Source organism: Sparus aurata, chromosome 9 (assembly GCF_900880675.1).
Source record: "Sparus aurata chromosome 9, fSpaAur1.1, whole genome shotgun sequence".
NCBI lineage: Eukaryota > Metazoa > Chordata > Actinopteri > Spariformes > Sparidae > Sparus > Sparus aurata.
Window position 1 is genome coordinate 30,280,880 of NC_044195.1, and position 264,162 is coordinate 30,545,041.

General features: G+C 42.6%; 3 protein-coding genes and 1 long non-coding RNA gene across 15 annotated transcripts; 2 read left to right on the forward strand and 2 right to left on the reverse strand.

Annotated features, from left to right (window-relative positions):
* Positions 1-19,893: 19,893 nt before the first annotated feature.
* Positions 19,894-22,998, reverse strand: LOC115587893 (uncharacterized). The gene is made up of 2 exons (XR_003985220.1): positions 22,939-22,998; positions 19,894-20,555 (listed from the first exon to the last, which is right to left on the reverse strand). It is a non-coding gene; the product is annotated as an uncharacterized LOC115587893 (long non-coding RNA).
* An 18,076-nt stretch (positions 22,999-41,074) lies between these two features.
* Positions 41,075-134,297, forward strand: gulp1a (GULP PTB domain containing engulfment adaptor 1a). 7 transcript variants are annotated; one of them, XM_030427921.1, is made up of 14 exons: positions 41,075-41,317; positions 77,384-77,468; positions 100,178-100,259; positions 115,636-115,697; positions 120,803-120,874; positions 125,364-125,462; positions 125,655-125,792; positions 125,977-126,093; positions 127,951-128,037; positions 128,922-129,152; positions 129,342-129,480; positions 129,565-129,659; positions 131,670-131,680; positions 133,447-134,297. In XM_030427921.1, the coding sequence occupies exons 3-14, from the start codon at positions 100,232-100,234 to the stop codon at positions 133,466-133,468; spliced, it is 1,101 nt and encodes a 366-aa protein (XP_030283781.1). In that variant the 5' UTR covers positions 41,075-41,317; positions 77,384-77,468; positions 100,178-100,231; the 3' UTR covers positions 133,469-134,297. The 7 variants fall into 7 exon arrangements, with proteins under 7 accessions (XP_030283781.1, XP_030283780.1, XP_030283787.1 ...); XM_030427920.1 differs by lacking the exon at positions 131,670-131,680 and having other exon boundaries at positions 41,078-41,317; XM_030427927.1 differs by lacking the exon at positions 128,922-129,152 and having other exon boundaries at positions 41,080-41,317; positions 133,447-133,468.
* A 1,567-nt stretch (positions 134,298-135,864) lies between these two features.
* col5a2a (collagen, type V, alpha 2a) lies at positions 135,865-181,277 on the reverse strand. 2 transcript variants are annotated; one of them, XM_030427858.1, is made up of 54 exons: positions 180,985-181,277; positions 158,582-158,812; positions 156,782-156,801; positions 156,637-156,669; positions 156,498-156,530; positions 156,182-156,235; positions 155,230-155,322; positions 154,737-154,805; positions 153,732-153,776; positions 153,552-153,605; positions 153,353-153,406; positions 152,429-152,482; positions 151,811-151,864; positions 151,553-151,606; positions 151,415-151,459; positions 151,103-151,156; positions 150,897-150,941; positions 150,639-150,692; positions 149,990-150,088; positions 149,833-149,877; positions 149,639-149,737; positions 149,466-149,519; positions 149,262-149,369; positions 148,675-148,728; positions 148,369-148,467; positions 148,200-148,253; positions 147,993-148,091; positions 147,828-147,881; positions 147,444-147,497; positions 147,304-147,357; positions 147,080-147,133; positions 146,884-146,928; positions 146,698-146,796; positions 145,913-146,020; positions 145,631-145,684; positions 145,355-145,408; positions 145,029-145,082; positions 144,864-144,917; positions 144,628-144,735; positions 144,367-144,420; positions 144,122-144,175; positions 143,329-143,490; positions 143,102-143,209; positions 142,770-142,877; positions 142,620-142,673; positions 142,432-142,539; positions 142,114-142,167; positions 141,856-141,963; positions 140,743-140,796; positions 140,456-140,563; positions 139,938-140,247; positions 139,473-139,654; positions 139,023-139,265; positions 135,865-137,175 (listed from the first exon to the last, which is right to left on the reverse strand). In XM_030427858.1, exons 1-54 carry the CDS (start codon positions 181,073-181,075, stop codon positions 137,029-137,031), a joined length of 4,494 nt encoding a protein of 1,497 aa, XP_030283718.1. In that variant the 5' UTR covers positions 181,076-181,277; the 3' UTR covers positions 135,865-137,028. The 2 variants fall into 2 exon arrangements, with proteins under 2 accessions (XP_030283718.1, XP_030283719.1); XM_030427859.1 differs by lacking the exons at positions 158,582-158,812; positions 180,985-181,277 and adding an exon at positions 158,140-158,453.
* A 24,559-nt stretch (positions 181,278-205,836) lies between these two features.
* On the forward strand, positions 205,837-260,932 carry slc4a3 (solute carrier family 4 member 3). 5 transcript variants are annotated; one of them, XM_030427869.1, is made up of 23 exons: positions 205,837-205,986; positions 215,595-215,979; positions 227,280-227,451; positions 229,304-229,554; positions 229,680-229,861; positions 231,704-231,930; positions 242,146-242,291; positions 243,221-243,398; positions 243,508-243,643; positions 250,027-250,207; positions 251,974-252,079; positions 252,319-252,503; positions 252,832-253,051; positions 254,147-254,362; positions 254,445-254,593; positions 254,703-254,897; positions 255,080-255,268; positions 255,366-255,455; positions 255,555-255,721; positions 255,812-256,065; positions 257,561-257,730; positions 259,355-259,528; positions 260,665-260,932. In XM_030427869.1, exons 2-23 carry the CDS (start codon positions 215,926-215,928, stop codon positions 260,740-260,742), a joined length of 3,720 nt encoding a protein of 1,239 aa, XP_030283729.1. In that variant the 5' UTR covers positions 205,837-205,986; positions 215,595-215,925; the 3' UTR covers positions 260,743-260,932. The 5 variants fall into 5 exon arrangements, with proteins under 5 accessions (XP_030283729.1, XP_030283728.1, XP_030283731.1 ...); XM_030427868.1 differs by lacking the exon at positions 205,837-205,986 and adding an exon at positions 214,755-214,820; XM_030427870.1 differs by lacking the exon at positions 205,837-205,986 and adding an exon at positions 215,373-215,397.
* The last annotated feature ends 3,230 nt before the right edge of the window (positions 260,933-264,162 follow it).

Genomic DNA, 264,162 nt, shown 5'->3' on the forward strand with positions numbered 1-264,162 from the left:
CCTTTGTACGTACAGGGGTAGTTGGAACTTAAACCTACTTAAACTGCTCGGCTATCACAGATGACGGTAGTTGTGGCTCAGGGGTAGAGCCAGCATCTTGTAATTGGAAGGTTGCTGGTTCAGTTCCCCTGGTCTGCATGTTGAAGTGTCCTTGTGCATGATACTGAACCCCGAACTGCTCCTGATTGTGCTGGTTGGCACCTTGCATGGCAGCCACCGCCATCAGTGTATGAATGTATATATGAATCAAGTCGCTTTGGACAAAAGTGTCTGTTAATGCCCTAAAATGTAAATGACAGCCCCACCAGCATCTGGTCATCTGGTGCAGTGTTAGTCTCAATCTCTCTAACGTTCTGCCACAGTGACGGATTTCCTACTCAGGTTCAGTGGCATAAAATATGAATCACCAAATTACCAAACACAGTCTCAGTGACACCACCATTAAAGAACGCAATCTAACAATGTAATGTTCACCTGCCAGATTTATAAGGCACCTGCCTGCAGGCTCAGATATCGGGGGCGGAAAGTCGAGCATTGCCTTTTTCCCTCCAGATGCATCATTTTTTAATCTCCCCAAAAAGATATTAGTCTCCTCTGAAAGTGAAGATAACAGGTCTTATAGAGCGAGAGTTCTCTTTTTCAATTTGAGGATTTGATGATTGAATCTCATTTCAAGGCCAGGATGTTGGAGAAAGCATAAAAAGTTGAATACAATAAAAATGAAATGTTGACACTTGATCACTGCCAAGACAATCTTCACTTAAACAATAGACAAATGTGGCCACCCATAGCTGATTCCACTGCAGACTCATCACACTGGCTGCCTACCAGATTGTACATGTTAATGCAGGGGGGGCCTTCAGTTTCATATTCAGTGCATGGCGCCCGTCTCTCCAGGTAGAAATCAACTCGCTACGAATCAATGAAGAATTCCAGATGTATTGAAAGGCCTCTAGCGTCGTCCTCGTCTCACTGATGCTGCCAACTTTTTTATGGCAATTACTATTTCTGACAGACACTCGACAACCAACGCTCACTCCCCAGACACTTTTCAGATTTGAAATTGCTTTACTTTTAAAATTATTGGCCTCCATTTGGCCGAGATAGCCGAAAAAGAATTCTCAATAAGTATCCACTGAATGTGCACTTTCTAAATTCTAACTTTTTGTTTGCCGTTCTAGATTTTATTTGCTTTATTCACAAATTAGTCAGTTAAGTTCTAAATGGTGAAGCGGGCTATAACCTAAAGTTAAGTCACTGAAGCCTTAACACGAGGATTCTTGTCTGTTTTATGCTAATGCCACTAGAGGTCGCTGCCCAACAAGAAATATCAATATGGGTCAAAATAAGCTGCTTTCATAGTCGATCAAAATGGTCACGTTTCTGCTGAGGACCGTAACGCTGGGAGGGACCGATGGGAAATGACATTCAACGAAAGGTCCTTGTCTTTACGTGAACTGGCAACACCTGCAATCACAAGTTCAGGGAAAAGACCTCCGGGCCACCTGGACGACCACATAACACCTACTTCTCTCCCACTGCTGTTGCTATGATAGCAATTATATAAAAGGTTAAAAGCTGTTCATGTTTGGTGTAGCCGTAATCTTTTTCTCTTGTTCTTGGAATAGCTTGCCCTGGAGCTACGCTGGAAGATGAAAAACACAAACTGTAATTATGAGCTTGAACTTTTGTTTTAATTGGTCATTGTTGGGGGCAGGAACGAGGGCAGAGCTCTGCTGCCTTATGTTCCAGTTCCCTGAGATTGGCGCTTGTCCTCGTTTTTCCCTTGAGTTCTCTCACCAGGTACATCCAGTAGATGAGTTCACATCTGTGAGCCTTCGATGTTGTCGGATGGAAGGTTTTTCTTGGAGTGGCAGAATGTTCTTTCTTTTACAGGCCAGTGAGTAAGACAGGGTTTTTATGACAGAAAAGTGAAACATAAGTAGTCGGTATTTTAAGCCAAGTCATTTTCAACCTCGAATATGCCTTCCAGGGTCTGAGGTTGCCTCTGAGCGCTGATATTACTGGCACCACCAACAGTGAACAGTCAAAGAATTGCTTTGTCTTGATTGATGTCTCCAGTCTCCCTGAAATCCCATGAAAGTTGATGAGCACCTGGGAGCCGACGAAGCCAGATTTCCTTCAGCACTCCAGCAGCGACAACAGCGTTATTGCTGCTGACAGTGCCAAGCCGCACAATTCAACACCACTTTAGTGAGTGCATATCAGATGTCGAAATGCTCCTTGTAAAGAAACACAAAGACATGTCGGAATCTCTACTTCTTTCAATGCATTCAGGGTACATTTTGAGATGCATTTGGTCATATTAAAACATGTAGGATTTAATTTGCTCTCTTATAATGAAATATTTGAAATAAAAACAGTGGTAACGGCCGCCGTGAGGCCGCTTACTGCTTTAAGTACTCAATGCAATCCTTCCTTATTTATTTATTCCCTCGCCGAGTGAACAAGTCGTGTCAAAACCGAGCCCTCCCATTGATTTTTGACGCAACTGTTTTCATCTCTTTTGTAAATATGGAGAAAATGAAAAGTGTCTCGGGCCACTATAAATAATGAGCTCTGAGCAGAGAGATGGAGCTGCTATCTAGTTTCAATTCCTCATGAATTTTCTCAGGGAAGTTACCCAACAGTGCAGTGCATTGTTTCCATTCCACTTCTTATCTGTTTTTCTTCAGGGCTCAATGCGGTAAATTTTCCAAAGTGCAATCTCTTGTGTCAATATATCATCTTAAGTGTTGAGGTTAGCTAAAAAGTAAGAGTCTATTTGATGGTTATACACCAACATACTCTAGGTCAAAGCAGCCACATCAATTCCAGTCAAAGGAGATGAAGAGGGAGATAAATTCCCCAGACTCCCTTACAAAATCTCTCAATTTTGTGAACTGTTGAGTTGGAAGAAACTTTTTAAACTTTGTGAAGCATCATTTCTGACAAATTCTTAATTATCTGGGCCTTCTTGTAAATTCGGCATATGTTATAGCCTGGTTTTGGGCAGTGCTGCAGCCCCCTCAGCACCCCGTTCAGGCATAAGTCAGTCACAGTTAGCGGTGCTTAGGGGTCAGTCTATATAATGACGTCATCCTAAATGTTGGTGACACTACAGCAGACAGCAAACTTACACGGACGCACTATAGGTCAACTCAGCCTCATCAACTACAGTCAAAGAAGATAAAGAGGGAGATAAATTCCCCAGACTCCCTTACAAAATCGCTAAATGTTGTAAGTTGTTGCTTTAGAAGGAACTTTTTAAACTTTGTGAAGCCCCATTTCTGACAAATTCTTAATTATCTATGTCTTCTTGTAAATTCGGCATATGTTATAGCCTCGTTTTGGAGTTTGAGTTCACTCATCCATGTCCCTAAGGACATTTTGACCTCGAGTAGTGCTTTGGAGCTGTTCTTCTACGATTGTCGCCCCCCTTTGTTTATCGTGTGAATTTTTTTTGACAGACATTGAATGTTTGTAAAGAGAATGATTTCAAAAATGCAAAAAAAAACTTAGTCACTGTATGCACAGCCTGTTTGTACATTCAGATATGGACGGAACTTTTTGTTTCATGTGGAGAATCACTTCTGAAAAGTTTGGCTTTTTGCTCAGGAAATTGGATTTGTGAACTTTGAATTGAGATTGGGAATCCAAATGACCCATTTTGCCAGAGCACCATGATGTCTGGATTTATGACCGGCAATGAATCTGACAAATGTGCTTATCATGTGGAGAAGAAACTTTATTCCTTCCAATGGTTTCACAATAATCAGCTGAACTACAGGAAGCTGTAATTCACCCAGTTATGCAGCCAGGCACCAACAAAGTCAGGAGAGAAGAGGACTGCTAGAAAGTGGGAAAGGATGCAAACGACCCATGATTTAAAAGGCTTTAAAAACCAGAATCAATGTTTTAGGAGGACGGAAATGCAGTCAATACGTTCTTTAGAATTCAGGCATACAGTGTACGCTGGAAATATAGCTTATCTTTGGTTGCAAGAAAACTCCACAGTGCACTTTTTGAGTGATTTGGCAATTAAGAAAAAAACAGCAGTTTGTAGAGTTTTAACACTTTGGTAACCCTGTCACCAGATATCGGGCTGATTTAAGGCTTGGTTTGTGGTTTGGTTTTTTTGGTCCTACTTGCAGTACAAGTCACTCTCAGTGTGGCATTGTGGGTTGGGAAGGCCACTCTGGTCCAGACAGTGGTCACCAGGTGATGAATCCTAATGACTTTGGCGATCTACTTACCTTTAACATAATGCCAGCAGGTTAGTTTTCATGTATCCAGTCAAATCTTTCAAAATCTGGGTTGGTTGGTCTTAACATACATACATGCAGTTCATTGCTGCCTCCCTTCTTGTCCAGTCTGTGCTGGGTTAGGTCCCAATTACTGGAGGTTACGATAATGAGCGTCTCTGTATGGTTTCATTCAAATTGATGTTGAAACTTTAGTCCTTTTTAAAGCTCCTATTTGTAAGAAAGTTGAAATACTGACGCTTTAGGTTTCAGATCAGGCACCATCCCAAAGTGTCAGTATTTGACGAGTTGGGAGTGAGACTCAAAAATCAACTCTCTTACAAACAGGAGCTTAAATAAAGTTTGCTGCCTTAATCCATGTGCTCCAGTTAGTGCAGGACTATATTCAGAAGTCTCTCCTTCACTTATAGCCCTTCTTTTTACTCTAACATTATGGCAGGGTATATATGAACCAAAATCTTCTTCTCCCACATCGATTTTTTTGTTTTTTATCCCCATGTTGCAAAGGTGCGATTGGTCAGTTGCCATGACGGTCGTGAAGCAACGTTAATTATGATGTTTCAGGCGTAATAGCAGCACTGTGATAGCAGATTGTGCATTGTTTGATGTGGCATTGTGGACTGAACTAGAAATAATTCTCAAACTGAGCTCCGTTGTTTTACAGTGACCTTTGCAACACATGATCTGAGTAAAGTGAAGACATAAGACTATAAGTTGAGGAGTCTCAGGGACAAATCTTGCAGCTCGTGTACGAGCCCGGTGTGTCTCTGCAGCTTTCAACTGTTCCTGTCTAACAGCTTGAATTATGTGGCAACCTGATTATTCAGCTTCATGAAAAACGATGAGTGTTTGTCAGATGTAATTTGAAAAAGTGGTCATTAGCTCTCTACATCTTCCATATCTGCTCACCTCACACGAGACAAATGATTTGTTATCGAGTAACCTGCTTAACGGATGGAGACATAAATCCACAGCGGCCACATCTCCGCGGAGCACACTCTTAATTTCCAGCCTGGCCACTCGGCTCGAGCCGCTAGTTCAGTATGTCTAAGCTTTTTCCAATTATATACTCTATACACTCCACATGCCACCATGCAACAGTGAGCTTTACAAGGTCTGCTGAGTGTTAAACCCCGGGCTGGTTCTTACTGCGCGGCCGTGCTAACAATCTCTCGTGGGAGCGGAGCCGCTGCCGCTCACCTGCTCGCGCTCGACCTCCTCCCTCGTCCGCCTCCAACCTGTGTTTCAGCTTCCGTCGCGCTTCACTGTCCCTCGAGTACAAAGGTAATTTAGAGCGTGGCACAGAACTGATAGCTGTCCGCTTAAGTCTAAATTGCTTCTCTCAGGCTCCTCAACACTTGACGATGTGGATGTAAGCCGTCAAGTGCTCTCACCTTTGGAAACCTTCATCAAGAGATTTTGTCAACGTGCTGACGGTGACTGACAGCAGAGGCAACACATTCCAGATTGGATGGCATTAATTAGCTTTGAGTATCTAACAGGCTCACTGGTTTTTGCTCACTTGGAACGTTTCTCACTGTAGCAACGTATTTGAAGATTGTTTCATTAAGAGCAACGTGGGAGCTACAGCTGCGGTTCAGCAGCAGCCGCCCGACAGTTTTGATACCTCGAGTCACACTCGAAAGATAATCCACAGTTTTCTTACTGCGAACTCTGGATTTATTTTTCTTTTGCGAGTGACTTGTGGCCAGAATTTAATTCAAAAAGTTAAAAATCACACAAAAACAGAACTATATCGTGCTCTTATCTTGAAGTCTACATTTCCGTGTGTGACCAACAGGAAGTAAGACCAAAACAAATTAATATTCAGGTGCACACCAGGATATGACTGATGCTATTTTATAAACGTCTACATTCACGAGCACCATGTCTACTTAACTAGTCAGCAAAAGCTTACTATACACACATTTAATTGAGTAAATAATGGAACTTCTTGCAGTCGTCCAGCAGATGGTGCTGTTTGTCCCATTAGAATTTCAATCGGACGCCCTTTGCGCGTGCCGCAGCCAGCGCTGCTGAGGAATTGTTGCGTTTTTTTGGGGGGACTATTTTCAGTGGCGGAACATGTTTGATGTGCCGAGTTAGTATTTACAGCAGCAGGCACGATTTATGTGGAATTAAATTAAAATTAAATCAGGCTTTGGCTACACAGGCTATTAGTAAGAAAGTTTAAGTATTTTTATGAGACTTATTGAGGTAAAAAAAATTACTAAACTTTCAAAAGACTTTCAGAAATGTTCATTATAAATCTAACCTCGATTGCACAATATAATTGATATAAAATAATGGAACAATCTGCGTTTTAATTGGTTACCTATCAACACCACATGCACCCTGCACATTTAGTCGGCCACTGGACTCGAAACCTCCCGGCTGACTGGTGGTCCAGTGGGGATGGCAGCCTGGCACCATTTCTATTTGCTTTCACGTCTCCATTATCAACTTAATTACATTAATACAGTCGTGTTTTGTCCTGTGTTGTTAGTAGCTGCCACTACTATGAGGAAAACGGAGATCCGGTTGTCTTTGTCAAGTTTGGCACCGACAATAACACCGCTTAGAAAACACTGCTGAGAGATTCTACTTTAAATATCACTAGTTTTATTATTTAAAGTCGGTCGAGCATGAGTCATTTTCAGTTCACTTGTCTGAACATATAATTATAGAACCGAGGGGGGTTATAACAAAGGATAAAAGAAGACATCCTGAAGGATAACAGAGATATCTTTCTACAGGAAAAAAAAGATGTACTGCCTTAGATATTAAAACTTAGCAATACGGAGACAACTGAAATATAATAGGAGATAAAACTGAAGCTGAATTTAAATGAAACACAGACCGTCTGTAGTCGCCACCGCTCCGTCTCACTCTGTAACTCTGAACTACAAACAGGCAGCGCTCGATGCGCCGGACCAATCAGACGACGGGACTTTGTAGAGGCTCTCTTAAAAGGTTCAGTGCTCCTGTATGATTGATAATCTTATTCAGTCATGTCCTTGATGGGGTCTTGTTCCTTTTTAATTCACCAGGCTTGATGCATGATTTGAGGCTTAATTGGTGAAACAAGTATCCTCTCTCTCTCTCTCTCTCTCGCTCTCGCTCTCTCTCTCGCCTTCCTATCCTCCAAACTTGACCTTCAGGAACACAGAGTGCAATAACAGATTAAGGTCGAGATAAAGGACACGAAACGTCTATTTGCTCAATTACAGTACTCACAGGAAAGGTCAAATTTGCATGGGGCTGCCACAACAAGTGCTACAGCGAGAAGTGCAGATGTTTTTGTTTTTTTCCCCCAATTAATGGATTATACTGATGTGAGGCGCGTGTTCAAAACAGGCTTTGCAAGCTGAGCATCACTCTTGGGTATGTGTCTCAGCGAGGAGGGATCGTCTCGATGGCTCATGGAGGAGCCGTGTGAACGACCGGTTCAAAGGTGTGGTGAGGAGACGGAGCTGGGAGGCAATTAGCGTTAGCTCAACGTGAGGTAGAGAGCAGCGGTAAACAGCTAGCGTGGCTGAAGCTAATGAACACGTTCTGTCCGGCTTGTTTATTCAGCACACTGAACCGACAGCGTGTCATGTTGGGGGAATTAATTGTCGACAGAGGATGGTGTGGAACATGTTAGCTCGGCCCCAGAGGTCGTAGACTGTTAGCCTCGAGCAGCAGCAGAGAAAAAGTGGCTCCTGCTTCTGAGAAATGTAGAAGTTATCGCAGCATTATGTTAATAAACTAAGCCAGGAATATTTCCAGTTTGGCGGCCAATTGAAAAATGCATTGTTATTAAATAAATTACAAGTTTATGTGCATTATGTAACTACATAGCTGACAGAAAAGGGCACACTGTGATGAAAACGCGCCCGAACCGCCGCTCAGTTACTTAAGAGTCTGGATCAGAACCAGACACCCTGATCTGGTACCATTTACTGACGGGAGGAGAGCTCAGGGATTTATTTTAGACTTTTGGGATTACAGAGTGGATTCCTCTCTCCTGTTTATCAGCCTGACTGCAGCAGCTGTTTGTGTTCTGTGACGTTGGCCGCCGACTGGAGCTGGAGGGGAAGTTAACTTTACGTCACGGACAACATTTTGAAAAGGAAAGAAGAATCAGAACCAGAGACTCTGGTGAGCCATGAATTCACCGAGACTTTCCTCCTCCATGTCCTCCACTCTTCTTCCTTTCCTCTCTTCCTGGTGTTTCTTGTTGTTACGGATTTACTTAACATTTCCTAGTTTCTGCCACAGAAGTTTTATCTAAAACTAAAATAAGCAGGTAATTAAAGGAAGAAGTGACATGAAGCTGCTATAGGGAGGAGCCCCCCTCATAAGCACAACTCGACTGATTCAACTTCAGCCGGTCTTGTTCAGAGTTGGAGGGTGTGTGAATCTAGCTTCAGAGTGCGGGCAGGATGTCTGGAGTCACTGGTGCTAAGCTAGCTGTCAGAACGTACCTTTAAACTGCTGCTGGCTGCTTCTTGTCCCGATATTTCTAGATTTCTACGTGCGCAACGTACAAGATGTGACATGTGGTTGTAACTTTGGAGATTAAACACATTAATGGAGCTGGGCAGAGTAATGACAGATAAGTACTGAATAATGCATGGTAACTAATTACTTTTGCTGTTGAATAATGTAATAACTTTAAGTAATATTAGCTGAATAATTGAAGAAACGTGAAATTTCCCCGACACGCGACGTGAGTGGTGTTGAAATCCTCATCCTTCTCCTCTTGATGTCGTCTTGTGTTTCCTCTCTCCGCACATCAAACACTTCCAACAGGTTGAAGAGCCGCGGTTATGATTTTTACAATATGCCTTTTTGCAGTTTATGTGTGTGCATTACAGTGAGTGCAGCTTAAACTCGTCCTGTCCTCGAGCTTCCCGCTGGATGTTTGGCAGGACTCCGGCTCATCAATAACTGGCAGCCCGCGCTCGCTGACCATAAAAGTAATGGCAGCAAATGAGACTCTGACAGAACATGGTATTCATTAATGGCTTGTGGAGTCCGTGCATCGTCTCATATCGTGTCGATGGCCACAGCGTGACAGTTTAGCACTTTAAAATGCTATAAATCAAACAAAAGGGCAACGGATCCTTTAAATTGAGAGAGGAACATTAATATCATGTCTTATCGTGGCTTTTTTGGGCCGCTGTGGTGTCCAAAAATCTAGAAAATGCAGGATAAAGGTTCAACTTCAAAATAACATGGCGGACATCCCTGGAGTGGAGGTCAGGGCGGTCAGCAAGCATTAATGCTAAATCCAGTGATTGTAATGTGATTCATTCATTTTTTTTTTTTAGGTAAAAACTCCCATTTTTCTTATGTAACTCTGACCAAAGGGCAGACCTGTTGGACCAGAAACACGTCTTTGTAATCTTAGCCGGTGTCTTCATCATGTCAAAGTCATAAACTTCAGCTTTCGTCCCATAAACGCGACAGCAAAGACGACTGAGAGTCACATCTGTGAAGTCGTTTCACCTTGGGTGGTGTAATGGATGGAGCAGGTGTCAGTGTAATCTGCCTGAAGCTGCTCGGTTTATAATTTTTACATCCATCAAGGAGGTTATTTTTTCACCCGTGTCCATTTGGTCTGTTGGTTGTGTAACGTTGTGAAGACACAAAAAAGCAAAACACTCTGGCAGGCGAGCAGAGCGAGGAGCAAAAAGTGAGTTTTAATAATTAGCTGGAATAACATTTTTGTTAATTTCATGTTAAAGTGTTTAAGCAGTTATGTGTGGTTTAATCTCGACTTGATTAAATTAAATGGGACTGGCCTTGGTGGAGATATTCTCTCTATTAAGTGCCATTCTAGTTATGTAATTATCTCATCCTTTTATATTTTTATTTCACTTCATTAATGTGATTCGCTGTCTTCACCAGTGGCTGAGGAGTGTCAAAGTCTGACACTTAAAAAATAAACTTTAAATTAAAATGATTTCTTTGCCCACTTGACCACACAGGTGTTTGCATTCTAAACGCATATTGGTTTAAAACAACCTGCACTTTTCTAGCAACCATTTTGTCCGTTTTTTCTTTATTGTTTATGAGGCGGAGGTAGAATCACACATTCTGCCAGGTTCCATCAATCATGTTCTGAAGCAGCACAGAGCTGTGGGCTATCACAGTCAGCCTGCGGGTGGGTTTTTTGTTGTGTTTTGATGGTTTGATGTTGTGTCAGTCGTGGGGTTGTGTGCGTGCTCCTCACTTGATCCAGCCAGCAGAGTCTCTCAGTTCAATTATTAAATCCCGACCAGATTCTCTGCGGTTTGTCAGTTAGCTTGACTTTGTGCTGCGCTGCAGATCAATATCGAATCCAGACCTATGAACCCGGGTCATAAGACTTTCCGTTACTTGTCTTTACGACGTCTGTGCGCGGCAGCCTCAGATGTTCGTCTTTGAAGTCCCACACAGTCAAACTTAAAGGGTTTCTTCAAAAAAACCCTTTATTTGCTGAGTGATTTGTTTCATTTATTCATCATAAATCCAGAGGAAACACCGCTCTCTGTCTTCGCTGTCACAGGCCTGCCAGTGACAACAAAGCAAACCTTATTCCCTCAGAAGAATCTGTTTGGATCGGGGGTGTGCCCCAAGTGGCTACGAGGAACAATTTCAATGCCGGCACGTCAAGCTCAGGATACAATGCCACTCCTGTCAAAGAGGAGGAACAATGGAGGATGTCACAGCATACGGTCGCTGTGTTCAATAAGGAACGCCAGCGTACCTGCTGCCCAAGGCAAGACAGAGACGCAGAGGGGGGGGGGAGAGGAGAGGAAAAGACTTGGCATGGAAATCCGTGCAGATGCTCTGGAACAGTGTGCAGGTGTCAGTCAGCTCCGCATGTGGGCTGCTGGGAGGTGCTGTGTGTTTTTTATATATTTCTTTATGTGTATAGGAGGATATCAGGTGCATTGGACTGCAGTGTAGTTTCGAGTATCACCCATGGGTTTAGATGGATTGTGCTGCAATGCAAAATATCCCATGGATGTACCGGAATACATTACAGTACCGGGAACACACTGCAGAATAGTATTGTTCTCTCACACAGCTGGCAGGGTTAGTCAGTCACACAAGATGAATTTAATGTTAACTCAATTAAGCAATTTCGACAATAATATGCCCATAAAAAGAGTTTAATTACCTCCACCAGGCAGGTTATGTTGTTCACAGGGTTTGTACACATTTTTCAAGGTCAAATTCAAGCACTTTTCAAGCACTTTTAAGGGTCATTTTTCAAGATTTTCCAGCACCTTATTGCTGGGGTAAAGTACGAATCTACAGGAATATATATGCTCATGATTTTATTCTTCACTTTTTATCACAATTGTGTACATTGTATTATGCTGTAAACATCTAAAATATGTTTCATGATAGCAAAAACTTCAGAAATTAATTATCCAGTCTGATCCCAATTTTGTGAAAGACACAATTATAATGTTAAGCACTTTAAGCACTTAAACTAAAATCCAAGCACTTTTCAGACCTTGAAAAACACAACATTGAAATTCAAGCGCTTTCAAGGATTTCAAGCACCCGTACGAACCCTGTGTTCATCTGTGAATAACAACATAACATGTTGGTTTGTCATCAGGATAACACAAAAACTACTCAACAGATTTCTTCAAAACTTGAATGGAGGGTGATTCTCAGTCCAAAATAAACCCCAATACATTTCAGTTGAATCCTGATAAAATAGAATAAAAAAATTCTCACATTCGACATTGGCAGATTTCTTGTTGATTTCTCTGGGGTCGTGATGAATAAAATCATCAGCTGTATTTTGATGGTTCTATGAGTGTGTAAAATTGAATGCAGAACCTCATAAAACAGTTTCGCACACACACAGGAATAGAAATTGGCAGCTGATCCGTCCACAAATGGATATGACTATGCCTGTTCAGATCACAGTACAAAATGACTTGCACTTGTTGTAGAAAACATGCTGCTAGCTGTGAAATTAGTTATTTTTCCACTGCTTTGAAACAGAACACGACAACAGGGGGGGAATACGTGAGGGGAGCCGTTTGTACATCCTTGATTTCCGCCAAGCTGGAATATTTTTTAAAATGCGATGTGAGGCGCGGGGTTGTCCTGAGGCTTGGCAAGTGACAGATTGACACATTGCCACTTTTTGCTGGCACGGAGAGTGTTTGTGTCCGATGAATGAAACATACCTCAGAGTCTTGGCTATCGTGTCACAGTTGAGAAGAGGCGGCAGAGTTCAGCTGCACTGATGCTGCAACACCAGCGAGACACGTAAAAGAAATATATGCACAGCGCAATAACACTGTTAAAGTGGAGTTCCTATTTAAAGGATAAGAGTGGTGGTATTTTTGTTATTCTCTACAAATCCCATGTAAAGACAGCCTGTTGGTCCGTCTCTCAGTGCTTCCTGTCTTCCTGAGTCTGTCTGTGGCTCTCAGCGCAAGTCTCTCAATCGAGAGTGACTATTTTCAACTGCGGTGAGTATTTAAAGCAGCAGAACCGTGTTTGTGAGGTTGACTCAGAAAAAAGCTACAGTGTGTGTTTGTTCATGGTAATGAGGGAACAGCGGTGTGGCTCGTTGGTGTGTTTTTTAATAGTTTTTGTGCAAACAATGAAGCTCTGTAACACAGAAGAAGAAGAAATTTTTTTTTTTTACCAAATATGTTTCCTTAGATGTTGTGTTTTGACCCTCAGGGCCACCATACTCAACACACCACAATGACAGCTGTTGGTCTGTGGAACAATCATTTAGTAGGCTCAGGATGGCTTCATTGATCTGACTCCAAGGAAACTCCATGATAGCAACTTGTCAATGATACGGTAGCCAGTCCTGTTTTACTCTAAATTAATCCATATTTTACTAAATAACATCATGTTTTATTGAAGCAGATGTTAAACTAGCAATTGAGACCATAAATCCATCAGCAAACTGTTGACTGATGTAGTAAATCAGGTGAGAAGTAGGGTCATTTTCTTATAAGTTTGCATACAATCAAGCTTATTTTTGATACCAGTGGAGGCGCCCCCTGCTGGCCATTAGAAACAATGCAAGTTTAAGGCACTTCTGCATTGGCTCCACCCCAAATCTCTGTCCATGTTGTATACAGTCAGGTGTCTTTTTGTGGGATTTGTTGATAATATAAAAAAACAGAGGAACAGCAGACTTCTCCTGAAACTTGTTATACTGTTTAAAGAATCCAACATTAATTCCGATGTTTTGTTTTTGACAGATTTGAAAAGAAAGCTCAGATTCAGTCATGCCGTCTGATAATAGAAAGATTATCGAATGAGCTCTTGGAATCACATTAATCACGTCCTGCGCAGCGATGAGATGCATCTCAGCTCCATGTAGAGCCTCTAATGAGTAGCCCGCCACTGTAGCCTCGCTGATAATGCTCGCACTGTATATCACTTCCAGCCATGCACACTGATAATAAGCACTGTGCTTTTCACTCGAGGCGTGCAGAGGGGCTGATTGCTGGACCACACTAAAAAAACCCTGAATGCTTCATTCACTCGGACCACGTTGGCCTAAAAAAACGGGGCCTTTCCCCGGACCACTTGGCTTCGGAGAGAAGGAAACGGACAAATCACCACGCTTTTGTTTTCGTTTGTGGGTCGTTCCACCGGGGAAATGCTCGGCTGGTGGGTTGCCAAGATTCATTAAAGCCCTGCTCCACATTCTTGCATATTCTTCTGGACATTAGCAGCTTTGTTTTTCTTTATTTATTTATCTTTTTGCCTCCCTTCTATCTTCATCAGTCTCCCTCTGGCTCTTCCTCTCTGTTTTTCTGTCACGCTCGGTGACATCTAGGCCAAAACGATGTGGTCTCGGCACATAAAATACAAAAAAAAAAAATGAAGGAAGTGTTGATAGAGTAGAAAATTGCCCCAGTTGTTCCCTTAAGTGAAGCTGCGAAATTAGGTAGCCATGGTGATATACCTCCATGGCTGCCACAGAGGCTCCACTTAGCTGCTCACCACACTGGCCAGGTATCGACCAATCCCCTTTGGGCGCCCGACTAGCTCCGGCCTCTGCCTTGTGATAAAAAAAAAAAAAAAAAAAAATCAAAATGCATTAGGACTCAGGGCATAATAAGGGGTAAGCAGAAGGCCAGATCCGGTAGGACTCTGAAAGAATGAATGACAGCTGTGATAAGTGCATTTTTTTTGTTTGTTCACCACTTTTCCCATTCCTGCCTGGCATATTGCCACAGGGCGAAAAAAAAAAAAAGTGAGGAGATATGTTGGAAAATATCTCTAGCTGCGTTCTTCATCCGCTCTGTTGTCATTTCATTTTCCCCAATAGCTGCCTGCCTGTGTGATTTTTGCTGCGGGCCATTCCCGCACACAGTAAACAGCTTTGCTTGGACACAACAGGCTGATGAGCTGTCACGGAGTTGTCACTCTCACGGAGCTTTGGCTGACCAGTGTGTTGTGTAGCCAACAAAGCTGCAATCCTTCACCCATTTATGAAAAACACTCAACAATTTCTCAACAGCATTTGGCTAAGAAAGCTCCACGGTAGTCTTCTTCTCTCTCTGCTGACGGTGCTGTAAACGAGCTGGAGTAAATGAATTACTGCGCGCACACACACACACACACACACACACACACACTGCAGTGCACACATGCGCCACATGCTCATTGACCTGAATTAATATGCATCAATTAAACATTTTGGAGGCTTCATCACACTTCATAAACCGGGTGACAGGTGGGAAATATAATGGGATTTTATTATGCTGATTCTATTGAGCTTGTCAAATGGAGGCGACCCACAGATCCCAGTGTAAACAGAGTTCAGTGAAAACCCGCTTTATGTTTCCACGCACCCGGCCCCCCAGATCGAATCTTAATGGTCTGAGTGTAAATTTCTTTTTGATGAAGTCTTATATGGCGCGATTACTCTTAATGAGCCAATCTGCCGGCACCCTGCCGTAAAATCTCGCTCATGATAGAATTAATGCGCGATAATGTCGACCACATTGCCTCTCAAATAGTGAGAGACCGCACTTAAACATGAGAGCTCCTGCTGGAGTCCTATAGCTGATGATGTGGTTCTTCTGAACTCTGTAAGGTTTGGGGTTTTGACTGATTAAGCTGTGAGGTATTTTCGAACTTCACAGTTATGGCAACACTCCCAAACACTATGTATTCAGAAAGGACTAGTATCACCAGGGGACCTAACACGACCTACAAATTACGGCCTCAAGTTTGTGCTTCATGTTGCTTTTCCGGGATAAGAAAAGTCGGTGTTCTATTCATATTTGCTGACATTATCTCCTGGATATGATGCCAAGCATCCCTGTACGTCTACACAACAGCAGCCACATTATGATTGTAGTTTACAGTTGATTTGCCCATATTTGTGGCATGTGTTACAAGCCTAAAAACACCTTTGTAGCTTTCCTAAGATAAAGTAAAAGATGCTAAAAGATGACAACCTTTTGTCGCTCCTAACCTGACACGTTCTGACTCACAGTCTGTCAAACACAACAACTTGTTCAATGGCGTTAAGCTTCAGACTCGAATTGCGATGCTCTTACGTCCCCCGAGGGGCTCTACGTAGCTGAGTAACACATGATTTGGGGCCGCGACCAAGTTAGCAATAATACATCATATGCAACATCTTGTTTATTGTCTAAATTAAAGCTGGCTGAGAAAAAGTTTACATACTATGTTGCTTACGTTGTCAAACGGCAGCTAGGTTTAGGCATCCAAACTACATAGATTAGATTTAGGTCAATTATGTCATTCACATGTGTTAACTTGCTTATGTAACATAAGGTACAAGGTACATTTATTGTAATTTTTCAAACAAAAGTTTAAAAAACAAAATAGTGGTTGAGTCCTTCAGTTTTGCTGCATCTGTTAGTGTGTTGAGGTGTTGAGTTCAGCACTCTCACAGCCCCGGGTGTCGTCTTTTCATATCCTGTGCGCTCTGTAGAGACATCTCACTTCACCGATGTTGCTGAGGCTCTGTAGATGGGCACTAGTGATGCTCTGGGTGGTTTTAATCACCCAAAATGAATATAAAGAATCACTCTCTACTCTGTCACATCCGGGACACAGAGGTAATGTCCAGTGTAGGACCCACCCAACCACCCTGACCGTCCCCTAACTTGGAATTTTCTCCCTCTTTATATGACCGCACTGGAGAGGCGCTTCAGGAAGTCATGCAAAAGGGAATTTAGAAGCGCGGGGCCACTGATCAGGCTGCTGGGAGTGACAACGGGCTGAGCAAACCTTCGCTGTCATCACTTTTAAATGTCAGTAGAGAATAGGTGATCTCACAGCTGTTGACTTAAATATGGTTGGTAATATGTGGTGGAATCTTTATAAACAACTGGTAGATTTGCACAAGATTAAGACCACAGAAATCCTCCTCAATACTCCTGTGGTGATCTTTGCCTCTCCGTGTTGTGATTTTGGCTTTCTACAGCACTTTGGTCAGCTGCGGCTCTTTTTAAATGTGAAAACAATATTGAACTTTACTGTTTGGGGAAGGTGCAGGAGGTCCTGGCTGTCGTGACCTCCACAGTCGCTGGACTTTACTCAAATTGGGCATTCATGGGGTTGCTTGGTGACTGCGGGGCTGGGCATTGTGTGGCGCCACGGAAGTTTCTTTGGGGTGCTGTCAGGTCACGTTGGAGTGAAATGGGTCATTGGGTTTTACACGGACTTGTGGGGTCCGTGCCAGCTAGGGGATGTGCTGTCGTTGAAGCGGGAGGGAAACATGCCAAGTGCATGGTATTCTGGGATTCATGTGCATTTTTCAGGGTTTCGGCTTTTCACTAAGGTAGCTGAACTGGTGTTGTCGTCTGTGGTGGAGAGGGTGGTGTCGCACGTTGGGATGGGTGCTACTTTTGACAGTAGTTTATTCATGACCATGACGGTGCTTCCTACTATTTACTTCTGCTGTCTGAAAAGTGCAATACAAATACAGTCTGATGGCTTGATTGGTTGAGTTATTGCAATTACTAGAGGCCTTCGGGGAATATCCACGGAGATGGAGGCATAAATACATTTGTTTTCAGTTTTTTGTGAAATGAGAAAAGATCAAAACTTCAGCAAATAAAGGCCAGCATTGTTTGAGAGAGCCAAGTCTATTTGCCCCCGAGCTCAAAGTGTTGTCATGCTAAAATGTCCTTCAGGTTCCCTCTGAATGCTGGCAATCTATCTTGAAAGCTGTTCATATTTTTTTTTTATTTTTTCCAGGCAGGAGGAAAATCAATGGCTAAGCTGAGTAATGAATTCCTATTGGCCTGCAGCAGCGAGTGCACTGGCACTGCCAGCTGTGCATCCAGGGTAGCGAGGGTCTCCAAATAGAGACTCCAAATAATGTGCTGGAAAACAATTTCACTTCTCACGGATGAGCCATAATTCACCCATTAAAGACCCCTCTCACCATGACATCCTTATCAATACAGCATGCTCCCCCTGGCTAAGACTTCCCATTTGGCTCTGGACAAATTCATTTCTCTTGCAGCACAATTAATCATTTCTCTGCAGTTGAAAGACTCTAGTCTTTTACATTCTGTCCGACTGTAAGTGCCCGACAGTTTTTCATACTGGTTCTTGAAACTTGTATTTTGAGAGACTGTTTTGCTGTTGTTTCATCCACTTTTTTACGTGATGAAATTGCGTGATTTAATTTAGTCACCCTTAATCCCACCAGTGTGATGCAACATCTCAGAAAACACAAGAAGAAGCAATGCAAGAACTTTTGAGCATAAAACTCTCATCCGGCCCACGTTGAAGCCAACAAAGCTAAGCTGCCAAGTCTTACACTTACTTAGGGCACACTACCTACAGCCAAGGAACAGGCACCTGCAGCCCGGAGCAATCAAATTCAATCACAGTAGTGGCCAGTCACTCAACCTGCCAGAATCACATCTTTCCTCCGGGAATGTTTCTCTTTCTGTTACTGAAAGGAAATGTTTGGTTCTTTATAAACACAATATTCCACATTTCATGACACTTTTATTGTATGATACACATGCAGTCTGCTATAGTGCATCCTTACAAGGCAGATGATGATAAACTGCCATGTTGTTGTACTGTAAATATCTTAACATAACATTTTTGAAACAATGTTTTTATGTATTTCACTTCTTTGCTGTGGTTTTACCGCACACGACTTTTGCACACAGTGTTTTGTTTTAGGCCATGTCCACACGTACCAAAACAATCTTTTCTCCCCCCTGTCTTCCTCGGCATCGTTTCAAGAATATTTGCGTCCAAACGGATCCACTGTAAACGACTCAACACGCTGTAGTTCATATTCCAGGCCTATAGGTGGCGCTTGAAAGTCACCAAAAACAGAGAAGAAGAGGCGGAGCATGCGCATAAAGCTTGAGCGCTGTAAACAAACAGACAGTAGGAGAAGAAACTGAACACAACAAGAAGAAGACAAAAATGGCTAGTGCAAGGAAACCAGAATCATTCGTGTGGACTGTTAATGAGGTCGAACTGCTGCTGTGACTGACACTCGACTACAAGGCGAGTAAGTTACAAGAAAGGCTCAATATCTTCTGCAGCACGAACACTAGCATGTAGTCCGCTGTTGTTGTTGTTGTTGTTATGAGACGTCGCGGGGTTAAGAGGTCGAAGGCTAGAGGTCAAGGGGTGGGGCGATGGCGTCATCGATACGCAAAGTATGCAGATTCACTGTCCAAACAAGAACGCAAGGACAGCGTTTTCTGATTTTTCCACCCTGTGACCAGGTTTCAAAAAAGTGCATTCTCAGGATCCAGGTGGACGATTGGCCAAAACGTGTGCGTTTTCACAAAAAAGCGTTTCCATGTGGATGGCCCCTTAGTTTTACCACTCTCATCAAACTTGGTTTCCAGCAGCAGCAGGCAGATGTTTGCACAGCCAAAGCTTTGATAAACCCACTGTACACGGCAGGCAGATCAAGTTAGTGACCAGCTGGTGAACACAGGGTAGCACCGAGCAGCACCGGAGCCAGCTGAGACGACAATAGAGGTAGAAGGAGATTTAATATCGAACTGATGCCTCTGTTTTTCTGTGCGTTTTGGCCTTTTGTGAACATGTAAATTACATTATAGGTAGCTGAAATGTGAGCTTTTGGAAAATTCCTTCCAGGGTGAAAATATTCAGGAGAACAGTGGTTCCAGTGTTTACGTCTACTGACCAGTCTGCACTATGCTTCCTGTTTACAACTTCACGTGCATGCCCAGTGTACGTGAAAGGCCATGAGATATGTATTTCAAGGTGAACTGTGGAAATTATTTCTGAAACGGTCTAAATGGAGAATTAATTTTTTTCTTTTCCCCAAAAATGCCTGTGTAAGCATGAACACATTGTTAATGAGACTGTGGGACATCTCTAGTCAGGTTTGTAACAACCAAACTTCTATTTTAGGCCAAAGAATTATCTTTTCCTCACCGTAACCAAGTGGATGTTGTGCCTAAACCTAACTAGACCATAAGCACAGCATTGTCACGACATGAAACAAAACATTTAAGTTAAGGAAACTAAAAGTTGCAACATAATGAAAAAGTAAAATGTCAACATATCTGTGTATCTGTGAAACCTACATTTCCAACATTTAACCTACTTAACCTCAATGTAGCTGGTGTGTGGTGATAACATGCTGCTCAACATCCTGAACACTTAAATGTAATCTACAGTTCTGCATGAAGAGGTGGGAGAAAATGGGACACAGATTTTCAGGGTAAGAAAACATATTTATCACAGAAATCCTGGAATCAATTCCAAACCCAGAAAACACAGCACACAGCTCATCCATAAAAAAAACACAAGCCAAACAGCAGGCAGCATCACCCACAGCACAGCAAAGAGCAATTGAGGGCTACTGTGCCATGCCTTGGCTATGATTATGTGTTTGGGACAATGATGATGGAGCGACTAACCAGCTGCAATCCCCTCCCACTATGTGGATCATAGATCTGAAACAGCAGCGGGCAGGTAGTAGGGCAGGACTTGGCCGTGTTTCACTGTGGTGTGATGTTTTTTCAGTCATCTGCAGAGTTCCAGCGCACACTGTTTGTTTTCTGACTAAATAGGATTTTTTGTTGTTGTGTTGCGTGTGCAGCTCTCCTCACTTTCTGTGAGCAACTGCAGCCCAATTCGAGCCCTGAATGGAGGAAAAATGTTGAGGTGTGAAATTGGGAAATCACTCGGAGCACTATGTGCTCATCTCCCTTATCAGCTGGCCTATTTTTAATAGGATTTTCAATTCCATGTGTTCTGTGCTCATGGGTTCCATCCTGTGTGGTGAACGTATTCGGATGTCGCCCACTGAGAGACAGAAAGAGAGAGAGAGATTTAAAGCTCACAGTAGCCTCCCATTCCACGCATGTATCAACATTTACATTATGCATATGTGCATTATAAAACAGCCAAAACACAAACACACACTGACACGGCTCTTCATTCTCTATAACAGTCAGCAGACACAAATATAAGCACATTTATCAATGTGCCTGAGGTGGCGATTAAGTACTGTAAACACACACAAACACACACACACATAAAAACACAGACAAACAGACATACATGTCAATATTGCCAACAGGGCACTTAATGTCTCTACAGTCTAAGAGGGGACATCATTCCTGGTCAATTTGAAAAAACAATAATAGGACAGAAAAGCTTCTTTTAAAGGTCTTTTACCATAATTTTACTTCAAATATGTTTTTTTAATTTCTTTAAAGAAATTGACAGTGGATCGTTCAGAGACGTCTACCTATCGAAGAGGGGGCTTCCATATACCGCAATGGAGATGTCTGTACCCATTCGTTCACATAATCATAGTCAGTTTGCTAAAAGGATTATCTGACACACAAACATACAGTGACACACAGACACACAGCTTTTCATTATCTATAACAGTCAGCAGACACAAATATAAGCAAATTCATAAATGTGCCTGAGGTGGTAAGTAAGTACAGTAAACACACACACACACACTTAATTACCTAATCCACCTCTCTCATGGCTGCATTAAAGGTTTTAATGCATAGGAACACTTGCGCTAATCAGAATTTGCATGTCATTACTTGAATTACAAGCTATATTATTTTTTATTAAATAAACAATTCCCATTATCCCACTGCAACATGCAGTATTTTGTCACTATAATTAACACGGCCAGTGTCAGGCACTCCTCGCAGCTCAGCAAAACAGCACAGCCTAATTATGGAACTGCAGTCCTGAGCACCGTCAGTGATGTCTGGGCGCCTCGGAGCTGCTCTACAGGGAGTTGGTTCAGAGTAAACTGAACTGTTCGTTTTCATTGTGATGAACGGCTATGCATCCAGTGCAGTGGTAGGGGAATAGTTTTTATTTTATTATGAAGAATTCATTTGTGAACAATGCAAACTCTATCCTCAAAGTCTTTGTGTTATTTATTATGCTGTCATCAATTTTGGTAAGCCAGGACCGCAACAGAAATAAGTTTTGGCAACATTTAGTGTTTTATGCACAAAATCGCTTTAAGATTCATCATTGAGGCAACATTAATTTACTTTCTTTGACCAGTGGGGACAGCAAAACAAACTGGAAAACAACATTGATATAATAATGACGTACTGGATATTCAATTTTAAACTGTAAAAAGATCATATATTGAATGTTTTACCCCACACACATTTGCTTATGCTTAATCTGATGTCAGTGTGACTTTCCAAACAAGTTGTGAGCATAATAAATGTTAGCTAAGTACGTTTACGCAAAACCACGGATAAGGTGAAACTAAACATTTGTTCACGTTGCAACTTTACATTGTTTTTTTTTTTGTTTTTTTAAACTTCTCTCTTGTCACAACTGTGCTTATGCTCTGCATAAGGGTAAGGACAAAAACCATGTTGTTAGGTATACGAAAAAAAAGTCATGGTTTGGCTTAAAATGCCTGTTTTGGTTGCCCAAAGAATGGTTGGAATTGTCCCATGTTAAAAACATCCAATGGTGGCGGTAGGTAAATGTCAACATTGGATGTATCTGATGTTGCAGAAATATTAAATGCTAGCTGCTAACATTACATCCCAGGCTATCTATAGACTAGGCTGCAAAAAACACCTGTTTGGAACATTCAACAGGTAAAAAGGTGAAGTGGTAAAATGTATAATAAAAGATTGAGAGAACTATTGTTCTTATTGACTTTTTAGTGTTGATGTGCACGGTTTAATGCTTTTGCCTGATGACTCTGCGTTGTTTTTGCCTGAGCCCCCCCACAGACCAGCTCCCTTTGACTTAATAACAAGGCTGCATTTTTACATTCAGGGACTCAAGTCATTCACTCAACAAGATAGCTTGTGTTTACATACACTTCTGTTGTTAGCACCGATTAAAGGTTCTGTTTATTGTCTGACCCATCGCTTACACTCATTACTAAATCTATAATTTGCTAATTTGCAAAGTTCCACTAAACTCGGAGAAACTTACAAAATGAATCACCACGTGTACACAAACACACAAACACACAGATGTTAACCTCTTCTCTGTGATGTAGCCGAGAGCTAAATGTTGTGTCTTAAATCATTGATTCTCCGGTTGCCTACATCTATAAATTCCACACACTAATATTTAATTTAAAGGCTTTCCTGAGCAAAAACAAACCATGTAGGAGTGTGTTGCACACACAAACACACACACACACATTGAAAGTGTAGCAGCTGCTTACCATTACCAAGATGAAAAGTCATCTATTTGCGGCCTTTGATCTTCTGTTCTCTACATCCTGTTGATGCACAGAGTCGGATAATGAATCAGCGACAATGCTCCTGAATAATATATCCATGCATGGATTCAATAATTTTATTTCAAAGCCAGGCCTCGGATTCGTCACCCGAGCAACAAGCTGCGACTGATGAGTGGAAATGAGGCATACTTTAGGGTCTGAACGATTGATCTGGGACTGGAAAGTCAAAGTCACTAGTGGGCTCCACATATGACCTTGTTAGTGGGAACGAGCCATGCAGAAACACATCTTAAACATTACTGCTGAGATCATTCAGTTAACTGAGAAAGACGTGGTCACTGCAGTGTTAAAATAGCTGTGTACATTAGAGTGTGATGCTATAGACGATATTAAGTGGACAATGAAAGACTGAGCAGTAGTGCGGTTGCTTATAGGCTGTCACAAGGCAACGTACCGTGATGCCCTTCAGCGTGATCCCAGTATAGTTCTTTATTCTCAAGAATAGGCTGTACACCATAAAAGCAGCAAGATTTAGCAGAGTGTCGGAAAGCGCTACAGAGGCAGAGCAATATTAAAGTTTTACATCATGTACATTTTTCACGTTAAAGCAAGAAAAGGCAAAATTGAAAAAGTCCCCCCACAGTCCCTTCAAGGCATTTTGAGTATGCAGCCAGACCATAGAGACGGATGTTTATGAGAAACCAAGAAACTGATTTACAAAAGATTTACACTTTGTTCTCTGAGTTATTGTGTTGCCGCGCGCTGCAACCAAAGCAAAGACTTTGCTGTGGTTACAGCCACCTACAGCCTCAGCAAGGTAGCGAGCAAAATTTGACTTACACGCCTCTCAAAGTGGTCAAGGCAGTTATTATCCAGCCGCCGTGAGTCCTGAGCTTTACCACCACACTGAGAATCAAAGGGAACATACAGTTGTTCCCTGCTGAATATCACAAACGACAGGCTGTAATGAGCAGGAAACCGGTCACCGCTGACGAGGAAATCAGTGCTTGTGCTGATGAAGACATCCCACTGCACACACTAACACACATGCATGCTTTGATGCTTTGTTTTACTCTTTTTACTCTACTGGAGTGTACAGATAATGACTATATGTGTAAAGAAAAGGTAAAAGCTGAACTGCTGGTTATTGAAGTCATTGTATCATGTATAGCATTCTCCAGCCTACAATGATGTGTGTCTAATATGCAATTACCCTACTTTCACATGTCTTGCTGGGTTTAAATTAAGGCACATAGTATAATGGATAGATAGGAAATAAGAACCCTGCTTCTATAGATTATTGCTTGGGGATCCGATGAGACTTGTTACAGTGGTGGGTACCGACGCATCAGTGGGCTGAATGAAGATGTGCTAGTGGTGGTGGCAGACTGGCCACAACTTTCTTGAGGCAAATAGTGCACACAACTTTGTTTTGAAAATGATACCTCTGGAATCTTTTAAATACCCTGATATACCATTAAACAAAAGATGTTTACCAGTGTTGTGTGAGGAGATAATCAGGGTTACTTACAGGGTTGAATAGTGGATTTGTCTTTACTCCTGATCAACCTGACTGTAGCAGCAATCATCAAGGGTGATCTCAATTGTTCTGTGTTTATGTCCCATTATGTTGACTACCCGCTGGAGCTGGAGGGGAAATATACTTGACTTTGTGATCATAACGTTACAGAGAGAAGAGGGGGGAAAGAAAAGAGAGAACCAGAGTCTCTAGTGAGTGCTGAGTTTATCGAGAGGTTGAGCTGAATTCAAACACAAGTTGCTGCAAGTTGCATTGGAGATACGTTGTATAGGGAGCGTTAGCAAATTGAGAAGAAGTTGGCCCGACAGCGACCCAATACCGACGTCTTGCCAATGTCTTCCTAATTAGCAAACACTCCCCAAACTACATCTTTCCAACGTCACTTTCATTCGTCAGGCCAACAGGCGCACTATCTGGGTTGTTGCTTGCGGGTAACGCAAGTCAACACAATGTTTATGAAACAAGGTAGTTTTATTATGTCATGTTTAGTCTCATTTGGCTCCTCCCTGACTCTCTCCTGGAAGTTATAGCAACAAGTGACCAGTTGAAAAGCACCGCTGCCTTGCACCCAGTCACAGGGTTTTATACATTTTAATAGGGAATTGTTACATTTTTTTTATTTTTTTTGGTATGGAGGTGGATTGATGAGGTGATTGGCTTAGCAAGTCACTCCACCTCACAGCTAAGAAATAATAGAATTCCCCCCATAAATAGTGTATGTAGCCAGTGTTAAAGTTCAATTAATGAGATAAAAGTGAGCTTTAAATGTGCTATTAGGTGTATTTTTTAACTTTAGATACAGAGCCATGCTAGCTGTTTCCCTTTGCTTCAAGTGTTTATGCTAACTTAAGCTAATTATCTCCTGGCTTGAAGCTCTGTGCTTATCACGCAGACATGGGAAGAATATTGATCCTCACAGCTAACTCTTGGCAAGTTAGCGCTCATGTTATGAAGCATACTTAGCCGGCACCTCAAAAATATCCCGCTGCGCAAAGCCCCAAAACATTTTCCAGCTTTTTATATCCGCCCATTGTTGAAGTTTGTTATGGAAACAGGCTTAGATTGACGGGGTCATGTTGAGTCATTAGTAACGCTGAATTAATTTTATCTGGTGTTAGCAAAAAGCATGTCAGACACAGAAAGATCAAGAGACGCAACATCAAATTGGGGGCTGACTGAGAAGACACTGGAGTCGAGCATGCTTTTTTCTCACCACAGGGATTTCATGGATTTGAATTGACGGGGCAAGTTTCTCAATTATCAACAGATTTCCTCGGCTTTTATCTTTTTAATTCCAGAACCCTAGCACTTAGCTCACTTTTTTTCATCACTTTGCTCCAGAGAATAGAAGAAAAAGATTTCTCCAAACAAACTCTTAAAGGTTGCAGGCACAGCTGGATGCCTTAGTGCTCCACTAAAATGGCATCACGTGGCCACACGGAACTGGAGGGAGTCAGAGCTGTTGCTGCAGGGATCAAGAACAGAACCTGGTTCATGCGCTGAAGCAAAATGACAGTGAGCTCCTCTAATCCTCTGCTCTAATCCACCTCTACTAAAGGCAACTTGCCCGCTTTTAGCAGAGGTTCATCGCTCGCCAGAACACCTGATTCAGCAGGCACGGTCGCCAAATGGCTCAAATCTACAGAATACAATTTGGAGAACATCCTATTATCATAATGTGATAATAAAAAAAAAGGAATGGGTCCAGGAATTTGCAGACACGCACTGTAGTCAGTGACAGCTTTGCGAGACAGTTTTAGTGGCACTAAACTGTTTATAATACCTCTGATATTTTCTATGGAATTCTATAGGAGAGAATAAAGCAAATGTTTATGTTCGGTTCTGTAGAGCACTATAAAGGGCTTTGTGTAATAATACAGGTCACAAAATACGTTTTATGTCTTTATGTGAGGGAATAAGCTTGTAAAAATATAAGTCTCACAGCCAGTGTTCGGGTTTAAGAAGTGTTTTTTCTCTCGCCCCTCTTTCTCCCACTTGACATCGCAGCACTACATCCCTATTACAGGTGGGGAGTAAATCTGTTTTCCAATTCAGCAACATAATCTCTGCTCTGAACGTAACACATGTTTAGGGATGATCTAAGATGTTCTTATTACATACAGCTTTTTATTCCCAGGATTATCATGCTGGACGCCCGCAGAATGGTTTCACTTTGCGGAGGCAAGTGTCGGGCCTGCAGGCCTCTGATAACGAGAACATAAATTGGCGACGTCTTTAAACAGAGTCAATTAAAACTAAAGGGATGGTTATTCAAAATGAGTCTCCCAGAGAGACGGCTTGTAATTTGATTGATGGCTTCTGCTGAATGTGTGATGATGACTCATTTGTGTAAAACTAATCTTTCATCTAAAGTGTAACAAAGCAGTTCATTACGAAAGACAGCAGGAAAAAAAGGTCATGGACATGTCTTTTCTCTACGAAAAGCGCTTTTGATACAATGAGAAATAATAGCAGATCAGTAAAAATGTATTGAAGCCAAGAACGGCCATGCCGACATAACTTATTCTAACGCTGTTATCTCGATATCATACGTTAATTATCTTGTCATGTTGGGAAAACAAGCTTTGTCATCTCAAGATAACAATCTGAGTCCAATGATTAGTCACAGAGCCTGATCTGAACTCGACTGGCGTTGTTTTTTTATGCCCGAACCCGACTGAAGCCTGACGCAACGCTGATGAACGATCAATCTTTTCCTCTTGATATGAGATAAATCAACTAGTTTCTTGTGATCTTGAGCGTTGTGCTGCTGATATCACGGTATTTTAAAAAACTGCAAACAAGGCTACCTGTCTGATATCTCCTAAAACTAAATCTGAGGAGGGGATGTTAAATTTGAACAGTAGAGTTGAGTCCTTTTGCTTATGATTTTACATGAATCCCACAGAGTCGTCTACCTTCGCACATCTTTGGCGTCCTGGCGGTGCAACGGTGACAAATTTCCCATTTAAACTGGTCTCCCACATCTAACGTTGTCTGTTGGCGCAGACAGAAAATAAGACTCACGAGCTCCATCTCGTTCCCCTTTGAGTTCCACCCAGGAGCATCATAATGAAGGTAATAACATCTGCAACACATGGACTCTTCAACTCCATAATGGAGATTTGATTTACTTGTATCTGCCCTCAGGGTCTGACTGCCTCAGGCTGCAATCACGCTCAAAGCTTTCATGCACAGCTCGAGATGGGCTCTCGGATCCTTTTTTTTTTTTGTGTGTTGTGACTGTAAATTTCTATTTGATATATCAAATGCAAAAGGGGCCATTTTTATACACTACTGCACAGGGGGAGTTATTTATTTATGCGATGAGTCAGTGAGAGGAAAGGGAAATGGGTTCATTTTTGGCATGAGCTTGACATCAGAATGGCATCTGTCGTCCTGTATCAACTTAAAAACTCAAGAAGATTTAACAACAATAATAATAATAATAATAATAATAATAATAACGAGCGTTATTTATTCAGCACTTGTGTGCTTAACAAAAAAAAACAGAATAATACCAGACAAGGTGGATGAAATAAGACTCAAGAACATGAACATGGAGGAAGTCAAAACAATAAAAATGAATACGATCAAATGAGAAGAAGAACATGTATCGAACATTTTCATAAGCTTGTGAAAAAAGACATGTTTTAAGTAGAGATTTAAAGGAACATAATTGGCTGTGCTGAGAACACAACGGAAAAGAGTTCACCAGCAGCAGCACAGTCGAGTGGGGGCGGAAATTGGGTTGTGTGAAAAGAAACCGACAATGTCTGTTTGAATAAAACGGCCTGTCCTTGATTACTACATGTGGGCAGAAACCAAACGCACAGTATGTCATTGCTGCTGTTACTAGCGGTCTTTCAATCAAAGTTAAAACAAACTTACAATCATGGATTTTGGTGGATAGTCAGGTTTTTTTCTCTGTTACACTTTTATCTATTAGGACTATTGTCGTAGCCAGTGGGGGCCATTTTCTAATATCTTCAATCCAACCAGCCATGCTGCTGTCACTATAAGCACTGCGGCGGCATCTCAGTGTCTGCTGCCATTGCAGTAACAGCAGCGACGCCAGATGGCGGATACACAAATCAGTCGTCGGGTTCGTCTATACTGTGGTTCTCAAAGCAGCGGCCTTAACCATTAAAATGGCCTATACATAAATTAAATGTTAATGTCTTCATATGTCTTGCTGATGAGCTGCTGCACCTGGCTGGACCGACCCTCCTTGCCTTCATGGCTGACGCTGATCAGAGTGTTTTGGTCTGGCTGGGTCTCTGCGAGCCCTCCCTCATGCGTCTTGTTAGTTCCCCTGTTTGTTCTCTCTCTCTCTCTCTCTCTTTCTCTGCCTGCTGGTCTGTGTTTGTCTGTCTGGCTTTGAAGCTTCGACTCCCTCCTGCCGTCAGTCACCTGCCTCCTGCTGCCAATCAGCCTGCACACCTGCAACCAATCCACTAATCAATACATAATCCTGTGCCTCTTCTCGCGCCAGTCTGGCACCAGCGCCATGGCCAATTAGGTTAATTTTCTCCTCTTGTGTTTGCGTGCAACATTTTCTAATTCTGTTGTCTATCTGAGCCTCGAGTTCCTCTGCTCCCCTGGTGTGCCTCCCAGCCCACCTCTCCTCCCTCTCCGGCTGCCTGCTTCCCCGTTGACCTGGATCACCTCTTCGGTTCTCCGACACTACATCTTTTGCAGTTAATCTTTATTTTAACAGCTACGTCTGTACGTCTGCGTTCTGGTTCCAGGTATACACAGAGATGGAAAATAACCTGCGGAAACTGAGTCATCTCTTCTTCTTTGGTTATTTTGATTGAAGGACACTTGACATCTCCTCTGAACTGCTTCAGTTTTGTTCTGTGCAACAGAAAAACAACCTTTTTGTGCATCCTGTGCATGCAACAAGTGTTACTTGACACAAGGAAATGATGTCAGACTAACAGGCTTCTGAGAATGAAAGAGCATTTTTAGTGGTCGAGAGTTGATGACTCACATTGTTTTTTTGTGAACATCACAATGATTGCTCCCCAAACTTAAACTCTTCAGTACAAACTTCTCAAACTCACAGTCTTTTATTTTGAATTATCGTCCAGAATTTCTCATTTTCATGTTATAGTGAAGCCATAAACATTCAACACTTTCCAAACTGATCTGCTGACCAAAAATCGCACCAAATGACACGAAATGTCATTCAGACGTTGTTTTCCTGTAATTACCAAAAAGCAGTCAATGTTATTTTTTCATGTGACAGCAGTTGGAAATGTTGGGTGTTTAGTAACTTTATTCAGCTCTGATAAGAGAGCAAACTGTAAACAGTGATGCTCATAAATATATATTGGGTCATTACACGTCAACTCACCAAGTATTGAAAAAAAATCATGTTGAAATTTCTATTAAATTTACGACACCCTGCAAAATCCCACAGCTGTACTCCAAAAACATATTAGGTTATGATTTTTTTTTAAGTTTGGAGCTAAATTTCACATATACTGGACCACTCGCTTATTTTTCACTGGATTGGGTTGAAATGTGTCCTGAACATCCAGGAAAGCCTAGGGATCCTTTACAACATGTACTCATTCATTTAGTTGTTGCCTAATTGTTTCAGTAATCAAGTTAATAACAGTAAGACATTTTTTTTTTTTTTTTTTACCAGAACAAAGAATCCGTCATTTTCAAAAAGTGTTATCTCCACTTGTTTTCCAACCAGATTTTGGTTCTGTGCAGTATTAATGTAGTTCTATCACATTTATAAGTTGTTTGGTTCTGCACAAATAAATGAGTGCCATAAATCTTTTGAATATAGCTTCTGAAAACCCCATTTGTGGGGGTTATTTTGACTGTATATTTTCTTCAAGAAGGATTATTTTAATTTCCTTTTAAACTTGTGTATGTTAAAGAGTTTATATCCATGCCAATTGAAAAAAAATGCAAAGATTAATCAATTTTTTTAAATAAGCACATTTTTAGTTACATCAGTAGATATTTGTACTGTATTGACTTCAAGGTTTTCCATCTGTCTGATAGAAGTCCACAGTACAGCAATGATTTGTAGAAGTTCTTGGATCCTCAAACAAATGATGTATTCTCGCCTACAGATCAGGAAATACTCATTTGTGTTTTCTCATTTACAAACCAGACATATTGTTGTTTAATTTGTTGGACTTCGCGGGCAGCCAACCCTGTCTCCTCGAAATTATGTTTATATAGCACTGAATTGTTTTCCCAATTACTTCTGTGGTGACGAATGAAACCGCTGCCTGGATTATATTAACAGGCAATGTGTGAAACTCACCAAGATTGCTGCCTGTGGTTCAGTGGAGATCATGGCTGGCTGTGGTTGAATGTGAATGAACAAGTTGTGCTTCAGGACTTTTTCTGTATTAAACCAGAACTTATTCTTCTTTCAGAACATGCTGTGAGTGCCAAAACATGATCATAGTAAGTTTCATTAATGCAGCAGTCACTACGGGCAGGTATTGAATTGTAGTGAGTAAAACAATTCCAATACGTTGTCAGCCAACACTTTTTAAATTGTACTCATTCTTTTTCTAACCTTGATTTAACCTAGAAAGAAGTCTTAGCGAGGTTTAAAAAAATCTAAGAGTTCTGGCCAAGACATGCAGCAGCAAAAATACCAATTAAATACAATACGGATAAAGTGAAAAACAAAACCTTCATTAACATTCATAACATCTACAGCCAGACGTCCTTTTGTCCGAGTCGTTTAGAATAACTTTGAATGCATCCGGTGAGACCAACTCCAGAAGATTTAGGCAATTTTGTAACTGATTATAAGAGAAGGCAGCAGCAAAACTTAAATGCCCTTTTTTCCCGAGTTCAGTACAGACTTTTAGGACAGTTTGTGGGAACAAATCTTGAACGAAAACAAAAACCTGCCGTACTTTTATGTAAATAAGAATATGCCAATGAGTCTCCGAGGCAAGGACAAGGCGAACCATCCAAGGCGAGCACAAAAAGAGCAGAGGCGAATAAGGGCTTTAAGATTTGCAGTAAAACTCAGTGTGTCTTGGTAAACAGTATCCGGTATGCGTACAGCGAAGATGCATCTACGCATATTGTGTAACATCACAATAGTCGGGCACAGACATGAACTAGGCAGCAACAACTCTTCTTTTGGCTTCGAAAGAAATGAGACCCAACTTCAGTTTTAGTTTTTTCATGAGTTGCTGAATGTGAGGCTGAAATGAGAGAGAATCCTAAAATACAATTCTGTACAATTTTGGGACTTGCCAGACACTTCTGCTACAGCCCTTGTTATGTGACGTCGATACAATCATAATCGAGGTCCGTATTACTTTTCCTTCAAAACATATTTTATCTTGCAAATTACAATCCCCATTCCAGCAAGGTAGGTCACCCTGTAGTCATTTATTTAGTACCTAAGAAAAAGAAGATATCTCTTATGTATATGTATATGTATCATTAGCAAGGCACCTGCGCTCTATATCGAGCGAACGCCCGTCTGTTCTAGTTTTTCTGCTATCACCATGGCAACCAGGTAAAGAAATGCCTCTTCAAGTCTTGGTTGCGTGATGGCGGACGCACTTCATTCGTGCCGTTTTCTGACATGAATTTTTCTGGGAAACAGACTGAAAAGCTGAGTGAAAGCGGGGTTGATAGGAAACAAGTCTATGCTTGGATGGTTTTCCCATTACACGGAGTGATTGGTATTAACTTCAGAATGATATGTTAAAGCAAAAAAAGTTGTCCACTGTCAGTTTAATTAACAGATCTCTCCCAGCACTGGCCACCGCCCTCACTTTCCTCACCTTAAACGGCCTCAGCACGCCGATTTTCTTCCTTTTTTTTGAGGAAGAACTCGCTTGGTCTGAAAAACAACCACATCCATTCAGTTAGATTCAGTTACACCATTAGAGAAAAACAGAACTGAAAATGGCTGATAATGATGATGACTCAACCTCATGACGGGCGTTGCGTCACAAATCCACAAGTTTGTGCGATGAGACTGACGGTGACCCAAATTCAAGAAGCTTGCTGGTTGAATACGGAGTTTTATGATCTTGATATAATGTCTGTCTTCATCAAATCTTCCCAGTCTTTTATTTTGCTGCTGCCACTGTGTTGTAACTCTCCACTCTTTAATGATTCATGAGAGGCCATTTCTTCACCGAGTGACGCTATTAGGATTTCTGCTACCAGGCCTGGCTCGTAGCTCTGCACTTGTCTTTCTGTCTATAAAGAGACTCATATTACCAGCTCTAATTTTTAATAACTCTGATCAGCAAATTTACAACTCGGGGTGAAGTCTAACCTGCAGCCTGCCTCCGACAGCATGATGTATGTCCCAATCACGGCGGGATTTCATTTTTTTCACTGCTATCCATTTATATTTGGAGAAGCGGCTGCCACGCTGTGACTATTTAGAAATGCACAGTGTGAGCAGACCTCACTTTTATATTAAAGTCAGATTCGCACTCAGACTCACCCTTCTGTCTGGATCGTGAACACCCAGCGAGGAAAAGAATGAGGCAGCAGTAATTGATGTGAGTGAGGCATGACAATGCATGCAATCACAGTGACATTTTTAGCCAATAACATCACACAAAGCGGGCAGAGACTGCCAGAGCGCAGCTCCCTAATGGCTGCTTTATGTGTCATCAATATGCTCATCTTCTCATGAGATCGGATATACAAACTGTAACGCTCGACTTCTGAAACAACCCCGAGCTCACAATGCCGCCACATGGATTTCAAATCCAATTATTGCAGCAGAAGATCACAGGACAGCTGAATGAGAAATATCCTGTGCATAGTCGACAAAGTGTACTTTGGGTACAATGCACCTTAGAGAGAAGAACTACAAAAAATATTAGTATATCCTGTTCTTTTGGATGACTTTAAAGGGTTAATACCACACAGTTCTATGTATTTTGTATTGAAAGCCATCCTCTGTATTATATTGGAAAGAACTTACAGAAACACTTTGAAGGACTTAAGTTCTTTGGAGGCATGAGAGTCTCTCATGGCTTAAACAACTTATAATAGTTGGGGGATCTAAGCAATATGGAAATAAAGTAAACAAAGTGTGCTCACTCTACAGAGACAAAACAGTGTGAGACAGAGACAGAACCTGCATACATGATAGGAAGCAACACATCCTCATACAAAAATGATCGAACAGGTCGATTGCCAGGGACTCCTTACAAAACATGTTAAGTGCAGCATACGCTTGAAGTTTGGTTGGGTTAAGGCAAGAAATTGACTTGGTTATGTTTAGGCATTACAACTACGTAGTAAGGTTTAGGCACCAACACTATTTGGCTAGGTTTAGGATTATAAACTACTAGGTTTAAAGTTAGGTTTAGGCACTCAAGTAAATTGATGATGAAAACATGACGGTTTGGGTCAAAATTACTTCAGTAGCTTAAGTAACTTCTGTTACACATGTAGCTTCACTTATGTATCTCGCATTACTTCACTTTGTTTGAAAGATAAAATATCTAACCATTGACTTCTGGTTTACACTGGACACACACAGTTGTGTCCTGGGTAAAAGTGCATGTTGGACCCGACCATCCATCCCCAGCCTTGAGCCGGAACAGACTTTTTCTCAATATACTACTTTGCCTCCCATCCTCCTTCCCTGCCATAGTTATTACAATAGCTACTTCAGGTTATGGTCTAATAACAACTGTCAGTATAAGTCATGATGAACTCCTTTCACATGTGTATTACCTGACTTTCATGTTGTAAGCTGGAGAGGATGTTTGGTGGAGGTTGAAGGTGACAAGGTTGCCAAGCCAGCGGTTGCAGTTCGGACTGCATTCCAATGTAATCCACTGGATATGTTTAAGGAGACATGGGAGAATTTCCAGCCATGTTTGTGATGACAGTTATCGGATATTTTGGATGGGATGTCAGGCCATCTGCAGTCGTGTTTGTGGTGGCCAAAACATGATGTCTTCCTGACCCTAACCAAGTGGAATGTGTTCCTAACCAGAACATAAGAACAGCATTGTGACTGGAGGAAAAAGTGAAAATTGGACCTAATGAATCGTGAAGTTGCATCATAAACAAACTTTAACTTATCTGTGGCTTTGCAGAGATTTGTTCTGGTAAATCGGCTGCCAGTGAAGTTGCAGTAGCTGATAGTGTGGACACCTGCAATCATGGCTCTCATTTACTCAATCTAATTCCAGAAAAAACAAATAGTTTTCTTATCATCTCAGTCTGCAGAGCACTGGAAGGAAAGCCTGGCAATTCCCTGCCTGTGCAGCTTTTTTTACATTAATCATTAAAATGGTGATCTCTCCTGACGGCCGTGCTGATGAGCTGCAACGATGATGGATATGTATATCTGTCTTTAGCTGCGCTCTTCATGTGCGGCTCATCTCATCCCATGGAAATGGATGAGCATGAGCATTTTCTGTTAAGACACCCTGTTATGGACCAAGAACGGGTCTGTAAATAACTTCATGAAATAGAGGTAGCTCGAAGGAGCTGCTGCTGCGTGAACCAAGACCTTCGAAAATCCACTTTTATACCCCCCCCTCTATATGAGAATTAATGTGCAGTGTGGAAATGGTCTGAATTTCTGTTATGTGCCTGGAAATAGCCTTGTTGCTGGGTGTACAACAAAACATGTCAAGAACAATCCTCTTGTAGGGCTGGGCGTGCAGGCTTTGACATTATACAGCACAGATAGCATCTCTAATGCAGGGAGCTTTTTTGAATAAGCATATTTTCTGTTAAATTGGGAGGAAGTGGGTGCTGCTGTTCGTAGCTTTCCCCTGCAAATCAGCAATAGAGGGTTTTTCTATATCTCCAGAAGAATATTACATGACCACGGTGCCACCAGCCTCTATTACATATAAATTAGCTCAGTCTTTAATTGACATGCCTATTATAGTATGGCGAATGTGGGTGTTCGCCTTGTTTCAGGAATGTTAAAGGAGGATTGATTTTTCTTTTTCTTTTAGCTGCAGGGTGGCATCATTAGCTGATCTCTCAATCAGACAAAGAAACGTTCACCATGGTAATAACGAGTCACTAATCTTGAAAAAACAACGTTCCCGCTGTTTGATAGTTGTTTTGTGATTACACTTTGATCTCCAAAGAGAAATGTATTCTGTGTCCTGATCAAAGGCACGAAGAGGGACTGCTAAAGCTTGTTATCCGACCCAGTCTCCTGGAAATTTCCTTTACATGCTCTTCATTTGCAACACCAAATATATTCTGAGGCAGAAGTAATGCCACCACCTGAATTACATATTCTTTAACGGACAAATCTGCCAAGCCGCCAAATGTTCACGTCGAGCGCATCTCGCAAAATGTTTACTGAACGTAAATGAAGCAGCAATTAAAGTTTCCGAGAAAACTGTCTTGAGTTATCACTGATGATTAAATCCAGACTCTGCGATCTTAATTATACAAGATAGGAATGCTAATTTTAAAGGACGGTTATGACTATGAAACATAATTTATAAACAGCATTCATATTTTGTTATCATCGTTGGCAGTTTAATACATCATTGGGGGAATACATTGTCGGCCCTATAAAACCCAGAATCTGGAAGCCAAGGCACACGCTGTATCTGCAATGTCATCAAGAGAGCCTCTGAAGTTCGTCCGAGAGGGAGAGGCTGTAAATACTGTGACGGCACCTGGGGTGATTCTCTTGTGATGTTGATACTTTTTTAGCAAACTGTAGACGAGGGAAAGTCATTTGAAATCTGACTGTCTGCCAGCTCCTTTGAGATCAGGCTCCATAATCCTCTGTGAAATATCTAAGCCAGACCCGGGCTGCCATGAAATAAACTTAATTTTCCTGTAAATGCTTTAAAAAACAGTCTACTTTTGTCAGTTCAAAGCCAATCGCTATGGCATCGCGGGTAGTGCGACTGATCTATTTGGATTTTTTGGGGAAGGATTCTGATGTGAATCCTTAAGAAATCAACCTAAAATGTGATGCAATGCAATCTGTCACTGATCCTTGAATAGAGGCCTTTAACTATTACCATTGTTGACACGTATTCTACCGATTATTCTGACATCCATCACATAATGTTCTTTTAAGTATAAGTACACCAACCATCCACAACATTGAAGGTCCACTGACGCTTTGGGATGCAGTCAACCCGGTTAACTCGGTTAACAGGGCACTGGTGGCAGATCTTTTGGGTCGTGTGGGTTGTGAGGTAGGGCCTCCGAGGATCCGACTTGTTCTGGTTCGTCCAATGTTTCAGCCACAACATTAAAAGAACTAATTAGTGAAGTGAATAACATCATCTCATTACAATGCAATGTTCTGCTGGGAAATCTCGGGTCTTGGCATTCAAATGGATGCCACCATCCACTCAAACACCACTGCAGATCAAATACACCCCTTAATGGCAACATCAGCCCTAACCCATGGCAGTGGCCCTCTTATCAGGACAATGCACCCTGCAACACCACAAAAACTGTCCAAAGTGTGACATTCAAGGCCTTGACCTGGCCCCCAAATTCCCCATATCCCAATCCAATCAAACATCCTTGGAGGCCCCACTGAGGATTAGATCTAGCTCTGATCTGTCAAGGCATGGACCTCTAGGGATGTCCTGTGGTGTCTGGTATCAGAGCGTTGATGGCAGATCTGTTGGTTCATGTGTGCTGTGAGGTAGGGCCTCCATGGATCGGACTTGTTCCGGCATGTCCTATGGAAGCTCGATCGGATTGGGAACTGGGGACTTTGGAGGCCATTTTGATGCCTTGAGCTCTTTATCACACTCCTCAAGCCATCCCTGAACTGTTTTAGCAGTGTGGCAGGGCGAACTGTCCTGAGAGGGGGGTTACAGCTCCATCACAGAGTGCCGCTGCCATGAAGGGATGTGCATGGTCTGCAACAATGTTTGGGTGCCTTCTCCAGTACACTCTTTGCTGATCTTTGGTAAGCCGCTACCCTCCAATATTTGTACAAAACCAGTAGTTTCTTTCTTGGTCAAAATTTGGTTGAAACGTTTATTTTCTGTGTGTTTGTGATTTGAAAAGGGAGCAAAAAAACGTAAATTACTTTAATAGTTAGGCAATATTTTCCTCTATACACAGCTTTCTAATCAGTGTAGGTTGCTATAAATGCTGGTTTCACCTTCTAAATTTTCCACCTGAACTTTCCTTCAACAACCTTCTAGGTTCTGACCAATCATAGATATAAAGATAAATCCATTACACACAACTTTTTAAAGAAAGAACAGTTTGGCACCAAAGAAGAAAATAAAAAAAAATGGGACCATATGCTCTACTTCCTGTCCTTCATGTTCGTCTGTCAGCACACACGTTTTTAAAGTTTTAATTCAATACCAAATTGGCAGAAATGTCTCCTAATCATGATGATGCTGGTATCAGATGCTCCATCACTTGGGTCAGGTCCCCAGTTACTCAACTTTTGGACCAAAGTATTAAAAATGCAAAATGCTTTTAACGCAATTATTAATTTGAACCCAAGAATTATTCACAGCCCATTAACAGAGATGCTGCTGTTCCCCTGTTATGATGATTATAATGTTTCTGTCACATTGTAATGGGCCGTAGCTTTCAATAGCGATGGCTAGACATCTGATTATTCTGAAATGGAAATATGGTTCATCTCCTAAATTTGAGGGATTGGATTTTGGATATGGGCTCATTAAACTTTATCACAATTATAAAAGTTACACAGATTACAATGGATTTGTTGAAAACTTTATTTTGGAAAGTCTCCAAAAGACACACATTTTAAAATGAAATGATATCATGTTTGCAGTGATCAACAGTGTAGTTGCTTAAATGTGCATTGTTTGGGATATGATATATTAAGTTAGACAGTAAAATGAAGACGGCAAAACAAACTAAACTTTGTTTAAGTGCTTTACCGTACCGCAAGGTCACAGATCAGCTTCTCTCGTCGGGCTACGAGAGCCCTGAATGCATTCTCAGCTCTCCACCATGAAGGAAAGAAAATTGTATGACTTATCTGACCTGGAAAATGTCTGAAACAGACCCAACAACAGGAATTTATGGTAATGTAGATATAGCTTCTTCATGTGAAGGACCCCTGGTGGGAAACGTGGTTGGTTCCCTCTCCCTTACTTTCTTTCTATTTGCTTCTCTTTTTTAAGGAACTACTGATATAGTGGGATCTGTTATGACTGGACTTTGTGGTTGCCTGTTTTTTGGTGTGTTTTTGTACTTTGATTCAGAGGTGCTTGGTGAGGCTGGGCGTGGCTTTCCTGCTGGCCTGACACACACCTGCAGCGCATTGAGTGTAATCAGCACCTGCTGTTATACCCAGACCTTTCATGTGCACGGTGCCAGATTATTGTCACCAGCTCCAGTGGTACTTTGTTTCTCTCAGTGTATTAACATCCACTCACCAGTTTCTTAATCCAGCCTTTTTCCTCTTCCTGTTGACCAGCTCCTCTACCACTCAACTTTCCAGCACCTCTGCCACCCCACTCAACCCTGACTGCCAGAGCCAGCCACCTGCGTAACCGTGAGTCTCCACCTGCACCACCCTGGGAGCTACCAGCATGCACTCGAGCTCACCGCCTCTACCTGCAGGCGAATCCCTTGTGATCAATAAATTCACCTTTTCAAATGTACTCCCTGTTTGGTGTCAAGGTTTGGATCCACCTGTTCTAACAGCAAGCGTTACATCATCAATATTAAACTGAGACTCATAGTTTCATATCCAGTTTAAAGTCTCTTCTAGTATGTAGCTACATTTCTTAACCTGAAAGATATTCTGTGTGACTATAATAATTCAGATGATGGCACTCTTCAGTGTCTGATCAGCTCAATTCTTTTTAGATCGCTTCCCAATTTCTCACTTTTTTTCTTTTAGAACTAAACAAACTACTTTAAATCACAAATGTACTAAATGTACAAGCAGTCTTAAACCCTTTTACCCTGAAACCTCTGTTATGTCTGTAGATGTACCCATCTGTCTTGTTTATTTATATTATTGTACATATTCACTTGTATTCTCCTTGCTTGTTATCCTTATGTAGTTTTTTTTTTTTTTTGTGTATGTGTTACTCTTTGGTTTATGTGAATTACTGTAAACTGATCTCTCTTTACAATAAAAGAAGCTAAATTTAGCTGATGTGTTAACCATGACTCACTTTAGATTTGACACTGTATCACCGGTAACCTCTCTTTGTTCCTCTAAATCACGGGGTGACCAAACTTTTTCCTCTTAGCGGGCCAAAACAGAAACCTTATGTTGGACCATGGGCCAAAAACGACCACGACCGATACCGAGTGACTCCAAAGCCTCGTAGTGAGCGGGATAGATGTGTTGTGTTTAATATTAAATCAATGAGCGCTACGTGAGACTAAAATCCTCCAGTTTGGAGCCAGACGCTGCCACAGTGATGTTGCCGTTCTTCACATTAAGATGGCAACAGAGACGACGATGTGCGAGTAGGCGAGGCTATTTTGCCAGACTGTCATCTAATCTGGCTATAATTTGTAATATATTGTTGAAGGATGATTGTTCTTGGGAACCTAAGTCCAGAGTTTTTTGTTTTGTTTTTTTTAATTAAGTGGTCCATGGTTTAAAAATGTTTGTACAAAGCTGTGCTCAGATTATGACAAATGATTAAATATGCAAGATCCCAAATTATTAAAGAGCATTTTGTCTCGACGACGGCATGTACAACAAATTAGATCCTTTTTTTTCTTTTTAAAGTTTTTAATGCTTTTTTTCTGTTTTGCTTAAAACAATCGCCAAATCCAAACCTTATGTCAGACCAACTTTGGGCAGCCTTGCTCTAAATGATTAAACGGTCCCTATGTGTGTAGTTTCACTTCTTTAAATCTTGTGAAAATGGTTCACCATTAAAGCATGTTGACTTGCTGCATGGTGGTCCCCCCACCGTATACAGCCGGTGCCCTGTTGATTGTGTTGGCCCCGGGCCCCTCACAGCCTGAGTTCGCCACTGATTTTAACTTTAGACTTTTTTATCCCACATCGGGGAAATTCACTCGTTACAGAAGCAGTTAGACATACAATAAGTACAAAACATACTAAAAAAAAAAAATACTAAAGATTTAGATAGGAGAGAAAGATACAAAATAGACTATACGCTATGTGCATTATATACATTTACATAAAGTGTGTAAGTATTGCCTTGTTGAAGGCTGGATGCATAAATAAATCGTTTGAATTAAACAGACTCATAAGAATATGAATATTTACGAAAAAACAAAACAAGAGTATTATTGCACAAGATGGAGGTAGAAGTGTAAGTAGTGCAAGATAGAACATTACTTCAGTGTAACTTTGCTGGCTGCTGAATGTTGAGGTGACCATTTGGATTACCAAAATGCAGAGGGGGGGGGGAAAAAAAAAATCCCAAGCAGGCAAATAATCTCCCTCCTAACTTTCAGAGTGCTGCGCTGAAATCGTAATGCAAATCCAGCTCTCCACAGCTGAAGTTGTATTGTCATGAATATGGCCATTGTCGTGTGAGGGGCCCCCCTCTCTACCGTGGAGGCTGCCTCCCCGATTCTTTCCGGTCGCGTCTCCCCCCTCCCCTCCTCCTCCTCCCCCTCCCCTCCTCCTCCTCTTCCATGTATTATTCACGTTGCGACCAAAGAGCTGAGACCGAGAGCTTGTTGACGTCAGCAAACTTGTCCAGCGAGCAGCTGTAGAGGAGGCGAGCCGAGGAGGAAGAGGAGGAGGAGGAGGAGGAGAGGGAGCGCAGACTGCTGGATGTGGAGCTCTGGCTGCGGAGCGCAGAGGAGCGAGCGCTGCTTTTATTTTTTTCTTCCTACAGGACTGCTCGGACTTCTTCTTCTTCTTCTTCCACTGTAAGTACTGGCGCTTCTCCTTCCCTTCCTGTCTGGGATCCCTCACATTTCCCCTCCTCGCTGCTGTGTTTGGGAGTTGGAGCTGTCGAGTTGTTCCCGGCTGCTGGGGAAACAAGTCTTTTGTGTGTGTGTGTGTGTGTGTGTGTGTGTGTGTTGGCGCACGGTACGAGCTCTCCACGGCCATTCGTTGTGAAGTTGGAGCGCTTTAAATCTTTACATGTTGTTCACGTCGTGCTGAGTTCACTGAACACGCTCGCCTGTGCGCGTTAAATCCACTCCGGACGTAACGGGGGAAACTTTTGTTGCGCAAGTCCGCGCAAGGTGGACTCGAGTGCGGCTGCCTCGTCCGTCCTGTCCGCCTCGCTCGAGAAATCCTCCACTAGTTGTCACTTTTAAGTCGTGTCACCTCCTCGCTGTGACCCAGTTGTCACCGCGTCTGTGGGCTGGAAGTAGAAATCAGAAATATCTACTATATTGTGGCAAGTTTTTTATTTTTATTTTTAGAGTCGGCGGATTTCTCCTCTGTTTGCTCAGTGTGCGTGTCGCTCCTCTTACAGGAGAGAGAGAGAGAGGCTCATAGAGATGACTGACACTCAACCTTCAGAACAACATGCGCATCTATTAAATGTCATTTTACCTTTTCTTTGTTTCCCCCCTGCCTGCGTTATTGTCTCCCGCTGCGAGCTGTGTTATTAATAACTTGGTAAGTGCCTTGAAGGATGGATGAGCATCTGGCTGACTGTGTACTTCTTGGTTTCTGTCTCTCACACTTCTCCTTTTTTTTTCTTGCTGCAGAGGACTCATCTTGTCTTGAGGTTGTGAAATGAGTGTGATTTCTGCAGACTTGTTGAAAAGTACGTTTTTTTTTTTCACCCTCCGATGAGCCGCTTCTGGTTGTTCTCCAGCCGCTGGCAGCGGTGTATTGAATAGCTGCTGCTCTCATGTGGAGTGCTGTGAAAGAATCTGCATGAATTTTGAGCCTCTGGGCTTTTTTTTTTTTTTTTTACAAATTGCAATTCAGGACAGTTTTTCATATTCCCAGCAGACCGGCTTTTAAAATCAGATCCTCATAACCACCTCTGGTTCCGGCTCAGTTAAATAAAGGTCATGGTAAAATAAATGACAGTCAGCGTAAACACCTCACGGTCTTCTGCTCAACGCTGCGTTGCTGGAAATGCATCATCATCAGTCTGATATTGACCTGTGTGAACGCGTCTGCTGTCCATTTGGATGCAAATGGCATCAGAGCTGCACGATGAAGGCTGTAGGTATTAAATCACTGTGTGGTGACACTGTTTCTACCTTCTCCCTCGATTTTGATATCAAGATTTGCCCTAAGTGTTGTATTTTCTTGGTTTTAAAGGCGGCACTGCTGCGAAGTGATGTCACGAGCTCACCAGACCTTCCTCAGGGTGCAGCTGTGGCATTTCATTGGTTGCAACAGTGCGCCTGAAACTAAGCAGTTCCTTTTTTTTCCGTTATTAAAGTTGCAACAGGTTATTGCAACGTCTTCTCTTGTTTTGCTGTGATTTAAACACTTTGTATTTGCATCTTTATTCCTGTCAGGGCTCCAGACTGATTCTTGACACTGTTGCACTGGTGCTCCTAACTTTTTCATTTGGGTGCAACATGCAATTCGGGTGCACCCAATCATATATCAATTGTCCTTCTGTCAAATTTCTTGACAAATAATGTAAATAACAGCTTTCTTCCCTTTGAATTTCACGCAACAAGACGCGGCAACAGCCTCGATTATCTAAGAAATACACGGTTGGATTTCAGGCGCACCGGTGCAACCAGTGAAAACATTTATTAGCACTTTAGGGCGCGTGTGCGTCTGGAGCCCTGCCTGTTTACAATCATCTACGTAGTGTGATAAGGAATGAAATGAATGAAACTGTCTTACAGGGTGCAACCTGGAACCTGGATTATCCGCTGGTGCACCTGAAGGAAAACGTTGGGCGCACCAGTGCAACCAGTGTGAAGACTTGTTGTCATATTACCTTCACCCACTTGATCATTATATCCACCTTCCTGATGATTATTCATCAAAAATGTTGTTGTGGTATTATTTTGTGAAAGTACCAACAGTCACCCCGACGAGCGAGATATTTGGATTTGTCGCCCAGTTCTAGCTTTTATGAAGAAGATTCAAAGTATCGAGGTAAATCCTGGAGACGCACGATGTATATCAGCCCGATAATAGAAATCTTATATAAATGGAACCAATGATATGAAGCCCAAACTGCTTTGGTTGACTCAACAAGTGCAGCATTTACACAATATGTGGTGGGATGCACCTTTAAAGTTGCAGTTTGTCAGCTGCCAATAAACACAGAAGAAGAAGAACACCAATGCTGTCGTCATGGTTGATGACGTAGAGCTGCTGCAGCTCTGTAGAGCCACACATGTTGTCGCTGGAGTGGGCGTTGTTTTTTGAAATTCAGAAGAAGACGACACAGTTGTAACTCGCAGTGTGTGTTTTGGAGATGAGGGGAAAAGTTTTATGAGTTTAACACAATACATCTTATTAGATCATCCATGTTTGCTCACTGCATCTCAGCCTTTTTACCCTCAGTGTTGCATAAACTACAGGAAAGGAACTCATACAAAAACGTTAAATTATCAGTATCAGCTGAAGGAATCCGCATCGTGCATCCCTAACATGTCGTGTGTCATGATGCAGCCGACACGTATCGCACAAAATCCAGGTGCACATAAATTATGATGCAATTCCCGATTCACCGCGGAGCTGAATAGTGCCCCAGATTCTAAACTTTGAACCGCTGCAGCGTTTTCAGAGCCGGGAATGTTGAAGAAGCAGCAATAAATCACAGGAGAGACGCCGGTGTTTACTGGAGGCCTGAGGTGAGGGAGGGGGGGGGGGGCAGATTGTGAGTCCACCTCAGGTCCCTCTGGTGTCAAGTGATCGTTAACCCTCTGGACTCTCAGCTCTCTGCACTTGTCATTCATTTCATAATGAGTCTTTCTTTGCACGGCGTGAATGCGTGTTGTCAAGGATTTTCCACAGTTTGACGTGATTTTTGCCTCGTGTTCAAAGGGTTCAGCAGGTGGTTAAATATGTATTAAAGGGAAAATGTCGCGGTGTTCGAGGGATGGCAGAAGCATTCTGATGGGACATTATGTGGCTGTTCTCGTTCATGGACGACAGATATTCAGAGGCTATGTTTTCGCGTTGGACCCCTCGATGGGCAGAAATGGGGATTTTTTGGGGGGGGAAACGATGATGCAGCCAACCACGTTTGCTCTATAATGGGCTCTTAAGAATGTGTGTGTGTTGCATCACTGGCAGATGTGAACTGAGATCATTTGTTATGAGACTGTGGAGTGTTTAAGCTCAGTGCTTCCTGTCTACGCCGGCTTTGTTTTAAATCCTGTTTCCAAAAATACCCTGTGCACGCGTGGACCGGGCCTGAGACACATCCTGACATGCCCTGTTATCAATACAGTTTAAAATTGAGCTTCACTTTAGCTGTGTTTTCCTCAAGCTTGATAGACCCTTATGTCCAGAGCAGAACGAGTGCTTGATTAATTATCGTCGATTAATCATTTCCAACACTTTCAAGCAAAAACAGTGAAATCGCGTCCAGCTGGCTCTCGTCCCGGCTGTCAGATTAAATAATCGGCTGCTTTTCTTTGTCATTTATCTGCGACACTGTGAAATGCTGCGAGGAAAACCTTCCCAACATGTGTTGATGACGTGTGTTGCCACGAGACAGTGTGGGGTCGTGGTCAGGTCCTCGTAGCCGCAGGCGATCTACACCGCACGGAGATTATCGCACGTAATGGGAAACCTAAATTGACAAGTGTGAGATACGCCTGGGAAGTTTTGGCCTCGCGCTATTGGGCGACTTGGTTTGAGGTTAGCACAACAAGCCGATTAGCAGGTGAGTCAGTCACATTATGGCGGAGCTGGGAGACCCACCAGCGGTTTGGGAACTGTTCGGTTTACAGTCGAGCTACAACAGCAACAGAGAGGGATGTGGATAAGACGGCGGTTGTGTGTCGACGTTCATCTGCTGTCGCGGATGCAAACACGTCAAACATGCTGACGCAAATTCACACCGAGATGAAAAGAGGCGAACATCTGTATCACACATTACAAGTATTTTTTTGTTGACATGCGAGCGCTTGTATCGTTCAGGACTAAAGCGGCCGCTCATATGCTGAACAGACTTCTGGGTGCAGTCTGCTTGTCAGTTTGTGTTAAACCGACCCTCGCTTTCATTCTCCATCCGTCAGAACTGTAGAGCCTGCGAGACGTTCGCATCAATCCCGCGGAGCGCGTCGATGCTTGTTAAAGTAACGAAATTCGCATATTGATCAGTATCATCTCAGAAATGATGACGTCCCGGCGCATGAACTATGTAGGTCTGAAAATCTGCATTTTCGAACCTCCTCCATAACGTCGACAGCGCTCGCTCGCCCGCCTTCAGAAGCTTCGGCAGACGCGCCATCTATCAGTGCACGATCACACAGTGACTGATAACATCATTACTATCAGCCGGCGCTCCCCGTTCCTCACTGTCACCAAAAAACTCCATTATAACAAGTTCATCTTTTCACCCAGGAGCTGTTTGTTGTCAGATTGCTGGAAAGCTGGAGTGACTTCAGCCCCCCCCCCCCCACCCCCCCCACCTCACTTCCTCCTCCCCCCGCCCCATCGCGCTCAGTCGGGAACATCAACCAGCTTTTCATCCACAAGGACTATTGTAGCTGTTACCTCCGGAATCAAATTTGAGCAGGAAGATCACACGGCTGCTCATTGCCGCCTCGATTTGTCTCATCGTCGTCATGTCCGTGTCAAAACAAAATCCGTCTTCCGAGTTAAAGCCACAAGAGTGACTCTCCTAAGTCGAGATAATTGATATTTCCGTCTTGCTGGGCGAAGGTGTCGACTCCCACAAATGTCAGAGCCTTCTGTCTCACCATCGCTGTGATGGAGTTAATCCCATCAGCATTTATTATACATCTCAATTAATCACAGGCTTTTGCAGATGAGACGGCTGAGGGAGCCTCGGGTCTGTTTTCCATCCACGTGTTCGTCTCCTTTTGTCTTTTGCTTTTTTTCTCGGAGGGGGACGGGCGTTGTTTCACGAGGTAGAGGCGCCTTTCCAGCGCTAATGGATCCTCTTTGTTGTTCATACGATGTGTCACTCTGGAAGTATGTTAAGACGCACAAAGAGAGAAAATAAAGTAATATAGCTCAAAGTCCCAGGCGTTTTTAAAAAGGTATATTTTTCATTCGGCGCTTTGATGTTGGAGCTGAATAAAACACTTCGGTGCCACTTTCTCCCGCATAAATCATTTTTCAAAGAGCAACACAGCAAAGCAAAAAAAAAGGTAGTCGAGGAATGTATGAAGGGGGGGAAATTTGCATGAAATATTACTGAGCAGCTGCTTCAATTCTAGTTTAATAAACCCCGCAATATGTGTAGTTATGTTTGAATACATTAATCTGAATATGTATGGACCTCACACTCAGTTTGAACCCTTGTGATGATTCGGTCATCGACAACGAGGCGAACCTGAAACCTGGTATTATCAGATTTTATGTTCTATTCTTATGCTTTGAAATTTATTTGATAACACTCAGATTCAATTCTAGTCCTTAAATCTTTTGGTGCTAAATTTGAAAATCGTTGTATCTCCTCCAACACATTGGAATCATATTTTCTGTAACATTGGCACCAAAAAAAAATGCTGTCAGCCTGATATGACTGAATTTATGCCCAGTAATGGATCGCAGAAAGACAAAATTTACAATCACAAACTATGTTTATTTTTTATTTATGATCATGTCTTGGCTGACACCTGATCTACCTAAAGGGACAGTTCACCCCAAACTCAAAAATACAAATTGTCCTCCTACCTTTGGTGCTGTTTTTGCAGTTTTGGAGATATCTGCCGAAGAGATCTCTGACTTCTCTTGAGTAAAAGAGAACTAGATGGTATTTGGCTTGTGTGCCACATAAATCTGTTTGAAGTTTCCTTCCACACATCATGACCTGGAGGTTCAAGATGACCTACAGACCTTGTTTTGAACAGTTTCATGTCAAAGCTATTTTCTTTCTACCTTCCTACACCAAACTATCTACTCAGGGAGGAGAGGCTAGCTAGCTGAGCTAACTGAGCTTGCTGATGTCACAGCTCAGCTGAGGAGGACGCCGTTAATGTTTACCTCCTGTCAACAAGTCTCTCATTCATGAGTCGATGAACACTGATCTTCTGATTCTGACCCAATAACCACAACATTAAAACCACCGATGGGTTACGCAATTATCATCGATTATCTCATTACAATTCAATTTTCTGCTGGGAACCCACCGTCAACAACCTCTTGGCAATGGCACGCCTCATTGGCAGTAAGTAGTTAAGAACCAGGGATCGTTTGTGATAGTCGATGAGTATAGATTTTGCGATGGGTCCGTCAATGACTCTGCTTAACGATTCAGAATCTACCAGACGTAGTCTTGGTCGTGGACACCCTTGTATTGGACAGAGCGCTGGTAGCTCTACCAAACTAAGTGAGACGGCTTCTGGCAAGACAGTTCGGTTGGACTGGATCAAACCACTGCCGGTAAACTCAATACAAGATTTGTAGAGGTTGATGTAATAAGTTCATGTCCGCTAATAGAAAATATGATCCCAGACAATGTACCTCGGGACAAAATTAAATGAGTCTATATCGTGGGCATTCTCTCGTCTGGGCAGAGTGTTCACAGCAGCTGGACCTCTTCCTCTTTAAAAAGCCAAATGAGTCAAGGGTAAATAAATCTGCCAAATAAGTGAAAGGAACAAGGCGCTGGTCCTAATGAAAACTCTCAGGGTGATAAATGAACCGTCCTATTGGCCTCGTTCTTGGATGCAACATTCGTAGACCAGAATGGAATCAGCTTTTCTGAAAAAAAAAACAAAAAAACATTCCCCCCGTCGCCGCGCCTTTAAGGTCACAACAGCATCAGCATTAACTTCCTCATGAAGGCAGCACGTCTCCGCCCATCGTTGCGATATGTTTCGAGTCGGGATGGATTTCCTCACAGTTCCTGCTTACGTAACGTAAACCGCGAGTCTCATTTGTTGCACTTCGAAAAGGTCACTTGCACATATGGTCAAAGTGGAAATATGCTGGGTGGCAAACTGAATCGTCAAGGGCAGCGCTGACACGGAAACATCTGTCACTGCAGATCTGTTCGGCCATTGATCAGGTGTCCAAGCCTTCATTTATGCTCAACGGAGAATATCTTGTTTGTGTACTGTGAGGGAGCTCATTCGTTTTCCTTAGACTACAACGAAGCCGCTAGTTAGACACATTGAGTTTTTGACGTCCTGCAATCAGAGCGGTCAGTTTGATCTATTAAAGTTTGAAAGTTAATCAATTATTGGTGAGCTGGCACGCTGCATCTGAGCATGCAGTACAAATATTTCACCATTTTAGTAATTTATGGTTGCACGAAAAGATACTAAGTCATTTTTGGCTGTGCGGCTTGTTGCCCAAACCCCTGGGATTGAACTGTGTTCATATTTATGAGCCACGTTCAGAGAAACAAGAAATCACTTTCCATACATTTAGTAGTTTTTCTCTGCCGGAGGAAAGAGAAAAAAATGAGTCTGGCTAATATCATCACTCTGGAGCAACATCCAAACAGATTACCGGCTAAGCTTGAGTCGTGTCACCGTACGTAGAAATGTCGTTAGTAGTAGACGTCACGGAGGGAAAAACAACAGTAAAGACAAAGAAAATAACATCACTTATTGGAATAAAATATGTCAAGCTGACGACACAAGCCAGAAACGTGTTGCTGCTCTAAACAGACGGTATGTGGTGGCAGACATCCTCGGACCACAGTAACTGATAAGAAAGTGAGGAAGACCTTGACAACGCACAGACCACAATCTGCCAGCGAGAGAAGGGCAGACACAGAGCGACCTGGCTGCCCACAGAAGACAGGCTGTGCTGTCATCGTGATGAGGGAGCTGTCGAGACAGTGTTGCACTCCGCCACACAAAAATAACACAACAATATAAGGGAAGAATTTGTCCCCAAATTTGACAGACTGGGAGAAACGACCTCTCAAATGTGCAGTGTCGGCTGCTAAATATGTCAGTTTCTGCCAGTTCCTGAGAAAAACAGTTTTTAATATCACCACTTTTTTCTTGTTTATTCTTAACCTCCTAAAAGACAATATATGGAATTGTATTAAATTGGGTTAAATTGTTTTGGTGTCTTTAGTTTTCATCGAGGGCACCTCTGCATACGTTGTTAATTTCACTTGCGCCTTTTGCGGTAATATTGTTACGAGCCTCGGCAATAAATCAGCTGGATAATGATATCAGACACAATAAGCTCATCACAGTTATATTGGTATATTGGAGTACGTCCTGTTGATTAGATACGGTGGTGTTAATTGTTTTAACGTGTCCTCATCGGAACTGTTTATCTGACGCAGCAATGGAAAAGAAACCCAGACAAATACTCAATTTTGGCTGATAATGAAAAGCAGGGCCAGCTATATGAATACTGAAGTCCGTCCCTGACTGATTGATGAAGTTACACCATCGGTCGGTCAGTGATGGAGTTCACATCAGCCTTTGGTCTTTCAAAATTGACAGGCGTGATTGGGAAAAGTCCTCACGACGACCTCAGGAGGCTTTAAATCTCTGTTTATGCTCACACAAGGTAAGTCAGCATTGGCCTCCATTGGGCGCCTCAAAGAAGAAGCCGACATGTTACCAGAACCAGAACCACAGACCAAACGTTTAATCACTTGAGACAGGCGTATCTATTGACGGGCAAACTTTGTATCTGCTAAACAATCCTTTTAAGTTTAGTAAAGTGTGAGACGATTGAAAACTGATGATTTTTCATCCAACTGTCAAAAATAAAGACATCTAAAAGTGTTTTGTCATTTTTTCTGACAATTTCTTCTCAACAATATAATTCAGTATCTTTGACAGCAGGTTGATTTATGATCGGCATCAACATGACTATCTTCGTCGTGGATCTGCCAATTATATTGACGATTAAAACGTCAGAAAATGATGAAAGATGTCCACCGAGGTCCAGGCGGTGTCTTCATATTGCTTCTTTTGTCCAACTTAAACTCAAATATACAGTTTTTAAACACATTAAACAGAGAAGAGCAGCAAATCCTCACATTTAACAAGCAGCGTCTGTACGTCTTTTTTTTTGCTTGAAAAGCACATTTTTGTGATTACTGGATTCCTGCTGAAGATTAGTTTTCTGACGCTTCATTGACTCATCACTTCAGACAGTTTTTGAATTTTTTGGAAAATAATCAGCTGCACTTTTCTGATTCATGTAAAGCTCTCTGGAGTCAAAGTACAACATGAGTCAGCGGCTGTAATCTCTTCCTGTAGCTCCCCCTTTTTAAAACGTGAGTTACGAGGAAGTCAGACGAGGAGAGTTGAACGAATATGAATGGTACTTTTGTATTCATCCCCATCTTTTGTGCATTGACATTTGGAGGAAATGTCTCTCTCCGTCTCCGCGATAGGTCAGATTGATCTCGTAAGTAAATCACAACTGAGGACGAGAGGAGACAATGACGGAGGGAAATGAGCCGGCAGGCTGACGAGGAGAAAGTTTCCCATCAGCCTCATTATGTTATTGCTTTCCAACTGGGACTCGAGACTTCCTCTGATTTGAGGCAAATCACGACCGCCGATGTGATTTAACGCCGTCTGCGTCTCCGGCTCCGTGTGCGGCGCCGCTCGCTGTGTGCCGTTTCTGCCTCCCTCCGTTAGTCGCCCTCGTCTGAATCCAGCGGATGACATAAGTGAAGCTAAAATGCCCTGAAAAGCTGAAATTAGTCAGACGTTTTGCAGATGTTTTTCGCGCGCGTCACTCCACTGTTTGTTACATAAGCGTATGTCTGCGTTCGCACAGCGCGAGGTTTTTAAAAATAGCGAGGTGGCTGTGTTCTCGTGTCATTGCGGGTTGGGTCACAGCTGAATGTCGATGAGGACTGCGTGTCATATTACATTTTGATTAATGAAAGTCTCTCTGCAATGCAATTTCCTGATGAATGTGCCGAGGCCTTTGTGGGAGATAAGCTAATAGGATGAGAAACATGACTTCTCACAATTAGCGCTCGTAGCCGTGGAGATTGGACGGTGGCGGTAACCGAAGCACAACACGGCAGCACAACACTTGGACCGAATGTTAAAGTCGTTTTTTTCTCAGCTCTTTGCATCCTTCCTCGCATATTCATCCTTATCTTTACAACGAGCTCCCGTACATGTCTGCAGGACGCGACCTTAAATTTTGTTGTGGAAAATCAAAGTTGCTGCAACTCACCGCCGACTAATGTGAATCGCTCGCTGCAGGAGTACATTTGTATTCCTGCAGTTCAGTGCATGATCGAGACCCCGTGGCAGCTTATTTGACTCATGGCTTCCCCCGTGCTGTAGAGCTGTAGTGCAGCGTAAGCTCTCTCCGCTCTGACACGGAGAGCCCGACTCCACTCGTTCACTTTGCTCAAACACTCGCTGGCTAAAAGGAAAAAAATGCACCACCAGGTAAGACACCGAAACAAATTAAAGAGAGAGAAAAAAACAGAAGACATCGAGTGAGAAGTCAAGATTACACAACGGGCTACTCTGTTCCTGCTGTAGTTGTCATCCCTCTGGTGTCACTTATTGAAGCGCCCGTCCAGTGTTGTGGTATAAATGTACAAATGTCAAGTAGTGGTCGGGATGGTTGGTTGGGTCTTACACTGGACTTTCCATCCAGAGAGTCGAGTCGGTGTCCTGTTCGTGACCAAAACTCAGGAATATAATGTAAACGTAAGTAAGTTATTACATTAATTACGGCACCTGGGTAACATGAGCAATTTCGTCACATCGCTAGACTGAAGGTAGTTATTTTAACCCAAAGTGATCTTTCCCTAAACCTGACGTCAGTTGTTTTAGTGCCTAAACCTAACCGATCCATGTCGTCGTCAAAATACATGAGCTGTTTGTCAGCAAGCTTTATTTGAAAATTGTGCACATACATTGTTTATTATGTATTGTTGGCTAACCTGACCACTGAGCCTTGTTTTTGAGAGTCTGGCTGGATGTAATACATAAAGGACATTCACCGAGCTGACGTAATTGACGAGCAGGTTGTGAGAACGTGTTGTTGTCTTCCAACCACTTTAGTTGCACGGCTTCACGACCGGCGTTACAGAGTACGAGAATAACCTGCTGTAGTGAAACTACTGTGAAATAACTGTGACAAGTGGGAGTGGCCTGTAACAAAAAGGTGCATAACTTCTAAATAAGTGTACACAACATGAGGTCATTCATAGAAAGACACACACACACAGCGTTTTGCATTCTCCCCTTCCATAACTCACGGACCAATTGTCGTAGACACGGCCATCAGTGGACTAAGTGGACTTCCCATTTTTATTGATGACACTTTTCCCTGCCCCTGCATTTCCACCACGGCTCAGTTCATAACTCATGAACCGTTTGTCCGGAGGAACCACTGAACTCAGCAGAGATTCTTTTTCATTGCTCTTTATCCCTTCTGTTAGTCCATCATGTCCTCTTGCTGGTCCACAAAGCTGAATCCACCCCATCAGCTGCACCTCTCTGTCCTTGATGCTGAAATCTGCCGCGTGGATGCCTGCACGTACCTGGCTGCAGCTATTAGGGATTTGCGCTTATAATGTCAACACCTCGTGTTAAAATCTGTCCTTTTTTATCCCAGATCAATTTAAGTAAAAGTAAAGAAAATCAGCTGTTCTGTTTGAAGTCTGTGTGTAACCTCCAGCAGGGCGGATCGCTCGCTCCTGGATTTGCCATCCTGCGCAGTAGCCGCGACAAACCAGGACAGTCTTCGCCTTCACTTTGATTGGCTCAACGTGTGGTAATCAGGCAACCATGGAGGGGAAAAAAAGCACAAGGCTGCCGACTACGTTCAGCTTTCAGAAGTTTTGACGAGGAGTCGCTGCGTTTTGTTTCTCACAGACAGCAGCTTCACTGGTTCTCCTCCGCTGTGCTGTCAGATCTGTGTTTATTTCATGTCCGTCTCGTCATTATCACACACAGCTATCTTGAGATATCCGTGTTTACGCCCCCGTACGTTTTTTTTCTTTCTTTTATACATACCTGTTCACGTGTGGCCCGATTTCTCTGTGTACACCTGGTCGTCAGATCCACATCAGTGCATTTCATGTCCTTTATGTCGCCACAGGAGCAGATTTGAATGTTGCACGACTGTGACGTCAAAGCAGACGCTGCCAAAGTGAAACGTATGAAGAGATGCAGGTGACAGGCGCATCGTGTATTTCATGCAAACATCCTGCTGTGACATTTCTGCTTCATGAAGGGGTACATGGCAACCATATAGTCATTTGGCCTCTGCGTGTACTGCCCCTGTGTTTTTCTCGTTTAGTCACATCACTGACAGGCACAGCGCAGACGAAGGCTTCAGATATCTGCATTTCATCCTCGCATCACGGATTGTGTTCAGCGCTCACGGAGCTGACAAACGGCGTTTGGAGCTGACGGCTCTGAACGAATCAGACAGTGGGGGGGGATGGGGAGGCGGACGAGCGCCGTCGCTATCGGTGTTCCAATTTGGCCGAGGCTTTAGAAACGGCATGTCTTCTCGATCCAGCACCTCCAAAGAAATCAGCGGCACGCGCCTGTCCAACTCGTCTCCAGTTAATTCAAGAAGTCATCCCGTTGTGGGCTGCAGACAGAGACCGCCTTTTATGGCTCCTTTATTTCCTTATGAGTGCCATTAATTTCAACGGGCAGGCCTCGGCGCTTTGCAGCTGGCGTTTTTTCACTCGCTTGAGACAACATGACTGCGTTATCCTCCTCCTGGTAATGAATTGGCAGGAGTTATGTGTGTTTTATTGCAATTGTTTAGCACTTTAGTTGGAACGGCCGATTCCTCTGTTCAGTCTCTGAGAACACTGCATATCTCATCCTCGCAGGCCCAATTGGCTATTTATGCTCGGTAGATGTTTTGCCAAGGCTGCAGTCTGAAGTAAGTACTTATCCTTCTCCGGCACATTATTTATTTGTTCTCCCTACACTATCAGGCCCGAGAAGCTTCCTCCATAAAGATCATTCACATTAAAACTAATTAGATTTATTTGGGCTCATTACAATGCCGCCTCTCCGTGTAAACAGTCAGGATCTCGGCGTTCGTTCTGCCGCCGTTGTCGGCGCTCGAAGTCGACTACAGCGGCGCGAGCACTTTGACGTGAAGCCGACTGGCTTCGGTTTTCTCGCTTTCAAACACTGTTGTGGTTTTTCACAGAAAGCAAAAGAAAAATTGATGGATTGCTTTACAACGTCACACCTGTGAACACGACATTTCCTCTGTATGCATTGAAACAAACAGTCCTCTGAAAACAAAACCAGAACTTTTCTTCAGTTCTTCCTCGCTCCGGTTCTGTCAGTCGTACTTTTTCTACAACCCAAACTGGAAAAACTTGTGTGCTTTTCCGACGAGCTAAACCAATAATCAGCACCCTGGACCTGGGTGTTCCTGATGCAATCCATCCCTCCTCTCAGTTCAGACACTCAGGTTCAATCCCATTCTCCAATTGTTACTCCTCCTCGTCATGTGCCAGGGAACAGTGGTTAAATCCTCCCCCTATCAAATGGGACAACCCTTCAAGAGAACATGTCTCCATTACCTGGACTGTGGCGGTGCTTTATAGGCTACATTAACAACCTGTGCTGCCTCCCTGCCAGCCTGCACTGATATTAGCGCAGTGCAGCAACTTCGCTGTTAGACGTTATATAAATGTCTGCCGTCATGTGCCATCAAAGAGGGGAACTCAGCATCACATACATCAAAATGCCGGACTATCGTGCACAAATCAGCAATGTTACTAGTTCTAGTATCTAGTTTGCCACAGTGACGTCAGCAAACTCGTGGTGCTTGAAATCCTTGAAAGTACTTGAATTTCAATGTTGTGTTTTCAAGGTCTGAAAAGTGCTTGGATTTTAGTTTAAGTGCTTGAAAGTGCTTGACATTATAACTCTGTGTCTTTCACAAAATTTGGATCAGACTGGATAAATAATTTCTGAAGTTTTTGCTATTATGAAACATAATTTTAGATGTTTACAGCATAATACAATGTACATTATTGTGATAAAAAGTGAAGAAAAAATAATTAGTTTATATATTCCAGTAGAAAAGTATTTTACCCCAGCAATAAGGTGCTGGAAAATCTTTAAAATGACCCTTAAAAGTGCTTGAAAAGTGCTTGAATTTGACCTTGAAAACTGTGTACGAACCCTGAGAAAAGGACTATAATACATTGAAATAAAAGAGAGTTCTGTATAGTGTGCCCCTTAAAAACCTCCATGTGGAGGACCTCCTGTACCTGAGCGGTAGGTGCAAGGGGTGTTTTTGTGTTTTTCTCACCTGTTAATACGTAACCGGCTTTGTATTCTACAACAACAAGTGGATAAAGAAAAAGGAAAAACAAGGAAAAAGTTAAAATTCAGCGAGTAACTTCTTATTACTTGGTCTTTGTTAATCCTGTAGAGGACAACATATTGTCCTGTATATTCTGAACCTGATTGTCCACCTCTCACTCAGCTTCTCTGGCCACCAGTTTGACTTCGATCCCTCAAATTACACAAATCATTTATGGCGCGTGCATGAGCAGAACTACAGGTTAAAGTTGAGACCTCATGTCTTTGTCTCGCAGCGTGTTCTCTGTTAATTACAAACTTGCAAATGTCACATTTTTACCTCGACACTGGTAAATAATTAACAACACTAACGTCTACAGAGGCAGAAGAAGAAGAAGATTCTGTTTTTTGAGTAGATATTTTGGCCACTAGAAACAAGCTGCACACACGAGAACTGACATTATCTTATCTCAGACTCATCACACAACCAGCAGACAAGCATTTATTCGCTCTTGTTTTCATTCTCTGTTTTTTAGCTCTGTTCTCGACTCTACCGTCTCCTGAGGGGAATATGTGTCTCTTTAGCCACTAAACGCTCCACTCTGTTCACCAGCGAGTCTCTGGCTGTGTGTCTGCTCTGTTTTGGTGCAGGACAAATAGCGTAAAGTGGGTTTTTTCGAGCGGCCGCATGCTTCGACTGGAGATCTGATGAGAGCAGTGAGAGGGAGCTCACACTGCAGAGTTAAGAGCCATAAAAACCAAAACAGTGAGCTGAAAGACAATTTAAAGCTCCGTTTAGCCGAGGAAGACCGCAGAGATCGGAGATATCCCTCAACATGTTTTCTTTTTTTTATGGAGGAGAACTTAATAGCAGCACAACGGTGCGCTGTATTAATACATCACTGTAATCAGTATGAAAATGGTCTTTTCAGCCCCTGTGATGAACCAAACCAGCACGACCTCTCATTATCTTATTAGCCGCAAACTCTCCAATCACAGCTGCAGTCAAATGCATAATTCAATAAGAATAAAAGAAACGCTGTAAATATTTAAGAGTAAGCGCGGAAAGCAAGCCTCTGCTGCAGCCACCGCTCGGCGTCGACGGTTTCAGCTCGGCTACGCGATTCACCCAAAGAAACACGGCTAATACAACATCTTAGCATTTCACATGATCAGTTTAGTGTCTGCTTCTAATGGGAAATGTAACTGGTACTTAATGGCGGCATGTCGGCGGGCCCCGTTTTAATTCCCCCACAGATCTCCTGAGGAAAACGACGTCCCCCCCCTGATTTAAATAGAGATTGTTTTCAGTCTCTCCTCTCTGAATCCAGCTCACCAGCTTGGTTGAGGGGAGGTTTGCTTGGAGAGGGGGAAAAAAAAAAAAAAAAAAAGCTTGTCTGGCAGTATGGCCAAAAATGAGGCCAGCGAGGAAATCCAGTGTGTAATTGGCGCGCTAACAGCAAGCCCGGGTGAGCTCTTCGTGCAGGAGCTGAGATGCAGACCTGGAGGGTGACTCCTCAGAGACTGTTGACGCGAGCTGGGTTTGACAGAGTCTCGGCGGCTCGGCGGCTAACACCGCTCTCCCGTCAGAGTCATAAAAATGAGATTTGGGGGGGGGGGGGGGGATGAATTATGCGCTTTGCCTCCCTCTAACTCACAACTCGAGATGTAATTACTTCTCCCCTGTTTCGATTTTGTCTCCATCATAGTCAGTACTCCGCTAATTCAAGCCGCTGTGATGGAGGAGATTTGTGCCGCAGAATGAGTATCAGTCGTGACCATCTCAGACTTCCACACGGGCGCGACTGAGGGTGAGCCGATGGCGTGTTAGCAGAGAGAGAGAAAAGAAAACACGCTTCAGACGACAAATAGACGAAACCATGTGAAAGCTTATGATGCTTGTTACGCAGAGTAGTTAGAATCTATATTCATTTCAAAGCAGGAGAGCCATTTTTTAGTGCGTTTTTCTGAATTCGCTTTCATGTGCGAGTCAGACTATGTGCATCATTACCTTCTTCATAATTAGAAAGCTGTCATTTATCTTCAGAGCCGCGGTGAGGTTCATTAATTGGTGGCTGAATTCACATTTATGTGTCGGCGCGAGTCATTTTCAACTGATGATCTGCCGATTATTCTGGTTATTCAATGATCGTTTAGTCTATAAAACTGAAAACTGTTCATTGTGAAATGTGCTCGTCACGGTTTTCCCAGAGAACGTCTTCAAATTGATTCTGTTATCCGACAAAACAGTCCAAAACCCAAAGAGTCCTGCAAAAGCAGCGAATCCCGACATTTGAGAGCCAGCTCGGAATCAGACGGTTGCTTTAATGGTCCAATTTAATGTCTGGCAGCGCCTTTCTGTTCCAGCAACACCATCTGCTTTCTCCATCAGCAGGAAGTTTTCTAAAGTCAACCAAAGATTCACACCTTGTATTTTGGATTTTTGTTTTGCACCTGCGGTCCTGATGTCGTAACAGCAGGTGAGCCGCGTGTGGAGGAGGAAGATCCTTGTTGATTATAAATCCAACAGAAGAGGTCGTATCTGCGTGTTCACACCAGAGTGTCTCTCTGCAGAGCATGTGTGGTTAACGGCTGATTGTTAGTTAATCGATAGCGGACGGCGTCGTTCCCTCGTACGGATCAAAAAATAAATAAAGGTATAAAATGCTGAATTGGGCGTCTGTTAATGTCGTCGTCTCCTCTCTTGTTCTGGGAATCTCTCTGCACCTCGCGGTTCAGATCCATTCCCATTCAGCGCGCCACACTGTGATTATGAGATGATTATCGATCTTGAATTTTCATCACTTATCTCCGTTCACGCCTGCTCAGACTCACCCACAACAGAAACATCGCTCGCATATTTACGCCTGTTGCGTTCTGACCGTCCAACTGATCCAGCTCGGTCTTTCAGAATGTCGATTATTGGGGTTTTGAATTTCTAGTTACTTATAAGCATTGATGATCTTTCAAGAGAACTGATTTGCATTAAAAACTTTGATCCTCCCCAGCCCTCCTCCTCCGACATGCCTCCGACATCAGAGTCGGCAGGGCTGCAGCTGACAATTTCTGTAACGTTACAAAATTGACAAACGTCTGGTCTGGTGTGTAGAGGTGAGACAGGTTGGAGTTGAATTCCTGCCTCTTTTTGTGTCGCACAAACTCCCTCGACTCTTTCATAGATGAAAGAAGTTATCGTCCCTCCGCGTGGCGGCCGGCTCTTCACCTCGCCCTCGTCGTGAATCGGAGAGTGGTGTTCACATTTGATCATCGTCAGCATTTGATTTCTGCATCGAGGTTACCGCTGTCTGTCAAGAGCGAGCGCTGCGCTGCCCACAGGTGAGGCTAATCCACACAGAGGGGAGTGGACACATCGGCTTGCCGGTGAACACACCTGATGTCAGATGATGTAGAAGGAAACGTCAGTCAGCAGACGGGAGGGGGAACCTCGTCTCTTATGGAAGGGGACTGCACAAAGCGGAAAACTTAATTCGATTTTAAAACAGGCGCTGAAATAACCAATGGAAGTATGATTTGACATCAAGACGCTAAGCAGACGTAATTTAAAATTCCTATACTGGCTACCGACATGCATCGATTTCTTTGCATCATACTGGCAGCGTGTTCTGCTTCAGGGGACTGAAGTAATGCCAACAGGAACAAATGGAGCACTCACAGCTTTTGTCTCCCCGTAATGGCCTGTCATTTACCAGAAGCAGCCGGTTCTTTAATCACTTTAGAAAACCCGAAAACACTGCTTTGAAAACTTCCCTTGTCGGGGAGAGAAAAAAAAAAAAAAAAAAAAATGTGAAGTCAGAAACTCCAGACACTTAGCCGAGGTCTTTAGTCACACTAATGTGACCAAAGGAGCGCCCGCCACTTGGGCGGAGAGCAAAATATAAAGCGAGTGGTCACGCTCTGCAGCCCGGCAGAGTGCAGAATACGCCACATTTGCATCGGTGTATTTTCTGATAACTCTGCTGACCGTGCCGCCGCTGCTGCTGCTGCTCCTCTGTCACTCGCAGATGCATGAAAAGGCCTCCAGACTGATCTTTCTCATAATATATTAAAAGTCCTACCTGCACACAAGCTGCGGGATTTATAAATGCACCTTCTCCAGCTTCATCACAAGCAAACAATGCACACTCAGACTCATCTCCACAATGCACACATTTTTTTCCCCCCCGTCCTCATCTTGACCTTTAGAAGCCGGTGTCCCCAACTTTGTCATGTCGTTTCGCCGGGCCGGGCTCGTGTTCCTCTTCCCCTCCCGGGCTTCTTCCTCCTGCCATGCTCTGCTGTTTCAGCCCTGATTGTGTCTCCTTCATCTGTCACGGCCCCTCCGGCTGTCTGGGAGGAACCGACAGTGATGGATGCTAATCACTTTGCCCGTGTGCCCGTGCACCCCCGGCGCCTAGTCAACAAGCTCAGCCCAGGCTTTCCCCTCTTCTCGGCTCATGAATAGACGCGCTGCTCTCTTCGTTTCTGACACGACCGTCACTTGCCGTCATATACCTGTGCTCCATTATTGTTGAGCTCGTACAGTAATCGTCGTTGCACTTAGAGGAAAGATATTAGCATGCGTGAAAGAAAAAAAAAGAGATAACCGCGTATCTCTACTTTATAAAAAATCGTCCTCGAGCTAAAAATAAACATCAAAATCTTGATTTATTGAACTTTCTGTTTGATGTGAGACACTCCGAGCGTTATCAGCAGCCTCTTATCTGCTCTGCGTTGATAAAGTGCAGGGAACGAAACACTTTACAGAGACAGAGACGGACAAAAATATCCAATATTGGTGCTTTCGTGGCCCTGAACAGTTTATTTCCTGAGCTGGAAGGCGAGGTGCTCGCTCAGAGAGGTCTCCCGATGAAGCCCCCCCCTAGAATAACCGCTTTGATCGTCTCGGGCCTCGTGTCATTGTTTGTTTGCACAGATGGCTTTGTTGTGTTGATCGCTGTGGTTTGTTGCTTATGTTAATGGCTCTGAGTATTTCCGCGGCTGTGGCGGATTAGAAATTCGTGTTTCACAAACCATTAAAAATTGGACCCAATCCACAGAAGCTCCTGCAGCATTAACCGCGGATCATTAGGGTAAAGAACACGGGTCTCTGAATCGTGACGACGCACGTCCCAAATGTCGACGCTCACATCGGCTCTGCGGTTCCTTCGCGAGACATTTTGTCTGAACGGAGACGAGCTTGTTTCTCACGCCCAAACAAATCAAACGTGTGTGATAAGTGCCTCTCTGTAGTCCCGGTTCGGAATTCAGAAATCCATTTTCAGTAATGAGCTGCTGAATTTCGTTGTCAGGAAATATTTCAGGCAATTAAATATTGATGAAAATCGCCCACGCGGCAGTGTTTGAAGGAGAACTCCAACTCTCTCTAACTGGTGACTGATTGCCATGGTCTTCCGGAAAGCTGGTGGAAATTAAAATTGAAGGCGACCGGGTTCTGTGTTCGTCTTATTCAACCAGCTGTGTATCATTACAATGTGGGAAGTGAGTGCAAATTAAAAAAACAGTTTGCATACAAACACAGGAGGTCCATTTTGCCTGCAGCCAGAACTCCCCGAGCTTCACATCATCCCGCAGACTTTTGCTAACGCTGTTAGGCTGTTGGTGGAGCTACAGATTGTATATATGTCCAAGGACACAGTATATAGAGTGCTGCCCTTGTCTTTCTCTTCCTAGTGGAACACAAGAAGAGTGGCTGAGATCGATCAAGTATGGATCCAGATTGTCTTTTCGCTGCCTACGAGGTTTTCAGAAACATATTTTCGCACGCTGCTGAAGCGTTACACGAGTAAGTCAGTGACAAACTAGTGTTGAGAGACCTAAACCAAGCTCCGCCCACCTCTGAGTGCATCACCGACCCGCAGGAGTGTTGATTGGTCCTGTGAGTTGCAGTTTATTCTGATTGTTGTAGGTTTTTTTTTACCTTTTCGGTGTCCGTCTCTTTGACAGGGTTCGTACACATTTTTCAAGGTCAAATTCAAGCACTTTTCAAGCACTTTTAAGGGTCATTTTTAAGATTTTCCAGCACCTTATTGCTGGGGTAAAATACGTATCTAAAGGAATATATATACTTTTTTTTATTCACTTTTTATAACAATTATGTAAATTGTATTATGCTGTAAACATCTAAAATTACATTTCATAATAGCAAAAACTTCAGAAATTAATTATCCAGTCTGATCCCAATTTTGAGAAAGCCACAGAGTTATAATGTCAAGCACTTTCAAGCACTTTAACTAAAATCCAAGCACTTTTCAGACCTTGAAAACACAACATTGAAATTCAAGCACTTTCAAGGATTTCAAGCACCCGTACGAACCCTGCTTTGAGTCTTATAAAAAACAGCAGCAGTTGAGATCCCCGAAGCCTTTTTACCTTTTTTAGTTTTTTTTAGTATGCAAACATAACATTTCTTCTGTTTTTATTTTGTGGGGTTGAACAGTAAAAACTGCAATTTCACAATTTCTCATCTCTGTCCTGTTTTGTCCAACAAACACTCCAGACTTCAGAGATATCCTCATATATACCACACAGAGGACAATAAAATGTGATTTTGTGTTGATGATTTGTTTTCTGATCCATTCTGGCTCACCAATATAGCAAAAATACATCCCAACATACACAGTCAGTGACTAAGTGAAAATGTTTCCTGCACTGGTCAGAACCAGACTCACACGCTTAAAAAGAAAAATGTTTGGAAAATGTTTTTTTTTTGTTCACATTTTTTCTAGTTTAGTTTGGACAAACCTTCCTCTGAGCCGTCCACGGTGGATTGTGATTTGGAAGCTGTGAGGTGAAGTTATTATGTCCCACACATTCACTAAAATGAAGGCCACATTCCCTGAAGCCTGTCTTCGGGGGGTTATGGTCAGGTAGGACACATTTAGTGCAGTAATGCGTCGGATCCAGTCCGTGAACTGTGGCTTGTGCCTCGTCTCTGTTCAGCGGCCAGGAGCTCACTGAGTGTGGTGGTGAGCAGGTTTACAGTGAAGTCAGTGAAGTGCTTTGACCTGAAAATGACTCTACACAAGAGCTGCACACTGATTCAGTCGGCACCATCCTTGTGGAAAAAGTGCCACCATTACTTGTCATATTTTATTTCTGAAGGCCGATTCATTTTGGCCTCCAAATGGTGAGCGATGAATAGGAATGATAGCGGCGCCGTCAAAGAGCACAGCGGCGTTCGTCTGTTCGTATGTGGACTGTTTGAGCATGATTGTAAAACTTAACGAGTCCTGTTTTTTTAAGTACTAATTTGATATGTGCATATTTTTAAAGAAAGGATATTCTGAATCACAATCTGAACAATCCAATGTAAATTATTTCACAGACACATTCAATTATCTTTAATATCTTCGGCGTAACCGCGGGCAACATAATGGAATAAGCTCGTGCTGACTTTTCTTGTCTCGGCTAATGAGAAAGAAAAAGAGAGAGGTAAACATATCAGATGATTTATTTTATTATGCTTGAAATTGTGGTGGAAGAAAAGCAGTAGTGCGTCTTTGTTGATGTCGAGTGTTCAACACAAAATCTTTGTGGTAAGTTTGTCAGAACGTTTGTTTCTGTGGTAAGAAAGCAGCCGCAAGGTCATCCGGAGTGTGATAACTGCTGTGTTTCATCAAGAGCAACATTGTGCGTTTTTTCCTGAAGAATATTCAGTGTGATTGCTGAAAGCTCCTGCAGCTCCTGCAGCCTGCTCATAGTGATTTGTGTTGTGCCACCTTCATTTTTTTTTTTACATCGCACCCTCAGTTGTTGAAAACTGCCCAAAACTCGGCTGTTCAAACACAAACACGTGCAAGATGCGAACAACAAATGTCACACAAGATGAGAATTGAAGTGAAGTTAGGCAAAGCTGGGAAAATTTATGAAATGAGATCTCAGCTCTTGTTTGACCGGGGAAGGCTGCAAAAGCATGGTCACCTCTGGATTTGACACGTGAACGGGGAACAGTAAAGGCTCAGTTATTCTGCTAATGTCTGGCTCAAATTGGAGGAATTATTTGGTGGGATTTATAGCTGTTGGAATTATTTGACCCCACCCACAAACGTCTGTCAGCCAATCAAAGGGTCGTGGTATGTTCAACCCAATCGCCAAAGTAATGGTTAGCTAGCTGCTTTTCTGCGATACCATAGATTCAAACTGAGTGTTTCTTTATGTTGGATTTTCTCTCATATCACAGTGCTGTGCTAAAGCTCTGGTTAGGTTTACACACTAAACCCACTCCGTAAGTTTTGGCTTGAAATACATATTTTGGTCCACTCCATCATGGATGTAGATGGTCCAACATCCCGTAAAGAAACAGATTAATTTGGTTGCCACAAACAGCTGGAATCCAGTTATGTGACTCGAACTGCAGCCTTGATGGCTACAATACAACACCTCCAACCTCCTCCGCTTCCTGATGTGAAAGTCAGCTAATAACTATTAAATGCTGCGATGTGCTGCGTTTGCTACAAACGTCAACCATGGATGTATTTTTGGTTTGCAGAAACATTAACTGCTAACATTATATCCTGGCGACGGGGCTGATCTCCTCAGCGTCATCCACTGAATCCACAGACGGCAATTTTCTTCTACACCCGAGGGTTGTTGAGATACGCACCAAAAGTCATATCACCTCTCTGAACATGCTTTTTGTGCTTTGGAACCATGTTTTCCAGCAGCAAGCATGTAGGACGAGCAGCACGTCAAAGAACGGATGTGTGGAAATAGAAACATAAAGAGCAGAGATAAAACAATCGCTCTCGTTAGGTAGTCGGCCCACGTGTAACGGTTGTATGCACGAGATACGATGTGCACACAAGAGATGACAATTTCCTTCCAAGTGGGAGCTCAATAGTCGTTCGGCAGCGGAAGAATCATTTCCAGTTGCTTTGGATGCTCTCACTCTGCCCCACGGGGAGTTTGAGCTCTCTGTAAGAACTGAGGAATCCTGACCTCTGAGCTGAACCTCTAAATCAAGATGAGCTGGAAGAAGTCTGAAGATGTGTTTCGCTTGCTTAGTTATCCTCAAGGCTATTTCCTGTCACAGCCACTCCGAGCACTGACAGAGAAGGATAGCCCCCAGGCAGATTGTTTTGGCCACTGGCCCATACATGCATTGAACTTTAAAGTTGGCATGAGGTCCGTCTCTCTCTGTGTGTGAGTGGAATCCACTCCGGGGGGAAGTTCAGTTCACGAGGCTGCCATGCCGGGCGGAGACGGACTGATAATGGGAGCGTCTCAACCGCATGATTTAAATCAGGTCAGTATGTTCGGTATGCGTACGACAGGCTGATTGTAGCTAACCACTTTAATTTACCTGAACATACCGCACAAGGTCACATCATGTAACATCGAGTACGTAACGTGTAATTAGCCTTCAGTGCCCTTCGAAGTTGACTAGAGAAGATGTAGATGAGGATGAGTCGGTACATGAAAATGTTCAGGCTCTGTCTCGTAACGGGTCGACATCAGGCCACACGATTCACAGAGGCAGAGCTGCAGCGACTAGTTGATTATTGCCAAATATTTTGATGATCAAAGTCATTTTTTAAGTAAGAATTTCAAACAGTTGTCGGCTCCAGCTTCTTAAACGTGTGGATTTGGTTGTAAATAAAGAGTTTTTGGGTTTTTAGTTAATAAAAGAAAAGCAGTAATTTGAAGAAGTCGCTTTGCGCTCTGGGAAAAAAAAAAAAAAAAAAGTCGTAATGAGCATTCTTTTCTCACAACTTTCCCGCCAATTTATGCACCAAACTGTCAATAATGAAAACAATTGCTGCACAAAGAATTAATCTAAATGTAAATACAATATGAAGGCAGAAAATTATGCAGTTGACCGGCGCACAGTGCCAAAGAAAGCGCTCTATTGCTTTAGTGTTTGCTAATTACACCCTGCTGTCTGAAACCGCCCCCAGATGGCATGACATCATCATCGTAATGATACAGAATAATGGCAGCCTTTATGCTCTTTTTAAAATATTTTTAAAATAATTCCGTCCACATAATGTTTTGTAATTGCAGGAAATGTGTCACAGAGCCTCTATTAACTCGTTTCTGTATTAGTGCGCACAAAGGCCTGAAGGTTTCTTTACTACTGAGTATGTGTGATGAATGTCTCTCCCACATTTTCTGTTCAATGTTCATCAGATAGACGACTTTAAAGCAACGTTATGTAACCTTTTTACATTAAAATAATCCAAAATAGTGTCTTGTAATAGGGTGAATAGTGTCTCTGTCACAGATATCACTTGTTTCTGCTCTATGTAACTTAAATGAGAGGTTCGGATCACAGCGTTACTTCAACATATACGTTTTCAACACATAACATTGTGATGATGTAATGAGTTTTGTTTGTAGTCAGCAGCTACTTTACATCTGACAGATTCAAACCCAATCAAGATAATAAGTATTTGCTAATTACGTTTCTGCAAGACCTATAAGATGATAAGTAAAAACTGGACGTTTCTTTATTTTGCAACCTTTTGTTGCTGAATTAAGTTGAATTTTCAATTTCTCTCTTGTCACAACACTCTGGTTAGGTTGTTTAGGCAAAAAACCCATTTGGTGAGGGTTAAGAAAACATGATGATTGAGTTAAGATACCTGTTTTGGTCGCCACGCTCACGGATGGTGAAGGTCCAACATCTGGGGAAAAATCGCTGCATCGGGTCGCCACTAAACACCCCGGAAATGCCTCCAGGTATCGGATCTGATATCCAGCAGTGTGTCTTTAACTCCTGTCCTCCGTTTGGCAGCGTTGTTGGCTCTTAATAACAAGCCAATTTCCACATAATATTGCTTAAAAAAAATGTGTGTATTAATGTAACCATTGAACGTGATGTGGATTTTCTGCAGCATGTTCTTGAACAAAAAACACATTTTCCTAATGGCACGTATCGGACAACATATATGCTGATAGCAGTATGTCTTTGGGACCATACTGCAGACCATCACTTCCAAACAGTATCACCATCATAAACCATATTTACAGGATGCAGTTTGACAGAAATACAAGGTAACAGTAAAGGACTGTAATCCATCTCGTCATCGTCCTTTGCCCCACTTCTGTGTTCCCCGACACTTCCGTTTTCTTTGTTGTACAGTGTCGGAGCAGCTCAGTAAAGTCAAACTATCTTTAGAGTGACACACTTTACCTCGTCCCGCTCTCTCCTACAGCATCAACAACAAAAGATAATGAAAACTGATGATCCCCCGTCAGACCGGCTGAGACCTGTTGCGTTAAAAATGTTCCTGTCAAACTCCAAATCAAAGCTGAAGTCGGCTGTCACACATCACGGCTGCTGCGATGCGTACGAAAGGTCAACCGTTTTGAAAAGGTCACTTTTCCCAAAATAGATTTAGAAACATTTTTGGAGTAAAATGCAGTGGGTTTTTTTTTTTTTACCTCAAGAGGAAGCAGTGAACGAGAGTCTAAACATCCTCTGAGTGAATAATGCGAGGGTGTTAGAAATGCAGCTTAGCCCCTCGGTGACACTGAGTCAACTCACTGAAGTGCACTTTTAACTTTCTGTGACAAGTTGAGTCAAAGTGCTCCTGTTCGGTTCCTTGAAGAGAAAAATAATGACAATATCTATTTCAGTTCCACCCACCTTAAGATTTATGTTATGTGACGCGTCGTGACATTTCCCCCCCCCCCGAGTGCTTCCTCGAAGGCATCTGCCGTCACTGAACCTGTCTGACTCTTCACTCTGGCGTCACCGGCTCGTGGGTTTTCCATCAGTTTTCTGTAACTCTATTGTTCGGATCCCGTCGGGATTAGGCCGCCATCGGTTATTCGAGGAGTTTGACTCTCTCAGTTCCTGTGGTCTGCGGGATTTTTCACTAAATAATACAATAATAACAAAGCTTTATAGTCTAAAAGCTGAATTGTGAAGCAGGGGGCTTGTTGCAAGACGAGTGCCGCAGAGGAATGTGCTGAGCCGAGATGAGAGGATTTTTTCAGGAAGCGGGGATGATGACCGGAGTGCGGACCCCTGTGGTGCTGGATTGGCAACCGGGCCCCCAGGAGACACGAGGGGGAAATAGAGAGATTCTGACTTGAAGTGTAACAGCAGCTCAAGCGGACCATTTTTAAAATCAATGCGGTTGAAAAATAATGCCTGAACTTCCAGACGGCAGTTTGTACGTGAGCGGGCAAAGCTTAAAAAAAACTTGAGTACATTTATGTTTCAAGGGAACTGAAGCCTCACAGAAACACAAAGAACAGTGCGGACTGTGGTTGTTTTCTGCTAATTAAAACAACCAATTATAATGAAAAAACACACATCCGCCGCTAAACAAAGTTAATCAAATGTGGAGGAGAAGCACGGAGAGCCTCAAGTTTAGTTTTGCAAGTCTAATAAGCATTAATGCCGAGCAAACATAATGAACTTAACAAACGTCTAATCTGGCGGAGTACACACCAGACACACCGGGATCATTAAAACTAAAATAGTCTCACCGGCTTCTGATGAAACCCTCTCAGCGCACAGATATCATGCCGCCGGAAGTTCTGACTCATTTCTGAGAAGCCGCTCTGAGTCGCTGCTGTGGGGGGAAAGCCACACAGGGCCTTGTAGAGAATAAGTCTATTTTTGTAATCGATTCAAACATTACCTGGCAACCGGTGCCGCGATCCGAGTTCGCCAAGTTCGATTTCCTCGGATGATGTGACTCTCTCTTGTTGCTCTGTGGCATTCTGAATGAACTCGTCACCCCGACCGGAGAGAGAGAGAGAGAGAGAGAGAGACGGGGGAGGACGTCACAGATATCTAATGTAATAGTGATGAATGGGGGAGCGAAGGGATTTCTCACAGCCAGTCCTTCTGAGGAGGAACTGGACAAGATGAACGTCAGAAAATCTCCCAGCTGGAGTCTCAGAATCCTCAACAGATTGTCTGAGTCTTTTTACTCGTTAGCATGATTGCGGACAATCATGGATGGATTTTTGGATCAGCCAGTCGGCAGTGACTCACGCGACGGTCCTGTCAATGTGATTGTCAATCGATAACAGCAGTTTGTGATAGTTGTACTGTAGGTAGGAGCGATCACTGTGGAAGAAATTAAAGATTTAGGAGCTGCCACCTCTTCAAGTCGACTTCCAGCAGCCTGTAAAGCTGCAGCAGTATCATCCAAAGTTCCTGACCTCGTATATCCTGTTTTAATGTTTGCTCTGGCACAAGAAGATGACATCTCTTTCTTAATCACCCACCCCCCTGAAATCAAAGCTCTGAAGATTGTCCTCCAGAGTCGTTTCAGCGAGACGCCGCAACACGTGTGTTTACCTCCAAGTGCCGAAATCCTCCATCGCCTGCGGTAAATCATGATGGGAGTCAAAGGAGGAAGTCACGTGACATCATTATAGAGCAATTCGTGAGATACTCGGCGGATAAAGTCTCAGGCTTAATCCCGGATGTGTCTGAGTCACGGGCCGTTGTTGGTAAGTGGGAAAATCATGAAAACTTTATAGGAGCCACAAAGCACCCAGTGAAACCAACAACCAACCAGAGAGTGACAGACGTACACGGCTTTGGGAAATGATTCCGTCCGTGTTTTGGTGGAAGATGTGATGACGGCTAAATTGCCCCTCTCCAGTCAGAAACATGTTGCTCTGCGGCTCAGTTTCTCCCCCCCTGTCACTGTGAATCATCCGTATGAACAGATGATGGCTTCTATTTATTTAATTTTTTTTCAATTTTGTACTCTGCAGCTCAGAAATCGAAAGGCAGGAACCAAAATTACCGGCTTATCATTATTACCTCCACAGAGGAGGTTATGTTTTTCTCCCCTGTCGGTTTGTTGGTTTGTCGGTTTGTTGGTTTGTCAGCACGATTACACAAAAATTGCTGAATGTATTCTTGGGCGAAGGATGGGTCTCAGCTCAGAAGTCACTTTGATATTTTGTCGATTTTGTGGGCAAAAGTGGGCGTTTCATAATGTGGAACTCTTGTCTAACTGTCTAACGTACTAGTCACTGAAACTCTGCCTGAGAAATGTAAACACAGGCTCTTCCAGTCTGCAAGCAGACCATTTGGCAGGCTAAACCAAATAGAAAATATTAAATCTTCTCGCTGATGGTCTCGTTTTCTTATGTAGGTCACATGGAGGCACCATTATTAAACTGAGATTGTTTCATTACCAGTTGTAAACTCCCTATGGTGGCTTTAAAACCCCAAAATAGGGCTTATTTCCATATTTTAGCTACTTTCTCAGGGAATGACACATTGATTCAGAGTCATCAGAGGTATTTAGGTGGCTGGTATCTGGGAGTTCCAACAGAGTTCTGTTCTAGATTTACATAATGTTTTGGAAGAACATTGGTTCATCGTTCATTACAAATGAACCCTTCCTCAATATTGCATTCTCCATGATGTGGTGGGTTGGACATCATCGACCACTGGCAGACAGCAGCACTGGCTTATTATTATTATTATTATTATTATCTATGAAGCCCTGCTGGGTCAGCTGTCAGCTTACCTCTGTACCTGTCTCTGTCTTAATTCTGGGAGTTATCAGCTACGCTCTTCGCGGTGATGCTTTTTTTTTCATTCTCTGGCTTTTGTCAGATCTGGGGAAGACGGCATTTCCCTGCTGTGCCCCTCTGGCGGGGGGTGCTCTGCGAAAAAAAGTGAAATAAAGGCAACATGAAATAAATAAATAAATAATAGGGAGTGATGTTAAAGCTCTGGTTTGATGTGTGTAGCACACGAAAAGCACTTCCACTGACATCTTTTATATATTTATTATTTATTGGTTCTGGTGCTTTTACACCAGAACCACTGTGGCTAAAAAGCCCGGGCCTGTTGGTTTGACCTGCTCAGGTTTCTGCTTTAGGAACCGTCATCACAAAAGGGAGAAAAAGCTCCCCTCAGCTTTGAGCGTTACGCTCAGCAGGGGGCATTTGTTGTACGTCAAAAAACCCTCAAACCCACCTGAGAAAACAGTTGAATTCCCTCACACCGTCTGGAGGTTAAAAAGAAAAGTGTTTATCGTACATTGGTTAGCGTTGCTCAGCAGAACCGCAGACGTGTGAAGGGTTTCTGTGTTTCTTGCAGGAATGGAGGAGGTGTGTTGGTAACGTTTCATCAATAATACAAATCCCCTTGTTGCATTTTGCTCGTCAGCCGACGGTCTGGCTGTTGTGCGCGCGCCGCGGGGGGAGAGCCTGATTAATTCTGCATCGCTCGCGTGGAATTACGGTTCAACGTAGCTTGACTGAAGTTGACACAGAATATCAGTTAGTGTTCAAACTGGGTCAGGTTTTACATTAAAGCTGCATTACAGTTCCATTTTCTTCCAAAGCACGGCAAAGGCGATGCACTCGGGGGGTTTGGCTGCATCAAATTCTCAATATCGTGTGTGCGTATTTGTGTGAAGCGCCGGCAATATTTCTTCTGAGAAATCTAATGCGTCTTCTGAGATGCAGTTTATGACATGAGCATAAACCTTGTTTGCACTTCTTACATCTTTCTCGGCTTTTCCAATAGACTCATTCAGACCTTATTTTATTCATCAGCAGTCCGACTCAATTTTCTCCTCCCTGTGCGCGGACGCGCTGACGGACGTCTGCCTGTCAGCTCCACAGCCAGGTGATGAAAATAGAGTTTTTTTTGCGTCCTGTGATCTCATTTTTTCAAGTTTTTCGCAATCTTTCTGGGAACATATTTCTCCAAAACTGAATTGCTGGGATCTGGGGGGAAGCGGAGGAATATCAAACGTCAACAAGAAAGTGAATTTAAAGCGCAACATGGTGATAAAAGAAAGTCAATATATTGTATATATGGTGTGTTTGTGATGCACGAGTCTTCTCTCAGAGCACATACAGGCTTTACGTGTTCGCCCGTGAACATCCGTAGACATGAATGCATGATTACGTATATGTCCGTAGGGTTTGTTTGTATGGTGTACTGTGTATTATATCCAGATGTGTAAGTGCAGATAATTACTACACGTGTAAAATACATGCTGTGCATCTGCATGTGAGTGTCAGGACTCAACACTGTGTGGAATTATCATTGAGGTCCATTTAGTGGTTGTTCTGGTTGTTTCTTGTTCTGTTGTGGAAGCTGGGATGATGCTCATCAGCAGATTGAGTTTTGCATTCCTCATGTGATTTGTAAGCACTTCTATCTGTGCGGTTCATGTTAAAAACTTTAAAACAGCCACTTAATGGATCTTGGAGTCGTTGCTACATTAACTTGCGCCAAACTCGTCAGTTAAAGCAGATTTGGACCCTCTCGTGTCACTTTTTTGCATGTGCAGGGCTCCTCAGTCCAGTTAGCAATAAGAAAGATACAACGTTTGGTTAATCTTTCAAAGCTTAAGATATTTTACATGTTGAGTTTTGGACTGTTTGGTACAGGTAGCCAAAATACACGGTTAGGTTTAGGAAAACATTGCGGTTTGGGCAACACGTTCTCACTCCCAACCCGTTAAATTCGGCAGCTTGGTCAGTGGCCTCAATCTTCAAATTATGATGCTCTACCTACATCTAACCTGCGGGGCTTCCTGCCAAGTCGGCGATAATACCTCAGATTGAAACTTTCAAGATGAAGCCTTTTGAAGGTTTTTAACATCGTGAAGGTTTAGTCACCAACAACTACTACGTCACTTCCATAACGGCACGTAACTTATGGAAGTTAATTTACTAATATAACTTGTTTTAAAAGCAAATCAATCCTAAATATCACAAGTTAAAAACGATCGTTGTTGGATCATCCAACCACCCCAAAGTGTACGTTCTTTTTCTTTTATCCCACCCTGCAAGAGGGACGCCTGCAGACATGACGCTACAGGGATATTTATGGCATCATAGTTTGAAGCGTTGGGTCGTATTTGATGCTTTGGAAGAGAGGATCAGGCTGTTTCATAAAAACAGAATTCCATTCATAGACAAACCTTGATCTGTTGTACTTGTAGTCATTTGAGGTTTTTTTTACTTCAGTTTCTTACTCTTAGTGAAGGTCAGGCGGCTGTCTCTGTTACGTCTTCAATCACAAATATCAGCCGGTGAATAAAGTAACATGAACATGAATGACGACCAAACTTTAAAAAGATAGCGGCTGTAACAACAGACTGGATTTTCTCTGTTGTAGTTGTAAGAGTTATAAAATTAGAATTATTACGAGGGTTTAATCTCCAGTACAAGATCCCCCCCAGCAGCTGCACTTGATTCACTGTATACAGTTCACTGTGGTGTTATTTAAAGCACACCAACATAATCTTTGCCCATTGTCGTTTAATGCTTTAAGAGCACCAATGTACCGTGAAGGATGAGATTTAAAAAAAAAAAAAAGCCTAGGAGTCACAAAGTCTCTGCTTGTTACTTTGACTAACCTCTTTTCTCAAATATTCCAAAGCTGATTTATTTGACTTGTTTTGTGTGTGTGGGTCAGAACGCCGCGGGCTTCAAGTTGCTGGCTTGAACCTTCTGTACACACAAACCTGACATCAGCCCGGTGCAGGCGGAGTCCTCCCCCTCTGGAGGCGAGATGGGTCGGAGCCAGTCTGGTGCTATCTGTGAGTCCCCGGCCTCTTATCTACCACTTCCAGCATGTTACGTACCCGGTCTGCGCTTCTGCCCACATGATGGTGTTTTGTTATCTGGGAACTCGTGCTTTGGAGCCCGGAGGGAAGTTAAAGGTTCAAGATCTTTGGGAAACTTTATTATCTAATGAGGCTTAGGATGTGGGGCTGCGTGGTGGAAGGTGCATGACCTCAGCCATTAAGACGTACTAAATTCTCCACAACTGCTTCTTCCATCTGATACTAACCCTAGATCCCTCCGTCCTGGTCCTGGAGCAATGTGGAGAACAGCGATTGATTCTCGTTCCCTTCACCAGGCATATAACTTAGACTGAGATGTCTTTAATTGGATTCTTTACAGTAATATTGGACATATTATCATCACATTTTCTGTGACAACTGTCTTTTTTGTACCCTTTCACACTGGACAAAAACCCCACCAACAACCACGAACATCTGCTGTTTGTTTCCAGATGTTTCCGCTGTACGGTCTCACTATAAACTCGGTATATCAATATGTGGTTGCGCACTCTTTGGTGAGCTCCATGACTCGTCCCAGACAGTGTTCTTCAGTGATCTGTGTATTTGATATCACATCGTTGTGTATGGGAGGTGATGGTCTGCCTTGTAAGACCGTTTGGGTTGTTTTATGAGAAGTTTCTTCCACCGGAATGTCTTTTAAAAAGTCAGATACGCTGGATGATATGGTTTTCACTATAGGACATTAAACATGATTAATGGAGACAATGGGCGTTTTTGTCTTTTGTGTGGGCAGAGGTTTTTAATTTTCAGTTTCAGACATAGTGAATGTACTTTGTTCATTCGTAGTTGCAGTTTAGTTCGGTTTAGGCAACAAAACTTGGGTAAAATATCATGTTGTTTTGGAGTCTCATGATGGAAACATGACACACAGTTAGACTCTCTCATTTCTTGCTTGATGCTTATTCAATGAAACACTTCGCTGCATGTATAGTTTTCCATTCCTGTTCATTCAAGCAACTCTCAACACAGCTCAGTCAGCGTTGAGTTTGACAGATGGACTTAGGTAAAAGATTGTAAGAATTAGCACGATTTGCAAGAATCATCAGCTCCGGAAATATTCTGTGTTCTAGACGTCGTCTGTTCCCTGTGTTCTTGTGTGATTGTGATTATGAGCACGATATAAAGGGAAAAGACAATCTTGTCTTCTGGCAGTGGAAAATAACTTGATGTCCTATGTTTTTAGCTGTTTAAAAAGCCTGCATAATCTGCAGATTTTGCAGTAAAAATGGTTTTAGTATCTTTATTCTGTCCTTCATCTCCTGCAGGCCGAGCTGTCCGTGCTTTGTTCTTAAAGGGAGCTTTTTGTTGTCTTGGTGATCTCGAGCAGGGGTTCATGTTCTTGGCCTGTTCAAAATCCCTCCGAGTCATATTTAATGTTGGGCTACACACATAAACCTGACTTGACTTGGCATACTTTATCAAGGCCTGTTTCTTGGAGTTTGTTTTGGAGTCGACTTCTCTGCCGAGCTGTCAAAACTTGCCTAAGAAGATTAATCAGACCTCCTTCCCTTCACAACAAGAAACCCACTCCTGTCCCCGGGACTTCAAGCTTCTCAGTGCCAGTGTATCTTAATTATGGATTTTGGGTGATTGGCTTCCACTAATGAGGAGGAACAGGATAAATTAATTTCGACTGAACGGTGCTGTGATCCTCTGCCATTTTCTTTCACATATTTTTGCAGCGTGAACTTATTACAGGGACAAGTTGTGCCGCATAAATTGAAGCCTTTTAGCAGACGGTTGGTTTCCTGCCCCACAGGTCCAAACACAACTATTAACGTCCGCGGCATTTATACTTATTTCTAATTTACATAATGAAATTGTTAACAACTTATCCGTGTAATAAACGTGCGTCGCTCAATGTGCATTGCATCCCAAACACCTGAAGATCCAGCTAAATATTTATGTAAAGCCTCGTTTCTGAATCCCAAACTCTTGGCTGGAGGGGAGATTAAAACGACAGTCGCCTTTTTATCTATTCTTCCGACATTATTCTGCATAATATATACTGTGAGATGCCAAAAGGCACCCACTTGAACACATCTAACCCTGGGAGGAAATCCACTCTGCATTAGTCCTCGGCTGGAGATAGATGGTGGAAATGTTTTATCATGTCAGCTTTGTTTTTGCTGAGATGGAAATCACATTGTAAGGGAAGGAAGGGAATTATTTTCAAGAAATAAGAAAAAGTTGTTTCAGACTTTTCGAATTGGATTGAACTCAACACAGTCGTTTTTTTTTTTTTTTTTAAATAGATGTCTTTCTCCTTTGTTGGACAACTCCACTTTTCCACTGGAGTTTGTTTTTTTTGTTCTGCCGATGTAATATCAGATTTCTGCTGATGCATTTGACGGCGGTCCAGTATTGCAGAGCTTGCACCATGAATCTGCAGGACAAAGCAATAAATAATATGAACTCCAAATCCCTGAGAACATTTTTTGTGTGTGGTGCCATTTTCTTGGTGTTGAATGGCTTCCAAGTTGAAATTTCAAAATGTATCAGTGTGTGGTTGAGTCTCATCACTCTGATAAAACTGATGCGTTTACTCAAGACGACGTGTTTCATTCAGTCGCCTGTCACTACATCGGGCTTTGGAAAGTTGGTGGATGAAACTAAACTTTCAAACAATTCCTCGATGTGTCAGCAGAGAAGCGAGTTGTCCCATGGTGTCAATTTTTTTGTGTGTTTTTCTCGTGGGTGTTTATTCGTCCAAACCAACCAGATTAGCTGCTGCAGTCAGGCTAATAGATAGGAGTGAAGATAGAATCCACTTCTCTAATCCCAAAAGTAAAAAGAAAGTAATCTCTAAACTCTTGTCCCGTCGGTATTCTCCTTTAGATCAGAATAAGATAAGGATAAGAATAAGATCCAGGTGTTTATTCCTCCAGAAGTTCTGGCTCTGCACCCGACTCTCTCCTCAAGAGCTAGCCAGCTCTGAGCAGCTGCAGCTTCAACATCGTTTATCAACTATTTTTTCGATCGTGAGAAACAAGTCAACGCCAGCTCATAGTTTGTATGCATGGTATGTGGCCACGTCTGTATTCCACAGAACTTAATGGGAAGATTGATTGTTGTATCACCATCATGCAAACTTCCACTTTGGTTCTTCTCACAGCTTGAAGGTCTACAGTTGCTGTATTCAACACTACGTATCAACACGCAGCCCTTATTAATGCACACTCGTTGCCCTTTACATCCATCTCTGAATGTCATTTCCCCCCTAAATCCTCAGGGACCTCTATGATAACTATCCAATACCACAGGGTCACACATAATAGAATACCTTGGCCCTCATTTATCAAGTGAGTACAACCACTTTATGTAGAAAAGGATCGGGTCCTTTTTTAAGTACCAGTGTGAACTTCACAGATATTTAGATGAAGGTCAAGGTTTTTAGAAAATCTGCTCGGATCTAAAACTTTAAACGAAGAGTCAAGTGAGATTTGAGGGAGTGAAGGTGTGATAAAGACAGAAGAGATGCAGTGATCTGTCGAATGGGACTGAATGACTTTTGATTTCAGATTTGCCAGAAATGCATTTTGATTGATTTTTTTTTTTCTTCTTCTTCTCTTGGACATTGACTTTTTGAGGGTGATTGATCAGTGTGTTTGTTTGCTTTCTTTAACCCATGAATACACACTGACAGCTCACAAATCACCACCGCTGACACGGAGCTATAAATTCAATATCTTACATGACTGAAGACGCGTTAGTACTGGACGGTTTATGGTGTTTGAGCAAACATATTTTTTAAGTGTCATCGAGTTTTTCACGTTATCCCCCTATCCTCCATAGTTAAGGAGAGAAATCTCTAAAAAGGCGCCAACGAGGAAAAAGAAAAATACGCTTTCCATCATCTGTCACAGCCTTTCGTGAGAACAGAACAAACCTAAAATCAAACAAATCAGTTTTCCCACGCTGAATGAAATGACTAAATAGCTTTGTGACAGATAAGTACCTGTGCAGACTGTATGAGTGAGTGTAATCACTGCGCAGAGCAGGACATGCAGCCGGGCTCGTTTCGTGTCTGAAAGCCTGATTCTACAAATGTTTTTTCCTTCTCTCTTCCTTCCTACAGGAGCGGCGGCACTAATGAGCACCCAGCACCCTTTGATGAGTGAGGCACAACAGAAAAACCTGAACATCAACAGTCCACAGTAACGGTAAGACTCCATATACTACTGTTTTACACACTCAGAGCTCCTCTGTGAAGTTACTATTATATATCATTATCATTATATTGTTATATAACTCCAGACCGCCCTCAGCCAAGAATGAACTCTCCAAATGAACCTCCAGTTTTTCGTTCTGAGCAGTGTCAGTCGCACATCTCGCAGCATATTCAGCTGCCTATATTCTCGTCAGGGCCTGTTTGTTTTGTGATATAACACAGGCAGGATTAAGGTGGCATTTTGATACCGTCTTGTTTATTTTCCTTAGAACATATTCTTGGTATTATTGCTCTGCAGTGACATTTCTGAAATATCACCGCATATAATAGGCACTGTTGTCAGTGGCACCCAGATGTTTGTTAAACCATGAGACCTCTTCATAATGAGTTTTTCTTAGATCGCAGCACCCCTCGGTGTGACCCCCCCCCCCCCCCACACACACATCACACACATGTGATATATATGAACTCATATCGGGACAAAGTGTAACAACACGGGCTTATTCTGCTGTTTTCTGTTGCTATGATCCTAAAATAAGCATCGAGTGAGTACGCTCATTGAAAAGAATGCTTTTCTTCTCTTCAGAGGGAGAATTAGCTCACAGTTTCTCGCTTCCAAGGACATAAAACATTCACACATGGCATCATGAATCAGTTCTGTTTTTCCCTTTTACCTAGCCGCTTGAAATATTCAGCAGCTCAGCAGGCTGAAGAGGTTGTTTTGTCTTCAGACGTCTCTTTTGTTCAGTGACATCATTACTGCAGATCGTTGTCTCGTGTAAAACTGCGGAGGAGCGAGATCTCTTTGAGCATTTGTTTTTTTCATGTTTTTTAAAATGTAGTTTAAAAAAGTGGTAAATTAAAGTTTCACCTCGTTTTAGAAGCGACGCAACTTTAACTAAATCTGTACCAATTAAATACAGTTTTAGACAAATAGTTCTAAATGCCGTGGCACCATTTGTCTGGCTTTGTTGCAACTGTGTTGTTTCTTTAGGTTCTAATTCTGTGTTTTTGTTTTTGACGTCGCGGTGCTGATGGTGTGGCGGCCCAGTCACCAGAGCGAATGTTGGCATTGTGTGCTTCTGCAAACCACACATACGTCAAAACTTTAGGATTTCTTTCATGTGGACCTTTTGTTTCTTGTGACATTGCTGTGCTTTATGGTCTGGTTAGGTTTAGGAACAAAAACCACTTGGTTAGGGTTAGAAAAAGGTTTTGGCATAACATTCCTGTTTTGGTCGCCAAAGCTGGAGATGTACAGGCTTCCCGTCATAAATATCAGATTTTTGTTGCCATGAACATGGATGGGAATTGTCCCAACCCAATGGTGTGACGCTTACAAATGCTGAAACAGTTTGCCAGCTTTCTAGCAGGTGACTCCACCACCATCTCCTCCACCACCTGAAGTGAAGTTCAGGTTGTGATCATGTCATGTGAGTGTGACATGACACATTTTTTTTTTTTACATGGCCAGAAATGTTTACCAACAACATTTTACCCTGGTGACATGGCTGGGTTTGGTGAGGGTTGGGCAAAGGTCATGTTTTGGTTAAGCTGGTGAAAAATGTACCGACGTCTCATCAAAAATATCCAGCGTGTAAAACAGCGTTCCGCCTCCACTGTCCTCACCACCTCCTGACATGAAAGTTGACTCATCAGCACGTGAGGTAATTTGACACACACACTGACGAAAAGTTGATATGACGTGTGTGTCGAGTACAAATTCGAAATGTATCAAAGAACATTTTATTCCGTCGACTGGGCCGAGCGCGCACATGCTCATTCAGCGGTGTTCAAATATTTAAATTCTACATGTTTTTTCACGACAGATAAATTATTAAATGAGCAAATAGGAGATGGGAAGGAAAAGCATCACACATAACAGACCCTTTCACAGCCAGGCGTCCCTCCCTTTTGGCGGCCCAGTTCTCAGTGACGCGCTTTTGTCAGGTAAAAAGTCCAGACAACATAATTCTTGTGTGTCTTCTTCAATCTGAGGCATTATTTCAGGGGCTCCGTCAGGGCTGAGTGATAAAGAGGCAGAGAAGAGCAGCGCCACATGCCATAAAGTTGCAGCTTTGATGTTTTCTCACACGGAGAATGACGGGGTCGTGGAAAATGTGATCAAAGTTTCCTTTTCCTTTTTTCCCCCTCTTTTTGTTGGCTCGACTTCACATGGAGTGCAGCGCCTCTGAGGCAACACCTTGCTTACCATGTAGAAGAGAACAGTTTGCACGGCTGCAGGAGGTCTTTTATCATGCGAGTCCCATCTGAGCTTCTGTGGACCTTTCGGGCGCTTGAGTCGAGTGCCCCGACTGCCTCTTGTGCACTTCTTCTTGTATAATTTAGTGTCAGTGAGAGTAAACATGACCTGGAAAAGTCTTTTTATACGCGGTTTGAAAATAGAGCTCGCCAGGCCTCTTCAGTCAGTACTGTACATGTAAAACAGCCGCTGACAGTAAAATATGGCCTCGTACAAATGACTTTGGCCCGACTTTAATGTCTGAGCTCGGGAATGTCTTATCAAGCAGAAACAGGAGTGTAGATTGGAAGTAACTTATTGAGGCAGATTTGGTCCATAAATGGGCCATGGAAAGCGTCCTGTAAGATTTATGAGAGTGTCGCCTCATTCAAAAACTGCATTTTTATTTCCCCATGGAACATGTCCGCAATCCCGAGGCAATGCCAGATGTAATTGGTACCTATTATCACACATTGGTACACAGTTTTGGTTTTCTGTCTTGCTGATGCTGAAGGTATTCTTCTCTCGTTTTTTCTTTTTAGCAACAACCTTGTTTACAACGAGTCACTTATGGTCAGAAGGCGTGTCCTCGGGGGGGGAATAAAGAGGAAGTCATTTAGAAACAAAAGTTGGTTTTTAGGCGGCGGCCACACTTGTTGCGGTCTCGGACGGAGCACAAGCGTCCATTCGATGTGACTAAAGATGATGTGCTCTAGACAAATGTGTACACGTTGGAGAAGACATGTTCTGCTTGGTCAGCTGTATCCTCTCCCCAGAACAACAGACTTCTCCATCAGAGCCTCCTTGTAGAAAGAAAAACTACAACTCAGTGGTGCATATTCTTTAATCAAATGTTGTCCCATGCTGACTGCTCATATGAAAGTTTAAAACATTGCTGCTTGATTTGCTGAAGTTGCAAGTTAAACGTTTGTGTTGAAAACAGATTTTTTTATGGTAGAATCCGAGATATTTTTCAGACTCGACAGAAAAAACCAGCAGCTCCATCCAGTTTTAAATGTTTTACCCCCGACCCTTCGGAACAGAGCTACTACTTATGCGCCAGCCGTTGATGGCAAGTGAACGTTTCCAACACGGCGTCTTCAGCTGCAGTGATTTCTTTCGCCAAAATTCCTCTAAATCTGACTAATTTGCATTAAATAGTCTGAACTATTTGCAGCTGTAGCACAGATGAGTAAAGGTTGTGAACAATTTTTTTTGCAAACAGCAGCTCAAAGCCGAACTTGCACAGAGCTTCCAAAATCTGTCACCAACTTGATGGTGCTGTTTGCAAAAAGATGGTTCATCGGTGAGGTTTATCGGTGTTATTTTTCATAAACATGTTATAAAATCAGAGCTGCGGTAGCCGTGTCTTGGTCGACACCTTGCTAAAAAACATCAGTGAATTGCTTCGACTTCAAACATTACACTCATTAGCTTGAGGACGCTTTAAATACCAGATCACACCACTGAAAATGTCTCCATTTCAGGAATCAAAATGGGATTTCCTTTTTTTCTGAAGCCTTCTTCAAGTTTTACTTCCCCTTTTTTCTTGATTGAGGTACTTTATCTTAATTAGTTTTTGGTGGCAGATTCTCTGGAGACTCGATGGCGAGGGAGATTTTTTATTCATGATTCAACCACTGTGAGGCCGTTTTTAGCCTTTGAACGTGATGAGGAGAGAGATTATTAACCTTCGCTCATGATGCAAATGTGTGTTTTTCATTTGATGAAAATCCTTTTGGAAGAGTTATTAAGATGCAGCTTCGTCACAGATTGAATCAGTGACGCGGGGAAATAAAAAAGACATCGTGATTTTCAGATTGCACTTTCGAGCATCATAGATTTTTAGTGGCCGTGCGCGTGAGCCTCACAGGAGAAGTTCCCATAATTCCGCTTTCTGGTCCAACTGGGACTCATTTTAGACTCGGTGCACAACGTTTAACAGAGTTCACAGGGGGTAATCTAATAAACCTAACGAGTAAGGAACATTGATGAAGGTGTACTGAGCGGGGTTATGTGATTAAAGAAGAAAAGAATATATACTGTATTGGCTAACAGAAGTGAGGTGCACCACAATTCCTAAATGTGTTTTCTTTTCTTGCAGATTTAAGGGAATCTATTGGGCATCTACACAAAGAGCCTGTGGTGCAACACATGCTGTTAAACTAACCATTAAAATGACTAAGTACTTGCAAACAAGTGCGTCTACCATCAGTTCTTAAACCGAGATCCCAAAGGGGTAAACATGTCAGAGTGAGAACATCTTTCATATGGTTTTCATTCAGACGCTGTTTCTGCCCCTCCTGATCTCTCCCATCTGGAGAGGCATCTGAAAGATACACTAAAGAGCCTCTACCTTTTGAAATGTTCACCCGTGCACCCTGAATAGATCTGTCATTTAGCAGCAGGTATCAGCGAGCTGCAGACGCGAACTTTTGAGGAATACGTGTGAAAATTGCTTGACAGTGTCTGCGAGCGACGTCCACGTACGTCTTTACGTTTAGTTTCCTCGTGGAATACAACATGCATGTCACAAGCGATAAGTTGTGACTTGTGAAATGTTAATCTCCTCAAAGTCCCTCGCTCATGCACACTTCCGGTGCACATTGTACAGCTGAACCGCTGCCAGCTCGCTGCTCCGTCTGTCCTCCCTCCATGATGTGTCGGAAAATTGTGTATAAGTTCCTGGTGAGAAATAAAGAGGTTTAAAGCTCGACTGGGTCACAGAAATACAATACCATTCAGCTGAGTAAGGGACAAGAGTTCATTCACCAGGGCTGGTTCAGAAGTCTGACCTCTTTCTGTGTTTAGCAGCGACTTTTTGTAGAGTTTCATATGAGCCGGTACGTGTTTCAAGCGAGATAAGGGACGTTTCCCCAGGTGGGGTCACTTTAGGAAGGTCGTTGAGGCCTCCCAGGGTGGGGCTGCTGTTGGATGTTGACATTGTTAGAACAGTGTGGAGCAGCTTATCACCAACGAGCAGGTCTGTCAGTCCGTCTTTTAGTAGCTCAACAGATAGACAGCATTAGACGGAGGATTTCCGACACACATAACATTCCATCCTCAAGGAGAATATTCATTTTGCATTCAGGATGTGACAAAATATTTAGATTGTGTCCATTACTCATTTAACAATGTTTTAGAAGTGTTTTTTTAGTCCTCACCCTACATTACCAACACATTATCGCACCAAAATTACTGAATAGGTTGATCGCCAACAGCTTCCCAAAACAATATGCAGCGTACCAGCGACAGGCTGACTGGACCTTCATCGTACGCTTGCGTTCTTGTTAAGGTTTAAGAAAACTTTCGTTAGGTTTAGGAGAACATCGCGGTTTGAGTTAAAATAACAGTACTTCTGCAGTCTCTGTTATGTAACTACTTATGTTATTTTGTAACTTCCGTCCTCCTTTGCAGCTGCAGTAATTACTTCAGCCACTAGAGGTCACCACCTAACAAGAAATGTAAATATGGGTCGTAATTAGCCGCCTTCATTGTTGAACTTTATGATCGTTTTTACTGATGAGAACAGACTGTGCATTATAGATGTTTAATAATAGTATTAACAATAAAAATAACTGTGCTAAGTAAGATATTTGTCTCAAATGGAAACTTTCTACATTATTCAGGTGTAGTGAAAGGACAGAGACAACATGTAATACGGACACACTGTCTCATATCTCACACAGAAAAGCATAAATTATTTGCAGCCATACAATTTTCCATGACTTCTGCTGCTCCCCTCTGGGACTGTCTGACATTATTAAAGCTCCAGATTGTAAACATGGTGTAAACAGGACAGAATCTCAAAGGACACTCCCCCTCCTCCATATGGAGGCGTACTCGTACATGATTTATAAAACTTCTCACACGGCTTCTCAATATGGGACTCATGTCAATTTAACTTTAAGGAAGTCACTCAGAAAAAAATATAAAACATAGCCATAAAAAAATAGCAGAATACACTGGAGGGGGGCTGTAAGTGTATTAGCTGAAGTAAATAATTCTCCTCTAAATGACTGTTCCATCTGAACAATCAAGTAAACATGTTATTTGCGTTCAAGGTTTTTGCAGAGCAGCTCAATGGTGCAGAGCTCTCTGAAGATTTACACACGGCCCTGTAAGATACGTGAACTCCACTATGAGACAACAACAACAACAAAAAGACCTGGTGATGATAAAGAGGCACTTACAGTCCTGTTGTGACATTGTATGTGTCCAAAGCACAGGTTTGCTTTTCAGCTTATTGCTGAAGGACATCTGTTACATACACACACTGTAATCTTTTCCTCCCCTTTCACATTATCTTGTAACTGAAAATATTTTTCCATCCTGTGAAATTCCTCAGAACAAAATATGCTCAGCATCCCTGATTTCAGGCTCCTCATTTCAGCCAGTAACCATCAATCTTGTCAGACGCGATAACATCTGTTGCCTACAGGCTTTGTAACAAGTTGTAGTTAGTAAATGATGAGCTGGTGAACAGAGCAAACCCCACAAGTCAACTCTGTGCTAGAAGAGTTACTGCGTGTGGATCATACGTATTCGGCCAGAGAAGGAAACATCACAGAGAGTGCGAGTTAACCTTTAAGCTCGTTCTGATCGTCGGCTCGCGCTGTCAGCGGCGCTCGTATTCCAGCTTCACAGCTCCATCTGAACACGTGCACCCAGCCAGCAAAGCACAACCTGCAGAGGCCTTGAACCATCTGATATGCCTCCAACTTTCTGTTCTGTTGACTTGGGCACGAATGTAGGAGGATGATGTGAATTCAAAAGACCTGAGTGTATCCGCTTGGATTAAAAGATAAACTCTGCATTGAGGTTTTCTGTGACTACAAAAATATGTTTTCTTCTCATAAACGTGTTAGTAAAGGCCAAGAGAAACCTGGACACTGCTGAAATGTTTCCAAAGGCCTTACAGCAAGAAAACTAGAACATTTTGTATTGTTGTACCTGAGGAAGGAATTCATGTGTCATGTCTCCAGAACAAAGCTGCATTTGAAGTCAGATCTGACCTCTGATCGCCACATTAAGAAAAGTGTGACAGTGTCACAACGAGGATTCATGTTTTACTCTCTCGCTCTCTGTGCATGTTGTGTCATTTTATAGAGAAGACTGTTGAAGGCTTTTCAGAAAATATGGCTGACACTATGGTTCATGGAAGAAAAAGATGAATGGGTCATTGAATAATAAAATGAATGTGCTTTAAATGAAATGAAGCATAAAACTGGATGGTATTTTATAACACTTGTGGCAGCGTAACAAGCTAAAAACACGATGTTTGAATTGGTCGTTTGAATCAGCTTGTTATTGTTCATACTGCTAACATATTAGCATTTATTGCTTATTAACACATCCAGTAGATGCTACATTAGCATTCATTTGAAGACAAGTTCAATGTTCACTCTTTTTTCTTACCCTTAGTTTTTGGTCTCTACCAACTCCTGAGGGACATCTGGCTATTTAGCTGCTAAACGCTCCACTGTGTTCACCAGCTAGCTGCTAACTTTGTCCGTTGGTTGTCTGATTCGTAACAGTAGGTTTATCAGAGCTGGTTAGCTGAAAGCAGCAGTCCGCTGTGGATTGAGTCAAGGTTGGTAAGAGTAAAGTTTATGGGCCAGAAAAAAAAAAAATCATTGAGCTTGAGAGACTAAAAGAGGCTAAATCAGTCTTATGATCATATTTCTTGTGACGCATCTTCATATCTAAACGGCTGAATAAGTCAATTGCCAATGACACCTAAAAAAACATATATCAGCGTGCCCAAAACAACACAACCATTGTAGCATAACAGGAACCAACATACCTGACCTTTGAGTAGGGAAGAAAATCCCTTGGTTAGATTCAGGAAAACATCCTGGTTTGACTTGAAATAACTATACTTATTATGTACACGATGTCACTTTACTACGGTAACAAGTTCAAATAAGTCACCGCTGACTCTTGCTGTCATGTTGGACATTAACAGCTGTCTTCTTACTGAACCGAACTTATTTAACCCAACCATCCATTCATCCCTGACCTCCTTCGCTGTGCTGACCTTTTTTGCACTTTGTACAACTTTGCCTCATTTCCTTCTTCTCTGCTGTGGCGTGGGTTGATGTGAAAATAAAATGTTAAAAAAAGCTGCTTTCACATCCTATATCTTTTTGGATGAGGACGGGCTGGTTACAAAAATCACTGCACCCAATACTAAGTGGACTATTCAAGTTTAGAGTCGTTTAAACCAAGCATAACATTTTTTATATTTAAGGCATTTAGGAGACACATTTGTCCAAAGCGACTTATGGTAATTCATGCATACAGTCATACACTGATGGCGGTGGCTGCCATGCAAGGTGCCAACCAGCACATGTTGAGCAGTTTGGGGTACAGAATCTTGCCCAAGGACACTTGGACATGCACGCAAGGGGAATAAAACCAGCGACCTTCAGATAACAAGATGCTGGCTCTACCCCTGAACCACAGCTGCTCAATAAAAGAAAGATGAAAAGGAGAAAGAAGACAAAGCACCCAACAGTTAATTTATAGCGCACTTGAATCATCTTTAAAATACCGTTCAGCAGGTAAATCTGTTCCAGGTTTCACATCACAATGACTAACGACACAGAATCGATCAGCTTGGAAACAAAGATGAGCTCCGACACTTCAGCAATCCTAAATCAACTGCTGTATCTGATATCACGGTGGAGAGGAATAACTATTTTCCAGATTTTGGGCCCCGGAGACTAAAAGGTGAATTAATAAGAACAAGTTAATTTATTCACATCAGCATTACAGCGTTAGCAGCAGACATAACATGACATTTGGAGCTGTCTAGGAGCAGGTGCGACGCTCCGCAGTGACAACAGGAACATTAGTAGGAGACACGTTCCAGCATTCCAGTGTGTACATCGTGATATTGCACGGCTTGTCTTTTTTAATTGGCTTCCCGGTGTAGATTCAGCGAAAAAAGGTCAGTTCACGACCCTATCGAGTTTCCCTGTTGTACATTAAGGGGGCAAATTGATTTCCATGTGATGTGTTCGAATGTTAATGCACCTGAGGTCTGGGCGCCTACCAACAACTTTGGGTCTATGATTGGATGGAATCACATGCTGAAGGGATAAAGAGAATAATTATACTAAATATAGATGAATGTTTTTTTTTCTTATATTAAAAACCTGGATATATTTGAAAGCAATAATACATTGTTCTGAAAAAATCCCTTCATTGAATAAATTAAACATAATTCGACATTTTGGGGGTGTGTGCTATTTTATATTCTTGCAGTTTCAACTCAAGTGTGTGTTTGTGTGTGTTTTTGTGTGTGTGTACAAGTGCTGTACTTCAGCAACGAAAGGTTGGTTTGCTGACAGCGTCTTGATGTATTCCCCTCCTCCTCCTCCTCCTCCCACTCTCACCACAGAGGCATGATAAACATCCATACAGATGAGGTCAAGTGAAACTCTGTTCACGAGGATTGAATAAATGGGAGTTTTCTTACATAAATGGCTGCTTTATGTTTCCCACTGTACACGTTCATGTTCATTATAAGCCAGACTCACGACACATTGTGGCCCTTTAGCGTCTCACATTGTGTTTCAGCAGTAAATAGTTTGAAAATGTTTGTGCGCTACATATTTAAGATCCAGCTTGACCGAGTATTCTAGTTGTCTGACAGCCTGAAGTCTTGGAGAAAACTTTTATTGACAAAAGAATTCAGGGGTTTTCCCAATCACGTCAATGCAATATGAGTTTTCTTGTAGCCACCTAGTGGCTGTCAAAGGGACTGCAGGCGAGTCAGACATCATGTGACTTCTTGGCATTTCTTTTCATTATTATTATTTCTTAATTTATGAGCAAATGCAGTGAAGCTGTTCCTTCCTTTTTTAGACAACCTCTTCATACATTTGGAATTTGATGGAATGAACAAACACAGGTTCTTGAGGGCAAGAGATCAAGAAATAAACCTACAGATTAACTGATAATTAGAACAATTGTTAGTCGCAGCCCTAAAGAAACTGTGACTAAGTCAAAGTTCACCAAAACTGCTTCTACAGTTATCTCACTCTACCATGTAAATGTTAATCATTTGGGAAGAGAAATCGCTCTAATACTGGGATGTAATGTCAAGTCAATCATTTTCCCCATACAGCTCCAGACAGCAGGCAGCTGATGTAAGGCGACTGTAATGGTAAATAATGGATGTAATTTACTGCTGTAAATTTAGTGCACTTATAGACTTTCAGAGGCTGATTGTTACGCTGGATTGCACTTACAGGATTTTCCCCTCAGTGCTGCCCAGAGGAATATGGGTGAACTGGAAGAACAGGAAGTTACAGCGGATGTGAAGACAGAACTGTATCATTTGAGCCTAATATGACAAAATGATAGAGCGGTAATGTTGCCCCTTTTTGTCCTCCAGCACTTTATGGGCTAGTTAAAGAACCACTGTTCACCACGTTCATGGCTCCCAGAGGATGAATCCCAGATGACTTTGGTGATCCTCTGAGTTCTCTTCTGGTGCCATCGTTAGTAAAGCATTTGAGGGTTTTTGTCAAATGTCTGCTGGATGGATTTTTTATCGTTCGGGGTTCCAGTTTAGTTTATTTTGCATCGAAATGATGCCTGACGATCTGAACTCAGGACATTTGGCACCAACGTGAATCTATATTCGACAGTACCGACGTGATTCACATACTCTTAAAAGTACCAACCGTTATTATAAATAATCACACTAGTTCTATACCACGCTGGTGATATTTATGGTTGGAGGCATTTTGATTTCAAGTTCTCCATCGGTACGTCCCGTTCTTTTGAACACAGTATTCTTCAAATACATATTTTTGGCCGTCACTCAACAATTCATTTGACATTCATGACATTTTGTATCGAAAAAGGTCAAAGGTCAACTTCACTGTGGCATCCTTATATTCTGCTAAACATCTTCTGTCCAGTGTTTAACACCGTAGCTCAGGAGCTTGATTGGTGTGCTGATGTTTACAACAGCGAGAAGGTAATTGTAGTTTATATGCTGTTTTATGGCAGAAATATACAGCAGGTGATTACAATGATTTGTGTTAGGGTGCTTCTGAAGCTCTGAGGTCTGGTTTCACAAACTTTAGTTTAAAATAAAAAAGTAATAACTTGAAGAGTTGTTTATGCCGTTGGCCAATAAAACACCAGCTATTTTTTTTTTATTTTAGTTTACAGTCCAGCCAGAAACTCAATTCCAGCACCGCTGTATTAGGCTCCAAATCAAGGACAGGTGACATATAAATCATTTCAACTCACCATTTGTGTTTAACGTTGTTTGGATTGGAAATGATTGCTTTCACTCTTGGCTGTAGTCATCATAATTTTTGGTGCAGTGAGCGACTGAAAAAACACAACGCCGCAGCGATCGCACACATTTCTGCTTTGCAGCACCGCTTTGATGGAACACAAATCATGTGGAGGCTGCAAATCTCAATGAAAATCCACTGAGATGCTTCTCATTGAGATGCACATTCCTGCTTCTGCTCCCACTCCCCACTCCCACAACACACACACACACACACATCCTGAGCGAGGAGTGAAATAATTGGACTCTGAACTTGTGTAAATGTGTAAACCAAAAGGAACTGAGACAGTTGGCATCAAGGTGAAGATGCTTTTAATCGTCTTTATGTTAAGTTGTTACCCAGTTGGACAGAAGAAACGGTGTATTTGTCCTTGTACATGTTCCTCCTGAGCATGAAAAAAATAAAATAAATAAAATATATATATATATATATATATATATATATATATATATATATATATATATATATATATATATATATATATATGCCATAGCCTAGTTACTAAACAAAATCTGAACGATGACTCATTGTCATTGTTTTCAACTGCTGACCTAGATGCATTTGTGATGTCTGTCAAGCGTCTTTACTCCTGTTTTCAAAGTTGTTTGTTCTCGACACGGTAAAAGGTTCATCAAGTGATACGCCTATGCATCGCAGTGTCTTTGAAATTGTGTTTTTCGGAAATTCGTGACACTTTTCATGCATAGTAATGGTTGCAGTCATTCTTTATCAGAGTCCAAGACTAAATGGTGTCCCATCATCCAGGGTACTATTAAAGTGTTTCCCACACATAGACTTTACTTCGGGTGGGCTGGAAGCCAGTGTGTGCAAAGTGGACAATTAGAGTAATCCTGAAAAGATCTGATTTCTGAGTCTCATGTTTAGGCCTCACTTGCTCGTCTCTTTCCTCCACGCTGCAGACATCAGTCCTGTATCATCTTATCTTTCCTCCCCTTTTTTTCTGAAGGTGTTTGTCAATGATGGCTCCTCTCCCTCACAATGTGTGCACTTAGATGACCTTTGTTTGCTTTTTTGGACATTTTGTTTGTTTTATTTATGTAATTTTGAGCTATGGAGTGTAGATTAATGAGAAGTCATTTTATTTTCACATCCTTGGATTTATTCTGTTAATCTGTGGTGTAGAGTTGTTTGGAGGCGGGGGAGGTCATTTGCTGAAGCAACAGAAAATCTCTTCTTCCACAGCCTAATGTTGGCAGTTATGTAGATGGATTGTACTGTTGCCTTCCTGTCGCGCTCTCTGTGCCACTTTACAACTTCTTGCAATAAACGGTGGCTTGTTTGCTGTGTGTGACCTTGTATATAAAGCACAAGCACCAATTATGAATGTGAAATAAACTATGCCATTCAGAAAATAGATAAACTTTCATGGACGAGACGCTATCAAGCAAAAGCCCTTGGGGGCTGAGAAACAAGATAAACCCTGATGTATGCGAAAGCAAATCGATCACTGAAACACGGGAGGAGAAAGGGTCATCAGCTTTGTTTCGAATAGCATCAAGGTGCCACTGTAAGGTGATGGAATTAAACCAAAAGATGAATTAAATATGGTGAAATTCCCTGTTAGCAGCTAGTTGACCTCAAAGTCCTGCACTGTGTTTGGTTGAGGGAGCTAACAGCTAATAGAGCTAATAGAGCTTACAACTAAAAGAGGTAATAGAACTTAGGCTACAGCTAATGAAGCTATTAGACCTTAGAGATAACTAAGGTAATAGAGTTTACAGCTAATGTAGCTAATAGAGATAACGGCTTACAGAGCTAATAGAGCTTATAGCTAACAGGGCTCAAATAGCTTATAGTTACTTTAGCTAAAAGTGCTTACAGCCAATGGGGCAAAATGAGCTAAAAGCTAACAGAGTTAAAAGAGCTTATAGCTAACCGCGCTAATAGAGCAAACAGCTTAATAGGGCTGCTAGAGTTTCAGCTAACTGAGCTAATAAAGCTAACAGCTAATGGAGCTAAAAATACTTAGAGCTAACTAAGCTAAATTTTCTTACAATTAACAGAGCTAATAGAGCTTACTGCTAACAGACCTCATAGAGGTAACAGCCACCTGAGCTAACAAAGCTAAGAGGTAACGGACATAATAAAGCTTAAAGCTAACAGAGCTTAGAAACAAGCAGCAGGTTTGGGAGTTTCTGTTGAGAGAAACATGAAGTGTTGAACAGTAAACTGCAGTTTGAAGTGACGACTTTATAGAAAATAAACTTCTGGATGGTTCCAGGATGAAAAACGTGAGCCTGTAGTCCTGCTGTATGTACACAAAGAAAACAAGTGGAAAAAAAGAAAGTGTTACAAACATCATTAATTATACCTTCAACCTTTCCACTACATTTGTATAATGGAGCATATTTTCCTTTCCTTTTTTTTTTTTTTTTACCCACATTTAGCCTCGTCTGCATAGCATAAAGGGCCCCACTTTCCCGGAAAGTGTCTGGGCCAGCCACTTCCTTTACCCACCGCAGCTGTTCATACAAGATGCAAACATGAAATGATACAGGGCAGAGCAAAGAAAAACCTTAGAAAAATAAAGTGTGAACAGACCAGCCTGGATCCTGAGACCCTCCCTGTTATAAATGCTCTCTCAGGCAGAAACCAAAGTTCTGCCGGCCAGCAAAAACACACCACCACCCAAGGGCCTGACTGAGCTGAATCTCTAACCAGATCCCATTAAAAGAACGAGAAATGCCTTCCCATTGATTTGAATGACCTTTGTAAATTGGCTGGTGACTGTTTGTGACCTTTTTACATCTTTTGATTTGTCTCTTTAGAAAATGCTGATTGTTTCCAAAAAATTCTCCTGATCTCTCTTTGAGCTTCTTTTTTTTTTCTTTTTCTCCCCCAAGTTGCCACCTGACACCTACACGAAATGTTTCAGCAGCTCTTTGAAGCCGGTGTTCAACACCCTCAACACTCATGCATTCACATCAATGCTAATGCAGACGCAAATTCAGCTGGGTCCAAAGTACGCACATTATATTTAGATGAATGCCCCTATTGTTATGAAAGCCTAATATTTAAAATTCCACTTTAGCTCCTGACCACAGACAGCTGTGCGCCTCCGACAGTTTTATCAAGATGTGGCTTATTTGTATTTAAGTGTGTGATGAAGCTTTTCATCCATTCTTAAAGAAACTCCACATTTATCCTGAATATGTCTTTCTGTATCATCTTTTTGTCTCAGTCTTTTGAATTCTCTATAACTCTTCGGAAAGTTCAGGAAGTCAGTTTTTCTTCCTTAAATAGTTATTGAGACACTAAAAATGCAAAATGCAGTGAAGGTTGCAGTTTCAAATAAACCCCAAGTACCCAACATTTGGATGACATTTCAGAGGTGGATATTAGGGCGGCAGCTAACAATTATTTTAAGTATCAATTAAACAGCTGATTGTTTTGCCGATTAGCCGTTGAGTCCCTCGGCTCTCAAACAATCGTGAAAATTGCTTCTTTTGTCAAAACAAATGTCCAAAATCCAAAGACTCTAAGAGTAAGAATGAGAGTTTACAGTGTCATTAAACATGTTACCGCGGGACCTCGTCGTCTGAGGTCCACGATCATATTCCAGATCAAAATATGTCTAGACAACACACTTAAAGTCTCCGGGAAGCTGCATGTTAACGACTTCAGCGTGGTGTGAACCAGAGCTGCAGTGTGATGTACCTCTTTGAGTTAAGTTTTGTTGATGCTGTTCTTGTTAGCATGATTGTTCGACGTCCACTGGCAATCCCATGATGCCTTGGGTTGCATCCATCGACCAATTCAGAGGCTGTGTTCCATGATTTGTTGACTAATTAGAGGCATAAGAGGGTGGGACCTTTCAAGAAAGATTTCTGTTGTTCACCGGAAACACGTGCATGTTCAATAAACTCTCGTAGCTCGTAGGATTAAGTGGTATCTCCATCAAAGTCGCTGCAAATTACAACCAGCTAAATACCCCTCGTCTCACCTCCCCGACTGGGGGAAGGCCCTCTCTTCCTCCCTCACTGGAGCCAGTCTGGTTCATGAAATTTGTGCTACTGTAGAAACATTCTGACTTGAAGAGGCTGCGCTCCCTCTGTACTTATAAATGGCTCCTTCTAAAGCAAGAAAACACTATGATTACTATGATTATACGCTACAGAAAACACAACAATGAATATTTTATTCCATTTCAAATCCTAATTTTTCTTTGAATTCTACACACTGGACCTTTTTTTAAGGAGCTGGAAGCAACACAAACATTTTTGCTGGCAAAGTTGGAAACTCATTTTCTTTTGATTGACTGATTAATTTATAGACTAATGATGGAGATTAAATGAATGAATGCAGCTCTTTGTCGTGCTCCCCAACAAGCAGATAACAAGGCGTCACATTCAGGTGTTTGTCTCTTCCAGCTTTGTGCTGTATTGTGTTCCCGCTGCCCTCTGCTCTTCACTGCGAGGGCGTTCCTGACAGTCCATCTCTTCGTGAGAAAAAGAAGAGACTTTAAACACAATTCCAGCTGCCTGGATTCTCACCTCCGAGTGTTGAATGTTCCTGAAGTGCAGCAGAAAAGGAAAAAAAGGGTATTATTAAGTTGACATAATCTCACAGGGAGGCTTTCAGGGTTCTTTGTGTTGGAGAGCTATTGTGACTTTTTACTTCATAATGTTTTGGCCATACCGCTGCTCTGATTGATGCCAAGATGCTGACCCGAGGCTGTTGCCAGTGCGCATAGTGTGATGATGAATCACACGCTGCAGCAGGAGGGTCAGGCTGCAACCTCTCGCACGTTGGCTTTTTATAGGTCATCTCCGGCATGCCCCGGTGCACCTCAGTGAAACAGCCCCCATCTAACGGGGTCTCTCTGTTTTTTTTCGCCACATGCAAAACTCCTAAAAGAATTCTTTTGGACGAAGTGTGGGCGGAGGAAGTTGGGTTTGAATGTCAAGTATCGTGTGTCTAGGCAAACGCTTCTTGTTGAGCTTGCAAACCCCATCATCTCCCCTCGCTGCAGTCCTCAGTGTAGCACCATCTGGCCCACAGCTGAAAACTATTAAGATCCGCTGGAACTTCCTCCTCACTATTCCTCCCCAGTTTGAAGGCGAGTAAGTAGCTTTTATCTCGGCTCTGTTGTTTGCATGTTTTTCTCTCCGCAGATCTTGATCTTGTCCCTCTCCCTTGCAATGCTTCTTCCTTGATAAACTCGGTGAGGGTGCTGGAGTTTTGAGCGCCTCGGCTGTGAGAGAGCCAGCCTGGATTTCAGATTAGACGTGAAGACACCACGGCCGGTTCAGCTGAGGAATTCTGGGACTAAAAATTCATAAACAGACTGTAGTCGCGAAAGTCTTTATGTGCCGCGCTCAGCCTGCGAGATTCCAGAGCCGGGGTGAGAAGTGAAGAAAACAAAGGATCTTTGTTGATTTTCCTTTCTGGGGCATTATGTTGGGACCACAGTGCGTGCTCTGCTTCTTTTCAGAGTTAAAAGCCTGCTGCCTTTTTAGCGCATATGGGTCAGATTAGTGGGTGGCTGTGAGGCATTTACAAATGGGGGACGTCAACTTTGCTTTCTTTTCTTTTCTTTCAAGTCTTTTAAACAAGCCTTTTAAAAACATTTAGCTTTTTTCTGAAACTTCTCTGTTTGGATTGGTTTTCATCTTTTTAAATTGTGGTTTGGGCTCCAGAGAGAAAGAGAGAGAGAGAGAGAGAGAGAGGACTCCACTGGGTCAAAGTAGGTTGCGCTCGTTTCCAGAAAGCGTCTTTCTGGAGCTGAATTCCAAATGTTTGAGTCACTGGAGGTGAACTGTTCGGCTCTGGCCATGGTTGTTGCTGTGTTATTCGGAGGATGATACTCTGAGTAAGTGAAGCATTGACTCATCTTTTCCGTTATTTATTTATTTTTTTTACCATAAAGTTCAAGCATATTGTGGGAATCAGAGACGGTAGACCCGAATTTCATGTGTCAGTGTTTGTTTTCCGGTCTTGTGTTGAGACTTTCTCAGGATCTCAGTCGACTGTGATTTCAATTCTGCGTTTTTTATCGGCATTTAATTGATGTTTATGTGCTCATTTGCTTTTGTTATGAGGCCTCATGATGTCAGAACATTCATATTAAAGAAGTGCGATTGGTTGTCAATTAAGGACACTGACAGGCAGATTGGACTCACACACATTCTCCCGGTGAAGCATCGAGCAGATCCAACCTGCAGCTTCCACTGCAGCTGGTAAACATCGAAGGGAGACTGAGGAAGTTTGCAGCCCGGTGTTAAGTCCGTGTGTGTGCGTGTGTGTGTGTGTGTTTGTGTCTCGGGGTCGACGCTTCTCCCGAGGGTTCGCCGCTGAATCACCAGACAGGAAGCTATTAAACCCGGCCGAACAGTGCAGCTGTCAATCAAAGTGAGTGACATCACAGCCGGGTGTCAGGCGAGGCATCGCATTACACCTCAGTATGTCACAAACAAACAAAAAGCCAGCCGGGCTTAGTGTGCTGCCAGAACATTTTCCACGGACCGGACCTCGCTTTCAGGGTAAAGCCGTCATCGGTGACTTAAAGAGACATCCGATGCTCACCCACCGGATCATGATCGGGGCAATTAAAGCTATTTTTTTAAGGATCAGCATCAAATATAAGCAGCCTGATAGATTTCCAATCCTTTGTTTTTGTCATCTTATTTCACTCTGAGCGATGCCAGCTGTCAAACACGTGGCACTGTACTTTTTTTCTGAAACACTGGAACACAGCTCCAGTGGGAGTTTATTATATATTTCATTTTAAAATAGGCCGATTAAAGCTACATTTCTCAAGTGTGCTGCACCTCTAGAGTGCTGATTTGGGTTGGAAATGCTTTTCTTTTTTTTTCTTTTTTTTCTTAATGGAAAAAGAGCGTCTGTCCAAATCCCCCTTCATACTTCCTGCCACAAAAGCTCCCCGCTGACGCTTCTCCCCTCTACAGATTTATAAAACACTACACCAGAAAACAGAAACCATTAGAAGGCAGCGTGGTTTTCTTAAAGGGGCAGCTCACCCCAAAATCAACATGGATGTGTTTTTCCTCTTACCTGCAAGTGCTATTCATGTATCTGGATTTATTTGTAGTGTGAGTTGCAGAGTTTGGGAGATTTGAACATTAGAGATGTCTGCTTTCTCTTGAATATAATGGAAATAGACGGCGCTCGGCTTGTGGTGCTCTCAGAAGGCCATTTGTGCCACTGATCATTCATCGTCAGTGTCTTTTTAGAATTTCAGTATAAACTAGCTCATCTCAATAAAGGCTTTCTAACCTGTTTTTTAGGAGTGTGCCTTGGACTCGCCTTGACCTCCAGTATTTCCTATCAAAGAGCGCCTTCATCACATCTTGTTTGAACTTCCGGAGAACTCCACACTTTGTCTTGACGTAAAAATACATTAAAAGAAACTCGGCAGCAATGTTTCTTCCACAGATATCATGACCCAGTTACTCAGAAAGATAATGCACACACTTTGTTGTGCGCAGTTTCATCTAGGAGCTACTTTTTCTTTCAACTGAAACGACGCCCGCCATCATCCGTGGATGAGAGGCCGGCTAAAAAAGCTCGCTGAGCGAGGACGCCATGAATGTTAACATCACGCGCCTCTTGCTTTTTTGTTGGTGTTGTTTTGCTTTGAGCACCGCGGGCCGAATGAGATCCATTCTGTTTGAGAGAAGGCAGAGACATCTGTGGCCAAAACATCTTCAAAACTCTGCAAACTCACTCCAAAAACAATCTAGATGGATAAAAAAACTCTACAGGCAAGATGGAAAATATGGACATGGACTTGGATTTAATGAACCGTCTCTTTTAATGTAGTGCTATTGCACAGCAAAAAAAAAATAAAAACATTTCTGACTTGTTTCAAGGATGAAAGGAAACAGAGCACCTAAATCCAAAAGAAGCTGGTCCGCTGAAGTTCTAAGGTTAAGTACCAAGGCCAGCACTGCCAAGCTCCTGGTTTTGGCAGTCCGGATACTGCAGAGGAGTCTGCTGCTGAGATCTGCAGAGTCCGCCCGAGCTGTCTTCGCTGAAATGTAAACAGTAGTCCCGTCCTTGGTCATCTGCCCGTGCAGTGTTTTCACCATCAGCTTGTTAGACCTGTAAATAAGGAACACAAGTTGTCTTTTTCGTTTCTGTTTTTTTATTTTTTTTTTTTCAGCTGCAGAGATATTCTGTTTTTGCAGACGGAGGAATGTCCCAGTCCCCACCCTGAAGCTTGTTCCATTTAACATTTCTCCAGCCCTTTCCCGGGCCTCTGTTGCAGTAAAATATCCCCTTACTGTGAGAACCCGCATACATTGTATTTGTTCTCTGCGAGCTACATTTCCCTCAATTACATGCCGTATATGATTATGTGCTTTTATTATGTACAGTCTGCAGCTAAGGGCTTTTCATTTTGTCTGCGTAAGGAGGCCGCTGATTATCACCGTAGAGCGCCTTTTAAAGAAAAATTGAGAAATAATGTGAGCCCTGTCTTTCCTGTCCTCTCAGCAGCAATACAGAACATTTAGACTCAATCGCGTAACTCCATCACGTTGCTGTGGCGTCTTACTGCTCCTCAGACGAAGCTTCGGCAATTAAACTTCCGTGTTTCGGTGATTGATTTGTTTTCGCATACATTAGTTTTTATCTTGTTTCTCATCTTGGTTGATGGCGTCTTGTACTTTTGGGTTTATTTTCTGAATGGCATCATTTATGCCATACCCATAATCGGTGTTTGTGCATCATACAAGGACACACACAAGTCTAAATGTATTGTAAGAAGCTGTAAAGTACCAGTAATGTAAAATATGGTCTCATTTATCTGAATGAATTTAGCCACAGTAACCCAAAACATTTGAGGATCATGTGTCGTTATGAGGTTATGATTCAGTGCACTATCAGGACAGTTGGTGAAATAGTTATAAGTTATAATCTATATGAAAATCGATGACATTTTTTCTACAGCAGGACTGTAGCTTTTATGCCCGCACCAACTTTTCTTTGACTGAGAGAAACAGTCACAGCGTAAAGCCACAGAGAGGAGGTGGTCAGAGCGGGAGGTGGGCGTACAAAGAGAATCCAGGGTTCGCATCCAGCCTGTGTTCGGTTTGTAGGCAACAAAAGCTCTCCGCCTGAGGTCAGGGACGTGAAGTCAAGCGAAACAGTCGTGAAATCTACTCGTCGGGATTCACTTTGGTTAAGGTCAGGGAAAAAATTGTATTCTCAGCTCTGTGAAAAAAAAGATAACTTCATGAAATACTGACTGAATGTAAAGTCAAGGATTTGGGTTCACGGACATGTATTTAACATGTTAAACTTGCAACAAATGGACAATTCATGACGTAAATCCTATAGATTTCATTTACTCACTATTTCACCAAGGTCTGGGACACTTTGGTGAACATATACTGAAGTACGAATGGGGGCATAAAGTAGTTGTATTCACAGACTTCTTATATCTTAAATACATTTAGCACAAGTCATGTTGTAGCTCAACATCTTCACTTTTACTCAAGTGTGACTTCTGGGTAATTCGTACAACGCTGTTGCTGCTTCTGAACTTGTGCCACATCGAGATGCTGCAAGTGTTGTTGTTCCCTCTTTATTTAACTTTATTTGGGTCCGTTATGCTCCGCTGCATGTTTTCCATCAGGTCTCATTGTCTTGAGGTGTGTTTAAATCAGATCTGACATGGCCTCAGGTTCCCTTCAGGATCAGGACTCTTGTCTTCAAAATTGATTTTATGCACAAAGGAAAGTTTGGTAGGTTTGCTGCGGTGGTGTTTCGGATCAGGACCGAAGTTTTGGACTGACGACGACTTTAAATGAAGCTTTGAAGATTTAGGTAAACAATGGTACTTCATAGTTTATCTCCCTCTGTACAACTATTGATTTAAAACCTATATTGTTGCATGAGGTGGAAACATTTATTCACTTTAGTTGTAGTTGTTTTTCATGACTGCCTGGATTCAGCAATCACATATGCAGCCATCATTGTTTTCATAAATCAAACCTTTTAGCATCGTAGCAGTTTGTCATGGGATACAGCGTGTTGGAAGTTCTGAGGCATGAGCAGGATTTATTTTCCCGTCCGCTAAAAAACGTAGGACGGCTCCAGCTTTCCTTGATGGATGGAAAACGCCAAAGATGGAAAAATTCAATTCATTTTCTAGATTGCCCAAGCACAAGTTAATTTGTTTGCAAAGGCATGGGTTGAAGTGGCTGTCATGTGCCAGGCCTTGCATATTTTCCCACAGTAAAAAGAGTAGAGAACGTTGACTGTGGAAGGGCTCTGACAGCTACCTAGTCCTGGACAGTTTGTCCTTGCAGTCCTCTAGATTGCTGAGTTCTCGTGGGGGAATTGATGCAAAGGGTCTGAAAGCAGTCGAGGCAAAGTGTCAGACATTTAGAGACGCTGGAAATGCCTCCTTTCTCTGTAATGTAGCACGGTGTCGACGTTTCAGTGGACGAACCAGCTGCACTGCTTCGTCTACAGTAAGTTTAAAAAAGAAGAAGAATAGCTCACTTTGACCACAGACCACATTTATCTTTTGTTTTATCCAAAATAAGTCAGCACCAGATGAATAATGACAGAAAACTGGAGAACAAAATGCTGATAATCATTGTTGGCATCTCTCGTGGTGACTAAGCATCATAGATTTGGTTTCGTATTCTGTAAAATTTGTACCAGTGCTACAGTCGAACACGTAGAACGAAAAACCTGCCCTAGTTCTGTAGAAAGATTAGGAAATAATGCCTTTGACTGCAGCAGGGGATCATAGTAAACAATGCTGCATTTTTTCCGTGAAACACGATTACTCTCCTTTGATAGAACTCACCGTTCTTAGACACGTTGAGTGCTGTAGAACAGTAAGGACAGTAAGTGTGTCATTGTCAAACCCCACAAGATTAGAATTACAGCCTCCACACATGATGAGTGCGTCGTGACCCGGTGGTAAACAAATGGGATGCAGATGGACTGGGACTTTAATTTGAACACATTCTGACAGATAAACATTGCCTCAGTCTCAGTGGGTGGGGAGTCTTCTTTTTTTTTTTTTCTTGCAGAAGAAGAACTCATGTTTGTTTTTAGACTTTCTGCCTTTTTCACGAACGCTTGAGGTCAAAGACATTTTTAACTCTCTTCTCCCTGCTGCTTTTCCAGGTGGAATATTGTCAGATACTCAGGAGGGACCTCGGAGACGCACATTTTTCCACTATGAACCGCGCCTTCAACAGGAAAAAAGGTGAGCAGAAATAACTAACACTCATTTAGCTAATGGAGCCTGTTTTAGCTTTAGCCACAGGCTGCACGGAGTCTTTAAGAGTACTGAGAGAAGAATAACGTTCTGTGTCTGTAGCAATACGACCATTTTATGAAGGTATTTTGTCACTGAAGCCGCGCTTTCTTGGACCTGGACACGAGTTTTCTGCCCCCTAAGTGTTAGTGGACACACTTTAAAGGCTCCACCAAACACATGAAGTTTGATTGTCTTGATACTACAAGTTTTGCGTTACAAACTTGGAGTGTTGGGTTTTAAAGAGTGAGGTGTTTCAATGAAAGTTGCAGTCCAGTTAAGTTATGGTAAATGAAGGATCCAGTGTTTTTGGAGCCTGACACACACTAAAGATTGAGGGTATCTGCCCAAAGAGGCTTTTTTTTTTTTTTTTACTTTAGGGACCGGTGCGGCTTTCCAGCATTGGATGATTTATGGGCGGGGCGATGGGTGATTGACAGGTGCTCTCAGGCAAAACAGAATATAAACCTGATAGGACAGACGCTTTCACTCATGGGCTGTCTGCTCCCAGATGTTCCCGGTGTTCCAATATGGTGGCTTGTTTGGACATTTATCACATTATACAATGTGATAAATGTCTTTCCGAAGGTGGAAGTAAAACACACTGAATCTGTCTACAGTTTAGATCCACAACGTTTAGTTTAAACCTATGAGGGTTTTTTTTTTTAGGTTCCTGTGCATGTAAAATGTCTTGAAAGGTCCAACTTCATACCAACAGAGGTTCCTCCCTCCCACAGAAAGCTCTGCAGTAGCCCCGCCTTTAATTCTGTGACTTTGTGACATCACAGTACGTCACTGTCACACAGTTGCATAATTTATGCCTACTGGCTAATTTGGCACGAAAGAATTGATTTAGCACAGCTGCTCTGTTGTTGTTGTTGTTGTTGTTGGTACTGGTTCAGTTACGTGTGAGCTGACCAGTCAGAGGAGACTGAGCTGGCAATGAAGCAATGATTTCAGAAAGTGCTGCAGTTCTAGACGGTATGAGAAAACTGATTTTAGCATCATGACACTATCTGATTAGAGCACGTAGACCTTTCTAGAAGAAACACAAACTAAATGTGAACCTGAAAATCTGCATAAAGTTTCCTTTAAACTTTTTCCGTGAGTTCCTAGAGGTAGTAAGTTCTGCTGGTAACCCCTAATTTGCATAAAGTAGCCCAGATCTCAACTTTATGCAAGTGAGGAATTGTAAACGTGATGACTCAAGCTGCTTATGTAGACAATGAATAGGAGGCTTGGAAATAAAGGATCCTGTGGACACGTACCATGAATGTCAAGATATATCGACCCCTGCCGCCTCATTTCTCCCAGGGCTCCCAACTCTATTGGAAGTGCAAACTTCTGAAGAAATAATATGTCGTGGCAGATAAACAAGTTGAAAGAACTTTATTTGGAAAATATTTGCATATCTTCATCTAGATTAGTTTTGTTTTCTTGGAAAAAATTGTTTGAATCAGACAGTGGAAGTTGTCTCAGTGAGTCTTGTGCAAAAAATGTTTTTTAAATCCCCCATGTCTGAACTCAGTAGGTTCAGTACAATACCAGCCCTGCACACTCCCATTCGTTCATTTGGCAGGACTATAAAGTCTTCACACTTGAAAGCTCCAAATGAAAAACAAACAAAAACAGAGTGATGTGTATACTTATTATTTTGGCCGATGAAATGATTTTATTTGTTTAACTGGTGCAGCTTCAAAGGGCTGTTTGACAGACACGGGTTGCAATAAAACAGCCCAGACATAAAATGATTCATTTCCATAAATCTATGAAGGACAACAAAACTGCCAATACCAGCAGAATGCAAAAACAGTCCACAGACAACAGTCATAATAATATATACATTCTGCCAAGCATTCATAAATGTAAGAAAGGTGGTTTTGCAGTCTTGAGGTGACCCTGCCCATACGCACAGGAAGAGGTATTTGGGAGCGCAGTTTGCCAAACAGCTTGATGTGTTTACCACCATCTGTCCCGCTCCCTCTGGTGGAATCAGCAGACCTAGAGAAGCCTTGGACAGTGCTGGGCAAAGTGTCCGGGGCCCAGGTGTTCCACCGGGCTGTAATGATATTTGGCTGTTATAATTCACTTTTTTCCCATTAGGTCGGCTATTTTTGGAGCTTAAGATGGTGATCAGGGAGAGCAGCACCTCACGTTGAATTTCCCTTTGGTTCAGTGTAATTTCCTTTCATTTTAACTGGGATTTCATTCCTGTGAATATGAGCTGCACAATTGCAACCCATTCTGCCCCTTCACTTCTAAGTTTGACTCTGCTGGGACTCTAGTGTCACTTTTTGAAGCGCCCATCTGGAGAAATAATATGAAGAGCTAGAAAAGTTGACTTGAGTTTGTGTCCTGTTTGTGACGAAAAGTCAGGAGTGATTTGTTTTTGTGTTGTGCTGCATTAGTAAGCGAAACATACATAAATTATATAACTTGCATAACATAAGTGACATTGATATATTATGTGAAGTGCTTGTGTCACTTACATTACACAATACTATGTCAACGTAGTTATTTATACCCACAGTCTGATCTTATCCTAAATCCAACCAAGTCGTTTTAGAGCCTAAACCAACCAAGTAGGTTTGGAGCCTAAACCTAACCAAGTAGTGTTCTGGCCTAAACCTATCCAAGTAGTTTTGGAGCCTAAACCTAACTAAGTAGTTTTGGAGCCTAAACCTAATCAAGTAGTTTTGGAGCCTAAACCTAATCAAGTAGTTTTAGAGCTGAAACCTAAGCAAGTAGGTTTGGAGCCTAAACCTAAGCATGTATGTTTGGAGCCTAAACCTAACCAAGTAGTGTTCTGGCTACCCACAGTCTGATCTTATCCTAAATCCAACCAAGTCGTTTTAGAGCCTAAACCTATCCAAGTAGGTTTGGAGCCTAAACCTAACTAAGTAGTTTTGGAGCCTAAACCTAATGAAGTAGTTTTAGAGCTGAAATCTAGGCAAGTAGTTTTGGAGCCTAAACCTAATCAAGTAGTTTTGGAGCTGAAACCTAAGCATGTTGTTTTAGAGCTGAAACCTAAGCAAGTAGGTTTGGAGCCTAAACCTAATCAAGTAGTTTTGGAGCCTAAACCTAATCAAGTAGTTTTAGAGCTGAAACCTAATCAAGTAGTTTTGGAGCCTAAACCTAATCAAGTAGTTTTAGAGCTGAAACCTAATCAAGTAGTTTTGGAGCCTAAACCTAATCAAGTAGTTTTAGAGCTGAAACCTAAGCAAGTAGGTTTGGAGCCTAAACCTAATCAAGTAGTTTTAGAGCTGAAACCTAAGTAAGTAGTTTTGGAGCCTAAACCTAAGTATGTATGTTTGGAGCCTAAACCTAACCAAGTAGTGTTCTGGCCTAAACCTATCCAAGTAGTTTTGGAGCCTAAACCTATCCAAGTAGTTTTGGAGCCTAAACCTAATCAAGTAGTTTTAGAGCTGAAACCTAAGTAAGTAGTTTTGGAGCCTAAACCTAAGCATGTATGTTTGGAGCCTAAACCTAACCAAGTAGTGTTCTGGCCTAAACCTATCCAAGTAGTTTTGGAGCCTAAACCTATCCAAGTAGTTTTGGAGCCTAAACCTATCCAAGTAGTTTTGGAGCCTAAACCTAATCAAGTAGTTTTGGAGCCTAAACCTAACTAAGTAGTTTTGGAGCCTAAACCTAATCAAGTTGTTTTAGAGCCTAAACCTAAGCAAGTAGGTTTGGAGCCTAAACCTAAGCAAGTAGGTTTGGAGGCTAAACCTAACAAAGTAGGTTTGGTACCTACCTAACCAACCAAAACAACCATCTGACAATGTAAATAACAGTATAAAAGTCACAATATGTCATACTGTGTGAGCTGTTTGTCAGCAAGCTTTATTTTAAAAGTCCAACTGGACGTTGCATATTACTTATTTGCAAAAACTGATTATAGATGGGTAGAGTGTCACAACAATTATAATCAATATATGAAGACACACACAGGACACTAATCCCAGTCTCTGATAAAAGTATTTTGTATGACCTGTCCATCCACCCCCTCAAATTACACTTTTCCTGCTCTTTCTCCTATTAGGGGGGGCTTCGAGAAGTGACAGGAGAGGGGGTAACTATGGTGTCAAACTCTGAAGCATAGGGCCATGGACCAGGCAGCTGTATTTGACATATTGGGAGTGAGAACGGGCTGACATTTGCACATGCCTGTCTGTGCCTACACTGTGGGGGCATGTTGGAAAAAGTAAATTACAGCTGAAGTTAGAACCAATCATAAAGTTGGCCTTGGCAGCAGACAGATAATGATGACCACTGCAAAAAATGACAGCTAAACAGACAGTAAACAGATCGCTCAACAAATGCTCCTAGGCAGAGGAGCACACACCGGTCACGAATCTGACATAAAGCCTTTTTCACTAAGAGAAGGACAGCAGCTTCCTGAAATCCACCATTACGTCCAATAGGTGCCTGACCCTAAGACTTCTCTGCAGACTTCATTTCTGCTACTCTTTTTACAGTCAGTTAGTGGCAATTGGTGCCAAAAGGTCCCCAACAGATAGCATAATGACAAGTTTTTCCCCCAAGAAAGATAAAATGTTTTATTTGAGAGCATGACCCATAATATACAAAAATATCTGGAGCAACATTATGTGCAATGTGAAGCTTTATTCTGCCACTAAACAGACATAAGTATCCAAAGTTTCCTGTCATAAAACAAAACAAATGTGTATGAAATGAATAATTGTCCCTTCAGAGTTTATCCAAAGATTTTATCACACAAATCTGAACAAAAGCCTCTTTTATGACGTTTGAATGAGCTCTGTCTTGAACTGTTAATGAAATGCTCTGATGAGGAAGATAGGGAAATGAACAGTGTAATCTGTTCTCTGGGTGGGACCTTGAACCATATCACAATAGATTTGGACCAGCCTGCAAGATTATTTCTCGTCTCATTGCGCGATAATTTGATTCTTTGAAATCCCGTTCAGTTTCTTACCGAATCTGACTTCATTTGTGGATATAATGGTCCCATAAATTGGGAATATTCGTCTGATATGCGACATTTCATTTGCAGCTGACAGCCTCCCACATGAGTTGAACAAAGGTTTACTTGCCAGTGATTTCGCATCAGAGCAAATTATTCGGTCTCTGCTGAACTCTTAATGCGTCTAAAGAAGATAATTGCCTCGTGTTGTTGATGCTGTTAACATGACTCATTATCATTTTTAACTTTTTGTTGATTTCAGGGTGGTTCAGACAAAGGCTTGTTGGAGCTTGCTGCATGTTGTTGTCATCTGAGGTCAACATTCAGTCCAACACTTGTATAAGCTTTAATTGTTTATAATTCTTTGTACCTCCCCTGGCTGCCTCTGCTTCCTTTCGGCTGTGAGAGTGAAGGCTGGCACTGACAGTCATCCCACTCCTCTGATTTACCTCCCCCTTTATCTCCGGCTCTGGCTGTGTTTTGTGGACTTGATCACGTCTAGCAGGTAATGCCAGCGGGGATCTTGATCATTTTTATCTCCTGTGTTTATTGCTCCACGCTCTTGGACGTGACCGGCAAAGGAATAGTCGGACTGTGCAGAATTCATGTGCAGCCTGTAGGTGCGCAGCAGGTTAGAAAACATAACTCATCGAACGCATTAGTGCCGCACCAGGATGCAACCTGCTTTGACTCCTTAAAGTGATAGCCTGACTAGGCAGTCAATGACCTTGTGAGTACAATATCATATTCACAGTAAGCTTTAATGAATGCAGTCTTGAAATAACTCCTCCATTAATGAATGTTATAATGTTCTATTTTTGTTGAAACTACGTTAGAGCGGTGTTTATTCAACTTAATGGTCATTTTGGAGGCTGTAGTTTGATGTGCTATTGAATAGTATTGATTAGATGTGTCTGTAGTATTCAGTCTAACCTCATTGATATAAATGGAGACATAACAGTCATGAAGGTTTTAAGTATTGTGAAGGAAACAGTTGCATTTGTGTTATCTAGGAGTATAAACTGGCAACTGAGTTGTTTGTTTTATCTTCATGACCCCCTGGTTTACTTTAACTGCGTTCCCATGTTCATGTTACTTTGCCTCAAACAGCAAAAATTGTGTATTTATATTCCTGAGTAGGTGTTTTGTGTCGTTGCATTCAGAGTATCAACAGTCCTGAGTTTGGAGAAGCTGCACAGTATTTCCTAAATGATCTTTTGTCTCTGTTCATTAACTTATCTGCTAAATGTGGATTTACAAATAAAGTTTTACTTGAAGAATCCAACAACACGTTTTTACCATCGTGAATATCAAGGTGGTGATTTTTATTTTTGTAATGTTCCTGAAAAGCAATCAGTTTCTGTGAAAACGTTCAGGTTCAGATTAACTCCTATCCTTCCTTTTCTCCAACTGCCGTGTTGTTGGTGAAATCCAGGTCAGGACTTTGGCCAGCAGTCCCTTTATCCGGATCTGCACCAAATGTTAATTGGCTTTACTCTAGGCAGAGACCAGTCCTCTATCCAATAGTCATAGAAATCTGTGAAGTCTTTTTTGTGTTATCCTGCTGACGAACCAAACCAACAGACCAGGGTGAAAAAACATGTCTACATATACATAAATAACAGACAAGGCCTCAAACCTGCAGTCTTTCTGATGGCCAGCAGGAGGAGACGCCACTGGTTTCAAAATAAGTCTAATTGTATGTAAGCTTATGGGAAAATGACCCAACTTATCTCTTGATTTACTATTTCAGTTATCAGTTATTTAATGAGTTTATGGTCTCAATCGCTAGTTTAAAGTCTTCTTCAATACAGCATGATGTTCATTTTGTACAATATGGTTCCATTTGGTATAATATATATAATATAAGTGATAAAGCAGAGTATACGCAAAGACATGTGAAGCCTGTCCTCACACTCACAGTCAGATCAGTTATTATCTCATTGACTATTCTGAATCTGTGAATATTATATTATATATTGTCAATTTCAAAACCTCAGTCAGTTGTCAGTGTTGTCAAGTTTCCACATCACATGTGTGGAAGTTGCACAATGAACCCTGACTGGCTTCCAAACTAACTAAACCGTGATTGAAGGTGAGCCTGAAGAAACTTTCCCTCCCTTCAGCAGATTAATGTCAAAACAACCTCCACGTGTCAAACCCTGCACATACATCATTCTGCACAGTAAAGGTCAAACATTCAAACAAAAAGCAAAGTGGGCGCAGGTGGATTTTAAACAATTTATTCTTAAAGTACAATATAGAAAACCATTTTTTAACAGTGCCTCATTGTGTACTGGCCCCCCGACATGTAAAGGTTATAAAGTAGCTGTCGAGTTACAATGTCACAGCGTCCTGGTGATGTATTCAGAAACTCACAGACTGATTAATTCCCTTGGCGAGAAAGAGGCACACACTAAATCCACAGTGTGTAGTTTGTATCTAACTGCAGGAATCTGAGTTAATTCCATAGCGGGTCACTGAATGTGCTGCATCAATTATAAATATTATTGCAATTCTTCCATACCAGCAGCTGGTAGCTGAAGATTAGTCATGTTATATAAACATACTTATACTGTTAGTATACAGTAGATGAGGCCCTGGATTGACTGAACAAGATCCACTGAGGTGTTTTGGTGACACATATTTCATAAAGTTTACTTACTTACTAATACTTAATTACATGCACTGGTGTGATTCAACAGCTGGAACGACATAAAGTGCAGTTATTAAACTGTAATGTGATATTAACATCAATTTTCTATGCTGCTTGTTTAATTATTAAGGTCACATGTCCTCTATCCATCATTTCTGATTGAATCAACCGAAAGCACTCACACAGAAAATTAGATGTTGAGGACGCACAAGCTTTTTTATTTATATGTCTATTTTTTTTTCATGGCCGTGTTGGCTGAATTGCTGGTTCGCATAAATGCCAGGCTGAAAGACGCAGCGATGACGTAAGCCATCATAAATGGTTTGTGATTTGATCAGAGAACAAATAAATGGATTTAATGCACGTCAGATAACCTTGAACTGGAAGGACTCCATCATGAGTCCACAATGTATCATGCCTGAATGATGGCTTATAAAGCCCCTGACTGAGTCTGTGATCCTTAAGCATTTCCGTCTTTGGCCCGATGTAATCCGTCTTAGCCTTGAATGAACCCTGAATTTCTTCCTGCGAGCCACATTTTCTGCATTTGATCTTTACATTGAGTGTGTCCCCTCAGGAGCTTTTCAAACATTCACTCTATACAATGAGGAGGAGCTTCTCAGGCTGAGAAGTGAAGCATCTAAGCTGATTTACTTCTGGCTAAAGTCAGAGGAGTTGGGGGAGGCGAGGCCAGAAATCAGGCTGGACAATACGGCTAAAAATGAGTGAAGAATGTATCCAACACTAATGGCTAGATGGAAGGCAACGCCACTGGTTTCAGAAAGAAGTCACATTGTGTGTAAGCTTATGAGAAAATCTCACTACTTCAGACTTGATTTATTACCACAACAAACAGTTTCCTGATGAGTTTATGGTCTCAATTGTTAGCTTCAGGTCTCTTTCATCACAGCATGACTTTCAGTTTGTAAATTATGGTCCCATAGAATAAAGCAGACAATAAAGCAGAGTATGCTTCAGGGCTTGACTATGTGATTGACAGTTCACTACCATGGTGTGACCTGGTGTTCTTGGTCAAATCCAATCAGGGTTTTCTCTCCAGCTCCAAACTCTCTCCCAAATATCCTCACATCTGGCTTTTAAAAAACACAAGATGGCGACGGCCGTATTGTCCAACCTGAGGCTTCAAAACAGTAGCTGGATGATGTCCAATCGGGTGACACCTGTTTTCAACCTAATGGAGACGTGTCAGCACATGAACTCACAGGGGGCGGACACAAAAGCATGAACACTTGCTAGCACAATATAACTAATCCACATACAATCACCTGGCAATTAGTTCAACCATTGCTGATAATGTTCTTCCTGTCAGAGAGGATCAGTCTGTCATGCTGTGCGTGTAGGTTGTGTTGTTGTATGAATGCATCGAAATCTAGGAGCTTGTGATATTTTTGGTTCATTTCCCCAGACAGACTCCATGTGCTGCAGACAAACCTCAAGTGAGATTCTCTCAAAGGACACACTCACTGTTTCTGTAGCATTGCAACATCTTGCATAGCTCTCTTTTGCATTTTATCCCGATGTGGAACAGTGGTAGATGTTTGTAACCAGATTGATTTTTGTCATTTTTTATAATACTTCATCTCAAAGTAGAGCCTGTCCTGTCAGCCCTCAGAAGGCATGTGGTTTAGGTTCCTTTCGGCGCAGAGCCCATTTGAAGTTGTCTTTCGCATGATGGAGAACTGTGCATACCCAGCAAATTCATTGTGTGTCATTGATTGAGCACTGCAGTGAATTAGGCTATTGCCTGCCCACTGCTTGTGGCCCTATAGAAAAATTGTGCACTTACAGCGCAGCACTCAAGCTTCTGAGAGGTAAGAGCCTGGAGAATGTTAAGGAGGGATGACTGCAATGCTTAATGATACAGGTTTAAATAGATGGTCTTTAACATAAGGCTGTTGTTGTTGTTTTGTTGTAGTAGTAATATGGTATTACATATAATAATAGTGACTCATTCTGCCTGTTTTTCACAACTGATGAAGGTGAAAATCAGCAAACTGCTACACAGAAAGCATCCGCATAAAATGGAAAACACATTAGACAGCAGCCAACAAAAGTGTTTAATTTGGTTAATCTGGGGGAACACGTTTCCTTGCAGAAGGCAATTAGTTGCAAAATGTAGCATCTCTGAGAGCAGCTGTACTCATGTGCAGAAAAAAGCTTCTAAAAATAGTTTTAGTTTCAGTATTTTTATAGGTGAAGAAGAGTAAATAATGATGTATATCAATTTTTAGAGAAGTGGAGTACTCGTTTTCTTAGGAAGCATATCGCGTTGACATCAAAGACTGCGGAGAACCTTTATCACCCCAACGCCAGGATTCACGCTAGAATATGAGATAAACGCGGTGGAGATAAAGAGGAATGCAGCTGTTGGCGTGTAGATAAGGAGAGATACCTTGTGATAAGGGTTGAATACATTAAACCGTCAATAAATCCAGAAATCACAGCAGCGCGCCAGACTTCTTCCTGTGCAAGTTGTTGGTCTCTAAGTACGCCAACGATACAGATGGATGTATTGCTTTTGTATTACACACAAACATGATTCCAACAATGACAGTAACAGAATAAATCAATTGAATATAGACGGTATAATAAAGTAAAAAAAAGTTGATGCACCAGAATTGTTCTAGAAAGACGTGACACATTTTCCTGAAACTTATCTTTTTAAGGAGCAAGGTCAAAAATCATTCCTTCTCCCAACTGCCATCTTCCACAAGCAGTCATTTAGCCCCCTATGGTGCCCCAATGTTCAAAAAACAGTGCAAATATGCCTTCTATGGTAGATAAAACATAATAAACCGCCCTCTATTCGCTATCCGTTTGTCACAACTTTCTTCTTGAGCTGGTGCCCTTCGTATTTTTTTCACCCCCTCCCCTAAAACATCCCGAGTCAGCCACTTGTTTATACTTAATGTTGGACATGCCTACAGATACAGACGAAGCCCTCTGTCCCTACTTTGGGTTAATTTCGTCTGTATTCCTGCACATATTCTTATAGCTCATGGATGTGTACCGATGGAGCAGTACCTCCAGTAGTTGTAGCAGCGTAGCAGCGTAGCCAATAGATCAAGTCAGACATGACAGCAGGACGAGAGGAAGATGTTTTCAAAAAATGGCGGCGCTTCTTGAGGTTATGCCATGAAAATAACAATTAAAATCTGGACACAGCTTTGGAGGAGGAGCTCTGTTCATTCCCAAGGAAGCTGCTCAGTGCTGCACGAATCGTGGAAAATGAGCCGGCCTGTGTCGTGGAGCCAACGGAGTGTGTGCTCTAGAGACAGAAACCAACTGAGAATGCTAACTTCCTGTTTTGGCTTGTTTTTCTTATAATATGAAAATTACATTAAATGACATTAAATTATATTAAATTGAACTACTATATTAAAGGACTACAAGTCAAAGGAACATCGCGTCTGAGTCATGAGTGTAATCTGCTGCTGTTGTGAGCTGCTCACCACAGAATGTGAGGCAGAAAGGAGCCGTCACCACTCCAGATCCTTTTCCTATTGCTGAGCAGGGAGCTTGTTTTGTTCGCTGGAGGTACACACTGTTTCCCCTCTCGTCTTTTTTTTTTCCTTCCCATGCCGAACGATTAACCATTTGTATCTGTCTACTCTGTTTAATTAGTGCAGGTATCTGTGGGCAGCAGCTTGTCCACACACTTGCCGATAGATCAGGTTGGACTTTAAACGAGGCTAATGTGAGATTCGAGTTTCAGCAACAAGGGGAAAAACTTTGGGATCAGTGACGGATGATTTTTAGCTTGAGGTGATTTCATTAATGTGCTTTTGTATGCTTTTATAAGGAAATATGAGTTGAAATGCTTTTACTGCAGGTAAAAGTAGGTATATATGGCTTCCTGTGGTTTGTACCCAGCGGGGGACTGAAAATAATAGAACATCCATTTTCGGAGTGACCTAACCCCGCGATGCCTGATGTGACAGCAGAAAATACAAAGGCAGTTATTGCCAGTAACAGTAGCTGGAGTGTAACATGCATGAAGGACGCGTAACCTTTCTCATGTGCTAACTGGCTCTCAGGAGAGCAGAAAGCACTGAGCAGCAATGCGCTCCCCGTCTCCAGAGACTTCTTACAGTACAGAGTGACGAAGATGCTTGTCAAGCTGTCACCTCTTGAATCTTCATCCAACACCTGACAAGTCAACCACACAGAGTGACCTTCAGACGCCACCGCTCATCCTCACGCCTCGACGGTTAATCTGACCCTGAGAGCGCTCGTAACTGCCCACGCCTTTCCGGGCGCTGCGCGTAGTTGCCATTTTATGCAGCACAGAGAGAGAGAAAGATGTCATTGTAAGCCCCCACACCTTCCCCTCCTTTTAATCAGAACAGTGTGTGCTGACGCCTTGAAAAAAAAAATGTCAGCCTACCTGCCACGCCGCTGTGTCAGCCCTCACCACCTCCTCCTCCTCCTCCTCCTCCTCCTGCATTCCTCACCCTCTTTCTTTCAAATTTACACTTTCTTAGCCCTCTTAGCAGCAAGACAGGAGGACATAGATTGTCCTTCTATCAACTTTCATTCAAGAGCCCCACTAGGAAATTGATTGCACTTTGGAGGAGACTGTTGCAAGGTGCAAGCAGGGGATAATCTCATTGCACAGCTGTTGAGTAAACTTAAAAGGAGGGCAATTTAAGTCGAGGAAAAGTCTCCCAGTTTCACCATGCGGAGTCTGAAAAGTGAAGTCACCATCCCTCACCATTCCAGCTGTTATTGCCCTCCATCGTTTAATTCCCTCCATCAAACTAATATCCACAAGAATAAAACATGACTTCCTCTCCGTGTCAAGAATGTGCCCGTTGGTTTCCACGTAACATGGTAGATGAGCAAACATCACCAACCGCAATTAAGCAAATGCGCAGCGCCGAATTAACACTAATTAGAATAGACTTTGAATCCATCAAGCCACTTAGCCAGCAGCGTCAATGTAAACAAAGTCATTAGCATACTTGTGCAGAGGACATGTTAAAGTTGATTCACATCGTTTGCGCCTCCCAAAAAGCCCGACGAGCGCAATCAACCTAAAGGAGTCGGGGCGCCCCAAGGTCACAGTCATGCATCTTTTGTCACCAGATTCATTAACGGGGTGATAAGCCGGTTATGAATGGGAAATGAAGAAAGACAATGATCCTTAATCAGCGGGTGATTAAGAAATGCAGGAAGCCATCAGCGACCCGTTGTGATATCTGATGCACTGCTCGTTTTGTGTTGAGGTAATCGTCAAAGTAAGTAAGTCATGAACTGCACATACTCAAAATACAAGTGAGGTTTAAAGTTTTAATTCTGTCTGTGAAATAGTTAGAAAACACAAAAATCTTCTGTTAATCACCTTAATTATTATCTGAATTTTACACTTTGACAGCTCCAAGCTCGCTCCAGGACTGCCCCCTTGTGGCTGGCTGCGGTATACATCATAAACTCCTCCCCCTCGATGTAACCCGACACATCGCATATCTAAACTCCCTAAATGACACATACCACCGTTCCCAAAACAGTATTGCAGCATACCAGTGACAGGAGTTCCGGTACTTTTGTTTCCAGGATGCTGATTCTGTAGCTCCACCACCTGAGCACCACTGTTCAGACTTTGGCTCCAAATAAAGTCACCAGCACCAGATGACTGCACTCGTAATTGTTAATATTTTGGCTCAGTTGTTGGTACAACAGGTGGAATTGGAGTCGTGTCATCCGTCTTTATGTATGTCAATGTTTTTTACACTAGAAATCCAATCCAAGTCAACTAGTCAGAGATTCTTCACTCTCACATCTGGAGTCTGTTAACTCTTGATGTGGTTGATGGATTTGGCTTCAATTAGCCAATTCAATTAAGATGTTTGAGAGACAAACAGCTCTGCAACATGATTGTTACAAGATCTGACAGCTGCCTTTGAAAGTTTTAACATGTCTGCAAAAATCGAGCTTAAAAACCTAAAAAACAGCCTCAACGAGACTCCGACTGTCCTCTGATTTCTGCTCGCTGCCACTGGATTAATTGTGCGTTCATTAATTGAGAGAGCTGACTGCTGTGCGTTTCATCAGCGCAACAGTTGTCAGCACACTGACAACTTTGTGCTTCGGGAAACGTTGACAGAGTTTAATCGGAGCACAGTGTGGTGTTTTTGACAGCTGTCAGGTTTTAAACACTCACTGAGGATCTTTTGTTCAGATTTTTTGGAAGGTGAGTTTTTAGTTACTTATGCAGAAGTATGACTGATGGACAAGAAAATGTTTGCGGTCAACAAACGGCAAATGTACAAGCTCTACACGCATCAGCTCTGATTAGCAAAGGAGTGTTAAGAAAAAGGATGATGAGCCCCGAAAAGTCTGAGAAGGGAATCGCCAAAGTCCAAACTTTTCACTGAATAATGCAACACAGAGGACGGGATGTTCACACAACCACCTGTTTGTTTGCAACTCCGACTTTCAGTGATCTCCAAACCCTCTGAGAACCCTCAGACCAGCATTGTTTTATTATTCATACAAGTGTCTCTTCTTTTATTTTGTCGGCCTTGGTCACAACTACAGAGACACGCTGAGGATTTATCTCGACTTTAAAGTTGCTCTGTGGAGTTTTTTCTCGACAACAAAACAAAAGTTTACATTCAGTGTTTCTCACAGTAACATTATTGGCAAAATGTGATCACGGATTCCTCATAAAATCATTTGCAAAGTTGATTTCTGAATATTTTGAATCGCGCAGTGTCTATATTCGTGTTTATTAGCAAGTTTAGCTGCATTCATCTTCTTCCTCACCATCCTCGTTGGGTCATTATGCTTCTTCGCGCACCGCTGCCACTGACAGTCGCTCGGTCGGATGACATTAAACTGTCGGCATGGAGCTTTGCGCAGGTGATTACGCAGTTGCAGTCCATTTCATGTCAAATTTGTCCTTCGCTCAGTCAGAACACACTTTTCGGGAAGTGGACCTAATGATTAAAGGGTTACAGGTTTAATAAGCAGAGCTGCAGGACAGGTGGGAGAGTGAGAAGCCTCATTACGTCCTTCACCTAATGTCGGCTGTTGATGCTGATGCATAACCCCCCAACTGTTCCAATCAAACTGGGATTGTACTGGGCAGCCTTCAGGTGTAAATGTGTGTGAGAGAGGAAAGAAAGCTTTCTCTTGGTGAAACTGAAAGATTTTCATTTTATGCAATTCTATCTTTGTATAGGCTACAATGGGCACTACAGTGGGTTTAATGCTCCTGTCACTGTCAAGCAGGGGTATGGTGAGGTCACAAAAAGTCATTTTTTGCCAGTTGCTTGGGTATTTAATCAGAAAGACACGTGTTAAGTATCCAATTGTATTGATGTTGTTATCTAATTTGAACTCGTACCATGTGAGACGATGTGGACTTATTGTGTTTTCCAGGTAACAGTGGCAGTTACAGATCATCTTCAAGCTTAGCTTTGTATTCAAAAAATCAAAGATTCAGTGTGTTTGAAACTCCTATAGGTCAATGACCGATGCTTTTGACTGTTGACAAAAGAGCCAAAAACCATGACTGTACTCAACAACAGCTTGGGATTTACTTCGGGTGAGACCAGGATGGGTGTTTTAGGACAGTTTTACATACATTTCCAGGATATTTAACCATGTCTGTGGTTGATTGTGTCTTTCCTCTACCTTATTAAATGAGACCAGATATTCAGACTTGCCTATTAAGTGAGCTGTTGTTGTCATTTCAGATAAATCATGGATGCACACCCCGGAGGCTCTGGCCAAGCATTACATACCCTACAACGCCAAGGTACGTTTCACCATCACACGGTTGGATTATCAGAGCTCTGTGACTGTAGAATACCTCAAACAAATCCCAGAAAGGCATTTTTGCTGTTAAACAATGGTGGGGAGCTCAAATCCCTTCGCTTTGTGGCGTCCACCTCTCTGTTAATTCATTCGCTGTCTGTCAGGTTTCCTCTCAGGCCAGGTGCTCCATGATGCATTTCCCCCGAGACAACCACGGCCTTTCACGACCGCTGACAGCAGCTTCACTCATTTTTCGCCCGAGCCATCAGCATTACCCAACACCCTCTGCCCCATTACATCACATCCAAGTCACATTTGGAATAACATGACAATGATAATGTGGGTGTTTAGCAGTGGGTGATTTTACTTGAACTCACACTTCTGTCGAAACCAGTCAAAACATCCGGTTATGATACAGGAAAAACTCAAAAAATGAAACAGAGTCCAACAAACACTCCTGGCAGGAGGACCGTCTCACTTTCCCATCCGACCGGTTTTCTGCTTCATTTTTGACAAAGGAGCTTCTCTCCTAGGAGGCTCCGAGTCTGACAGCCTACATCCTGAACTTCAGACATTTTTTAGGATGGAACTCCAAAACGACCACATCCCCCCCTCAAAACTGCTGAAAACTCCTTTGCTGATTGAAGCCGAGAAACAGGCAGAACTGGCGGAGAGGACACATCTTTAGAATCATAGCATATTGTCAGCTTTCACTGATGAGTCGCCTGTCTGGCTGAATTTGCTGAGATCTGAGTGCTACCACTCATCGCTGAAGGAAGTGGAGGGAGCGAGACAGCCAAAGTGCTCAGACTTTTCTGTTCTCTGCCTCTTGCTGAAAATAAGCTTCTTTTGAGCTCGTTGAATGGAGACAGGTCCTTTCTTCAAACCGTTTGATCCATTGATTCAACGAGGTCATTTTGAATTGATGACGGGATTAAACTACTCTCAATTTTGTTTCTTCCTTTTGAACCCAAATTTTCCCTGAACTAAACCCGACATGAAGTATTGTTTTGCCACACGCTTGCAAAGGAAAGGAGGATTGTACTGCGAATGAAAACACTGAGGTCAAATTGTCTGTACTTTTATTTTCTGTGGTGTTTCAAAATAAAAAAAATATTTCTTCTTTGACCACATCCAAACAAGCAAGGACAAAAAGAATTTCAAAATCAGTACATAGTCATATAAATCTTCATGTTGGGAAATAAAAGATTATTTTATTATTTATCAGGTTTATTGTTTTCATAGTATATATGATGGTAGAAAATAGTGAAAAAACATTCTTTATAATTTCTCTCAGCTCAAAATGATGTCTGAAAATTGCTGTGCTTATGAATAGTTCAGAGCCTGAGACTGAGAAAAGAAGTGAAATCTCACATTGAAAAAGCCTAAAACATTGAAACACTCAATCAAGTGATTGTTTCAGCTCAAAACACGCCATCCTACAGGCACTAGTATTGGACAATTAGAGCTTAATTTCAAAAAGTTTTATTTCTGTCTGTGTTTATACCTAGTTATTCATGTCTGGGAGAGTTAACTTGAAAGAAAGGCTCCATTTGAAATAAAAACCTTTCGAAAAAAGTAATTTAACTGAAAAAAAATCTAATATATGAGATGAACAAAGGAGGAATTGGGGGGACTTTGACTCTTAGGGCTTTTATTAAATCTTTGCTGCAGCTCTTTGCTACTTTGAAGTGTCTGAGAACAGATTTAGTTTGTTGCTGCAGCTCAGTGATGCTACATCGGTCCTACAGCTGCAACAAGTACTTAATTAATTGAGTAGTCGTGTGGCACACAATTTATCGGTGGCTAGTTCTCTGGTGTGAGCTTCTCAAATGTAAAGTTTTCCTGCTTTATTTTGTCTTTTATGATAGTAAACTGGACACTGCTGCGTTTCAGACAATGTCAGTGGTCAGAGTTTACTTAGTTGAAACTTTTGGCTTCCAACCTCAAAGCGTTCCAGTTGCGTGACGCCAAAAGACAAAAAACTTGTGACAAAATGATGACTGATGCTTTTATACCTTCCATTATACAGCATTTTAATATAAATATTCAAACATTTAATTTCCCAGCCTTAATACAAATGCTGCAGTCTACAAAGTCTACTCTCTTCCCAAGGATGTTGACACTGTCGTGTGACGTCAGACAGCTGCTTTACTCATGAAGTCGGGGTTAATAAATGTGCCCTGAGTTCACAAGAAGCAATTCCGACTTCAATTGGTGTTCCATTTTACTTATAGTGAAGTGCTACTCCAGTAAGAGGATTACTGAGTTGACTGGAAGGCAGCATAGGTTTTGGTCAAATGGCAGTTTGGAAGGACTTGAGTTCAAAACATGCAGAAAATGAACTAACACATAACAGCGTTGTCAAAGACGCCTCTGGACTGTTTGGCAGAGAAAGTCGGCCCCTTCCTGTCTCGTAATACCACTTTACAACTACTGCAAGAAGCAATAGTCCGATATCTTCTGTAGTTTCAGCTTCGAAAAAGCAAGTTAGTTACTTACTTTAATACTTTTTGACTTTAATAAGTGAACTAAATAATGTCACAAAATGTCAAGAAAGGAGACATTTCTACACCTGTTGTCCTCACAAAACAGAAAAATCTGAATTCAAGTTAAGACAAGCTAAGTAACCTCGTTAACTCACTTTAAGCACCGTACAGAGACGTCTTTAACACAACATCAATCAAATCAAATCTGTTGAAAGTTTTGGCCATTTCTCAGACATTACTGCATTAAATGAAAACAAACCATCTGAAGTTATTTCACTGGGCGGTTGGGAAGTGAAGCAGACATTTTTCACGGTGTACTTTACATTCTATTGACAAAACAGTGAATCCAGGAAATAAGCGACCGCTGCATCGCTAATTAAAACATGAGGAAACCACTTCCGTGACGAGAAACCTTCCGCCTCTGCATTCACCGGAGAGGAGCAGATCTGCAGCTTCATGTTCATGTCAGACTGTCATTAACAAGTCACAGCAGGTCCTGTCAATCCAGGCGATGTGTTTCTTGTTGTGAATTTAATTAGCTTTATGTTCTGTGATGTGACAGTACAGTCTGTCATCACAGCTCAACTGTTGCTCTGCGCTCCGTCATTTCTTTGCTCCGACAAGTCGACACGCATCCGACTGTTGTACGAAGCTGCTGCACGGGCCTTTTTTTGGGCCGCAGCTTTAATGAGTTTCTGCTGACCGCTGTAATCAACAAATGTCATTGACCTCTGGACGGCAGGAGGAACGAGGTGAATGTCTGAGCCGACGGGTTCAGTGAGTCTAACATGAACAATCAGATCTCCTCCTTAAGTCACTTAAACTGCACGTGACACAGATCCTGCCCTTTAGATATGTGAGAACCTTTCAATTACGGAGGAGCGAGCTGTGCACAGACAACGAGATGGAGTCTGAGTGCAGCTTTCAGTGAACTTTTCAGAGCTGCCACAGGGTTGAGATATTTGTGCATATTTTGTGTGTGATTTTATTTATTTATTTATTTATTTTATTTGGCATTGGAGGGTGCGCAGTCCCCTTTAAGCTCAAGTGTGAATCCTTCTGGGGGGAAACGAGGGAGCAGGGGAGGTTCGTTTTTCAGCTGCATGCACCAGTTGATGGATGAGCCTCCAGGCTTGGTCTGCCTTGTGAAACGTCCCCAGTCGTAGCCCAGAATGCACTGGTCAGGAACAAGAGCTTCTCCTTTCTATTCTGGGCATCTGTCAGCTGCGCTCTCAGACATGTCCTGAAGTGTGTAGAGTACATTTGTCACACCGGAGCAGAGCGCTGACACTTTCTTATCAAGCTTCAATCTGCTCTCTGGCTCCGTCGTATTTTACCACTGTAGCATTTTTCACCTAGAAACTGACTGTTTTTATATTTATATTTAAAATAATGCATTTTTAGTTAGTTACAAGTGCTTACGTCTTTAGCTCTTTTTGTATATCTGTTAAATACCATTAAAGGCACAATATGTGAGAATTGGAAACCTGTGCAATCATACTCCAAGCCATTAGAGGGCAGCGCATCACCAGAATGCAGTTAGCAAGGGAGCTCAGTTAACCTTGCAGCTAGCGGTCATATTAGCTGAGCTCCGAGCATCATGGGAATGTCAGTGGCAATGGATGCTAGCTAATTAGCATACTAACTTCAATAGATACCTCTGCAACACCACACATAGACGTCGTCATGTAAAAAATGCTTTTTCTTCCCATTATTTTGATCATTTTAATTCAGTTTTCTTTGTTTTTTTCAACTAAAATAATATATTTTGCTCCTTTTGAAGTGACTCCCAAGTGGTTTTTGTCTCAGCATGAACACCCTGCTTCACAATTTATCAGATTCATATTAGCAAGTTTATTAAATGAACACTGTGCAGGAGAAAAGCGTCATTAGGAACAAGAAACACAAGGACAATGGGCATAATCAGAGCCGAGTCATGGAAAGCTTCACACAGATTTTTTGTCATGTCACGGAGAACCGTCGTCTGTCTGAGCTGCTCCCAGAGGGAGGCATTGTTATTTTGTTGTTCCCAACCTTTAAGGAGCTGACACCGGTGTTTATGAAGTCTGATATTGGAACAGGCTTCACACATTAAGCTCAGGAGGCAGCGGAGCAGTGTGTGTGACCGGAACAATTGCTGCTGCTGCTGCTGCTGCTGCTGTCGCTGCCAGATGGAGAAGCTCCGTGTTCAGGCTCAAAGGTTAATGGCTCCATCTGTTGGAGGACGGCAGAAGTGCCGCCCAGAAGTGTGTCTGTCCTTGTGCGGCTGTTTGTGCAGTATCATACATGCATTCCTCACTTGTATAGGCGGATGCTTTTCGGGGTTAAGCAGTTGAAACTGTACGAGACGGTGCATTTCCGTCTCCGAAGGACGTGAGCATGAATAATTTATTAAGAATGTTATTGGCATTTTTTCAAACTCAGAATAATGAATTCTGGCTGATATTGACTGAAATGTCATGTGTGATTGGTATGCTAATGAAAAGGTGTTCGTCTTCTTCTAATCTACCATTCCTAAAGCCCGCGCTCCTCTCTTCGCTCATATTTATCATCGCATCCGTCTCTGTTGTGTTGACGTCACATCATAGATTTGTTCTGTTTTGTGTTCTCGTTCCAGTTCCTTGGAAACACAGAGGTTGAAGCCCCCAAAGGCACAGAAGTTGTGAAGGATGCAGTCCGAAAGCTGAAGGTAAAAGCCAGTCCTCGCAGCAAGCTGCAGCCTAAAGGATAGCAGAGTGTTCTCGGGCGTCCGGATGGGACTGCAGACTCGGATCAGGGGGAGGTGGGAGTGAGTGACAAATGCTCCCCTCCCTCATCAGTTACCAACAAGGTGCCCTTGGAGTTTTTTCAGCTCCCCGAGTGTGGATGCCTATAAGTGCTGGATAAGCACAGCCGTCTGCTCGGGCGACCTTCCCCCGGTGGATGTAGAATTCAATAAAAACGGATGTTTGTCTGCCGTGAAACCTGTTGTTTTCCCACTCCGCGCTCAAATCCTCCAACCATAACAGCTTTTTTTCTTGAAATATCAACACACCCTTTTTTTTTTTTACTTATGGATTCACTTTATTAAAGCAGAGGTGCTGTAGTGAACCCCGCTGGAGCTCAGTGACACATCATAAAATCTCCTGACACCTAATATTCTCCACCACTGGCTCCTAGACTGAAGTGCATGATCTAATTAGACGCTGCAGACTGGATTTGCATAATAATGTGCTGAAAAAAAAGATTTCTTGAAACAATATAATCTTTAATGACTTGGTTACACTGTTAGTGTTATTAAAGCTACTGTAAAAACACAATGTGCTAACATATGATTTGTTTGTTAATGCATAGATTGAATCTGTACAACTAAACTCGTCGTTTGTCGTAACAAACCCACAAATAAATGGAGTATTTTAGCCTCTTTTAGCTCGTTGTTTTTCCTGTATTAAAGCCCTGACAACCTTACTTTATGCTTCAGGGCTCAAAAGGAAAGTAAATATTCAATTTATAATTCAGGTCGTTGCTGATGTTGCTCTGTGTCTGTTAGATGAAATGTAAATAGTTTGTTGTTTGCCTCAACAACCCGAGAGGCCAAAAAGTACAGGATTGCGTTTTTAACCTTACTTTTAACCTGCATTCATTGACTCTTTTGCTCACTCTGGGCAGTGCAACAAGCTGTAAATATAACACTGACATTTTTAATAGTTGACACGACCAACATGTTCATCAACTCTTAAGTTTTAGCTCGTCGAAGCAGCTCCTGAGGGAAGAATCTTGTGTTTTTTTTAGTGAAAATGTTTCAGATTTTCTATTTAAGATTCTTGGAACTTGGATATTATCCAGCAAACTATCACGCTTTTCTACCAGTTTTGGGCAGAACTATTGCAATCGAGGACTTATTTTGCACAACAGGTCAAAGAAAACCTGCTTTTTTCTGGTTCCGAACTTTTAAAGAGTAAAGCACGATTCCATATAAAGCATATTCAAGGACAGTGTACTCTACAGTTCAGAGTAAGTTGCAAGAACCAGAACAGAATTAGTTCATGTTCACCAGACAATCACTGACTTTGACATTTGTGCTGAACAGGCGGCGCACGGATGGGTTTTTACTGCTGATGAAAGCAGCGAGACTGAATCAAAACAGAAAATGTTCAGGCCAGAAAACCAAAACAATGAGCTGATAGACACTAAAATGACCCAGAGATTACACGTAGCAGCTATGATTAATATAAAATATTGACAAGAGCAGCATTAGTATTTAACCCATGATGTTTTTATTAACATTTCTGGATACTTTCCTTATTAACAGTAAACCTTGACAATCATTTTTCACATATTTCTTTCTTGAAATTCAATATTTTTTCTGGTAGCTTGTTTTCTCAGGCGTCCCATAAACTGCCGCCTATCAAACCCCAGATTGATCAGCATGATTCTCAAACATCACAGTATCTCGCTGTTCACAGACTCACATTGTTTTGCAGTCGATGGGCTTTTTTTTCCAGCCGTGGAACAACAGCTGAGGGTCAACGCTTTCTTTGCTTCCTGAACCATTTTCCACTCAGAGCTCGCAGTCTGACCTCACTTTGTCATTATAATTCTGCTGTAAAGTGATCTGATCTTTATCTTCAGACCTGCTGTCAGCAGAACCCTTATAGCGCCGCATAGATTGACAGGGTGTATCCCGGTCGTGCATTTAAAGGTTGAGGTTGAACTGGGGGGTATAAAGATGTGAGTTCCTCATCAGAGACCAGCGTTCAAGTCCCGTCACACTACCAAGAGTCGGCGTTGGTTTTCTTGGACCAGGACAAAGACCTTTCTTTTATCTAAGTCTTGCTCAGCAGATCATTTTGCAAAGCGCTGGTTAACAGCTTTATTTGTTCCGGGCTTTGGTTTTCAGGCCGAGTGTCTCTAAAAATCCCCGGTGAATGACACTTAACCCGAGTTCACTCCTCAACATTAATCAGGTCGAACTGAACCAGCGGCGCAGCCTTCCTGCATGGGAACACGACCCAGAGAAAAGCTTCTCCGTTCTCACAGCTTCTTGGTAATGTGTCTGAGCTGGCCGCTGCCCGCTGGCCTCCCAACCGTCTTCTCCTGCCAAGATTTGAATCTGTGAGGCCACTTGTAGGGGGGGGGATGGAGGAGGACTGTTTTCCCAAACCCGCACCTCTATTGTTACGTTACATTTGATCTCCTAAGGCCTTGTTGGTGGACCGAGGCTCCATGGTTACTCTCCCAGATACACTGGCAGATTAGGACGGGCTGTTCACTCCAAAGATCATGCGAGGGGAAGAAAACTGTGGGTCGTGCAAAAAAAACGAGCCGAGAGTTATGGTCAAATATTGTGTTCTCGTATCACTTAGAGCGTAAACGCCTTTGTGTTTTCAAGCAGGTTAAATCACCCTGTAACTCACCCTGAGAGTTTACTCCCCCGCTCACTGTGTCTGCAGGCTCCTGGAAAGTAAATAAGTTGAATTATAGAAGATTCACTCGAGGCCTTACAACGGCGTGATCGCAACCGAATGCATCACTTTACTGTAAGCCTGGAGGTGCTGTAACGTTGGAGGCTGTGAAAAAGTGCTGCGGTATCTCACACGCACTCTTTATCAGCCTCTCGAGGTTTCACTTTGAAAGTGAAATCGGCGCGAGTGTGTCGCAGCTGCAGGTTTAATCCTCCCCTCGTTCTTGTCGCCGTTTTGGACACTTCCTGAACTCCCATCTCTGCATACGTTAAGATCTGGAAATACTCGCAGGCTGTTATCAGCTTCCTGGAAGCCTCCTCACACATAATGATGCAGCGTCTCTCTCGCTGACAGTGTTCGCTCTCCTCGCAACAGACATTTAACCGACTGCCAGCTCCTGCTAGTATTTATGTCAGCTGGCAAAATAACTGTGAAAGACTTAAATTGTTTTCTTGGCAGCGCCGGAAAGGAGTGACACAGTGGATGAATCACTGATTCCTTTAATTTCCTCGTTAATCTTCTTTAAAACACTTTAACCTTAATGCTCGTATGTTCTTTGCTCTCTAAAGATCCCAAACAGCCGTTCTTAGTCCAAAGAATATATATACGTGTTTTATGGGGCTTTTACACATTTTATTGACATTAATCTACTTTCAAGTTTTACAAAATGTCATAGATATTTTTGAAGTTGCACTACTGCAGCGAAATATATCAATATTACAGTATATCTTTATCATGATAGCAGACTGTTTCTTAGACTTTAGAAATCGTTAAATGATGATTGTTGTCATTATCTGAACTTACCAGATTGTTCTACTTGTTTCTAATAATTGTAACCACATTAAAGATGATTATTCATTGTGTTGACATTTCTTGATGCAGTTTCCTCCGGCTCTTCAAATGTTTTTAGCCTACTTTAGCTCGTTGTTTTGGTTTCAAGGTCGACAAACTTTGCTCTTCGGTTCAGTCTCGTTGCATCGATTGTAAATGTTTTCCGGCGGCTGGTTTCCACGACCAAAAAGACAAAAGTAACAAGTAGCTGCTGGACATAGAAGATCAGTTAGCGGCTACAGAGCCACACATTTTACTCAGGAGATGGTGGAGACCAAAACAGAGCTAATTTTAGAGTGATGGTTGGATTTGATCGTCAGGTGGCCAGAAATGTGGCTTCAAATGAACAGTAACACTATTGAATATGTAAGCAAGCAGTTAATTGTTAGCTTGCTTAACATTTTAAGGTGATTGTTTTAAATTAGCAATGACAATTTAAGACTGACGCCGATCTTGAAGGCTTCAACAATCTGCTTTTTTCCGGGACGTTGTAGACATCATGATACTTTACAACCACAGTGACCAGAACAACAGAGCCATCTGAACTTACCAATGGAGTGATGTAGAAAACTAGACGATAAAACACTTCAAGAGGCTCTTCTTTGGGTGACATTTTGTAAGGAGTTTCTGCCAAAAATAAACTCTAATGGAATAATGTGTGTCAAGTGTGGTTGTGGGTATTTCATGATTGAGATTCAGATCTTGGATTGAGACTGCAGTCAAATAGATGCTGGTATTGATTCGCCCGCCCCTCACATGGACACATTTTTAGAGTAGTTTTGTTACCAGGTTTGAAGCTGTTCTGTTACAGTAAATGTCATTACCACGTGCTTTTTGTCTTCCTCGTGACTCTCAGGGTCTGAAACTAAAACTTTTTCTGTTTGTGATTCCTCTCATTGGCAGTTCCAGAGACACATCAAGAAGTCCGAGGGACAGAAGATCCCAAAAGTGGAACTGCAGATCTCCATCTACGGCGTGAAGATACTCGATCCCAAGACGAAAGTGAGCCCAGAAAATACTTGAGTTTCTTTATCGCTCAGCAGGCGCGGCGACGCCCACGCCTGTCACCTGAAGTTCCGCTGACAACAAACACCGTGTAGAGAAAAGAAGCGATTTGGTGTCAACGTTCATAAAGTGGGTAAATAATGAATGCCTTGTGTTTGTGTGTGTGTTTTTTTTTGTTTTTTTTTCCAGGATGTGCAGCACAACTGTCAGCTGCACCGGATATCCTTCTGTGCAGATGACAAGACGGATAAAAGGATATTCACTTTTATCTGCAAAGACTCCGAATCCAACAAACACCTCTGCTACGTGTTTGACAGTGAAAAGTGTGTAAGTGTCTCCGGCTTCCTTGTTTGTTTGCACGGAAATAAAGTATAAAACCCTTTTGGCAGAAGGTGTTTTATATGTTTCACGACGTCTTGGAGTTAACCATGAAATGATCGCCTCTGCTGTAATTAAGCTGCAGTGACATTTAGGTGAATATCATCATCGCGTCTTTGCTCTCCTGCTGCAGGCGGAGGAGATAACTCTCACCATCGGTCAGGCCTTCGATCTGGCCTACAAGAAGTTTCTGGAGTCCGGAGGCAAAGACGTGGAGACCAGGAAACAGATCGGGACGCTGCAGAAAAGAGTACGACGCACGTCCAGCCGACTCAGCGTGTTTGACTCTCACACGGGCTTTAAGCAGCACGCTGACACACTGATATTTTTGTTAATTAATGCAGGGCTTGTTTTTTATTGATTGTTTTAAATGATCCAGCGTGGACAATTAAACTGTTGATGAAAAATGTCAGTAATGAATATTAATGATGGAGCCCTCTGTTGTTACCGAGCCAATCTCGAAATTGAATTACTGTGCACCCTGCCGAAACTGTGGCGCTTCCCCAGTGGTTTTGTTTAAATGGTGATTTATTAAAACATTATTATTAACTTGGTTAAATGACGGACAGGCTGAGGCAGCTAAATAACACTGTGACATTTATTCTAAGGTTCATTTGGATTCAATTCCAAAGGGACCAATTTGGACGGCCATCTGGGGTTTTAGCTTGGTGGAGAAAAAGCTTAAAAACTTTCCACGAACACTTTGCATGTAATCAAAATGTTTCCAGACATTAAGTGGTTTAAGGTGAAATGACGTGCAAGGTTCCTTGAGAGGAAAAAATTGAGACTGTAAAAGTGTTTTGATTTAGCCACAAATAGTCGAGGGTCACTGAGAGAGATTTAATTTAAGTGTTGTGCAAAAACACAGAAATCAAACATTTTTACTGAACGTAATAAATAAGCTACATTTTCCCGTCTTCATGTGTGTCGCTCGAAGTTGCATCGCTGTTTCTTCACTTCAAAAGTGCGCGACCACATGCTCGCACGGATGATTAGCATTTAATGTTGCAGGTTATGGCAAGATGTTGATTAGACTCTTAAAAGATATCACATTGAATCACATCGGCGCTTTCAACTTTACAGCAGAGTCGTCATCAGCTGAGCTCATTAGTTGTTATTCTTTTATATATAGATCTGTTATGACAGGTTTTTTTTGCATGGTTGACGGTCCTGAGACAAGCTAGTAAGTTGACCATTAGTGGATTATATGGAAGGGTTTTGGTTTGCTAGACATTATGAATTTATCTGCTGTCAGACTCAGGGGCGGTTCTGGGGGGGGGGCAACAGGGGCCAGTGCCCCCGTAACTCTGAGTCTGGACCCCCCTGTGGCCCCCCTGACAGTTAGTCTGCATTAATAATACAATGACAGATTTCTTGCAATGATTTTGTTCTGAAGGGAAAGGCAGAAATAAAGTGTCTCAGCAGTTTACTACCCAATCAAAATTGCTGAAACTGTAAACACTGCTTTGTCTGAATGAAGGATTTATCCTTTTTTCCGGGTTGTATGTGCCCCCTAACAAAAAAGACGGCCCCAACCTGGCCCCCCTCTTAAAACTGGTCTAGAACCGCCACTGGTCAGACTGTTTGTAACATAAATATTTTAGGGGGGTTTCACATCGATGTGAAGAAGTACGTGAATTTGTTTCTGCAAAGACAGAACCACCATCCGTTCTATTATCTATAACTTACTTTAACAACGTACTGCAGTTGTATCATATTCTGATATCTGATATCACAGTGTTGTTCATATTGTCCAGTGGTAACCACGTGTCTCAAAATGTGGGTATCTACATTTTTCGAGAAAAAAAACAAGGCATAAGTTTTCCTTCATGGATAAAAAAAAAAGAAGAAGCACAATCACCAAGCTGAGAACCGGTTTTTAATGAGGCTTTGTTTGGTTTTGGGTTTTTCACAGAGCAGTGAAGACGTTGCAGTATCATGAAAGATTCGCCCACTTAAACCTAATTCATCTACGAGAATTTCTGCAAAACTCTGCAGTTAAATTGGCCGTTATTTTCCAATACCAGACATCACGCTGCAGCTCCTTTTGTCCTTATTTGAGTGCGTCCTCTGCAAAAATGACTGAACTGCTCTTGTGTTTGTGCAGATTCAAGAGCTGGAGACAGAAAACTCTGAACTGAAGCAACAACTTCAAGATCTCGAAGAGCAGCTGATGATTGCTCACGTGCCACCAGTAAGGACAAACTGCACCGACTGACACGGCCTCACGTTTAGGGACGGAAAGTTTAGATTTCACATTAAGGATCATATATTTAACCCTTAGTATCCTCTAAAGATGTCTTCTATCTCTTGAAGGAAACAGTCTGCTACGTAGCAGTATCTAGCATGCTAACAGTAGCTAGCATTAGCTGATCAAGGGTGCGTTTAATTTAACTTCTGAATATAACTTTTTATTTCTAAGACCAAATTTTGTTTGCAAAGTTTGTCGCATATTTCAAGTCTCACATCGTCTGCAATAATAATTGCAACGTCTGCAGACGAACAGCTTATAAATGTGATGTGACTCGAATCGTTTTGGATTCAAACGTTGTTTCATTCATTTATTTCAGGACAATGTGAAATAAACGTATTGCACCAGATGGAGCACAATGTAAACTGCGTGCTCACAATGCAAATCTAACAATATAGAAAATAATGTATACATATTCATTCACATTCATTCAGGTTAGGCAACCCGGTCACAGCAAATCATCTCCGTGACCATCTTTTAATTAAAGTTGAACAAATTTGAGTTTGCAACTTTTTTTAAGCACTTTAAGGACAGCTGGGTTTTGCTGATATTGCTCCGCTGATTAAATTCACGACCTGCACCTCAAGTGTTTCGATGACCGAACCTGTCTGGAGGCAGTCGCGAGGGTCTGAGCCGCGACTGAAGCCAAGCAATTACACACCTGATTGGTCTGATGAGAAATGTGATACGCTCGGCGTCTAATTGGGCCAAAAGCCAGTACCTGTGAGCGCCCGCTGCGAATGCAATTACCTGCGCCTCTCCTGCTCTACAACACTCACTAATGTTGTGCCTCTCTGCTCGTTTCCCTGTCTGCGATCTTTCCTCAGCCGCTGCACATAAACGCAGCTAACGAAGCGTACATGCTGCAGAGGCCCTCCTCTCTCTTCTGGTGTCACAGCCTCAAGTCGCTCTCCTGTCTGGAGATCTCCTCCGTCACGCTCACTCCTATGAGCTCGCCGGAGTCCAACCTGTCCGCCGGGCTACTAACTCCTCCGCCTGCCAAACCCGCTCTCCTTCCTCCTAAGCCGACCGAGGGGTGCAGCATCCCGCGGCCTCGCGTAAACACCCTCTGCTTTATTTCTTCCTCTGTTCTGTTTGCTCTGTCGCCGCCTTCCTGGCTTCAGTATCTCCTGCTTGTATTTTACTTCTGCTGTTTCTGATTCTTGTCTTGGCTTTTTGTATAAAAATTAACTGTGTGGTTTGTCGAAGCGCAAGCTCACACATATCTGACCCGACCTCACACACAGGCGGGCAGCATCTCCATGAAGCCGCAGTCTACAGACGTTTTCGACATGGTTCCGTTCTCACCTGTGACGCCGCTGGTGCCCACACCTGCCAGCAACGGCTGCCCACCGCCACCACCCACCACATTACCACCAGACATAAGTGAGTATCTCCTTCATCCCCGTCTGAGTCACACATTTTAATCGGTTCTCCAGCTCCTGATGGATCTGCCGTCTGTGTTCGTAGGGAAAGATCTGTTCGGTGCCGAGCCATTTGATCCGTTCACCTGCGGGTCGGCTGACTTCCCTCCAGATATTCAGTCGAAGCTGGATGAGATGCAGGTGAGCGGCTCTTCTGTCTGCTTTATCTTTAAAGGGAACTGCAGGGAGGCTTCTGAACTGTGAAACCTGGCGCTCCTATTTGTTTTATTATCAGTATCAGCACTTTGAAAGTCTCTTTTGTTTCTATATTTATATTCATAAGGCTCTGAGTGTCACCTCGGAGGCGGGCGGCACCTCTGCTGAATCATATCTTGGTCTTAATTGGCCTGTGAGGGAGCTCCACTGCCCCGTTTATTACAATTATTAATGTTACTGTAGATCAGGTTTGTCATGCAAAGAGCAGTAAAACAAGCTGATGTGAGGGATTACCTAATTCTCTCTTCCTGTTCCCGTTCTTTGTGTAAAAAAAGCTGAGCACAATAGGGTTTTAATGAAACTCCTCTGCCAACTCAGGGGTGAATGAACTCACTTCTTAATTTAAATAGATCAGGAACATGAGACCAGTTTGGTTTAGAAATTAATTATTAAAAGGTATTTTGCGTGTGGCTTTGTTGAACGATCTCAGCATTCAACAGAACTTGACCACAAATGATCCGGCGGAGCAACAAATGAACAGTTTTGTGTTTTATCAGAAATAACACATAATTTCCTCCCCGCTGTCTGGAAGTATAGAACAAAAACTCCATCAGCGCTCATTCACGAGGGGCTCATTCATATTGCATTGCTTTCTTTAGAGGCCTCACATATCATCAGTGACAGTGTGGCTCAGTGGTTCTCAGACTGTGGACCGGGTCTCTCTGGGGGGGACACAGAGCCATTAAAGGGAGGCCGGGGAGACGGCAGCAGCTGCAGGATGTCATTACTGAGATCAGGACAAACAAACAAGAGTTCATTAGTGAAGCCATTAAGATCAGGACCAGGTGATTTGTACCTGTAGGTAGATTTAGTTTGCTACACTGTGAAACATTTGAAGCAGGCTCAACTTTAAAACTCGACTTCCCCTAACTTTTTACAGTGTAAAACCAACAGAAAGTTAACAGAACATGACAAACAAACAGTTTTTTAATCAGCCACTGTTTGATCAACACTGACAGACAGTCAATTCTGCTCGTCATTTGCATTTTAAGAGTCAGTTTTACAGCTGTGGCTGCTCGTGTTAGAGCCACTCGGCACCAGAGAGAGTCGGTACAAAGGCAACATGTGAGGCTGCGAGGGGAGCGACTGGAAACCACATCACAGTTCACTCTGTTTATATTAGAAGGAGAAACTCATTGTGTGTTTTACTCCTCTTTTTAGAAACTTCATTTATGAATGAAGTAAAAACTTAGCCAAACCTTCTCTGAACTCAATATATCAACCCACAAGAAATCATGTTTTAAAATAAGATGCAAAAGGAACATTTTTAATTGAATTAAATAAAAACGTACATATGCAGGATAAAGCAACAAAATCTAACTTCCTGGAGAAAGAAGGTAGATTACTGAATCTCATCCCCAGATCATCAAATACTGACGCTGCAGGCTGGCAGCTTGGTTTCAGACTCCAACACAAAGTGATACACTTGGTCACCTAAGTTATTAACAGAGATGTGGACTCGAGTCGAACAGAAGATTAGTTAATTCCACTTAATTCATTTACTCTACTTTTACAGTGTGCTCATACCCAAGCAGAGAAGAAAAGAGAGTTTGGCTTTTGTACTGCCTCTTACTCGGGTTAAAAGAAGAAGTTTGAGAACCACTGCTGTAGTTTAAGTTGGAATACAATCAGTCAAATCATCACAAATACATTTTTATTCCATAACCACCACAGCCAGTCTTTCTCTGTTGGTCTGTGTAAAGCATTAAATTGAAGGGTTTTGAGTTATAGTATGATTAGAAAATAATGATTCCTGGAGCTGAAAGTCAGCTCAAACTTTTGATCCTGTCTGTGAAGTAACTGCTGATGTTTAGCAAGGACTCGCCTGTAGGAGGCGATGTTGGACCGACTTGCTTGTTTTTAACGTTTCCTTCAGATTCTTCCTCTTCTTAATTATTAACACCTGAATTCACCTCTTGTCTTTTCCACCTGTAGCGGCAGAGATGGTTGGTACTGTTTGCTCTGTGTCTGTGCTGTGACAGTGGTTGTGTTGGTTTGCATGTTTGGAGCATGTTGCATGTTTTCACTAATCCTGTGTGCTGCAAATTTACCTTCTCCTCTAAAAGTGTCTGTCTTTTTCTCAGTAGTGTGTTTAGTCCTCACTGTGTTTGAGTAACAGTGTGTTTTCTCAGCTTGTCTCGTCTGTAGTTGATGAGTTGCTGACGTAGATTACTGTGAGGAAACACTTTTGAAACTCTTAAAATTTTCATATGATCAATACGGAGGCCCTTTTTTTTCCTAGGGATCGATTTTCTAAATAGTTTTCTCTCCGATGTTGATGGCTTAAGAACTGGTAGAAAAAAATGTTTTGTATTGACTTCATTTTTTTTTTCCATCAGTGAAAAAATTATAACTCTGAAGATTTTTTTTTTCATGAGTGAAAGAGAGTGAAAAAAAATGTCATGAGAATGTTTTTTTTTTTTTATGTTTGAATTTTTTGTTTGTTTGTTTTCAGGAAAAAACTTATTTTTTCATGTGTGAAACCTGGTGAAAAACAATTCCAAAGGAGGAAAAGTTTTTCAAGACAAAAACTAAATTTAATGTGTGAAAGTGGGGAGAAAATGTAAGGTTTAGGCAGGATTTTTTTTTTTTTTGGTTACGATAACATTCAATCTGGTGAAACACTGACAGCAGATTATATTATCACACATTCTTCACCAAAAGAGAGACATAACAGTATGTTATGTAACCTCCTCAAACACAATAGATGTATTTTGTGTTTAGTGTGCAAGAACAAATGACAATCACTTAATGAGCCTTACAAAAAAAGAAAAATAAATTTCTCCAGACACATTTTTCACTCGATTTCACTCATTAAATTTAGTTTTTCTCCTGAAATGTTCTTTCACTTGGTTTGACATATAAAGAAAAAAAAATGAACAAAAAATTCACTCAAAAAGAATAAAATTCTCCTGCAAAAAAAATGTTTCATTTGGATTCTCAGATGAATTTAAAAAATATATATATTTTTCACTTGGTTTGACACAGAATAATAAAATTCAAAAAAATTTTCCTGGAAAAAAAAGTTTTCACACATTAAATAATGGTCCGCAAAAAGATTTTCCAATCGGTTTCACATATACTTTTTTTTCCTGAAATGTTTTTTTTTCAATTCGTTTGACACACAAAAAATATTTTTTTCCTTAAAAAAGTTTTCAAAAAATCTCCTGCAAAAACATTTTTCAATCGGTTTATCAGATACATTTTAGTTTTTTCCAGAAAAAAGTTTCACACATAAAAAAAATAAAAATCTGCAAAAAATAAAATTTTCTTTCTCAAGAACATTTTATTCACTTGGTTTGACAATTCAAGAAATGAATCGCCAGAAAAACCAACTTCACTTCCGTCGATAACCGCAGATTAGTGTGCTATAATTTTTAGCAACTGATGTCACATTTGATTTACAATTTTACATCTACATCTACAGTTTGCAAAATAAAATGGCTTTTAACTTTCTATGTAAATTACTTTCAGCAGTGCTCTCCCATCAGGCTCATGGTTTATGATCTCACACATGATGCATGACCGAGCATGACAGAACAGCAGTGTTTTTAATCTCTGGTTTGGCGTTTCCTTCTGTTTTACCCTCAGAAATTCAGTGACTTTTTTCCCCATTGGCTCTAATCCAAACATTATTCACAACACATGTGATCTCTCAGGTACCACATCCTTGTCACTGAACACCCCCACTGTCCTCTGGCTTGTCTTACAGGAGGGGTTCAAAATGGGACTAACCTTAGAGGGTACCGTCTTCTCTTTGGACCCGCTTGACAGCCGCTGCTGATGCCAAGAAGATGCTCTTTGTCGCGTACTTTTAACTCGTTTGTATGAAGAAGTGCCAAAATCCACTCCACGGTCGAGTCAAGATGTCACAGTTTTTCATCTTGAGGTTTATATGCATTTGCATTTAGATGGGTTTTTTCGATATTTCAAGGTAAACTCAGATCCATTATAGAGAAGAGCCTATTTTTGTAAAAGAACAAACTTATGGAAGGAGTAGTTTTGAGTACCGTTGCTTGCACAGGCAGTGAGAGATGTAAATAGTCGAATATGTCCAATGGTACACAGAATTTTCATAATGAGAGACAGTTTGTGTGTATGCACCATTTGAATTCTGTATTGTTAACACATTCCTGTTTGTATGCCAAAACACAAGCTGGCGAAGAAAATAAATGGAGTCTGTATCACTAACACAGCTCATCCATAACATCACATAGCTTATTTTACTCAACATTATCTCACTCATGAATTAATCCAGTCTTTTTTTGTTTGATTGTTTGTTTGTTTTATTTCTGGCTTACTGACCCGTATTGTTTTTGTAATGAGTTGTTGGTTTATTTCATGTTTTTTTTTTTTTTTGCATTTCACAAGTCTGAGTCGCCATTTCAGTATTTTACTTGTCATATTTTTACTTTGTCATGATTTTAGTCTGCTTTTCTTGCACCAGAGGGCACTTTGTTTGGACGGTTTCTGTCCATATACAGTACTATTCTCATTATTTTACTTTTGGTTGCATTGACTTTGCTGTTACAGTTATTAAAGAAAATTTTACCGCAAAAAAAGCAAAAAAAAAAATGTTTTTTGTGTTTGTGTATTTTCCTCAGTTCAAAGATTTTATAATGGCAGTGATGGTAGTTGGGTCCAACACTTTGTACAATATGTCATGGCCTTTGAGATATTAGTCTTGACCGGACATTCATGGTTTCATGACAAAGAGACTTTGGTGATCCTCTAGCACCTCCACAAGGATTATATATTTGGTAAGGTTCTGGTGCTAAACTATTTGTATTTTTGATTTAGTGCCATCATCAGGTCTCAATCTCCATTCATCTAAATCTAAATGGGACTATTATTTACAAAATGAACATCTTGTTGTAGTGAAGCACATTTAAAACTGGCGACTGAGACCATAAATACATTTGGAAACAGTCCACTGAGGTACTTCTTCGGTAACATCAATGCTAAAGATGTGGTTTCACATCACTTTTTATCTCTTTAATCATAACTGTGTTTTTTGCCTCATAACTCCACTCCCTCCCTGAGATGAAATTATTCAATTACTGTGTAAAGTTTTTTAATCTGCAGTAGGCGCACCTGTGCAAATTTATGCTAAACCCTCTATATCTCTTTCTGCTGCCTGGTGTCACCCCGGGTAAGCCGTACAAGTTCCCCGGTTTGGAAGCAGAAGGAGTTAGTTGCCCTGCTGAACCTCCTGGTCCCTCTCAAAGATGCTCCTCCAGAAGAAGCTGGAGTGCTGTCTTACAGCAGGATGAGGCACACACACATACACACTTACATACCAACAGAGGACTCTACTTCTACACCAAGTGATGTGGACCTATATTTATGGTCATTTTGTAAAAATATAAATGGAAAATGGATCTTTTTCCCCATAATATTGCAAATGTGACAAAAAGACAAGAAACAAAATAAACCCAAACTGCCAAAAGGGGACTTGGGAGTCACTTCTACCTATCAAAGAGGGGACTTCCACATACTGCAGTCGAGCCGTCTGTACCAATTTTCATCAAATTCAAACCTTCAAATTCAAACATTTCTCTGTGATACAAATATTACAAAAACAATTGTGGCCAATAAAATGGAGAATAAATAATGTTTTACCTAGAACAGCCAACAGTAACACCCTCTTATTAAATAAACTGTGATTGGCCCGTGTCTCTTCACGGGCATGATTTTCTAAACCAGAACCAGAACTCTAGTATTTTCTCCTAACACTTGATTTATTATATGCTGAAAGGTTATTATGGAAGTTTTGCCAAACAGAGCTAAAAATAATACTGCATTGCTCAGCTTTAATGGGACCAAATGAACTCTTCTGAAACAAGAACAGGCAGAGAGAAGTATTTTCAATATTTATTTCCAAAAGATGAAACGCATCTGCTTCCAGTGTGGAAAGCTTCTTCCTCCTCCTCCTCCTTCTCCTCCTCCTCCTCCTCTGCTTCCTCTCTGCCTCTGGGGTGTTATCAGGCAGTCAAGCCTCGCAATAGTTACAAATCTATAATAAATATACTCAAATATGAACCAAATGGTCACAATAGAATTAATTGAAGGCACATTCATGAAACTTGCAAACAGCTTGCATTAAAAAAAAAAAAAAAAAAAAAAACTGAATGTTGACATAAATGTCTTTAAAACTACAAAATATGTCAAGAAATGTGTGAAAAAAAAGGCCAACATAAAAGACCTAACTGTACCTGAATCAATATGACAAGAGCTTGGGGGGATTAACAAGCATTTTGTTTAATTTGTTGCAAAGCAAGAAATACAAAGCAAACAGGCACTCACAGCCACCTTATTCTATAAAACTGATTATAAAAAAGATTTCAAGAGCATATAAATCCAGGATACTGAAAAAAAAGGGGGAACTGACATGCATAAAAATAGAGTATTCTGTGCTACCTTTTACTGAAATCGAAGGAAAAAAACAAAATGTTACAAATCACCACACACCACTCACGTGACACCTCATTCATCTCTCCGTTGTTGACAGAAAGATCTTTATTGGTATCCCCAAACCCTGCCCTACCGCGCAGCTGGGAGGAGTGCACAAGGATCACACTACTTACAAAACAGCACCTGTGAACAAAGATTTACATGTAGTGTCATCGTTTCTCAGTTATTCGGTGACGAGGTAGCTAACACTGAGGAATCGACAGTCTTAATGTGTCTTTAATGTTGTACGTGGTCGGTACAGAGTTTCAAAAATAACTGGTTACAGACATTGGTTCATGAAAACTGTCTCGAGAAAAATACCTGCGCCAGTGAATGTATCACCTGCTGTATTTGTTTCCTCAATAGCACCACAATCTTGTTTTTATATTCAAACATTTAAGAAAAAAAAAAAAAAAGGAATAGACAAATCTGTAGAAAATAGTAGTGGAAGGACAACATTTAGTGGGATTTTTCTGGGCCTATAAACAGCAGTTATCATTTTAAAGCTTTTCATATTCATAAATCTTTGGTTTTGTGAAATAAAATTAAAGATCTTTGGACCAAACTACACCATAAGCCTCGAAATCCATCGAGCTTCAGGTCAAACGTACACAAGACAGAGGAATGATTCTGATTTTTTACCAATTATTTCATGCAATTTTCCAAACATTCATTCTGACTTACAAATCTTCGATGTCTTGAACTGGGTTGAAAGGCACAATAAATATCTTGCCACAGGGCCAGAATAGTCCTCAGTACTCGTATGTACAATGTGGCTGATCGCGTCAGCTGTCAGTTCAATAGTCTCAGGATTCTCCTCGACACATCCCTGCTGACGATTTTACAAGAAGCACACTGGCCCGATATCGACACCGAACTCTTGATCTGAGCCACCAATGTCCACAGGGGCAATGTCCACAATAGGAAGTCTTGCTGTTTTCTGTGTCCTGTACTCAAACACTGTCTTGCCCCAGTTGCCATTTGCTTGCTGTAAAAGACAGAAAAAAAAGAAATTCAATAACCAACTTACATTTTCTCTACAATGGAGAACATTACATTGCAGTGAAATGGTAAACAGTATTCTGAAGAATTTGTTGTGCTTAAATGTCATCATGTATGTATTTATGTATGATGAAAGTACAGGGCATTTCTCCAAGTTGTTCTTTTGTTGGAAGCCCTGAGAGGCATGTAAAGACTTTTTTCTTGTGATCCATTTTTCATCCATTTTCTTTTCAAAATCTGATCTAAACTGTTTTCCCTTAGCTATTGAGAACTGGTGTGGATTTTTTTTTTTTTTTTGTATCTTAATTTTATTTTTATTTTTTTTCAGTGAATCATAGTGAAAAAAAAAAATTCAGGAGATAAAAAAAGATCTGTGAAACTGAGTGAAACAATGTTTTTGCAGGAGAATTTTTTTTTTTCTTTTTTTCTGAAGAATCTTTTTATGTTTGTATGTGAAACTGTGTAAATACATGTTTCATACATGGAAAACACATTTTGTGGAAAAAAAAAAATTCTACTGACCAAAATTCACTACCCAGTGTTCTAAATAAATAGGCTTAGGGTTACTTTACTTTATGAGATCTGATACTTTCATGTTCATTTAACTTTATTTTTATTTTTGTGTGAAGGTTAGTAGCTGTCGTAGTCAACAAATCCCATTAAAAGACCAAAACTAACTTTTAATTGATCCTACAAACTGACATTGTCTGGATAATGTATCCAAGGCTGGTATACATATCATATTCCTTTGTGTCACAGAGCTTCACAGTTGACTTTTACAACACATCAAGTCACATTGCTTAACACACACACTGTGGTGTAGTATTACTTATTGTATACACACGATCCTGCTGGATAAAATGGCACTAGTCCACCAAATGAGGATTATTCTGAATGTTAAAATAATCTCCTACACATGCGGTATTCTACTGTTAGCCACTTGGGGGCAGCACAACAAGCTGTAAACACATAATCACTATATAAGGTTCTCATGGAGAACTTGCAAAAATGCAACTATAGATTTACTTCTCAGACAGTATTAAGAGAAGCAGGTTCGTTTACTTGGTCATTAAAAACGCCTTAGCTGACTTCCTGCGAGGAAACCCCTGCCGCCATTACATTCCATTTCTCTGGAAAACTCCTCAGATCGACTCTTCCAAGATTACAGGAGTGAGTCATCAATGATGAAACCTAAGCGCTGCAGATCAACCACCATGCACTCCAGTTTCTCATGAATTTCTGCTTGACATCAAGGAGCAGCTGATTGCAGTATTTGAGAGGGATGTTTGATGTCGCCTGAGGGTTTTCTGTATTCAAATTATCTACAATGACGACGGTTTCAAAAACAGATGTGAGCGATTGGAACAAACCGCAAAAATGTCAGAGCAAACAACGAACAATATCTTAATAATTCAATGTTTGTTGCACATTATAGTCCTGTTAGTAGGCCATGCATTAGCAGTTGTTTATGTTATTATGGTATCTAAAAGGTTAGAGAAAGAGATGGAGCTGCTTATTTAAAATCAGCAGTAGTCATTTTGAAGTACCTGAAAGCTATAATAAAGCGCTGCACAGTTAACTGACTGACGATCTAACAAGGAACACTGACAACAAGGTCAAGTGCATTCCATTTAAATCCCCTGCACCTCCCCCGCTCATTTTCCCTCCGCTCTCCAAGTGGCCTCAGTGCCTTGTATGCTGTTACATAATACCAAGGGCGAAGGGTGACTGCTGATGAAACGCAGCTAAACTCACTGTCGGTTTTGTTCATTTGATGGGATTTGTTGAGAGCAAGAAAAACATAAACTAATCCCAGCCTGTGTGTGAACTTACTGAGCAGGAGTCCTCCACCACTGTGTATCTGAAGCGGTTGTTTCCCTCTGCTTTGAGTTCCAGGTCGTTGGAGCCCTTGAGGATCACAGCTTTCTTATAGTTGCCATTCTTCTCGTCCTTGTAGCCCACAGAGTTCTTGCAGTGGTAGGTGATGGTCTGAGATGCCTCCTTGGAAAGCAGGCGGATGAAGGTCATCTGAACAGTGACGGCGTTTGTAGCCTGATCCTTGTTGCCATAAGCAAACTGGAGACACAAAGAAAGCGATCAATAAAAAACCTTTTTTTCGTTTTTGCACAAATTTCTGCAACATTTGGCTGTTCTGCATGCTTTAAAACTCAGTTTGTCCTTATGTTATCGTTTCAATTATTGGAATATATTCTTAAAAAGATTCTTAAACAACTCCGGCGTTCCTGCTTAGTCTCTCCTATCACAAAAAATGTAACAGCTCACATGTGTTCCTCTGTTGATATCGGCTCCGAACCACACAGGTTTGTTCCTGGAAGAGCTCCACCACACTTTACGAGGTATGCTGGATGGGTTGGCGGAGATGCAAGTCTCTCCGGTGTCCATGTTGCAGTGAACTTGGATGGCATCTTCTACACTGCCTTGGTTTGGATCCACCCAGTATTCCCCTACAAAAGAAAATGATTGATTGATTCACTCCACAACTGTAACAGTAAAATAAATCAGCAGGGAAGTTTATCTCATAGGTCAAAGTCACCATGCACTGACAGTATTTCTTGATTTATCATGTTTGAGACAAGTCATAGGAAGAAGAACAGGAAAAATAACCGCTGACATACTAGAATTTATAGGTTTCCTGTAAAAAAAAACAAACTAAAGCCTAAAGCCAAACTAAAGTATTTTCCTTACACACATTTCCTGCCTCTTATATCAGTCACTCCTCTCACTCACCACTCTTCTTCATGGGGTAGCATCTCTTCAGGTCGTCACAGGTCCTGGCAGGATGTTTCTTGCTGCCGTCAGGGCTCTTCATGCTGTCGATCTGGCTGCTGAGGGCCTTCAGCGTGGCCTGAATGCTCGGGTCCACGGGCACGATGGTGGAGGAGTTGCTGTTGGGCATAGCCTCGTCCTCGCTGAACTCAGGAGGAGGAGGAGGGCCGGAGTCGTAATCGTGAGGGCCGCCGAAGAGGTCGTCCATGGCAGCCATGGGAGGTCCTGGTGGACCAGGGGGGCCTGAGGGTCCAGGCTCTCCTGGAGGGCCCTGTGGATTGGGAATAGTGGGGTGTTTTATTTTTATTTTGATGAATAGTTTTTCTGCACAGACAGCAATAAAACCTTTAGCAGTCCTGTGTTCCCTATTTAATGAACATCTGTTTAAAAGATGTTCACCAATTTAGAGCCTTTTTTTTGTTTTTTACTGAGGCTTTTTATTAGTTCAAGAACTTCCTCTCTGTATATTGAGACAATACCTCTGGTCCAATCTCTCCACTGAGTCCACGTGTTCCAGGAGGTCCCATCGGTCCTGGCTGTCCCACGTGTCCTTCCTTTCCAGAAGGTCCAATAGGTCCAGGAGGCCCCTGTATCACATACCAGTAAACATGGTTAGACTTTTCCATTAAAATTAAATGTTTGATTCCAGATCTAACACTGTAATTAAACTTAAACAAATGAAGTGTTTGCTCCTCGTCAAAGTCATTATAAAAAACTAACTTAAGTCATGTTTCCCTGCTGTAACAAATGGAAATGTAGAATTTACCCTCGGCCCGCTTGGTCCAACGATTCCTGTAGTTCCCTGCTCACCTGTCGTACCCTAAAAGCAAGAGGTTAATCATCATTAGTCTGTCCATATGCATTATTTATTTCTGTATTTAGCAGGGACAGTACATGTAGGCATTGCTACGTCCAAACAAAATGCAAACGATGCAATTTATATAGTACTTCAAGCTGTCGCTTATTTGTAGAGCTTTTTCTTTGGTTTTAAAGGAACAAAACGTACAAAAAAAGTGTAGTAGAGAATATCAATTAAGAAACAAAATTTAACTTTAAATTATTCAAGAACTGTAAAGTTTTTCCCAGAATGAACACAATGCACAGGTGTGCCTGAGCCTGTTGGCTGTGACCAGTTGGATGATACTCAAGCAGGAGACTTAAAGGAGAACTTCGGCCGTTTTTAACTCATATCCCTGTTGATCGAGGTTACCGAGTGCTGTCAATAGGAAAAATAACGTGAATCTTTTGCACAATATTAACCAGATATCAGGACGGCAGCTAAAGCGAACCTTTGGGGGCAGACATCCTTAAGTTTCACTTTCGGTTATGTCTGCCCCCATAGGTTCGCTTTAGCTGCCATTCTGATACTCAGGACAAATAACGAGAACATTTGGCACAATATTTCCTAATGACAGCACTCGGTAACCTTGATCAACAGGGATATGGGTTAAAAAACGGCTGAAGTTCTCCTTTAATTCTACCATACGATAGGAGATCATTCTTAGATACAGACAGAAGATAGAAGCATAAACAGGTTCTACACCTGATTTTTCGATAGTATATAGTGCATTTTATGTTTTTATCCAATCGGATGCATTTATGAAAACAAAAAGTGCAGTTTTGAGAAGCCCAAACACCTGTTTTCAAGTTTGCAAGAGAAGTAATTCATGCTCCAAAATGTGGTTGCTTAAAAACTGTTAAAAGAACTAGAAACAATTACTGGTTCAGCGAATGCTTTTAAACTTTGGATCACTGCCCAGCTGCATCTGCATCATGAGCTGAGCTGGAAGAGGGAATTTGATCAACGAACTAAAGCTGGTGCAGAAACACATGGTGGGTCTGGAGAACCGATAGGATAACGAGCACTCCTTTAACTTACTGGAGGTCCAGGAAGACCCTGCAAACCAGTGAATCCTCGATGTCCCTTCTGCCCTCTCTCTCCATGATCACCCAGGTCACCCTTATCTCCCCTTGGTCCTTGGGGTCCCTGAATTAGAAAGATTTAACACATGTCATGATAAATGTTTTGGAATTACACATAAATATTGTCAGAAACAGCTGTGATGAAAATCTGCAATGCATTTAGGGTCTGTCAGTGTCCTGCATGACCACTAAAAGGTCTCAGTCGGTGACTCACCACTAATCCTCTCTTTCCAGCTGAGCCAGGTGGGCCAACAGGTCCTCTTGAGCCCTGAAAATAGGTCAAATGGTTAGAAAGCCCCCAGGGAACAAAGACCTCTGCCAGCACAGGAAAAACTCTCCAATTTCTTTTTTACACCCAAACACATCATCCCTATCATTTAATATCAACCTGACTCTTGTTCCAACATGCCTTCTGGGTTTAAATCAAATCATATGTTCACAGTATAAAACTGTTATTACAGTCCTGTATCCTGCTGATGAACTAACAACTAACACAGAGAAGAGAAACAGAGGGGAAAAAAGGTCCACTTACAGCGTCTCCTCTCCTTCCAGGACCACCTGTTGCACCAACAGGACCTGGAGTGCCAGGGAGTCCCTGTGGACCAACCAAACCTTCTGGACCAGGGTCTCCTCTGTCTCCCTGGAAAATTAACACCTGTCAGTCACATGCATCATGAAAAACTACACAAGGATCGCATTTTTATTCTCTTTGTCTCTTACTCTTTGTCCAAGAACACCATCTTTGCCTGGTGGGCCATCAGATCCTGCAGGGCCCTGAAGACCAGACAGAAAACATTAAGATGACTTAAACATTAGAGACACATCAGAGTAATGTCATTTGAAAACGACTAATATAAAACTTGTGCCTACATCAGGACCAGGATCACCACGAGGTCCATTAGCACCAGGAACACCGACTGGACCTGGGGGTCCTTTGTCTCCAGACTGACCTGCGGATCCCTGTTTTCCTGGTGGTCCCTAAAAAAAGAAACAGGCAACTCAGAATGCAGCACTAAAGGATCATTCCACAGAACACACTAATCAAAAATGACTATCCAGTACACTATGAAAGCACTGAGATAAGACGTACTAATTAAAGTAGAAGTTAGAGGTTTAATGGGATTCATGTTCAAACTCTGAGGCAATAGATGAGATGAGGATAAAGACTTGTGCAGTAGAATCAGGACTTTAATGATACAGACCGCTGGTCCTGGAAGGCCTGGCATCCCGCGCTCTCCTCTCTGACCAGGAAGACCCACAATGCCTCTCTGTCCTGTAGTTCCAGCTGGGCCTGGAGGACCATCAGGACCCTGAAGCCGACAACACCAAACAGGAAGTTTAGAAGACAAACTGAGGAATATGATGGTGGTTTAGGTGTGTGTCAGCCTGGCAGGAAAAATCTAATGCCGTAACAATAACATCACTTTACCGTGGGTCCGTCTTCTCCAGAGTCTCCTTTGTCTCCTGGGCTGCCGGGTGGTCCTGCTGGTCCTCTCTCTCCTTGTCTTCCAGGGGATCCATGGTCTCCACGAAGACCAGGAGGACCCTCTTTCCCAGGGGGTCCAAGGGGTCCGGGTTCTCCAAGTGGACCCTGTCAAGAATGGAGGTGGTTGTGAGATAAATGCAGCTGTATGGCATTCTTCTGTAAGACCACACAGGGTGAGACACTGTTCACACCTCTGCGTTCCTGCTGACTGAGTGAAGTTTTTATAGATGTTGTTTTGTTTTTGAGAGTTGAAAATTAACAGCTCCTCTCCAACCGAGGAGTTTTCAAATGCTGTTAGATGATCCAATGAGAACATTTGACCATTTCAATATGATACAAGGTCTTAAAGTAGAAATATTTGTGCCTTATATAAACATGCTATTCCCTTAAGGAAATTGAAGACACTGTTCACAATGGTTGTTAAGTAAAGACACATTGTTGTTTCGATTCAAAAAGTAATTTCGATACCAAACATTTGATGATCAAGATAGATTTTTAGATTTTAACATCAGAATAACTACACAGGTTTCAGAAAAGGGCATTTGCAAGCTTCTAGCACCTTACAGCTATGGAAGCTTACATATTTATACACATGTACTCTACATCATCAAAAGTATTGTTCTATTACACTTTATCACACTGAATCACACTGTTACTGTTCTATAAAGGGATGACAAATAAAGGAAAACACAATAAAGTTTCCCTAACTTTCACACAAACACGGGGGAGTACTCACAGTTGGGCCGGGTGGGCCAACTCTTCCTGCAGATCCTGGGAATCCAGTGGGGCCCTTGAGGAAGAGGAATAATACACATACTAAGATTCTGATTTACACATTGTATAACAGAAAGCATTATGTTCTGTGTATTCAAACCAATTAGATTTGAAACTGTGCATGCGATGGATTGAGTCAGGAGTGAAATAGCATTTCTGTCTAATGTTACCTAATCATATGACTTATGAATTATAAAATGGTCTTACTGGTGCACCCTGTGTTCCTCTTCCGCCTTTCAGTCCAGCAACACCACTTGGCCCCTACAAGTAAAAAAACTGTGTTAGAACAGCAGCTATCAGCAGCATATTTGCAAAAAAGTAAAGCTAACACACAATACAATGCTGATAACTTTATTCTGGAATCAACACTCTTAAATTTTCAATTAAAGGCAGGTGATGTGTCAGCGAAGTACTTCTACAACGATTTATCAAGAGAAGTTTTCATCTAGCGTCTTTAGTGCAACTCACAGGAGGTCCATGAGCACCAGCTAAACCTTGAGGTCCTGGTGAACCAGCATCTCCCTTCTGGCCTGGTTCTCCAACCTCTCCCTTGACTCCAGGTTGGCCATCAGGACCCTGTGAAAATGTTAATAATACTGTAAAAAAACATCAAATCTAGTTGAATCTGTCATCACTTTCACATCGGCCCCTGAGCCAGAAATGTTTTTCAGGAAATAAAATACGTGACAGTGAATGACACTTACAGGAGGTCCAGCAAATCCTACAGCACCAATCGGACCAGGGTCACCTCTTGATCCCTGTCACAGGAAAATAAATATATAATTAGAAACACAAAAATGATGTACAATCGTTCTGTATCACGCGTGGTCTAAATAGACTTCATGTACGAGTTGAACAGGTTTACTCACTGGCCCTCCTCTGGATCCGGGTGGTCCATGTGGTCCTCTGGGTCCAGGTTCTCCCTGCAAAGATGTCACATGTTTGCTGTTAATAAATTCTACACTCATGCAGTGAGCATGTGTGTCCTGTGAATCGAGTATTCTTTTGTTTGCAAAGGCAATTTAAGCAGAAAACTCTCTTTCACAAGCTAGAGGAGAATATCAAATATCCATGAAAATAAGAAGCAGAAGGCTTTAAGGCAAAGTGCATCCTGGGAACTAAACTTCCCTGCAACAGAACTTTTCATAACCTGGACTCATTGTGATGTGAGTCAGAACTATAAGAAAGACTCTACCTTCTCACCGCTGGGTCCCGCAGATCCTAGTGGGCCAACAGGGCCTGGAGCTCCCTGTTGACAGGAAACAAATGTAGTTGGTTTCATCATTGCTCTTCACAATAACTTGTGCAGTCAAGTCAGCGGACACATTTCTTTGAACAAGCTGGGACGAGTCTTGAATTTGCACTCACACATTATCAGTTTGTTTTAGTCTCAAGTGTCATTTTAACTTCCTTGTTCATGTTTTCACTGGGACAAAACAGTGTTTGAGTGAGTGGAAGGTATTTTACTTACTCTTGCACCATCATTTCCAGCTGTACCTTCTGATCCTTTCTCACCAATTGTGCCCTGTACAAAAGACAGCAAAAATGGTGTGAGGCTCCTTTATTTACTGTGTGGCAGGCATCTTGAGAACAAAGATTACCATAGCACATTCCCTCTTGAACTAATGATGATGATTTGTGCAACCACTGTAATAAACCCATTCTGAAGTCAATTATACTTGTTGTTTTTACGTTTCATGTGTACTATAAAACATAAATTAACACCATAAAGAAAGACTGATGATGTACTTACTCTGTCACCTTTAGGCCCAGAAGGACCAGAGATTCCTCTCTCTCCCGGCATTCCCTGCAGACCTGGAGGACCCATGTCACCGAGCGCACCAGGAGGACCAGGACTGCCCTACAGTGACAAAAACAAAAAAGTTCAGCATAGTCAAATAATCAGATTACATCTTTTACATGGGACAGTTTTTAGTATGGTCGGTTTATGAAAAATGACGTTCTGCAACCGATAAAAAATTCTGTTCAGTTTGGGCTTATTTATTCTGACTGAGGTGTTTCTTTGGACTCCTTTTATTCTGTTTGGGCTTTTAAAACAACTCAAATTGTAATATTAGGCTCCATTTTAATGCAGCTACTGCTTCAAATGTCTCTGCACTCGGGAGCGAGGGATTTTTACATATAAATGAACATCCGTTACATTTAAGCCTTTGCCAAACAATTTCACACAATGCTGATTAAGTCAATCACAGCCACATAAATATCTCTGTATGTCACAGCATACCAGAGTTTTTTTTAAATCTGAAGCTGGAGCCAGTGGTTCCTTTCCTGCCCTGGCGCACCTGTACCAATGTGTTTCACGTCAACGAGCAAAGACTGGTTTGCCAGAGCTAAAGAAGGGAGCCCTGACCCTAACCCTACAGCGACTAGGAGCATGACGGTGTCATAAGAACATCAACAGCATTTTTGTAATTAGTCTGACTGCCAGAAGGGGGCAACAAAAGTTGTGCACTGTCAGTTTAACTGTAACTGTACAAATGGTCTGTACATATAGGCGGTGATGTCTCAGTACTGTACCTTTGGCCCATCTGGACCAGGTGCACCAGGGATACCCTTAGGCCCCTGTAGACCAACTGAACCAAGTTCTCCTCTCTCTCCAGGAATTCCACGCTCTCCCTATAGAAGAAAAAGCACCAGTTTCAGTCAAAGGTGTTCAACTTTACCAACCACCTAAATCATTTTAGCATAGTGAATTTCACATACCCTTGGTCCAATTGCTCCCACAGCACCGACCTCTCCGGGAACACCCTGAGAGAAAGAAACAATGTCATTAATTCTCAGTAAAAACTGAATTCTGATCACTGTCAAGCTCACAATATGACACTTCAGATGATTTCTATGTGCTTGAGTCAAAGCTAATTTAAACCGAAGAAGCATTTATAGTTTTTGTCACACTCACAAGGTCGCCAGGTTTTCCAGGTTCTCCAGGAGGGCCTTGATTTCCAGGCAAACCCTAAGAACACAAGACAGTCAAATATGAGCATCAGAGGATTTGTTCAACACAGAGTGAGGTCTAATAAAATAAAATTATGGAATAAAAGAACATCTCTTCTCATATCGATTCTATCTAGTTAGTTCTTGTTCAACATTCTCGTATTTTACTAACAACCCAAAATCACACACCTGGAATCCATTTACACCTGGAGGTCCCTGCTCTCCTCTGTCTCCTGCGACACCCTTTAGGAGCAGAAAGTAATGTCTCAATTATTTGTGGTGATGGCAGAAGAAAAATACGAATAATGCAAGAGAGAAATCCCACTTACAGAGGGACCAGGGGGACCAGCAGGGCCAACTTCTCCATCTTTTCCAGGAGGACCCTGAAGACAAAGTGACAATTTACAAACCCGACTATCAGACATCTGGCAACTCAGCTTCCTGAAGCTGTGCTACGTAACTTTAACTAACTTATGACCTCAATCATTGAGGAATGAAAGAAAATTAAAAAATAATACAGAAAAACAATACAGACATGCAGTAAAAACAACATAATGAACATGAACGCGCCGTTGATCCACGCAGTGTATTTGTCATTCTAAAATGTGCTTTTTACAGGCCTGTGAATCACCTACATGTTTTTCTTCAAGTTTCCGAAGATGCCCTCTAATCCCACCACAACACACACAATTTCATTCATCAACAGTACTCACTCTTTGACCTGCCACTCCTGCAGATCCTTGTTCACCTGTCTTTCCTGGGTCACCCTACGAGTGGAAGAGAACATGTTTTGAATTAGAAACCGAACAGAAGATTTACAGTCTAACCTGACACTGCATATTAATGCATATTAAAGTTCAGAGACTCTTCAGCCTTACATTGAAGCCCTTGGGGCCAGACACTCCCATGATTCCTGCGGGTCCTCTGTTTCCAATCGACCCTGCAGGGCCTGGACGACCATCTTCACCTGGGGCACCCTGAACGAGGGAAAACCACACTTTGACTCAGTGATTTTCTTATAATTCACCATCACATTCAAATGAACTAATGGCTAATTGTGAATGTTATTGCACACTATAACATACCAGTGGTCCTGGCTTGCCCTCTGCTCCCTGGACTCCAGGGGTACCAGTAAGACCCTTAAAGATAAAGAGATGAAAAATTTGAGAAATGGAAGTATGGGTACAGAATTAAACAGTGTATATGGAATGATAAAGTAGATCAAAGTTGGAATGCAAAGCTCCTCAGTGTTACCCTTGCACCTGGTAGACCAGGTTCTCCTGTACGCCCAGGATCTCCTAGGGAACCTTTTGGTCCTGGTGGGCCAGATGTTCCACGATCTCCTAAAGCACCCTTTAGAAAGAGAAACAATGAGAACTCTTACAGTTTCTTTCTAACTGAAATGTGTGAGAGCCAAACAAAACACCCACAACATAAACTCTGGTTACATCTGGCAATAAGCCTCAAATGTCAGCTATTATTATCATATATTGCCTTATCGGTTTGAATCATTAATATTAATACACATTATTAGACCAATATGTCTAAACTATACTGTACCTTAGGTCCTGGCAGCCCATCAGCACCAGGGAATCCTCTGTTACCAGGAGATCCCTGAAAAACAGATAATGAGTTTGAGATTCTACATCATGCCCATACTTTTCTAACAAATGAAAATGATCAGATGAATAGAGATGAAGTCTGCACTGAACAGAACATTAAGCAGGGATACAACAGAGGAAACTACTGTTTATCCATCTTCTACACTGACTATTTTTTGTTCAGGGTCATTGAGCTTCCAATCTACGGACAATTTAGATTCTCCACTTCACCTAACTTTCGGACTTTGGCTGGAAACCCACACACACATGGGAATAACATGCAGACTCCTGCAGCTGCCTGGGATTCAAACCTTTGATCTTCTTGCCTTGAGCCCACTGAGCAAACCATTTCCCATGAGTTAATACACTGCGTGCATAAATTGAGTATTTTCAATTTCACGCACTAATTGACCAAAAGTGTTTCATTGTGTCCCTTTTTTTCCCTCAAACTAATTACTTTTTCTCTCTCATTTACTGAGATGACCCTTATCATTGAAGTGCAGTTCTGAGATGAAAGTTGGAGTAGGAGATAGAATGCTGACTTACTCTCTCGCCGACGGGACCTTGAGGGCCCACAGAGCCGGGGTCTCCACGTTGTCCTCGCTTTCCTTCTTCACCCTGGGGTCCAATCACTCCCTGGGAGCCTGGTGGACCCTAGAAAGTTGACACACAACCCAGAAAATGCTATGAAGCCAAGTGTTACCTATTCCATTAGACACAAATTAAAGACTAGATGTAACTGAAGCTTACAGATTCTCCTTTAGGTCCAGCCTCTCCTTTAAAACCTGGAACGCCAACATCTCCCTGTAACATAAAAAATACATAAAAATGAGTCTCCCACACATCATGCAATTGCCAATGATGTGTTTCATTTTTTTTCTTCTAATTATTACAGCAATAATAAAGAATATAGAACATTTTACCAGTTGTCCTTTGATACCAGGCTGACCGGTGCTTCCCTGAGGTCCTGGTGGGCCAGGAGGTCCAAGATGGCCGCCTGGACCTTGTGGACCAAGATTACCCTGTGAAGGGTCAGAAGAGTCAGTTACCCTCTGACTTTTGAGTATCCCAATCACGAACAGGGAATAATACATTTAAATTAGATATCTTTACATACCACTGGTCCTTTGGTACCTGGGCCTCCATCTGTACCCGTGGGTCCCTTTAAACACAAATATTCTCCAATTAGAACGTGAATGCGGCACACTGAGGAGCATGTTGATATGTGAATAACTTTCTGATTTATATGCTGTGAATGAAAGTAAGAAATTAACCCTTTGGCCAACTGGTCCAGCTCTGCCCAGGTGACCAGTCTCTCCTCTCTGTCCCTGTGGACCCTCTGGACCCCGGACTCCTGTCGGGCCAGGTTGTCCCTGTGGAAGACAGCCACCAAGTACAGTTAATATACAGAAATGTGACACTAATACAATTGCAGCTTAGTCTGTATATGAAGTTTTCAAAGGAGACTTGATGAATGAAAGTTGACAGATTTTAAATTAGTTATCAAAAGGTGATCAAACAGAGCAGCTAAGATGTTTGTAATTTAGAAATAGTTCAGAGATACAGTAGTTTTTCCCACTTTGCAGATTAAGACACTACTAAATGCCTTAAGGTAGTCTGATGTTGTGTGAAATAGCAATATTATTATCTTGGCTCAGTTGTTCAGTGTATGTATGGGATCAAATAACATCAGCATGATACCAAAGGGAAATAAGCTAAACTAAACAAAGGGTGGGTGAGGAGGCGCCTTATCCCAAGCTGTGTTTGAGGGGAGGCCCACAGTCTCAGAAAACTCCTGGTTGGTATACAGCGCAGATGGTAATAGGTTACATAACAGAAAAACATCGTACATGAGACAATACATCAACAACAACAGCATTTAGCAGAAGGAACAGTGCCTTCTTGTTGGGTGTTTTGCTGTACCTTCATTCCTGGGGTTCCTGGATAACCAGGTGGGCCGCTGAGACCCAAGGGACCCTGTTAAACCAGCAACAATACAATTATTAGCATTAAACGCTAGAAAAGAGCATTCACCAGACAAAAAGGTACAAATATGCAGTTTAAGCATTCAATATCCACCCAAATTCACCTTAACATGAGTGTACATGCTAAACTATATCAGAAAGTCAGTAAAGCGTACAGTAAATCCCCACAGATAAAACAGCTTGAATGGTGGCTTACCATTGGACCATGTTTGCCGACGTTACCAGGTGAACCACGCTTGCCCTGAAAGACAAAATTGAATCACGTTGACTGTTGAACACTGACACTAAAGAAATACACATATCAGAAGGATACAACCACTCGTAACTTTTAAAATCTATAACAGAGAGAAAAACATTGTCATAGCAGTAGATGTTTCTGCAGCGTTGTGATATTATTCTTACCGGTATACCGCTGGGTCCAGAGCGTCCCCTCTCTCCTGGCATCCCAGCAGGACCCTGTTGAACACAGACAGTGATAAATTACAGCTGCCCATCATCCATTCAGTGCAAAAGTTTACAGTTAGGAAGTTCAGAGGTTTATTTACAGCATACTTGGTAAAGCTTTACTTCAGTCAAGATAAGAGCAGTGAGCAAAACAGGAATAGCTTCCGCATAGCTGCAGTCTATCATTAGCAAAATAAACTACATAATCTGAACGGCTGCTCTGAGCAACTTACGAGTGTCTGACCCAAACATTTTGAGAATATAACTTACCATGGGTCCAGGTGCTCCCAGTGGACCACTGGGACCTGTAGCACCCTAGAAAAATCAAAGAAACAGCACTTGTTTAGTTGTAATAAGACAGCACAGCTACATAGCAAGATGTTTCACAGGCCTGGACGTCATGTATACCTTTGATCCAAGAGCTCCAGTTTCACCTTTTTGTCCAATGGGTCCACCGTGGCCCTGGAAGCAAAAACAGAATTTAAAAGAAACTGTTAAACTCTGTTTGTCATGTATTCTTTAACGAGTATGTAAAAAAGAAGTCACAGAACAGAGGATAAACATCGAAAGAAGTTAATTAACTTTGATCCAGAGGTTTCAAAAGTAATTGTGGTACAACAGACAAGTCAGAGGGACAGAAAGCACATGTTTAGGGTTTATACTCACCCTGTGACCCTTCAGACCAGGAGGCCCAGGTGTACCTGGAAATCCTCTGGAACCCTGAAACATCGAACAGCATTTTCAGTTATTTGCGAAATGTGCAAACAACACACATTAAGTGGTCATATGCTGAGTAATCTGAATGAGAGACAGAAGACAGTGTTGGCAGTTAATTATGTTATGTGTGTGATTTTGAAGGTCCCATACTGTAAAAAGTGAGAGATTCATGTCCTCTTTGATTATAAAACAGGTCGAACTGCTGAAACACAGCTTGTATTCAGAAACTGTGTCTTCAAACAACCTGTCACGACTTCTGTAACTTTATGATGTCACAACTTTACAGTTACAGCCGTCAGTATTTCCCTAAACAAAGCCGAGGTTACAAAACAGCATCAAAGCTGATGTAAAAATGTGGTTGGTGGTGCCTGCTCAGGCCTGTGAGAGCTAACCAATCAGGGCAGACTGGACTTTCCGGGGGCACTAAACAGGGACTAAAACAGAGTGTTCAGACAGAAGAGAGTACTGTAATTAGATGTAGATGAAACTGACATCCCCACTGGTTTTGTGAAGTGAATGTCGTATATAGAACCTTCAAATGATGACAACAGAGAGGTAGAAACTTACCGCTGATCCAGGGAATCCAACTTCTCCACTGTTTCCTGGTTTGCCTGATTCTCCCTGTGTGACGACATGACATTTACAAACTTAGTTGGCTGCATAAAGTTCAGCAGTGAAAGTTTAATTAAATGCACATCAGATTTCTTCTCTCAGGCTTTGAGTTACAAAAAGATCCTCTAATCACACACTGCAGGTGCAGAGCTGGAGCTTGTTCCAGGGTTTTGTAGGTTTTCTCACTTGTGTTAGTTAAACTCATCAAGATGTTTGGAAACACAGACACATATTTTTGGCTTTTTTTCATAAAAAAAACTTCATTACGCCATTTTCTTTTACGACACTGACATGTAGACTTTTATTTTGTCTTACTAACCCCATGAAAGGAAAGCAAAGACAAAGGCTATATATGAGGTTAAACAATGTGCTTGAATTAAAGGGAGACTCAATTTTTCTCTCAGATTAAGATGGAATACAATTAGTTTGTTGGCAATGGTTATACTATCTGTCCCCATTGTAATCATCAAGCATCTCCAGGATCTTATACTTCACAACATTATGAACGCAGCCAGTTAAACTGTGAAATAACTCATTTTAGATAACAGGTTTACACAACATTCCTACTGATTAAAGTCTTGCTGTAGCTGAATACACAGAATTACAGCAAGTGTTACAGAAGTTTAGAGTGGTTGTTTATGCACCTTCTACTGCTTTTATACCTATTATTGCTTTATACATTTCATTTCCTTATGTCCTTTACTGTTATACTGTTATTATACTCTCTTTTTAAATTCCTATTCCTTACACACACATACTTGAACAAGCTGATATCAACATCTTGAAAGCCGGTGTGGTGGCCTTTCCACTGTAACAAACCTAAACTGGTGCAGTTTTCAGTGAGACAAAATGTTTTTTTTTGTTCCAGAGCTGACTTACATCTTCACCTGGTTTCCCTGAAGGGCCCTCAGGTCCCCTTTGCCCAGGTGGCCCCTGAAAAACACAGTTGGATCGTAAAACATCCAGCAAGAATTCTAATGCATTCAGATTAATCCAACTGTGTGTATACATCAAAATCATGAACGTGCATTGATGATTCGTGCATGCACACAAACTGTACAGAAAAATTATGATATACCATGTGTCCTGGATCACCAACATCTCCAGGAGGTCCTTGAGGTCCAGCTTGACCCTTAGAGGAGTGAGGAAAAGAAGATAAATCATTTCAGAGACGAATAAGAAAGAAAACCATGTAAAATGCAGCTGAGGAAGTGTTTACTGTGCAGTGTCAAGCTTGTTGAAGACGTTGTATACTTACAGGTGAGCCATTTGGCCCAGGAGGTCCTCTTGTTCCAGCCTCCCCCTGAAACAAACATGATGCAAAATCAAATCATGAACAGAATTAATCCACATTCAAGGGACGGAAAAGTTTAAATGTGCTCAGAGCAACAATATGAGAACAATACGCGGGAGAACTAAACTGATTTATAGTCTCTAAGGATTCATTTGAGTCTCTATTAATCCATTTTAAAATGGCTGTCAAAGCACAGACAATAGCCCTTTATTCACTGGTCCATTTCTCACCTGACTGATGTTCAAGCACACCAAAATATCCCAGAAGTGTAACTACAACACAAGCTATTAAAGTCTATTTTAATGACAGCTAAATGTAGCTCTAAACTATAAAACATAAAAGTTACCGCAATCTGTTCCGTGTCCAACTGTTTGTTAAAAATACAATCAAACAAGTGAAATCAGACCATTAATCCTTTCTTGTCTCCATGTTCATTATTCTGCCTCATGGTAATGAAATTAGAGGCATAGATAGATTTAAAAAAGTCTGCCAAAGTGCTGTGGTCGCGTACTGGCTAATTAAAATGTAAAATGTACTTTCTAATTAAAACAAGAGTAAACTTATCTTAATCTGAAGGCAGCAGCTGACAAGCTTTAACACTCAGAAACAGGATAGTTTATGTTCTTGATAAGGGCTGAGCAATACATCAAAGATTATTTTCAGTTTTAGATAATGAGCCTTTCAACCATTACAAAGTGGGAACTTTTAGTTAAGAGAGGCTAAACAACAGTATGTTATGTTAGAGTGATGTTTACCCGTCATATGGTGAACTATTCAAACTGTGACAGTTGTTTAATGTTGTATAATGTCTCCTGTTGTTGCTCTGAAGGGGAGCCATAAAAAAATAACCCCAGTGAAGTAATTAGTGTCACCTTAGCTTTGGCTTGGAGTCAAAATCACTGAAATGTTAACATTTTTAAAACTACACAAAATTAAAACTCATTTTAAAAGACAAAATAGTCTCTTTACCCTTGTGCCACTGAGCATGGCTTGAGGTCCTGTTTTTGAATCAAATCCTCCGGCCATGGCTCCCAGACCCTGCAGATGAAGCAGATGACGTTTGGTTCAGGTTCAATGCGTTTTATCAGTATGTATTGGCCGTTCTTCAGTTTGGTTAATAGGCACAAAGAAAAAGAAAATCTGGATGCAAGTGATGCACAACAACACACATGAAGGACAGTTCGTATTATGGGGAATTGCTTGAAATTGTGGCAGTGTAAGTACATAAAGTGACTGCAAGGACAAATACATGAAGTACTAAAATCCTAAAATGTATTGTGTCTTTATGAGTTGGTGACATTATGTTGGGATGAGTACGGACAACAAAGTTAAGCACATGTTCAAAACGGTTTCATGTGCGTGTCTGAGGTGTGTTAACAATGATTCTGGTCAAATAACCGTCCTTTGAGATAGTCTGTCCTGTGTGTTCGCAGCATGTAGGAGGTTTTCATGCACAACTCACTCCTGGGTGTGTTGGATGTCCTGGTGGTCCTGGTTCACCGGGCTGACCGGGTATACCAGGCTCTCCATCATAACCTGCAGAGCCCCGCAGTCCCTAGAAAGTAGAGAGAGAAGGAGAGAGAGAGGCTGAGTTTCTGGTTTGAAAACCATTTATAACGACGCTCAGTCTGACAATGATTCATGATTTTGTGGCTGTGAAAACTCTTGTTTTCAGTTTTTTTTCGAGAACTTAAGGACTGAAATATTAATCAATAAATCAATCAGTGTATCTGAGATACTTTGCTTAGGCTGTTGTTCCCTTTTGATACAAATGACGCTGCTTAATTTTTTGTTTGTTTATGAACCATTAGCTGTAAAGTGCAGTAGGGAAAACTTTTGCTTATGTTGTCATAAATCACCTTCAGAATGCTGCCCTCGATTGGATTGTAACTCCACCAAAAGAGGAACATTCATTCATCAACCTACTGCATTTTTCGCTTGCAAAGCACATTATACATCAACTTACGACATTAAATTATACTTTGACCATTAGATTGTTGCCCTTACTGCAGTTCGGTTTTCATTTATATTGACCACTTTGGCTAGCTTGACCGAAAGGGGAGTATTAAGGAGTCATTCTCATGACCCCAGCAAGAAGTCAAGCAGTCAAGCTAAGATTTCATATGAATGCTATTTTTAGGAGAATAGGGTGAGATTCCAATGGATTATGTAGACATGATGATTTATCTAAACTCATTTGATTTACTAATTAATTCCAAATATCTATGAATATGTCACTCTAAATAATGACACCAGAAAGACTAGAAACTCCTGCCTATGTTCGAGGCAATAACAATCAGACTGTGGGCTACCATATAGCCTCAACTTGACATTTTGTTGATTGAGTAATGATCTACTGAAACTTGATTTCCTGTCTGATGTTGCGCTTTGGTCTGTGGAGACGGGTTACATACAGGCCTTCCTTTGTTTCCTCGAGATCCTCTTTCTCCTGGAGAGCCGGGAGGTCCCTGTTGTGATAAACAAAATGAAACACATAAAGATCTGAGAGCGATGATATTGAAATCACACAGATTAGTCAAAGGGGTGCTTTAAATGTCACAGTGACTCAGAGAACTATCCCATTGCGCAGGAGTCCTTTTAAGGTGAAGTTATGCAGGAGGTAGCTGTCCTCTAATGCCATCTAGTGTCAGTTCAGGTGGCTCAACATTCACAAACCAGAAAGTCTTTCTAGAAGATGTTATGGGTAAAACCAACAACCAAGATGCTCACCATAGGTCCAGGGCGGCCTCTGATACCGGTCACCTGTAGGGATATCATCAAACACAGAGTTATAAGCTGTATTTAGACAGTGCCTTTTTGATTTGTACTGTTGGCCTGTTTAAAAGGTCGACATTAAACAAACACTTACATGTGGGACATCCCCTGGTTCTCCCTTCTGACCCTGAGTAAACAGATAGATGACAAAACCGTTCAAACTCATACTCCATGATGGCGATAATAGCAGCAAACAAATGTTTAAGTTGTAAAAATCCACAACAAAATCTGAAGCCTACCTTGTAGATCCTGCCATCACCTATGTTGGGGATAAAGCATAAAAGATTACATTGTTTGCTCATTCTGTCATAACTGAACTGTGAATGTGTCAGGATGCAGTTACAATTGATGAATTTGTCATCATTATGCAGGTCAGTCAAGGTACACAAAGGCACAACAGTCAATTAACACAATCACCCCGATGTCACTAATTCTTAGCATGAGTCTATTGATGTGCAACCGCTTGAGAATGGCAGTAATTAGTTCATTGTGTGACAGATAAATAGATCACTTCACCGGCAACACGGAGACCTGCCAACACTAAACATAGTTCATAGTGCTGAAGTCATTCATATTCTTAATTCCAAATTGTTTGTCCTTAATTAGACCTCTACAGCTCACTGTAAAAAAAATGGCAATGTGTCTTATGATGAATCTATTGTGCCTCCACCTATATCATAAAGTAGCACACTGAACTTTTGTCAAGCCCCTGCCTAGAATGGTCACTGTCCAGTCCTACTGCACGTTAGCAACCATAACTAGGCACATGAAGCCTTTCAAGCTGTCAGAAGATGGTAAAATGCCACAACACTGAACATTATTATGAAACCTGCAATCCTGACAGTTGTTGTCCTGAAAGTCTAGAGGAAGTGTTGTTTATTTTTGCTTTTCTGAAGCCAAAAAGGTGTTCAACTCAAGTCAAGTTGACTCAAGTCACTGTTTTAATGACTTACAGCTTGACTAAAAAGAAAATAAATGACTTGAACTTTGAAGTTTAAGGTTGTAACACAACTTGACTTGAGACAATATGACTCAAATGACTTATCTGTGTCAATATTAGGTTTTTTTTTTTGTTTTTCTGCTGGTCTTGCTGGTGACCAGTCACCAACAAAAGACCAGCATAATTGTGTTTTGGTGCTGGTCTATGCTTGGTTTTCTGGCAGAGAGGGCTGGTTGATACGACCTTAAAATAATATCACAATATTTTTTAGGCCATATCGCGATTAACTGCGATATAAAAAATAAAACATCACAACACTTTTGACCCAATATTGTTTTTCAATGGAGGTTTTAGGGAGTCATAACTAGCTAACTGCTAGCTTAAAATAAAACCAAATACTGACTTACCCTGCTGTACAAGAACATTGCTGTTTCTGTATACTGTGTGTTTGCCTGCACATGCAAAGTTATGATGTAATAAATGTTACTGTGCCAATAAGTTACTTTTGTTTAAATTCTAAATTAATCTGGGTAGAAAAGCGGGATATTTACTTGTGCTAGCAATGAGCAACGTAAATGTTAGCTTGGGCTAATAGAGACTATAGGGAGCTATAATTGGCTAACCGTTAGCTCAAAATAAAACTAAATACTGACTTACCCTGCTGTATAAGAACATTGCTGTGTCTGTCTGCTTGCACATACGTTCTCGAGGTGTAAATAGTTAACATCAGTGATGTTAACCTGATGCTTTTGTCGTGGCCGGTGAACTTTCCCTTCTAATAATGCCATTTTTATTCACATTAGACTACTTCACCCGGACAAAAGTAGCCAGTATTGAAAGTAGCGCTCATGTGCATGTTGTGGCCCCTTTCTATCCGCTTCTCTCTGCCATTTCAGAGCTAATATCCCACGAATGTACTCTTATTTCCTTTACAATAACTTTTCTTGGTTTCCCTGAGGGCGCCATCTTGACGTGTCGAAGCTTGACACGCATAGCAACAGTAACCACGGGGACGAGGGGGCGTGGCTTAGCGGAAGGGGTTACGTTTCCCCAACACGTCACCCCGAGAAACGTTCACAGGAAGCGGCCGTCAGCTCACCGATTTTGCCGCCGCCTCCTCCTCCGCCTCCGTCGGGTGAATCCATCTGACAAACGGGGCAGCACTCGCCATCGGGGATGTACGTCTTCTCGCAGTTGTTCAGCTGATCGCAGCTGATCTCGTCGCAGAGGACCTGGCCGTTGTCACAGACGCAGATCTGGCATGGCTCCGGCTTCCAGATGTCCCTGTTGGTGTACGTCTGTCCGTCCGCCGTGCAGCCCGCGTCATCTCCTGGAGACACACACACACACGCACGGAGGGGACACTGTTTAATTGATCTAATATAGGGCCAATTGATTAAAGACTTTCTACAAACACCTGACAAACACACCTGTTCTTTATTATGAATGTGTGACACATTTACCATTTGGGTCCATGCTGAGCTTGTCAAACAATTAATGCAAATATAAGATTATCAGGGAAAAAAATCACATGTTGCTCAACTATAAAGAATAAAAAATTCAATCATCCATCCTCTCTTTCCTGTTTTCTGTTCTCTCCAGGCTCACAGGGAGGCTGAGGCCTGTCCCAGCATGCACTGCAGAATAATTAAAGGTCACAGGGTCAACATATTCACCCTAATAGTCTGTCAGAGAGTCAACCGGATGAGCCGCTAATCCTCCACAACTGCAGGAAATTCATTTATTCCCCCCTTGGTGCAGCTCCGAGTCACTTTCCTGTTTGATAGTACCGCAGGGTGTTAAGATTGCCAAAGAAATCACGATACATTTTTAATTCTTATAAAGCCCTTAAACCTCGAGTGTGTGAGCTGCTCAACAGCTGCTCGTCCCCCTCCAGGTAGGAGCCTAATTAATTCAAACAATCTACAAAGACTCAAACCGAAGGGTAAAAAACAACTTTCTCCACGCTTGTCAGTGAAACAAGGTTTTCCACCATCTTCTGCACACACTGCGAGAGGAAAAAAGGTCTGGAAAAGGTTTGTTGCAGGCGGCGATGTCTCCGGCTGTTAGACATGACATCATTTCCTCCTGAGGCAGCGTCTCAGAAAACTTGACTCACGGTCAAAGACGAAAACCTGCAGCCACCTGGGAGGCGACTGTTGACTCTTAGTGAGTTCTTTACAGTGAACCTAATGTAGAAATCCTCACAGCAGCCATGAAAAGATTTAGAAATAGCTAAATCCATCTCCTCCAACATATACGGAGACGTAGGCTGGTGTGTGTCACGCCTGGCTTTAACATGAATCCTGTTTGTAACCGTGACTCTGTAAACCTGCAGCCCACCTCTGTCAGGTCTGCAGAGCCTTCACCTGTTCCTGATACAAACAGCAGGTGGCAGCTCTGTGCTTCAGACCGCAGGTAACTCAGGTTGGATATTGAGGCTGCAGAGAGAGGAGCCCCGACTGCTGCACTATCCAAGAGAAGCAGGGTGTAGGAGCACTATCACAACCTCAACACTCAGGATGGTGCAACTATAAAGTCAAAAAAAGCGGCAACAGTCAGGTAAAAGTGCAGGTGGACTTCCTCTGAGGGCCTCCTGCTGCAGGACGACATGTTTTAACACGGCTCCGGCCCTTATTTACATCTGTATTAAGACGTGCCTGGAGGGCGGCGGCTGTGAGTAATACTTGGCAGTTGTTTACATTTCATTAGAGAGCCGAATGAAAAGAGCTGAGAGCGAGAGGACAACTCAGAGTGACAGCCAGCGTATCAGCACACTGAATTTACTGAATCAGTCAACTGGATGAGAAGAAATGCAAACACATTTTAAGACGCTGAAGCAGTGTTTGGAATGAGAAACAGCCTTATTTGCCAAATGTTAATACATATTTATGTGTACTTATACTACAATGATATCACCTACAGTCTATAAAAGTAAGGCCAAATACTTTTAAATGTTATAATTAAAATGTTGTACTGCAACAAGCTCTACCAAAGCAGTAGAAATAGATTCAACACCACATTTTGTGGACTGTTGTCCAACTATGGCGCCCGTATTTGTTAACACCCAAAAAAAGAAAACTGGCTGTCAGGGAGCAAAGCAACCACTGAGTGCTTCAATAACTTCTTTTAAGTGAAGAAAAAACTTGACGGGATGACTCGTTGCTCTATTTAACACAGTGTAGGAAAACATCGTGTCTGGTGCTCTGAGACTGAGAGAAAAAGGTGATTCCAAAAACAACCCAGGCACTCGGAGGACGGACAGGAAGGATTCTTATTTAAACACTGTTCACAGATCTAGTATTCAGTGGTGAAGTGAAAGGCCTTACTGCACGTGAATATCTTGGTGAGAGTTAAAAACGAAGCCAACGTATGGATAAACGACAATCTGAGAGGTAGATTGCATTTAAACTTGCCTTAACAAGACGTAAGTGGATCCTCTGAAACACCTGAAATTAAAGTCAACTCCGGTGCTGCACGGATGCAACGTGTAATCAGACGCTCTTAGGCTCATTACATCTAATCTCACGAGTACGAGTAGCTGTGATTTGGGTAATAGCTCAGATGATGGTGTGGAAGACAAACAGGAACCGAAAAATACAGAATCACATCGTGATTTTTATGTATACTGTGTTTTTTCCCCTTTTAAATACTACTATTATTTTGCCTTTTCCTTCCGTTTTTTTGCTCATTGATTTTTTCTTTTCTTTCCAAATACACAGATATCACAAGTATGCAACACATTTAAGCTAGTGTGAAATCTGTTGTGCACTTTGACTGAGCTCATAATGATGAAAATAAACAACTAAATCTCTGTTTAAAGTATTTTTACAGATTGTTTGACAACCTGTCTGTCTTCGAAACCTGTGAACATACTGAATTTTAGCGGTTACGGTATCGTTACTTGGCTCACATTAACAAACTGTACATATTATCACACACTCACACAAACACAGAGACTCTTTGACAAACAACAGCAGTCACACTTGAATTTTTTAATCTCCCAACCAGCTGTGTTGGACGACGACTGCAGCTTTTATCCGCTTATATTTCGGGAGATCAACACTGAAACGAGAAAAGGTTCAACTTTACTCAGCCCGGCCGCGTTCTTCTGTCAGCCGCAAAGTATCTGAAAATATTAAACACACGGCAGATTTCAGCTATGATTTCTTGCCTTTAGCAGGCAGAAGCTTCTTGCTGTCTAATTTTGTTGCCTTTCAAAATAAAAGCCAGTGCTAGGTGGGACAACGGAGTGTATTTTTGTTCAATTGCTGAGATTTGTTTGGAATCACTGAAGCCATGAATCTTATTTTTGGAGAGCAGAGTCGTTTTTTTACTCCCATGGTCTAATTTTTTTTTCCTGTTTCACGAGAACGAGGTTAGGGTTAGGTGTTCCCTCAGAAATGCTCGACTGGATTTGAATTGCTCCAACACGCTATCTGTTGTTTGGATCTCGTTCAGGTTATCTTAACGGTTACAGTCGTAACTTCAGTCCTTTTTACAGTTGAGGCATAAATTGAACGTCACGCCGGGGACGTCTGGCCGAGACACATAGCTGGAGAGCGATTTTTCCTGTTGGGTTTTGAGAGATTTCAAACACTGTATGTCGGGAGGGTTTGAAATTCACTGGGAGAGAAGTGTGGTTTAAAAAAAAAAAAAAACACCACAAGCCTTGAGGAGGAGGAGGAGGAGAGAGGAGGAGGAGGAGGAGGAGGAGGGGGACGTTCACTTTTTCCCCTCCTCTCAGCTAATTCATCGCAGCTTCCACACTTTTCCACAGACGCCATAAGTGCACGGTTTTATCGTGACAACGGTGCAAAGGCATGCTCCCCTTCAGACGGTGACTGCTTGATCTGGATTTTCCACTAGTCAGCTAAGGAGAGGGGGGGGGGGGGGGCAGACGGTTTCCTCTCCTGGTTTTTAAAACATGGAGTCTGGAGCTCTCCGACATGACTCACGTGTCTGCTCGGTGCCTATCGTTCGGTAACAGTTCCACCAGACACCAGCCAGATAACAAAAGAAGTCGTGGAACGCATCCCGAAACCGCGAGAAATGGGAAAACTACTTATGCCTCGCCACAAAACGTGATGAAGCTGGCAAACGTGAGCGGCGGGGGGGGGGGGGGAGGAGTAGATGGTTTATGGATTTTCCCTGGCTAATGTGGAAATACTCATAACACGCTGTCTATGGGGAGAATCTGCTGCAGCCACAAGTGGAGGGGTTAGAAAAAATGACCTGATGGAAACAATGAGTCACATTAAACTGGAATTCTCATTTCCTTTCGCATGAAAAAAGATGACTGTGTCCCAGCGCAGGCCTCCGACTGATGTCTCATCCGCAGAGAGATAATGCCAGGGCTGGATACCAACTGTTCTCATGTAACTAATATCAGATTACATTTGGAAAACTGTGTAATTGAATCACAGTCGCAGCGTTAACTATAACTTGATCACATGACTGATCTTGATCATTGATTGCACCTTTAATATATGGCACGTTTGGGACTATGAAACCTTTTTCTTGATTATAAACATGCTGCATAATTGCAAATTTGTTCGTTTTGGTCATATTTCTACATCTCCACACACGTGTCATATCACTTTCACATATGAGCTGACTTTTCATTTTGTGGTTTGGAGGGGGAGATGATGACATTAACAGCTGGGCAAGAAGGCTGCCAAGCCAGAGACCGCTGTTCAAGACTGTGTTTCAACATTTGTAAGTGTCAGACCACTGGATATGTTTGATGAGACGACAGGACATTTTGCAGCCGTGATTGCGGCGACAAAAACGATTATTTATGACAAGATATCAGGACATTTACTTTCATATTTTGGGCAACAAAACCTGATATCTTTGACGAGACGTCGGGACATTTGCTGATATATATGACAAGTTTTGGACATGCCCATCTGTGTTTTTGTGGCAAGAAAACCAGAATTTTATGGCAAGACATTAAGACATTTCAAGCCGTGTTTGTGGCTACTAAACTGGTGTGTTCCTAAGAGTTTTAGGACATCGACAGCCATGTTTGCGGCGAAAAAACAGCTGTTTTTGTCGAGACATCGGGACATTTACATCCCAAGTTTGTTGTAAAAAAAAGAATGTTTTCAAAGAGAAATCAGGACTTTTCGAGCTGTGACTGAGCCAACAAAATCCAGTGTTTTTAACAAGCTATTGAGACATTTTCCATTTGTGTCTGCGGTGACAAAATCTGATATTTATGAAGAGACATCAGGACATTTACTGTCGTGTTTGTGTCCATAAACCTGGAACATTTTGGACAAGACATAGGGACATTTCCCGCCCTGTTGTGGCGATAAAACCAGGTGTCCTTAACAAGACGTTGGAACATTTCCAGCCGCATTATGTTTTCCCAACCCTGACCGAGTGTTTTTTTGTGCCTAAACTTAACCAGACTGCAAGCATGGTATTGTTAAGACAGAAAATTTAAATGTGAACCAGAGGAAATAATAACTCTCAACATATCTGTGGTTTCACAGAAACTTTCATTGCCAACATTTATTCTGGCGAGAAAAAATATTTACAGAGCTCACAGAATTGTTGTGGCCGCTGTTTCAGTGTTTGAATTTGAAGTAATCCAATAGTATTCGGATTAGATTACATCCTTTGTAATCCAGCGGGTGATGTCACTAATTCAGTAATTGAGTAACTGACATTTCAAGGCAGTCTGACCCAACCCTGGGTGGTGGATGACAAGTTTACGAAACCATCGCTGACGTTTTGTTTCCATCCCTGTTCTGAACAAGTCCTCCGCAGCACACAGAGTAACTGACACGGTTAACACCGCGAGGACTACGGCCTGATTCCTCGTCCAGATGCAGATGAGTTACAGCTGCTGAAGGGTGGCTTCGGCAGCAGCTGCGCTTTTTCCTGCTCTGAAACCCTCGGTGTCGTGGCCAAACATAAATCTTCCCCCTGAAAAGGACCTTTAGCTCGACCTGCGACTGGTCCACTGAAGACGTCCGCAAAAGCAGCCGTTCCATAAACATCAGACGAGGCTTTTGCCCCCCAAAAAAAACTTAAAAGCACGAGTTGCAACGGGTCAAAAAGGTGTCAACACAGCCTGCAATTACCACTCAGATCTTTACGCTCTTTTAATTACTGGCACAAAGATTTGAACGCACCACCCTGTCTGTTTAATATTCCCAAGTGCAGAGGATTCACCGTATTGTGTTGACAGGGCTTGAAATCTGTAATAACGCTCTAGTTCGAACATGCTCTTCACCATGGCTTCGACAAACAAAGCTCAGTATCTCGAGGGGGAGGGGGGGGGAGGAAGCTCGGGCCAGGAAAGTTGAAATGAATAAGTAGCTTGCTGATTACATGTCTAAGCCTTTCCATCAACAGGCCCCCGTCTCCGATGGGTCTTCCTTTAAAGAGGCAACCACAGTTACGAGTTGTTCCCGTCCCAGGTTCAGCCCTGGGAGGATTGTGCTCCTCCTGAATTACACCTCCTCCACCTCCTCGTGTCTTCATCTATCTGGCGCGCTGACTCCCTGCTTTCTGTTTCCTCAGATTTGTTTCATTTCCATCTTATAACTGTGTTTCAGAGTGTTTATCAAAGCCTGGAGCTGCATTTTATCACAGTTCCTACAGAACACCCTTCTCTGACTTAAATCAAATTAGCTGTGAGAGGCAAAAACAACATTTAAACGAATCTGTCAGGCACACTTCACTGGCTTTCTCGTGAAATATGTGACAGCAGCGGTAACTTAAAGAGAGATCCTTAATGCTCACAGTTGTACCAGTCAGACAGGTTCTGTGTCTTCACACCTTACGGAAAATTCAATCCACAGCATGCGCGTGTGCTCATTACGATCTAAATATGTCGCGCGGCAGATGGCGGGCTCTAAATGAATCATTTGCTGTGATTAGAGAATCAGAAAACACAAGCTGTTGGAACAAAAATGCAAGCTGCTAAACTGTGAACGTTCGTCACTACAAACATCTGAGCCGGGGCCGTCTCTGGCTCTCGACGACAGTCAGGGTCAAAGGTTCAGAACCGGGGCAGTCGTATCAAATGTACCCATAATAAACTTCATGAGAAAACTGTGTACTGCGGAGAAGATAAGGTCCACACACAGATCTGGTTCTCTCTTTGTTTTATACCCAACACGCTATGTTTGATTAGGATCGAGTTGCTCTGTGGAGAAATACATTCTTTATTTTTGTTTTGTTTTCTCTGCTTTTCCACCTCAAATGTTGCAAACATGTAGCTGCAGACGGCAGCGCTGTCCAGTCAATATGTACTCTGCAGTCGCGGAACGTAAACACGTAATGTTTAAAGGCCTCATATTGTAGGAAGTGGGATTTGCTTTTTCTTTTTTGAAAATGAAGCAGGTCTTGGTGCAACTGAAGTAATGTGAAATTATCAAAAAGCTCAATCCATACAAAGTTACACAGCCGTGTCCAGAAACTGTGCCCTCAAACGAGCTGTCAGGACTTCTGTAACGTTGTGATGTCACAACTGTACAGACACCACCCTAAAACACCAGGAGAACTGATGCAGAAAAACATGGTGGACGGAGCATGTACAGGCCTGTAAGAGCTGACCAATCAGAGCAGGAGGCGGGGCCTTAAAGAGACAGGCACTAAAGGGAGGCATCGTTGAGACAGAGGGTGAATAGAGGTGCTGCAGAAAGAGACAGTGTGAGAAGATAAGGTAAGGTAATGAGGTTTAAACTGCTTGATCCCTCTTTATGTTCTGGTTCTTAAATGTTGAACATCTACATTGAAGTACGCTTAATGGTCCGATGACTTTCAGCTAGTCCGTCTCACTGAAAAGAGACCTGTGCGCCCACTAACACAAGACTTTTAAGCAATAAATAAATAAAAAGATCATTGCAGATTCATACAACACTATTGTATAGCTGTGGGAAGCAGAAAAGCTTTTAGAGTACGTTGTTCTCTGAGTACAGTATAAAGCACCAACATGTTGAACTTTACCAGGTGGAGCTGTTTGATTTGAAATCAACTCTTACACAAAGTTCTGGTAAACTGTCAAACATGTGGTTTTCATATCCTCTGAAGCTAGCTCCAACACACATTGATCAAGCTAACCGGCACACGCTGACACACATTTTGCTAAATCTGAGCAACGTGCTGCGTCTCCTGTCCGACCTTCGCTTTTAAAGTGTCCAACAGACAAAAACGTAGCGCAGTCATTTACACATCCTGCACATTAGACTATTGTTTCAGTCAGTATAGACAGGCTGATCATCCGGCCCATAGAACCAAACACATACAACACCGTGACATCTCCTCTTGGTTCTACGTCTTCCATTTATATTATTAACATAAACCATTCTGCATTCGGCTGCTCCATGTAAAAAGCATTTATGCAGCCCTGAGGAAAAAAGGGTGACGTCAAGCATTCCAGTTTATACCGGCACACAGCGTTAACATATACAAGAGGTCAGAGCGCCCTGGTGTTTCACATCAACTGAGCACATAGCCAGATGTGGGAGAATAAACTGCCGATTCTGAACACTGAGGAGCTCCGAGGAACGCTGTCTCCAGAAGAATACGCTCTCACTGCGGGACTGGAACACAATGAAGGGAAGTGTGTCAGGCCTTTGTGTTAAAGGACAACTGGAAGTGAAATATAACATCTGTGGATGCACCGAGAAGTAAAATGGTACAAGCATCACTGTTGCTGTTTGCGTGTGTCTTAATACATCATCTGCAATCTTAGCTTCCTTTGCTAACACGTAACACAAGCGCTTTCGTACCGCAGAAGTTTTAAGGTTGTTTTTAGAGTGTGTATGTGAGTGTCGGTAACTGTGTGTTGGTCTGTGAGTGTCGGTGCAGGTTTGTGTACGTTGAGGTTGTAATGCTTACGTTACGTAAAGCCAAAAAACCCAGAATGTAGTCGTAATTCTTGTCGTCGGTCAGCGTGGCGCAAGACATTAAAGGGCCAGTTTCACCAAACCGCACGGAACTTTTTCTCTTACATCCCGCAAGTGTAAACCATTTCAAACCAACTCCTTAGGTCTTGAGAAAATCTCTCACCAGTCTGTGAAAATGGTGGTGATTTACTCTTGATGATCCTCAGACTTCACTGCACTGTCGACTGTTTCCATTTGAGCTAGTTAGTGAATACCGTGACAGAGTGTTCTGCAGATTATCTTCAGTAATGAGGACAACATTTTTGGCTGAAATGTCATTTTCTTCTTTTTTACGCCTTGAGCGAAAACAAAAATTCCATGTGCCATCTTTTTATCAGGCTCTGGGCAGAAATCTGGGAGACTGATGAGCACGAGAAACCTCAGCGTGAATTCTGAAGTGAGAGATTGATTAGCGAGGTGAACGAGCACGCTGTCTGCAGCTCACATCAGTGATGAAACACATCTGTTGGACTTTTTTAAGTGCAGATGAGGTGTCGGTAGAAACAGTCTGTGCCGTTCTGTTTTCTTCTCCCTCTTTTTTACCTATGAATATGCACACAGGATCGTGATCACAGGCGGTTGCATTAACACACCTTGTCAGCTGTTTCCCCTGTGCAGCTCTCTGCAAACTGAGTTCTTAAATCGACACAGCAGCAGCTCGTGCACAAAACTTTAAGAAACGGAGGATGTAACACACATGTTCAGCCATCATCATTCCTCAAGCAGAGGACGATCTCGGGCTGTTTTACGAGGTGTCCTGTATCGGTGTTGAGGAGCGACCCTAAAGGCAGGAGAGACTTATTGCCTCCACATTTTGTCCGACCTCGCCGCGACAGCAGTTTCAACACGCTGCATCCTCTCCTGCAAACCAAATGGCTGCCGCGGGCTCCATTTTTTTTTTTTTAAACCCCACTTTTTTTCTCTCGCATTAGCCTGTGTTTTCTCATATCCCCGTCGAGCTCTCCAATCTCCCTTTTTTTCTCCCTCCTTATCCCTATCAAAGCTCGCTGGCTCGGCTTGGACTTCTCCTCCACGCTCCCTCGCTTCCCCCGTTTCTGCTCTGTTGTTCTTTTCTTTTCCTACTGTACACATTTCTGTCTCTGTTTGGTTATTCTAAAGGCTCTGAGGAATGATGCCACGGCGTCACGTGTGCGTCCCCTGAGGCGAAGGATGTTTTTGATAAGTATTTACATTTTCATCTGGGCCACAAGCTCGACATTATTTATAGTGACAGTATTAGATTGTGAGTTTTAGCTCAGGCTCTCGCACAGAACTTGTTTTTTCCCCTGAAACAAAGTAAGTTAAAGTTCCAACGCTGACTACAGAAAGAGCAATAATGGAACCAGCTCCCCTGAAACAAACTCAAAGAAACCTAAATCATCTGTCAAGGTATGCACACAACTCCTGATGTGATGTGACATTTATCTTTATTAAACTTTCCCTTTTACTGATAAACGTTTAAAGGAGAGCTCTAACAAAAATGACAGTTCACCCATTATCTATTCACCCTCATGTCGATGGAAAATGAAGTGAAGTTTCCTACTTATTAAAACATTTCTTGAGCTTCACAGCGAAACAGAGTTGCAGCATTCACCTTTTCAATGGAAGTAAATGGGGACTTGTTTTAAAATGTCAAAAGAACTCAATGAAAATGAAATGAAATGGCTCCACACATCTCAACCAGCAAAATCCAAGTCTCCAGAAGCCCTAAGACCCCAAAGTGATGTGAAAAGATGTTATTAATATACTTTTAAAAGTGGAAATCTTCACTGTAGATAAGCTCAAAGTGTTAGCTTAGCTTAGCAGCCCCAAAGCAACTCTTGGAGGCTTTCACTAAAGTCTTTTCAACTCAATTCGGACACTTTTGAGAAGCTGTATGGAGCTATTTCATGTTTTTATCATTTGTTTTGTGGACATAAAACATCACCTGACAGCTAACAAGAATGGCTGAAATTACATTTTTGGGTGACCTGTTCCTTTAATCAATTTCTTACATTTCAGCATTAATTTAGGAACACGGTAGTAAATGGTTTATCAGTTACTTATTCCGCAAATATTATCCATAACTTTTATAACTCAGGATCATGATCTGTGTAAAAATACACTGCTGGAAGATCCTCGTCTGAACGTTACGTGACACGACTGTATTTACAGAGATGCAATTTCACAAATGTGCCACAGTCCCGAAAACTCAAACACAAAGCCGATGTTATGGAGAGGCTTTTGGAAGCTGAGAGCGAATCTGCAAAGAAAACAGCGTCTGAGCAGACGGTTTAGGCCAAAAACTCCTCAAAACATTGTGAGAGACGCCTGATCTGGCGTCAGTCCAGTATCATCTCTGAAATGGAAACCATGACTTAATTCCAGGTGAACTAAATCAACCGTTTTTGTTTTAGGCAATTCCCCGGAGACATCTATTATTACACTGGAACTGCTAAAGACTGTAGCGCTGAATTGAAAACATGGAGGGATAGCAACAGTTTGGGCCGTTTCCAGCGATTTCCTCTTCACAGGTAAAACCAGCTGTGATTGTGAGACTCATCCTGATTTGAAGATAAACAGTGCAGCGGCTCCGCTGGACAGTGTCCAGTGTGAGATGTGGTTAACAGAGGGGAGCCGGAGAGGGGGATCGACACTGCGAGGGCCCCTCGCTCTGGTGACATCACTCACACTGCAGCCTCGGGGGAAATACAGAATTTATCACTTTCTCTTTATTACTCAGTGGGGCCCTTGAAGTTTAAAGCAGCCTGGATTTTTGGAGACGGACAGAGACGGTGAGGTCAGAGGGTCACGGCTGGAGGAACAGTGTCTCTGCTAAAATAGTTTTGCCCACCAGTGAAGTCAAATCCAGCATTAAGCTACGCTACAGTAAGCGACTTTGCACACAAGAAAGAAGCAGAAGAAGAAGGCACATTTTTGCACTTAAAGGTTGAGTGTATCGGATTAAGTGACATCTAGCTGTGAGGCTGCAGATTACAACCAACTAAATATCTGTCATGTTGGTCTAGGCTACTGGACAAACATAGTGACACGGCGGCCACAACCGCAGGACCTGCTCATTATAAGATATATATATATATAATTATGAATATTTATTCTATTTCTGCCAATAGATCCCACTAAATCTTACACACTGGGCCTTTAAAAAGGATTCTTACAATGTTTAACAAAGTAGCATTTATTTTGTCCGTCTTTGCAGTCATGCTGATGGAACTGTGCCGTTCCTGATTACAAATTCCCACCAGCAGCTGTTATTGGACTAAAGCTGTGTCAGGTGGCGTTACAGTACAGTAATGACTGTGGTGAATGAATTATATCATAAACAAAGGCAACGATGTCAAGAAACTACAAATAAAACATCCTCATGGTAATTAAAGAGTCTGTAGAGTCGCTTTAATAGCAAAGTGTCATCAGATAACCTTTACAAACAAAAAAGAACGGGCTTTTCCTTTATCTGTATGAAACCAAGCTGCTAAGCTAGCAACGTTAGCTTGCCCCCCGTCTGAACTGAGTGCACAAGCCTGACTGTGTTGAGGGTGTAAATAAGGTCTTCCAGAGACTTGGATGACACCAGACCAGCTGTGTGGAGTCATTTTATGTTTTTTGTATCTGTTTTTTTTTTTCCTTCACATTTTAAAACATGTCCCCGTCGACCTCGGTCGTTTATGTGAAGGCTGCAACGTTTATTAATGTGGCTGACAAAACTTCACCCAACTTTCCATCAGCATGAGGAGGGAGCAGCTAATGACTGAATTTTAATCCTATAAATCTCTCGCAGTTTAGGTGTAAGTTATATATTCTGCAGTACAGTTTCATTTCGTCACTTTAATGCTCCTTGTGAGTTGAATTTTGAAGATCCAGATGTGCTGGGATGCAGCTGCATGCGATGTAGGCCCGCCTGCACAGTATGTCTTCCTCGAAGCAAGAATGATTGATATATTTTTTGGTATTTTAATAGTCTGTCATATTTGTTTGCCACTTTTGAATTAACAAATCAAGTGCAAAAGTTCCATATCACTTAATCATTGCCACATTTTAAGCAGAAAACTAAATCCAAGTTTAGATGTGGTACAGAAGTAAATGTTCTCTCTCTCACAGAGCGATCTGTTCTTTGTGTCTAATGAGAGACGTATGAGGGCAATAATCCCACCCATGCCCTTGTGACATTATGGCAAAACACCAAACCTGCATCAACCAATGAAACTCTTATTTTATTAGCATCCTGAGAGCAGCTCTCGCGTTTTCCTCGGTGCCAGGCGGAGGATTGTTACTTGGCAGATGCGCTGCAGTTTGTTTGCTCAGACTCCTCCCTTCCATCAGCAGCAGTTTGCATACTTCACCCGACATGTCATCAACAGCTGTGCGAGCCCTAGAAGCGTCTTCCCGACCCTTCCCCTCCAACCAGAGAGAAGGGCCGGAGCTGTGTTCAATTCCCAAGAGATAACCGATCGCCAGCTGACCTAATTTCGACAGTGAGAGGAATAAAAAAGACCTTTGTCAAAGTGTGTCAACAGATATTTATGATGCACGTTCACTTTCGATTGTCTGAAGCATTTCCTAAATTAAGTTCACAATGTTTTGATCTCGCGTTCGTCTCATTAATACCAACAGCCAGAGCCAAAACACGTGTTCCTCCAGAGGAAATTCCAGTTTGATATGACTTCCTGTGCTGGAGTTGGACCAGTTTACTGCGATGTACAGTGTATTCACCAGTATTTGCCTTGATGACATGTACTAAACAATCCTCCGGGCTTCCCTCTGTCACATTCTCTTGTTCTTATCCTCTTTCCCTTCCTCCACTCCTCTCCGTCCTCCTCCTCCCCCTGCTGTTCCTCCGCTCCCTTCAATCCTCCCCTCTCTCTCTTAAAAGATACGAAATGATGCAGAAAAGAAGTCTCCTCCTCTCGGGTTCTGTTGCCATCTCTAAAGCTCGTCACCTCCTAAATACCAGGCCACATCAGCGTGAAAGGCTTGGAAGTTAAAGAAAGCATGAGATTAGAAGGAAAATCAAGAGCCCGAAGCCTGTATTTGGAGCTCAGGTAAATAAAGATTGACGCGATGCACAACACATAGTTGTAGCTGGTGCGGAGCTGGCTGGAGAAGTGAAGCCCGAGCCAAGATGTCAACACGCAGCGCAGCAATTACAAGGTTATCCTGCAGGATACTGCGTCTGTAGGAAAGAAAATCATGCGGCTTTGCTTTAATTCTGAAGTATATATACAGAAACACAAAGCGCAAGGATCTGATGTCGTCCATATGGATATCATTTTAAAGCGCCGCAGTTTGGATTTTGACGTTTTTCTGACTTTTTCCACGGCGTACTCTAAACAACTAGCAGCGAAAGTCTGCGAAGCCCATCATCTGATTTTCAATGTTAGCGTTTCCACTTCTCACAGACTCCTGTCTCCCCTCAGCAACCAGCAGCAGCAGCAGCAGCAGCGTCTTCACCCGCTTTGCTGAACTCATCGGGGTTAAATGGTAGCCATGAGTCACCGGCTGCGAGCAGACATTTCCACATCTCGTCGGTCTGGCTCCGTGTGAGGAGTGTTTGTTCGGGAACACCGACCGGTCATCGCGGCCAGCGGGCAAAGGGCAGCACAGACTTCACATTGTGTGAGAAGAATGAACCCTTCTCTCGACTGAATGACTGACTGGACACGATTTGGAGTCAGTGGCTAGTTTGATGCAACAGACCATGATCATGATGATCTCGTGGAAAAAAAAAAAAAGTCGTACGGTTGCGCTCCACAGATCTGATGATGTTCCCTGTTAATAGTCGATGACGTCTCAAGACTCTCTGCTGAGATCTGGCAGCGTTGCACAGAAAAAGACTCCAAACCTAATATTTTTCTCTCCCTAACGTGCGGCCCGGCTGCGAGACTCACTCTACCTCCATTACAATGATTCATTTCGCAGGGATCCTCTCTGTTTTCACACCGGACTCCATTGATCTGGTATAGAAATATGGAGCACGGTAAAGCGTCCAACAAGTCTCGACAGTGAACAGGAATTCCACGTTATGTGCGTCCAACTCAGTCAAGACATCCATCTCACACGACGAACACGGCTGAAGCTGCGCAGTTCAAAGCTTTTTCACACTTCATTTGAAACGCTGACATTTGAATTTCCAACCTTTTATTGGCACATCTTCACTCTGCTTAAAGACGGTGTGTTCCTGCACAGTTACACTAAAAATATCGAGCTATTTGAGGAAGTAGATTTCAGAGACGACTGCGAAGGGATTGTTCCAGACGTATCCAAACACGTCCGATGACTACAAAGCACCGTAAAGTCCACAGGTGACAAAATCTCCTGCTTCAATCCACAATTGTTGGTGTTTAGCCTTTAAAAACCAACAATTGTACTCATCCCTCTGCTAATTTGTTATGTTATAACAAAAAAGGGATCATGTTCTATATCAGTGATGGCTGGACTCTCCAGTCATACAGTCAGACACTTGATTTAACTTTTAATAGATTGAAATGTGTGTAATGTCTGCCTCTCTCAATCAGAACAAATCAAAAGACTGAAGTACCATCATCGCTGATGAAAATCTATGAGTATTTAAGAATGTATTCAAAGTTTATTCACATATGTTTGGTAACGTTCCCCAACTTACTTCCTCACTCTCTGATTCCTGGAAGTTTTTGTGTCAGGCGACTAAATTTACAGATTTCTCTGTGTTTGAAACATCTTCAGATACATTTAGGACAATGTGCACAAGTTAACGAAACAAAGGTTTTGTCATGTTTTAGGCAGTTTAATGAAGAAATGTCACATTTTCTATCTTTGGTGCAACCCGACAAGAAAGAGAGTGAGGAATCCATTGTTTTGCTTGGTGCTTGTTTCTGAGTTAAACCTGGATAAAGCCTGTCTGAGCCTGCTGACGATGACGCAACACCTTTATCTTTAAATCACAAACTGCACAGCGGCTCACCTCGCAACTAGAAACTCATCATCTGTAAGTAGTAGTGAACTGAATATCTTTTCGATGTGGATAACACAAAACATTTGAAGACGTCATCGTCAACGTTGGGACACCCTGATCGACACTTTTCCCCGTTTTATAGACCAAACTAATTGATCAATCACCCTGGCAGTTAGAATAATCGTTAGTTGCAGCTGTATTTCCAAGACAACCATCAATTTATGACTTTAACAGACTGCAGCGACATCATCTCCACAGTTTCAGCTCCGCCGCGAGAGAGGACCACCTGGTCAAACGTGACCTCGAGGCGTTTCACTGCACTTATACAAGGCATTTCACCGTCGAGTCAATCAGCTGTCCAACAAGTTGTTAAAGGCCTAAACATAACTCAGGCCACATTGCTAACCCTTGTCACCCACCAACACCCGTGCTGCTCCACTTGTTCACCCTCTGCAGCTGTAATATACACAAGCTAGCTACAACTTAGAATTTAGGTTGGACCACAACCTGCAATTATGGCTGACAGTCGCCATTTTGTGGCGTTTAAACAAGTAAGCGTTACGCCTGAGAATCTGTCGGACAATATCGTCACATTTTTCACGATTTTATGAGAATTTAAAACACGGGTGATACTTTAAATGCCATGAAATTCAAATCAAGTTATGCTTCTTTTACATCTGAAGGAGGTTTAACTCTGACTCATTTCCTGTTATGACAATCAGTTTTCCCGTCTTTGCTCAATTATGAAATTCACTAATCTTGAATCTGTTTTCGCTGAGTCGTTACCTGGCCCCGAAGCACTCCGGCACAGAGAGCGAAAGGTTCCCAGATGGGAAATAACATCTGATGAAATTGGAAGATTTAAAGCTACTACAGCAGCCTTTGAAACATGTTCGGAGGGGAGAGAGAGCTATATTACTCTGAAACCTGCCAACCTACAGAGGATAAGCTCCAAAGGGCAAAAGTCCTCCTGCTCTGCAGAAACTACAAGCAGCTGTATCAACACTCAGTGTACAGGCAGACTGAGCTGTGCACCACCAACGGCCGGCTCTCTCAAAGACATTAGCATGACGGCAGTGTTTGTTTCCCTGGCATCAGGGCATGGAAGATATTAGTTTTTAATCCCTGAGAAAGGTGATGTCTGACTTGGATGCAAATAACCATCATCCATCATTAAACTCACACAACTTTTATGAATAATTAAAGACATGCTGCACCAATTTATTTACTGAACACAAAACCTTAAGGCATCTAATAAAAATACATCTGGGACGAACACATTTCTTCCCCAGGACAAAAGCAATTTTTGTAGCCTATGCCTGTACAACTATCGCTGAGCAAATGTGAAACTGGACTCAGCACTGACAGTAGAGCATCTCTTCTCAGGCTGTCACTAGTTTATTATTAGTGGTTGGCTAGTCAGCACAAGACAAAAAATATGACGTTTTAAATTTAAGAGGTACGCAGTAAACTCCATCTATTGAGGACAGGTGCTGAACTTGGCGCTAGTTAGCTGTTAGCAGCCTCTGGAAAGCATTGAAGCCGAGTCCTGTGGTGTGTTTGGCAAACAGAGTTAACAGTGGACAATTTCAACTGGAACACCCCCCGGAATTTGATTACAGACTCGCAAAAGTAAAACGCGCCTCACTAAACCGCACCTTAAAAGGCTAGATGGCTGCGCGTATTAAAAGCGGTAGAATACATATAGCTGTTAGCAAACAGAGCTAACAGATAAACACACAGCAGGACTGAGAGTTTCAGTGAATGGCACCATAATGTGACAACACAACATATATACGGTTTTGTTTTTCAGGAGGGTTATTGGACAAAGCCCTGGTCCTCATTGTGGCTCAAACTACAAAAATGCTGAATCCTACATTTCCCACAATGCAACAAGATAGTATCATATGGTGAGTTCTATTAACTCTGAAGTTGATGTTGGGAACAACTTAATACCTGAGGGTTACAAAGTACAAAAAGCCAGGATACAAGTTCTAGCTGGGTTAGCCATTGTTAGCACTAGCCTAGCGTTTGCTAATAATACAAATCGGGACAGATAGAAGAATTCAATGTATTTATTATTAATTTAATCAGACACAAATTAGCTTCCACAGCTGTTGACAAGCCAAGCAGCCATCTTGGATTCTGAAGTTAGGGTCGATGAGGTGCGTCTGACTTTTATGGGGGGCGTTCCAATTAAAGTTGTCCACTGGGAACGTACCAATTCTTCCAACCCTCCCTGCCTCGATTCTTTTCACACAAACTTTTCACAAAAAATGTGTTATTTTTCTTAAACTTTGCAAAGCTCCCCACAGCACCACAGACACATTGCCCATCTGTTTTCAGCCTTCTACTGAGGATTTTAAAAATGTTTTCCCCAGTTAAAGTTGTTTTTCGGTGGGCTGTACTGAAACTGACAGGTTTTTAAAGCCCCCATGAGGGAAATGTGTGATTTGTGATATTGGCCAATAAAAATATAATTGACCAGATGTGATAAAACAGCAGTGCCACTTGAAGTGTTTTCCTGAGTTGGTGAGTCAAACTAAGCAGCATTTTTTTGTCACGTTCTTAATTAGAATGAAATTACAGCACTCGGTGGAAACCCAGCCCGTTCTGTGTTTACGTTCGGTCCTGTCATCCTCCCACATGGACAAGCTGAGAGGATCACAGGGCACGCCGGTGACTAACTGCCAATCAAGGACCCATAGACCTGTCAGAGGGGGAAGCCCTAATTGCACGGCTCCAGAACAAATAGTTACTTTAACTTGAACCTGCGGAGGTGTTTGGTTAAGAGATACGGAGGGAATGACATCCCCCTCAAACTGCTCAGCCGGGAAGAGTCACCCCTAGAAACAAAACTGACACTTACATCAGCCGTTTAACGTCCTCCCCCTCCAACTATCTCTAAGGCTGTAAGACTTTCTGTTTTTTTTTATATATTTTCCAAATTCAGCCAGAGCAACTATTTTAACATCTGGAAGTCATCACCCCCCCCTCCAACCCCAACCCCAACCCCAAGCCTCCATTTGCTGCAATAATTTGGTTTATATGCAGTTCCCATGGAGAAGTCCTCACAGGCACAAGGCTGCATTAAAAATCTATCGGCTCCGTCGTCTGTGCCACCAAGAAACACCCACAGAATTCACATCCAGACGCTGCACATCAGGTGACTAATAAAACCTTGTCCTCCACCAAAAAAAAAAAAAAGCGTAACTGAAGACAATGTACAATCTGGTGAAGGCCGACCCCCTTTAACGCTGGAAGAAAAGAGGCGTGTAATCGAGTCATAGCTCAAAAATGCAGCATGTGTTTCTAATCAAAGCCGTCTGCGGACCTGGTTGAATTCACATGTTTGGACGTTTGGTTCGGAGCAGCCCCATTTGTTGCGATTGTCAGTGATGTGGCAACAACAACTGGAACCAATTTGGGAGACAGAGTGACCTCATGTAGATTGTGTTGATTTGGAATAAGATTTTTGCTCTCGGCTCGTGTGTTTTCTCTCACAGACGGAAAAACAGTTTCGAGGCGACTCTTGGCTGCGACGAGCGCCGAAACAATCTGGTGATGATGAGACAAATCCACTAAATCCACTGGTTTCACACAGTCTGAGTGGCTCGTCTCTTTGATGTGAGGCGCTAAGTGGCATCTTTGAAGATGTTTTACAGCTATGTCAGCGTCTGGGAGGAGTAATGTTCAAACTCACACACATACACTCACACACACACAGGCAGAAGCATGACTCCATCTCAGGCTGAAAGTTTGGGCTCAGACTTCTGCTTTTTGTTATTGGAGCCGGTGATCTATTGCTCTTTTTTTCCTCTTTCCATGTTCACATCCCCGAACCTTCCTCCAAATATTATTCATACGCTTCTGCCTCTTCCAACACAGGTTGTACTGTAGGTCTGGAACGAAGGTCGTGCTTTATTTTTCATCCTGATAATCTACGCCGGCGTCACAATTTCCAATTGCGGATCTTAAACGTCTGCTCCTTGATCTCATTCGCCAATTTATGGTCCCTCGCAAAGCGAACTTTCTGCACATGTGCAGCCGTATAAGTTTCATCTGTACGGACTTAAAAAAAAGTCAACATTTGTTTTAAACATGTTTTCAGTCTTCAAAGAAGCATTTATGAATCTGGTTTCTTGGAAATCGTTCCCTCTGTGTCCTCAACGGACTTTCTGTTGCCTTATTTTTTTGTTTTTCAGAAAAAAGACTGTAAAAAATTGTGCTGCTGAAAGATTGAGTCTGCTTGCAATTATGTTGTTTCATCAACAGTCAACCACACTCAATGTGAAGTTGCAATTTTCCATATAAAAGTCCCAATTAAATGGAGTAACACTGGTAATTGTAGCCACGGTCGCCTGTTATATCGAGTGTTACTCAATGTTTTATACACTCTGTGCTTGTGTTTGACATGATACATGTGAGCGTCCTGCTCTCACAGATAGTTAGCACCTTCCATGTTCAACCTAAACATACTAGTTAATGAATACCTTTAATGCTTTTTCATTTTCAGTGTTTTATTTAAGTTCCTGTGCAGGTAAAATATCTTGAAAATGTAAAGAATTCAAGTGGCGCTCCTCTCTCCCACAGAAAACACTGCTCCTCAAACGCCTCGTCAGTAGTCCCGCCTTTAAATCGGTGACTTTGTGACATCACACTGCACCCCAGAGTCAGACATCTGCTAAATGTAAGCCTGGCAGCTAATTTGGCACATAAGAATTAATTTAGCGAAGCTGCCCTGTTGTTGCTAGCGATGCTGGCTCAGACGTGTGTGAGCTGACCAATCAGAGGACACTGGGTATTTGAGAGGGTGAGGGGGGCCTTAAAGTGACAGGAGCTAAAAAGAAAACTGATGTGTTTTCTTGAGCATGTAAACCTCTTCTAGTCGAGCATAAAATGTCTCCTTTAAACAAAGTTGCAGTGTAAAATGCCGCCACATCTGGATCTTAAAAACCTTTCCGTGCCGTGCTGCTGTACGTGGTCATCTTGCGGATCGGGCCTCAAAACCCCCCTCCCACACACGCATGAGTACATTGTCTCAAAGTGCTGCTGAACCACATTTTCCCTGACTCTACAGAAACCATGAACTTTCCACTGTTATTTTATTTGGTCGAAACGCAATCGCCCTCGCCCACCGCTGGTCCATGGAAAGAAGCCTGTGAGATCACTGTGCTGATTCACACGAGCAGATATGGACAAAGATGGAGACGCTGATTAAAACAGAGCCTCTCACAGCTCTTAAACTACATGCTTTACAGAAAAAAAACAACTTTTTCCTGGTCATGTCAGAACAGCAGAGAGCTACAGAGCTCAGTGAATCTTCTTTTCCAGCCAGGTATCCTTTCAAAATCTTAATCAGTGTCTATATAAATGAGTGAAAGTGAATTTAAATGCAGTGTTGTAGCTTTAGATGTTTCACAGTATGAGATGTGTTTCTGGGCCCTGTGCTTCATCCACCACCGGGTGGCGCTCTATCTGGTGCACACTGTCACACAACTGTCTCTGCTTTATGTAAAACTAAACTTTTAAGAGCAAAGCCGGCTCTTTTCAGATAATGACTTCATGAGGGAAAAGCCCAAATTATCCAGAGGGAGCGACAGCTTTAAAAGAAATAAACAACACGCGTCTGTGCTGCTTTTTTCACAGTCCACACTTCATCAGGGGCCCATCGAATGAGCTTTCCAGGGCTCAGTGTGGCCCCGTGACATCATGTGTAGAAACAACACGGCCCCTGTGACGACACGAGACATCAAACACTCCCGCTGTGAAAAAAAAAAAAAAAAGGAAAGGAAAGGAAAGGAAGTAAAACAAGAAGACTCAGGTGTTCCAGCTGTCGGTGTTTGCCAGCTGAAGACATCAGTTCACCGAGTGACTCAGAGACTCCAGCAGCATCTCTGCTTCTCATGTCTCCTCACATCTGCTCCGCATTAAACATGCAGCCCTGTGTTGCCTCAGAGGCGCGCGAGCCCCGCTGCTGAAATTCTTTTTGCAGATGTACGAATGTTGCTCCGAAGGGGGAAGAAGAAAAAAAAGAAAAAACGGTTTGTGGTAACACTTAATGAATGCTCCAAAAGTGGCGGAGCCGTGTAGGGGTAATGCTAAAACCGCAAAGGTGCTCATTTCCCCCCGCTGCACATTTTCAGTGCCTGAGGGTGACATCACCTAGAATCACTGACAGATGTCCGCAGCCCGCTGTTTCCTGATGTGCACGGCTTGTTTGCCAATTGCAGATAATCCACGCTAGTTACGCTCATCTCCTTTTCAAATCTGCCCAAAGCAGCACAGAGTCTCTAATAACCACGGCTAATTTATTTGTCTCAGTCCTCCCAAAAACACAGATCTAACTAACAAGTTCCCTGCTGTAACACCATGTCCAACTGCTGTCCAGTGAAAAAACAGCAATTTGTAACTAGAAATATAGCAAATGAAGATGCCATGCACGAGTAGAAGAATCCAGGAAATTAATAGCTGACGTCTAGATATCTTAATCAGGAGTTTTAGCTGCTTAAACCACATTCACAAAAAGCAAGTTGTGCATCTGAACCAGCTGCTTCTACATGCCCAAACTAAATAAAGAGTCCAAGCTGACGTCCAGGCAACTATCGGCCACCTTCAACAGCCATTAGTTGTTCAAATAAACAGCAGAGGGGTTTCACTTACCGCTGGTCCCGTCTTGACATGACACAATCAAAACCTGAGCCACGGAGACCACCAGAAAAAGGAAAGTCCTTAAATGCACAAAGCTCATCATGTCTATAAGAAAGACATGAGCCTTTCCCTGTGCAGGAGAAAAAAGGAAGGGGGAAAAAAAAAAAGAAGTGCTCAGGTTATCACTGCACCACCATGAATTCAAGAGTTCCCCTCCTTGTAAGCAGCACGCAGACCCAGCCCAGACTGCGTGAGTGCTTTTTTGTGTAGTTACAGCTTTAAATGAGAAGAATGCTGGCGAGCCTAATTTTCCTCCCCCTTTTGTCAGCCCTCTCCCATAACCATCCTCTCACAGGCTTTTGTGGCTGTGGGAGAACTACACCCATGTTCACAAGTTCTCATACTTTCCAGTGATCGTGTTGTCTGTCCCGTCCGTTCGTCGCTCTTACAAATTAATCACCTTAACTGTTTTTTTTTTTTTTTTGAGCTGGAAGCCGTCAGGGAACAGATAAGGAAGAGCTTGTTTTGAAGGTGTCACTGATTTTTTTTTTTTTTTTTTTTTGGTTGTTGTCTCTCCCTCAGAAAGTGTGTTGCTGAGCTAGGATCATAAAAAGTGCAGTTTTATTGCTGTCTCTGGGGCACCAAACAAGACACACAGTGAGCTGAGAAGCCCTCTTTTTACTGGGCAATTAAAAGCAAGAATAGAGTTTATAACGCCATTGTGTTTTCTGGGGAGAAATTGGAGTTAAGAAATCGCCGCACACGAGAGCGCGGTTTGCTTATAAAATCAGCGTCGTAGGTCGAAAAAACGCAGTAAGAGGGCTGAGAGGCAGAGCTGAAAGTGTGTGAGACGGTGTCAGTGTGGGTGGTCGGGACTGTAGGTGGTCATGATAGAGAATCCAGAGAGTAAATTTAGAAGAGAGATCTGAGGTCAACACCTTTTGACTCACGGCGAGAACGTGGAATCTGCCAACAGCGCTAATAAACACTTTTTACATCCGATCATAGAGCCGTTTGTCTGATGTGTCAGTCTGGATCATCAATACTGCGATCAACCCTTAACATACTCTAGATATTGTCGCACAATCTAGTATTTCTCTGTCAGTGTCAAGACAGAACATGTCACAGTGACATGAAGTTGTTGGATTAAACTCCCAACCTCGACTCTGCTGATGTTAAATGAGCCTGCTGGGAATGATGAGCCATTCCTTCTCCCCCCCAGAAGACACGAAAGGAATCTGCTGTAGTTTAGTTCTCAGAGTCACTGAAACGACTCTTAAAGAAGTCATTGATTCATCTTTGGGAACAGTTCAGAAGTGAGAGGGAAAAAAAAGAAAGAGCAGCGGGGTGATTCTCTGCGGAGCTGTTTCTCAGTGTTTCACTCAGTTGTGGCGACGTTGGGACGTTCGTACCATCGGTTACGACTTCTGAACGACTTTAAAAATCTTAATGGAGAGATCAGAAAGCCCACACGAGTAATCCAATTGTCCACGGGAACACATCCCTGCCTCCGCCTCTTTACCCGCGTCCGTTTGATGGTTGATTGGTTGGTTTGTAGGCAGGATAACAAAAACTGTGACCGACAGATTTCCACGATTCTTGGACGGAGAACAGCCCAGAATAGATCCAATAAACTGTCTGTACGGATCCTGGAATTTGTGTTTCTGAACATTTTTGTTGATTTCTCTGGGAATAAGTTATGGATGTTGATGGAAAAAAAAAAATCAGGCACATGTACGTGGCTGGTTTGGCTGGAGTGATACAAGGCTGTCAGTTGGACTGTTGGGCCTTAGCGGAGTTATGCTCTCTACTGACATTAAATACACGTTTTAATCCTTTTTGAAAATGAGATTTATTTGGATGCAACTCATAAAAGTAACAGCCAGGTTTGTCACCCGCTCTTTGCCACACAGCTAACCCTGAACGTATGACAGGAAACAGCTGTGTGCCATGTTCACAAGGCGCTAAAAGCATCAGGTGATTGGTTTCCCATCAGACAGTGTGTGTGTGTGTGTGTGTGTGTGTGTGTGTGTGTGTGTGTGTGTGTGTGTGTGTGGAGAGAAAAGAGAGAGGGGGGGTTTCAAGAGACTAGAGCACAGCTAATGAGAAAGACAGCTGTTTTCTCGTTGGCCCTGCCTACAAAGTGTCTTTTGCTGCAGGACTCACAAGAAGCATCGCTTGTATTTTCTGTGGAAACAGTGGACACACACACACACACACACACACACACACACACACAAAAAGGAAACTTCAGGGCAATGCAAACAACGCCAGTTTGCCGCCAGTTTGCCAAATATGTTGTCATCAAAGAGAATGTTTCCAGAGGGATGGAAATCAGTTTGTGTAAATCACGGTTTGTCCCCCGCTGGTCTGCAGCTCTGCAACTGATTGGAGGAGAGTAAACAACTTCACTCAGCGCTCATCTCCGTCGAACTGTACCTGGCAATTTGTGTGTACTTGTTTGTAGGATACATTCAATGTTGATTCTCGGCTATTTAGGGGATTTGCTGACGTTAAGAAACCAGACCGGACTTGTTTCTCGATGTTGATTTTTTGGAGCTTTTGGATAACACTGAGGATATTTAATGATTCTGTTTAGACTCACCACGACTGACTGGCCTCTGCAGCACAACCAGACAAGAGCAAGCAGTCATCCTCGATAGATCTGATGGAAATGTATCCAATATTTCACCTTGAACAACAAACGTCACTTCTGGTGACCCTCTGGGGACAATTAACGACTGCTCAACATTATTGACAATCTGTGACAGTTCAGTCTGGACCAAAGTGACCGACCAACAGACCAACATGGCTCAAAAGTGTTACTAGCCGTTTTTAGACAGAGCACCAAGCCGCCAATTTGCCCGTCCTTTTGGCGGCTCGGTCCGCGGTTCTGGACAGAAGGCGGCAAATTGGGGGTCTGTTTTGGTCCGCCGATTATCCGCCTCGGAGGGTACACTTATTTCCGCCTCGCCTCCTATCTAAAAACGGTGCGGCAATGTGCCGGCCTCTGTGTGGGGTGGGCGGAGGCGTCAATGACCTGCAATGTTGTGCGATCCACAGCCGGGGAGTTTTAAAACCAGGAAACAGTTGATCACAGCAGTCAGTCCATCATTTCATCCACGGACATTAAGATGAGCAACTGGACAGCCGCTGAGATCCAGGAGATGCTAGCGTCTCCTCGGTCTCTGCAGCTGTTTGGTTGTGTTAGCTTGTTGTTGTGTCGGCAAGCTAAGGACGGTCGCTACTTTCAAATTAAAAGCCCCCCGCTAAGAACCCAGTTCTAAACTCCAATGGGGTGCAATGTAAAGCTCTTATTTTGAAGACAAATTCGTTGTCACTGTTCACAGCCCAAGCTTAATGTCACGTCACATGTTTAGCCTACCTCAGAGAAGGCTTTTGGAAAAGGAGGAATATTACGCCTCGGTTTTAGAAAGACAGGCCAGCACATTGCCATCCTTACCTTGGAGCAAATGTGCCGCCTTTGCTATCTAAAAAGGGCTACTGTTACCAGTATTTGGAAATATTAATGTCAAGGATCCCTAATACTAATGTGGAGTATGATTGTTAGATTAAACTCAGGCTTTGCACGGCGTATTTGTACTTCCTGGGCGATCCCCATCAGATACCAGCAGCAGATCAATCTACAACCTCTGGTTTCCTTTTACATAAAGGCACAGTCACAAACATTATCCTGTCAGCACCAACAGTAATTCAAAGAAAGTGAAGGATTATTTCCGTTCAGATTTCACCGGGTTTGGAGATGATTATCCAGCTCTGCTTCCTGCCTTAATACGTCATTAAAAACAGTTCCACCCTTTGACCGGACTGTAAAATAAAACTCTCTTTTGTTTGGACTGAATGAAATGGTTCAGGTCAGATATGGGACAGGAAGTCAGGGCAAGGTTATAGATATCAGTGTGGCCAGAGGGACCTGGACACTCTGTGTTTCTGCAGAACAAGTCATACATATTTATATATTTATTGATTTACCTGAGTGAATAACAGAACATACAGCATAACCTGCAGCAACTTTATCTGAGAACAACACATGCTTGTCTTGTAATGAAAGATATGTGCTCGTACAGGCCAGTCACTTCAATCTTCGTACAAATAAAACGACTTGAGACTTTCGGTCAGTTTGCGCCACCCAAACCAATCATTTCTGTTGACTTCTGCAGAAATGCGGCCAAATACTGCGAAGATGTTCGGTCGGTTGGTATAAAAAGTGAAAAAGACCAAGGAAGGAGGAGGGTCGAGGGTTGATGGATGGGTCAACAAACACAGGATGTTCACCCAGGAGTGTTGGTGTCCCGTGTGGAACCACAAGTCAACGCTGACTTGTTTTACCGTCGTTGAAGTTACTGGATGCGACAGAACACCATCATTTCTACATTTAACCCGATGGTTTGGTTTAGTTTGGTTTGCCTAAACTTTTCGCGACCGTTACGTCTGTGACTGCCACCATGGATGACAACAAATATCACCTTTATCCTCAGAGATAAACATAAAATTAAATGTAGTTGCCCGTCCTGATTTATTGCATTGAGTCAAAACCATTAGAAATGCCTTGGTGCAAAATGTGTCTGCGCGGTTGGACTCCATATTTGTGGAAGGTCACGTGTGAGACTTTCAAGAAGGCAGTTTGTTTCTTTATTTTGATGAGGCTGCTTTAAAATCAAGTAGATCAGAAAAACCCTGCTATGGTGCAACTGGGATCCTCCTCCACCTCCTCCCAGCGTACTAACTCCTCCTTTTGGCTGTTTCTTTTATTCTGAGACTGAGTCTAAACTGCAGCACAGCATATATCACACACTCTCCTCCCTTTATATGATTTCCAAAATGTCTCCGCAGCTTATGTTGATGACTCCAGCAGCTGCAGTGATAACAGGTACAGGCAGTTCACCATTTCAGATACCTCGACAGTTTTTAAATTGAAGCTCAGTTTAATCAGGCATTTTCAGAAAGCTATTTAAAAGTTTTCATCTTTGGTCTTTTGGCAAACCTTGCGTACATCCTATGTCCTTTTTTTTCATACTTTCTATAGGTTCACGTGGATCTGATAGTATTGACAGACGTGAGGTGCTTCTTTGATGCGATCCCAAATAACCCTTAGCTTTGGACGCAGCCAGAGAATGGAAATAATTAGCAGGGTCTAAGTCTCCAAGGCTACGCCTGCCAAAATATTGCACTAAACAGACCCTGCAGCCAGAGCTCACACACCGTCAGCAAGCTCGCCGTTCCTCAGACCGACTGGCCGTCCATAACCAAGAACTAACACCGTTTCCACCTCGTCCTCTCAGAGATCACATTTTGAACCCACAAGACGGAATTCTTTTTTATTTCTGATGCCTTCTTGTAATCTAGGCTAACGGGCCGGACGGGAGGAATGCTGGAGCAGATGGAGTCCACATGGATTCTGTTGTAGAGCTCCATGTTTTATATCAGAGTGTGTGATGCTGTCAAACAGCGCACAGAGATGAAAGAAGCCTCTAGATGACCCACATTTCTGTAAATATTTGACACAGCTGTGCAATCATAATAATGCTATTAATAATATCTTTATTTATGTGGCACCTTTCTTCGAATGAAAAAGATGAAACAATAAAAGACAGCATGGATTAGAAGATTTTTAACTTGGGGGTCTAAAGGAAACACATTGGACCAATCCAGTCTCTTCAATCAGCAGAGAAATGTACGCATTCATGTTACGTATGTTAACATACAGATGTACATCAAAACAAGTCAATGTTTATCCATTTACCCAAACATCCAACCTGTCGGTCCGTCTTTACCTTCATTCTACGTCATCTGTCGTATTTGGCGGACAGCTAAGATAATACACTGCGAAGTGCTAAAAGAGACGGGGCTGACTGGATGATTCTGAAACAAAGCTGTTTACTTTTCAACAGTTCATTGCCGACACGTTCCAGGGGATTCAAAGCTGAGTAAATTAACCACAACATACATCACCACATCAACACATCACATACTTCATTGCTCATGGTTTTATTGCAAGGGAATCTAAAAACGACATTCATCAGCGTTCCCAAATCAACATGACTGCTGCAGCGTATCAGCGTCAGACATATTGGACCTCACCGCTGATAAGAACTGGAATCTCCTGGGTGAAAGATCCTGTTTTAACCCGACTGTCTTACCTTATACTCCTTCATCTGACTTCCTCCTTTGCAGCCAATAACTACGACGGCCACTAGATGAAGAACAAACGTCACTATGGGTCGGATACGACTCTAACCAACATCTGTCCGGGGACCTTTGTTGCATGTCATTCCCCATCTTCGCCTCCTCCCATTTCCTGTCCTCTCTCTACTGTTGGCTCTCTAATACATGCATAAACCATCATATTTAAGAAAAAAGAAAAAACATGAAAACGTATAGCTTCAGGCAGACTGTACACAAGTTTGGGAAGCTCTGATCACAAATGCATGATTACCCTTTTGAATGTTTGGGAAGTTCAACGATAAAACTTATTGGCAGACCAAAGAGTACATTCCAGAGCGTAAGGCATCCAAACTTTAGGCCGGGGCCAAGCCGTTAACCACCGTGTATGTGATAAGGACGATCTTTAGAAAATGAATTCTGAATTTGGCTGAAAACCTTCCCGTCTTTGGCATTTGTCGAGGGCCTGGCCTGTTGGGTTCTAGTTGTAAACAGGAGTGTTCCCAGCCAGAGTAAACAGAGCTGGTGTAGTTTAGACGAGCGGAGATAAAAAGCATGAATTACTTTTTTTTCCCAGGTTTGTAAACTATAGGAAAGATTTCATTGCGCATATATTATTATGGATATGTGTTTGTGTTTTGAGCTTTGAGTTGTGTCTTGTTAAACTTGAACCAGATGATGCCAAGTTCTTCGATAAAGTCACACATAAACCTGTGCTTTGCTGAGCTCAGAGCGAAAAACTCCTGAGCGAGCCTGATTGGACGGGCAGAGAGCCTCAACAGAAATCTCCCCGGCGATGTAAGCCGTGAGCGGACTTCCTACAGCGGAAAAAAAAAACCTCTCCCCGGCGCTATCTCCTACTCGTACTTCAGCAACCCCCCCCTCCACTCCAGTCTCTGACTGCCAAGGCTGTGATGACTTTCCCCGCTTTCCTAACATGCAGTTTCGTGGTCTTGGCTCATCTGCTAAAGTAATCTCACCTCGAACCCCCCTCTCCTCCTCCTCCTCCTCCTCCTCCTCTTCAGAAACCCAGAGGACATTTGAGGCCTGTAAAATAGAGACAATAACAGGAGACGACTCGAACAAGAAAAATCTGATTTTTTTAACAGATCGAACACACTTTCTGTTCAGGTACAAAATGTCCAACACAAACAAGTATTCACATGACAAAGCCAGGTTTTTTTTCTTGACTACTATGTGTCGTAAATCTGTTCTTGAGAGCCGTACGGAAGCCATGTGCCTGTCATTACAGATTATTAAATATCAATAAGCCAGTTTGCGATGGATCGGTCCTGCTGATTCATGATCCATATCCTGAAGTAAATGAGCAACTAGGGCTTCATAAATATTATCTTACAAAAGCTATATTGCTTCTTTAATTTTGAAAACAATATGAACTTCTTTTTGGATTTCCCCGCTTTTGTTATCGGTCTTAAATTCCTATTTTCTGACAATAATCGAGGATGAATCTGTGTCCTCGCCCAATTAGCCGCTTTGATCCTGTAATCCAAACCTCGTCTGGACTGCAGGGGATTGTTGTTTTTAGCATGGAGCACATTTCCTCCGAGCATGTGTGAAGGAAACTTGGTAACCTACACCCTCCTCGCTGCCCACATATGAACGCCGCACGCTGCAGCGACTTCCTCCCGTTTGCCCCACGGAGGAATTCATCGTTTCCTCGGACTTCCTGCTGAACTCTTGATGCAGGGGCACCGTGTCACGGGCCGAGGGAGCGCTTGGCAACAAGTGAATCATCACAACTACTCAGTCAGTCAGTTAATTCAGTCTAGGAATGAATTATGTCCTTAATGAAGAGGGACTGCTCTTCATACTTCATATTCACTGACAATTAAAGTTATCGTGACGTTCTCCGATTTAGACATTTAGACTTTATGGGATGAAAAGCCATTAAAATTAGCAACAAGTGGCATTGTCACATTTGTACGCCCACTTAGTTGGATACAGATTTGCAGACGGAGCCACATCACTCCAATGAAAGCCGCTCACCGGTGCACGGAGCCCAAAAAACTTGACATCCTGGATATAAAATCACCTGGATCTTCCTCATCGTGGTGCCCTAAGAGAGTATGCAACTTGACACTTCCACCGGCAAGCTTCCATTTTAGCGCCAGGCTAACTTGAATGCAACTAAAATGATGTAATAGTGCAGCACTTCCAGACTTCACAAATGTTATTGGACCAAATGGCTCAAATTCTGATCAAATGAGTCATTTATCCTCCGTTTTACAGCAGCTTCTTTGACTCCTTTTGTGCCGAAGTGCATCACGTGATGTAATTACTTTCATATAGCGAATACCTGATGTTGCTATGGAGCGAGACATCTTTGTTGTTGCTGTAGTTGTGTTTTCACCACAACCAATCAAAGCTGGTAGCGATAAACTGGTGCAGATTGTAGACATTCGCACTGAAGACAAAAGCCAGATGTTAGCGGGCGTTAGTGGGTGCATGTCAAGTGTGAAAGAGGAACGATAATCACTCTCTGTTTAGCTTTTTATGTGCCCCCCCCCCCCCCACTCTGCCCATGGCTCACTTTGGGTATCAACAGGTATCATGAGAGCTGAGTTTTGTAAAACAATAATTAAGTGAGTAAAATTAGACTCAAAAGTGAAGCAGAGCCACAGGTGACAGAATTATGTGTGTTTGAGTTGTGCCAAGAAATGCATCAATGCACAGGCAAAGACATGAACGAATGAAACTGCTCGCAAGAGAACACGAATGCAAACAATCCAGGAAAAATCGAGTCGCTTGATGACTTCTTCCAGCGTGTGGAATCTGACCCGGCTGCAGACCTGCGTCCATTTAACCTCCAGTTTTCACTGCCCCTTTCTCACTCCCTGCAGACAACAGCACCTCTGACTCTGTAATGGTGATGAATGCTCTTAAGTAGATTGTTCGAGGACGTATCGGAACAAGTCCCGACGAGCTCCTCGGAAAAAAAAAACACAGAGCAACCAATCGGAATGTCGGGTGACAAACGAGTAAACGTAACACAACAGTCATCGGTCACGGTCGGAGACGAGCTGCTCCAGGGCGGAGGGAGAGCGAGAGCAATCTGGGGAAGGGATTTCCTCAGCAATGTGGGAGGACTCGAGTAAGACGTGAGCAGAGGGTCTCATTTATGGCAAAAAAAATACATTTACATCAGTGGAAAAAGATATCCTTTTCCCAGCGCGTGTCGGTATATCACGTCATCTGCTGTAGATCACTGAAAGCACATATTTATGATGTTACACTGAGAGATGATGAAGAAACCTGCCTTCTGTCTCCAAAATGGACGAGACCAGTGTTTGTGCTGTAGACAAAATCAGCTCAACTGCAAATGTAATAGGATACTTTCTTATCCCGCTAAAAGCTAGCTTCAGATAGCATTGGGATGTTGCACTAATGCCGAACAGCTTACGGTCCTCAGCTTCTTCGAAATTAGCAGGAACAACCAGCGAAGTGGAACAGCCAGAGCAAATAAGTGGTATAAAAGGTTTTTTTTTTCAGAGTGGCCCAACGCCCGACCACATGTACATTTGGTTTTACATGGTTGTGGGGAAATGATTTGCACCTTGTGGAAAATGTGAGGAGGACTGAGGCCACTGAGCATGAGTCATTGGCTAGCTATCTTTGAGGGGGGATGGAGAGTCCTGCCTTTGAGTGCCGGACTCAGACATTTGTTTACTCTCCAGACAGAGGAGAGCTGAGAGGCACCAGAAGGGGGGAAAGAAATGGTTAGAACGCAGGAACGTCACTTACATTTTAAGTGTTGCAAGCCATGGTTCTGATCAAATACTATAGTTAATGTCTGGAGGTTTTTCTTTAATAGCTTCTTTGTGATTCGGCACGACGTTAGGAGATGAAGTGCACTCTGGCTGTCTTCACGTCAACACTGGCAGGGACGCCTTGTGCTGGCTCGAGCCATTGTTTTCCTTCGTAGAGCATTAAGACACTGAACTTTGTAGCAATTTCACTTTGGACTCAAAATTGGGATTCATTTGAGCTCTCAAAGTGTTTTTATATCAGATTACAGCAACGGTTCTTGGTCACCACAGATGTACATCTTAAGAAATGACATTAAAATCGTATAAAATAATGTAAATTGAAAGATGTTTGGTGCAACAGAAGAGCGCATCGGTGCCGCACATATTTTCATTTACAACAAAATTACAGCGTGGGCAGCTCTCAATAGTCATCTCATTTTCTTTTTGCTTTTTTTCCCCGACAGTGGTTTACCTCGACGGATGCAGTTCCCATGAGATCATGGCGAGTCAGAGGATCTGAAAGAGAGACGAGATGCAACCGACGGGAAACGTATGACTGCCTCTCCAGAGCTCATCCAGCTCTTGGATGTGGTGAGATGTGATGACTTGCTCACTGTGAACAACCATCACAGCTTAACGTTGGTTTCTTGTATCTAATCACATGGTGAATGTGCACTTTTCAAGTCACTCATTAAATCTCAGTCTTAGATCAGGACTCTTTTGTTTAGTCAGAAGTGTTAACTCCACAGACAACGAGTCTGTCTTCAGAGGAAGATCGTGACGTGGCTGTTGAAGCGACGCGAGTCTCAGCCAATCAGCATCAGTCGCTGGTGTTGCTGCTTATGACTGATCTCAGCTCCACACAAGCCGTCTTTGTCTTTGTCATTATTTGCCATTTAAATCATCAATTAGTTTGTTAAATAATGGCTCACGTAGCCTGGCTGATGGTATGGATGACAGCAACGGTCTGTTGGTTGGTCAGTCCACCGTTTTGCTACAGATGTGCACAAAACAGCGTCATATCGGAATGACAGCGACACCCACAATGACATATATCAAGACACTGTTGCTGCGCACCAGCAACATGTGAACTCGACACCAATCCACACGCACAACTTCAGCTACAACAGTACCGAAGCTACTTCTGATCTTTGAACTACATCTCCTCACTTCCTACTTTGCAGCTGTAATAATTATGATGACCATCAGAGAAACATCCATAGTCGACCTATAGCGTATGGTTGTTTCTATGACATGGATGGGCTGAACATCCGTGGTGCTGAGAGGACGTAGCATTATTTAAAATTGTCCAAAAGCTTGCTTCACGATCAAATATCTACAAACAACAAGGACATTCCTACCGGCCTAATTAGCAAATGCTACATGCTTAACTAAGATGGTGGACTGTATCAATATTTCTACTAACAATTAGCATTTAAACATTATCACTGTGGGCCTATTAGCACGCTGTTGTTAGCATTTAGCTCAACAGCCCCACTGGCCTAATAAGCAAATGCTAACGTGCTCAACTAAGATGGTGGACGGTATCAATATTTCTGCTAACCATTAGCGTTTAAGCACCATCATTCTGGGCATGTTAGCGTGCTGATGTTAGCATTTAGCTTAGCTTTACTTGCTGGAGACTTTCACTGTTGTTGTATGATAAAGGATGAACACTCAGCACCTGGTTCAGAGCGAAGCATCTAAAAAAGCTGCCAGATATTCATGATTATCTTTGATTTACACGGCCGTCAGATATTTGATCTGTTAGAAGATCTACTGGAAACTACCGGCTGGATTTCCATGAAGTCTGATGTGGATTTTCATGATCTCAGAGAATTAATGATAGGGTCTTCATGACCTCCCAATCATTCCTCTTGCAAAAAAAAAAAAAAATCATTTGAGCTTAAAGAAATATCAAAAGCTGAATCAAGAGATTGCGAGGCCTTAACTTTTTCCAGCCCGAGCATCACTCTGGAAGCCCTTTTTTTCACGCGGAGCAGGACAGAACTTGCGTGTTTGCGAGTGCAGCGGAGGCTTTATACAGGCTTAAAGCACTTTGCATGTCCTCGGGGGCCGCAGCACGCCTGTCAAACTGATTGGAAACTGGCAGGCGACTCGCTGTATGTGCACTAATGCAGATGAAGAAATACTTGAGTTTGTACTCTTCGGTTTTAATCCGACAGAGTGCGTCCCGTACGTACCGAGGCGTTATCCATACAGGAGGAGTTTAGACAGTGATAGATGTGGAGGTACCAAGAGATCAGGGGAAAGTCTGTTCTTCAAACCACAGCTCGTATTATCAGAAGACAGTTCCTCTGTTATTTCAGCAATGCTCAGAGTCATCACCTTGTTTCATGTGTCTTCAAGCCCCTGAAGAAAGTTTTGCTCAAGGCTCTGCGCCCCAAAGTGAAAATCCAAAGGTATTTAGATCAGATTGTTTGAAAGAGAAGTCTGGAGAAGAATGTTTGAAGGAGTGTTGAGGAGGCGTGTGTCACGGTGTAGCCTGAGGTTGGTTTGTCTTATCACACTGGAGCATAGTGGGAGCATAAGTTTTATTTTAATGTCCTTTTTTGGCTAATTTAGCTTAATAAGTGTTGGTCGCTGCTTGAGATGTCCATTCAGCCGATCACTGCAGTGGGAGCTGGGAGAGGATTTCCCTTCCTTTTTGTTGAGGGGATACTAAAGATGCCGAGCAAAGGTGTGAACTGAGTGTTGATGACATGACGCCCTGACAGCAGCGTGCAGGACGAGAGTGAGCGAGTCGTCGGGGGCGGGGCGGCAGAGGAGGAAGACGTTTTCAAAATGGCGACACCTTTTAAGGTGAAGCCGTGCGAGCTGGTGAGATGTTTGAAACATCCTTGCGATGTTACTAATTATGTGTAGCAAAAGGAAAAACAGAGGTCTGTGTGAGACTGATTTGAAACAGATGCCAGTGATGGTTATTTTGTTCTGTATTTGGAGCGGCATCAACAAAAATATTGTTTTTACAGTTATTCCGACCCCACAGTCTGTCCATCACTTTTCTTCTTCCCTGCTGATTGGAGTTTGGATCAGAACAGTTGTATTCTTGCCACCGTGTGACCGACTGAGCCAGACGTATTCTGTATTTTTGCTACTTTCTTCCTCTTGACTCTCGTTCAGCAGTAAAATCCAACGTGACTGCTGTGAATCCAAGTCACAGGTACAGAGCCTCTCATTCCTGAAGACGTCTGCTGTCCATCTTCTGAGGGCAAATCAGTCTTCATTAATCTCGGGGTTGTGTTTCCTCTGACAGAATCCAGCCGGCATGATGCAGATATATATACTGGCTCATAATCAGGTAGATTTAAGGGAACTTCTGCTCTGACTCCACCCACGTACGAGCCCAATTACCGTTAACTAGCATTAAAACAATGGGATCTGCCCTCCAAAAACCACCAGAACTGCTTTTCACGTGATCATACATTTGATTTCATTTGATCTTCCATTTTGAAAGCCGTCCTCTGCACAGAGCGCTGCTCCAATTAGGAGTATTTGGTGTAATAGCAGGAGAAGTTCTCGTCCAAAACCCCTTCGACCACAAGCCGGGGAGCGATTTTTCTGCACACGGAGGCAGAAAACGTCCAGACCTCGTAGGGCTCGGGTAATAAAGCCCTCTCGTCTTACAATGCACCGAGGGTGAGGTCAGACGAACCTCATAGTCCCTGAGAATATGAATACGGGAGGTTCTCTCCAAATGTGGTAAAAGTAACACCCAGGGCGACAATTCTGCATCTGACTACAACAAAACTTCTTCACTGTACTGGTTGCATGGAGTGATTAGTTAAGTTGCAACACATTTTATATGCACAGCCTCGTGACGCTCATGCAAAAGGAGTTGGAAGCGAAAGGAAACGAGGCTGCAGCCTGCAACACGACGATAATCACCAGGTATAAAACAAATGCATGCACTCCGGTGATGTCACGCTTTTATTAGGATGTGAGCCTTTTTCTTTCCACAGCCGAGGGGGGGAAGAAAAAAAATTAATGGTCCACGTATTCCAGTTGCTTCTACAGATGGGTAGAACCAACCCCAGTGTGTCTGGTGGGTGGGGGTCTCCTCCAGCCCCAACTGGAATGTACCAGAGTAATTTATCACTCTGAGGTCTGTGAGTCAAGAGGAAAGATGTAAAAGTCCCCCAGGAAAGAAAGAAAGAAAGAAAGAAAGAAAGAAAGTCCACGTGTAGGAAATCTATGTGAAGCATTTCACAATAAAAAAAGCTACAAAGCCGCCTCTGTGAGGCAGAAATACCATCGATGCAGAAGGCGACTCATTTCACATGTTTGTTAGCAACTGGAAAAATCGCCTCTTGGCCAAAGTCTGCTGGTAAATAATGGTTGAGCAGAACATAACCGAAGCTGTTCCGGGTAGCAGCGGAGTGAAACTCATCACCTCAGCCTCCCTTGACTCCTCTGACAACAGTGTCTGTTTGCCTTCTTTGCAACACGCCCGCTGCATGTCCGTGCAGACACACCTTAATGTATACAGGAGCCTTAAAGCACAGTGTTATAGAGTGCGGTGATGGAGAAGGGAAAGCTGACCTCGGGCAGGTAATGTTACAAATAGCTGATAGGTGAGTAATGACAGCTCTTCAAAAAAGTTATTTATTCAACCATGTCGGGTTGTAGTCGGCGCAGGTAAGGAGTGTCGACTCCGCCTGCAGTCATCCGAGTGTGTGTTGTCTTTTTTTTCTTTATCTTTCACTTGATGATGTGTTGAGTTTCCTCGCCAGTAATTCACAGAGAACACCTTCCTCGTCTTGTTCTGACTTGTAAAGACGAGCGAGTTGCTTCTTTGTCTCGTGCGCAGATAAATCAGATCTACAAGGATGAATGTCGGTTTTCTCTCCATTTGGATGATTTCTCCTCAAATCAACTATTTTCTTCTGTCATTTCATAGATTTACAAAGTGTTTTTTTAAGTTATTAAGTTTCAAGATTGTTGCCACCTTCATTTTGAATAATTTTCACTTTACAAGCCTCAAATGCATGACAGAAAATACCATAAAAAAAAAAAAATTCTTGATGGACTTTCATTGCCCCTCTGATTCCACAAAGTCATAATAAACAAAACATAGAGACGTGTTTCTTTCTGTTGCCGTAACACATGTATGCTTACACACATGTGAAAGCATACATTTACACATGTAGATGTACTTTTTTCATGCTTGTACAGTATTTAATATGCATACCCACAACTGCATGTGTCTGCATGTGCACATCAGAAAATACCCACCCCATCCTCTTTAATCCCACTGTCCTGCTGGAGTGTGACAGTTAGTTGAAAACCTGAAGAACTGGAGTGTTTTTGTACACATTTTACTGCAGGAAATGCAAATTCACTTTTGTTTTGAAGTAGAGCGGTCGCAGGAAATGCAACGTGTTCGCTCAGTTCAAGCTGTCGGTCATCAAAAACACATCGACAGAGCAAACAGCTGTCATTTCCTGCATCCTTGGTTCCTTTTTACCCTCATGAGCGTCGTCAGTTTCCCTGTTAGCACTGGGCTCAAATCCAAATTATTCACAAATAGGTGCTCTTGCTTTTCGCCTCGACAACAAATCCTCTGCCATCGTCTTGTTTGTCGACTCTCCTCACTCTCGTCAGTGAATTAAGTGATTTGTGCCTCCTGCTGCTGTTGCTGCAGAGAGTTTGTAATTGTCTGTCTTCCTATAAATGATCTATTAAACAACAGTGGGGTGGAGGTTTCAGTGCCTACTCTGACCAGGAAGTTGCCTTATTGAAACCCAACCAGGTACGTGGATACGTAACTTTTTTGGCAGTGACTGAAAATCGACCTATTCAGCTGTTTCACAGTTGAGGAGTCAACACATCACGCATCATGTGTGCTTCTTCAGTCTTGTTTGACATTTACACCTCACCATGTCTGAAGGCAGTCTTTCCTCTTTGGATGTGCACTGTTCCCCTAATTTGTGTTTTAATGGGTAATACATATTTTCATGTGTTAAAATGTACACTTGGAGACGTTCCAGGATGTATTATATTTCCTTTTATCCCCTTCACAGGACCAGTGGACTCTTTTCTGTGTGTTTCTCTCATCAAAATAAAGAATCTGGTTTGTGTTATCGTACTATAGAGGCCTCATATCCTGTCAGTTGTAATACAGTATGTCTAAAATGACGACACAACGCTGCTTCTGCTGCCTTCTGTTTCTTTTGTGTTGAGAAAAAAAAAGCCTGAATGCAGATCATATTTCAACTGAGGCCCTTTTTTCTTTTTATTCTTTAAGCTTGCGCGTCGAAAACTCCTGAAACAATACGGAGGATTTGGGGGGGAAAGGGTCTCTGATGAAGGCTTCCGCGATGACCTCAGCGCTCTGATCTGTTCGCCACATTAGCCTGGAAAACAAAGGCCAAGCTAATTATCCCAGCTCCCCGGAGGAGCGGGGGGCCCTCCGGGGGGCTGCGACTCCTCCAGTCCGGTGAAGGTTGAATCAGTTACCCCCCCCTGTAAAGTTGGTGTTAAACTGCTGAGTCACATTCCCTGGAGTGGGCGATAGCACCAAAGGCATTGTGGGTAAAAGATGTAGCAGTAACCCAACATGTGCTGATGGAGTGTTTGGGGTTAGCGCAGGCTGTGTGCTGCATGTGTAGGATGCAGTATAACGGCCATTTTAGGGGCCGTGGCAGCAGTTTCTGGGTCTCAGTTCTTTTTTTTTTATTCTTCCTCTCAACACTGAAACTTCCTCAGATTGACGCGGGTTGTTCTGAGACTCCGCTGGCAGCTGGACAGGCCAGTAACTCAACTCCTTGTTTAGCCTTGTTTTAGCCGGAGCAGATAGAGGAGGCCGTGCCACAACCGTGCACAACATCATCTGGCTGAGGGGGGCTCGGTTGACACTGTTTACACAGCTCCTCTCTGGCGGTCGGCCATGTTTCTCCTCTACGGAGATGTGTCTGGGTTTGTGTTTATGCAGGAGTTGGGCCTTTTTCTACTGCCGTCCCAGTAAAAAGTGTCAGGATGCAGCAGGCGCCTTGACGTATGGCTCACATGTGGGGGGGAAGTTGCACTTTAAAAGTAGCACTTGGCGTTTTGTCATCGATGTCCTCTACAATTTGGGTTCACATATAAAACACGCTGAGGTCAACAAATGCTGCTTGTTAAGTCTGAACAGAGAAGCAGATACTTTAAGGATACAAAGAGCGAATGTATTTTTAGAGTTTAAGTCAGAGTTTTGAAGTTTAGTAATTAACAACTTGTTAAATAAACTTGTACTTTTTCTTTAATCTCCAACCAGTTCATTAAAAATTGAAAGTTTTATTTTATGTAGCTTTTTTATTATTTTACCCTCTTATTTATAATTTTTTCTTTTTCAGACCTTATTTAATAATTTCACTTTACTTTTAAATGTTTTGTCACACATTTAATCATCTATATATTCCCTATTTTCCTCTCTTACGTTTCCCTCTTTCCTTATTCTTGTACTAAACGGGACGAGTGTTTCCACGTCAGGCGTTGGTCCACGGTGAGCAGACTAGACAAAAAATGAGCACAAACCCTTTTTAGCTAGCTGCCTAGCTGCATTTTATAAATCTACACATGCTGGTGCAAGAATTGTTAACTGTTAAAATCGTAGCGCACGACTTTCCGTCGATGTTTAAACTCTTGTAATTGTAGCCTTTTAGCCAGGAAGCTAATGCTAGCAGAGGACAGCTAAAACCAAACACTTTTGTTAATTTGACTTTATGAAATACGAGACATTAACTCGCACGTCTTATCTTGAAGATGTGCACTGGAGGACGGAGATAACATGAAGATAGCTGTTTCACAAACGCGAACTTCTATCGTTACTGCCGTTAGCTAGTCTGCTGACAGTGACACCACAGCAGCCAGAAAAAAACTTAAGATAAGAAAGAGACGGTAAAAGGTCAATATGGGAAGCAGAATAAATATGTTGAGGCTTCATTTATTGAACTTCACACTGAGTTAACGTAACGTGAAAACTGAGACTGAAACAAACGTGTGGAAAATGTATTTAAGTAGTTTAATGCGACTGGACTGTGGATTTCTTTGTAGAGGAAACTCTTAGCTGTAAGACTTTCCACGACAGTTCAGAGGTCGTGTGAAACGGATTGTTGCAGCCAGTTGTGTTGGTGATCTGGGTTAAAGAAAGTTATTGCTGCAACACAAACTAAAAAAAATGAATGCTATGTGCAAAGTTTTATGACTTCTGGAAAACTTTCAGCAGTTAACGTAGGAACACGACTGACCAGAGCACTCCGTTGTTCTGCTGTCAGACTTATCAAACCCGTTGGGTCTCTGCGGATTCTGCACGAGGCAAAACAAAGTCGTAAGTCGCGTTCAGGCTCTTCTACTGTTCTGCTCCCGGCATCGCGTGGCTCACCACTACATTCCCCTTAACTTCTCAGAGGGACCTCGTCCTCTTCATGTGGATTGTGTCACAGAGCTTCTTTGTTTCGGTTCGGTTTGATTTACTTTTACCCGCAAACTAACTCAAGATCAGAGTCTAATAGGCTCTACATACTTTATTTTCATACTCCAGCCTTACATGATAGATCACAATTTGTGTTATGCGTCGGGACCGTTCCTTTTAGAAGTGTGTTTGGCTGTGTTGAACCAGGCTCCCGAGGGGAATGCTTTTCATCATCTGCACATTTGTAGGCCCCCGATCCTGCCAACTTCCTTTCAAAATGTCTGCTTTGGCTTTCACCATTTTCTAGCGCAGGCATGTAACTGGCATTACTCTCCACACAGCATCATTATCGATTCATTTAAGGGAAATACTCGTTACTTTAATTTGAGTTCCCATCGCTGGGGATGGTACCAATCTGTAGAAACAGAATTAATGACTCAGGATATCTTAACGCCACAAATTACGGAGACTGGAAAAGCTGAGTTTTATTCAACCAAATGTGTTCACGTTTTCATCCCCCATCCATCAAATACTGGCACCACTTTAATCACGCTGTTGGTATCTTATACAATCAAGGAATCTGTTGGCATGTAAGCAACGCGCAAAGCCTTTTCTAGCCAACACGTTCTCACGCCCAGCTCGTCAAATATAGTTCGGTCAGTGGCCTTGAGTTTCAAACTCTGAAGCTCTTCGTACGCCTCACGTGAAGGTCGAGCAACATTGGGGTTCAATTTACGCCAGCTTGTGACATTTGGACTGTTATTAATGCTGTCAAACGGTCACAGTTTGGTGAGGTTTTGGCACCAAAACTACTTTTTTAAAGGGTCAGGAATGGATCATGTTTTGGGTTAGAGTAAGTTTGTTAATCTCGTGACCTATCATGGGTGACGTAACTCGCGTAAAGTAAGAAAGTCTCTTTGTTGACGTTACACAATGGACGTCACTCATGTCGTATAAGATAATCATCACTTACACAACTTAAGTTACGTCCATAGTATAACTTCTAAATCAGTCACACTTGACTCTTGGTGACAAACCATCCAATCACCAGACTTTTCTTGCTGTTCATACAGTTGCATTAGAGTGTCGCTTCAAAAAGTCACACCCGAGGGCGAACTACAGCATCAAACTTAAAATCTGATCAGGCTGCAGAGTTTGACACGTTCAGTTTAAGAATGGCTATCGTCAAACACCAGTTCACTCAAGTTCTTAGCACAAGAAGAGCGACGTGGGACACATTCTGGTGTCAGAGCCCAGTGCCTCTCACACAGCTGCTAAAGGGCACTCTGGTAATGAGACCAGGCGGTTTTATACCTTCTAATTTGGAAACATCATGCTAAGAGTGCTAATGAACCATTTCCCAGGTGACTGAACACATTTGTATGCTAATGCACTTGGCAAATAAGCGTCCCTGCTTCATATCGCCAACACCAGATGAGCTGCAACGAGACGTACAGATGCAGTTTGGCACTTTGTTCAGAGAGAAGTGGAGGAGAGAGCTGTGACTCGCCTATCAGACAGGAAATCTGTTCGCATAATGAATTTATAGACTGCATCGAATTCCAAAAGAAGCAGAGACGGAGGAGGAACCAAATGATTGTATCCGCCGGAGAATCTGTTTGATTAGAGTTTTCATTTGAAGAGATATTTCTCATTGATTGAAGATTCTCCTCTCGTGACGCGCCGACATGCAGAACAGTCGTCGGTGGTTTTAATTTGCCGCAGAGTTTTTATTTGTCCCAGTTATTCGCTCTCAACACGTGTTGCATGTCCGATGGTGGAATGTAACTAAGCACGGTGGACTTATCCCTGAGCTGTTTGATTTATTTATTAATTTACGTTTCGTACTGAAAACAGCTGCTTACCACATCTGGAATCGGGGCAGAAAACAACAATCTAAATGTGTCTGAAAGGCACCAGAGCTGACTGAGTTTGGAGGTAATTATCGGTGGGTTTGTCACTGTAACAAGGTTTCCTTCCAAATGTAGAGCAAATGTTAACAGGATTTTTTTTTTTTTAAATGATTGGCTTAAGAAAATATGGAGGACGAAGGACGGAAAGCGAAACAAGATGTCGTGGTTAAATGAGCTGATTTTTGGCATTTTCCACCCGGGTCTTAAAGCACAAATTGAAAATGTGCAGTCAAACTGTTGAATGTGACCCGACAGAGTGACTTTGATCATTTGTGAGCACAGAAATGTGAATGAGAAGTAACTTTATGATACAGCTCTGAGAGGACTAAGCTGTCACTGAGAGGCTGAATGGCTGGTGGTCTTTGACGTGTTATTTCTCTTCGCAGACCCGTAATCACCCAACAAACATCTCCGGCCCCAGGCCTGGAGATCCGGGCCTCAGGTACCGACGTAGCCAAATGAAACATCCTGTAAAGTCACCTGAGGAGGTCCGACTGAGGTCACATCAGGAAACAAGCTCGAGGCACCAGAATACGTACTCTGTAGTTTCATCATGTACTGTAGAGAGGGTCTGTTTCTACTGTACATCTGACTCCGGCTGATCTCCTCTGTTCACTCCTTTGTCTGTAGATCCCACCCTCTGCTTCCATTTGTGACACTCAGACGGAGTTCATGGTGTCCAATCGGTGCTGCGGCGGGGTGAGTGGGGGGAGGGTGAAACCATCTCCATCATCAACTTGAAAAGGAATTCACAGCAGGAAATGTGAATAAGTGACGCAGCACGTCAGAAGTCTCTCTCTCTCTCTCTCATTCATGACGGTGGAAAATGTTCCGATCGGATGATCCTCCAGCTGTGAGACGTCTGTGTCGCACATTTAAACATCCCCCGACTTTAAACATTAGCAGGACTTCCTGACACCATTTATACAAGTCTGTCTTATAATCTCGTCTTCCTGTTTTGACAGGATATTGTGTGGCACCCGCTCGCCATCAGCTGATCTGAGGAATGATGCACAAAAGGTTCTGTTATTGAGAGGAAGTAAAAAAGTGTTTGTTCTCCTTCTGTTACAAAAAGATTCCTTCAGCACATTTTTTTTTTTCCATAGCATAAACTTTGCTTCTTTCATGCAACTTTTTACTAATCACTCTGAGATACTATACAGCACATAATAACAAGTAACTCTTGAACCGTGTGCCGTCTTTTTATATTTAAAGTGAGGGCGCCCTCTAGTGGAGGGAACCTATACTGCACACCGGCACATCTGCAGTTGTCTGGACAGATGTGCAGATTCTTCTCCCTTCACTTTGTTTATTTTACCAACTGTTCTGCACAAGAATGTGTTTCCAGGTTTCGCACAGCTGGACATTCAGAGGCGACTTTTCCTGTTTTCACCTTTCGTGACGAACCCCGCCGCCTCACATTCACGGACGTGGTGCACGTTAACTAAACGGCTGCTTGCAATAAACATGAAATGACGTGTTTTCATTTATATCTCGTACTTCAGTCATGTTCTGTATGTTCCTGCAGCCACTGCGTCTTCAACCAGCACAGTCAGTCACACCTTCATCTGATATCTTGTTCCAGCTGACAGAGACGGCTGAACAGTCAGAAATCCTCAAGTGTAAATGTCCAAACGACGTTCACCAGCTGGCATCACCTTTGTCTCAGACGCCGACTGACCCATGATTAAATATTAAATAGAGTGACACCGGTGTTATCTTTTGGAGGAGACGTATTGCCAGAGAAGCTTACACAAGGAAACCAGAATATACCAGCTGTGCAGTCAGATTAAACCGTGTTAGATATTTTGAAAAAAAGGTGCAGGTCGTCCACCGTGTGTCGGCTCACCGTCACCGTCAGTGTGATTTGTAATGTCATAACAGGAGGAAACAAACAGAACTGACAGCTCTCAACAATTTCACTACAGTCCTGTTTTAATCTCTGTTTGAACGTAGTGTTTGACCTTTGTCGGGCTTCACGAGACGGACAATTAATTTTTCCTTCTTTGTGGACTAGATTTTACCTCACTTGTTTGGTTGTTTTTTTACATGCATTATTTCTTGTTAAAGAGTGCAAAGAACTGGCCTCCTGTCAAATAGTGGCCAGCACATCACTAACTCAGTTAGCCGTGCAGCTAGCAGTCCAGACTGGGAGCTTGTGGAGTGCTACAGTATTAGATTACATGTCAGGGCTAGTGGCTAGTTGGTTAGCATGCTCAGTTTAGCAGACATCTCTGCAACAAAATACAAAATATTTGGCATAATGTCAAAAATCTGTTATTTATTCCTCCTCTGTGGATGATTTCTGTTCACATTTCAATCGTTTTAAACCAAATTTCTTACACGTCACACATTTGGTGACCTCAGGTGGAGCTGCTTGGTCCTCTGAGGCCAGAAGAGGGCGAGGCGGGGATCAACACACCTCCACAGATCCGCTGCTGTAGCTGGATTTATCCAACACTGACCGGCAGTGCGTTCTGCGATAGAAGCCGTTTGGTGACTACTTTGGAGAGGATCTAGGTTTGAGAGTGAGTGTGTGGGTGGAGGAACGGCAGCTGACTTTATTTTAAGATTGCTGTCAGTTTCAGAGGAGGAGGTTTGATTCTCCAGAAGCAGCACCTTCCTCTCATTTCCTCAATCCAACAGAGATGTTAAAGACTTTTAATTTGGAGAGCAGAAGAGGTCAGAACGGCCCCGATGTCTGGTGACAGGATAAAGAACTTAGCGACACATTAAACATCTGAGCAGTTTGAAAGGTTAAATTCAAAAACATCTGACATTTAAACTGCGGTGTTTGATCATTTTAAATGTGCCACGCCCGCCTGCCCCATCTGAGTGCACCTCCCGTCTTGTTTTAGGTCGCCACATGAAGGCGGACGTTATTTAAAAAAGACATAGCGGCAAACAGGAGGCCGCTGCTCTCTGTGCATCGACGAGCAGACGGGACCGCCTCGCTTTAGAGGACTTCTCTGTCCTGATTGAATAAAGCGAGCAGGGTAAATGCATTTCCTCTTCTACTGTACGAGCAGCACGAGGTAGATCTTATTTTATGCAAACAGACAAATGAAAAAAGCATCTTCACCAATACGATAACACACATGCATCACTGATAAATGCTGCAAAGTAAGAAAACAAGCAAATAGAGACACTGCGAGCAGCACAGACGACCACAGCGCTGTCTGAAGGGGACGTAAGTATTGATGAACACGTCTGGAACAATGAGCGTCTCAGGGTCACTTCAGTCTGAGCTGTTCTCCAGCTGGACTCTCTGCTCCACAATCGGACTCGTGTGTCTGTTGTTGCCACACAGTGGCAGTAAGTTCACTCGTCTGCAGTCGAGCTGTGACACTGTGTGGACTCCTTCACTTTTCCCTTCTGCCTTTAAAAAGGAGCACTGCGTCGTTATGGAGCAGAAATTCAATCTCAGAATTTTGATATTTACAATATTAATGACGTTATAACACAAACTCAGTAATCTAGATTTCATTCTCAAAAGAAAATAAAGTCTCCAGGACACTGTTTTGAAGCTTGAAAGGTGGCAGGGTCCGCCACATATGAACGTAAAACAGTATGAAACTGTGTCGTCCGTTTATTTATCAGTTTGTTCGGTCAGGAAAACAAAGAGAGTGTGTTTGTTTAGACATATATTAAAAAAAAAAAATCACCTGTATTTGTTGTGCCTCTTTTTCTAGAGTTTCTAATTTTCATATTATAGTATATGTTATTATTATTATTATTATTAGTATTATTAATTATTATTATTATTATTATTATTATTATTATTATTATTATTATTATTATAATAATAATAATAATAATAATAATAATAGTAATAATAATAATAACATATGTTATTATGGTTATTATTATTAATAATAATAATAATAATAATAATAATAATAATAATAATAGTAATAATAATAATAACATATGTTATTATGGTTATTATTATTAATAATAATAATAATAATAATAATAATAATAATGGGACATTATTATTAATAATAATAATAATAAGACATTATTATTATTATTAATAATAATAATAATAATAATTATTATTATTAAATTGTATTTTTTTTTTTTATAACACTGTTTGTAGATTGACAGGTAGTGGCAGGGTCCGCCACATAAACACATAAAACAGCATGAGATAGTGAAGTCCTTTAAGGTCAGTTTGTTTTGAGTCATTTGTCCTATAATTCATATTACAAATCATATTCTACAACATTAAAATATACAATTTTTATAAATTAAGAAGCTGCTTTGGTTGGAATTAAAAATAAAAACATTTAATTTATTTTTTTTACGAGACATTTTCCGGTTGAAAGCTGCAGCTAGATATCATGTTTACATCGTCCCTGTTACTACATTACTATATTACTACAACCACTGCTGCTGCTGATGATGATAATAATAACGTGACTATATGAACACTGATGGCCACACTGACATCACCCCCTCTGTTAAACCCATCGCGTCCTCGCTGCTCGCTGTTTGTGTCCGTCAGTGCTTCAGACGGCAGGTTGTCCTCTGTGGTCACGTGGTGTGTGAGCTGAGCATCCTTCAGCTCCAGCAGCAGCAGCAGCAGCAGCTCAGAGTCTCTCTGCTTGTTTCTCTCGGTATGGACCAGGCTCGCTGCTGCGCTCCGCTCTAGCCTGCAGCATCCTCTCCGCGTCTTGCTTCTCCTTTTCTCTCCTCTTCTTCCCACAGCTGGACTGCTCTCCACACATCGCAGGTAAGACGGGGGAAGAAAAAAACAAAACACAAATGGCTTACAAATGCGTTGACTTTTGAGTGGGCAACTGCGCACTGGCGTCAGACACACGATCAGCTGAGCTGAGCTGTTTTGGATACTTGGTGTGCAACAAAGACACGCATGTGCACCAGGAGGAGGTGGAGGAGGTGCAGCATGGATGTGTGTGTGTGTTTTTTGCATGTGCAGCCTTGTTAGTGAACGTGTGTGAGGGTGTCCTTGCAGGGACAGGCTCGTCTCCGGGCGCACGGCTGCGCTGAGAGGCGGAGACGTCTTCATTGTGTGCAGGTGGAGCAGCGGAGGCGGTGGCTCGCTGGTTGTAGTATGTTGATATCTGGGGTTGTAGCTGCAGCTGCTGCTGATGCTGGTGCTGGTGGTGCTGCAGTGTGAAGCCAAACAGCGCTGACTGATGGAGCTGCATGTGTGTCACATGTGAGCAGCGGTGAGGTGGAGGTTCAGGTTCAGAGGGAGGCTGGAGGCTGGAGGCGGGGTCAGGTCACATAGTAATGACTCAGCATCCACCCTCTGCTGAGGACAGGGAGGTGATGGTGCTGCTGGGACCTCCGCACACATTAAAGGGGGCTCTAAAGCAGGTGGATGCTCGGCTCATGGCTGTGGGAACCCGACACTTTCAGCTTCAGTGTTTTATAAATAAGAATTTCAGAATTGAGTGCGAGTATCGATTGTTGCACCACTTACGCCTGAGCAGCAGCAGCAGCAGAAGAAGAAGAAGGAGCAGAGAGTGGGATTACAGCAGCTCAGCAGACTCCAGGAGGCCTACTGTACATCCTCCATCATTATATTAACCATTACTTACATAACAAACACTCTGGTCACCCAGTCAGAAGCTTATGAATTCACCCAAAGTGATTACAAAGGTCAGAGCAGGATTATAAACACGGTTTCTCTCACGGTGTCTCATCGTAAACGTACAGTAGATTTTAATTGTTCCATTGTCTCTGACCCTAAACAACGTCACCAAAGAAAATGTTATTTTAAAAAAAAGCAGCAGTTTGGAAGATACAGCCCCAAAAATGTAACGTAGATTATCGACAGTGTAAACAAACATTGTTGATTTTATGTGAAAGACGTTTGTATCGCGTCGCAGAGACGTCTACTGAGATTAGCATGCTAACCAACTAGCCCCTAGGAGGAGCGCCAGGCCATGAAGCCAGTTTTTGTAGTGGCGGAGACGTGTACAACGTCACGTGATGCACTGCGATCATTGTGTCTGTAAAGGGGTGGATCTTTTTTATTTTTCGTGTACCAAAACCTCCGCAAAATGACTACGTACACTTCACGCGCTCTACGGGCCCCACAGTGCTGAAGAGCCCCGGCTTGTATCAGTGTTTTTTAGCTTCATGCACCACTGAGCAGCTTTCATCAGAGGTGGATTTCATCGTTCGGTGTCGAGATTCAGTTCCCGTCGGTCAGTTCGGCAGGAAGAATCGTTCATATCCTTCATTTCCGGTACAACATCGTTTAGCGGTGATTCATGTAACGCTCAGTTCTCAGCTCCTCGTTCTCAAACGCTCGCGCCAACGGTCAAGATAACACTGTGGTTCAAGGAAGATACATAGCTGCAACTTCATGATCGTGTGTACATTTAGACAACACAACAGTGACTGACTGAACGAGAACGATGAGCAAAATGAAATGTTGTTTTTTCATGGAAATGGTTGCTATGCTTTCCTGTTTCTCATAGGCTAAAATTCGATGACAGTGTCCTAGACTCAGCGTACGATTGGCTGGCTGTCAGTCCTTTTCACCCCTCTGATAACTAAACAGTGAACAACACAGCGACTCGTCTGTGAGAATGAAAGAACGAACGAGAGAAGTGAAACGTGGAATCAGGTCAGTTTGTTCGTGTTAAAGAGTCGTTCCTTCGAACTGATTAGTTTGCAAACGATCCATCTTTAGCTTTCATAGGAGTGAATGGGTCTGCACCTCCACCGCTGTGTCGAGTAGTACAAGGTCCATGATGCTAACCAGCTAGCCCTCTTAGTCCTGTCTCATAATTCCACTTTGTACCTGCCAGATACAATAATTCCAAGCTGCCATAGTTTCAGCTCACAAATAAAGCCCATGCCAGCTGTTTTATTCCCTTACTAAACAGAAAAATACAACCATTCACCCTCAAGTTCAAGTTTCACCGAGCTGTGAGCTAATCAGCTAACGGTAGCCAGCCATGAGCAGCGGTCGTCGGTTACTCTGCTAATATGCTGCTCCCCGTGTTTTTGGAGCCATGTTCTAATACTGGCCATATTCTACATGTTACACCTTTAATCATCACAGCATTGAATCAGTCTTTTCAACAGGACTCAACGGCCTCGTTAGTGACTCTGCTTTGAGCTAAATGCTAATGTAAATATGCTAACAAGCAGCCAACAATGATGCTAACATACAACTTTTTACAAAATGCGATAAATTACCCATCACTCGTAGAAAAAGAGGACCAATTATATTATATTAAACTCAGCAGCTACTGTTAGGCTAATAGTTAGACGATTGTATACATGCACATTACTGATCAATATATCAATACAGCTTATCGTCTGTATGCTGGCTGTGGTCTGGCACCGTCACAGTGTTGAAGTTCACACCGTGGTCCAGTCTGACTCTGAGTCTGCTGCCCACTTGTCTGTAAATATGGATCCATACATCAAGAAATAGCTCATTGCTGTGACTGGAGTGTCTGGATGTGGCCTGCAGTCGGGCGGAGTGCTTGTTACTGGGCAAAGACCTCCGAGTGATGACTCTGCTTGCCATCTCTGTTCAGACTCTCCGGCCGACAGGGAAGCAGGACACTCGGATTGCATTGTGTTTTGTGGGAGACGGCAAACGTGGGGCTGCGCATATGAAATTTTGGCAGCGCCGCCTGTTGTTTGATGGATGCAGTCCAGATATGTGAGACTGCATGAAGCACTGAGTAATAATAGTGGTGCTACAGAGGGAAATGTGTGCTTCTAACAGGTTAACTGTGGTCTGCAGCAGCTCGTGATCTTACACTTTTCCCTCTGCACTGTATGTGAAGTCCACCAGTCTGTGTCCATGTTTGTCAAGTGTGTACTGTGAAATTCTGCAAGATGTCACTGCACGGATGCCAAGACTTCTTAGTTTTGTGATCAAAGTTAAACTCTCTCCGGTTTCTCTGCCAGATGATATAATTTCCCGATCACAAACAGTAACTTGCTGCAAACATTTTACAACTCATGCTTTATAAGGAAAATCACTGCATCAGGTATTTATCATATCCCTGTCACTGACACTGGAGAACACCATGGATAAGTCGCTGGTTCATCACAGTACTGATATATTGAGACAAACGTTCACAATCACACCTACGGACGATTTAGAGGAACCAATTAAAGAAACATTTAGTCTTTGGATTGTCACTTGCTAACCACTGTGCCGCCTTGTGTTGTTTGACTGTTCATCTCTCAAGTGGTTGCCATTTTGATGCACCACCTAACATTGCTAATGCTAGCTATCCTAGTTTACTCAGCTAATGCTAGCTGACGTGAACCGTGCTAATGCTTGCAATGTTACCGTCGCCAACTCTAAAGAGGCTCTGTGCAGCCTCTGCGTGGTGCTGGAAGCCGGTTGTTAGCTTAGTAACTGAGTCTTGTAACAAAAGCTAACGTTAGCTACTGAAAGGAAGTGAGAAATGATACTGGAGAACTTGTGGAAGGTCACATCCTTTGGACCAAAGAGTCTTTCACAAAGAAAATCCAGAGTCCAGCACCTTTAAACAACTTAGAAATTATCCACAGGTAACTGAGAGAGATTAATTTTGAATGTCCGCTCTCACACGGCCAACAAAAAAGTGATTAAAACATCTAAAAGTTCTACAGATTCTTACATATAGCCCCTCTAACGTCACTAATGCTAGCCAGCTAACGTTAAGCAGTACACCACACAGTAGAAAGCCAAAAGTTTTTTCAGATATCACATGACATCAACAACGTTATGCTATTGGCTAACAAAAGTTGTTCAGTCTGACCTTTAACTATAAAAATGAAGATACACTCTAGATTGGTGAGAGCGTCACTGAAGCAAAGTCTATTGAGCTGAAGACAAATAGTGAAACTCACTAATATCTGTTCTTCATGACTGATTTCGGACTGGAAGTCTCTTTAGCTGATTGAATCTCTGAAGCCATCTGGAGGCCACGGGGCAGATATGAGTTTGGCATCTGTAGTCTAATTTGTGAAGTGCTGCTCTGAAGCGCGCTGCCATTAGGGACGAGGATCCACTGTGGTTACTTTGATTAAATGATGTGCAACAAACACCAGGCTGCTGAAAAATAACCACGCGAGCGTCTGTGCGTCTGAGCACATCCACATCCAACTCGTCCACCCTCCTCTTCCTCGCCGTCTCCGTCTCTCTCAGGGCCCCGGAAGCTTTTCTTTCCAAAGAGTCTGGCGAAAAATGGCTTTTCATTTAATTCTTCAGATGAATTTTGGCTGCTGGTGAAATGTGATACAGCAGAACTGTGACTGCGGTTATTTTTGTAAAGTATCGCCGAAGAACGGCAACGAAGAGGAGAACAGGTTAATTATAGAGTTTTGTTAACCGATGCCATCGTATCAGTGGCTTGGAGACACATTTCTGTTCATGAGCAGCAGCGGTTCTGTTACCGAGAGATGTCAACATGTTAAGCGAACTCATCTCTTCAGCCAAGAAACCAAATGGACCTGAAACAATAAGTTGATTTATGGATGCAATGACAGTTTGAAGTTGCAGCGTCTTGTTAGTGACGATTTTCGCCAAATTGCTGACAAAACAAGACCGTAGATGAGTTCATACAGTGCAGCTGACGTTGGGCGAGGTCCACCCAGGTGCATTCACACCTACGGGCAAATTTAAAGAAACCAAACAGAAAGGCCGCAGCCGGGTCTCGAACACGGGACCTTCGTGTTGAGCCGCCATGCAGCCGATTGCTTTTTAATTCAATTAAATCCAAAAGCATTTCTGGATTTTTGGGACATTATAATTGGCTCTCCTCATTTTTTCGTCTGACAGTTTTTTTAACCCAAACCAAAAATAATGAATAGAAAAAAAGAATCCGTGATATGAAATATGAATTAAAACACTCATTAGTTTCAGACTGACAACTCGAGGTCACACGAAAAGTTTCTTTTGTGTTTTTTTTTGTTTTTTTATGATGTAGCGACTAATGAGGACCCAAATACAGATACAGAGACGGGGCAGGTTAAAAAAAAACTGAAGACCATGAATCCGAAAAGGTTTGCTTACCTTTCTGTAAGGCAGGCGGAGAAAAGACAGTAAAGACTGAAAGACAGTAAAACAGAAATCAACCAGTGAAAGACTCAAGAAACAACACAGACACGAGGAATACAGGAAGCACACAGGTGAGACACACAGACGAACCAACAAAGACAAAACAGGCTGAAATACACACTGATGAACTGATGCCACACAGGTGAGGAGCAGAAAGGGCGGGAAAACAGACAAAGGGAGGAAGTAGTGAACATCACACATGAGGATACAACTACAAAATAAAAGAAGGCATCAACAGACCCACAAACCCAAACGATGACACACTTCAAGTAAATATCTTCTGAACTCTGAAATCAAATCTAGCGTCTTGACGATAAACACAAATAATACGCCATCTTTCAAACCACAATAAAACACTCATTCTTGAAGTTCTTAATGAGGAACATTTCCACTCATCCTTTAATCAGTATGTTCATGACAAACAGTTCTGTTCCCTTGTTATCACATCACAAGTGTTTCCTGAGGATCAGGTGGTGAGTGTGTGTTTGCCCTCTTGTCCACATGGCCGAACATCTGGGTCAGTATTTCGTCTCGATCCTGCAGTTAAACACGTGGCTGATTAATTTAAAGGCAGTGTTTCCCCTACCATTCTGTTGGATTCTTTATTTTCATCTATGAGACCTACATTTATCTTCCGAAATGAAGCTATCCAGCCCGTGTTTAATCTCCAAAAAGCTGCAGGTAAATTAATCGGCTCGTGTTCTTCTACCGGTATGACGGTGATGTTTTGACCGCAGATCACCTCAGCAGACCCGGGCTGGGCAGCTCCGCCGCTCCGCTACAGGTGCGGCTGGTCTGGACTTCTCCCACCACGTCGCAGCAAATGTGCAAACAAGCGTTATTTGGATAAACTGGCGGCACAACGGGGAACTAAACGGCTACTTTCTCACACGAAAAAGCTTTAAAACCTGATGTTACCGGCGCTATAGCGGAATTTAAAACAGAGTTACGGCGGTTTCAAGTTAGCCATAGCGAGATGAGGTTCGCTTCCTGTTTATAAAATAAAAGCGCAAATTCTATCCTTATGGTTTTCTTTATAATTAAAGGACAACGGGTGTTTTATTTTTGTGAAAATGACCAGAAGTGCGTTACTTACTACGGCTAGCTTGGGTAGCGCCGAATTAATCGGAACAAAACTTTAAACAGCTGTTATTATTATGTTATGTAAGTCAGCTGGCCTTGTATTGATGGCTAAATTAAATTGAATTAAATTATAATCTATTTAAAAATAAAATAGAATATATATATATATATATATATATATATATATATATATATATATATATATACACATAATATATATTATATATGAATATTTAATTTTATTTTATATGAATATTTAATTTTATTTTTTAATTCAGGAATGTTCTGTAGGATCTGCCGGACTCACAAAAAGATTTTTGTAGCCCTGTCATTCTCTAAGGGTGTTTTATTCCTCTTCATTTGTGTGTGTTGGCATCCGGCTGCCCCCCACCCACCAACACCTCCACCACCACCACCACCAGCAGCAGCAGCACAACACTATCAGTGTCCGTCACCTCTGTGTGCCACCGTACCGTCACACATTCAAAGTCCGGGTCCATTCAGAGCTCTCTGATTACACAGCTGGAATAAAGAAAGGTGGGACATTTGATATTACTGTCGCAGCGAGTGAGGCGGAGGCGGCGGTGGTGGTGGTGGTGGGCCGAGCAGGAACTGGGTCAGCTTTGGCGAAAGGTGACTACACACCCCACGGGTGGCCCAATCAGGATGAGACACCGGCCCCTTCAGACACAATAGGAGGCAGGAACAGGACATGTGTAGGGGGTATATTCTCCAGCATGCAGGTGGTTTATTAAGCTGTCAATGCACAGACAGATCATGTACTGTTTCCACAAAGCTAACAAGATGATTCTTCATTCTTTTTTAAAGCAATAATGGGCTGAGTAACAATAAAACCCTCGATTCTGTTACAGAAACACCGTTGTTTTCAGCGTTAATCAGCACAATGGATTGACTTTGATACCTGGATTGCATAAAACATGAAGCAACAGGGGTCAAACCTGCTTCTTCCAGCAAAAATAATCCCTTGAATAAAAGATTTCAGCCGCCGTATTGTAGGTCATACTCGAAAGATGCAGCGCGGCATAATAATGCCACGCAGGGAGCGCTTTACAGAAACTAACCCCAAACTGCTCTGCACGCTCGCATCAACAGCGTACTTTTATTTGTGCAGCGCCGTGTGCATAATGCGAGCTATGAGCCAGCTGTAAGTGTCTCAGAGGGAGCGGATGAGTCAGCTGAATAAGAACGGAGACAGATGTAGGGCCTCTGTGTTGTGACAGAGGGAGAGCAGCAGCTCCAAGTAGGGTGGCTCTCTCGGGAATCATCAGCCATATTCCCTAAATTCCCATGACTTTCTTTTTTGGTCCGCACAGGATCCAATATTCGGGTGTTTGCTTTGTGTTGTCTCTTAACGACACGCGCTGTTCTGTCTCTATAATCAGGCCTGTAAAAGCACCGTGTCACTGTCGAATATCACTGAAGGGAAAGTGATATAATGAACGGAACCAGACAGTTAGTTTAAGTAAAGACAGAATAAAGGCAGCTCTGCAGAGAGGGATCACCGGAGCTGCAAATTCTGGCATTCTCCCTTTTCTGTCTCTTCTGGCGAACAGAGGACTTAATCCTCGCAGACTGGAAACACTTCTAGAGGCTAAAACAGTTTCTTGTACGTGGTGATTTTTCCGGCTCGCCCTCGCTCACACTGCCCAGACTAGCAACAGACCAACAGTCCGCGACATGTTTGCATGGATGAGACTCACCTGTTTCCCTCCGTGTTCGAATAATAACAAGCGGTGTCTGTTTTTTTTTAAGCATCACTGGGTCCCAAGATGGCTTCTCTTGTTTGTTTATGTGCGTATGTGATGCAGTGTTTGTTTTCAAATTAGACTAATGAAGTACAGAGTAGTTCCTGTAGCAGAAGGGGAGTTAAAGACATGAAATATGACAAGATGAAGGTTCCTCTTATCTTCAGGGCGCTGCCAGAAACAGCTTACACATGTTTTCAGTGTGAAAAAGGAAAGAAAAAGCTCAGATACCTCGACTGCACTTAATGTGAAACTCTCGCCAAAATGCAACCTAGGCTTTTTTGTGAAGTATATGAGTCAAGCCTTCAAGTAAAAGCATAATTACAACGAAAGAGGCACAGATTTACCGTATTTTCGTTTTCAGCTCAAACTCATTTTCAATGGGAGTGCTACGGGCACTTTTACGCTAGCATCAAAATCTCTATTTTTAAAACACTAAGAAGTCTCGACACAACATGAAACTTTGCTCGTAGTATCACCAGGGTCTCTACACATGAACACGAGCATTGAGAACATCGTTTGTGTACACAGAGTTTATTAAAAAGAACGTTTTTGAACAACTCACGTTAGCTGTTGTTGTTCTGCTAGCCGTCGTCATGGCAGCCCAGACGTGTTGATCCCATGACGACGGCTAGCAGAACAACAACAGCTGCAACTGCTGAGGTGAGTAGTGCAAAAACCTTCTTTTTAGCAAACTCTGTGTACACAAACAATGTTCGCAGTGCTCGTGTTCATGTGTAGAGACCCTGGTGATACTACGAGCAAAGTTTCATGTTGTGTCGAGCCTTCTTAGTGTTTTGAAAATAGAGATTTTGATGCTAGCGTAAAAGTGCCCGTAGCACTCCCATTGAAAATGAGTTTGACCTGAAAACGAAAATATGGGTAATCTTTAAAGTGCCTCTTTTGTTGTAATTATGCTTCTACACGAAGGTTTGACTCATAGACGTTCACAAAAAAAGCCTTGGTTGCATTCTGGCGAGAGTTTCGCTTTAACCTGCCGAGCACCAAACAGCAGACTGACAAAATAGCAGCCAGCTGGTGGTGAAGGGTCTGAAAGGTGCAGCGAGCCATTCTGGACAAAGACACTTGTGCTGAGTGTCATTCCCCCTCGTCAGATACCGACAGTGAGGGTCGGACCAAACAGAGCAGAACATCTTTACTTGATGACCTGCGAATGAGACACAACACTCGACTGTCTTTCTCTAGAATGGCTGGAAACTGAAACTTTAAAAACAACCCGGTAACGCACAGTTCCACATTTTACATGCGGAGCTTTCAAATGAAAACCTATTTACTTTTCAATTATTTCATGCTGTGTGTGTGTAGGTGTGTGTTACAGCGATTGTTCGCACCGTTGCGGTACGTTATGTGTGCTTGGTTACTGTCCAACGGTTGCTCACATCACACTTGTCGCTTCTCTCGTCCACTCTCCTGCAGGTTATGCCACCCCAAAGGCTTCCTGGATCCCCAACCGTGAAAGAGAAAGGCTGATCCCCCGTCCTCCCCCAGGCTCCTGCTGCTCTGCTCCCCATCTCTCCCTCCTTCCCTCTCCTGCTTACTCCCCTCTCCCGACTGCTCTGACCCCCCTAACCTGACCCTGCCACCCCTGTCGTCCTTTACCTCCAGGACTGTCCGTCCGGTCGCATCCTCCCCCCGCAGCAGCTCCGCACCCGGCCTGTCTGTTCAGTTCCATTCGAGCCGTCTTTCCTGCAGGCGCTCGTCCTTGTCATAGAGATATTCTTCACCCACTGGCTGCTCGCCGGGCCCCATGGCTACAGGAGGTCATGCCCCAGAGATAGATGTGTTGATCAACCTACAGCAGGTAAGACAAACATCCAGGTGTTTCTTAAATGTAATCGTGCACGTGGAAGACGTAAAACACGATTTTAGAAAACATCTGGCAACACAATCTCAAAACAAAACCCGACACGACTTTGGTTTCTGCTCACATGACGCGTCGAATGTTCTTCCTGAGCGAAGACAAAGCACCAGCTCTTCTTTTAGTTTGATCCGGAGCGCTTCAGTTATTTTCTGGGGATGCTCTGTTGCCTCTCGGCCGTCCAGCCCCGCTGCTTTGAGCGGCACAGTCCTTGTGAAAAAGGCAACAGCTTTCAGTTTGATTCGAGCCGCTCTAATTAGACCCCAGAGCTCCACCGAGCAACTGAGTGATTAAGAACAGTGGCAGAGTCCCCGTGGCAAGAAAGGTAACTCCTACTGTTGTGCTCTGTGTGTGTGTGTGTGTGTTTTCACTAAGGCCTGTTGACTTCACTCATTAATTTTCTTTAGGATGTGCATTGAGGAATGAACTAGGCGGGAGTGTATCCTTTGTTTTGGAGTGCATCACTTTCAAACTCACAAAATGTGCATATTTAAAAGAAGAATTCAGGCGGACTACATTTTTGGAGCAGTTGCTGATACCTGTATATGTTAAAAGATACCAATGACCTTAACTGGCATCAGTTCACTGAAAGAGTAAACTTCAGTGGGAATGTAATAATCATGAACTACCTCAAGCATCTTTTTCTGCATTTTCATCTGGAGAAAGGAGTTTTCATATCGGTGTATTTGGGACAGCATGTTCCCTGATAAATCTTTCATCGGCCGAGTGATTCATCGGTTGGGCTCCAATTTTTCGGTAAAGTGCTTCTTCACTTTTCTGGTGACTTAGATAAGATCCAAGTCTGAGTGTATTAATTATAGATTTAAACTCAGGAGGCGAATAGCTTAGCTTAGCATAGAGACTGGAATGAAATCAACAACAGCAAACCTTTGTCCAGATCGCAAACACGCCGGAAAACAGGGAACAGTAGAAAAACAGTGACGATGTTACAGTAGTTGTTTACCCTGCTTCCCGTCTTTATGCTAAGCTAAGCTAATCACCCTCGGCCCACTGCCTTATGCACAAACACGAGAGTGGAACCAATATTCTCGTTTCACTCTTGCGAAGCGTATTTGTGAAATGTCAAAACTCAAGAAGAAGAGAAGAATATCAGTATGCTATCTTTGGCTTTGGGAGGTTTTTGGGAGGTACGGGCTGGTTTCATCCTGCGAGGTCGTTTGCGGTATGAAAATCCAACTAAATGCAAGAAAGATAATCTGATTTGTTCTTTTGCATTGTGGGATTTAACAGTTAGGGGACCAGCTGCTGTCACACGGATGGAAAAAAATGAATATGCAAATGTGAACTGCTGACAAGTGGAGGAGGGTTTGACTTTGCAGAAGAGAAAAACTATTACAGCGCCAAATATCTGAAGAGAGACGTCTGGACACAATGACTGTGTAGGAGAGGTTACTACGTCAGCTTGTACAATGGAGTCGTGCTCAGCGAGCGGGTGAAAGAGTCCTTTTGTGGCAGCAGTAGGTGGCCTTTCATAGTCGGGCACATTAATGCTGCTGTGTGGCCCGAAGCTTGAGATTGAGAAGTTGGGAGTGAGAGCGAAGAAAAGACCTCATAAGATGGTGCGACAGATATCTGCGAGAAAGTTCTCTGCATCCTGTGTCAGCTCATCTCCGAGTTTCACGCTTTCACACCAATCAGCTGCCAAAGAGCTCGTTTATTAAGGCCGGCGAGCGACGGCGGCGGATCAGGTAAAAATGTCTCTGCTGGAACGCGACGTGAATGTTGGACGTGGGGTTTTTTTTTCTTCTTCCTGTGAGTCATGCCTTTTTTCTCGGCTCGATGTGATGTTTTCTAGAAGCGTTTAGCCTCGACTGTTTCTTTGCCTCTCACCCTCAGGCCACTGCTGCCCTTTCAGACAGCTCGTGCATCGTGAATGTCAGAAAACAAAAGGGCCTGTTTCATTTCACTTCAGACGGCGCTTTTGATATAATGTAAAAAGATAGTTTGAACTCCTGAACTCAGCCTGATGTTTTCACATTAGTTTGTGCATTCATATTACAATTGGAAAAAACAGGTTTCCGAGAGAGCGCTTAATGGTTTTATAAATGGGTGAAATGCCCTTTTTTTTGGGCATTATTAGACATTTTCAGTAAGGACACAGTACTACCAGCGCTTGCACGGCAGAATTCATGATAAATATTTATCACACAGCTCTTCTTGATGCTGTAGAATGCTCCATTCACTTGAATGGGCCTTCCCAATCTTCGGTGGTCAATTATTTTCGTATAATTGACCGCTGCTAAGCATATTTGACCGTCGTCAAGGAAAGTGGCCTTTTTGCCTCTGATTCACGTATTTCGTAGCACTCCGCGCTCTCAAATCTTTGGCCTGCAAGTAGTCCGGTCACTTTTCACCCCAGCGTCTTCGGTCGCTAAGCTACGTAAGCTGATCTGTAGTCTACTTCATATGGGAAAAAACGTACCCTAGGCCACTAGTATGGCTGAGTTTCACATTAACTTTAATATTTTTGGAAAATACAGTGATTTCGAGTCTTTGCAAAAGGCTGAGTTGTCGTCACCGGTCAAGAAAAGAAAAAGACACACTGTGTGAAGTTTTCTTTCGCATTGGCAAGTAACTGTGTAATAAGCGGGACAATGTATAGAACATCAGGACGAATCAGGTTCGGCCTGTCGGGACTTATTTTCCCGATAGTGACGGCAGTTCTATACATTATCCCTTACATAGCTCTGGAAGCTTGTTCATGAAGCAGGAGCACGAGCTAACGGCTAAGAAGCCACCAAGCTGGGAGCATGCTAGCGCCGGGTTGTGCAGCAGTGTGGACGGACACAACCGGGACAGAATCATTGTTCAGTCTGTGAACTTTGGACCTAGGTCAGGTTTGGGAGAAACAACTCTTCCAGAGAGTCTGCAGGAAGTTTACTCCTCCCCAGTCCCGTAGCAGATAGCTAGACTTTATTTTTTTTTAGTATTCTGGCCATGTAGAACAACTTCCAGATATATATTTTAAATAGCCACATACGGCCCTCATTTCAACAGCCAGGTGACGTGCTGATTAAACTCCAGAGCCCGGCTTCAAAAGCTGCAAAAATGCCATCGCCGTGTGAATGAACAGCCAAAAAGACGACAATAGTTCACCTGTTTCCTGCAGAAAAAGCTTTTGTGTCTCCAAACGAGGTCCTTGGCGGCTACCATTCCTCTCCAAGTTTGCAAGGTTTCTGTCTGTCAGTCAGAAAAGCTAATTAGCTCAGCCGCTGACAAAGACAATAAGTCTACACAGAGCAGTTCATAGTCTCACAGAGGAGGTGAAGTGGATTGTGCAACACCTCTAAAAGGTTTTAGAAATAACAATAATAATAATAAAACACTAAATAATGAAGCATTTAATGAGTAAAACCCCAAAAGGTGAGAATATCCCGCCACTGCAGAGATTCCATTAAGAGGACCGAGTTTGCAATTAACATCGTCGTTTTAAATGCTGCCGTGTCTTCATCCCTCGTTTCTTTAACAGCTGAAGGACTAGAATTCCCTCAGACGACAGAGTGACTATCGGTAATAAAAGGAGCAGTTAAATGTCATCAAGACTGAGTCGCTCTCCTTCGACGTCTCAACGCAGGGATGAGTCACGCAGGGGTCCGTGGGAAAGAAAAAAAAAATAAATAAAACGCCGCTGTCCTTCACAGCAGAACGTTTTCTAGCTGCTATTCATGTGAAACAGATTAGCCTGTGTTCTCTCTGAGAAGCGGCTCCGCCAGCGAAGGAGGTGACGTGTCATTATGCACAGCGGGGACCATGTCATCCTCGGTGTGCATACAGCATATTGTGACACTGATTTGAAGGAAATAATAGGCTGAATGCTCGGCTGCATGAGTGGACCCTTCCATTTTCTACCCTCAATTACTTTGTGCCCTCTTGTACTTAAAGCACAAAGAGAGAGCATCCATAGAAACAGACAGGCTGCTTCTTTACATCACCGCCTCCTATAGCTGATGGATGCCGCTCTAAACTACGGCCGACTTATCGTTTATTCTGAGGCGATCCGGTGTGATGGAGTGTGTGTGTGTGTGTGTGTGTGTGTGTGTGTGTGTGTGTGTGTGTGATTGCGACCTCCTCCGGGCCCGGCCGAGTCTTATTGGTGCTGCAGAAACATCACCAGCTGCCGTCAGCTTACGTCAGCTGCTGTTTTTTTTATTTGTTTGTTTGAAGAGATCCTCTTAAGGGTGTCTCGAGATAAAGATGCGCTTTAATTGAAACCAGGAGGTCTTGGCTGTAAGCTGTAGCGTTCGTTGGAGCTTAAGGGACGGCAAAAAAAAGTTTCCCGTGGCAGTTTTCACCACACAGCAGCGTTTCTGTATTACACGATGACGCACGCGCTCAGTGACGCAGGACAGATTCCTGCCAATGGTTTCGTATTGTATCAACTGATCTACAACGGTTGGACGTGCATCACAGAATCGGTGTTTTTTTGTATTCGACTGTGTTTTATCCGTGTGCAGAATTAACGTCCAAACGTTCCAAATTTTCCTCATTTGCTGGCGTTTTGTCAGTTACCTTGGGTCTGCACCTGCCACAGGAGTAAATCATTCTGAAAAGCATCATTAAAAAACAGGTTTGAACCTTCTACATGTAACTGATCCAGTCGTGGGAGGAGTTTTTATAAAGTCCTGTCGTGCAGCCGGACATTGTTTCAAACTAGTGACTGAAAAAGATATCGTCCAAGCTTCAGGGTCTGAAAAGTAAAGCCAGTGCAGAGGTTTCTTAAATGTGCAGTTTTTTTCTGCTGGTTGCAAAAAACAAGCCTGATTGTATGTAAGCTTATGAGGAAATTACCCTACTTCTCACTTGATTTATTACCACAGTAAACAGTTTCTTGTTGAGTTTATGGTCTCAATTGCAAGTTTCATGTCTTCTTAAACGCGGTATGATGTTCAGTTTCTTAAATATGGTCCCATTTAGAGTTGAATAGACGATAAAGCAGGGTGTGGTTTAGGGCGTGGCCACATTGTGATTGACGGGTCATTACCACAGCATTATTACAGGTTGTCAGTCAGATCCCATCAGATTTGGGCTCATACTTGGTTCTGACCCACAGCTTATGTTAAGGAATGTGTTAGAATGAGATTTAAGACATTTGAAAGTTTGTTTCTCAAGGGTGAAAACTGAGAAACTGTTTTTTTAGGGTTTAAAGACTAAAATAATGAGTTTATTTCTTATTTCTTCAGCTGAATGATTTGCAAAACTTTGTTCAGTCAGTAGCAGTCTGACTCTTAACTACAGTATACCTGTTAGACTGAATGAGGAGAGAAGATTTGATGCCTTCTCACTTCACCGACTGATATTAAGCCGTTTCAGTGGCTCAAATCACAGGAAAAAAAAAAAAAACGAATTAAAGAAAGGAATATTGACTTGGGCTTTGTTTAAAAGTTAAGTTATGCATTAAAAGGTTTGCAGCTTCAATATTTCTGCTGCTTGAAATCAGCAGATTGGAAATAATTGTGTCTATCAGACGCTTTAGTGCCTGAAAACTGGGAGGAATGAAGGGAAACGTGCTTATAGTCCATTTAAAGAAATCCAACTGAGTTATGAGACGTGTTTAATAATCAGCCGTGCTGGGAAATAAAAAAAAAGAAAAACACTGATGCTGATATTTATGTTAGTTGTGATTTGTTGGTCTGGGAAGTGTGCAAGCTCCTCCAATCAGAAGAGACCGAGATGAAGGGATGGACGGGGTGGGAAGCAATTTTTAAAAGGTGATCAGTAAAGAATGTGCTTCACTATTTCAATTGACGATTAGCGATCTATAGACGTGAACGTGTTATATTACTGGCTGTTGTCGTCCTCTCACCATTGTGCTGCTGAGTGGCTGCATTTCTGGGTTTTTCCCTGAACATTTTTCTTCTTCAGATATGACTGAAACCTCCCTCTGACATTAACCAAATTGTTTTTAATTGCTGGTTTATTCACACTTGAGTCTTAATTACGTTCCCTAACATTTGTATTACACCTAATAACAGCAATCCCAGTCCACCTTGTGCTCCACACTTAACGTGTTATACAGAAATAACCCATGTTCTGTGTGTCCTCGCTCCGGAGGGTTTTCCTGAGCAGTTGATCCTGACGAACAAGGCAAACACGCAACACACACACACACACACACACACACACGCCCTCCTCTGTATTACTCAGCAGCTGATAAATATTTCAACGCATCTCTCTGGCTCAGCATTCCATTAAATATGAAATATTAATGTTGTGTAGAAGTTGGCCGGTTCACCAGAAAAGGTTACAGCACCCATGTTTTTTTCAACTGACAGCGGCTGTTTCAGCGTAGATCCCCCCCGCCGCCATCCTCGTGATTGATTACAAAGTAGGCGCATTGTCATGCATTTGATACGACTGTGTTTGATGTAGACGGTAACACTCACAGCAAACAGACTGCGATCAGATGAGAAGCTCTTATCCATCATTCATTATAACAATATGATTAGGAGATCGCCATCTGCATGTTGGCAACACGGCTGACTCAAATGGACTCTATAATTCCTCCGTGCTCGTGTTGGTTTACACACCGTGACGAAGCATCCTGAAAGTGTCCAAGGCGACGTGATCCAGTGGCTTCTTTTATCCAACAAACACCTCAAAAACACTGAGATCCAGTCAGTTTACTGTCCAAAAGGATGAAAAGCTAAAAGCTAATACCTAATGTGCTGTTCTGCTGATGCCGGTGTAGAAGTTTTCCCAAAAAACAGGATTTCCGAATGTTTAGTGGGGAGGAAAATGTCCTCAGCAGGTTTGCTAGACCTGGAAAATATACATATTCTTATGAGAAACACTAAATGTGAACAAACCAAAATAAAATCAGAGTAGCTTTAAAAACACAAAAAAGCTACATTTACATTTTCATAGCTTGAAATCTTCTTTCTTTGTTAATTGTTATCCCGTGTAGGCGTCCAAAGGTATGTCGAATATGTATTTTTAAATCAAAATCCCTCTCCTGTCTCTCTTCCAGAAAATACAGCAGGGTGAAAAATTTAAAGGAGAAACCTGAATAACCTGGTGGAGAAACACAACATAAGGCGGCTCTGTCGTGTTGTGGTGGGACTTGATGTCGATACGGTTTTGGGGGGGTCACTGCAGATCAATACAGAGACGTTCTTGGTGATCGCCTTTCCCCTGCGATGAAACACTCGCTGGTCAGGCTCACTGAGTATGAACATGATGAATCATATGTTCTGGCCTTTGGATTCACCAGAACACAACTGAACACCTGCTGGGGATTTGGGACTGAACTGTTAGGCGGCAGTCGTCAAAACACCGAATGAGGGAACATCCAGAGATTTGTTGAATCGATGGCGAGGCACGTCGACGCCGTTCCTGTCACGCCCTGTGATGACTCACGTTAACCTCGGGGGGCATTCACATACATTTATCTAATTAAATGTGACTTGGAGCAGCTCCATGTGAAAAACCCACCCATCATGTCGAAGCACGCTCGGCTGCCAGCTACTGGGTCTCTAACAGAGCAGTATCATATTTATTGATTTATTCCAAAGCCACTTCTACTTGATATAACAGTGCTGATGAGGGAGGTATGTCCATAACTCACGCTTAAGCCACACCCACTTTTGAGTGATCCAATCATATTTTAAAGATTTAACTGAAAGGGCAACTCCAACAGTTTTACTCATTAAAGTGTGTTTGGGAACACTACGCATCCATCAAAAAGTAGTATAATATCTTTTATGGCTTTCGATGAAGCTGCATGCAATCTGACAAATTGCCTCCAGTGATGTGGCTGAGTTGCATTGTGGGTAATGTAGGCACCACTCTTTGAAAAAGGAAGACGGATGCCTGGAATAATTAAGGGAATATCTCTGTTTCTGCTGCATCGATTATGTTCATTTGTTTTTAAAATGTCCAACAGTGTTATAAGTAGACTCTGGCCAATATTACATATCATCTAATATCACAATATTAGCTGTCATAAGCAATATTTTTCAAAATATTGAATATAGAAGAAACCATGTAACTCTTCATCTGATAGGAACTGCTCTGATCTTATTTTTTTATTTATTACATTGTTATTTCTCTCCAGGTTGCCTCTCTAGAATGACAGATTAACTGCACTTAATGCATTATGCTCTTACACATACTATATATATATATATATATATATATAATTTAAAAGTTCCTTTAATATTAACTTGTAAGTTAAAAGTCTTGTATGTGTTGCTGCACAGGGAGGAAAAAGTGAACAGCATGTCAACCTGCTGGTCCTGTCAATTATTCATACTATGCATACTGCTAATCACGATAGAATACAAATAAAATAAAATACTACAATTATAAACTGTGAGAAGAACCTGACCCTGCAACCCAACAACAATAATATGTTGTGATATAAGATTTTGGATATCGCCCAAGTCGAGTTAAAGGAGTGCAAGCCTGGTGCCTACATTACCCACAATGCAACCCAGTGACATCACTGGAGGTAATTTATCAGGTAACACTGGAGACACTTCACTACTTTCTTCACATAGTATTCCCCAATTTCTGTAAACACACATGAATGTTGAGAGTTGCTTTTTGAATCCTCTCCTGAATATCGACGCCCACATTCACTCTGAAACATTACACGCTACAGTCGCTAAAAATGCTCTAACTTCCCTTTTTATACTGACTTTAAGTTGTTTTTTGGTGCTAAACTTACAGATCTCTTTTGTCATACATCAGGATTTTGTATTAGATGGATTAAATGTTCGGTGTTAATCTTCCTGCTGACAGCAGAGACTCTGTGCACCCAACAACTAATTATAGACGCTCACTGTATTATCTCGTTGGGGCCTATCGTTGATACAAATGCACCGCTTCTAAAAAAAAAAAAAAAAAAAAGAAAAAATCACTGTACTCTATTGTCTGCCGTCCAAATCCTCCTCACACACTCCCTGCACCACCTGGACCGGGGTTGCCCTCCTCCTGTGTCCCTCCCCCCCGGACTGACTTCAAAGCTGACATGAAAGAGTTTTCGAGTCATTTGCACCGTTGAAGGCAAAAAAGCAGGTGTAGAAAAAGTCCCTCTATTCTAATAACTACCTCGGCTGAGCTATTATTCCCTCTTGCATTACTTATTGAATTCAGGGTGCGACGCTGAGAATCAGCGAGATTAGAAGGTGGGGAGAGTGAAATGTAACCAGAAGAGGTTTATTGGAATAAAAGGCACCTGAGGTAATGAATAAATTGAGCCGGTCGTCCTGTAAAAACAAGACTTTTACTGCTCAATTTAAAATTCTCCTTTTATATCCGTCTGGCTTCATCTACCTCGGCCTCGTGCAGATAGGTAGCTCGGATCATTAAACGTATCCTGTCCCTCCATCCCACTGGTAATTAGGAAGTAATGGAGCCTTGGCACAGAGAAATCTGAGCCCACAGAACAGTAGCCAGAGTGCTCGCCGTGCCAGCACCAATCGGAGGCGGAGGAAGCAGCCTGCCCCAGTGATTCCACCAATCAGAGGCCCCCAAAAAGGCTCCGACGGGACACGCCCTCCAGCTCTCGCCGTCTCCAGGGGCCGTCTAGTGCATTAGTTCTCTGCTGCTTAGCACTTTGTTGTATTGATTTGATGTCCTCTATACGTAACGTGGAGGATGTACAGACACTGTGTGCCTGTTGTACTCAAACAGATTCGTTCCCATGATAAATGCAAAGCAAAGACACAGTTTAAGGCCGACTGTGGTGGGTTTTGTCTTAAATCAGGCAGGCACAGTGTTTGCAGGAGATTCTTGCAACAGTGTGAGATTTTCCCAGCACGATATCGAACTAAAGACATATCACAGCTAAAATATATCATGGTTTATGGCTTAAAGGAATGAAAACAGGAGATTTTTGGTCAAACAAACTCTTTATCATAATATCATAACATGTTATATACTCACAGACATGAAACTTGATATGATTTTTAAATGTATTTATTGTCAATTAACACTTATACAGTAATATTCAATACCATAGACAAGAAAATGTGGTACAATAACAAATTAAATCAGTTAATAAATGTTCAAACCACCGTAAACTTGAAATTGGTGTTGCAACACTCTCCTCAGTACACACACACTTGAATATAGTGTCAATAATATTGACCACTGGTTTCCAATATGCGGGTCCCAACGGGTCATTGAGTCTTCACAGGGGGTTGCTGTCTTTTTGATAAAAAGAGGTGTGATAAAACTTTGATAAAGTGGTCGATATATCAGCATTTCGTCATTGAACAATGAATCTAGTTGAAACTGTTGTCTCTAGTATTTGGTGAAGAATTGAGCACAAGCTACACTCACAGACTGTAAGAAAAGTCAGCAATTAAAACAGCAGCAAGAGCCATTAGAACAAAGGCCAACTGTCAGGGACAGAGCTGAAGGAAAAAGTTCCTAAAATTATCAGAAAAACACAATCTTGGATGTTAATTTCCTCAAGAAATAACCTATACAAATATCAGTTCTTTCATCTAAGATATGCTACCAAATTTCAGTCTGTTTTATCACAACCTGAGCTAAAGAGTTACGCAACAAATTACCCAGAAAGCTGCTGCCAGGCTCTTGATCAGATCAAGCAGGACATTATTTGCGCCCCATTAAGTTCAGGATTCTGTTTAAGATTCTGGCGGCACTGTATTCATCTCTGACTCGGTCCATTCTCACCAGTAGGTCACTCACAGTACGTCTTCTGGTCGTCCCTCCACACTTGACTGAAAGGAAAATGCGTTCGCTCCCTTGAAACGGCGGCTCCAGCACTCTTCCTATAGACTTAAACTCCGCAGGCATCAATAGAGACTGAAACAAGGGATCCCTAAAGGAAACCGGATGGGATCCACTGATATAGATGTGCTGCAGGATTAGCAATGGAAGTCCCCAATGTTCATTTGTCCCATGTTCAACCCGCATTAGGATTCAGCCTTGATTTAACACGAATGTATTCCCTGTGTGAGTGCTATCCGTGATGTCAGAGCCAAGCTGTGTTATGCTAAAAGAAGGTCTGATTGCATTACCGTCCTGGGAAGTACATATAATACACTAATCAGAGGAGCACAATCCATGTAATAATCATGCAATCAGCGATGGTGGCTGCTTTCTGCATGCACAGATTCCCCCATTCATCACAGTGAATATGATTCATCCCACACTGTAATTATTACAAGAGACGAGCCCAGACATGACGATATCAACTTTTTTACCTGGTAATGTTCCTCTGTCTCTTCATCCTGCTCCCGGTGAAGGTGGAGGAGGAGGACGAGGAAGGTCCAGTGGAGGAGAATGAGGAGGACGAAGAGGAGGAGGAGAACCTGGAGAAGGCGCTGTCTGTCGAGCGCTTCGGTGACATCATCAGCGACTCCGCGTCCACCAGTGGAGACAGGATGGGCCGACACTACACCGAGAAAGACTTTGAATGTAAGCAAAACTACTGTGTAAACAATATGCCTACAATTTGGAATAGCCACATATTGTCTTATTTTGAATATTTACCCTATTTTTTAGATTTCATTGCTAATAATAGCAGTGGCAATGTGTCATTCCTGCACTTTCCAGATGGATTGCCATGACATTTTGTACAGACATTCATGGTCCCCATAGGATGAATCCCAGTGAAATATCCAGTCAACTTACTGCATGGATTGTCCTGACATTTTTTGCAATGATTAACTGTGCCTGAAGGATGAATTCTAAACATATTCATAGTCTCCAGAGGTTAAATCCCATTGATTCCGCTGATCCCTGAAATTTGGTGATTCATGGCGCCCAGAGGATGAATCTTAAGCTAACGTAATGTTAGAGACAAAAGCAAATCAACCACATCATTCATTATCTTGTCAAATATCTTTACAACTCTGACGGAAGACCTTGAAATGTTCTATATATTCATGGTCCCCAAAGAGTGAATCCTTACTCAACCTCTGGCTTATCATCGACCTTAGTACACCATTAGGTTAACATTTTGTAGTTACGTGCATCCAAATATATTGGATGGAGCTCCATTAAATTTGGTACAAGCATTCATGTTCCCCTCAGGATAAATCAGGTCAGTATTGTATGTTGACCCGTGATACCTAATGTTAATAATGAGCACAGCTTCAAGCCGTCCACTGACTAGAAACTGGCATTTTCCACCCTATCAGGACGCTTATTCTCGTTGTTGGTACAGCGTATCTTTTATTCACTGTGCTCTGGGTTAGTGACTTTATTAAGTGAATACTGCTAACAGTCTTATTATTGCTTTGCCCAACTTAACTACTCCTTCTTACTTTCTTACTTGTGCTGAAAGTGTCAATCCTTATCGTTTCCCCAGCAACCTTCCCAGGAAACCCTTGGATATAGCAAGTGATAGCATGCTAACACACCAAGCTAAGATGGTGCACATGGTCCATATTACGCCTGCTGGACATCAGCCACATTAACACTGTTAGTCCGACCACGTTAGGATGCTGACGTTAGCATATAGCACCACAGCACTACAGCCTCACAGAGCCATTAGCATCGGATATCAGTCTCACAGCAAAATCATCCGCTGTGACTGTTTATACTGTTGTGAAACCACATTATTTTGTAAGACTATAATCCAGTTAAATATAAATGTGCTTATGTGTGTGTAAATACTGACCTTGTCTGTCACAGCTTGAGTTGTATCAGATTAAGAGATCAGTTTTTAGAGCAGGACAGCAGATTTTGTGTGTATATCAGTGTATCGATGGATTAGTGCGACAGAGATGAGCAGATGAGCACCGCATGGTAGCAGATGATAGTGGCTGAGATTAGAAGGAGCAGCTCCCTTCTCATGTTTATTAAAACAGTGCATTTCACCCGTTACTGCATGTTAATTAAAATCTGAAGCTTTTGTTTGTGTTGTGTCTTTCAAGTGTTTAATAGGGATTTAGGGGGAGAGAGAGCTCCTCCTCTGAGAGTGGCACCATTTTTTTTTCTTCTCCTCGCATGTTTAATTTAATGGAATCAAAAGGCTGCAGCTAAAAACAACACAGTCAGGCAGTGTACTGCAACTCAAGACTTTATTTAGATACGATGCTTTAGCTGTACAAATATCTGGGTAACTGTTAGTCATAGTTTTATGTGTTGTGACGCAAAAACTTGTGTGTTATAGCTCAAACTGCGTAGATCTTGATTGGATTCCCGAGTGCCTTTAGACCTGAGATACAAAGGGACAAACCATTAAACACTGTATGACACTGTTGACAGTCAGAAAACAGAAGCTCCACCTTTGATTTTATTCATCATTTTCTTCTTTATCCAGATCACAGACACTCGTTTCACCACACGCACCACCCCTTGTCCACCCACCTGCCCCTGCCCCAGCGTCTACGCAAGAGGGTGCACAGCACCGACAGACGGCGCAAAAAGAAGCGGAAGAAAAAAAAGACCTCTCTGCCGCCGTCGGACGTTACACCCACCATCCACGAGGTAGACGAGGAAGAGGCGGAGTCTGAGACGGATGGACAGGGGACGGTTGCCACGCCCACAGACCTACCTGTCATCCAACCACAGGTAAAATAAGACTGAGGAACCACGGGGCCTCCGCTGTGTAAAGGTGGCGGGATGTGGTTCTACCTGAGGTATGACAACATGTTGGCGTCTTGCTCCTCTCTCACTGATCTTCCTCTTCCTCTCAGTTTAGTTTGGGGAGCCAAGAGGACTTGGAGGAACCCCTCCCGCTCACTGCCTTTCACACGGAAAACGAAGAATTGTCGAGGAAAGCTGCACCAACTCTGATAAAGAGGGAGACTCTTAATGGAGGGATCGTTGATCTCGGACAGAATGAGGAGGCGGACGGAGAGGAAGCAACATGCAGCAGGTACGATCTCCAGTAGTAGTGTTTAATCTGAGTGGTGGTATTTATAGTTTCTCTTTCCTCTAATGAACATGAAGTTGCTTTCAAACCCACAAATTTGATGCCATTCACATTTTCTCAGTTGACAGTTGGAAAGTAGACTCAAACAGGCCGAATGCTACATTCACAGCACCAAACAGCTGACAGAGTTAGCAGTTAGCTTGTGTACAACTACTAATAACAGCTAGCTAGTGAAATATCTGGCTCTTTCGCAGCTAATTAGCCAAAAATCACAGCTACATGACTCAATTAAAATGCTAATGTTGCTACGTGTCTGCTGGGTGGGTATAAAATATATTTATTTTGCTGCTATAGCGAGGCCGAGTACTGTAGCCTGCACACACTGTAAACGTTAACAGTTGAATTTACTTTGAAAAAGAGCAGGACACAGATCACCGCTATTAAATTTCAAGTTATATCAGCTGAAAAGTATTAACAGCCTGATGAACACAAGTCCAGTAGTCCTTCTGTTTTGAGCTCTGTTTTGGTCTCCGCCAACTCATTTGTCAAATACCTGTTTTTGTAGCTGCTAGATGCTCCTCTAAGTTTGCCGGTTTGGTGCCGGGCTGCAGGTTTATCGGGGTTCTTTATTGTGCCCACTGTGGCTGTTAATTGGAGCAACGGGAGTGAAGTAAAGATGCAGGCAAGAAAACTAAAACAGCCGGCTTGAAGACGCTAAAGCGCTCCGTAGAGCCGAGGGGAGCCGCTCTTTTCATATGACACGGCGTCTGTAATCCGCTGTGGTCGATTGATATAAAAAAATATTTACTGTGCAGCTTGTTTGTCATCAGTTTACCCTCCGTTTCACCAGGGAGGGTTTACCAGTAATGTAGAATGAAGCACACATCACGCAGAAGTGCGTTGCTATGGTTCCCAGCAGTTTAATATGCCTTTTGGGCGGGTTTACCAACGCTGCTTTATGCTCACACAGGAGCAATGTTTGTGCTGTATTGTTTTCCCGGGTTTGACGGCCTGCTGCAGTCGGTCAGGAACAAGTATTCTATCGGTCGTTATATAAGAGAGGAATGCAAAGCTGGATCAAGATGAAATGATTAATATTCTTTATTGTTCTTTCTTAAACCATGAACCGACCCCCAGCGTCAGACACATCGACGCCTAAGGAACAAAGCTTTTCAGCAGCGCGCAACAGAAAAAGAGCACAGGGATGTTTGTGCTCTAATTGCACGCAGAGGCTCAGTTATATGCATGTGAGCTGTACATTAGCAGCTTTAATGTTTCATTAGGAACGTGGGCATCAAACAAATCAAGACTAATAACCCACATGTGCCGTTCTTAAGACTGTAATGGCTCCTTAATGGCTCCAGCTGAATCCTAGATGACCCATCCGGCTGGCAAAAAAAAATAAACATAACGGTCAGAATATGGCTTGATTTGTTTTGTTTTGTTGTTCCTAATTATGAATTTATGATGAATGCAGTTTGCAGCATCGAGGTCAGGGACCCTCTGGTGATTCAGGTATTTGGCTCCGCTGATGCCTGGTAGAATAAGAAGGGAACAGAAACACCATCACGCCTGTGCCATGCAGGATTGTTCAGCTGTGTTTGAGTGAAAGCAGCTGAGGATGACTCAGAGGGTTGTTGAGGAGCTCCTGCTCTGTGGTTGTGTTGTGAAGCCCCCTGCTGGTGAACAGGCAGCACTGCAACCAAGAGGCACATCAACAGCAACATTAAACATTTGAACTTGAAATTTTACAATTTTAGCATCTAAATTTTGTGTGACAATATTTCCACATGTCGTGCGATCTTGAGGATTTTCATTACGACGTGTGTCCGTCCTTTCCGTCAGTGTTCCCCCAGGATCAGATCCATCAAGTTCAACCACGACCCGCGGCTGGTTCCGCAGGAAGCCCGTCCACCATCGCCTGGCGGGCGCCCAGCGGAGCAACTACGACCTGCGGGAGCGGATCTGCATCGGCAGCATGACGGCCCTGGAGACGGCCGTCTACCAGCAGGTGCCCACCGACGAGGCCGAGGCCCAGATGTTGGCCAGCGCCGATCTGGATGACATGAAAAGTAAGGAGATGAAACAGAGGTCTTTATATGACCAACAGGTGATCATGACAGCTGGATGATTACTATCCACTTGGTTTATATGTCAGCTGTGTTGATGTTTTGGGGATTTGGGGGATTGTTTGGGCAGCAGTGAAGGACTTATCTGTAGATATCTGTAAGTGATCTTCAAAGTTGTCGGGTCTCACCTGTACATCTGCGTCAGTCTCGTCCACTTTATGCAAACTTTTTTCCATGACTCGGGGGGGGAAAATCCTGAGACTCTTGTTTGTTTTCTCCTCGCTCCTTGATCTTCCCTTGAAAGGGAGATTGTCCCAAAGCTCTTACGTCTGCGCTGAGGAGCGAGGAGATGTCTTCAGAGGATACACAAGAGCAGTCAGACTCTCAGCTGAACACCGCGGCGTATGAACGCTCTCCCCCTTCATCAATGTTTAATCAAGATGGCAGATGTTGCTTCACTTGACGCTTAAGAGGAAAGGACGTTGTATTGTTCGTAAAACACATTTCCTTCTGTTTTTCCGCGCGTCCTCATGAGAGGGGTTAAGATGCAATGAAGGATGTGAGGGAGGGAAGTGTGGGGGACTTAAGGGACAATTGTTAATTTATTCTAACCAGAGAACCGGCCATCAATAAGCAGAACCGCAGACATCTCCTAATGCTGAAAAACACGGAGACATGAGCAGCGGACCGGAACCAGGCTACATGTAGCCTCCGCTAACCCTCAGCGTCGTATCGAACATCTCATATTTTGTTTTCGCTTTGTTTTAATAAGCTGGTATTCCTCTCAAGAAGGGCAGGATGATGTGGTTAAAGAAACCATATTGATAAAACGATTGCTATGCGACTCACAACCAAAGCAACATGTTGTCTCACATCTGCAGAAGATGACTTGCAGGCCGGGACTCTCCGCAGCACCACAGTACTTAATTATGATGCCGTTTGTCAAACATTTACCTTTGCAGACGCTACGATTTGTATATTGCACTCAGCCATGTTGCATTTCTGATTATATTGTTGTCGGGAACAATGTCTGAAGGCTCTCGTTACTCCGCCTACCAGGTTAATCAGAAGCACTCCGCGGCACAAGAGACCTCGCAGCGTTAACTGTTCCTCCATAGTGCTGATTTCACTCCGAGGTCATTTTAAGGCCGTTGTTATCGGTGTTTTTTGAACGCATTACGTTCAGAGTTCAATCACTTGAACACATTTCAATTGAGCGTAGGAGTGAAAGGGAACCGTGGAGCAAAAATGGTTCATACGACAAACAACAACGTCACGTTCAGGGATCTATGGTATTTTCTCCCAATCAGCTGTTGTAGTAGTGGTTTAACTGTGAGTCAGTCGCCGCGCTGAGGTGTGTTTTGTCCCACCGATCGTGACCCGACCACTTTACTGTTAGATTATGAATTATATCACATTAGTAAATGGAGGCCTGAGTGTGTGAGATGATTTCCTCTGCCGCTGCTGCTGTTGTTGTTAAAAAACGTACCGCCTGAGATGACTCAGTTTTTACTTTTCGCCCACGCCACAACAACATTGTGGGGGGATCTTTGTGAGATGGCGGTTTGTTTCATACCACCCGGTGACTGCGCTCCACCGGTTCTCCATCAGACCTCCACGACGGAGCTCCATGTGGTTGCTAGGATATTTGTGGTACAACTGCAGAGCCTCTATAGCGCTTCATGTAGTCATGCACGAAGCATGTTTTTAATGCACGTGTGTTCAGGGAAATGCTGCAGTTCCAACAATAATCTGATGATGTTTTAACTACACAACACTGGTGCTGTGTGAGGTACCGGTCCAGAGCAGGGATGCCAGGTATCATCAAGATTAAAATGTTTTAGATAAATGAGTGAGCGTGTCCATTTTTAGTTGCGTCAGCTCTCTGATGTGAACATTAACGACTTCAGACTCTCGTCTCTGTTCTTAGCAGTAAAGGAAACGCGTCGTCAGCACCGTTCCTACCTGACAGAGCGCCGGATCCTCTTGATGTGATCTGGACTGCAGACTGCAGATTCAGATACAGCGTAAATGTTTGTTGTTCTCTCCCAACATATCGAGGTCTCTGTCAGAAGATCACTTTTAACTGGTCCACAAATAAAATGTTGTGGATCTGTGTGTTTGGATGCTGGATTAAGCCTTTTTGTGTTGGGTTCAGCGCCCTCTGCTGGCCGTGAAAGACACAACTACACAGTTATCGACTCAAAGACATCAGGGCTGTTTTAGAGCTAAATATCATTACATGGCTCGTCTGAATGTCTTCAGCGAATGGATCTTCGGTCTCCTTTTCTATAAGAGGAGATATATATTTTCTCTGGTTATTTTTAACCAAGTTATCATTTTCCCTGACAGAGTGACTCAGCAGCTGCTGCTCTTTTGTGTGCAGCTTCTTTCTGCAGTTCTAAGTACATCTACACTGGCCTTTAAATGTTGTGTTGTTATGTGCATGCAACAGTTAATCTGTTCAATAAGTTTGCTTTGTCCTGGTCATAGAGAAAATGACATTTATATTTAGTTCCACCAACCATAAATGCTGTTTTACAGTATATTTGAATACATAAATAAATAAAGTATTTCTGTCGATGGAGAAGTGTAAAAGTGCATCAAGTCAATCAACCTAAAACTCCTAGATTCAAATGAATGATGTTGACCTTGCTGCCTATTGTATATGAGAAATATTGCACCTTTATTGATAAATATCTTCCAATCTTTTCATCTCTAATGGAGCCCCATTAGCTTCAGCGGTGTCCAAACATGGTTAAAAGATAAATGTTATTGTCGCCGGTCCCGCCTCTTCCAAATCGCGGTCACTCTGGAAAGCTCGCCGCAACATTTATCGACTCCCTCGCTGCTCTGCTGATGACCATTGACAAGTTTCTTCTTACCGCTGCCAGCGATTTGTCTCCACTGTGGGCGTCCCACACATTCTGTCTCGTGAAGCCAACCCACACAGCTCCCGGCCCCCTCACACACTGCTGGAAACGAGCTTCCCACGACACACAACACAAAAGGAAAGAGACGTTGCAGTATCTGCTCGGATCCTCGAAGAATGGCAGTGACAAATAACATTCAGCTCACATCCTCACGTATATTTTAAAATTACTTAAAGATGGCATCTTACTAAACGGCTGCCCAAAGATCATATTATTGTTATTATTATTATAGCTATGAATCCTCTGGGAACACATACAGAGTTAAATGCTCGGAAAGAACTGAAGACAAGGTTGTAGAGGAAACATAATATTTTATTTTGAAATGATTTAAAAAAGTAACATTTGCAACACATCCCACAGGCGTTGTATCTGACTGCTGACCACCAGCAGAGAACATAATACAAAGCAGGAAGTAAAGTCGTAGGAGTAAGGCTGAAGGGTTTCTTTATCCAGCGGCACATTTATTCCAATTTTCTTGTCATTCTTAACTAGATGAAGTGGATTCTCGTCATCGTGCCCTCTGTCCTTGGTTGGGCTGAAAATGGCCTCATGATAGAAGACAGAAATAGAAAAATAGTCAGAGAAGAGGAGAGAACGACAGCGAGGCAAAAGTTTGTGTTGCCAGAGAGAAAAACTCTCTCGCAGCGTCCAGGGGCTGTAATTAACAGAGGCTGCAGTCGATTCTCCTTTAGCAGCGACCCTGCCTCTGGCTTTTCCTGCTTTAACAGAGCAGAGTGATCATTGACTGTTTAGGGACCATCTGGATCAGGAAACAGGCCAACCAGACTCGACTCATTGGACTTGTAGGGGAGTGGAGCTCGACATTGACAGGCCCACTGTGTCCCACCACTCTGCTACAGCCTGGTCATCAGCAAACTGGTTGCTTTTAGTGTTAAACTTTGGCTGAATCACTCATTAGCTGCTCTTTCAAGCCGCACGTTAACAGAAGTGGGAGTTTCAGCCGGTGAGCATCACGTTTGCCGGCTGAAACAGATATCCATTACTTTGAAAATGAATAAAATTGAACTAAATTGTCGTGGTTTGCTCTCTGCCGCTGTCTCACTCACAGATCATTTTTCTCTAATTACATTTATAAAGTCGAGTGTGTTTCGATGATTTGGCTGTTAATTAGGCCAAACAAAGCGGCGATTTCCTTGCTGATTGCACCTCATTATTTTTTAACTGAATAATCGGCTAGTTTGGTAGAGTGCAGCGAGGTGAAACTGAGGCATGGAAACATATTCAGGGAAAAAAGGCTTCACCACTTGCTGGTTTTTATCCGGCTCTTTCAGCAGTCGGCGGCGGTACTCATCAGCGATCGCTAGACACTCAGGTGTCACCACGTGATCTCAGCATGGGACATCAATCCTGTGACTGCAGGTGGTCAAACATCGAAGGAAGATCATAATTAGTGTTCAGGGATAGTTTTACTGTCCATGACCTGCTGAGCTCAACCACCAGACAGTTAAATAGTTATATAGAGCCGACTTCAATAGCTGGTAAGCTTGTACAGAAACTTAATTTGTGTCTGCAGACGAGAGTCTCTGCCAGAAGTTACAATCATAGATCAACCTGTGATCGCTGTCTGGTAGACGTGGATCCAACAGGTGTTCAGCAGAACAGCATACGAGAGCCGGCGCCAATCATCCAACAGCTGCATCGTTTCATTAAATTCCTTTCATGGAAATATAACAGATATTTGAATTGTATGCATGGCAGAAATCCATGTATGATGCGTCAACATGTCATTTGAATTTTGGTCAGAAATAATGTTTATCTTTCATAGATCCTCACCCCAATGTTGACCTCTTCAGTGACACGTTTTATAAGCTGGTTCAAAGCACCGGATGTCTGGTTTTACTCGTGAAACACCGTCACTCGTTGTATTCAATATGTGAATCCTACTTTATGCTACCTGATAAACTGAAAACACACAAATGAACATCAGTACAGACGGAAACGCGACAGGTACACAGACACGTAGAGACACACGTATAATAACATTAATGCGTGCTGTGCATGTTTTAGCGAGGGTCCTGTTTAGCTCACACCGGCGCACCTGTTGTATAAGAGTCAGACCGCGACACCTCAAGGGGACGCATGGTTTCCATGGAGACGCAGGGACAGGAATGGTGCAGCTCGCTCTGATAATTAGCACCATGATATCTCACTAAGCAGAGTGCCGGAGCTGGTCCTTTCTAAGTGTTATTCTACTAGTAGTGTCTGTGTACTTGGAGTTTTCAGTGTGTATATATAGCTGCATGTATTTTTTTTTTAGTTTATTGCCAGCTGGGATGAGACGCCAACCTTTCTGGAACTTGAACTTTGCCCTCCTGCACGTCACATGTTCGGAAAAGTGATGGCGGCACTATGGAACCGGAAAAAAAAGCATCAACTCTTCTGCTCAGATCCACTTTATGTTCCAGCGGCCACGAAGATCAATGGACAGGAGGGGACATCATTAAAAAAGGGGGCGGCACAACCATCCAGCACAAAGTAGACCGTCCCTTATCGATACTTCCTGTAGGAGTTGCAGCAAAAAGCAAATGTCGCTGCCATTCATGCATCTCTCTGTTCGTGGATCCGGCAGGCAGGGGGGCTTCTGCCTGAAGGTGTAGCTCCGACTTTGCATTTTTGTTTGGATTGAAGACATTTAGGACATTTATGATCGGAGACTTTCGAGGATCTTTGAAGAATTTTCTTTGGCGCTTGTTTCCGGCTTCGTATAACTTCTTCCCCAGAAGTTGGACTAACTACACTCAAGCAGTTTTTTGTCTCTGTTGCCTGTGGAGCAAGTCTTTGTTTTAGAATAGCCCAACCTTCAGGTTCCCAAAGTTTATACGTTGGTTGCGTTACAATACAACAGAGGTCGGCTAGTTGTCCCTGAAAAGACCCGGTGGCATCAGAACTGTGACCCAGGGCGAGCGACGGCGTTGAAGAGTCGGAAGCACTGGATGAGCAGTGTGTCCACTCGGAGAGAGGAGGATAGGAGGAGGTACCGACCGTGGAGATGACAGACATTGAGGGAGTGGAGAACCAGGGGCAAGGGAGCTCCGATCAGAAGGATTTAACTGAGGAACACGGTCTTGAACCTTGCAGCAGCGTCCAGAGAGGCACCCCGAAGCAGCACATTCATGAGCACCACAGCTCTTTGTCCAATGCGGAGGGGTTTGAATTCGAAGAGTTTGTTTTGGATTTCGATGACTATGACTTGCTCGAGTCAATCCACACTCAACTCGGGTCGCCACCCGAGCCTATACGTAAGTTTTGTGCGAGTTTTAGGTCACGACTGTTCGAGTAGTGAAAGTGACGTCAAACTCCCGCTGAAGGAAGTTCTGATGCAATCATAACACGATGGAAAACTCGCAGGGCCGAGCATTTTATGCTATTTTCATATGGATGATCAATGGATGGGAGCTCACTTGTTTCCATTGATTATGTAGCTTGCTGCGTGGTTAATTAATGGCAATATAAGGCTCATTCATGGCCACACACGGAACCACACTGTCCACGGTATTGAGCGAATTGACACAGTACTCGACTGCTGCCGTTTCCTGCTCTCCTATTGATCCAGTGGCACTCATTTAGTTTTCGGGGTCAGCCACAGCTAGAGCGGAAAGACATTTCATTGACCAGCAGGGTTTGATTCTGCTATTTTTAACCGTATTTAGACTTCGAATCAAGGCACATTAGTCCAAAATACTTAATTGCAGTTCAATTGTGGCTGAAAACAGATAGAACCAGCTGGGTTAATATGTCAGAGATTAATGGTCGTCAGAGGATGAATCGTATTGACGACTGTTACAGTAATTATAATTATACTAACATTTAGGTAAGGTATAGCTATTCCGGGATATTTTCTCACATCTACTTTGGATGGAGTCACACATAATTTGACATAGGCATGATTTGTAGACTTTGTATCCCAATGACTTTGACAGCTTTTCCTCTAACGCCATCCATCAACAATTCTGACGCTCTATGGATGATAAGAAAATACCTATAAAACTGATGAACGTCTGCCTGAGCTGTGCTTGTTAGCATCCTTGTTACCTTGGTGAACATAACTTGCTAATTATCAGCATGCTGGTGTTAGCATCGAGCTCCAATGACTGTTTTGCCTGAGAACAGCTTCACAGAGCTGCTGCCGGTTAAACAGGCTTTGGACTCACGTGGTCTTGTTTGTTCAATTCAAGCTTTGGGGAAAATCAAAAATTGATGACCAGCTTTGGGTGTGTCTCTCGACTTGGAAGCCACACCAATCCAACATATCAGTGCCACATTTTGCCATTCATTATCAGGTTGGCATTAAAACATATTATCCAGTTACAACCTCAAAAATAAAGGCAATGTTTCAGCACACAGTCACAGTTGTTTAGGCCAGGCATGTTTAAACTATTCCACAAAGGGCCGGTGTGGCTGCAGGTTTTCTTTTCAACCAAGCAGCAGCACACCAGACCTGTCTCATTTAATAAACTGATCTCAGTCTTCAGAAAGTTGATTGGTCAAACTGTGTGCCCTTAACTGGCTGGAACAAAAACCTGCAGCCACACCGGCCCTTTATGGAATAGTTTGGACATGCCTGGTTTAGGCAAAAACACCTGTTAGGTTTAGGAAAAAGATCATGTCCCAAGACTGACTAGGGTCAGAGTTAGGTATCCATCCTGAACTACGTTTGTTCTACAGCTCTTGTGCAGTTCTGCTGCATTTGTGAAAATAGTTTTATATAAAGCCGTTCACAGTTGCAGAGGGAGCTGTGTGGAACCTGGTTACCTGGTTACCTCGAGTGATGTCACTTGAGTCACTGCTGGTTGGGGCTGAAGGCTACAAGCTTACCGAACCTCTGCAGCCTTCTCCTCATCGAAGCTTCAGGCCAGCATCTCGAGGCTATTTTGCTAGCTTAACATATCCAAATCATAGATGCCTGCTCAATATGGAATCAATTGAAAAGGACATTTAGTCGTGAAAATAAATAACAATTCCCATCCCACATAACAAAGCGTCTGTAGCCACATTCGCACAAGTACGACCACTGTTCTATATGGTTTATTACAGAGAGCTAATTCAACTCAACGTGTCTTTTCAAGCACTAACCTTTAAATTCAAAGGTTCATGGCGTAACGTCTTTTGTTGCCTCCGTTTCTTTCAATTTTGTACACAAACCAAATCTTTTTTTTTTCTGTTAATGTGAATTTCTTCATTTCAAACTTAATGAGGCCATAACCTTTGCATATTACAAACAGCAGTAAAAAGGAAATGCCACAATAGCTGAAGAAATGGCCGTGTCCCTTTTGTTCTGGACTAAAATGAATCTAGATGTTACATTATTGGGTTACACTTTGCAAATCATATTTGTTCAACAATTGGATTCCGCCGAAGGCCAAGACAACAAAACAACAGAAAATCAGATCCAGTTTGTGGACAGCAAAGGTTCCTGGCAAGCAAATGAATGACTCTGCGTCTTTTCTTGGGATTTATCTAATTTCTAAAACGCAGTATTATCAGAATTCAGCTGAGATATTCTCAGAATATAATATGTGTCTCACTGTATCATGTTGCTTATGTAAAGTCTCATTACAGAGAGAAGACAAAAGGTCTGAAGACTCGACGAAATGTCTCATATTAAAGAAAATGTACATGAACTCTTGGTAAACTTGATAATACGTCCAAAAACAAAATCTGATTGAATGCGTGCACAACAATAACCTTTGGCTGCTGATCTAAATTATTATTATAAAAGGTGAAATTTTAGGTATTTTAAGCTTGGAGGTATTTTGTGCTCTGCCTTCTCAGCAAAAATGTAAGGCCTCAGCACGAGCCAGATGCAAGTAGAAGAGGAAGAGGAAGAAAACTGACTCACTTTCAGTAATTTTGCTTGTCCATGTCTGGCACTGTGGTGAAAATAAAAAATAAAAAAACCCCAGCTCATCTCGATCAGCTGGAGCCATTCAGAGGAGGGCAGCGTTTAGATACTTTCCCATGGGAGAATAAAACACAGCCTAACTTCATCTCGATTTCCATTTCTGTCTGTTTCCCCGAGGAAGGCATGACGCAGCAGAACTGAACCCTGAACTGAAGCTTATCCACGACCACACACACACACACACACACACACACACACACCTCCACTGTAGTTACCTCCGGCTGCTCGTGTAGAAAGATTCAAAAAGACAGTGTTTATTTAGCAGGAAATTACATTCAGCCGTGGGCCGGTCTGAGCGGTCGACAGCAGCTCCGGCCTGAATGCAAATGTCATTTTCTAAAATACCCCGCAGATCTTTACCCCTGACCTCAACTGCTCCGATCTCGTGTCATAACTTAACCATGTTCTACACCCTAATGCCTTCCCCCCGCCCCGTTACTCTAATCTTCGATCTCAACTGTTGTTCCAGTGGTTTCAAAACAGTCTGACAGGACGAACACGGCCAACCAAATGTTTGTTGCGGTGGATTTACCTTCCATGCCTGTGCGAGTTAATTTCACAGACTTCAGCGAGATGGATGTAAAACTAATTTCTCCCTGGAAAGTGGAAAAAAAATCAGTCTAAACACTCGGGATAAGCTTTGGAAAAGAGCTGGCAGACATGTTAATAGGCCTGATTTGCAGTTAAAACATGAACAACGACTTGTGTTTTCCTTTTAAGTGACTCAAATGTTTTCTTTAATCGCTACCTAAATATCACCAAGGACCAACATTTTACCATTTCTGTGTAAAAACACATCCTCGGCCTCTAAGCGATACATTATTTACAACTTTGCCAAATCGTGCTCGTCACCACAAATGGTTTTTTAACGTCCTTTACCACTCTCTAAACACATTTTCCTCACAGGCGGTTAGCTTATACTGTTCATTTCCCAAGTTAAGTGACTTCCCCCCGACTTCACCACTCTTTTTACATGGCGGATGATAGCCAGGCCCCGGCTGTAATGAAAGGAACTGCTCGTTTTTGCTAAATTCAATAGAAATGATTTGTGGTTAAAGGAAATTGAAATGAAATTACTCTTGAACTGGGGCGAAACCACCTTCTCTGTAACAGTTTCCCATGGCGTACATACATTCTCACTCACCCATGGAGCCTTTTCCTTTCTCTTGGTCGATGTTTTTTTTTCCGTCAGCTGGAAAACTGAAACAGACACACAGATTTGATTTCTGATTTTTCCAGCATGAGGCACATTAGACAGGACGCTCTTCTTCGTCTCGCAGTCCCCAAAAGCATTTTGGGTTGATGTCTAAAATTACACCTTCATCACGACTTTTCTTTTTTATATTTGTGTTTGCTGTTCAGGTCACAGATTTGAGGACAACCCCGGGGTGAGACGACACCTCGTGAAGAAGTCGTCACGATGTCAGATGGCGCGGGCCAGCAACAGCTCCACGCCGCTGAGCAGCCTGAAGAAGAAGAAGAGAGCGGCAGATAAGAAAACTCACGAGGTGTGCAGAGGACGCTCTTATTCTCTCAGCTACGCACGTGAATCTACATAATGAATTCTGGGTGAATGCCTCAATATGCAGGCAAGACAAAAACATAAGTTTTCTATTGTTTAAGAGAGAAGAATTTTAGTTGAAAACATTCCAAAAATACCCAAACAAACACCAGAATGTGAAGAAATAAAAGTTTTAATGCTATGAAACTTGATAAAAGTGAGCATGCTATACAGTTAGCCACAGCCTGTGCTAGTCCAAACACCAACACTTCCCCTGCGCTTCAAGCTCCCAGTCCAGGCCGCTAACTGCATGGCTAATTGTGCTAAGTAGCTAACAGCAGCTACAGTTAGCGAGCTTGTTAACTGGCGGTTGCTAACAATGGTCTGTTCACACAATAATAAGACACAGAGCAACATTAACATTCATGTGGAAGACTTGTTCAGTCCGTTCGACAGAGTAAGTGTAATATTTACTCTCCTTGTAGCTCGGCTAGTTAGCTGCTAAACTCTCAACTATTCCCACAAGCTAGCTGCTAGCTTTGGCATCTGTTGAGTGCTGGACAGTAACTGTGGGTTTAGCAGTGAAAACACCTGCCTTGTTTTGCTGGAAAATAGTTAGATGAGAGGCAAACAGTAAAAGAAAGACGTGGGCCATAAAACCAAAACAAGGAGCTAAAGGAGACTAAAGCACTCTGAAAGTTGGGGAGCTGTAGATCTGAGTGATAATGCTTTCTTCTTAAGTATGAATCCATAATGTCTCAGGCTTGTAGGGTTAGCATTAGCACATTCCTACAAAATCATTATAGTTATTCTTCATGCCTGTCGACGGGTCAGATTCTGGCTTATCCAGGTTGGACAACTCGTAAAATTACAAATATTGGTTATACTGTTATACTGTTTTGCTGACACTGTACCTCTGCTCTGTTCCCTCCTCAGCTGTTTGTGGAGCTGAACGAGCTGATCGTCAAGGACCATGAAATGCGCTGGAAGGAGCGAGCGCGCTGGATCAAGTTTGAGGAGGATGTGGAGGAGGAGACGGGCCGCTGGGGCAAAGCTCACGTAGCCTCGCTCTCCTTCCGCAGCTTGCTGGAGCTCCGCCGCACCATCACACACGGTAAACAGCTCCTGCATGCACAAATAAAAACCCCATGAGGATAAATATTTTCTCCTAGGATATGTTTTAAACAGTCTGGTATGAGCAGCCAATTCCTTCCTGTTCCTAGGTGCCATCCTTCTGGACCTGGAGCAGAACACTCTGCCCGGCATCGCCCATCTGGTGGTGGAGACGATGATCATCTCTGATCAGATCAGAGCTGAGGACAGACCCAGTGTTCTCCGGGCGCTGCTTCTCAAACACAGGTCAGTCAGCGGGCGAAACGCTCACTTTAATAATAAAAAAAAAGACATCTGATTTGATGTTCCTGCATCAAACGGAACATTTTCATCATCTGGTTTCCATTCAGAGTCTCTCATCTCGTGTGGCATCCCATCTGTCATATTTTTAACAGAATAATTTATAAGAAAAGATGGAAAAAGTGGCATTTCTTGCAGTTCAGAGGTCCTAACCCGCATTCTCGACAGTTGACTGCGTGTTTGATCTGAAAGCCTGAGCGAGAAAACAACTGCGGTTTTAGTTGTCACGGCAACAGATCTCAAACGATTCAATCTCAAACGATCCCAATCCCATTAATGCCAAATAATTATCCCCACGCTGGTTCACGTGACAGGCCCCTGAAACACACATTGTTGTCTTAGATTAAGATGCGTCTTGATCCGTGTATTAACAGAACCTGCCCGGTGCTGCTCTGTTGACATTCTGATCCACGGGTTATATTTTTAAGGCAGTTTGAGGAATAAATTCCTCGTTAATCTTCCCCATCATCCCACAGTGGAGGTTACCAAAAAAAAAAAGGCAAACTCAGGGGAACCGAACAGGGAATTTCCAAATCTTGACATTCAAGAACACTTTGGCTCGTCGTCTGGTGTATTTCCCCCGAGGTTGACTGAAGTTTCAGATGTCAAGACTCGAGCGCCAGATTAAAAGTTTGATTCTTCATTGTGTGAGCTCTCCGAGCCTTTTGATCTGTGTCTCTGTAAAGACCTTTGCTTTTTGCTGTGTCAGACTTACTTACTGTTTCATACACACAGACAGAGTGGATGTTAAAACCTGACGATCACTAACTGCACACAGTAACTGTAACAGACAGCGTTAGAGGCACAAACGCAGCTTGAAACCGGCCTTTCTGTCTCTTTTGTTACCGTACTCATACTTAAAAAAAATCCATGATGAGTGGTTGAACATATAGTTAAGTACAAGTTAAATTTTGAGGTACTTGGATCTTACTTAAGTGTATTTATCTTCTGCTTCTTTGTACATCTACTCAACAACAATTTAGAGCCAAATATTGTACTTTATATGTATTTGACAACTGTAGTCATCAGTTGTTTTGCAGATTTATTTTTATAATACAAAATATAACCAACGAAAGATGTATAAAATTATATAATGTATAAAATATAACTGATCCCTGTTCATAAGCTACCCAGCTGGTAAACTAAACTTAAACCACCTTTACTAGCTGCAACACTGAAGTGAGGAACAGAATGATGAATCATTAATTATAATCTAATGTTATGATATACAGTATACGGGAATATGTCATTCTGCATAACGAGTACTTTTACTTTATGTGCTATAAGTTTATTTTGATAAATACTCTACTTTTACTCAAGTGGTTTCCAGTTTGCTGCTCGAGCTAACGTTGCTAACACGATAACACGAGCTGGCTAACTTTATCTTCGCTAACGCTATCTAATGTTTTTATTGCTAGCTAGCAAACATTAACGTTGTTTATGCTATTTAGTGTTAATGATGCTAATGCTACCCAGCTAATGTTAGGGCAGTACACTATGCCGGGCACATATTATAGAACTCAGCCATTTTTACATGTTTTTCTTCCCACAAACTGGCAACGAACTGTCGATCGCTGTCGAAGCACAGATACAATGTGATCCCACCGGCGTTAAAGTATTGGCTAAAATAAAAAGGTGTTAGAAGCCAGAAACAACTGAATTCTTACACGGACATAAACAAAACATTTTGGTCATAATAATGTTTTTAGTGAAAAGAGATCTTTATCCTGCACCAGTGTACAAGCTCTGTAAATGATTTGTCTACATACAAATGTTTAAAGTTTAAAACCTTGAACCGACTAAACATCGAGCTATTCAGGTTTCTGTGTCACACATTGTTTTCGCCTTTGTGTTTTTGTTGCCTTGTCGACTTTGCATGAACGGTTATTTTTTCCCGGTCAGCCACATGCTGCTGTCAAGTCCGATGATGTTGGTGGAAATTATTGGGTGTGATGATGTCAGATCCGTGTGTGGGCGGATGGAGATCAGCGGGAACAAAACAACCTGCTTTTGAATGTAAAAAATCCGGATTCATAAAAGGCATTAGCGCCCCGGACTAGGAAAACCTCAAACTCCCTCAGCTGCGTGCTCACAAACCCCCAGAGGGGAACAAGTTACATCAGGTCCCGCTCGCTTGTTAGCATGTGTGGCCGTAATGCATGTGAAATGTCATCTCCTCGCCATCTTTCTCAGATGATCCCCCGCTTATTGATCGGCGCTCGCATCGACACGCCAGCGAAACTGACCTGACAGATATGGTCAATGGGAGAGTGCACTACACATAGTGGATTATAGATTTTTGTGCTGTTACATAACGAAAGAAACAAGGTAACTGAATGTCAGCTGTCAGATTGAATTAGCCAAAGGGAAGATAAGCCGTGCTTGTCAACAATTCAAATGTCGACATGCTCCAGTTTATGTTTTGTGTCCTTTCGGCATCACTCTGAATGATATTTGGCATCTAATGATGGACAGAAAACATATTAATCCACTCTCTCTGTCAACCGTTATTTGATTCATTTGATTTTTAGTCCAGTCGAGGTCTGAGATGAAGTGTAATGACTTGACTGTTCCCCTGATTTTGCCTTTGATGCCACCATTAGGTTGACATTGTTGTTTTTTTATTGACAACTAATGGATGGACTGCTGTTGAAAAGTGGGTGATTTATTCATGGTGCCCAGAGGATAAATAATTTGTTGATCTTCTGACTTTTTCCTGTAGTGCTACCAGCACTTTGCTGTTGGGTAGATAACCATTAAATTTAATGTTTATGCAGAACATGGACGTCGGGGTAAACCAAGGCAGTTAGTGATAGTCAGGCTTTTTATCCTGTTCTATCATGACACATTTAGATTTTATTATTATACCATCAGAACCTCAGCTGTAGTTTGTGTTTAGTGCTAATAAACAAATGATGAACTAAGTCAGTGAAATGATACAAGTCCAATTTGTAAGAAAGTTGATTTTTGAGCCTCATTCGTCAAATACTGACGCTTTGGGGTTGTTGGAAGAGTCGACCAACATCCCAAAGATCTTACAAATTGGGCCACTAACTTCATTATGTGGATCATCCAATGAGTGTTGATGGTAATTGTAGTAAATTGAGCTACAAGCTATTTCATTTTCATTTTCATATTTTCATTTAGCCTCTCAACAGCTCAGTGGTCTGCAGCTGCTCTGAACCCTCCTGTTACTTTGAGTCAAAAATGGCCCTTAATTGTGTTTAACAGCAGAGAAAACACCTTGAATGTCGTTTTTTCAATTTGACATTTTATGACTTTTATTTAAGTGACCCCGACATTAGAAACAAGGGAAATATTGCCTTCATTCATATTTCCATGGATGCTGAACACCACTCGGGTACAGAGATTATCTTCGGGTCCTTTTTGACCCGGCAGTCAAAATCACAGTCACAGAGTCAGTTAGAGACTACAAAACACACACACACACACACACACACACAGCTGATTGATCTCCGACAGAACTAAAACTTTCTCGTGCAGGTGTTCCATCACCTTTCCACGACCCCGTACACAACTTTCAAAGATCAGAGTTGAAACAGTTTCAGAAACAACCATCAAAGTGTTGTTTACTGACACTTGTACATTCAGGTGTAAACGTGCTGCAGGTGACAGAACCTTCAGTTCTCTCTGAGCTGCAGAACACAGGTCTGGGACCAGCAGGTGAAGCAGCTGCTGGTCCTCCTGTCGTGGTCGTGGTCGCCCTCTCAGGTCGCCTTGTTGCTTTATGTTGTTCACATTTGACTATTATTGAAGTGCCTTCAGTAAATTGCATTCAAAACTACTTTCTGTGCATTTCTGATACTTTCTTGGACTGTACACGTGCTATTTCTTGATAAATATTAGCATTTAGCAATCACAGAGCTGCTAGCAAAGCTGAAGTGTAGCTTTTTAATCTTTTTCTCTTTGAGCTGACCTGCAGAAGAGTTGCTGTCAGTGTCCACCAGCAAACAGAAACATACTTCTGACAGCAGGTCCATTTGTTAGCTGTGAAGCTCGTTTAGCCGTTGTAGCTTTTCTTTTGACCAAATCAGGTGTGTATGGAGTTTACCCCGGTTGTCGTGTTATTGTAGGTTTTCCAATTTCCTTATCCTCAGATCTCAACCTTTAAAAAAAAAAAGCACAAAGGCTCCAGATTTACTACTTAATGGAGTAAAATTTCTTAGAGAACTGCTTTTGAAAAACGTTCACTTGTACCAGTTTTAGTTTGATTTGCCCAGAAAAATCCTCATCTCATCCCTGTGTTTCTGTATACAACCCTTCTATGACACCGGTGGAGCCTTCCCTGTCTGGCTCAGTGACAGTAATCCGGTGTGGAAAAAATACTGTGGCGTGATGACACTTCATTCTTCCTTTGGATGAGGCCAGAAGGTTACAGCGAGTAATCTAATAATGCTGACATTTGTCGTGACCAAATGTGCATGAGATGGATTCGACTCAAACAGAGCGACGCAGCAGATGAACGCGGAGTAAGCCGGCCAGCGGACACTCTCAGCGGCGCTCCGTCGTGCGCTCATTCCGTCTCTCGCAGCACTTTCCACATAAATTCCCAGCATGTCACTGGCTGCTTCCACTGGGGGAAGAAAAAACAAAAACTACTCATGTCATTAGAGTCATCACCAGTCTGAGATATCAGATTTACGACGTGGAAAGAAAACACATGGAGGTGCTGCTAGAATGTAGCTCATCGCTTTCTCAGAACACTTTCAAGATCCTCTGGAAACGACCTCGAGCACAATTCGACTTCAGCGTCGCACCTCGTTCTTTTGTCCCCGCTGCGCTGTCGCGTCCAATCCGGGCGCCGTCTTATTGGACCTTGAGGACCTTAATGAGCGCGGTGATGTCACCATTGGACTGAGTGGTGATGTAATGAAGCAGTGTTAAAAAAAAAACTTGGCTGGTGCGACACACTAAATGCTTCTCCTTAAGAGGGAGAGAAACACGCTTGGACTCACATGCGTGAAGGCGTCGCTAACAGGGCTGCAAAGATTATTCTCTGGCTGTTCTTCTGATGTTCTAATGCAAATATATCATCTTGAGAAATGACCACGTCGCCTCAGACTTTCTCGGAAGAGCTCTCTAATTAGCATACCTAGAAAAATAGTTTGGATTGACTTGTAGATTTATGACCTTTGCTTGCGAGTGCCTGAGTTAAAGCGCTTCAACATGTCGAGGGAACAGAAGGTAGAACCGACGGTGTGTGAGGGGAACACGAGTCACAGCTGTGCCGCTCATTTCTAGAATCCAGAATGATCCTGCTGCCGTCTTAATTAACACACCTCCTAATGACTGCACAATTGCAGTCTTATTACAAGTTTAATTCACCTTCAGGCTGGAGAGATAATTAGTAGACACACATTCCTGTTAAGGTTTCTGATGCTGAAGGCTTAAACACTTGCAGCTAAAAGAACTTCATGGCTATGATTTTAGCTTTAACCTTGTGTTGCTGAGATGTAGTTAAACTTTATTGACATATATTGATATATCTGTGAAGTGCAAATTCAGCCTTGACATGGTAACACATCATTATGAGATAAAAAGTCAATTATAAGATAGACAGTCAAGATTTTCTGTTAAGTTTTCATAACTTTTAAGTGTAAATGTGATGGAAGGATGGATGGATGAATGGATGGATGGATGGATTTTTAGATGGATGGTTAGAATGGCTGGCTGGCTGGCTAGATGGACATATGGATGGATGGATGGATGAATGGTTGGATGAATGGTTGGATGGATTTTTAGATGGATGGATGGATGGTTAGAATGGCTGGCTGGCTGGCTGGCTGGCTAGATGGACATATGGATGGATGGATGGATGGATGGATGGATGGATGGATGGATGGTTAGAATGGATGGCTGGCTGGCTAGATGGACATATGGATGGATGGATGGATTGTTAGATGGTTGGATGTATAGATGGATGGATTTTTAGATGGATGTATGTTAGAATGGATGGCTGGCTGGCTAGATGGATGGACATATGGATGGATGGATGGATTGTTAGATGGTTGGATGAATGGATGGATGGATTGGTTGTTAGATGGTTGGATGTATAGATGGATGGATTTTTAGATGGTTGGATGGATGGATGGATGTTAGAATGGATGGCTGGCTGGCTAGATGGATGGACATATGGATGGATGGATAGATGGATGGATGGATGGATGGGAAAATAAAGTACAATGTTATAATGACAGTTGTCTGTGTGAACATGTTGGCATTATTAGTAAAGCATAACCTCATACAGCTAACCTGTTAGCATGGCTGTAGGTAGACTGACTCGCTATCTTGTTTTTTATCCCCCGCAGCCATCCAAGTGATCTGAAAACCCGTTTCCACCGCCACCAATCATCCGGCAGTCTCCACAGCAGCTTCAATCACAACCACGTCCCAGACACCAGTCTGCCGCTGGTGGCCGAAGAGCACGACGAGAACCACGATAAAGGTGGCGTGTACGACCCCAAACAGGACGTGTTCGTCAGCCTGTTTGTAAGTTGATTCAGACTTTGCTTTAAAACACACCACAATCAATTTTCTACTTTGGACAATAGTAAACAAAACCTTCAAAATTCTGGGCAGCTAGTGCTTCTGTTTTGCCAGATGGCTGCAGAACAACTGGCATGTAACGTAGCAATGTTTGTTGTACCTGCCAGTGAACTATATCTTGCTGTCAGCTTATTATTGTGAAAACATAACTTAATTCAACAAAATGACTATTACCCAGATACAATACTTCATTGCTTTGCTATATATATTATATATTATGTATTATATATTATAATATAAACACAGAAGTTGGGTTTTTTTTTTGGTGATCCGAGTCTGATCCACATTTTATTCTCTCCTGTGTTATGAATTATGAACTGGTGAAAAAAAAAAGTCATGCCAAGTGAAACACTGTGAAAACACGTGTGGAAAAAGAAAATATTTTCCATGTGTGATACAGAATGACAAAAAGACATTCAAAACACATTTTCTTCCACGTATGAAACCAAGAATTTTATTTATTTCCCAGGAATGTTTTTTTGTTGATGTGGGAAACAAGTTTTGGAACGAGATTTAAAAAAAATATTTTTCCCACATGAACATTTTTATTTCCTCCTGAATTTTTTTTTTTCCACTTGGCTTCACATATAAAAAAAAAAAATAAATACATAAATCTTGGGTTTTCACAGATGGAAAATAGATAACCGAACTTAGAAAGATAACCCTGGTACATGAATTTTTTTCACCAGTTCTTCAGTCATAAACACAGAAGAGAAAACTATTTAGAGACTTACACATATCTACGTAAGCCCCGAGGGGCAAAAGAGAGGATTTTAGAAAGTCAAAAATAATGTTGCATCTTTGTTTCACTTGGTCCAAAACAAATGCAAGTGCTGCAAGTTCTCACGACATTAAGCAGAGGCACTCATTCCACTTTTGACCACAGGGGGCGCCAGATTCAACAAAAAATAAAGATCCTTGTAGCAGCTTTAACTCGACAGCAACCTTTTTCCTGCACACTCCCCTTAAATCTTCATATCAATCTGAGAAGGTGAAGGTGAAGAGAAATCAAATCTGGGTGATGATTGACTGCGACACAGTTGAAACAGTGCAGGCAGACAGCACAGCAAATAAACGATTTAATGAAGCCAAAGTCGGTGATTAACTCGTTCTGACATGAATCCACATGGATAATTGAACTCAGCTATCTGAATGGACAGAGATAAAAGCCACGCTGAGCTGTCTTGTTCTAGTTTATGGTTTGCATTAAGATCAGAGAATCAGCAGTAAGCACAGATTTAAGGATGATTACACTAAATTCCTGATGTGAGGCCCGTGGCTCCCTCGTTGCTCTTTGAAACGCCCCTCCATGAGGTCAGAAGTCGTGTAGGTAGTTCTTGAAGTCGGAGAGAGCGAGCCCTCTCCGTGCCACATGTGCCGAATTATGTTCTTAGTCAGCTTACAGGTGCTTCTAGTTAAAGCTTCTTGATGCATTAACTGTGAAAACTTAATGTTCCCCCGTGGCTTAAAATGTTGGCAAATTTGAAAACAGCCTATTAAAAAGATTCTGCTCAATCATAACGAGGCAGTCGTCCATTTGTGCTGGTTGAAATGTAACTCTACAGAAGTATTTGATTATAAATGTTCATATGCATTCCCACAATACATCCACGTTATTGGTCCCACGCTGCGTTGATGGTGTCACATCGTGTCGGTTGGAACAACAGTGTGATTTTTTTTGTCTTGTTTTGTTCTGTTGCTCCTCCAAGAAATCTCTCCACCCTCTGCCCCCTGAGAGCCATCCAGCTGCAGCCAGATCGATGAAGCTCCTCGCCAAGATTCCCAAAGACGCTGAAGCTGTCATTGTTTTAGTTGGTAAGCTCGGGGAGCTCCGACACAGTAGATTAGCTCGAAAAAGGAAGGCATTGTGTCTCTTCTCTCCCCTCTGTTTTTATAACCTGCGAAGGCATGAATCTGCTTGTTGTGAAATCGCCATTTAAAAACACTGAATTGCATCATTACATCACCGCAGGCATAGTTAAAGGTACATTTTCCTGTGTGCGTTGGGTGATTTGTGTACCTTCAACTAAAGTGCAGACGTTAATTGTGTTAAGGCTGCGTTGAGTTCCTGGAGCAGCCGGCCATGGCCTTCGTCAGGCTGAGCGACGCCGCCCTCCTGGAGTCGGTGCTCGAGGTCCCCGTCCCGGTTCGCTTTCTTTTCGTCCTGCTCGGTCCAAGTCAGGCCAACGTGGACTACCACGAGATCGGACGCTCCTTCTCCACTCTCATGTCCGACAAGGTAGATGTACAGTAAATACTGAAAGATGTGAAACCACTTAACAGACAGATGATTTAGTACCGAGTCCCAAAAAAAAGCAAAGAAAACTGTCGAATAGTCGTTTATTTACTTGATTTTAAGGAGGAAAAAAAGCAGCTGATCATCGCTCTTTGAAATAATTGATGAAACAGACCTTAAATCAATCATAGCAGCGAGGCTCCTCTCACTGCTAACAGATGCTGTAATATATACACAGTTAATGCAGTTATAAACGGTAGACCAGATCCTTTGAGCTCCGGCGACCTTTCCTAAGCTTCTGTTGATGACATCCAGTTGTGTTTGGCTGCAGAGTTTCCACGAGGTGGCCTACTTTGCCGACGACAGACAGGACCTCCTGAACGGTATCAATGAATTCTTGGACTGCAGCATCGTCATTCCACCCTCAGACGTGGAGGGCAAGGACCTCCTGAAGACGGTGGCCGACTTCCAGAAGCAGATGCTGCGCAAGAGGAAGGAGAGAGAGCTGAAGAGGCACCAGTCCGTATGTGGAATTGAACCGAACAACAAAGGTACTCTTGTCAAGTCCCCTAAACGAGACTCCTCTCCACGCCAAATCCTCAATTCCTCGGTTTGAAGGAGGCACCTGTGATCCTGCAGGAGATGTTAGACCCACACTGCGAACACAGACCGATCACAAACAGTCTGACTTCTCTAAACTGTGTGCAGAACACTCCCTGTGTTTGTATTGTTAAAATATAGACGTGACAAATAAGAAACAAAACAGTTTCACCCCTCAGTATTTGACCTTTTTTAGTTTCTATCGTGTAGAAAAGCTTGTTTAAGACAGGAATGATTCTTTAAAATCTGCCATCCACCTGTTAAAAAGGTCTAATCATTTTTTTCATATATATTTAATAACATTATTTACTAAAGAGTCTGAGTTATAGACAGTTGCCATAAAAACTGTTTGATACGACCACTAGAGGGCGCCAAAGACAGTTTTGAATCCTCCACATAGAGGAATAAAGACGTATTTTTCATCTCTTAGTACTTTCCAGATTCTCTGAATCATCACTCAGCTGCAGACCCTCAAACTGAAAACAAAATATATTATTATTTTTGCAATAACTTTCTGAAACAGCCGGGCACTGTTGATTTTAGGAGTAAACAGTGCATCTGTTGGGGACTATTTTCAGCTGCAGTTTAATATACTCTAATGCAGTATTTGTGGCACAGGGTTGCAACTAATGATTATTTTCAATGTCTATTAATCTGTTGATTATTTTCTCAATTAATCGATTAGCTGTTTGGTCTTTAAAATGTCAGAAAATTTTGAAACATGACGATCAGTGTCTCCTGACAGCCGAGACGTCGTCCCTGATTCTCTTGTTTTGTCCTCAACACAAAAGATTTTCAGTTTACTGTCATGGACGAGGAAGAGAAACCAGACAACATTCACATTTTTAAATGCTCGTTGCTGATTTATTTGATAATTAAAAACACACCCACGTATTGATTGTGCCCTTTCACATTTTGGTGACGATGGTTACATTTTCATTACATATTGTGCCTTTAGTCTCTGCTGTCGACTCGTGTGGTCGTTCGTTTAATTGTGACACTCGTGGTTTCTTTATGTAATGGACGCTGTCACAACCCCCCCTCAGAGGTGAACCTGGAGGAGGAGGAGGAGGGGGACCAGGAGGTGGACCCTCTGAAGCGCTCAGGGATCCCTTTCGGAGGCCTGATCCACGACATCCGCCGCCGCTACCCGCACTACGTCAGCGACCTGAAGGACTCCCTGGACATGCAGTGCGTCGCCGCCGTCATCTTCATCTATTTTGCCGCGCTGTCGCCCACCATTACCTTCGGAGGCCTGCTGGGTAAACCGACCCTACAAGAAACACAAACGTTTGGATGTCAGTCTGATAACCGTGCGCTTAAGATGTCTTTCCACACACACAGGAGAGAAAACAGAGGGCCTGATGGGAGTGACGGAGCTTATCGTGTCGACCGCGACTCTTGGAGTTATATTCTCGCTGCTCGCTGGTCAGCCCCTCCTCATCATCGGCTTCTCGGGACCCTTACTGGTGTTCGAAGAGGCCTACTACAAGGTACGTCAGCTGAAAACGTAGAATACATAAAGTAAAAGTCTTCAAGTATTTGTGCTTTATACGTCCCTGGTTTACACAGTCACCAACACGTCTGTGTCTCCTCTCTCAGTTCTGTCAGGCCCACAACTACGAGTACCTGACCGGTCGGGTGTGGATCGGGTTCTGGCTCATCTTCATCGTCCTGGTCATCGTGGCGGCGGAGGGCAGCTTCATGGTTCGCTACATCTCCCCCTTCACCCAGGAGATCTTCGCCTTCCTCATCTCCCTCATCTTCATCTACGAGACTTTTTCAAAGCTCATAAAGGTAAAACTTAACTGCTTCATACACATCTTCCTGTAAAAACACCTAACAGACTCATTTATTATGATTAATTGTACTTTAATTATAAGTTAAGTTGATAACATTCAAGAATTCGAGTGAATCCTTTCTGTATCCTGCAAAAACCTTCTACAGCGGGTAAACTGAGCCTCTCCTCTTGTTCCCAGGTGTTTCAGGAGCACCCACTGATGGCGATGTACCCCACCGACGACACCGTCGATGCCAAGTTTTCACACTTTGACCAGATATTCAACCAGCCCAACACCGCTCTTCTGTCCTTGGTCCTCATGATGGGCACTTTCTTTGTCGCTTTCTTCCTCAGGAAATTTAGAAACAGTCGCTTTCTAGGTGGCAAGGTAAAACTTTTAAACTCAGGCGCGCCTCAGGGTGCTCCGTGGAGTCAAGCTGTGTGTCTCGATGTGACTCATGTTTGGGTTTCTCGATCGTCCACAGGCCAGGAGAATCATCGGTGACTTCGGCATCCCCATCTCGATCTTGGTGTCAGTGTTTGTGGATTACAGCATTACTGACACTTACACTCAGGTAACTGTAACACCTTCAGTCGCAGCAACTGACGGAGAGCATCTTTGATCACAGCTCCAGCAAAGTGCTTAAACATTATTGTGATTTCCTTTGTTTTAGAAACTTAACGTGCCGTCGGGCTTCTCGGTCACCTCCCCCGACAAGCGAGGCTGGTTCATCAGCCCGTTCGGTGACAAGCAGCCGTTTCCCACCTGGATGATGGGAGCGTCCATCGTTCCCGCTCTTCTCGTCTTCATCCTCATCTTCATGGAAACTCAGATCACTTCGTACGTACAAAGTGTGATCATCTATCATCATTTTTTTTTACCAAATTTCAGCTTGTTGAATCAATTCCTGTTTTTCCTCCGATCCATCAGATTGATCGTCAGTAAGAAGGAGCGTCGGCTGGTCAAAGGTTCTGGCTTCCACCTGGATCTCCTGCTCATCGTCATCCTGGGCGCCATCTGTCCTCTGTTCGGCCTGCCGTGGCTCACGGCGGCCACCGTGCGCTCCGTCACTCACGTCAACGCCCTCACCGTCATGAGCAAAGCCACGGCGCCCGGAGAGAAGCCCATGATCCAGGAGGTGAAGGAACAGAGGCTGACCGGGCTTCTGGTGGCCGTTCTTGTTGGTAAGAGGGAAGAGACGAATGGGAGTTCAGGATTTCAACTATTGTTCAGATTTCCACACCTGCCACAAACGTGTGCATGGGGCTTTATTGAGAGTGATACTGGTTACATCAAGAGTTCAGGTGGGTGGAGTCTTTATTAGCCTTTACACAATATCAGATATCAGATGTTCAGTTGTTTACAATGTAGCCAGATAAAGACTCCCTGTTTCCATGCAGCGGTCATCGTTTACAGTCCAGTCAGCACTTTGAGATGTGAGACTGAGTGGGAGGTGACCGGACTAGCTACAGCTGAAAAACTGATCTTCAGTCAGACTTTGTGGTTCTTGGCCTGAAATGATAAGTCTGCTTTTGTTGACTCCTGTGGGAGACCTGAGACTCTTTATATTATTTATCTCTGCTCACAAGAGTTACGATAGGACGTAAAAATGGTGATGACCCAGAGGCAGGTAGTCAAACAAAAAGTGAGTTTTGATGAGCTCATTGTCCAAAATCCAAAAGAGAAACCAATAAAAGACGGGCAAAGGAAACAACAGGACCAGAGACTGGACTTTAATACAAACTAAACTAACAGGAGGAGGAGGTGCAGGTGGAGAGAGGTGGAGAAACACAGGTGAGGGGAATGAACAAGAGAGCAGAGGAGGAGCTGAACTCTGGGAACAGGGCTGATGAAGCCGATGCAGGACAGGTGTGGAGGGAAACAGCAAAAGACACAACAGAACACACACCCCTGCTGGGAAAAACCAGCATAGACCAACACACAACACACAACTGGTCTTGTGGGTCCATATGTTGTGCTTTGGTGCTGGTCTATGCTGGTTTTCCCAGCAGGGACATAAAAGAAATGAGACAACAAAAACACAATTGAAAATATTACATTCAATTTCAGACACTCAGTCCCCCTTAATATAACACACTTGCCCTTTAAATTCCACCAAATAGTTTCCTTCATAATCAATAAATAATATAAATAAATCACATCAGCTGGAGAAAAAGTGGGATGTGATCTACCGACCTGATCCGATCTGACAAACTCCAGAACATCTATGATGTTTTACTGGTCATGGACTTTATTGCCGACATCTCCAGGCAGCGGTTTGTTTTATATGACTGTCTCAAACTTATTTTATGTTCTGTTTACAAATCGTCTTCCAACTGAACTATAGCAGTCTTATTTCCAACAGAACATTTGTTGAACACGTCTGAGAGTTTTTATCCTCTGGCCCGGTCTGTTGTACCAGCAGAATATCTTGTTTCAATTAAGGTAGGCTTCCCACAGTAGACTTAAGTATGATCCAGTTTGGGTACACAACTGTAATGCCTGAGCTTTGCTTGATTGAAACGACTTTTTTCGGATTAGCCGGAGTCGCGTCTCAACCATCTCAGCTGAGCAGGGAACATGTTTCAAATCAGCGGCGTCGACGGCGTGTTTGCCTCCGCTCTCGTACGTAACGTCTCACCTTTAACCTCCTTCCTTGCCTCCCCCCCCCTCCCACAGGTATGTCCATAGTGATGACGGACGTGCTCCGGCTCATCCCGCTGGCCGTGCTCTTTGGCATCTTCCTCTACATGGGGGTCACGTCTCTGACAGGCATCCAGCTGTACGAGCGCATCACGCTCATGGTCACGCCCGCCAAGCATCACCCCGACCACATCTACGTCACCAAGGTAACGCGCGCAGTCGCGATGTTTGCATGCCCTCGCCGGTTTATCATTAGTGGTGGGACGGAGAAGCCAAACCCAAGCAGAGCGGCGACTGCGAGCGGGCCGCGTCTCTGCAGTCTCGGTTTGAAAGAATAACCAGATTATTCAGACCGGCGAGTGCATGAAACACGAACATGATCCCGCTCTTGGACTCCTTCACATCCAGTAAACTGTCAGTTCTTCACCAGCAGAGAATTACAAGCTGAGTGAGGAGTTTTCTGGCGCTACTTCCACCGACTTCCAAGACGCTGAAGAGAGGAAAAACGCTGCCGAGTTTTTGACCCCAAACGCAGCGTTTTTCCCCCCCCCCCGACCGTTGAAGAGAAACACAGTTTGTTTTCTCTCCAGCTGGTCACGGATGGATTTAGCTTCTCCGCCTGGTCATCAATAATGGAAGGGTAGAAGAAACCGGTGTCATACTAACTGCTAACTCGCGCTAGCTTGGCAACAACCCGCACAATTATCAGAAACCTGAATAAGGTGTTTACATACTGTGGCGGCATTTCTCTTTAACCAGCGTATCGGTGTTTCCTAAAAACCTGGACAAAGGGTTCATCCACACTGCTAAACCAGAACAAGGCCTGTGGTTTTTAGGTCTTATGGTCAGTAAGGAGGAATGATCGCAACAAGGAAAACCTGTTTTACTGAAAATAAAATCCTTTAAGCGAAGGCGAGGGGGGAAATGATAGATGTACAGCAGCAAAACCAGAAAATAGAAAAAAGAAACATTGTAATGCTTTAAATTTGAAGCAAATACAGTATACAATCGCATAAATATGCAAGTAAATGAAAACACAGTCGTTAAAACAGAGGTGAATATACAGATGTTGCAAGCACAAAAGTCACATGAGCTACTTCACGTTATAATCCTCTTCCAGTGGAGCCTTAGGCCTGATTACCAACACTTATTTAAAGAAAATCCACAAAGCTCCTTATTCGCAGCTTTTCTTTCGGGTTGTTCAAAGACAGACAAAAAAGAAAAACAGGTCTCAGGTTTGTTTCTGAGTTGATACAGGAGCAGACACAAATGGATCGATACCTTACGTGCTGACATCGATGTTTGGGTGAAGAGAATCAATTCCAAAAAACGGGATCCACGCACGCGAACTGCGCATGAAAACTCGTCTGTCGCCGTTGTGTGCATGCAGGCAGCGATCACCTGTGTGACGGCATCATTAAACTGAATTATATCATCAGGGTTTTCACATGTTTTGGATTCAAAACAGAAGAAAATATCTTTTGTCGATCTGTGTTCAGAAGCAGCCTCTTAATTCTGCTTTCACTCTGCAAAATCGTGACCTCTAACAGCATCTGTCTCAACGCTACTCATTCTCATACTGATTCTACTCGGAACCGGATTGGAAACAAGGTTGTTGCTCATGAAAAACTTGTGGAAAAAAAGTCAGGAAAGGTTTACAGGAAGTTGCACATTTGACACAAATCATTAGATGCGGGATTTTCCACTAGATGGAGCCAAAAACTTGTGATATTTTCTTGCTGCTGGGGAGCAGATTGTGTTCAGAGTGTTCACTGTGTCTGTTCTGCTGGTGTTCTGTCCATTAACCACCACGCGTGTTTGTTGCTGCAGGTGAAGACATGGCGCATGAACATGTTCACCCTGACGCAGCTGGCGTGCATCGTGGCCCTGTGGGTAGTCAAGTCCACCGTGGCCTCCCTGGCGTTCCCCTTCGTCCTCATCATGACGGTGCCGCTGCGCCGCCTCATCCTGTCCAGGATCTTCGAGGAGCGCGAGCTCCAGGCGGTAGGTTGGCTCGCACAGATACTCCGGGGAATGTTTGAGTCTTCGCCACGATAATCTGATCCCTCAAAAAACCTCCAGATAGTTATTTTACAGCAGATTTAACGTGAGATGGACGTCGGCCTGCTTTAAAAATCTGTCAAACGTCTCTTCAAGAAAATGGTACAAATGATTTTCTCCTCTGTGATCAGGGACGACTTTCCCTTCCAAATATTTTCGAACGATTTGCAAATATTTCTCTTCGCTCCGTCCTCTAACCAGAGAGAGTTTCACAGCTCGTCCTGAAGCGAAGCTCCGTTGTTTTCTTGGTCAGATCCCCCAAACCCATACATGTCATCGCTGTCAGATTAAAACCTTCCATTTCCAAAATGTTCACTTTTGCAGGAGCTAGGATAAACAATTTTGTTCTCAACTTGACCACCAGTCCCGTCACGTTCATCCAAAGGTCTCACGAACCCAGAGGCTCCGTAGAACCGCCTCAAACTGCAGAGGACCTTGAAATGAAGTTAAATGACCTAAATTGGATCTGAAATGTTTGATGCCTACAGACACGTTAACACCTGTGGTCTGGTTCGTACGATCCGGACTGAACCAAGAGCTGCAAGCATTGAAGAGCTGGAGCTTGCTGAATTAAAGGACTAGTTCTACATTTTTGTAAAAACGTTAAACAGAGGAGAAGATTGATTTGTATTCAGAGGCCTGTTTGTTAAAGAGGAAGTTACCACCAGTCAACTGACTTATATTTTTTCATACAAAAACATAGTCACATAAACTATTCAGAGGTCATGACCCATCCTCAGATTAAATGAATCAAATGCAATATTATATTAACTGATCTTGAGTGGTGATAAGCCGTTTTTTTAACCTTCAAACCGATGGAGGTTCAGTCAGCCATTTTTCTGTATTTAGGCTAAGCTAAGTTAGCTAGCTGCTGGCTGTAGCTTCAGATTTAGAGCATCGACATGTGACTAACATCAGTCTTCTTATCCAAATCAAAGAAGTGTAATTCCCAAATGTCAAACATGATCCACCAGAGTACACCTGAGAGCAAGACCCACCTTATCTAACATGTTCCTAGTGTGAAACCATCCTCAGGTGCTTTGAGTGAAAACGACTGAACATAATTTATCTTCCCGCAGCTGGATTGCGACGAGGATTCCCCCAACTTCGACGAAGACGGACGAGACGAGTACAACGAGATCCACATGCTGGTGTAGATTCAAACCGGACCCCGGCCTAAGACGACGTCCTTTCATCCTCCAGCTCTGACCAATCGGAGCGAGCCTCTCTGGGGAAAAAAAAATAAGAAAACCTCAGCTGTCTGTGGGTAGCGGTGACGAAAGCGAGAGTGAGCTGACGTCACCGCGTTTTGTAAAATATTAAAAAAAAGCTATAGCTGGATAATCACCTCTTACCTTCGTTTGTTAAAGAGCACACCTAATGTTAGATCTCCGTGGTGGCGTCGTGTGAAAAACCTCCCCTGAAGATGTTTATCGTGCCAGACGCCTGAAAACGGCTCCGAGCAGCCGACCTGAACTGGGCGATGCAAATCTTAGTTATCCCTTTAATTACTCTGCAGGTTCCGGGCGTAAGTGCAATGACGATGGTGACCTCTGAGACTACAGCAGGCTGGACGATATATATATATATTTTTTGTCCTGAAAGTAGGGAAGCAGGGTCAATTTGCTTTCATTTCCGTTCATCCGGGGAGCAGATTTTCACCGAAACGCATTAAATGTTCCGGCGAATTGACCCTGAATCTCAAAGCCCTGAGCTCCACTGCCGACCCGCTGTAGCTTAGCTGCCGTTTTTCCTTTATACTACTGCCATTGCCTATAGGTTGCAATGATGTGCAAACAAGGAGTTAAGTAATCCTTTTCCCTTTCTGTACAGACTTTTAGTAATGAGCACTTTGACTGGGCAAAAGTTCACTTTTGTCGCTGCCAACCGAGCTCCCCTGGCACGAAGCCTCTCCTCTAAATGTAGTCTCCCCTTGAAGCCAAAATGTGTACAGAGACTGTGCGAGCCTCCTCGGAGGGTGTTACTGTACTCTGTTAGGTGTTTAATGCCCGACACAACCAGTCCACTGACCCCGTTATTGTGACCTTGGATGTAATAAGTAAATAGCCGACATGGTCTCAACCTTATTTTTCTACTTTTGTCGTATCTATTTATTCCGTGACTGTTGGACTTCACGCCACGTCGGACAGACTCCGACTCAAAGAAAATAGTTTGGAATTAAAAAGAAAGAACAAAGTGTAGGTGGACACATTCAGAAAACAGAAAGTATGTCGTTATCCACGGGTTCCTTTCATCTTCTCGGCAATATTTCCATCGCGCGGCGCATTCTTCTCACCGATGTCATGAATAATATAATAACACACTCGACTGGAAAAGCATAGAAAACTATCAAAACAAGCATTGTGAGAACGCCGGGGAACAGTTGAGTGTTGGCAGAATGTATGAATGATGCATTGTACAGTAAAGACTGTGAAGCTTTGGAATTATAATGCACCATCTGTGTTCGGAGTTGTTTCTGAAAATGCCCAGAGATTTAGTTTTCACCTCCCTATATTTTTGAGCCCACTATAGAATTTTAATCACCGCTCAGACGCTCGCACTCCGCAATGTTTTCAGAAACCTTGCTTCTGTCACACAGAGACACCAGTTGGTGGCACAAAATTTCACGAGAGAGTTAATTATTCAGTAACAAGCGCGTGTGATGCTCATGTTGGCGTAGAAGTGGAAGAAACTGATGCAGATTCTACTGAAATACTTCATTTTGGAGATAGAAGGAGTGTTTCTGGGATGGTTTTGTATGATAAAGTTTTGTAAAAATAACAAATATATAAATATATATATATAGATATAGATATATATGGTAGTGAAAGATCAGATATCAGCAGATGTGCTGTAACCTGGCAGTATCTCCTCAGTACAATGGACCTAGTTGACTCTTGGTGGATGATAGCATGAGATTACCTTAATAGAAAGGATTAACACATTTCTGCAGCAGCCCAAACACCAGAATTAATGTTGTAATGCAGCGCAAAGTCGGTTTCTGCAAACCACGGATATGTTGAAGCTTTCTTTAGGTGAGCTTGTGGCCTGGTCAGGTTGAGGGACACTGAGCTTGGTTTCGATTAGGTAAAAGATCATGTTTTCAGTCTCAAACTGTGGTCGTTCCAACAAATCGTCAAACCTAAACGATTTAAAAGATAGATAGTAACTTCCAAAAGGACGTATATCACCATTGCAGCGCGCCCATGAAAGGCGTATAGTTGCAGTTGGTTAGATTATTACGTAGGTAAGTTAGTAAGTTAGTAAATTAAAATAATTCACCATGACTTGCCGTCTCCTGGTTGAAAGTCATTTGCTTATTCAACTCAACCATCCACCTCCCTATACAGACTTTTTTACCCTTTATACCACTTCACCTGACGTCCTTCTTTGCTGCTGTAATCATTTCTACAGCCACTAGAGGTCGCTGTCCAACAACAAACGTGAATATCGGTCATAGTAAGTTGGCCAATATGATCATTTCTCTCTCTTGCTTGGCCGCTGCGTCGCGTACTGTAGCTTTAACCGCCTCACCACGACGGGTATTGCAGACATGTTGATATGATATGTGTGAATCGTACAAATTTGAGCATATCCGTGGTTTGTCTGGACGTAAAAAATGCAACATTTTATTCTGGCAGATGGACCGTGTGCACACTGTTAACACTGACATTTAAAGAGTCCTTCTACCTTCTATCCATGTTTTCAGGAATCAGTACAGAGACACTGTGTGGCAGCTGAGGAGGTTTCTGTAAATAACTATTCAATATGACATAATAAAACAAAACTCCTAATGTTTTCTTGTATTTACTGGACGATAGCGATCACTGCTGCGGGCGTATACTCAACTAAAAAAGTGCTAAAAAGTGACGCACAGGTTGCGACATTGAAAGTACATATAAAACACTTTGAACGGTCGGCAGCGTCGCGTAGTTGTTGTGCGCTAACCACAAGGAATTGGTGTTTCTCTTCTCACGTAACTGTGACCCACATTTACGAGCCATGCAAAGAACTCTGTCTCAGGGGAAACTGACCTTCGATCTGTAAATATTGCTTCCCAGCCTTTAGTTTGTTGTCTCTTTCGTGTACATAAAGCGGTCAAGGCAATCCAACACTTGCACTGTAAAAAAAATATACGGCTTACAGTCAGTTTTTTTGTGTCGCACAATGGAGACAAAGGAGGTCAAGAGAAGGGAAACGTGTGTTTACTCCAGCGAGGTGACGCGCAGCTCTACCTGTAAATGAATCCTCCATTGTTCCCTTCACACTCGAAGCCTCACTTTGATGTGAAGCACACGCCGGCAGTCGTCTGTGTTTAATTCCGTGGCTCCTCGAGTTAATGAGTGACTGAACGTGCTGGACGTTGGCGCTCTACAGCAGTCGATGTAGGCTGGACCTCCTCAGCCACAGTGTTTATGTTTCAGGGACGGGAACGGCAGACCGAGGGCAAAGGCACCGATGAGTTTTCATGACGTTATTGAATGTAAATGTTTGGCCGCCATGTGTTTACAGGCTCGCGATATTGTTTGTCAGAACTGGCGGAGCCGTCCAGCTGATGGAGATTGATTAACGACAAA

Coding starts and splice junctions, on each gene's coding strand:
- gulp1a (XM_030427920.1), top strand. CDS start 100,232: ATGAACCGCGCCTTCAACAGGAAAAAAG. Junction 125,793..125,976: donor TGTTTGACAGTGAAAAGTGT/GTAAGTGTCTCC, acceptor CTCCTGCTGCAG/GCGGAGGAGATAACTCTCAC. Junction 126,094..127,950: donor TCGGGACGCTGCAGAAAAGA/GTACGACGCACG, acceptor GTGTTTGTGCAG/ATTCAAGAGCTGGAGACAGA.
- col5a2a (XM_030427858.1), bottom strand. CDS start 181,075: ATGATGAGCTTTGTGCATTTAAGGACTTTCCTTTTTCTGGTGGTCTCC. Junction 156,236..156,497: donor GAGGCCGCCCTGGACCTATG/GTGAGCATCTTG, acceptor TTATCACAACAG/GGACCTCCCGGCTCTCCAGG. Junction 144,736..144,863: donor TAGGATTTGCTGGACCTCCT/GTAAGTGTCATT, acceptor ACATTTTCACAG/GGTCCTGATGGCCAACCTGG.
- slc4a3 (XM_030427869.1), top strand. CDS start 215,926: ATGGCTACAGGAGGTCATGCCCCAGAGATAGATGTGTTGATCAACCTA. Junction 252,504..252,831: donor CCACTCTCATGTCCGACAAG/GTAGATGTACAG, acceptor GTTTGGCTGCAG/AGTTTCCACGAGGTGGCCTA. Junction 259,529..260,664: donor AGGAGCGCGAGCTCCAGGCG/GTAGGTTGGCTC, acceptor ATCTTCCCGCAG/CTGGATTGCGACGAGGATTC.